General features: G+C 44.3%; 8 protein-coding genes and 4 non-coding genes across 15 annotated transcripts; 8 read left to right on the top strand and 4 right to left on the bottom strand.

The window, feature by feature from the left end:
• Positions 1–1132: 1132 nt before the first annotated feature.
• Positions 1133–13821, bottom strand: LOC129329222 (E3 ubiquitin-protein ligase TRIM7-like). The gene is made up of 7 exons (XM_054978682.1): positions 13439–13821; positions 9748–9843; positions 8626–8856; positions 6026–6048; positions 4909–5021; positions 4467–4595; positions 1133–4077 (listed from the first exon to the last, which is right to left on the bottom strand). The coding sequence occupies exons 1-7, from the start codon at positions 13706–13708 to the stop codon at positions 3569–3571; spliced, it is 1371 nt and encodes a 456-aa protein (XP_054834657.1). The 5' UTR covers positions 13709–13821; the 3' UTR covers positions 1133–3568.
• A 2256-nt stretch (positions 13822–16077) lies between these two features.
• On the bottom strand, positions 16078–48072 carry LOC129327701 (uncharacterized). Its single transcript, XM_054976454.1, has 14 exons — positions 47389–48072; positions 40706–40801; positions 40359–40589; positions 37789–37811; positions 36200–36315; positions 34901–34966; positions 32844–33020; positions 27936–28636; positions 26831–26938; positions 25370–25600; positions 23817–23839; positions 20669–20781; positions 17176–17298; positions 16078–17018 (listed from the first exon to the last, which is right to left on the bottom strand). Exons 1-14 carry the CDS (start codon positions 47803–47805, stop codon positions 16504–16506), a joined length of 2940 nt encoding a protein of 979 aa, XP_054832429.1. The 5' UTR covers positions 47806–48072; the 3' UTR covers positions 16078–16503.
• An 8497-nt stretch (positions 48073–56569) lies between these two features.
• LOC129328634 (E3 ubiquitin-protein ligase TRIM39-like) lies at positions 56570–66636 on the top strand. Its single transcript, XM_054977821.1, has 7 exons — positions 56570–56980; positions 59756–59851; positions 62855–63085; positions 64850–64872; positions 65024–65139; positions 65584–65616; positions 65931–66636. Exons 1-7 carry the CDS (start codon positions 56570–56572, stop codon positions 66440–66442), a joined length of 1422 nt encoding a protein of 473 aa, XP_054833796.1. The 3' UTR covers positions 66443–66636.
• Positions 66637–78546: 11910 nt separating this feature from the next.
• LOC129327700 (uncharacterized) lies at positions 78547–115618 on the top strand. The gene is made up of 15 exons (XM_054976453.1): positions 78547–78981; positions 81138–81233; positions 82566–82796; positions 83060–83082; positions 84103–84227; positions 85073–85129; positions 89158–89667; positions 100686–100756; positions 101182–102078; positions 108296–108391; positions 109248–109478; positions 111290–111312; positions 112361–112476; positions 113266–113322; positions 113957–115618. The coding sequence occupies exons 1-15, from the start codon at positions 78562–78564 to the stop codon at positions 114538–114540; spliced, it is 3537 nt and encodes a 1178-aa protein (XP_054832428.1). The 5' UTR covers positions 78547–78561; the 3' UTR covers positions 114541–115618.
• A 3316-nt stretch (positions 115619–118934) lies between these two features.
• On the top strand, positions 118935–129005 carry LOC129327355 (tripartite motif-containing protein 15-like). The gene is made up of 7 exons (XM_054975923.1): positions 118935–119335; positions 119879–119974; positions 120600–120846; positions 121061–121083; positions 124455–124570; positions 126306–126338; positions 128398–129005. The coding sequence occupies exons 3-7, from the start codon at positions 120709–120711 to the stop codon at positions 128913–128915; spliced, it is 828 nt and encodes a 275-aa protein (XP_054831898.1). The 5' UTR covers positions 118935–119335; positions 119879–119974; positions 120600–120708; the 3' UTR covers positions 128916–129005.
• Positions 129006–132540: 3535 nt separating this feature from the next.
• On the bottom strand, positions 132541–141669 carry RNF113A (ring finger protein 113A). 3 transcript variants are annotated; one of them, XM_054975919.1, is made up of 10 exons: positions 141533–141669; positions 139251–139327; positions 138726–138830; positions 138478–138585; positions 137635–137744; positions 136269–136375; positions 136017–136106; positions 134541–134634; positions 133939–134045; positions 132541–132695 (listed from the first exon to the last, which is right to left on the bottom strand). In XM_054975919.1, the coding sequence occupies exons 1-10, from the start codon at positions 141630–141632 to the stop codon at positions 132625–132627; spliced, it is 969 nt and encodes a 322-aa protein (XP_054831894.1). In that variant the 5' UTR covers positions 141633–141669; the 3' UTR covers positions 132541–132624. The 3 variants fall into 3 exon arrangements, with proteins under 3 accessions (XP_054831894.1, XP_054831897.1, XP_054831896.1); XM_054975922.1 differs by lacking the exon at positions 141533–141669 and adding an exon at positions 141043–141354; XM_054975921.1 differs by lacking the exon at positions 141533–141669 and adding an exon at positions 139965–140428.
• A 120-nt stretch (positions 141670–141789) lies between these two features.
• LOC129327353 (E3 ubiquitin-protein ligase TRIM7-like) lies at positions 141790–165157 on the top strand. Of its 2 annotated transcripts, none has more exons than XM_054975917.1 (8): positions 141790–142030; positions 146426–147016; positions 152016–152111; positions 155531–155761; positions 158509–158531; positions 160308–160423; positions 161269–161304; positions 162724–165157. In XM_054975917.1, exons 2-8 carry the CDS (start codon positions 146468–146470, stop codon positions 163236–163238), a joined length of 1566 nt encoding a protein of 521 aa, XP_054831892.1. In that variant the 5' UTR covers positions 141790–142030; positions 146426–146467; the 3' UTR covers positions 163239–165157. The 2 variants fall into 2 exon arrangements, with proteins under 2 accessions (XP_054831892.1, XP_054831893.1); XM_054975918.1 differs by lacking the exon at positions 162724–165157 and adding an exon at positions 162563–162717.
• Positions 165158–167336: 2179 nt separating this feature from the next.
• TRNAT-UGU (transfer RNA threonine (anticodon UGU)) lies at positions 167337–167409 on the top strand. The gene has a single exon. It is a non-coding gene; the product is annotated as a tRNA-Thr (tRNA).
• Positions 167410–167965: 556 nt separating this feature from the next.
• Positions 167966–168037, top strand: TRNAP-UGG (transfer RNA proline (anticodon UGG)). The gene has a single exon. It is a non-coding gene; the product is annotated as a tRNA-Pro (tRNA).
• A 680-nt stretch (positions 168038–168717) lies between these two features.
• TRNAV-AAC (transfer RNA valine (anticodon AAC)) lies at positions 168718–168790 on the top strand. Its single transcript has one exon. It is a non-coding gene; the product is annotated as a tRNA-Val (tRNA).
• Positions 168791–169196: 406 nt separating this feature from the next.
• Positions 169197–169278, bottom strand: TRNAL-AAG (transfer RNA leucine (anticodon AAG)). Its single transcript has one exon. It is a non-coding gene; the product is annotated as a tRNA-Leu (tRNA).
• Positions 169279–190289: 21011 nt separating this feature from the next.
• Positions 190290–211490, top strand: LOC129328515 (L-amino-acid oxidase-like). Its single transcript, XM_054977628.1, has 7 exons — positions 190290–190377; positions 193085–193311; positions 200718–200824; positions 201894–202089; positions 203555–203608; positions 208489–208625; positions 209898–211490. Exons 1-7 carry the CDS (start codon positions 190365–190367, stop codon positions 210691–210693), a joined length of 1530 nt encoding a protein of 509 aa, XP_054833603.1. The 5' UTR covers positions 190290–190364; the 3' UTR covers positions 210694–211490.
• The last annotated feature ends 11762 nt before the right edge of the window (positions 211491–223252 follow it).

The raw sequence follows: 223252 nt of genomic DNA, 5'->3' as shown, positions 1-223252 counted from the left end.
AGCAGTTTTAAAGGCATTTTTCTGGTACTGTAGCAATAGAAAAGAGCAAGAGTCCAGTAGCACCTATAAGACTAACAAAATTTAAGCTGAAGAAGTGAGCTGTGACTCACAGCTCACTTCTTCAGCTGAAATTTTTTTTGTCTTATAGGTGCTACTGGACTTTTGCTCTTTTCAACTGTCAGTACAAAATTATTTATAGGTTCTTCTTGCAACATTCTTCCCCCAAGACACAAAGACTTCTTTTTAGAGTTAAATAAACTCTAACCTTTCTAAAGAAGCAAGATATCAAAACATATATGATTATTCAGGGTTTTTCTGGAAAAAGAGGTGGTGGAACTCAGTGGGTTGCCCTTGGAGAAAATGGTCACATGGCTGGTGGCCCCACCCCCTGATCTCCAGACAGAGAGGAGTTTAGATTGCCTTCCGCGCCGCTCAGCGAAGGCAAACTAATTGCTCAGGAAGGCAATCTAGGAGAATATTTGGACTGTCCAGGTGAAAACCAGATGCTGGCAGCTATAGCTCAGTGGCAGAGCATTTGTTCTGCATACAGAAGGCTCCAGTTTTAGCCCCTGGCATCTCCAGTTAAAAGGATCAGGAAAGAGGTGTTTGATCAAGATGGGTAGCCATGTTAGTTTGTCTGCAGCACTAGAAAAGAGCAAGAGTCCAGCAGCACCTATAAAACTGACAAAATTTGTGGTAGGGTATGAGCTTTTGCGAGTCACAGCTCACTTCTTCAGAAAGTGTGTTAGATATAAATCCATTGGGGCCACAGAAACAGAGGTGATCAGGCCCTGACCATCTCCCTACCACTGTACTCTGGGATCCCTTCTGAGCTGAGGTCCTAAGGAAGAGACAGGATACCAGTGTGCCTCCAAACCATGGCTGTGGCTTTATGGATTTACATACGTTCTAGCAACAAGCATACGTCATGCTTACTCAAATGGCTGGCCAGATCCTTTGGTGCTGATTGATCACGGGAGATCCTCAAGGGGGAGTCTCTGTCTCCCCTCATATGTGTGGGACACAGCCCTGACCTCCCCTAAATTCTGAGTAGTAAGCAGGGGCCCTCAGTCCCTGAGTGATATTTTATGCAACTCTAGATATAGCACAAACATGTATCAGAATGTAGATGTAGATGTAATCATGTTTTATTTTTCTTTACACAGCCACACAAATAGAAGCCCCTTACCCATCTTTCTTTTGTTCTTGCAAGCTAACAAAAGTACTGACAGTAGAAAATGAAACTGCATTTCTAGAATCTGTGAGAACAAAACAATTAAGATCCAGGCCTGTAGAATCTCGAGTTCCCTCATTGTCAACATTGCAAGAGATAGATGGCCATCATCCTGCCATAGATTGGGGCACTTGTATTAAAGCCTTTGTTTCAGGAATATTGGGAAATGTTCTTTGCCCAGCACCTATATCATGTAATGGAATAAATTAACAATGGGTAGTTGTTCTGCTAGTTACATCAAGGATGAGAACGGATCCGGGCTAGTCATGAAAATAACAGACATCTGCCCAATGGATACTTGAACTGATATCAGCGTTGCCAAAGAAGGAGTGTTTGTTCTTTGAAATGATAAATAACTTTTTAAAGTGTTGAGTAAGGGGACAACCCCTAATTATGCGAAACCAATGGAATGATGCTAAGTCATATGTACATTAACTATCTCAACCAATAACTTATTGAATACATAATGAACCCAAGGTGATAAAAGTTGATGTTTCTCAGACCTCTGAAGAACGGTTGGTTTTACTGGGCTTATATTGCCCTTGTATCCACGGTCTTCCCTCTATTCAAATAAAGTAACTCAGTTTCCTCTTCTCATCAGACTCTATCTGCTTCTTCTGATTGGGCCTGAGGCAGAACAGGCCATGAATTTGCATGGTTCACATGTCTCCAGACATTATAGTCCATTCTTCTTTTTCTCTGCATTTGCCTTCCTGTCATGGTGTCTAGCCATGTATGTTCATTTTGGTAGTCACTGATTCTGGTCTTGTAGCCTGGTAGGATGACCTTGACACAGATATCCTGGAGGTTTGTTGAAGTGTCTTTGCCCATGGCCACTGTAGCTTCTCCTTTCCCTCCCACTAGGGAACTGATCACAGTGCTTTTCAGTCACAAAGGCGAGGGTCCTCTGGGGACCTTGCAGCTGGTGGTCTCCTTAGTCCTGTCATTCCGTGTCTTCTCCGGGCCTGGGTCTTCAGCCCACACTCATTTTCTCTCATGCACTGTTTTTTCTATACTCGGACAGGTCATTTACGAATAAATTATGCAGTGGATAGGTTTATTTCTTAGACCACTAGCTGCATTTTATTAGCTACTAATTTTTCAGTTCTGTTGCTTCACAAAGAAGTCAAAAGCCTGTCTGAGGCACCTGCTGTATTAGAAACGTTCTGAACTTCTGCTTTTACATGTTCTGTGGCTTGTAGAAATAAAGCAAGTAGGCCTCAAACTTTGATCAACATTGTGTACATGTAAATGAGATTGGGAGGGGTAGGAAGATGAGTACTGCTGATTCTAAGGAACACAACTGCTAGCCCAACTGCAAGAATGACTGACATGGTGTTTTGCTCTGATGGTAATTTTCTTTTTGCTACATAAGGAAAAGTACTATAACTTTCTTTTGTGACTAGAATTTGCTATAAATACTGTGTGCTTTCTGTCAGAGGCAGAGTTTTTTGGACTGCACAGTATTACTATGCTGGCCTAAGCTTTCTCCCTACGGTTGCTTGTCAGACATTTGGTATCTTGCGAAAGAAGCTTAGCATAGAAAATTCTCTTCAGTTTTTCCCCCCTATACATAGTGCTCCAGCCTACAACTGTTTTCTTATGCATCTACTTTCCACTCTTACAATATTTGTCAATGCTCCACCACTCCACACCAATCCATGTTCCCGGCTGACTGTTCATATGATCACCTTCACAAAAGGAGAGGAATTTAAAATCATTATTTGGTGCCAAAGAAAATCAAGGGTGGGCGCATAGATGACGGTGGCCCCAGAACAGTTCTGAAGCAAGATAATGCCTCCAAAGAGCAAGATCACCTGAAGCAATTGACACAATTTGTGCTAGTAAGGCACCAAGAAGACATTATGGGCTTCCATGATGACACTTCCTTTAAAAAATTTACAGAGATCTCATTCCCTCTCCTTCCTTGTTATGTCCACCACGGCAAACAATGCTACAGCAATGGTATTTAAACAGGACAAAACAGATTAACAAAAATCTCAAAGTAGTGAACCTTAGAAGTTATAATGGACGCTATAATAATAAACAAACACAATCCACTCTATTTTTTTTCTGGAGAGCTCTACCAGAGCCTTGTGCAACTCCTAAGCAATACAGCTGAAGTGATTCAATTGCAGCCGATTAATTGCCATACAGCTTCTGTGATTTACAGCAAATTACTGAAAATAACAAGAAATAAAAAAGGGAGGAAGGAGTTACACAAATCAGGCCGCTAGATACTTTGGCAGAGAGACAGGAAAAACGCTTTCCTCTTATCAGGATAGTGAAGAACAGAGGCACTGCCAGCTTGACTTGCAGCAGCAGGCTTTTGAATCACAAGCTAAGCTGAGATCCTGGCCCTACCCAGAGCCAAGGGTAGATTTTCTCCTGCTTGAAAAAGATGGGTGGAAAAGTGAAGAATGGAACAGCCAGATCTGCATCAAAAAATGCCACCTGACCTTTCCTGTAGTCTAGAGACACCTGGATCCTCCTGGGTTTTTTGCACAGGGACAGGGCAGTCCAGTGAGAGGTAAGTGCTTGGAACTGACCCCAGCATTGCTCCACAGCCCAGATGCCTTGCTCAGGGCTGAGGCTGATGTAGCCTTTCCTCTTCACAGACTCTCTGGCAATGCCAACTGCCCAATTCTGCCCCTCTTCTATATTTACAACCCAGCAATATTTCCCTGAGCAGAATCCCTCACAGCCCAACACAAAAGGCTCGGAATCGAATCTCTCTGGGTTGTCAGGCAGGGCCTGCGAGTGTTGTCCGTGCCTCACTGTCTTCCGATCCAGGGAGATGAAGAGTTTGGGGTTTGCTGTCCGTGGATCCAGCATCACATTCACTGGGCAGGGGAATAGAACAGAATTAGTCTCAAGTCCAGGTTCAAAATATGAGTTCCTTACCCATTCATTTCAAAAAATTCATCTTTCTGGGCTAGATCAATGTCCCAGCTCTACTTTCTCTGCCGCAAGGTATAAGATGGAAACTTCAGGATGAAAGTAAGAAAGCTTTATTCATCCCTAAATTAATATGGGGTTCTAAAGTAGTCTAAGGAGTACAGCTTTACTTTTGACTTAGTAAGTGCTAATAAGATAGCTACAAAAGTACATCGAGCTAATCCATTACTGATCATCTGGTAGGTTTCTAGATCTACAAGTGGCTTTCGCCAGAATTATCAAACACCATATTGTTTGTGGTTTCATCTCTATATATTTCTCTCACACACTTTACCTTTTGTGCTGTTTCTCAGCACATCTCTACACATCACAGGCCAAAGGATTTGTGGCTGGTCTGCTTTTTCACCCCACACAGCGTTTAGCCAAGGTATCCTTTCTCTCTTCAGCTCAATTGACAATGTTTCTAAAGAAAGACAGGACAATATTATGCCAATCTGCGATACTTGGGCTGTTTCCACAGAGCAACTATTCTCCATTCATCGCCACTGTGAATGTGTAAGTGTAAGCTATTTGTGCACGAGCACGCGCACACACACACACAGAACAGTGATCAGTACTTGCAGGCTGGGAATTGCCCCCTTTTCCTCCCCTCACTGCCCCTGCCAAGAGCCAGTTGGTTGTATGCTTAACTTTGACTTTTTATTGAGTACTGACTTGACAGGAACATAGCTTCTTCTACAGTCACAGGAATGCGGTTTACTAGCCATATTCCATACCTTTGAATTTCTGCATGTTTTTCATTAAAACGGTATTTTTCTGAGAGACTTCATTGAGCTTCTGCAGATTAGGAAACCTCTCCAATGGCCAACAGCACTTCCCTTTTTCACACCTACGTGAGAACAAACCCTTCAGATCAGTTAGGGCTGAAAAGTGTCCCTTCTGTGTCAGATTTCCCCAAAATGTGGGGCTAGATCTGCCAAAAGCCTGGTAAGAAGCGTAAGCGAAAGACAGGTAATTTGTGAGACAAGCGGCATCTTTCTGACCTTTAGGCTGCACCACTAATTTCAGTGACGTTAAGCCCAAATTCAAACCATCAGTAAATTTCACATGGCAAGCGGAATCAGTACTAGGAAGTACAAGCAAGCAGCATCACCAGATGTCCTGTGTGTTTACATTAATCTCATAATCTCATCATGCATATAAATGTGTGTTTATGCAGTTCAGCAGAAATGTGCTTATTCATTTCATTTAAGTCCTAATGGGGACCCAGAGCTGCTTACATAATTTTCCTTTCCTTTATTTTATCCTCACAATAACCCTGTGAGATAGGTCAGGCTGAGAGTATGTGACTGGCCCAAGATCACCCATCAAGCTTCCATGGCATAGTGAGGATTCAAACCCGTGTCTTCCAGATCCAAGTCCAACACTAACCACTAAACAACACTGGCTCTCAGAAATACATGATCCTTGTAGTGTTTATGAGAAGAGCAAACATATCAGGTGAATTGTGTGAACCTTTTGTACGTGCGTCAACTCTGCTCACATATGAAATCATTTGCACATTGTAAAGTACATACAATCTCTAGGTTTGACCCTAGTATGTTCCATGTCAAAGATGTCACCATGGAATTGGATGTCTAAATTAAAGAGGGCACTGGGGATTTTCCAATGGCAAAGTTCCTCCAAAAACATGTGAAGGAACACTGAGTACGAGCAAAGTGCCTTTCACTCTTCAGAGCTGCTCCCACTCTTTGTTGAACCAGATCAAATGTAAATCTGCATTGAATGGATTTGTGGCATGTGGCTAAGGAAGCAGAAGGGCAGGGAAGTTGTTTTATTTTACTTGGTGTACACTTGCAATTAACAAACTCTGAAAAACAAGAAAATGCCTACCGGCTTAAGGATCTGTTGACATCCTAGAGCAATAAAAAGAGAAAAGTTAGGATTACATTATGAATGTAAAAGTGACAAGGTAATAATATTTATGGATATGCTACCTCAAAACTCCTCAGGATTTTGTATTTTTCATTAAAAGTCTCTTCACAATGTAAACAGATAGCTTCGTCTAAAATGATTACAATGTTACAGTAATCCAGTAACTGGATTTAGATTACTATTCCTCCCTCCAAAGAGCAGTGTCATTAGAACATTGTTCATAAAGATTTCAACTTTACCAAGAATATCCATTTGATCTTCTGAAAAAACTATGTTCACACCAATGAGAGACGAGTTGGTTTTAAAAAATGGTGATCTTTCTTAAATTTTCTACTCATTTAATTGGCACTAGCTTAATGCTAAATGTGTAAAATGTAGAAATTGCCCATCCTTGGCTCAAAAGAGTAGTTTGTGACAGGGAGAGAAAATGAAGTCAAGGGTTAGGAAAGGAGTAGTGACAAAGTAGCAAAGGAGTAGTAAACAAGCCAAGACATACATAAATGGTCAAAACTTATAAAATACTGGGATGAAAGCAATTCAAAAATAAATGTATTTATTTGTACCCCACTTGTCTCTCCAATGGTGACCAAAAGCGGCTTATATTGTTTTGCTTTCCTCCATTTTACCTTCAAAAGAACCCCGTGATGTAGCTTGAGAGAGAAAGAGTGGCTCCAAGGTCACCCAGCAAGCTTCCATGGTACAGTGGGGATTCAAACCTGCGTCTTCCAAATCCTAGTCTGACGCTCTATCTGCGACATCACAGTGTCTTTGTTGCCTATGTTTGTCCTGCTTTCCTTCCAAGAAGCTCAGAGCGGCATATATGGTCTTCCCCCTCCCATTTTGTCCTTACAATAACCCTGTGAAGTAAGTTAGGCTGAACAATGACTGACCCATAGACTTCCAATGAGCATCAGGACTGAACGGAGATTTGAACCCAGGTTTTTTATAGCCTGACACTATAATAATAACAACATTCGATTTATATACCACCCTTCAGGACAACTTAATGCCCACTCAGAGTGGTTTACAAAGTATGTTATTATTATCTCCACAACTATCACCCTGTGAGGTGGGTGGGGCTGAGAGAACTCTGGAAGAACTCTGACTGGCCCAAGGTCACCCATCTGGCTTCGAGCAGAGGAGTGGGGAATCAAACCCGGCTCTCCAGATTAGAATCCTGCAGCTTTTAACCACTACACCAAATTGGCTCTAAACACTACCCCATATTGGCTCTCAAATCATGCTGCAAACAACCATGTACTTCCTGCATAGCAAATACACAAGTTGAAGGTTGCAATAAATGGTAGCATGTGTGGTGATGGTGAAGGGGGGGAATCCTAGATGTTAGAAATACTTGGGAATGCCCCCCCCCACCTGCCCAGTAGCATGAGACTGCTGAGATCTAGCTCCTGCTCCACCGGCCCTGAACTACAACAGTCTTATCACAAGTGCCCTATGGTGCACTTAAGTACTTGATCAGGCCACTGCTCCCCCCCCTCATTCTTGCCCCACTTTTAATCAGTTCTCAACTGCACTTAACAATCTGTGCATCCTGAAGAGCAATGAGCATTTCATTTTTAAAAGGAGGGCTGCTGGTGCTTCTTCTTAAAAATAAATTCAAAGTAATCTTTTCTGCACACTTGAGTCGTCCACTGGGCCTGCAGAACTCTTGACACTGACTTGTAGGAGCCCCCATTTCATTGCTCTACTGACAGCAAACAGTTCAGGGTTGAGTGACTCTCAGAGGGCACTTGCTGGAGTTTTGAGATAAATAGCAGTAGGGTGGGGACAATCTGGAAATCCCACCCCCAAGTTCTCCACCTCCAGGATTTTATGCTCCCTCCAGGGCAGGGCTTGAACAGGAAACTTCCTCCCCTCCCCCCTTTTCCCATCCGTCACCATCTCTCAGCATTGTTCTTCCTGGATTGGGTTGCCAGCTCCAGGTTGGGAAATACCTGGAGATTTAGGGGCAAAGCCTGGGGATGGTGGAATTTGCAGAGGAGAGGGGGCTCAACATTGATGTGATGCCATACAGCCCACCCTCCAAAGCTGCCGTTTCCTTCAGGAGAACTATCTCTATAATCTGGAGATCGGCTGTAATTCTGGGAGAACTCCAGGTCCCACCTGGATGTTGGCAATCCTATTTCTGGATCATATTTAGAACACATCTTACTGGAGGAATGCATATTGGGAGTGGTACCTACCAAGGTGTTTCCTGGCATCGACTTTTTTCTTTCCTAAACCGAACATTTGAAAACAGCTATCTCCATTTTAGGAGGATAGCTATTGGAGACACCCCAAACTTTTGTGATGGATGGGCCCTGCTCCCATGACAGCCATTTCATGGTGGTGACCACTTCCTGTTCCCAAAACTCCAGGAGGCTAACCGAGATTGGAGATCCCCGTGGTACCAAAAACTCATACACGCATTTGCAACCCCTCGTAGGAAGCCACACAAAATACATGCCCTCCTCCTACAAATGACAAGTTGTTGGCTACAATAATAGCAACAAGAATAAAAAGGTGTTGCTGAAGAAGCAAGCCTTGAAGATCCTCACCTGCAGAAATTCACGGGCGGGTCTCTGGTAGTCTTTCTCTAAATCCCTGATAAGGGCACCAAGACGGGAGAAAGTATAAGAGAGTTTGGCATCATTTTCCTTCTGTGTCTTCTCCACCTCCTTCTCTAGTTCTTCCAGCTGAGCCAGGAGAAGGCCCTCCTGCTTCTCCAGAAAGAGGCGGAGTTTCTGGAACTCCCGCAAAATTTTCTGCTTTTCAATCTTTATCTCTTCCTGGAGTCAAATAATGAAGAAGGGGTGGGGGTGGGAGAGAACAGAAAAAGAATAATCTGCAGAATGAGACCTGGGTCCTTTTTTCACTGAGATGCTTTTGTGTGGTCAAGGCTGCTAATGCAGTATAATGGCTACAGGGTTTCCATGTGGTGGATTTCCTAGCATTCTCCCTGCCCCAGGTGCCTCAGTAACAATCCGCCATGTACCAGGAAGAGAAGCCTTTTTGTTTTGTTGAAGAATGGTTATCAACATACCAATACACTGCTATATTCACTTGTCAATTACTGGTCCACAAAAAAAAACCACTTGAAAAAGCTACCTGGATGATACAGAGGTGGGGGGAATGGCCACCATAGGAACTGCGGCAGGTAAAAAGGCACTGATGTGGGCAGGATAATCTGGACTTCCCCATCCATACAGCAGCCATTCCCACCCACCCCTTTGTAGGCATGAAGTTGGCATACCACACAGTCTGCATTAGCTAACTCTTTACATTCCTGCATTCTTGATTCCTGGTCAATTAGCACACCACCCAGGAACCAGGAAAGCAGTGTCAATATGTTTCATCTGAGCATCTCTCATCCTTCTCAGAGCACAATATTCCCATACACTCTAAGTAATATTCTTACATGTCTTAAAGGTCCACTGTGTTCCTCTCGCTATGTTTCATAGATAAGACAAAAGCCTGATCACAGCATATTTGCGTAGTTGGCTGTGACTGGTTCTGGAATGTGTAACTGTTGCTACAATTGTTGCTATAGATGGCTTCTTAATAAAACTCTCGCCTCCATGTTGGGGGGTCAGACTTTGCATCCAGATCTCGGTCTCCTGTCGTTACTACACCCCTTAACCTTGGAATCAACTTAGCAGGCACTTGCAAGAAATACATACCAAATACTTTGCTGTACACATCTGTAGGGTCACTTTATAGTTTTGGGCAGCGTGCTTTTCTGTTTTCAGAGACTGTAGCTGCGTATGAATTTCATTCTGAAAAAAAAGAGTCATTTAGAGCAACTTCTGCACTAGCCAGAAAGTCTCATTCAAAGGGGCCATACCATCTAGCACAGGAGCTTTTGGCTATCATCACTGATCTGGATCGCATCATCCAAGCGCATCCTGACAATCTTTTTCCTTGTGGAATAGAGGAGGCCAGAGGACACAAAAAGTGATTTCTACAGAACAACATCTATAGTGGGGGCCCAATTACGAGGGAGATCCATGATCAGATCTCTAATTTGTTTTTAACTTTAATGTAGCAACAGAGGACACTAAATTATTAGCAGGTTTCGGGTTTAGTTTTAGCAGGTTTCAGTACTTAACATGAGAATATTTTTCTGTTTTTCACTGCCATGGCTTTAATCATAATTAACTGGGCAGAAACCTCAAAAGTTCCAGGATGTTTGATTAGAATCTGGGCAGAGATCCTGGGGTGCTGGGACAGTCAGAAAACAGCTGGGAACAACTGGAAGAGCTGAAGTAAAGGGCCAAGAGGAGGGAAAAAATTCTAATAAAAATTGAGCAAAAGAAATATTTTAAAGTAAAAAGCTATAGAAGATTAACAGGGATGAAGCATTCTGACTGCCAAAGGGAAAAGTTCACCTATGTTGATATTGTGCTTGAAGGTTTGATGATTAAAATAAATTGAAGATTTGTAAGTAATCTGGCGTTAATAAAACCTGTTGAGCGCACTTCCTGCAGATCTGTCTGGTCTACAACAGTCCTCTTAATATTTATTAAATTTTCATTTTAATTGTTTAAGGATTTTAAAGGGATATTTTTGGAGAGCTGTACGCATGACAATATAGAAATTTGTTTTCTATAAACAAATTCAGTTTAGGGAGAGATTGGCCAGACCTGAACCAAACTCAAGATCCAACATCCTTATGGTCTGTTTATAAGGGGAGAATCATACAAGAGATGGACTGTTTGACAGCAGTTAATGATTCATAACAGATGTATTGTTGAAGGCTTTCACGGCCGGAGAACGATTGTTGTTGTGGGTTTTCCGGGCTGTATTGCCGTGGTCTTGGCATTGTAGTTCCTGACGTTTCGCCAGCAGCTGTGGCTGGCATCTTCAGAGGTGTAGCACCAAAAGACAGAGATCTCTCAGTGTCACAGTGTGGAAAAGATGTTGGCAGGTCATTTGTATCTACTCAGGAGGGGTGGGGTTGAGCTGAGTCATCCTGTAAGAGTTTCCCAGGGTGTGGAATGCTAATGGCGGGAGGCTTCACTGTATCCTGAGGAGGTTCTTTTGCATATGGATTGGTGCTTGATGTGCTAATCTTCTCTGCAGGACTATTGTCGAGTATAGAGTGTTTTGTTAGCCTGGTGTTTTTCAGAACTGGAAACTATGCTCTGTTCATTCTTAAGGTTTCTTCTTTCCTGTTGAAGTTTTGCTTATGCTTGTGAATTTCAATGGCTTCCCTGTGCAGTCTGACAAAGTAGTTGGAAGTGTTGTCCAGTATTTTGGTGTCCTGGAATAAGATACTGTGCCCTGTTTGAGTTAGGCTATGTTCAGCCTAACGAGAATAAAAGAACATGAAAGACACTGCAGACTTGGACAACCTGAAAAATCAGCAGTGGCTGAACATAGCCTAACTCAAACGGGGCACAGTATCTTATTCCAGGACACCAAAATACTGGACAACACTTCCAACTACTTTGTCAGACTGCACAGGGAAGCCATTGAAATTCACAAGCATAAGCAAAACTTCAACAGGAAAGAAGAAACCTTAAGAATGAACAGAGCATGGTTTCCAGTTCTGAAAAACACCAGGCTAACAAAACACTCTATACTCGACAATAGCCCTGCAGAGAAGATTAGCACATCAAGCACCAATCCATATGCAAAAGAACCTCCTCAGGATACAGTGAAGCCTTCCGCCATTAGCATTCCACACCCTGGGAAACTCTTACAGGATGACTCAGCTCAACCCCACCCCTCCTGAGTAGATACAAATGACCTGCCAACATCTTTTCCACACTGTGACACTGAGAGATCTCTGTCTTTTGGTGCTACACCTCTGAAGATGCCAGCCACAGCTGCTGGCGAAACGTCAGGAACTACAATGCCAAGACCACGGCAATACAGCCCGGAAAACCCACAACAACCATGATTCATAAAAGAGTTGGGAAAGATGATCCAAGATTCATACACAGATGGAATTCCTGGTATTTTATAACAGAGAAAGCCAAAAAGGGTAACATGATCCAGCACTGAAAACGGAACATTGGTTCAGGGGGATCCTCATGAAATCTGTGTGTTTTCCCTTAATGTTGAATATCCATGTAAACAGCTATTGCCAGATTCCAAGATTAATGATTCTTTATTGGAAAACCCCAAGAGCAAGCTGGTAAAAATCCAGAACTGGCTGTATAACCATTTGACCAGGACGTTGTTTTCAAGGGACAGGATGACATTTTTGTACACCAGCTCCAAGAGGCAAGATGGGGGAGGGGGACCAGTAAGTTATAAAGTTAAGGAGCAGGCCTCAAGAAGTTTTTGGGAGGGTGGCAAGGCCTTTTCCTCGCTCCCCCTTTGCTCTTTTCCAGGAATTTCTCCACCTGACTGTTCCAATTGAATGAGAAGCAGCCAACTGATTGTTATATTGCTCATGGAAACTGGTGAAATTATTGTAATCTGGTATTGTAAGGCGTTTGCACTGAGGTAAAATGTATTAGAATTTATTGTGCTTTTTTGTTTTGACGAGCTAATTCTCTTGGTTAAGGCACTAGAGTGAAAAACTTGTCTTTTGATTTGGGGGGGGGGGGTGCAATTTATCCTCTTAGGCTAAGGATTTGTAATAAGAAGTTGAAGTAAAGGAATAAACTTTGTTGCCTTAAAACCAACATCCTTGTATAGCTGAAATAAAGTAGTTGAATCATATTTGGGTTGTGTCTTGTTCCTTTCAAATGGGATTTTGCATCTTTTGCACTAAGGATATAAGATTCTTTGTAAATGAAAGTGGAAATGTGCCTGAGGGGAATGAAATTTGAACCCTTCCTTCTTCTAGTATTTATTTGGTCTAAATCAGTATCTCTTTCTCTCACACACACACACACACACATACACATGCTGTCTACTCTGCTTTGGAGGAGAAAGACAATATTTTTTCTTATGGGGCAATCAGCAGGGCAATTTAGGCCAGGGAAACAGGAGAAAGGTATTCAGCCAACCCCCCCCCCTACATTTGCTGTTAAAAGTAAATTAAACTCAAGAACAACAGTCGATCCAGTCACAAATCTTCTGTGTAACATGAAGCTCTGCTCTAAAATAAACTACCACAATACATTCTTAGCAACGAAGACCAGCCTTTAAAAAGTGATCATCCTTTTCCTCCACCCCTCTGCTCCTCGAAGTTTAGAGTAGCGCCCATGATTCTCCCCTTCTCCTTTTATCCTCACAACACCCTTGTGAGGTAGACTAGGCTGAGTGAGAGAGAGAGAGAGAGAGAGAGCGGCAAACCTCAAGTCAGCCTGAGAGCTGAGGGAGAGTTTAGGCGCAGGATTTCCCAGCCTGCCATCCTAACCCCTCTGGCTGGCTCTTTCGAGTGTTTGCCCCTGGAAGCCTCCCTCCCCTCACCTTGTATTCCTCGGCTGCCTCTTCCAGGGGGAGAACCGTGTGGCTTCTGTGCTGCCTGGATTTGTCGCAGACGAGGCAGAGGACGGCGCGATCCTCCTTGCAGAAGACTTTGAGAGGCTCTTGATGCTTCTTACACACCATCTCCCCCCCTGCCCCGGCCTGAAGGAGCCATCTCGCCACCTGCGCCTTTTCCCTCTCCGTGATCGGCTCGCTGCTGCTTCTCTCTCGGGGGCTTCTTGTCCCCCCTTGGTCTTCCTTCCACTCTCCCATCTTTGCAATAGCACAGGCTTGCAAACCTTAACGCACCCCCTGTTTGCAGACACCAAATGTGCTGGCCCAGGCAGATGGAACAAGAAACCCGTTCGCCTTCTGCAAAGCTATCAACAAACACCCTCCCTCCGACTTAAAGTTTCGTTTTCCCGCATGCAGCCTGGAACAGGAAATCACGGCAATGTTTTAGTTCTCTTATTTTCTGATTGGCTGAAATGAAAAAGAGGTCTGTCTGCCCACTTGGGCTGGGTAAGGTTGCCACCTCTTTTTAAAAACCAGCTTCCTTTAACAGAAGGTGGCTGGGCAGGCGTTTGGAGGAGCTAATAATGGTGAACTACCAAAGCTTCGCCTCCTGTTACTCCTCTAAACGACGCAAGTGCAACCCAGACCCGTTTGGGATTCCCCCCCCCCGGTCAGCTGGCAACCCTGCCTCCAGCTCTCTGTAATACATTTTAAGAGTAATCAAAATGAGACTTGTTTTTCTGAATAAATATGCGTAGGATCGAACAGGCTGCAAAACTGCGATTCTAAGCGAACTAGACAGAGGATCGGGCTGTTAAGGAAGAGCCCAAGACAGCCTTGCTTGAGAATAAATCTTGCTCTTTCTGTGATTGCAATAGGACTTACTTCTGAGTAAACACACCTTAGGGACAAGCTGTAGGGAAGGCGTACATCCTATTAAGACATTCTCCCCCTCCTTCACCTATTTCCCGTAGGTGATGCTCATTTGTTTAAACCTAACATTTTTATTTCCCTGTAATGAAGCCCCCCAACACTAAATGTGTTTGTGGAGAATTAAGCAGGACAGGTGGGAATTACCACTGCTAGACGCCCCTTTCAGTTAAACAGTACAAGCCATTTCTTCCGTGCTGCACCAGTGTATACCTTGCAAGTTTTGCCTATTGAAAGGAATTGCTCATTGTGATTACTGCCAATGAAATGAGTGAGAATCACACCCTTAAATAAGACAGCATTTACAGCCTTTGCCTAGAACGGAGATAGTGGAACCTCTGTGCCCGGCTGTCCTGAATGGCATAGGAAAAGTTGGCAATAGCAGGTGTGGTATAGTGCCAGGCTAGGATCTGGAGGCCCAGGTTTGAATGGAAGCTTGGGTGGGCCAGTCACACATCCTGCCTCAACCTAACTTACCTCACAGGGTTGTTGTTGTGATGATAAAATGAAGCACAGTGAAAACAATGTGAGCCTCCCTGCACTCCTTGGAGGAAGGGCAGAACTGAAATGGGCTAAATAAAGTAATCCTCACCACCTACAGCAGAATAGACTGGGCAGGCACTTGGGATGAGCTCAGGTGTGGCAGAAGCTGATCACGCCTGACTAGAGGAAGAAGCCCAGACGCACCCTAAAATACGACAAGATTTTTTTTCCTTGTATAGCTCTGTTAAAGATATAGTAGGTAAAATATTTTTGTGTAAATATTATTCTGTGGCTTGGAAAGGGTTCCAGCTTGCTATACAGGCTATATTATATCACCTTCTTCTTTCACCATTAACTGTTTTGTGTAATCCCCTCAGTTCTCACACCTTAAGATTCAAGTCTGGACTGAGGAGTGTTGCCAGCTTTTTTTGCTAGCCTTGTGCCTGTGCCTTCAGCAGAAGCCTCACACAGAGAAATGAAATAAGGGAAGCTTGGTGGGGGAAGGGTATGAAAATAAGTAGTGTGGGGGAGCTTCCTCTGCTAAATTTAGGTGGGCCATATGAGTTCTGGAACAGGACTATTAAAAAAGGCTAGCAAACAACCTAGAGGAAGGCTCTGGAGGGCCAGTATATAACAACAAATCTCAACTTCATGGTTTCCACTTAGTTCTTGACCCATCCCATTCTCCTGCCCTGCCCTGGATAGCCCAGGTGAGCTGGATCTCATCAGATCTCAGAAGCTAAGCAGGGTCGGCCTTAGTTAGTACTTGGATGGGAGACCTCCAATGAAAACCAGGGTGGCAGAGGCAGGCAATAGCAAACCACCTTTGATAGTCTCTTGCCATAAAAATCCTACCAGGGGTCGCCATAAGTCAGTTATGACTTGATGGCACTCTCCACCACCACCCATTCTCCTACCATTACAACAGCTCCAGGGGAAACCCTCACATTTTAAATATCTACCCACATTCACGAAGCTGTCAAATGCTTGTCCTATCAAGGTCAGTAGTGTCTACTCTGACTGGCAGCAGTTCTGGAGAACTTTCTCATCACCTGATCTTTTAAAAAAATTGCAAGTGCCAGGTGACTGAATTTGGGACCTTCTGCATGCAAAGCAGGCACTTTGCCACCGAGCCACAATTTTCCCCCAGAGAAGAGGAATTTAGAATAAACAAGGCAAGCAAAGCATTATAAATGGATTTATCCTGAGTCATGCCTTTACTGTATATAAATCTTCGCTTTAATGTCTTTCCTATGTAACAGTCAAACTCAACATGAATGATACATGCCCTTAACTCTGGCTTTTGAAAAAAATATTGTTCAAAATGTACACAACTAGAAACTGGCATACAATGTCTATGGCCTTGTATTTGCATAATGTCATAATGTAATATATTAGCATAATTTGGCACAATATTCTGAGTTTATCTTCAGAGGATGTGAGCATTGTTCCACAGTATAATATATGTCCTGCCTTAGCCCCCCACTGAATAGATCTGATGAAGAGACCTGCTTAGGATTGCTCTTTCCTATAAGACTCCATTGTCACAGAAACTGAATCTGGCAAAGGGCAGAAAAGTCATTTGTGCAAATGTGTGTCTCCAGTTCACTGTAATTAATTCAGTGTTCCAGGATACAATCTTAGTGGTAAAGTCTCAGCTCAGTTCCCGGCCATACCCAGAGCCAAGGGAGGATTCTCTCCTGACTGAAAGTAGCAGGTGAAAAAACATAGATCAAAGCTGCTGTATCCGCATCAAAAAAGGCCACACGATCCTCTTCATAGTCCAGAAATACCTGGACCCTCCGGGGCCAGCTGCTTAGGGACAGGGTGGTCACAGGGTAAGTAAGAGCCTCAAAGTAATCTCCGTATTGTTGTAGTGCCCAGATATGCTCCTCAGGGCTAGGGATGATTTCTCCTTTTCTCCTCACAGATTCTTTGGCGAAGCCCACAGCCCAGTACCTCCCACTTCCCACTTCAACTTCCCAGTAGTATCTCCCTGATGTGAATCCCTCACAGCCCAGCACACAGGGATAAGTATCAAATCTCTTAGCGTTGTCAGGTACATCCTGCCATTCATCTCCCAGTCGTACACTCTTCTGGTCTGCAGAGAGGACAAGGAATGGGTTTGCAGTATCTGGATCCAGTGTCACGTTCACTTGGAGTATAGGGAACAAGGAGAAAGACAATGTGTTATAGTCTGACGAAGTTGTGACGAAGAAGCCTTCACGCCCAGAAATACATGCCCAAAGACTAAAAGCCAGAGCAGAAATAGCTATGCCAGACAATCGCTGCCACGACTGCAATATACTCACCTCTTCTGCCTGTTTTTTTCACAACCTCAGCATAGGGCAGTTCAAATAATTTTGTCCTGCCTTTCTGGATTCCCAGGACATGTTTTAACAAAGATGTGCTTTCCAATTCCGATGACAGAGCATCTAGCGAGGGAGGGAGGGAGAAAGAAAGATTAGCTTTCACATGCTTATGCGCTTAGGTCAGTGGTTTTCTACGAGGAAACCCTTCCTACATTTCCTTATTGGCTGAGGAACCCATGCATGTGGCAGAAGATTCTGGAACACATTCTAGGGCACATGATCAGATCATGTGGGAATTCATGTGGGGGGAGCTGTTAGGCCTATTTGGTCTCACTGTCACTCTAGCATGTATGGAGAGTGCAAAATAGAATTCACTGAACTCCAGAAGTCATACATTGTAGTGTGTAAGCTGTCATTCAGGAGAACTTGTCTATCATTACTGATATTCTTCCTGAGCCCAATAACCTTCTTGGGAACCCCAGCTATCCTTGGAACATAGTTTGAAAATTACTTGATCAGGAACTTTTTCATGGGAACAATAGCCCCACACCTCACATTTGGAAAAATCCACACCAACATGGTCCATGTTGTGCCATCTTGTGCCGTCAAGAGCATTCTCTCTACAGAATGGGATCTTCTGATGGACATTTCTTTTGAAACACTCAAAAATGAATGTGGGACAAGATAAGTAGAGGAAAGAAGATACAGACTTAGATCTTGAATACCATTTGTGGAAGGCATGGACTTTTGCTACCTTCCTCCCCTCACCCAAGCAATTTCTTCTGACTTCTGAAAAGTAGATTCTAGGGTTCATGGGACCACATGGTCTAAACCGCCATGTGGATTGGCTATGCTGGGAAGAGGTCCCTTTCTCCCGCTTCTGTCAGTGAACCCATGCTAACAGGAGGAAATGATGATTTTATCCACTCCACTTTCCCCATGGCAGCCCCCTGACCCCTGTGGCTGTTAGACCACAGAATCAGAGAGTTGGAAAGGGCCATACAGACCTCCTAGTCCTACGCCCTGCCCAATGTAGGATGATCCTAAAGCATGTATTTGTGCTTCACATTTTTGTGACCCAGATGTAATTCTGTACACTTATCTATGTTGAATTGCATCCTGTTCACAATTACCCACTTCTCCAGAGTATTCAGGTCTTGATGAATTTTAATTCTATCTTTTTGAGTGTTTGCCACTCCTCCCAATTTCATATCATCAGCAAATTTTACCCCTTCATCCAGATCATTGATAAAAATATTGAAAAGTACCAGGCCTAAAACTGAGCCCTGCGGCACCCCTCTAAACACCTCCCTTCAATCCGATGAAACACCATTGACCACCACTCTTTGGGTGCGGTCCTCTAACCAGTTCCCTATCCTATAGTCCTATAGTCCTATAGTCCAGTCCACAGTCTTCCCATTTACCCATAAGAATGTCATGGGGAACCTTATCAAAAGCTTTACTGAAATCCAGGTAAATCATGTCAACAGAGTTCCCACGATCCAGTAAGCTGGTCACTCGATCAAAGAAGGAAACCAGGTTGGTCTGACAAGATCTGTTGGGGACAAAACCATGTTGACTTCCCCGGAGCACTAAGTGGTCCTTCAGATGCTTACAGATCGATCCTTTTCAAATCTGCTCTAATACCTTCCCAGCAACAGAAGTCAGACTGAACGGCCTGTAGTTTCCCGGGTCATCCTTCTTCCCTTTCTTAAAGACTGGGATAACATTCGTTCTTCTCCAATCTTGTGGCACATCCCCAGTACTCCAGGAGGCCTTGAAGATGGACAGAGGCTCTGCAAGTTCTCTAGAAAGTTCTTTGAGCGCTCTTGGATGCATACCATCTGGCCCAGGGATTTGTATTTGTTCAGTGCAGCCAGGTGCCTCTCCACAACCTCTCTGTCAATGTCAACTAGCCCCCCAGGTGTCCTGTCGTGTCTACTACCGTCTCTAGATGGGCTCACGTTCTTCAGGGAGAAAACCGAGGCAAAAAAGTCATTAAGCCTGTCTGCCTTTTCTCTGTCCTCCATCAGAGTTTCTCCTTCCACTCCCATCAGCGGTCCAATTGCCTCTTTTACCTTGCGTTTGCTTCTCACATATCTCTAGAAGTTTTTCTTATTGTAGCGAGCCCCCCTGGACAGACCCAGCTCATACTGAGCTTTGGCTTCTCCGATGGCTGATCTGCAGTACCTAGTAACCCTCATATATTCCGTCTTTAGAGGTCTGTCCTTCTCTCCATTTCCTGAACATTTCCTTTTTCTCCCTTAGCTTATTCTGGAGCTCTCTGTTCACCCACATCGGTCTCTTGGAGCCCTTACCATGTTTCCATCTTTCTGGAATAGTCAGGGCTTGAGCTTGTAAAAGCTCATATTTGAGAAGAGCCCACCCTTCACTCGCTCCTTTCCCTTCCAGCACACTCCCCCATGGAATGACTCTCATCAAGCTTCTGAGGTCATTGAAGTCGGCCCTACGAAAATCTAACCTACGAGTCTGGCTACAAACTTTTTTGGCCCCCCACAGCAACTGGAATTCAAAGAGGACATGGTCACTTCCCCCTAAGATCCCCACCACCTTCACCCCATCTACCAATTCTTCCCTCTTGGTTAATATTAAGTCGAGTATGGCTGAGTCCCTTGTAGCTTCCTCCACCGTTTGAAAAAGGAAGTTATCGGCCAGGCACATGATTCCTGTCACTTTGCTGAGCTTGTCTCCCAGCACACAACGGGGAAGTTGAAGTCACTCATAATTATAAGGTTCTGATGTCTGGATACTCTACCAAACTGTTCAAGGAGGGCAGCATCCATTTTCTCTCCCTGGTCAGGCGGTCTGTAGCAGACTCCAACAACAATACCCTTTGTCCTTCCTCCCCTTATTTCCACCCATATACTTTCCACTGTCAACCACGTTCTCCAGAACTTCCTGACAATCAAACCCTCTCCTCACATACAATGCCACTCTGCCTCCTCTTCTACCCTTCTGGTTTTTCTTGAACAACTCATACCCATCCACTACCACATTCCATGTGGGTCCCATGCAAGGATCTACTTCCGGGGGGGGGGGGGAGACAGGAATGTGGCAAACGTAAGCTGCATTTAGGACATTATAGTTGAAAATGGGGTAGAAATCAAATAAACAAATGATTAATTTTCCCTGGGGAGTTCCAGAATCTTGAGAGAAGGCCTGACGCCAACACACACATTTGTGGCCATACTAGATGCAGGAGCAGCAGCAATGTTTGCTTACTCACAAGTCTTCCCAATCACATATAATATAGGGGTCTAATTTTACCATCAAAAGGAACACAGAAGATGAGTGCTGTCCTCTGTTTTTCTTCCCCAAACATTTGTTTTTCTTGCAGTTTGACTCACTTCCAGTATTGAAGCTACCAATTTTGTGACCACATACATACAGTAATGTGACCAACCCAAAAGAAAACACAAAGCTTTAGCCCATGTAACCCAGTAATATGTCCTATTTAATCCAGTCTTGATACCTTTCAATTTCTTTCTGATCTTTTCTAGATGCTTGCTTTCCTCAGAAAAAACATCCAACTTCTTCTCCAGGTCAGGAGAATGTTCCACTGGCTGCTGGATTTGATTTTCACACCTGGAAGAAGAGAAGGCTCTTCTCAGCTCAAATCCATTTTTAGGCTCAATAATACCAGAACAAGATTACCACAGAATAATGAGACAGTAGTTCCATAGAAAGCTGGCCGTGGCATCAAACCTGCATAGCTGGAGCAAGGGGTGCAGGAGACACCCTACCTACCTATTCCAATTGCAAATATCTTCCCAGCCTGGAAAAGCAATGAGGAATTTCTTTGTGCCATTCCCTTTTCCTATTCACAGAAAGCTAATTATTGGAACAGATTTAAGATTAAGGCGTAATTTGCATTCTGTGAATGCTCAAAGGCTATGCTTAAACTACTTTCCAAAGACTGCTGGATCAAATGTTCCTATTTTGTTCTCCTCCTCACAGGCCAGTGGGAATAAGGTTATCAACCTCAAGGCGGGGCCTGGAATTATAAATGATTTTCAGACTACAGAGATCAGTTCCCCTGGAAGAACTGGCAGCTTTGGAAGATGGGTTCTATGGCATACCATAGAGTCTAGGAGAAATTTAAGTCCTAGAGTAGCATCACATTCCCACTGAATTCCCTCCCATCCACAAACTCTGCCCGCCCCCAGCCACTGCCCCCAAATCTCCAGGAATTTTCCAAGGCAGAGCTGGCAACCCTAAGTGGGAGCCATTTCACATGCTGGTGTAAGACAGCCAAACCAGAGATTCAGGGACCATTTAGTACCTGACATCATTTTCCATGAAGAATAGAGGGTCTGAGAGCCTTTAAAGGAAGAGCTCTTCCCTGTGTTAGATAGATTGGCAGGGGTGGGAATACAGTAGTTTTCATTGCTGATGAGGAGCCAGAGGGCTTTCCCACACCCTAAATTTATTCCCAATTTTCTTATCAGTTGATCCACAAACACTGGAATCAGTTTGGGTATCATTGTTCTACGCCCCTGCCCTCCCTTTGCATTTTACAGTTATGGAGTCAGTTTATTTTGTTCTGCATGTGCCTTAAATAATCAGGAGTTTCAAGTAAGGGTGCTGTTGTCATCAGTGATGTCACAGCACCTCTCATTTGTGCATGCTTACATTGATATATTGATATAAGGGCTGATTTTTTTAAAAAGATAAAAAATGAACACATAGGAAACCCTTTGCATGGGGAAGCCTAAAAGGTGAACTGTTCCACCATGCATACCTAAGTCCATCCCCTCCTGGTCCAAACCGGAGAGCCCTACCAAGACTGACTCACAGCCAGGATCAGAGGCCAGCAGCACCAGCAGGCAAACCAACCTATATTGGGACAGACCCCGGAGCAGCAGCAACTATGCGCTTTCAAACCATGCTGCTTTTTCTAGTGGCAGAAGTGGCCCCGCACCCACCCTAGTCCACCAGGACTTCTGCATTTTTTGAAAAAAAATCATAATTTCCACATTGCTGTATTGACCTAAACATTGTAATAATAGATGCAGCAGATTCTCTTAATTCCCAGCTTTCATTTTTTTTGAAAAAAGTTTATCTCTAGCTCCTTCTGTTGAGGAGATATAAGGGAAAAGGCATCTCTTTGCAAGGGAAGGGGCTACAGAATCTACTGCATCTCTTATCACAACACTAAGTTGACACAGCAATATGAAAATGATGATTAAAACAGATAGAAAAACCACAGGTTTGGGGAGGTGGAGGGAGGTTTAACAATGACAAGCATCTAATCATAAAAAAGTGGGTTGGAGGCTTGTGGGCGTAGGTGGGACAAAAGAAATGTTATAAGTGGGGGGCGGGGGGGGGAGGAGTCAAAATCAGCTTTCCGAAAAAGATCATGGTAAAAGTGGTCCAAAAGAACCAGGGGGAAAAATCCGAAGCAAAAACTAAAGGAAAAAAGAGCATGTGGGAATTGGGATAAATCAAAGCAGTACAGGGTCAGAACCGATTAAAAACCCATGCAGGAAATCCCAGAGAGAGAAGCAGACAGCCACAGCTGGTGTGGGCTAAAGCAACTTGGGGCAAAGGATCTATTCCTCTGGGGAGCTGATGTGGGGTGACAGATCTGCTGCCCTGCAAGAGTAGATCTGTGCCTTCACCTGTGCTCTACTTGTAAATAAAGCAAACCCTACAAAAACGCCATACATCTCCAGTGTGCTCTCCTCCAAAAGGAACCTACCCAGGTAGAACGCTATCCCTAAAACCTCTCACCACTCATGAGAATTAGGGTGAGTGAGCTTCCATGACCGGTTTTATAGCAAAGGGTGGGGTGTGGGTGTGACTCGTCAGACTCTCTGTGCCGAAGCCAGGCAACAAGACGAATACAATAAGCAGATTAGTTTATTATTATTAAGATTTATATCCTGCCAGTTTGGTGTAGTGATTAAGAGCGGTAGGACTCTAATCTGAAGAACTGGGTTTGATTCCCCACTCCTCCACTTAAAATCAGCTGGGTGACCTTGGGTCAGTCACAGCTCTCTCAGAGCTCTCTCAGTCCCACCTACTTCACAGGGTGTCTGTTTGTAGGGGTAATAATGACATTGCTTCATAAACTACTCTGAGTATGGCATTAAGTTTTCCAGAAGAGCACAAGGTTAAAAAGTACACCATAAAAAAAATTTAGTGTCACCAGGCTATGTCTGGCAACTAGTAGGAGTTTAAGGGGTTAGAGTTTCCCAACCTAGAGCTACCCAATGCCACTTGCAGGTTTTCCCTGGAAGTGACATCATGGCATACAAGATGCCCACATTCTTTTCTTCTGTCATTGTTTGGAGAGAGAGTAGGCAATGAGGTTTGTTGGTGGGAGGCCAACCCTATATAAGATTTTAAAAATCAATAAATTAAACCAAGATAATGAAAACAAAATAGCTAAATGAATAAAACCAAGTAAACATCACCAATTAAACCCCATCCAAATCCAACTTAAAAGCAGCTACCATATGTAATACAGTTGTAGGTCACTTCCTCATAAAATGTTTTCCGCACGGTTCTCAATGCTGAACAAGTTACCCGTTCCAGATTTAGTACAGAAGCAGAGAATTGCCTCCCTGAGGTTGCTACCAAAAAGTTATCAAAACAAGAGAGGAAAGATCACATACCTGTTTAAGGTGTTCTTGATATCCTGGAAATGGAGAGAGAAATGGAAAGTGAAATCATGCTAATCAAAACCAAATCCTTATTTACTGGGGCCATCATATGATGAAGGCTGGTCTTCACATGCAGCTGAGGCCTGAGTAAAATGTTATGCTGGTGAGGCAGAGACCCTACCTGTGCAACAGGCTCAGGGTTTTATTTGTTGTGCTACGACTGTGGCAAAGCAACCCTATGTGCCTTGTCATCACACCAGCACATCTGCAAGGACTATGGAGCTCTAGCATGCAAACTAAGCGCACACAGCTTAAACATTTCTGATGAATATGTCATGCCTGTAAGGACTCTGCCAGGATATTTTACACAAAACTCCACTGGTCGGTTTAATGAAGATTTATCATAAAAATCCAGGTCAAGGTATAACGAAGACTTTGTTAGGAATGACACATTATCAACAAACAGTAGTACATGTAGTTCAAGGTACTGAGCCCCCCTTTCTGGAGGTTGGACATTCAGCCTGTTTGAACCTAGACACTCAAGGTCGACTTGTCAGCACTCCCAGTTAACCAGCCTCTGAAAGGGAAAAGAAACTGCAGCTGTCTCATCCCCCTGGAGGGGGATCTACAGAGGTAGATGCCAACCTCCAGTCTATAGTGGCCATTCTGTTAGTGTGAATGGTTGCTTTCCATGGTTGTTTATGTACCTGTGTATCTGCCTCCAGAAGCACAGATAATTTTTTTTAAAAAGAGTGTCTACTTCTGCAAAACATTTTTCAAGGAATTTTGAACTGATAGGTCTTGCAAGAAATAAACAAGTTGTGTTTATGTTTATCTTTAATAGTATTTATTTCCCCCCAAAAAACAATGTAAGAGATGCCCCTTTGAAGGTCTTGAGGGATATGCTCTAAGAGTGCTTTCACTCAGTTTCCCCTGCAACTGATGTTTAGGGACCTGCCTTCTTTTCTTATCTTAATCTATAAAGAGCTAATAAAAGTCATTTTTATGATACTATCTCTGTGTCAGGCTCAATCAACAAGGGAATTAAAAAGTTTGGAGGGGGGGGTTAACTCCTCAGTTATGGAAGTAATCTTCACTTATGATTCACCAGTGTAGATTGGCCAGAAACTGGTGTTCTCTGGTTAAGTGAAGTAAGGAAGTCAAGGTACATGGGAAGGCAAAGAGAAAAGTTCACTAGTCATTTGTCCTGGGATCACATATGGGCCGTTTCCAGATGGCTTACCTGCACCCGGAACGTCGTGCCACGTTGCGGGGAAAACGCGAAATATCACATTTTCTCGCGCGAGTTTTGCGCAATGTCGCGCGACGTCGCGCAAAACTCACGCGAGAAAACGCAATATTTCGCATTTTCCCCGCAACGTGGCACGATGTTCCAGGTGCAGGTAAGCCATCTGGAAACAGCCATGGTAATCAGTTAGAGTCTGAATGCAAGCAAAACCAGTATCTCCAAATAACAAAAGGGGAAGGGAAAGGTGCAACTTCACACAACCAAGCAGCCTACTCTAGCCACTGATGCCCCCCGAAGACGGATCCATGATTCTCACCTGCAAGAATTCATTCATTGGCTGCTTACACTTCTCTTCTATCTCACTGATGAGGTCACTCAGGTTTGAAATCTCCTTTGACAATTTGGAAGTGATTGTCATTTTCTCCTTTATTACTTCATTCTCTAGTTGTTCCAGCTTGGCAAGCAGAATTTGTTCTTGATCTTCTAGGAACTGATGGAGCTGCTCAAATTCAGACACAACCCTTTCCCCTTCATTGCCTAACCTTTCCTACAAAGAGCAGATAAAAAGAAGGAATGGGCAAAAAAGATAACAGAATTTTATAGTTCCTAAGACTCATTAGGATCCAGAAGAACCTCATAACTTGTGTGGGGGAAAACTTATCTCTTAATATCGTAGATGTGTATGAATAAACAGGATGAGGAAGGATGAAGAATATGTAGATTACTACCCCGTTTCCATTCAGTAGCCTACGACTAAATAGTGTTTGTTCATAAGGCCAATTCATATAGGTGTAGAAATTTTAAATTTTTTAGTGATACTTAATATGTTTGAATTGTGTTGTTATCCGCCCTGAGCCCGCTGATGTGGGGAGGGCAGAATATAAATCTAATAAATTAAATTAAATATAGACTAGTGATCCTTTATGCGTTATTTTTCAATCATGATTCTTTTAATGCTATAATTTACATATTTATGACTTTGCCTCATGGTTTTTAAGGGGTTAATCCAAAATGAAAGAGATCCTTGATAACCTCCAGCCATTGCATCACGTGTCTCTACAGCTAAATTACATGAGGCATTGGGGATCTGTGACCATATGATATGCAATTTATTATAATACTGTGCTTATATACCACTCGTCTAAAGAGATCAGTGCCCCATTCAGACCAATGAAGTCAGTGTTATTATTATCCCCACAATACAGCTGGGGAGCTGGGACTGAGAGGCTTATCCAAGGCTACCTGCTGAGCTCAGGGAAGTAGTGGGATTCAAACTAGCTTTAGAGCAGGGAATGGCATGGAATAAGATGATTTAACTCTTCATGCACTGTCTCTCTGATAAAAAAATATTCCTCCAAACTGACCCAAAAGGGTCCTGGGAAGCCACTACTGATGGTCATATGAAAGTTTTCCCAAGGATCGCCAAGCAGTTCCTTCAGGCTGTTTTGGGTCAGAGACATTATGTCAAGGGGAAGGGCTAAGATCCTTCTCCTCACACTTTACAGTCTCTATCCAAAACATGACACATAACCTTAAGTTCCCACTCCCAGCCCATGTCTCTTGACAGCCCACATGTCCCCCACATGAACTGTGTGATAGGTAAATTGGCCCTTATCAGCATCAGGTCCCCAACAGCCAAAGATTCACAAATGTAGCCTTGCCTATTGTTTAACTTTTACTCTCAAAAATGGTTGCATTGTTGATTTGCTGCCTGTTGCTGCAGCTGTTGAGCCCCTGACAGATATGTGATGGGCAACTCTAACAAAGAATTGCTTACAGACTGGCTTACTAGAAATGTTCTGCTTCTTCTTTCTTCGGCTGATTTTAATGCCTGGAGTTTTCCTCTCCTTTGCTTCAAGGTCTTCAGTTCCTTTTGAAATTGTTCCTTTGGAAGAAAGAGGTTATTTCATTGTGATTTAGGTAATTTGTATGGAGAGTGGAGACTGAAAGAGAAAAGATGTTCTGTATAGTATTAGACATCCCTGGCTACTATAGCATTTTCTTGTATGCAGTGTATGCAATTTGTCTTATTTACTATATCCACGCAACCACTCTTAAGCTTAGAAAGGGAATCACTTGCTCAAGCCAGCCAGAGAACTCCCATGAGTGAACAGACACAGCAACAGAATAACAGAGAGGTGATCTTGTGAAGCACTTTGAGGGAGAGGAAAAAATAAGTTGAGATGAGAGCATGCACTCAGATACAAGCATTAGTAATTTGTATATGTTGAATATATGAAGTTACCTTAATAACAAGTCAGACTTATCAAGGTCAGCACAGCATTGCCTGCTGCCTGATCCATTAAACCTACAAACTCCTACATGAAAAGCAGATGCTCTATCACAAAGCCACAATCCCTCCCCCAAACGTTATTCAAACATTTAAATTATTTTGGGTGTATTCAGTCCAAGAAGACAAGGCAGAACAGGATCTGGCCTAGTCAGCTTTGCCACTCCATTCACTTGGATGGGACTAGGCCCACCGGTTTTCAAAGGCCTAGTCAGTTTTGCCACCCCATTCACTTGGATGGGACTAGGCCCACGAGTTTTCAAACCTTTTGCCTTCAAGGAACCATTTTCACATCTCAAAGTAGGATCTCGGAGATGCAAGTTTGACTCTCCACTTTGCCATGAGGCTTACTGGGGCCAGTCACTCTGTCTCAGCCTATATTACCACACAGGGCTGTTGTGAGGATATAATGGAGGAAGGAATAAAAATGTACTAAATAAATAAACTTGTTCCCTGACAGCTCTTTTTCTGTCATGGAGCCCTGGCATGTTGCAGAGGATTCTGGGGCCTGAGGGTACACTCAGCTGATGGGGCTTTGCCTAAATCTCCTTAGTCCCCCTTAGAATTAATTATCGTTGGAGAAAAGAACTACCTTGTAATCGTCAACAGCCTCTTCCATAGGGATCACGGCGTGATGCCGATGCTCCTTGGATATATCACACACCAGGCAGATGGGGATTTTATCATCTTTACAGAAAATGTTCAGGAGTTCCTGGTGCCTTTCGCACATTCTCCGCCCTTCCAGCACGTCGACGGCTTCTTGATGGAAACATTTGACTATTTCGGCAATTCTTGCCAGAGGCTGGTTGTCTGTGAAACTCCTTAGCTGGCTGCTTTCTCCACACTGAGGGCAGGATACATTTCTCTCCGCTTCCCCCCAGCACTGAGTGATGCAGGCTCGGCAGAAATTGTGCCCACAGTGGATGGAGACGGAATCTTGGAAATAGCCTAGGCAGATGGAGCACGAAGCTTCCTTTCTGAGACTTCCCAAGAGGCTGTTTGCATCCATGATTCTCTTTGCCCGGAGCCGGACGTCAAGTTTCGTTTTCCATTCTCTGCCTGGATATGCCACAGATTGGCCCAGGCTCTGATTGGTTGAGATGACATCAGTCTTCAGGCAGCAGATTCCTGCACGCTGTAATGAGAAAATGGGATTGACGAACAAGAATTTCCACTTCCTTGGCAAGGCAGAGCTGAATCTGACCAATGATCGCTCTAGCTCCAATTGGCCGCTGTTCAGGGTTCTTACTCCCTTTCTCCACAGAGCCTCTTGTTGTGACACAAGGAAGTATTTTATGCCGATTCAGAGCATTGGTCCCCGTAGCCTAAATCAGTCTTCACTCAACGGCTAGCTATGAACTCACAGGCAGGGTGTTTTCCTCAATCTTGATACTTGCGATCTTTTAATCTAGAAACTCCAGGAATCCTCCAGCTGCTTTCCCTCCGTTGGGGGAAAGCAGCTGGATGTTTAGAAATGTGTAGTCGTGCCTCCAGCTAAAAAACAAAACGCAGAGCCTGTTTTGTCAGCAGAAGCTCTAGCTCATATTGCCTTTTGAAATTCCTCCATGTGGTGCTTAGAGTGCTGGGCTGACTTGTCAGGAAAGGTCTCTGGTGAAGTTGGGCTAGACATTCTCTTTCAACTCATCCTACCTCACAGGGTTGTTGTGAGGATAATTGAGAGGGGGAAATCCTTCTCTTGGAGGAAGGGCAGAATAACAAAATATATTAAATAACTAAATGGACCTGCTGTCCTGAGATAACGTCATGGAAATTTCTGTAGAAACTTTGTCTCTAATCTTGGGGTATTCATTGCACGTCCAGCCTGCAGTAAATAATCAGGGTGCATTTGTCCTTTTAAACTCTGGTCTTGTTAATCACTGTGAACCACACTGCAGTGATGACCAATAGCTTGGATGTCTTTAAAAGGGGGTTAGATAAATCCATGAAGAACAGTCCGAAAACAAAAGCCATGTCCCAGACCCTTTGCTGATTTCTTTCCTCCCACTCAAATTACTGCTATGGGAATGGATATGAAATGTTATGTTGATTTTATTGCTGCCTCTATAATGATTTTCAGAGCCCAGCTTATTTGTTTTTGGTAGTTTGGTTTTGTTTTCTTTACTTATATTTCTTTTCAGAGTTTTCCATTTTTCCCTGTTGTTTTATCTGATTGATACGTGTTTTAATGTTTTAAGCCACCTTGGGTATTAAAATAGACAGTGCAGGGTATAAATATTTCAAACAAACAAGCAACAGTGAGCGTTTATTAACTGAAAGAATATACATTGGGAAGGCATACCAAACTCTCAAAGACACTGATGCTGACAGCTTTCAGGTGTCACTTTTAACCAACTTTAAATTGACATGTCTTATTGTCGGACTTGTATAGGTGCCTTGTTCCTCTTCCCAGCCCCAACCCCACACATTGGGACTCTATGTCTGGATTAAACTCTGGTACAGCAGAGTTTTGGGAAGGGGGACAAACTTGGTTTAACCTTGCATTCAGATATCATGCATAACCAGAATAAGTTTCTAACTGGATTTCTTCATCCATGTTTGTGTAAGGAAAGATGGAAGCAATTGTAAGCATAGGAACAAGCTGATTTGTTCATGATAGCAAAAAGTAACATCTGAATACAACCACTATGAAGTACGTCTACATAAAACATGACCAAACGAAAAGGGGGGAAAGTAACAGACTCCCCCATATTTGGTTTTGTACTTGCAAGTCAGTCTTCCTTCGATTCCCTTATTATTTTTCTAGTATAGCATCTCTTGCAGGCATAACTATTGCCATCACTGACATTTAAGCTGGTCCTTCTAGCGGGCTCTTTTAATATCTGCTTGATCTGCAGCAAATATCAGGTGATGTTATTCATCACTATGCCATGAACAGCATCAGCTGTCCATTTCTACACATCAAGCCTCTATTAAAGGGATAGAACACTTTTTTCCAGGCTTGTTGGCAATTCTAAATTATCTGACCAATGGCTGTACTGCTGGTACTTTAGCTGCCAAAACTTTAGGAGATCTTAACTTAGAAGCTAGGCACAGCAGCTGCAATCAATGGATGTCCTTGGAGCCAAAGTTCCTCACTTCTATGTGTTCTTCCTTATGATAGCGGGCACTGAGGAAAAGACTTTTTTTTATGATAGTTCGTCACAGCTGCTATGAAAAAAGAAAAAAAATAGTATGTTAGAATTTGGAGCTTTGACATTTGTACTCCAGGCAGCTTGTGGTGGCTGGAACACTTCTTGAACATCTGCCTGTTTATCTAGTCACAAGGACTTGCTGCTTTGCTGTGGTTCAGAAAATACTTGTCTACAGCTTCTTCCTCGAAGACATCAAAACATAGCTCCCAACAGCTGCTTTTGTGGGCAAGAGAGAAAATGTTAACCTTTGCAGCCTATCCCAAAGTTAGATTAGCCATAAGAACATAGCTAGGACACTGTCAGTTGCTTTACATGTTTTAGAGGCAAAGAGCTATTCTAAAAAAAAAATCAAATGTGTAATCCTCAATGGCTATAAAGAAAAGCTTGGAAAGTATGGGGCAGTATTTGTTGAAGTATCTTAGACCAGACCTCCTAGCATTGCATCAGAATGATGGGGAGAATGGATGGTACCTCTTCAGACTGTAGGTAAGGGTGTGTGGAAAAAGCAAAGTACTAGAGTGTAAAGTCTGGGGTACATGCAGCAGGGTGAAGTTGTTGAATTCTGAGGTAATAGATTGAAAGGTACCACATCAGACTGCTGGGAGGTGGGTTTTTTTAAAATGTTCCCTTATCTATAAAACTCCCTACAGGTTGAAAAGTAGCACAACAGGAGGGAAAAACAGGGCTAGAACCTTTCTTCCTTTTGTGTTACTTTTTTAAAAAATTCAGGGTTTTTTTTTAACATGGGGGAGCCAATCAACAACAGGAATCCCTATTACAGTCTGAAGTAGTATGGTCCACTTTGCCCCATCAAGACATAGGGGTAGAATGAGGGGTGAACTGGGATTGCTTTCATGCAAAATTTAGCTGCGTGGTATAGGGCTGCCAGCAGCATGGAGAAAAAAAAGTTCTTTCTCTTTAGTAGAGGTTTAATGTGTGAGAAGGAGCAACTGAGGCTTTTCATGCTATAGTGACAAATAACATCTTATTATGTCTCTTTAAAGGCAGCAGGACATTTTTCTCCTATCCAGTGATAAATTGCTGCGTGAAGGGACAGCCAGACTCCAATAGGGGCTGAATCCACTCTTCCTTTTTGTTTCCGCACCTTTTTCGCAACCACGGCGCTGTTCAAGCAGATACTCACATGCTTTCCCATTCTGTGTGTTTCCCATCATCACCTTGCCACAATTGCACCTCCTTTCCATACCATGTGATAATAGCAGAAATCTGTTTTTGCCCAGCCCTTTTTTTAAAAAAAATGGGCTTTCATAGCGCATTTGCACAATAAAGAAAGGTTGGTATACTACAAAACCTACTTTAGTGAGCAGCAGTTTGCGCGGTCCCTGGAGCATGTGCATGTCACCAGCCAATTGTTAGAAAGTGGTCTGTGACGAGCAAAAAATGGGCCAATCAAAGTTGAGGAGGAGGGAACCCTGCCAGTTCTTAAAAGTCAAAACATCGGTATAGTGCAAAATTAACTTTTTTAATAAAAAAAAGGGGGGGAAGTGACCCGTGCTGTCACTGCTGACGACGGAGGAGGGAACCGCCCACTATAACACTTTACTCAGTAGCGTGTGGAGAACTGATTGCACCACGAAGACGCACTGGGAGGATGAATGTGATGATGCACGGTATGGTAGCGGAATGAACCCAACTGCCATGACTGTGCAAGATAAGCGGCTGGTGAGTGCGTGTGGATTTGGCCAGGGCTGTAGGGAAGGGATGCCCATGGCTCCCCTTTGTACTACTCACATGCTCAGGAGCAACACAGACCTATACCCAAACACTGTGGGCAATTAATGATAGGAGGGGGAACCCTAAAGGCATCCTGAGGGGAAGACATCATAGTTCCAAGCATAAACAGCAACCTAAAAATCAAGTAGCCTGATATGTTTAGTTAATTACATGTGTAGAAAATAAGCAACAAGGGCTTATTAGCCATCTGAGTGCCTTTGCTAGAGTTGCCAACTCCCCAGAAATAGCTGGCCACAGCTTCATCTGTAGAAGTCAGCAGCAGATGGAGGTTCTTATGACTGGGAGAGGAGGAGGATCTCCTGTTAATGGTAGCATATCTTGTTGCTGTTAAAGGCACATAAGCAGGGGCCTGTTAACAAGATGGCAATTCTAGCTGTTGTGCTAATTGGCTAAAACACTGGGAGGGCAGGTTTAGTTTTTATCAAGCATCCAAGCAGAAGGCTGCCTGCTGAATGTTTGGTCTTCTATTTGTGTCAGTTAAAGGGTTAGGAATACTTTTTTAAAACAAAGTGAAAACTGAAAATTCACAGAAGGGAGTTTGAATTATAGGTGACGCCTCCCATACGTAGTAGCCAAATTTAAGGCTGTCTTACCTTCTCCCATCAGAGGCCTTTTATCAGACCTTGAGGGACCTGGGGAAGACATCCTGCTGCCCGAGCCACCATCAGAAGAAGTAGTAGAACACGCTGCCACCTTCTTGAATTGCTGGACATTCATATTTCTTACAGGGACGGTCATATGCCTGACCATTTTCCTTTTCCTTGCCTCTTCTTTTGCAGCACCAAATGACAAAGCATTGCGCAAAAGCATGAGACACAAGGCTGCAAACAGACTGATCAACTTTGGCTGACAGTTCTACAAATAAAGATAGTCTCTCATTTGGTAATGTTGGGTAATAAGTTTACTACAGGAAGAAAAAGATGCTTTATGGAAAGGAACTTAACTAAACATTCTGTGCTATACTACAAAGGCTTGAAGGTAAATACCAACATCCATTTTTTCTCAACAAAGACCAAAAAACCCAGCAGCATTGGTATGAGAGATTTTGACTGAGGGTGCAGGGCAGGAATAGACAGCTAAACAACCCCTCTGTTACAGATGCTTCCTGTGATCAAATGAACAGCCCTCTGATTTGAACGAAATACAAAAACTTTGGAAGATCCACTCATAGACCTTCCATATCACATTTGGCTTTGATCCTTAAGTTCATATCTTTTTCAGACCAGGTAAAGATCAGAAGATTACTCCATCAGGGAAGGATCTGTGAGAGAGAAGTGTAGCAGCTAATAGCCAATTATAATAATCAGAAAAGTGCATAGCTCCATTCCAAGTATTTGACTAGTTTCCTTCTGCCCTCCATGCATCTGATGAAGAGAACGTGATTCTCGAAAGCTTATGCTACAATAAAATTGGTTAGTCTTAAAGGTGCTACTGGACTCTTTTTTATTTTCCTAGAAGACAAGGCATTGTCACTGATTACTGACCCAGGACATTGATCTGAGAGGCTCACTGGAATAATAACAGCAACCACATTTGATTTATATACTTCCCTTCAGGACAACTTAATGCCTACTCAGAGCAGTTTTCAAAGTATGTTGTTATTATCCCCACAACAATAATCACCCTGTGAGGTGAGTGGAGCTGAGAGAGCTCCTAGAAGCTGTGACTGATCCAAGATCACCCGGCTGGCTTCAAGTGGAGGAGTGCGGAATCAAACCTGGCTTTCCAGATAAGAGTCCCATGCTCTTAATCACTACACCAAGCTGGCCAATGCCAAAGAGAGTATGCATTCCTGACAATGATGCCCAGCATTAGGGTTCCCAGGTGCCCACCGGTGGCAGGCAAACTCCTGGGGATTTGTCCCCTCATCTGCCGATTGCCTAGCTATCGGCAGGAGCGGGCAAACTTCCAGAGCTTGCCCAGCCAAACCAGCAGGCACTTCAGGAGTGCACGCACAGCACATACTCCCACCCGACGCAATGACATCACTTCCGTAACTGATGTCATCGCACTGGCCGCAGAAGCGTCCCTGCGCTCCGTTTGGGGCCAATTTGGGCCCCAAACCAGCCAAATCAGAACCGTGCGTAGCACAGGAGCACTCCTGCGGCTGGCGCAATGACATCACTTATAGAAGTGACATGACTGTGTGCACAGCGCGGTGACGTCACTTATAGAAGGATTTAGACTGGGACAGAGAAAAGTACGTGCTAGGTCCCAACTCTCCCAGCGGGAGGCTAGAGGGACCTAGCAACTCTATCCAGCATAGACAGTGGGCTCCACTGAAGGGCCTATTAGAATCTAGATGTAAAACTGGATAGGCACCTACCTTCTCACTGGGTTGCCAGCAGGCCTGGAGAAAACCTATCTCTTTAATAGAAGCATAATGGGGTGTTATTTATCTCTATGCCATGAAAAGCGTAACCTGCCAATTTCTACATCTTAAGACCATATCAAAGGGACAGGGCATTTTTTTCCAGGCTAGTTGGCGACCCCACCTTCATGTACAATCTATACTGTCTGGTTCTGGACAAAAGACACACATAAGAAAGTTCTTCTTATATGTGTGTGGCCCTTGCTGGAACAGAGCATTTTCAGTTTATGTATTAAGATACTGTAATATTTTGCCTGTGGAGATGTTCAGGTTTGCTACCTTTTTTTGTTTCAAGAACTGCTGAAGATTTCCACTGATCTTTTTCCACATAAGATGGCAGAGTATCTAGAAAGAAAGAGAGACTTGTGTTTTTATAAAGGGGGAGGGGGGTGTTGTGAAAAATGTTTGCAGTATTCAAATAGCCTGCTTTAGTAGCAAGCAGACCAAATAGTAATAACTGTGTTAATATACCGCTTTTCTAGACTGATCAGTGTCTCACCCAAAGCGGTGAACAAGTTGTTGTTGTTATCCCCACAATACAGCTTGGAAGCGGGGGCTGAGAGGAGGGGCTTACCCAAGGCCACCTACTAAGCTCATAGCAGGAGTGTGATTTGAACCAGTAGAGTGCTGATTCCCAGCCGAACCACTTAACCATTGTGCTACAGCACAGATAACCATGTGATTATGGCTGCGTTGAAAATACAGAATCTAGATTTTATTTGTTTGTTTATTGTCCACCTTTCTCCTTGAGACTCAAGGTGGATTACACAGCATTATTCAATATGATTAACAGCTGGGACATTCAATAACCAATACAATAGGGTACGGATTGCAGAAATTTGAAAACAAGTGGAAATCTGAAAGAGAACCATCTGTTTTCTTGCAGAATCCTGTGAGCCACTGCTTCAAAAGGCCTCATGGCTTTATAAGGAAAACTGGAAATCATTGGGAACTTAGTTTAACATTTTTGGTCTTTAACAGCTGCCTATGTGGGAATTCAGCCTTTACAGCTTTTTCCAGAAATTCCACACAGAGGTGATGAAATTTCTGAATAGTGTACAGCTTTTAAAAGCACCAAAGCTAAAATAGGTGGCAATGTTATTAAGAGCCATTTTTGTCTACGGACCCTTAACTGTCACATAAGGCAGGATATAAATTTTGTAAATAAATCAATTTTTTGTAAATAAATTTGATGGGGAAAAAAGTGTCTACGGCAAGCCCAATCTCATCAGACCCTGGAAACGAAGCAGAGTTGGCCTTAGTTAGTAACTGGATGGGAGACCTCCCAAGAAGACTAGGGTACCTGTGCAGAGGTAAGCTATGGCAAACCACCTCTGTTCATCTCTAGCCTTGAAAACCCCAGCAAGGGTCTCTATAAGTCAGCTGCGACTTGATGGCACTTTCCACAACTCCACCATGCCCATGCAGGCCCACAGGAGCTTTCTGTCTCCACTGAGCAACTATTGCTTGTTGCTGTACATCAGTGACCTGCAGAAGGCCTTCCAGGTGATCTTACCCCTCAGCAACCCTTTAGCTGGCATCAGGTGCTTGTTCAGATGTCAGCTGCTCAGTTTGTACCTTTGATTTTCTGCAGAATTTCCTCAATGACAACATTTTTTCTAATCAAAGAGTCGATACTTTCTTCTAGTTCCGAAGATGTTTCTATCAGCTCCTGGAACTTTCTTTTCTTGCATCTAAAATGAGGAAAAATATGCAGGTTTGCACATCAGCTGATCAACAATTGTGCACTTGGCCCTGCCTTTGAGTTCAAGCGCAGGGAGGAGCTGTGGATCTTTGGCACACGATATGCTTAGCAGAAGATGCTGGGTTCAACCACAGGCACTCCCAGTTACAGGAAATGGGTACTGGGAAAGACCCTTCTTTGTTCAAGACAGCAAACAGTTGTTGCCAGCTAGTGTACACTACATGGGCCCACTATTCTGATCTGCAGCACCACCTTTATATTCTAAGTCCATTGAGGTCAACAAACCTAGAAGGATGTAACTCTGCTTAGGATGTTTGTATAAGGCAAAGCAGAGGCACATGTGTGGGACGTCACCACAAGGAAACCACTTCCACATAGTATGAATGGAACCGATAATCCTACATAGGCTGTGTAATGATTTTAAGTAAATGCGTGTATGTGTCTTTAAATGCTTGGTGTGGTGTAGATAAAGAGTGAGGGTGAAAGAGAGGGATGAGTGAGTGATATGATTGGTTGATTGATGATTAACAGTGCAATCCTAAGAAGAGTTACTCCAGTCTAAGCCCATTGATTTCAATGGGCTTAGTAACTCAATGGGCTGGAGTAACTCTCCTTAGGATTGCTCTGTAAGAGTGTGGGCGGAGTGAATGCGGTTTTAGACTGAGGGCCAAGCTACAAGTGACAAATGACACTTGAACAGCAAGTGTATTTCTCCCTGTTCACTTGCCCTCCACTCAATCCACTTGCCAGGCAAGTGTCTTTCGTCATGTGTAGCTTGGCCCTGAGAGTGGAGAAAAAAAGATTCAATCAGGGTAAGAGAGTGTCCCGCCTTAGTATTTTTAAGCAGTTCTGAGAGAAATATGACCTATGTGGAAACCTGAACTGTGTGTTTGTGAAAGAACATTCAGACAGGGGAAAAACAGGCAAACTCTGTGTGCGCCTGAGAAAAGGTTTTACTTGTAATTGAGAGAGAAATGGAGAGAAAAGCAGGCAAACTGTGTGTGAAGCCTGAGAGAAGATCTATGTGACTGAGTTTAAGTAAAATAACTTTAAGAATTGAGAACTACTCTTTTGAAACCATCAAGTTTAAGAAATACTATGAAACCGATACACTTCTCATAAAAACAAATGTTTACTTCGGTTTTTTTTATATCCAAGAGTCATACCTATATCCCATTCCTATCCTTGGGGCCACATAGTACCACAACGGAGCCTGACGCTTAGGCACGTTACTAAAAGGAGAAATTTAAGTTATTCTGGAATTTAATTCCTGGTGGCAGCAATCTACCAAAAGGGGGAAAGAATAAAAGACTTAAAAACCAAATCTTCCCAAGAGAAAGGGTCGTCGTAACAGGCTAAGAAGGTCGAGATTTTACTTTTGCTTCACCTCCACCTCATTATATTCTTCAATTTAGCAATCACACAACAGTAGCATACAAAAGAGGAACAGGAAAGCAAATACCTTGTCAATGTGCTCTTCACATTCTAGAAGAAAGAGAAAACAGACAGTTCAGGGGCATGATACATTCTGTCAGGAAACTAACTTTGTTGGTTTCCCGTCAAAGCAATCAATTGGAATTTGGTTTTATGGCTGGCAGAGGCACTTAAGTTTAGGGTCTTTTTTCTTTATGGCCCTTCTCCCTTCCTTTAGAGATGTGAAAAAGAACTGTGTGAACACTTCAAAAGTGTTCTTTTGAAGGCTGGAGCCGTTTGGTACCACAGCTCCCAGGCTGATAATGCATAGCTTGTCTCTGGAGGCGTCAGGTTCTCAAGGTCGAAGGCCTTGGACTGTCCAGCTCTTGCATTCCAACTAATTAGCTTCTTGAGACTTGAGGAAAAAATTATTTTCTTCCTCAAACCTGCAAGGCCTAGTAATTGCAGTGCTAGTCTTGCAGGCTTGCCCTCTGACTGGCTAACTTTGAGCACCCTGCTGGCAGCATCCCTTTAAAAGATGACTTTTAAAATGTAGCTTTGTTTCTCTTGGGGTACCTCCATGGTTTCCCTAATTATCCATTTTGACTTCTTGTCTGCCAGCGTTGCTGAAAGCCTTACCTCTGGAAGACCACCCTCTATATCATAGGGCTGACTTTAGTTTGTTTAGTGCCCTGAGGGCTGGCGGCTTGCCTCCAAGCTGCAGGGGTAAATAGAGAGGCTGGTGGTAGCCGCTACCAGACTTTGATTGCTGACTTGTCATCTCGAGATCCCTGGGCTGTCTTTTCCTTGAAGTTTCTGGGTTGGGGCAGCCCTGAGTTTTCCTACACATTCCATCCTATTTCTGTAGCTATTTCAGGCAAAATTCCACTTTCTGGATCAGGATAGTGTTTAAAGTGTCAGATTAAGACTCTAACCTATCTCACAAGGTTTTTCAAGGACAGAAGGAGGGAGGGAGAACCATATATACAGCTTAAGTTCCTTGGAGGAAGGGTGGAATAAAAATGTGACCGATGGAGTAGAACATAAGTTAATGTGATTGAGCAGCAACAGACTAAAATCAGGACATTTCCACACAACAACAGTTTCCAGATGTTTTATCATTGCTATTGCAGCTGGCAATTAAGCATGCTGGCAGTGGGCCTTCCGTATGGTTGGTTTTCCTGCATTTCCCTGCTGCAATCCCATGCAGCAGGCAGTTTTTCCCCTGCATCATGGGAGGGAAGGGACTTGGGAGTGTTTTTTTAAAAAATTGTCAATTGCTAGATCATCGTATCAGTATAATGTAATAATCTACCAACTATGTCCTCTGAATCTGTAGCTTTCCTTTTACATCATCATCACCACCACCATCATTATAACTGCGCTTATATATCGCTTTTCTAGACTCGCAGCAGTGCCCCACTCAGAGCGGTGAACAAAGTCAGTGTTATCCCCACAGTACAGTTGGGGAGCTGGGACTGAAAGGACTGGCTTACCCAAGGCCACCTACTGAGCTCACAGTAGTAGAAGGATTCAAACCAGCAGAGCACTGGTTTGCAATCCAGCCACTTAACCATGATTTTTAGAAGCAGAAATATTCCTTTCCCCTTATATTTACACAATGAATGAGGCAAGAGACTTTTTTAAAAAATGAAAGCTGGGAATTCAGAGGTACTAGCAGTTGGATCATTGTAACAGTTTGGCAACCAGCAACTTTTAAAAGCATTTTGATAGGGGAATGCAAGGAATGGCCACAGTAGGGGACGAGGGCAGGAAAAATGGAGGCAACGCAGGTTGGAGCAAGAAAGACCCAGATTTCCCATCCACATGGCAGCTAAACTAGCTTTGCTGCAGTCTTTCTAAAAACATCATGGTAAAGAGGTTGATGCAGGACAGTTTGTGGAAGTGAGGGCATGGGGTGTTGGGAATGCTTCCCAATAGCTCTCATTGTGGACCAAATAGCCAGTGTGAAAAATGACCTAACATTGCAATCATAAGTAGAGTCAACTGGCTTAGAAGGGTGTGACATTGCTTAGTATTGCAGGATTCAAGGCCAACTATGGCCTCAAGTCCCCACAAGTGAAGTTGGACTGTGAAGGATCCCTATCACAGAACTGTTGGGAGGATGGGCTTGATAAGAGTGCAAAATATCTTGCATGTTTAAAATGCTATATAAATGATTCGAGACTATTAATCTCAGTCAGAACTAAAACGCTTTCTGACAGTAGTGATATTTTAGGGAAACCAATCTTGTGTTACTTCAGGGTGGTAGGAAAGTATTACATGTGAAGCAGATCTAACCTTACTGGATAGCAACCTTCTGTGGGCCAGGCTACACATGACGAATGACACTTGAACGGCAAGTTGATTGAGTGGAGGGCAAGTGAACAGGGAGAAATACACTTGCTGTTCAAGTGTCATTCGTCATGTGTAGCTTGGCCCTGAGTTTTGCATGTGTCTTCACAGGGGATGGAGAAATTGCTATTTAAATATCACAGAACTCTACAAAATATTGGGCAGCGACTGCTACTCTCAGGCCTTTGTGACCCATTGCATAGTTCTCGTCCAACTTGTCCATATAGACCACACACAGACACAGACACACATCCAGGTTCTAACTTGTAAAAACTCAGCAGCTGGCCTCTGGCTTCTTCCTTCTGCTTCAGTGATGAGGCTGTCCAAGCAGGAAACGTTTTCTGAGAGCTTGCTGGTGAGTTCTTTGTTCCTCTTCTCTGCTGCTGACTCCAGCGATTCCCACTGGGCCAACAGGAATTGCTTTTGTTCATTAAGAAACTCGTGTGCCTGCTGAAAGACAGATTCTGCTTTCTGCATCTCTGATTTTATCTTTATCTGCAATGGACAGGTTCCAGAAGTGAAATGTTTGGTTATTATCAAAATGACACAGAGAGTGTACATTCCCCCACCGCCCTGCACATCCCTGAGAGTCAATAGGCACAAGTACCTACCCAAGATTCCTTGTTCTTTGCTGTGCCAATTGCCTTAAATGCCAAGAGTTGTTCTTTTTCTTGCCTCATATACTTTAACTGTTCTTGGATTTGTTTCTGAACAGAGAAGTGTGTTTTAGTGTCAGATTATAACTTTCCAAGCAACACTGACATGCCCCTTCCTGTCCTGTCATGCAGAACTTCAGCCACTGATACCACCTCTGCTTTACAGATTCACATTAATTGAATGGGTGTTTGTTCTCTCCCCGAAATACTGGTTACTAAGGATGCTAGGAGCCAGCACAGCCTTTCCCAGATAAACGGCTTCTTTCTGGGCCTCCTCCTCATCCTACCACCTCCATCCAGACACCATATGAAAACAACTCACATGACCTGCCCAGCTCCTAGGGTGGCCAGGGCCCCTGGAATTTTGCCCCCTTGTTCCCCCTCTTGGCAGCCCAACTGGAAACTTAAGTTTGTTAATATGGGTAAGAAAGTGAATATCTAATACAGAATTCTCAGCGCTCCCACCAACGACAACTTTCAGGATTCTTTAGGGAAAGAGCCGTGATATTTAAATTGGCATCAAAATAAGAGGTCTTAATTTTCCAAAAGTTCCTCAAATGCAGGTTTTAATCACTCATAGCCTTCCCGAAGAGTGTTTCATGTATACATTGAATATACTAGAGGTGGGCAGATCAGTTGCATGGAAACTTGTAGGGCTAGGATTGTGTAGTGGGTTAGAGTGCCCAACTAGACTCTGAAAGGCCCAGGCTGGAATCCCCACTCTGCAATGGAAGCTCACTGGGTGACTTTGTGTCAGTCATTCTCTCTCCTCTAGCCTACATCACATGGTTGTTGCCGTGGGGATAAAATGGAGATGGGAAGAACAATATTATAAGTGACTTTGGGCCAACATTCAAGAGCTAAGCAGGGCATAAATGGTGTAGTGGTTAAGAGCAACAGGACTCTAATCTGGAGAGCCGGTTTTGATTCCCCACTGCTCTGCTTGAAGCCAGCTCTGTAACCTTGGGTCAGTCACAGCTCTCTCAGAGCTCTCTCTGCCCCACCAACCTCACAAGGTGATTGTTGTGGGGCTAATAATAACATACTTTGTAAACCGCTCTGAGTGGACGTTAAGTTGTCCTGAAGGGCAGTATATAAATTGAATGTTGTTGTTATAGTTGTTGTTAATAAAACGAATGAAGCCATTCACTAGAAGGTGACTCTAATTGGATGCTACTCTGTTCATCAGCATAACTCTTGGATGTATTTACAGCTTCCCACCTTCATCAAGTAATACCACCCACGCATGATACCCAGCCACCACAGACAAAAAAACCAGACTACAATTATGTTGTAAATATAAAGCAATTGTTTCCCCAAACAATCTGTAAATTCATGGTAAAGAAACCAAAAGCATGTGAAGAGCATATTAATTCAGGCCAGTAAGCCAAATCAAGCCACAGAATACAGCTCAAATGAATACACTGCAGAAACTCCAAATCCATGCAGACAGCAAATAATTCAAGAAATTAGCCAAGCCATAGGTAGAGTTGCCAGGTAGTCTCCGCAAAAATGCTGAACCCTGGGAACGGAGGGGGGGGTCCTCATATTAGGAATGATCTTTGTACACGCATTTTGTGTGCGAGCACTCCTAGCCTCGGCATGATGATGTCACTTCCAGAAGTGATGTCATTGCACCATGCTGCATGGGCCCCAGCACCCAAGTCTCTCAGCTTTGGGGCTGTGTAACTGGGGACCAACGGTGGGGAGCTGGCTTGGCCAGCCCAGCCCTTCCAGAAGTGCCCCATGGCGGGGAGTGGAGAGCTGGGGCGCTATGGGCCTGGCCTGTGAGTGGTGCCCTCAAGTCCCACCTGTTCTGCAGTGGTGAGTGGGCTGGTTTCCTGCGCCTTGCCTCACCACTCCTTGCCTTGCCTTGCCTTTCCCTTCCCTTCCCTTCTCCTCCCTCTCCTCTCACAGCCAGGTGTTCAGTATTTTCAGTCCATTTCCCCCAAACGGTCCAAGAAAATACCAGACTGTCAGAGTGAAAAAGGATACCTCACCACCCTGGCTACAGATCAGGGGGCAGATATTTTCCATTTGGACAGGGACATGAGTATACACAGAGAAAACAGTTACCCATTTTACAGATGAGGATGACTGAGACTAGGAAACAACCATACACACAGACTTATTTTGTATCTGCACATACATGCATGTGCACTCTCTTTCATAGACACAAAACATATTCTTAAACAAATACTTCTGGAGTTGACTTTCTCTGTGTTCTCTCACCCTGCATGAGGTAAGACGGGTGGGCATGTGGATCAGGGTTTTCTCCACGGTTGCCCCCAGGATCTGGAATGTCTTCTCTTAGAAACTTGAATGGCCCTTTATTGACAGCCTGCTGGAAATTAGGGGTTGGATGCAGACTAACATTTCCACTCATGCAAGGAACTTCTGTCAGTGAAACAGAATATTCTATTCTGTCTCCCCTTCACTGCAAGCCACTGATCTCCCCCCAAATGCTGCTCCTGGGGTGTAGGTAGGGTTGCCAGGTCCCTATACCCTTCCAGTGGGAGGGGGGACCTGGCACTTACCTCATGTTTCTGAGGAGTCTTCTGTTCATACACGTTCCCAGCACTTGCACGATGATGTCACTTCCAGCAAGTGACGTTATCATGGGGGCCACAGGTGTGTTCCCGCACTTTGCACGGGGCCAGTTCGGCCCATCTGGGGCCAAAACTGGCCCCAGTGAAGCTCAGGAGCACGCCTGCACCCGGCGCAACGACATCACTTCAGGAAGTGACATCATTGCACCCCACTGAGAGTGCGCCTGGTGCTTACTTTCGTGGGTTGCATGCTGGCGGCAGGTAATAGCTGAGGGGTTTGTCACCTCCCACTGATCACCAGCAATTGGCAGGTAATGGGGCAAACCCCATTGAGATTGCCTGCCACTGGTGGGCAACTGGAAAGCCTAGGTGTAGGGTGCCCTCAAGAACATTATGACATACCAATCAGGGGTCTCTGGTAGGAAAACTGAATTGGTGGAAATTACCTTACCACTTTTTTTAGTGGAAAATTTAGTCTGGATCCATAGTATCATAAATTTATTCTGGAAAATCTTTGAATGGGACTAAACCAACCATCTCTTTGAAACGGTGAATCTCTCATGTTAATTTTTGTGGAGATTTTTTTGGCTTTTAGCCTATAGATACTTTTGATTTTATTATTAGTAAAGTATTAGTAGTATGGTTGCTTTTAAAGTTTTGTTAGATGTGGATGAACCTTCGGATATATGTTAAGTACTGAGGATTTCTTTGATATAAATTTCTCTTTCTCTCTCTCTCTCTTTCTCTCTGAGAACACACAAATTCACAGGGCCTAACCTGTTCATCTCTTTGCTCATGAGCTGACCTGGGGCTCGCTTCTCCTCTCCCTTCCTGTGGTAGCAGCACAGGCAGCTGGCAAGCAGGCCCTGGTGGCAGCATGAAGGCCCTAGTGGTGGCAGCAGCAGCAGAAAAGGGCTGATGATAGGCAGGCCCTGGCAGCACAGGTGGTACTGATACCATGTGCTGCTGGCAGGTGATGGCAGAAGTGGGTGACAGACCCAGTTGATACTGGCGAAGGCGATGGCGCATGCTACCAGCATATCAGCCCTGATGGCCTGAGGACAGAGAGGAAGGTGCTGCCACCACATGAGAGCAACTGGCTGGTATTTTTAAAAGGCTACCAGTACCACACTGTGCCCCCTCCTGTGTACTGGGTGCTGCTCCAAAGCATTGAGTTCGACCCTCCTACAATATAAAATGGCATCAAGCACTACATGGAGCATGAACTAGGAACAGGTAGTACGGTCATGGTCAATCTAAATTCGGCCTGTCCTGGCATATACCACACTGTACCTTGCATTGTGTGAGGTGAATACATCTCTTTCACATACTGCCACAGCCCTTGTTTGGGACTAAGTACAATTATATACCTCATACAACCTTGCTGGGTCTGTGAGCAGTTTTGGAATTTTGACAACAGGTAATGGGCACTACCACAAAATGGCTGCTAAAGGGAGGTGTGACCAACACCAAAATGGCTGTCATGGGGCCAGGGGCCAGTTCCCAAATGTTGAGATTCCAGGCCAAGTATCCTGCTACAATGAAGGTGGTTGCTTCCAAATGGAGGCTCACCCCAGACACAAAAGTCATGCTTTCTGAGCAATTCTGAACATCTCCTGCCTGCTCCCATTAAGTGTGGCTTTTCCTCTGGGCAGGCGATGCTTTGGAGGAACAAGAAGCGGGTGCCAGGAAATACATTAGCTGCTTTGATGCCCGCTGTGTTATGGGGTACACCATGATGATGTACACATAGTTCACCTGATCACATACTTCACCGGCAGCTGACCTGAGTTATCAGCAAACACAGAAGGCCCATTATACAGGCAGTCATTTAAGAAATATGAAAATACTGAGAAGGTCCATCTAACTCAGTATGATTTACTGTGGCTGGCAGCAGCTCCCCAGCACAGAAAGTTCTTTCCCAGCTTCTGCTTCTGCCAGAGATGCCAGGGATTGAGCCTCGGACTTTCTACGTGCAAGGAATGTGCCATACCCGTGAGTCACACAGCCCCCCTTCAGAAGTACAGTTGGCTTGCAGTTCCTTTCCCCTTCTATTTCTCCGTCCTGTCCAAAATCAGGGAGGCGTGGGGTTCCACAGCAGAGACAGCTTGCAGATTTTCCCAGTGGCCAAGCTTAATTTTGGACAAGAGGAAAAGAAAATCCAGGTCAGTAGTATTTGTTCTTTCCCTTCTCACTCTTCTTCATGCCAAACTTGGAATATTTCAGAAATTCCCTGATGTGATTACATGATGAAATGGTTACAGCAAGCCAGTCCCCCTCTCTCAGCCTCATCTTCCCATCTGCAATATGGGGATAATAATGCAGATCACCCTTGTGAGGTTGTTATAAGGATTACAACAGGAATATATGGATGAAGCAGTTTGAATATTGAAAGTGCCATATAAATACTAAATGATATTCGTCTCCCAGCTTGCCTTTGTACTATACTTTGATATCTTTGCACAAGGCTCAGGGCTAATCCAATCCCAGGCCGTTTCCACATGTCTCCCCCTCCCGAAAAATAGCGCACAACTTACAGAATGACATGCCTTCATGGTGCGATTTTCCATCATGACTTTGCTTTGTGGCACGTTTTCTGATGTCATCGCGCCATGAAGCAAAGGCATGTTGGGAAATTGCGCCAGGAAGGCGCATCATTCCGTAAGTTTTGCGCTATTTTTTGGGAGGGGGAGAAGACATGTGGAAACAGCCCCAGTTTCCTCCATTATACTCTTAAATAAACTGCAGCCAGAACATAGCACATTCCCCCCTCCCTTTCCATTCTGATTTTTTAAAGTGATGAACACTTCAGTGTAACTCAAAGGATGGCACTCTTGCTTCACAAATACTAACTGCCCACTATTACAAGGTTATTGTTGTTGTTTTTACTGATCTCAGTACATTTTGCTTTACTGACTTGACATGGTTATTTGTGTTTGATTTTGTGTAGTCCTAGTCGCTGCTATTTAACTTTTATTTATCACTGCACTAAATGCTGTACAAAATCTTTAAACTACAAAGTATCTTTGTTTACAGTTCAAAAAAGCAAGGATTGATAAATGAACCATTTTCATCTTGTAGTATGCATATGAAGTCCACAATGCTCACTTGCATTACAAATTACTTTTCCCCTTTCCACATGAATAATGATAAAAATCACACCAATAATACAAATAGTGTGACAGTGAAGTGATATGATATCACATCTGAGCCAGCCGGCTTAATAAATTTTCCTTCTTGAAATTCTGTTTGGTTTCAAGTCCTTGGGCAAATCCCTAGTCCTGCTACAACAGAGGCTCAAAGGCAATTTAAATCACATAGGAAAATGCTTCCAGCTATGCTTTTTCTTGCCTCAGCTGAGCAACCTATGAATTTTTATGAATATTTTGGGTTTTCTGATGAGATTCAGCAGCAGAATGTTGAGGAACGCTAAAAATTTTGTGAGGGTAATACATGTGTATCCCCAAAATAATGCCTCCCAAAACCATTTGGGTTCAGAAAAAGACACGGGAAGGAAGGCTAAAGCCCCTTCTCTCCCCTATCCCAATTTGAATTGGGGCCCATGCACTTCGGAAGTTAGTTCCCACCCCTGTTATATACAGCTGATGGTCTAAAAGTCAAGTCAAGGAACACAGACCCAACAGATAAACTTGTCTCTGCTATTGGTTGTTTCTACATGGTGGTTTTGTACAGTTTCCTCAAAATTCCGTAGTCACCCAGTCACCCCCTTCCTGAGTTTCCGTACTTTGCTGTGTGCTTTCCCAAAACTTATTAGATATGATCTTTCAGGAAAGATCAGGGGACGGTGTGAATGGGAAAATGCCGATCTCCACACCTCCCTGCCCACATCCGGCATCATGTCCTGCACAGATGCAACGCCTCTGCCACTGGCAGGCTTTTTGCCAGGTATTTTTTAAACGGCTATGGTGATATGCCTACTGCCTATTGTTGAAAGCCAGCAAAAAGCCCTTCAGCAGCAAGGGGCGAGGAAATGAAAGGCAGTCTCAGATGAGCGAGCGCGCAAGAAGGCATTATCCCCAGGAGAGTAACAAGCTCCTTGCATGGCCTGTGATAGGGGGCCAATCCTACCTGGTAATCCTGAGCAGCCTCCTCCAGAGGAAGCACAACATGATTCTGATGCTCTTTAGATTTGTCGCACACCACGCAGATAAGAGTTTGATCATCCTTACAGAAGAGTTTTAGGGGCTCTTGATGCTTCTTACAGGTCACCTTCCCTCCGTCTTTGGCTACCTTTATATGCAGCATGGGGGCGATTTCCACAATGTTCTTCAGCTCCAAGTTTGGCTTCACAATTTTTTTACGGCTGGTTTCTCTGCAGCGTGGGCAGGAGAAAGTTTTATTCTTCCCGATACTCCAGTAGTTGGTGATGCAGGCTCGGCAAAAGTTGTGTCCGCAATGAATTGACACCGGGTCACTGAAAGTCTCCAAGCAGATGGAGCAAGAAAGCTCTTCTTGAAGTTTTGCGGCTGCCTCCTGTGAGACCATGATGAAGCCAGTCTAGGAGAAACGGAACAGGGTTGGTTTCCTTTGGCCCAGTGTAAAGTTACATGCCCTAGGGGAAAGGGCGGCCCTTCACCAGCTAAGTCCTTTTTCCAAACAAACATTTCCCATACACAGGCGTTTTCAGCTTTGAGTTAAAGATTAAGGCACTGTGGATTCGCACAAAGATACAAGCCTGCACGGGTACAAGAATGCCTGAAATACTATAATACTAAGCATTTATTAAACCCCTACAGCCATGGAACAAGTTCAGATCTCCAGCATGAGCAGAAAGACGGTGATTTCCCCCCCTCCCCAAGGTAGCAAATTTTAAAAAGAAGTGAACAATGATATGACTCAGGAGTTAATGATACACTAGCAGCCCAGCCCAATACGAAGCACAGGTTGTTGCCTGGGACTGCAGAAATCCAGTGGCTTCAGATTAGTCAGTCTAAGCAGTTTGATTGCCTCTCACTCATCATCTTCTGCCTTTAGAGTGAGTGGGGCAATAGGTGCAACCTCTGCCACAGAGCTCAGTTCCGCCTAAGGATCAGATGGCATTAGGTTTCTGGATGTCATTCCCTGCCTCTTTCTGCTGCTATTATGCCAGTTGATCCTGCACTTATATGTGACCTCACCTGAGCCCTTTCCCCTTGAGCCAGATGGCTTTTTGTCAAACTTAATCAGCATAAGGGCTTGCATTTAGGGTTGCTTGCACTCTGAGATTTACTCTGGTTTAGCATCCAAACTGGAGCAGGTTATTTTCCAAGCATGCACACAATGTCATCCCTAATAATACACTTTCCAAGTTTTCCTCTGCTTTGATGTGATCTTTCCCAAACTAGATTTGGTATTACCTTTTTAAAAAGATAAAAAGCATGTTTGCATACTGGATGGATGAGAAAATGCAAATGTGAAGATCCTGCCCACAGGGGCACCATTTTCCTTGCCTCAGCTCTTCCCACACCCACACAGCCACTATCTCCCCCATTGCGCTAGAGTACATTTTGGACTTTTCATTGGTATTGACTAAACCACCATTCCTCTTATATATGTGCAATGAAAAGGCCTCGAGATTAAAAAAAAAATTAAAGTTGGGGAAGGGATTCAAATGAACTGGCATATCATGACAATAGGTCCTGATACTGCTATGCTAATCTAGCAATTACCTTTTTTAAAAGGCCTGGAAAAGCTTTCTTGTGGCATGGGGGTGGGGGATACAGGTAAAATGGTAACTGATGGAGGAAAGTGCACACAAAAATGTGTGGATCCAGGGCCGGATCTACGGTTGCCAGCGCCCAGGGCAACCGTAGTTAGGCTCTACGTGCGCGCATAGCGCGTGCACTGCTTGATGACGTCACTCCCGCGACGTCATCATGCTGGGGCGCCCCCCCCCCTTCCTGGCGCGCCACGAGTGGCTTGGAGGCTGCCTGTGCCGTTCACCTGCCCCGCAGGACAAGGGGCGGCTGGCTTGCCGCGTGCCCCTTTTCCTGGGGAAAGACGAACAGCGCGGAGGGCCTCCCAGCCACCTGTGCTGCCTTTTGCCTTTCCCCAGGACAAGGGGCGGCCAGCTTACCCGCGCGCCCTTTGTCCTGGGGAAAGACAAACGGCGCGGAGGGCCTCCCAGCCACCCGCGCTGCCTTTTGCCTTTCCCCAGGACAAGGGGCGGCCGGCTTGCCATGCTCCCCTTGTCCTGGGGAAAGGCGAATGGCAGCGCCGGTGGCTGGGAGGCTGCCTGCACCGTTCACCTTTCCCCAGGCACGCTCCTGGGGCTGGCAACTGCTCCCGGCACCCTCTCTTTGGCGGCGCCGGGGGCAGACTACCCCCCTCCCCCCCCCCATCGATCTGGCCCTGTGTGGATCTTCCTTTACCAGTATGAATGCCTCTTGCCAGTGTAGTATATTGGGCAAAATACTGGACTAGAATCTGGGAGCTCCAGATTCAAATCCCTACTCTGCCATGGAAGCTTGCTGGGTGACCCCAGCCCAGTCACATTAAGCTGACTTAATCTACCTCACAAGGCTGTTGTGAAAATACAATGAAGGACAGGAAAATGATGTAAACCATTTTGGGTTCCCATTGGGGAGAAAGGCGGGGTATAAGTGAATTAAATTAAATAAATAAGCAGCAATGACAAGGAATTCTATTTAGTTTCCCAATACCTGTTGATTAATCTCTTGGCAAAAGGTACACCTTGAGTATTCTAAATTGATTTTAAGTATAGCACGACACTCAAGTAATATTAAATAACTTGGCATCAATTTTCCTTTTATCTACACACATATATATCCATTCACTCCAGTCATCTTTGGAGGTCCTGTGGGTACCCCCACCATCTGAGGTTAGATGACTGGCAACCCGAGAAAGGGCCTTCTCAGTGGTGGCACCAACACTTCAGAACTCCCTCCCCAGGGATATTTGTCCCCAACCCCACCCCATTGCTGTTTTCTGCCAGCAGATGAAGACTTTTTTTTTGTTTTATCTGGCATACCCCCAATTACTGTTATTGCCCCCCTCCCTGTTTTTTATGCTGTGTCTCTGTGTATATGTTGATGAATTGATTGTTACACTATTTTAAAAATTGTTTTAAACTACTGCTTTAAATTTTTTTGTGTGTTTTAAAGTTGGCTGCCTTGGAGAACTTGTCAGGGCGTGCCGCCGCTGCCGCTGGGCGTGGCCCTGGGCAGTCTGCTCCTGACGTCATAGGGGGGCCAGGGATGCTGCAGGACCCTGCTCTGTGGAAGGAGGGGCGGTATACCTCACCCATACTCCCTCTCAGTCCACTCGCTGGCCTGCTCAACCTGGCCTGCTTGCCCCCTGTGTCCTTCTTCATCCCCTCCTTCCAGAACTCTCCTCCAAACCTCCACTCTTGCATTGCACCGTTCTCACTCCACATCATCACTCCTCATTCACACCCACCACCTCAGGGCTCTTCCCAGCCAGCTTTTATAGGGCTTCTTTCTACTGTCCCACCCCTCTTCCAGCCTGGTCTTGGGCTGCACCAAGCAGTTGCAGCTGGGGTAGCTGATCTGGCCCCACTGACCAGCACCAGCTGTGCCTTGTTCCCTGGCTGCCCAGCCTCCCTGCCTTGGCTGATTGCTGAAGGCCTGTCCAGCTGCAGTTCCCTGGCTAGCAGCCCGGCCTCCCTGGCTGAGCTGATGGCTGAAGGTGGGTCCAGCTGCGGCTCCTTGGCTGGTTGCCCAGGGCTTCATGCCGAGTGCCTTCACTAGCCCCACCTGGAGTGGCTTGGCTTTTGGCAACTCCTGGGCCAGGCTACTATTTTCTAGCTGGGACGTGGCTTTGGGTTGTTGGGGCTGCTGCTGCTTCTCCTCCTCAGGTAAGGCCTTTGGGTGGGTGACTGCTGGGCCCCCAATCTCTCTGCCCTTGCCCCCTTCCGCCTTGCTTAGTCCCCTTTCTTTTCCTAGGGGAGTGGGACTCGCTGGCCTCCCTCTGTCTCCCCCTGCCTCCTGAGGCCCTGGGCCTTTGCCCCTTGCCCCTGGCACTGGCAGGTTCTGGCCCCATTTGCCCATGGGAGGGGTTGGCCTGCTGTCCCCTAGCTGCCCTCTCTGCCTGCCAGTCAGACCGGTTGACCTGCTGTCAGCCGGCCGACCAGTTGACCTGCTGTCTGCTGGCTGACCAGTTGACCTGCTGGCTGCTGGCTGCCCCCTCTGTATGCCTGTCCGCCCAGTTGACCTGCTGTTCCCTCCTACCAAGTCTGGGGGCTGGGACCCAGACCCCGGACACACACCCCCGCTTGGCTTTGAGTTGTGGGGGTCCGGTTCAGTCTCGAACGTGCGGGACATGAAGTCTGCGTCCACATGCTGTGCCCCCTGGCGGTATTTGATGGTAAATTGGAAGGGTAGGAGGGAGAGGTACCACCGCAGCACCCTGGGATTGTGCGCCTTCATGCGGTGGAGCCACTGCAGGGGCGCATGGTCCGTCAGCAGTACAAAGGGGTTGTTGGCCAGGTAGTACTGCAGGGCCCCCACTGCCCACTTGACTGCTAGGGCCTCCCGCTCCACTGTGGCATAGCGCTTCTCTGCGGGCTGTAGCTTCCGACTCAGGAAGAGAATGGGGACGTCTACTCCATCACGCTCCTGAGTCAGCACAGCCCCGAGGCCGGTGTCTGAAGCATCTGTGGCCAGCGTGAAGGGTCGGTCAAAGTCCGGGTTCCACAGGGCGGTGGCGTTAGAGAGGGCTGACCGCAGGTCTCGGAAGGCCACCTCTAGTTCTGGGGTCCAGCGGACTTGGTTGGGCATCCCCTTCCTTAAGCAGTCCGTCAGAGGTGCCGCTCGAGAGGCAAAGTGGGGGATGAACCGCCCATAATACCCCAGCAGTCCCAAGAAACGCCGGACCTGCTTCTTGGTCTGGGGCTGTGGGGCATCGGCTATAGAGGCCACCTTGTCCGGCGGTGGTCGGACCCGTCCTCCCCCGACCACGAAGCCAAGGTACTGCAGCTCCTGGAACCCCAGATGGCTTTTCTTTGGGTTGGCCCGCAGTCCAGCCTGTTGAAGGGCTCTCAAGACTGACTCCAGGTGCTGGAGGTGGGTGGGCCAGTCCGGGCTAAAGACAATGATGTCGTCAATGTAGGCCATTGCGTATGCCCGGCACTCGCCCAGCACCTGGTCCACTAGTTGCTGGAACGTGGCTGCCGCACCATGGAGACCGAAAGGCATTTTCTTAAATTGAAAAAGACCTCGGGGTGTGGCGAACGCTGTTTTCTCCCGATCCTCAGGCCGCACGGGCACCTGCCAGTATCCCTTGGTTAAATCGAGAGCCGACAGGTAGCGAGCGGACCCCAGGTGATCCACCAGCACGTCTGCTCGGGGCATGGGATAGGCATCGAACTTGGCCACCTTATTCAGCTCTCGGTAATCGACGCAGAAGCGGGTGGTCCCGTCCGGCTTGGGCACCAAGACTATTGGACTCCTCCAGGCACTCCGTGAGGGCTCAATCACCCCCAGCTGGAGCATCTCGTCCGTCTCCTTTTCCACTGCCTCCCAGCGCTTTCTAGGGATGGGTCGCCACGTAGCCCGGGCCGCCTGCCCTGGCTCGGTTGGGATGGCATGCTGTATCAGGCTGGTGCTACCTGGTCTGCAGGAGAAGACGCCTGGTACCTGGGCCCATAGAGCCTGTAGCTGGGCCCGTTGAGTTGGGTCGAGCTGGGGGTCCACCTTGGGCTCCTCGAATTCTGGGCCTTCTGTGGTCCACGGCAGTTCACTGGACGGGAGTTCCAGGGGGTCCTCCGCCAGCTGGCACTCCTCGCTGTCCCGCTCGTACCACCTCTTCAGCAGGTTCACATGGAGCGTCCTCCGCTGGCGCCGGCCCAGCCCGCACTGCAGCTCATAAGTGGTGGGACCCAGTACCCTCCGAATTTGGTAAGGGCCCCTCCATGGGTCCCCCTCCTCCCGTGGGAACACCGAGTGGTGTACTGGGACCTTTTCTCCGACTTGGAAGGTCCTCATCCTTGCATCCCGGTCGTAGGCAGCCTTTTGCTGCGCCTGGGTGTGTGTTAGCTGGCGGTTTGCCTCTGCCTGGGACTTCTGCACCCGCTCGCGGAGCTGGCTCACATACTCCTGTATGGGGGGAGCAGGGCTGCTGGCGCGGGGACTCCACCGTTCTGCCAACCGAGAGAGCATCCCCCGTGGCTTGCGCCCATATAGCAGTTCAAAGGGGCTATAGCCGGTGGATGCCTGTGGGGTCTCCCGGAGGGCGAACATGAGGGGGTCAATGTACAGATCCCACTGGTGGGGCTTGTCCCGGGTCATCTTCCTCAGGGCTTCCTTGACGGTCTGGTTCAGACGCTCTGCCAAACCATCCGTCTGAGGGTGGTAAGCCGAGGTGAATACCTGCCGGATCCCCAAATTCTGGCAGAGTTGACGCATGGCTTTGGCACGGAACGGCCCCCCCCGGTCCGTCAAGATTTCGTCCGGCAGGCCCACCATTGCAAACAGCTTGGACAGGGCCCGTATCATCCCCAGGGTCTGCATTGTCTTTAGTGGGATGACCTCCGGAAACCGCGTAGCATAGTCCACGATCACCAGGGCAAAGCGGTGGCCCCGGGGTGTGCGTGGCAGCGGGCCAATAAAGTCCATTGCGATGCGTTGGAAGGGTGTCTCCATGACGGGCAATGGGGAGAGGGGGGCCTTTGAGGGGCGTCGTGCAGCCACCCGCTGACAGGTGGGGCATGAGCGGCAGTGGGCCTTCACGTCCGCATTCACGGAGGGCCAGAAGAACCGCTCGAGGACCTTCTTCAGGGTCTTGTGGTGCCCCAGGTGCCCGGCCCAAGCATGCTCATGGGCCATGCGGAGAACTTCCGCCCGGTAGGCTGCCGGCACCAGTAGCTGGCGGACCTCTCCCTGGCCATTTGGGGCACGGGCCAGACGGACCCAAACCTCTCCTTGCTTCTCGATGCGGGGGAGCCGCTGGGCCCTTCTCTCATCCCGCACTTGCTCCTCCTCACGAGCTGCCGTATCTCGCAGGCGCTGCAAGGACTCGTCTGCACCTTGGGCATTGCGGAACCGGCGGTCTGCTGGAGGACCTGCGGGGTCCTTGGCCTGTGGTTCAGCCACTGGTCCACGGGAAGGGCCCTCGCTGGGGTCAGCTGCCTCCTCTACCTGCAGAGCCGCAGCAGCTTGGGGGGTTGCCAATGCCCCCATCGCCTCCCTGAGTAACCGGGAAAACTCAGAGGCATCTCTCCCTAGCAGCATGGGGAGGGGTAAGTGGGCCACCTTGACGACCTCTATGCGGCGGATCGCCCCCAGGTATTCCACCATGACCCAGACCGCAGGATACGGCAGGGTGCGGCCCATCACATCTGTCACCGGGATCCAGCGGTGCACTGGGGTGGCAGCTGGGACGAGTTGGGTGTGGATCGCCGAGACTGCGCTCCCTGAGTCCAACAGGGCCTGCAGGCTCTACCGGCCTATCCTCACGGTGGCGCGCAGACCCTCTATCCTCTTGCCAGCTGGCAGGTTAATTTCCCAAGCCAACGCACATACCACTGGTGAGGAGGCTGTGGGGGTGCAGGCTTGCATCCGCTGCTCCACGGCCTGCATTAGCTCTGCCTGAGTGGTTTGGAAGGCCGCCTCCAGCTTCCTCCACATCCTCTCCAAGCATTCCTCTAGCCACAGTCTGAGGTCTGCTGGGGCTATGGCATTGGGATACATCCCTTCGACTGGCACCTGCGTCGGAACGACTTTCCCCGTACGGGCCACCAACTTGTCAGGGTGTGCCGCCGCCGCTGCTGGGCGTGGCCCTGGGCAGTCTGCTCCTGACATCATAGGGGGGCCAGGGATGCTGCAGGACCCTGCTCTGTGGAAGGAGGGGCGGTATACCTCACCCATACTCCCTCTCAGTCCACTCGCTGGCCTGCTCAACCTGGCCTGCTTGCCCCCTGTGTCCTTCTTCATCCCCTCCTTCCAGAACTCTCCTCCAAACCTCCACTCTTGCATTGCACCGTTCTCACTCCACATCATCACTCCTCATTCACACCCACCACCTCAGGGCTCTTCCCAGCCAGCTTTTATAGGGCTTCTTTCTACTGTCCCACCCCTCTTCCAGCCTGGTCTTGGGCTGCACCAAGCAGTTGCAGCTGGGGTAGCTGATCTGGCCCCACTGACCAGCACCAGCTGTGCCTTGTTCCCTGGCTGCCCAGCCTCCCTGCCTTGGCTGATTGCTGAAGGCCTGTCCAGCTGCAGTTCCCTGGCTAGCAGCCCGGCCTCCCTGGCTGAGCTGATGGCTGAAGGTGGGTCCAGCTGCGGCTCCTTGGCTGGTTGCCCAGGGCTTCATGCCGAGTGCCTTCACTAGCCCCACCTGGAGTGGCTTGGCTTTTGGCAACTCCTGGGCCAGGCTACTATTTTCTAGCTGGGACGTGGCTTTGGGTTGTTGGGGCTGCTGCTGCTTCTCCTCCTCAGGTAAGGCCTTTGGGTGGGTGACTGCTGGGCCCCCAATCTCTCTGCCCTTGCCCCCTTCCGCCTTGCTTAGTCCCCTTTCTTTTCCTAGGGGAGTGGGACTCGCTGGCCTCCCTCTGTCTCCCCCTGCCTCCTGAGGCCCTGGGCCTTTGCCCCTTGCCCCTGGCACTGGCAGGTTCTGGCCCCATTTGCCCATGGGAGGGGTTGGCCTGCTGTCCCCCAGCTGCCCTCTCTGCCTGCCAGTCAGACCGGTTGACCTGCTGTCAGCCGGCCGACCAGTTGACCTGCTGTCTGCTGGCTGACCAGTTGACCTGCTGGCTGCTGGCTGCCCCCTCTGTATGCCTGTCCGCCCAGTTGACCTGCTGTTCCCTCCTACCAAGTCTGGGGGCTGGGACCCAGACCCCGGACAGAACTTATTTTGTGTAGAAAGGCAGCATACAAATTTTTAAAATAAAAATGAAGAAATATGTCATATATCATCCTCCCCGCCCCCTCAAACCTGACCCGATTAGTACTGAAAATGCTTCTAACAATGAAATGTTGAGAGCAAGTGAGCGCAAGTTAAAGGGGGGGGAAATCAGAGACAATCAGCTGCCTCAAGCCCCTGAATGGAAAGCTCTGAGAGAAGATTTTCAGATTGTTCCCTCTCCCACTATTCCTTGCAGGTTTCCAGTTTATATGCTTTGTTGTACAGTGGATTTCTGTCAACAGACTGCACATCTTTTTAAGGCATTTCTCCAGTACATAGAGGGTTACATTCCTCGGCAGAAGGGACACACAGTCATAATCCTTTCTCTGGCTCAGCCAATCAGCCGGATTTAGGAAATGAACTCGAACCAGGAGAAGTCAGGGCTACCATGGAGAACCCCGTGGAAAGCCTCCACAAAGAAGCCACTTGCTCCATCTGCCTGGAGTATTTCCAGGATCCCGTTTCCATCCCCTGCGGGCACAGCTTCTGCAGGACCTGCATCAGCCTGTGCTGGAAGGAACGGAATACAAATTTCTCATGTCCTCAGTGCAGAGAAATTGCCCTGCAGAGAAATTTCAGGCCCAATCGGGAGCTGGGCAATGTGGTGGAAATAACCAAGCGACTGAATCTGCAAGCCTTGAAAGGGGCGGGAGGGGAAAAGATGTGCGAGAAGCATCAGGAGGCTCTGAAGCTGTTTTGCAGCGAGGAAGAGGACCTGGTCTGTTATATCTGCAGGGAGTCCCGAGCACACAGAAGCCACACTGTGTTTCCTGTAGAGGAAGCTGCCCAGGATTATAAGGTACATGTATGAAGCTGCCTTAAACTGAATTGGACCATCAGTCCATTGAGGTCAGTATTGTCTGTTCAGATTGGCAGCAGCTCTTAGGGAGAGGTCTTTCACAGCACCTACTGCCTGGTCCTTTTAATTAGAGATGCCGGGGATTGAACCTGGAACCTTCTACATGCAAAGCAGATGCTCTACCGCTGAGCCACAGGCAGGTAGCAATCTCAACAATCATTCTAGATTGCTGTAACTGTTTTGAAACATTCCCCTTCAGAATAATAACAGCAACAATGTTTGATTTATATACCGCCTTTCAGGACAACTTAATGCCCGCTCAGAGCGGTTTACAAAGTATGTTATTATCCCCACAACAAAACACCATGTGAGGTGGGTGGGGCTGAGAGAACTCCAGAGAGCTGTGAAGGTTACCCAGCTGGCTTCAAGAAGAGGAGTGGGGAACCAGGTTAGAGTCCTGCTGCTCTTAACCACTACACAAAACAGGGGGAAGGTACAAGAGCTGGCTAGTTTTGTTCAGAGGAGAGACACAACCAGAACTTTTCTCTTGAAACCCAGGTGAGGACCGGAGACTGTGGGCAGCAGGAGGCAAGGTAGCTGCCCCTCAGCAAGCTTCTTTCCCTGTTTCTGTCTTCCCCCTTTCCTTTAAAGACAAGGTCAGATTTAAGCAGACATACTCTCTGTGTGTGTGTGTGTGTGTGTGTGTGTGTGTGTGTGTGTGTGTGTGTGTGTGTGTGTGTGTGTGTGTGTGTGTGTGTGTAGGGCAGCATGCATGAGTGTGAAATGGGGGCTGGTCTATATATGGCAAACTGAGGCGATAGAATTCTGGATCACATCACTGATCCATCAAATCCTGAATTCCATTTCACCCAGTGACCAACCTGATAGCCAAGAAAAGCTACAAGTAGGACACAAAAGCCAAAGTCTCCCCTGTTGTTGCCGCCAGCACTGGTATTCAGACAGTTACTACTGCCTCTGAACATGGAGGCTCCATTTAGGCATTATGGCTGATAGTCATTGGTGGACCTATCCTCCATGAGTTTGTCCAAGTCCCTTTTAGTTAGCTAAACGAGTGACCGTCACTAGGACCCACTGCAATGAATTTCATACTCCTCAAGGTGGTAAAACAGGCTGCCCCATGTCAAACTGCAGCTTGCATTTTTAATGCTTCCCCATGTACAAATTCCCTTCAAATAAAAAAGAGGAAATTCTAGCACAGCCCTTTGCGTGATATGCTTATTTTCTACTTCCAGGTAATCACTGGTGTAGGTGAGCCTAGGAAATATGAAGTCCCTCAACTGCAGCTTGAAGTGATACAGTCCCCTTTATTGCCACCTCATTCTGCTGCAGGCTGAAGGGTCAGGGAAACATTTTCAGTGGAACTGACCGGGGGCGGGGGGTGAGCTCTGTACTTTTTTTTCGATTATATAGTTATTTATTTTGTTTTGATCTCTTCCTCATACTTTTGTTCCTAGTACATTTTTATTTAGCTGTCAGTTGCCTTGCGTGCCTTTGGGGGCAGCAATATTTAAAGCCTTTGTAAAACAACAAAAACTTAAATAGAAATATTTTGAAATGTTTTGATTGCAGTAGTTTAATTGATTAAATTATTGTAATAAAGTTAAATGACATTTTATTCCCACCTAAATGTTTCCTAAACATCCCACTGGTTTTCCACTCATTTACCAGAATGCTGGTAGATGGGACCAGGTACATTTTTAGTTGAGTAATTCAGTAGAATACTGCCTGTACTCTTTGTCTCTTGTTTTCAAAGTTAAAGGGCTAGACACACACACACCCATGAAAGCTGAAAATTTAAGGGAGGGTCCTGGAATATTCTGGTCCTTGGAGTCCCAGCTCTCATGGCTACACCTTTTAATATCCAAGTCTTATTAACTCAGGGTGTTAGACATGAAATTCTCTTCCATTCCTATTTTATCTTTTCAGATAGAATCTTGGGAAGGGGTGGTGGTGGTAACAAGCCATAAATCTGCTTGTATCCACATATTCTAGAATACTGCAGGATTCTCACCTACGGTGAGTGATCAAGGTGCAAACATTAATTTCTGTGAAAGACTGTAACAAGAAACGCAATTGAAATAATTTAAAATCCTTTGTTTCTCCTCTACAGAGAGCCCCTTCATCTTACCTTGTTGGACATTATAAGTATTAGCTTGGGAGATGTGTGATGCTGATGGTCAAAAGGGGAAGAGGGAGTTATTGCTTTAATCTTTCATGTCTACTGCTTTGTGACCAGCATGATTTTTGAGTCATCGGTTGATTATGATTTACTTAAAAGCTATACCTCACCTATTCCAAAAGAGTTCAAGGCAACCCCCTCCCACCCAAAAATGCCCTGTTTCATCAAGCACAAGAACTCGAACTAATATCAATCATAAGATATTATCAACATTCAGTAGAAACTACAATGCACTGTCAATATAGTTTTAACTTCAGCAGAAAGCCCTTTGAAAAAGGATTTTTTTACATGCCTCTTGGAAAGATGACATGGAAGGGAGGGCATAGCCTCAGGGAATCCATTCCACAAATTATTACAATAGTGTCAAAGACCTGGTTTCTTTTAGACATTAGATGAGCAAGGCTGGTTGACAGGAATCCTTGTATGGATCTGAGAGAGCGCACGAGGTCATACCACTGTAGAACAGCAGCAGTTTGGGACACAGTTTTGCGCTGAATGAGCTATAAACTATTGTTTAAAAATGTTGAACAGTTAATAATGATTATAATGAAAACAGAATTTTTTTTTCTGGTTAGAAAGAAATCCAGAGACGACTACAGAATGTGAAGGAAGAGAAAGAAAAACTTCTGGGATTAAAACTAACAGGAGATCTTAGACATCAGGAATATCTGGTAAATTTATAGTCGAATGGTATAGCCTAACAAGGCATGAGTGGGTCTCCGCATACATATATGTTTGTGTGTGACTGGATCATAGATATATCTGTGTGGTCTCACTATACATGGCATCCACTCCCACCCTGTATTGATCCTCTGGTAGTTCCCATAGCAAGGAAATTGCAAGATCACCATGGATGGCAACATCCAAACATATATACAAAACCTCTGCACCAAATAGTATATCTTTTTTTGTAGCATTATCTCCTTTATCTTAGGTTGTATGTTCAGACATTAAATTACGGGTATGGGATCTAGCTAAATCCTAAAGTAAGTAGATACATTTATGCAGGGCTTTTTTTCTGGGAAAAGAGGTGGTGGAACTCAATGGTTTGCCCTCGTAGAAAATGGTCACATGGCTGGTGGCCCCGGCCCCAGATCTCCAGGCAGAGGGGAGTTTAGATTGCCCTCCGTGCCGCTCAGCGGTGCGGAGGGCAATCTAAACTCCCCTCTTTCTGGAGATCAGGGGCCGGGGCCACCAGCCATGTGACCATTGTCAAGAGGTTCCAGAACTCCGTTCCACCGCGTTCCAGGTTAAAAAAAACCCTGCATTTATGTAAATTGAAAAGATAATCTTTACTTTCTGATCCTATATGGCATCATTCAGAAGACAAGATTCTCTGGAAAAGTCAATAACACCAAAGCAGGATTACAACAGAACATCAAGAAGACAAAAGTAATGACTACCGAGGAACTACACAATTTTAAAGTTGACAATGAGGAAAGTGAAGTTGTTCAAGATTTTCTATTCCTTGGCTTAATCATCAACCAACAGGGAGACTGCAATGAAGAAATCAGAAAAAGATTGAGACTTGGAAGAGCAGCCGTGAGGGAGCTAGATAAGATCCTTAAAGATAAAGCTGTCTCTCTGGGAACCAAGATCAAGATAATCCAAACTATGGTATTTCCCATTACTATGTATGGATGTGAAAGTTGGACAGTGAAGAAAGCTGACAGGAAAAAAATAGATTCATTTGAAATGTGGTGCTGGAGGAGAGTTTTGCAGATACCATGGACAGCCAAAAAGACAAATAAGTGGGTACTAGATCAAATCAAGCCAGAATTCTTCTGGCTAAAATGACAAAACTGAGGCTATCGTACTTTGGTCACATCATGGAAAGACAAGATTCTTTGGAAAAGTCAATAATGCTAGGAAAAGTGGAAGGCAGCAGGAAAAGAGGAAGACCTAAAACAAGGTGGCTTGACTCAATAAAAGAAGCCACGTCCTCCAGTTTGCAGGATCTGAGTAGATCTGTTAGAGATAGAACGTTTTGGAGGTCTTTCATTCATAGGGTCACCATAGGTCGGAAACGACGGCACATAACACACACACGGCATCATTCATTCAAGCTGTTCTATGCAGACATAAGGACTAGCATCATATGTTTTCAAAACATTGTCAGATTTCAGAAGAGCCAGTGGGATGCACAAAAATGTCTAACCTTGTGTATGTGTTTACAACAGACTACTTTTTATAATGATCACAAATGGTATCTGGGTGTAGCATAGACACCTTCATCCTTCCACCCTAGTTTCCAACATTTGGTCACGCTCTAGGGCCGAACTGGGAGGGAAGATGATATGACATAGCCTGATCTTGTCAGATCTCAGAAGCTAAACAGGGTTGGCCTAAGTCATAAGTTGGATGGGAGACCACCATGGAAGACAGGGGTTGCTCTATAGAGGAAGGCAATTGCAAACCTCCTTTGCTTCTCATTTGCTTTTAAAGACCCGTGCTGGGATCATCATAAGTTAATTGCGACTTGATTGCACATATGTACATACATACCTAACTACACAGAACACTTTTCCTAGCTAGATCCCCAGGTCAAGTAAACTGATGTGGTTTGGAAGTTCAAGTACTTCCCAGATATGTACAGCTTCAATTTGGATTGCAGCTGTAGTATATGGGGAAGGGTCTTAGACCTCTGCTGCCTGGAGCCATTTTTATGGCCTGACACAGCTGTAGGGAGTCACCTTGTGCCCCCACTGGGGAAACATAGCATGCTACATGAAAGGGAAGGTCTAAGCCCTCTTTCCCCATGTGCCATATTCCAGATCCAAATTGAGCCCATGCCTGGAAAACCTGTCCATCTGACCTGGGGACATACCCAGGAAATTTGTATCATGTAGTTAAGCCCCTTAGTATGACCCAGAAAAAGAATCCAGGAGGGAGAGTTGGACGTATCCTGAAAGAAGCAAGGTTAATTCTCAGCAGCTGGAGTCACCAGGAACAGAAAAGTTACTTAGCTCCAGTCATATCCTGAAGTGCATCTTTTTTACATAGCAGTGAATGGCAACTATTGATTGAAATGAGAAAGCTGTAAGATACACAAGACACCCCTATGGAGAGGGGGGAAACCTGCCTTTCACAGCGATTAAGTAGTCATACACTTGCTGACAGGTGGAGCAATGTGTTTTTGTATGCAGAGCTTGTCAAATTTGCATTGCAGTCCCTCCTAAGGGTTTAACTCTTCCTCCATACATACCCCATCCACTCTTTGCTACTACCAATTGACAGTGAGTGTGATAATAAGCGTGTGCTGTAGAGGCAAGACCACGGCAACCTATGCCTAAGAAGACTCTGCATAAATAGAAAAATACCAATTTAAATTGCACAATTTGAATGATTACAGAGCCAGAATGTCAAAATATAAGAATTTATAGGATCAGTGTTTTTTTTTTAAAAAAAAACAGCTTTCTTATTTTGTTGAACCATTGAATCTCATGGAGATTCTGTTTCAGGAGTGGGTCAAAAAGCAAAAGAGAAAAGTTCACATTGCTCTGGCATATCCTGAACTTTGCAATCAAAACTTTGAATATTTGGGCTCTAAGATTTCAGATTTGTATTTGCTTATTCTTGAGAAGTCCATCCCGTCTTGCATTCATTTAAGTCATTCACAAAATCAAGGGGCTGCTGATCTCCCTGATGCCCTGGCCTACCCTTTCCCTTTACAGAGACAAACAGAAGCCGAGAAGCAGAAAACCATGTCTCAGTTTGAACAACTGCATCACTTTCTGGAGGAGCAGGAAAAGCTCCTGCTGGTTCAGCTGAAGGAACTGGAGAGGGAGATGGTTAAGCACCAGAAGGAACACGAAGCAGCGTTTTCTGAGGAAATTGCCTGTCTCGGTTTCCTGATCAGTGAGGTAGAAGAGAAGTGTGAACAGCCAGACAGTGAATTCCTACAGGTAAGCCGGTGAACTTTTTTGGGTGGAAATTTGTACAACAGTTGAGCAAAGCACATGAAGTGTAAATAATAGTTATAAATAAAATCCCAGATATTATTGATTAATATATCAGACAGAGTTCAGCTGGATAGACAATGTATCAGGAACACACAACATCACAGTCAAAACAGATGGGGCGTTGCCTCCATGCAAGGATTTGGATGCCTTTATTTATTTTATTTTACAAAATTTATACCCCACCTTTCGGGCCTTCAAGGTAACTAACATATTAAAACATATGTAATAAAATGGCATCCTAAAAACATTAAAATTAACAAGAAACATGTTATTAAAACAATTAAAGCCATAACTGACAATCTGACAGATTTAGCAACAAGAAAAGGTGGCAGGCACAGGGGTTAGAAGATAGCATGAGGAAACTACAGAGCTTGCAAATCCAGCTGTTTGAGAGAGTGCCTCTATCCTGTATAAAGGAGAGACAATGGAGTGATTCCAACAACCTTTTCCATTGATGAAAAAGGAAGAGTCCCCTTGGAATATCTGGAAAGGTTATGCTGTAAATCATGAGACCTGAATAAAAGTCTTGAGAGACAGGGAGACAGAAAATGGAAGAGTTGGTTGGATCCACCACCAATGCTCCTAGATGTAGTAGCTCCTATCACTGCAGCCCTGCAACGCAGCTTGCGAAATCCTTCCTTCCATGCAACTCTGAAAGAAAAAGGAGCCCTCTCAAATCTTTACTTTTCAGTTTTTTATGATTCCATGACAAGAGACTGAGATAATGATACAACAGAAAGTCTTTGTGTACCCTGCCATCTAATAAACTTTGTTATAAATTGGTTCATTTGTGCTTCTCTATCATCAAAATCATTTAATACAATTACTCCTGTGGAGTGCATCCTGTGTAATTTAATCTGACTCTTGCTCCACTGATGTTGTCTTTCATGGAGTAGTTCATCTTCGTCTATTTCTGTATTACTATATAGGGAACATTTGATGATCTTTTTAAAAACAAATAAAAATTGATGCATAACATACATAATGCCTATGAAATGTTTGTGCAGTTTGTAAAAAGTGCTATATAAATACAATATACTAATATGCAGGGCTTTTTTTCTGGGAAAGGAGGTGGTGGAACTCAGTGGGTTGCCCTCAGCGAAAATGTTCACATGGCTGGTGGCCCCGCCCCCTGATCTCCAGACAGAGGGGAGTTTAGATTGCCCTACGTGCCGCTCAGTGGCGCAGAGGGCAATCTCAACTCCCCTCTGTCTGGAGATCAGGGGGCGGGGCCACCAGCCATGTGACCATTTTCAAGAGGTTCCGGAACTCCGTTCCACCGCGTTCCAGCTGAAAAAAAGCTCTGCTAATATGTATCCTACCTTAGGATTGTGGAAATTCCTCTAGCCTAAGAAACCCTCCTCAGATTCAAGTGACTCTTTCACTGTAGGAAGAGCCATTTAAGTTGGAGGAAGATGTGAGTGGAGTGGTAGAATGTGTGCCAATATGAGATGCTCTGTTTACCGCATTTGAGAGCACCTTCTTCTGTGATCCCACAAAGCAAATATACACATTTTCCACATGATTTCACCACAATACATTTCTTTTTCTACTAGTGTTACCCCCCCCTCCCCCCAACAATAGGTGGTGTGCTGTAGTTACTTTAGTTTCCAATATGTACTGAAGATACTGAGATAAGTGGTTAGAACAGCGGATTCCCATTACATTTTCTCTCTTTCCCTACCCATGCTTCTTTTCTTTTTCTAGGACATCAGAAACACCTTGTGCAGGTATGTGGCACACTCTGACTTGAGGCATGTCTTCCCTGATTCTAGTGAAGATGGCTTGTTTTTGTAAATAAGAAGCCCTGGCTTTTGTCTCTGGGACCAATTGTCAAGCAACAATCTCCAACATCAGTGGAAATGATTTTATTCTTTGTAGGTTTGATAAGAAACCATTTCAGCCACCTGAGGAGATACCAGTCAAGGTGGAAAAAAGACTAGGTGAATTTGCTGAGAAGAATGTTGCTCTCGCAGAAATTTTGAAGAACCTCAAAGGTACTGATGTTTGGCTTCATCATAGATTGGTTTGTTTAGTACTGAATTCTCTGTCAAAAACCCTCCACAAGTAACAGAGAGCGCTATGTATAAATATTTCAAATAAAATACATTTTTCCTGACTGAAAGCTGTTTTTGAAATTATTGCCATGCACTGAATATGCAGTTGTTTAAATCCTCTAGCCAATTTACAGACCCTTTGTTAAATGTGTATGGATTTCATTCTTGGTTTATAACCAGTTCTTTCCCTGCATCCCTTCTGACATTTTTGTCGATTTCCTTCTTATTTCATCGCAACAGAAAATAGACCTTTCTCATGCATCTGGGCTTAAGGGGCAAACAGGGCTCCCAATTTAGACAATGTGACTTAAAAGCATAAAGATCTCTCATTTTAGAACTGTACAACTGCTTACAAATGACACCTCTCTCCTTTTCTTCCCTTAGATACTCTGCCTGCAGAAATGGGAACGGAATGGGGTAGGTATCTGGTCTAAAACTTGAGAAAAGATAGGTTTGCTTCTGTAATGGATTATTTGGGGTGCAAATCCCAAATATGCTACATCCCCTGGTTACATCCAGATTATGTTACTGCTATACCTTTGAAAAGTGGAAGCTTCAGCTGGTCTAGCATGCTGCAGCCAGGATGTTGACAGGAGCAGTTCATAAGGATCATCACTCTAGTCAATTATCCTCCCAAGGTAATTTACTTTCATTTAGAATGCAGTCAAGAAGGTAAGTGGCTTCCTCTTACAGAATTTTAATTCCCTTCCTTTCTTTATCTCTTTCCTCAGTCAACATAACCTTGGATCCAGACACAGCAAATCCCCAAGTTATCATTTCTAAAGATCGAAAAAGCGCCAGATGGGAAGTCACTAGGAGTGATGTCACTCATAACACTAAACGATTTAAATCCTCTTGCTGCGTGCTGGCTTCAGAAGGATTAACTTCTGGGAGACATTACTGGGAAGTCAATGTGGAGGATGGAGGCATCTGGGCGGTAGGGGTAGCCAGAGGGTCCGTGGGGAGAAAGCTGGAGCTCAAGCTGACCCCAGATGAAGGGATCTGGGCCTTGCAAGGAGATTTCGGTCAATACCAAGCTCTCACTGCCCCTGTGACACCTCTGTCCCTCATTTGCACGCCCAAGAAGATCCGGGTGTCTCTGGACTATGAGAGGGGGGAGGTGGCCTTTCTCAATGCTGACACAAAGGATTCAGTCTTTACTTTTCCATCAGTTTCATTTGCTGGAGAGAGGATCTTCCCTTTCTTTAAAGTTCTGCTTTCCCAGGTGACACTTGATGGCTGAGGGATGCGATACGACTGTCAGAGATCACTTCCTGCAGATGAATTTACATCTTCAACTAGTATATCATACCATCATGATGGTATGCATGCTTATGGGCAGGGCTCTGATCTGTTTTAACGGTTGGGAATTAATCAGTGGCAGTTACTCCAGATTTAGAGCCAATCACAAGGGAGCGATATTGTGTATGGCATTAAACACCAATAGTGCCATTTGTTGCTAATGGCCTTTTGCTAAGTTTAATCAAGATAAAAATTTGCATGTAAGAAATCACAGACTTCTATTTATCTTTCTTCTACCTGATTATTAAACTCTTAGCAAAAGGTACACTCTAGCAACAGTCCTAGACTCACGGAAAGTCTAATGCAACCAGAGCACCATAAGAATGTTAGTCCAGTGGCACCTTAGAGACCAACAAGATTTGGTCTCTAAGGTACTTTCGAGCATCAGAGCTTTCAAGAGTCAGAGTTCCCTTCTTCAGATAACACCATAAGAGAACCTTTGTGTCCATTTCCCTTTATTAATAATTATATAGAATAACTTCAGCTTACTTTAAAAGAATATCAAGCATCATCAATTAGTTCTACACAGACAATGATAAAGTGAGAGAGTTGATGCACAACCAAGATGAGCTTCAAGCAGAGAGAGCAAAAGAAAGCTGTGTTTGATTCTAAAGTTTTCCTATTTGGATAGGCTTGACAAAGTACTTTATATTAAAACCACCTCTAACGTAACTGTCTACGGTCCCACTTATTTGGAGCTTACAGTCTTAATCAGTTTCTTTCCATTGTTCTTAACATACCCGCAAGATTACATTTATCATTATATTCTTAGATAGCATGAACTAGACTCACACATCTGTGTTTGCAGCCACTGTTGCCTTTTTAATTAGACCAGTCATATCAGTTTTAATGATTAAATATTCCACCATGTAACTATTTATCAGCCATTATCTGATTAACCGTACCTTGGATTATACTCTTCAACCAAGGCTGAACACCAAGCTCATTAGCCCGCTGACGCTTTGAATTCTTAAGTTTCCTCATTAAGATGGTTCTTGTATTTTTTTGACATGTTCTAGACTTCCGTGCTAAGTTGCTTCCATATGGGAGGTTTTGCTCTGCTTGGCATCCGCACAAGAGTGTGGATTCGGGGTGGGGGAGCATCCACAAGAAAACATGCTCCAATCGTCCATTTGTCATCTGTATGCACTCTCCCAAACCTGCCTTGCTATAAGCTTTTCAGGAAGAGTGAAGTCCAAGCACATTATCATGCTGTATGGACAGGAGGGTGCACATTTTGAAAGGTCCTGCATTATCACTTTTCTTCCACCAGCCCTCATAGCTGATGTTTTGTCATCTGTGCCACTTTGGGAGCTTTGTAAAGTAGCAGCAGTTGCTGTAGTGTAACACAATAATGATTGATTACTGATTTTAAAAAACGCCCTCTGGTGGCATAATAGAGAAAAGAAGCGACTGATTGAGAAAAGTCAGCAGAAAACTTTTACAGACACTTCACTGCCAGTGCAAAGGCTGATGAGGACAACGCAGAGAATCCTTGCTGCAAGCAGCCATAGTTACCTCAAGGCCATACTGCCCTGAGGCCACTGTTGTTCTTGATAGAGCAGCTAACAGCCCGTTCCTTGGCTGCGACCAGCAGAAATGTTTCCAAATATGATACCAGTCATCGTCAACAATTGCTGCCCAATACTGCTAGCTAAATCCATGACACAATATAGTTTTGAAGTCTAGAGTGGACTTGAGGCCTTCAATCCATTGGCAGTTCATGAAACAGCGAGTCAAGTGTCATATGCAATTCAGCACCAACTCCTACCTGGAAATCATCAGTCTTGTAATAAGTCCGTTATTTTTCGCAAGGGTGTGTTTGAACACCACCACCACCACAACCAAGAGTCGGCCTGCAGAAAGCCACCACAAGATTCCCTCTGTTCCCATCTCAGTAATCATATGAAAACAAATAACATATTGTTAGCATTAATTGACTAATAATGAGCTCTATGTCTACCATACATTTTGCCCCATATTCCCCTTAACCCATCCCCCCTCCATGGAGTTCAAAGCAATGTACATTTCCTCTTTTTTATCCTGGTAGTAATCCTTTGATCTGACCTGGATAGCCCACGCCAGCCTGATTTTGTCAGATTTTGTCAGATGGCCCTGGTTAGTACTTGGATGGGAGGTCACCAGACAGGACCAGGGTTACTACACAGAGGAAGGCAATGGCAAACCACTTCTGTTTTGTTTGTTGCTTTGAAAACCCTTTGGGGTCACTTTAATTCAGCTGTGACTTTTATTTTTATTTTTTTATCATATTTATATTCCGCCCTCCCTGCAAGTAGGCTGAGACTTGAAGGTACGTTCCACTAACAATCTTATCAGGTAGGCTAGGCTGGACCAGTGAGGCTATGCCTTCCTCTTAAATAGAGGCCTCTGAAGTTATAGCCATATACCAGTAATATTTTGACCAGCAATTCAGCAGCCCTGTCAAAGCTAACTTAGGTGGAGAATAAAGTGGAGCTCCAGCATTCTCTCCCTCATTTCTAACTGTTCGTGTGTGAATAGTTGACTTTTAGTCTGGGTATCCAACTGGAAGATGTCTAATGCTATTCCACAGAACATACTTTTGACAAACAGTGTGTAAAATGGAAATGATACTCATTCATTTTTTAGGATGGTTCTGTGATCAATAAAGATTATAAAGCAGTTCGGGCATTAATAAAACATCACATATGAAAATATCACAGACTGCCAGTAATTATTCTGTTCAGAATATGGTACATTGGAGAATGGTCAAAAAAAGGCTTCTAAAATAATTAAGGATTGGAACATCTTCATAAGGCACTGGAAGTTCAGGTTTTTGATTTCAGAGGGGGAAATGACAGAACGGATGGGATGTGGAAACAGTGGCTCATCAAATTATGAGCAGTGAATGGTAAAAAGGTTGATCAGTAATACATTCAGTACAGTTAAAAGGATATTCTTCTTTATTCAGCAAGTAATAAAACCAGTTTGCCAGGGTCTTTCTTGCCTACTCTAGTTAGCATGCAGCAGCTCTCCAGGTCTTTTACATCACCTACAGTTTGGTCCTTTTAACCAGAGATGCTGGAGACTGAACTAGGACTTTCTGCATTTCAAGCAGATGCTCTGCCATGGAGCCACAGCCCCACCGTTATCCATATCTGTATCATTACTCCACTGCATTGCTGTCCTTAGACAATAGTGTTATGTTTGTAGCTCCCTTTAAAGTTTCAGTTTCTGACGTCTGCCTAGTATATTGCTCAAAGCCACTGAAAGATACAACCAAAGTAAGGGGAGGTATCAAGGGTCCCAAGCGCTCTTTCCTAGCTCAGAGGGCAGAGGCACACAGTCACTCATGGCTGGGTCCTTGTAGACAAAACTTTACCAAACTTGCCAATGAGAGACTATTCTCACATTAGCCTAATAAACTGCCACCACTCCCTTACACTATCCCCAGGCTAAGTAGTAAGGGAGAAACGTCAAGCCTGTACAGGACTTAAACAGTCTACCTTGCAAGGGTTGACTTACAAGCAGAGTTTCCCAGAACAAGGTTTTATCTTGGTAGGTGGTTAAGGGTCAGGCATGGGGTATTGCCAGTCCTTTGAGGTTTCAGAGTCAAGGACCACACAAGATTAAAATGTAATTAATTTATTTAAGGTGCAAAAGACATACAAAACTAGACAAGACAGATTGTGAGGTTTAAAATAACAAAACCTATAGCAAGTAGCACTAACTATACATACCACAGTAATCCAACATAAGTTAGGCAGAACCAGGGCTTTTTTTCAGCAGGAATGCGGTGGAACGGAGTTCCAGAACCTCTTGAAAATGGTCACATGGCCGGTGTCCCTGCCTCCTGATCTCCAGACAGAGGGGAGTTTAGATTGCCCTCCGTGCCGCTGAGCGGCGCGGAGGGCAATCTAAACTCCCCTCTGTCTGGAGATCAGGAGGCGGGGACACCGGCCATGTGACCATTTTCTCAAAAGGCAACCCACTGAGTTCCACCACTTCTTTTCCCAGAAAAAAAGCCCTGGGCGGAACCAAAGTCTCTTTTCAGAGGCACACAGGATTTCAGTTGTTCAGCTTAACAAGACATAAAGATGGTTGCAACAGAGCTTCCATCCTACAGAACAAAACAGAACTGAAGCAATAGCTGGGTCACAGCATTTCTAGCCATGACCTGACTAGAGCCGAAGGTCTCATGTTGGGTAGTTAATTTATGGTTCTTGAAGTCTCAAATGATCCAGTCCAAGAACTGATGTTACCAATACTAGCTGCATATGTGCAAAAGGAGCAAAATCAATCTGCAGCTTGGTGCCACCCCCCTCTCGCAGGTACAAAATGGTCTAATCAGACAAGAATGTTAATTGGCAGGAACTGTACCATGGAACCTCCGTCTAGCTAAGGAGGCTAGCTCACTATCTTATCTCACAAGGTCACTGTGTACCAAAACTCTCTCTCTCTCCCTGAAGCTCTGCAAGTTTCTCAGGAAGATGTCTCAGGAAGGCCCAAGAGCCTGAACCAAAGTTTTAAGAACATGACTACAGTTTTAATGCAAAAGTCAGGCATTTTCTTGACAGGAGAGGTATTCAGTTAATAGTGCGCAAAGCCACCTTGACCCTCTGGAAATATTTTAAATACCCCCCTCCCAAATAATATTCCGAGAGCCAGTGTTATATAGTGGTTAGCAGGGCTTTTTTCAGGGGGAACGCGGGGGAATGGAGTTCCGGAACCTCTTGAAAATGGTCACATGGCTGGTGGCCATTTTCTCTGAGGGCAACCCACTGAGTTCCACCACCTCTTTTCCCAGAAAAAAAGCCCTGGTGGTTAGAGTGTCAGACTAGCAGCTCATAGCCTGAATCCCCATGCTGCCATGGAAGTGATCTTAGGCTAGACACTGTCTCTCTGCCGACTTCCACACAGGACAGTTGTGAGGATAAAATGGAGGAGAGGAAAACGATACAAGATGCTTTGGGTCTCTATTGAGGAGAAAGGCAGGGTAATAATGAAATAAATAGAATCCCACTGTACAGTCCAGTACACATTCCAAACCCACATATTAGGAGTTGATTTGCGTTTATTGAGCCAGCTATGTTGTTATAATGATGTACAAAACTGCAAAGTGACAAATGGAAAGCTGAGCTGTATAATTTCTTTCCCGAGTTTAATTCCCCACTCCTCCGCCTGAAGCCAGCTGGGTGACCTTGGGTCAGTCTCAGCTCTCCCAGAGCTCTCTCAGCTCCACCTACCTCACAGGGTTATTGTGGGGATAATAATACCATACTTTGTAAACTGCTCTGAGTGGGTGTTAAGTTGTCCTGAAGGACAGTATATAAATCGTATGTTGTTATTATTTCCCCTGGATTAACAAGGTAAAAAGAACAGATGCTCAGTAATGAAGCATAAATATAGAACAGTCATATGCAAGCTGAGATTTCACAAATTAAGATGGGGCTGATCTCCTTGACTGACTGAAGAAAAATCAACCACTGCTACAAGTGAACCTCTCACTTTCTGCATTCAAGGAGAGAGTCATCATTCAGTCCCATTCTCAAGGAGGGGCAACAGGAATCCCAGGTGGGGCTGCTGTGAAAGTGCGGACAGCCTCCTTGCTTTGTGGAGATTCAAAACAAAGTATGTGGGGGCGGGGTCCCATAAATCCACTTGTTATTATCTTTGAAAGGAATTGTAGATTGGGTGCTAGTACTGGTAAGTCTGAAGAGGCTCTCTGGCATTTTAATGGGATTTTAAAAAAATTACACTAACCTGGGACTTTGCAGACAAATCAGAGAGCTTCCAAAAATTTGGTTCTGATTTTGCAGCTTCTCCAGAAAGGGAAGCTTCAGATGGGAAACTCCCTTCTTGTGAACTGCAAGACACCCCCTCAAACTGCACTCCTCTCCCCACTCCAGTAATGCTTCACAGCAACCAGTTTGCCTCCTTTCACCACGCCTAACTTTTGCTTTTTTCCTTCCAGCTGCCTCTCTTCTATCATCTTCCACTTTACTACAATCTAAACAGGAAAGCTTCTCTAGGTAAAAGCCTGGATTTTTTTTTATTTTTGGCTGATGTTACCTGGCTAAGTGTACTGTGTACAGTGACGAGGCAATACAGAGAGGTAGATTGTATTTCCATACATAAAGCTGAAAGTTTAACAGCTGCCTCATTGAAAAGAGTCCAGTAGCACCTTTAAGACTAACCAACTTTACTTTAGCATAAGCTTTCGAGTATCACAGTTCTCTTCATCTCTTCGCATCTGACAAAGAGAACTGTGATTCTCGAAAGCTTATGCTACAGTAAAGTTGGTTAGTCTTAAAGGTACTACTGGACTCTTTTCGATTTTGCTACTACAGACTAACATGGCTAACTCCTCTGGATCAGCTGCCTCATTGGTATCTTTTTTAAATTACTGTCCTCAGCTTGGAACCCTGGCAGCCAGTGGGCTGTTGTTCCAAAGACATCCATGAATACTTTAAGTGAACCAAGTGTCCCCCACCCGTGCTCAACAGCCACACCTTATTTTGCTGGATCTGTCAAAAGTGTGAGCAGGTAAAGAGAGGATGAGGGCCCCAGTGTTAAACTACCATTTGCCCGTTGTTGCCAATTAGCTCTTCCATGCCAAGTATCTGGGAGGACCACCAAAGGATCCTACCAAATATTTGCAATGGAAAGGAAAAATCACAAATGTCTCCAAACATTTTCTAACGGGACAGAAAGCTTACATATTTTGCGTATGCAGAATGTTCAAAGGTTACTCAGCAAAACCTACAAGAGACACTGAACAACCATTGTTGTAAGTAATTTTGTAAACATCTGGAGACATTATGTGTGGTTTTCCCTTTCCCCTGGAAATACTTGGCAAGATCCCAAGATCCTCTGGAAGTGCTCACAGATATTTGATGGGGAAGGACTGCTTGGAAACACTGTTCCACAGTAGAAACCAAAAAAGAGGCTAAATGCAGAGTAAGAAGACAATCTCATCTCCGATGCATTTGAGAACATCCATGAAGTGTTCACCTCCTGTTAAATTTATTTATTTGTTTGTTTATAGACCACCTTCCTCACTGAGACTCAAGGCAGATTACAGAGTGTGAGATTAGTAGAATCAATATCAAAGGCATTTCCATAAACAATGCCATAGGGTAAATAAATACAAGTTTACAAAGACAGAGCATCAGCAAGAATCTAATAGAGTTGAAGAAATGCTGAAACAGAATGTACACAATTCTAGGACTCACCTTAGACAACATGAAGCACAAGTACCACATAGGAGCACACCGATAGTACGTAAGGTAACATAATGCTGAAGTCTATGGTCCCTAACTCATTAGTGAAGCATCTGAGAGTGAGATCCCCTCCCCATAATACAGCCCTCCTATCTGAGTAAAAAGCCTTTTTGAAACATTCGAGTTTGCATCGTTTGCAAAATGTGGGGGGTCTCCAGGGCCATCACTGAGAAAGCCTGTGTACGGGCTGCTGTTGATTTCGCTCATGTGAGGGGTGGCACCTGGAGGAGACCTGTTCAGATGAGCGAAGTTGCCATGGAGAAGCATAAGGAGGAGGCTATCCCATAGGTATGCAGGACCAAGGCCATTAAGAGCTTTGTATGTGATAACCAATACTTTGAACTGAGCATGGTAACTGATAGGTAGCCAATGGAGTGACTGCAGGATGGAAGTGATGTCCATGCTCATGATAACAGTTGAGCTGCAGCATTTTGCACCAATTGGAATCTCCTAGTTAACTTAGACGGGAGACTTATGTATAGTACATTATAATAGTCAAGTCTTGATGTCCAGGAAGGATATGCTGAAAGAAGGTTATTGGGTTGGTGTCACAACTGTGGAGGTAATTGGTTAGCTGACAAGACTCCTGTTCTTTTGACATCTGCAAGTAACCCTTTACACATCCCATAAAAATTCAGAAATATCTGCAGCTCCCCTGCCCAGATTTTTTCAATTTTTTAATGGAAAAATTGGAGAAATTTGGAGAATGCTGAAAAAAAATACTTCTATGAAACTTGCTTCTTCTCGAATGAGTAAAATGCTTTTTCAGACAAGGTTTTATTCACTTAAAATGTATAGCATGAAAAAAGACTGAAGACTTTTTTTCTAATGAAAAATTGGAGATTTTGAAGGAGCACTAAAAACAGATTTCTGTGAAATATCTTTCCCTTTGGAATGAATAAAATACTTTCAGACAAAGCTCCACTCACTCATATTGGACAGCATTCAATTATTCCACAGAAAAATTAATTTTGAGCAGCAGGGAAATTTTGGGAACCACTGAAGAGAACTCCTTGGGGGGGGGAATATGAAATGAGTGAAATTATTTTTAAACCATGTGTTATTCACTCAAGACATATAGTATGCAGAAGTCTAAGGACTTTTAAACATTTTGCTACTGGAAAAACTGGGAAATGAAGAGCACTAAAAATCCTATTAATTCCTTTTTTCCTTTTAGAATGAATAAAATGTGCTAAGATAGCAAAGGGTGCAGCAGTTTGCAATTTTTTCTCACTTTAGTATTGAGTATTTGCACTTTTTCTTGTAGAAAACCAAGCATTTATACTTTTAAATTCCATAAATATGTCAATTAATATAATCTTATATGCCAGCTAAATTATAAATTATGCATTTTATGATGTTAAAGCAGCAGAATAGGTTTAGGTTCGATGGAAAGGTAGCAGTTCATATATCCTAAATGCCCATTTTTCCCAGGAGGAAAACACTTTTTTCCTATGATTTCAAAATTTCAGGAAGTTTTACATCTGTACCAGTAAATTTACTCCAAAGAAGATTTAACAGCATGCAACTTGGTTCACAAAGATAAGAGCTTTGGGAGTTAAAAGAATGCACTGCCAGAATCACAAAGATGCACAGATCTTTGCTGCTGCACCCAGATAAAGCCACTCTTCTCTAGTCAACGGCAATTTTATGGTAGATAGACCAAAGGTCACCTACTGTATATGGCAGCTGTATACAAGCTCTCCATCTCAGAGCCTTACCGTGCAGCTTACCCAAATCTCCAATGAAAAAATTATCTATAGTACTGACCATCAGTTTTCTGCCTGAACAGCAAGATCCAAGTCCAGTAGCAGCTAGAAGACCAACAAGAGTTTCAGAGTATAAGCTTTTGAGACTTAAAGCTCCCTTCTTCAGATACCTGATGAAGAAGGGTGCTTTGACTCTCAAAAGCTTATACCCTGAACATCTTATTGGTCTTCAAGGTGCTACTAGACTGGAATTCTTCTGTTCTACTTCAGTCCATCACAGTTATCTACAGAAACTAGTTTCCTAACTAGTAATCCTCTGCAGCCTCTTCTAAGGAAAACATGAGGTGAGCTTTGTGGTTGCAGGATTCCCTACACATCGTGCCAACTGTCATTTTGATCTTGTTCACAGAAAAGTTTCAGAGACTCACACACTTTCTGACTGTTCTGCGATTCTCCCAGCCCATCTTTTGGGACTATTTTCTGTACTGAAGGCAAATTAACATGGCGTCCAAATTCTTTCGGCACTTGATAATACAGCATTGGCAAAAACAGTGCCCACGTTTCACAGACACGAGGGATGTGGAAGTAGTCCAGGTAGACAGAACAAGTGATTTCTTTCTGAAGGCTTGCTAGGAGTCCATCAGTACAAGGAAGATGGGCCTTGCTCAGAAAGAAGTTTCCCCACTGGCAATCTCGATTGGTTCCTGAATGTCCTTCTTGTGGGCTTGACTGAGATCTTGAATCTCTGGAGGATTGATGGCCGCTTTGATGTTCTCTGTTTCCCTGGGTTCTTATTGTGGTGGACAACCAAAAGGTTGCATGCCTACCAGGAAGGACACTAGCATCTCGAGTCATAGATGGCACTATGGGGATGAGATGAAACATGACTTTTGAGGTCCTCACTCAAAGGCCCACTCAATATCCCTGGAGGGAAAGGGTCTGTTTGGTTCTTCTAAAGCATTACCTAGGTGTAGGCCCTTTTGGAGAAGGTCTCATTTTGCACGCTCTGAGCCTGCAGGAAGAACTGAGGAGAAAGGTGCAGGGGGTAGGAGTGGGAACACAACATTTTAAAAAGGTTAATTTCATATTGGCATCAGAAGCTTATAAGGATAGCTGTGCTAGATTAAACCAACTGCCTATTGCTTCAAAGAGTACATTCTATACATCCCTAGTATTTAGGTGAGCCTTTAAACACTCAGGAAACTTAAGAATGTGTCTATCTTCCTTTAGAAAAGTATATCCCTCCAATAGATATAGCAAGTTTAATTTCCGCCAAGACTCAGAAGACTGATCTCCTTAATTATTTTCTGTTTTAACTGCAGAACAAGCACTTTCATATTTCTTTTCCTTCTGGTTTCTCAGGGTCTGTGGCTTAAGTGTAACTTTCTTAGGTATTCCCTCAGGTATCTATGAAGCTTGCTGGCTCTGATGCTGGAAGATGAGTCATACCCATCCTGCTTTTGTCTTGTCAGCCTTCCAACGACATTTAATACTCCCTGAGCAAGTGCAAAGGACAGACCCAACTACTGTCATTTGAATGTAAATTCTGGAGTGTAAGTCATTTTACCACAATATTAAGTCATCTCTGTAGTATTTGATTTACTTACAAATACAGGATTTTACTTACAATTACAAATACATGGACAGTGTCGTGTAATGGCTAGAGCGCCAGAATAGAATCTGGGCAGCTTAGGTTTGATCCCCCACTCTGCCATGGAAACTTGCTAAGTGACCTTGGGCCACTCTCACATTCTTAAGGTACCTCATAGGGTTATTGTGAGGGGAAAATGGAGGAAAGGAAAAGGATGTAAGCTGCTTTGGATCCCCATTGGGGAGAAAGGTGAGGTAAAATTAAACAAAATAAATTCAAACAGGTCATGAGATCCACTCACATACATCAGATCTCCAGAGGGAAATCCTACAATTTCCAGGTCAGGGGATCAGTAACTCTTTACAATTAGAGCCAAACTACATTAAAATTCAGAACAAGCGTTTATTTGCATACTGAAAGCATGCAGCAACATTGTAAGGATCGTGCCCTAAAACAGGCCCCTAAAAGTATACGTTTTAAACTTTGATTCAGGCTGCTGTTTGTGCAGGCCTTGCACTAGGCCTGTTATGTGGAAAGACCCTTTGGTCTAATTAGCTGCACCTGTGAGTTGCTTTGTTCTTGTGAGAATACAGCCTTGAAAAAGGCGGAGCCTGGTAGTTGAAATCACCTCCTATCTGTACTCCCCATAGTTTCTCATGCTGTAGTGCCAATTAAGAAACTGAGTCCCGATTGGTTTCTTGGTTCAGGGGGCTGACCATCTTAGCCCTCAAGAATTCTCATTGGTTCTAGGCAAAGTTACATGCTTTCATCTTTCGGCCGTTACTCTCTATTACTATGTGAAAAGAGGAGCTTCTCAGCTCCATGCCACTCTATCAAGATGCCTAGAGTTGGATGGCATGGATAGACTCTTTGCTAATGCCTTGGTAAGAACACCTTGGAACCAAGAGAGAGATTTGCGGGATAGCTAGCTTGCAGTATTTTTAGTTAGACAGTATTTAGAATAGCAAGCTTTAGTAAAGCCCATGTGGTTTACAAAGTGTGTTATTATCCCCAGGACAATCGCCCTGCGAGGTGGGTAGGGCTGAGAAAGCTCCGAAGAGCTGTGACACGGTCACCCAGCTGGCTTCAAGTGGAGGAGTGGGGAATCAAACCGGTTCTCCAGATTAGAGTCCTTCCTATTACTTTTTAATTTCTTTCTACATGCTCTAGGTGGCTTTCCCCGTTTTGCACGGGCACCAGAATTTTTTTTAAACCACCCCAAAGCCAGTCCCCTAAAACTCCCTTTGCTCCAGAAGGCAACCAATTCATTAAAAAGTCCCCCTAAGCCGCTATGCACAAACTTGCTCCAACCCATGTCTCCCGGGCGCGCCGCTGCCCAAACACACACCCTCCAGCCGCCTCTCCGGCTCCTCCCGGCAGCAGCCTCGCGAGCAATGTTTTGGGTCCGACCCACTCGCTCTCTCCCGCGGCCAATCAGATCCCCCCTCGCGATCCACATGCTTCCCTCCCTGGCCGTGGCCTCCCTTCCTTTCCCATCATGGCTACCGAGAGCCCCTTGGAAACTCTGCAAAGAGAGATCACCTGCTCCATCTGCCTGGGCTACTTCAAGGAGCCCGTCTCCATCGACTGCGGGCACAACTTCTGCCAGGCCTGCATCACCCAGTGCTGGGGGCGCTCGGACGACGAGAACACCTCGTGCCCCCAGTGCCGGCGGTGGTCGCGGAAGAGGAGCTTCAGGCCCAACCGGGAGCTGGGCAACGTCGTGGAAGTGACCAAGCGGCTGCGGCTGGAGGCGGCCAACGCGCTGGCCGGCCAGAGGCTGTGCGAGAAGCACCAGGAGCCCCTCAAGCTCTTCTGCGAGCAGGACGAGACGCCCGTCTGCGTGATCTGCCGGGAATCGCGGGCGCACAAGGCCCACCCCATGCTGCCCATAGAGGAGGCGGCGCAGGATTACAAGGTAGGTCCCGCACGGCTCTGCCCTGCCGTTGTCACCGCCGTTCTCGGCTGCTTTCTCAGCCGGTGTAGTCTCCTGCATCGCTGAAGTCACGGAGTTTACTCCTAGGGAGGCGTGCGTAGGGTTGCAGTGTGACAGTGCGGCCCCGTGCATCTCTGCTCGGAAGCAAATCGCGGTATATGAAATAGGATTTACTCACTGGTAGATGGGAGTCTGGCTGTACAGCCCTCAGGAGCAAGTCCCAGTGTGTTAAAGGGAACTTACTCCTGAGCAAGTGTTTACCGGATTGCAGGTTGGCCAGTGCAATCCTATGTAACTCAATTCGGAAGCAAGTCCCTCAGAACTCACTAGGGCTTACTCCCCGGTAGGCCAGTAGGATCTGAGTCCAGTGACACCTTAGAGATAAACGAGATTTTCAGAGTGGAAGCTTTGGATATAAGTATCTGAAGAAGTGAGCGGTGACTCACAAAAGCTCATACCCTACCACAAATTTTGTTAGTCTTGTAGGTGCTACTGGACTCTTGCTGTTTTCTATTGCTACAGACAAATATGGATACCCATCTTGATCTATCTTGTAGTGAGATAAGAATCCTAAGCCTTTCTTCAGTCCCACAAGGTAGGGGTCATGGTTCTGAATTTATGGGTAAACTCTGTTTCAGCAATCTCCAGTTGTAATCTCCCCTTGAAATTTCTCTGAGGACAGCCACTTTTAGGTTAGCAGTGGAATGTCCTGGAAGATTCAAATGTTCTCCCACTGGTTTTTGAGTGTTGTGATTTCTAATGTCAGATTTATGTCCCAAATAGGCATTCATAGGCTTGTATTTTGACAGTACAGTCAATCCTATGTACTGTCAATCCAGTCTAAACCCACTGATTGCAATCGATTTAACACTGGGGTGACTGTATAGGATTGCATTGTTATGTCATTAACAAGTTACAGACTGGGCAGGCCTGCTCTTCATTCCTCTTCTTCCTCCTGCCCTGGGGCATAGAGTGGGGGGGGAGGTAATGAAATGTCACCAAAGACTAGAGGTGGGAAAAAACCCTCCTTTGCTTTATCTTCTGTGCGTAACAAACTTTGTGGCCAACCTTACACTGTGGTTGTAAGGCTTGGGAAATGTTTAAAAAAGAGGTCATCTTGTGGCACATCAAAGGATAACATGCAGCATATGTATATTTACTCAGATGTCCCACAAAGTTCAGTGGGCTTACTCCCGTGTAATGTGCAGAGAGTTAGACAATTGTTCCTGTATACACTTTTTTTTAATCTCATCAGATAATGCACAAAAGTTACTGCCACAAGACTCCTTTTTGTTTCTGCTGTGACAGGTTAGCCCAGCTATCCTTCTTCAGTGAAATAATATCTCTGAGTCATATGGGCCTTCCTTCCATTGATACTTCGTCTCTAGATATTGTTGTTTGGTGCTTTTGTTATCTTTTCGATGCTAAGCGAAGTCCTTCCTGTTCCCCCTAGTTTTACTTTATCATTTGATTCCAAGCTTCCTGTTATTGCTTGTACAACTGGCGGGGTGGGGTGGGGGTTGTAACAGTCTGTTCAAATTCCTAATGAAACACTGGTTCGCTCAGTTTACTTTTACTGGTGTTTTTTGTGATTAATATTGTTTAATGGATTTTGTAAACTATCTTTAAGACTAAGTTTGGTGGAAAGGTGCGGGAGGAATAACGAAATGCTCCAAATAAATGATATTAATACAAAAAACTACATGCAAATAGAACTTGGAGCACATTAGTTGGAAAATCTCATGTGGAAGCCATAGTGCAAATTGCTTATAACACAGAAACTCCTGTGATATTTTGATTTAATGTATCTTTGGAAACTGCACAAGAAAAAATCAATTCCAAGCTAAAGTTCAAGACTCCACAGAGAGCATAATATCACACTTCTAAATGGAATTACTCTTCTAAACCTGCTGACTTCAGTGGAATTGTAAGAGTGTAACTGCAATCCTGAGCAAAGGGGTGTAAAGCAAACAATATATGGGACTAAGCTCCATGGAAGTAAGTGGGATTTATCTTGGAGTAAAACCTGCACAGGGTGAGGTTACATGCTATCAAAGCAGAAAACGGCCCTCCCAAAATCGGCTTGGAGGAACAGGTTGTTAAATGCTTTCCCACCATTATTGTTTGCTTGTGCTCAGAAACGAGTTGCGCTTCATGTGAAAGCTCTGAAGTTCAGGAGAGAAAAGCTGAAGGAATCCAAAGAAGACTTGGAATGCAGAAGCCAAGCTGATCAGGTAAGTGCTTGTCTCTGTCGCCCAGGAAGAACTGGGAAGTGAGGGGTGCTTGTTTACTCTCAAGATGGGGGGAAAGAGTGAAATGAATTCAGATTTGCCAAGACAGGGATTTGTCGGATGACATACTTACCAGAGGGCACTTTTACTCTCCAGCTGTAGGTTTAATTAGGTGGAGGTGTTGACAGTATGATGTGGCTTATGATGTGCAGCAATTGCACTCCTCCCAAGAGTGTCTCCTTACAGTCCTCTTGCTCTTGGGAATATATTCTGTGATGGCCTGGACTGGATTTTTTCTGTTGCTGCCCTGCTGCTATGGAGCAGCCTCAGGGAAAGGATGAGGTAGGCACCTGGGGTGGGGGGTGGGGGCTTCCAACGAGGATGTAAGATGCATAGGGTTGCCAATTCTGGGTAGGGAATTTTCTGGAGATTTGGAGGGGGGTGCCTATGAAGGGTGGTGTTTGGGAAGGGGACAGATCTAGTATGGTATAATGTCATATAGTCCAGCCACCAAAGCAGCCATTTTTTCCCCAGAGGAACTGATCTCTGTCATCTGAAGAACAGTTGTAATTCTGGGAAATAAGAGACTATGGGGCAGCTTGAAAGAACTCTGGCTTTAATTGCCTGTTGTAATTAATTGTTATTTTTGTTTTATATTGATTATTGCTGCCAGCCTTGAGTCCTGCCTCTGTTGGAGGAAGGACTGGATTATACTATACTATATTTATACTATAAATATACTATATTTATTTACTATATACTATTAAATATATACTATATTTAATATACTATATTTATATACTATAAATATACTATAAATATCTTTCCTGTGTGCAGGGCTGGTGCAAGGCTTCTTGTACCTTGTGCAAATATATAATTTCCCCTCTCCCAAACCCTCAAGACTGTTATAGAAGCACATATATGCACCATCCACTTTATCCAGTGTAAATTGCATTTAAAAAAAATTATGTACATCTCCATGTTCTTAGGCAAACATCCAGGGGTTTACAACCAGGTGTCACCTGGCATTTGCCCCATGAACATATGAAGCTGCCTTATACTGAATCAGACCCTTGCTCCATCAAGGTCAGTAATGTCCACAGACTGGCAGTGGCTTTCCAGGGTCTCAGGTAGAGGTCTTTCACATCGCCTACCACCTAAGATACTGGGGATTGAACCTGGGACCTTCTGCATGCCAAGTAGATGGTCTACCAACTGAGCCACAGTCCTATCCCAGTTAACCTGCGGACTTCGGGGTGCCAGAGAAGTTGGCACCTACTTCTGAATTTTTTCGACCTGAGTTAGCCTTATCCCTTCTGTGTTTTTTTTTTTCAGGATGATGTACAAACTGAGAAGCAGAAAGTAGAGTCTGAGTTTAATCAAATCCATGAGTTCTTGGAGAAGATAGAGCGCTTTCTGATCATTATGCTGAAGAAGTTTGATAAAGAGATTGTGCAGAGGAGGGATGGAGCGGCTACCAAGCTCTCAGAGGAGATTGCGCGTTTGGATACTTTGATCACTGAGGTGGAAGAGAAATGTCAACAATCGGCGAGTGAATTCCTGCAGGTGAGGCTGTCTTAGAGCATTCCACCCAGTTGAATGTTTGTGCTTCAGTGCTAAAGCCCAAGTGCGGGAAAGGGCACTTGTGAAAAACCAGTGCCTCGTTTCATAAAGTATGCCCAGCCCCTTGTTTAGATTGTTCCAGTTTGGAACTGGATTCAGGTTCAGAGCTCTGTTAGGCTCTGTTTGCTGTCTTGTTTCTGTGCCTTTAGGCAGTATTTCCGGCATAAAAATGTGAGACTGGTCTTTCTCTGTTTCCCCTTCCCCAGGACATCAGGAACATTTTGAACAGGTATGTCTTTCTTTTGTAAACCTCGCCACCTTTTATTACGATAGAAAGAACTGAGGAAGCCTACTTTAGACCTATATCTAACAAAAAGATTTCGAAGAGTAGGGACCTCTGTGGGGCACGAATCTCAGGCTGCAAACAAATCTCAATTTATTTTTGGTGGGAAAATTTGTTCAGGCTCAGGCACTCTGTTCCACATGGTGTGGAGTGAACAATGTCCAAATTGTGCTAAATTAATTGTTTTTTCCCCTGTTGGATACAAACTGCTGAGATGTTGCAGAAAACTACTCTGTTCAATCTACTTCCTGAGTTGGATCCCTTTATGTTCTTTTCAGATACCAGAAACAATTGGTGTTCATGGGAATTTCTTGTGTTGATAATCAGAACAAGAAATTTCATCTTTATTTGAATCTTTTTTTGGTACCAAAAATTTTGGAACTTATTTTAGTTTCTGATCCTGTCATGTTGTCCTGTATAAAACTGAGAGTTAAACAGTCAAAACAGAAGGTGAGGGGGGTGGAAATCCCTGCTTCAAAATTATTTTAGCCCTCCTGGATTTGATTGAGAGATCTTGCATTTCTTTTTGATGGTGCTGAGGCTTTAGCAAATCTTCATCACCATTGGGAAAGAGTTGTCTTTATTAAGACATATCGAAGTCACCTTTCTTCCCCCAACTAGAAGGGCCCAAGGCAGCTTTCCTAGACAATAATTTAAAACTCCACTACAACAGATTAAAATATAAATCCATATCATAAATAGACAAACTCATTGCAAAACTATCTTTGGCTGCCATTAACCAACTACGCTCTTTAAAAAATGCCACTTTTACTGGCTTTGCTGACTCTATACAAAGCTTTCACTTATGCCAAACAGACGTTCCCATTAACAAGTAGAATATTTATGAACTTTTTAAAACATCAGAACATCTTAATTAGTGATTTGGTTAGGGCAACTGCAGACAACCAGTTTTGAACATTTTAGTTGCAGGCTCCAAAGTGATGGACCCCCTGTTTTCCATTCTAGGTGTCAGGATGGACAGCTGCCACAGCTGGTGACAGTTGCTTCCTCTCCAACTGACCTGGAAAAAAAACTTGGGCATTTTAGTCTGAAAAATATTGTTATCAAGGAAGCACTGGAGAAATGTCGAGGTACCAAAAAGTGTGTGTGTGTATGAGTGGGGGGTGCATTTGTAGCAACTTAAAATAATCAAGAATTTCCTGGCCTTTTGTGTGTGTGCGCGCGCGCGCGAATTGGGAGTGTTTTGCTTTGTGAGATATGTACATATGGATCTCAGGATTGTATGTACTACCTCAAAGAAATGTAAGTGCCCAGAATAAAATAAAAGAATAATTTTGATGAGTTGATTGAATTAGAAAGAAAAGGGGAAGAGGGACAGAAGGGCAAAGTGCACCAAGCCTTGAAAGGACTGATGGATAATTGTGCAGAGTGTGGAGATACATCTGCTGCCTACTCAAGCCCACCATCTTTATAGTCCACATTGCTTTGCAGCACTTACCCTTGAGGTTTTTTCTCTGTCAACTCAATTGTCCATTTTACCCATAGCAACCATACTGATATTCTTGAAGCTACTGCAAATCACTTTCCCCCTTAGCAGCTGGAATGTAGATCCATTGACATTCTGGGACATGCCCTCTTCTGATTTAGCTGGCCTGCGGTTTCTGAATTTTTGCCAGAAATTGTTTGTGCGTTTTTCTAATTTATCCTCTAGTGACTGTCAGGGGATAGTGAAAGAAGAAGAAATCTGAGATGGTTGGCCTGCCAAGCACTGGGCCAAATGCTACATTCTGTATCTGACTAACATGCTGTCCTTATTCCCGTGAAAGCTGTAGTATCTGAAGAAACTCAAGCCCTTGTACTTGCTGTTCTCCGTCCCCCCCCCCCATTTACATAAGGGGGCATGCTTTTTAAAATAACAATTTCTATCCCGCTTCCATGCAACAATGATTTTTTCATCTCTTATCTCCCTCTCTAGAGACAATGATATTCGAATTGGCAAAAGCAAGGGCAATGGAAACATCAGCCAAGAAAGGTGAGCTGCATTTGTTTTTATGCTGAGATATTCTCTTTGAGGAAAAATCAAAGCAGTGTCTACATGAACCTCTTGTTCAGAAGCTCTTCATTATGCCTGGGCAACAATTGCTTCATCTAGCAGGCAAAAGACTTGTACTCTCACTTGACAGTTCTGGCTGGCTGCCCCTCTTTTAACTTCCAGATAATTCAGGGTTTTTTTTCCCTTTTACTGTGTCAACAACCATGTCCTAATCTTTGGCCTGCAGAACGTACAGAGAGCAAGTCTTAGGTGGGTAGCCATGTTGATCTGCAGTAGAACAGCAAGATTCACGTCCAGTGGCACCTTAAGGACTAACAAGATTTCCACAGTATGAGCTTGAGAGTGTCAATCTCTGGTATCTGATGAAGGGAGCTTGACTCTGGAAAGCCTATGCAGTGGATATCTTGTTGATCCTTACGGTGCTACTGAAGTCAAATCTTGCAAAGCAAGTCTTATCTCTTATTGTCCAGTTACTCTGAGCCTGAAATTCTGGATTGCAGGTTTTCTGCATCTCTAGATCCCTAAGATGTCACAGGTCTCCCAAGTGGTCTTTAGTGCTTCCCTGTTGTGTTTGTGAAAAACTGAGACTGCCCATCCTTGGGCTTTCCTCATTTACCTTCATTTCAATTTTTAAAAAATTTATGTTATTTGTAGTCCATCTTTCTCACTGAGACTAAAGGAAGATTATGTAGTCAAGCACCGTCAACAGTGTCACCGTCAACACCGTCAATAGGGTTTGGATTGCAGATATGTGAAAACAAGCACAAATCTGAAACAGCTGAAACATACCTGAATCAAAGCATAATCCTTTAAACATGACACGTTAAACATTGCAGAAATTACATAGTAGGAGCATACTTACAACAACAGAGAGCACAGTAGTATAGTCCTCAGTCCCTATCCCTTTGCCAAAGCATCTTTCTGAACCATATCCATTACATTACAGCTCTACTTGGCGAGGGGGGGGAGCCCCCCTGAATAATTCTGTTTCGCATAGTTTGCGGAAAGCCAGGAGAGTGGGAGCCTTCCCAATATCATCAGGCACTCCATTCCCTAGACCCCTTCCAGTCTGGTTTCCGCCCGGGACATGGGGTCAAGACATTGTTGGTCGCCCTCACAGACGATCTCCGCAGACATCTGGATCAGGGCGGATCAGCACTGCTGATTTTGCTGGATCTGTCAGCAGCGTTTGATACGGTCGATCATGAGCTTTTGACCCACCGCCTTGCCGATGTGGGGATTCAGGGGACAGCACTGCAGTGGCTGGTCTCCTTTCTCCATGATCGGGGACAGAGGGTGGCGCTCGGGGAGAGGGTGTCATCTCGTAGGCCACTGGTTTGTGGTGTGCCACAGGGAGCAATACTCTCTCCATTATTATTTAATATCTATATGCGCCCCCTCGCCCAGCTGGTGCGGAGTTTCGGGCTTGGGTGTCACCAATACGCGGATGACACCCAGCTTTATCTGTTGTTGGACGGGCAGGCTGGATCGGCCCCTGATGCCCTGGAGCATGCTTTTGAGGCTGTGGCTGGTTGGTTGAGACAAAGTCGGCTGAAATTGAATCCCACGAAGACGGAGGTCCTGTATGTGGGTCGTGGGGAGATGGCTTTGGGACCCCAGCTTCCTACACTTGATGGGGCAGCACTTACACTGGCCCCGAGGGTTAGGAGCCTGGGGGTGATTCTGGATTCCTCCTTGAAGATGGAGGACCAGATCACTGCAGTTGCCAGGTCTTCCTTTTATTATCTTCGGCAGGCCAGGCAGCTTGCCCCTTATTTGTCTCCCCGTGACATGACTACAGTGGTCCAAGCAATGGTCACCTCTAGGTTGGATTACTGTAACGCGCTCTACGCTGGGCTTCCCATGGGCCTGATCCGGCGGTTACAGCTGGTACAGAATGCAGCAGCACGGGTCATTGCTGGAGCACCGGTGTGGGAGCATATTATACTGGTGCTACGCCAGCTGCATTGGCTGCCAGTGGAGTACCGAATCAGGTTCAAGGTTTTGGTGTTAACCTACAAAGCCCTACGTGGACTGGGACCGACGTATCTGAGGGACCGTCTCTCACCATATGAGCCCCGGAGGACTCTCCGCTCTGGCGGAAAACATCTTTTAAGTGTCCCTGGCCCTAGGGAGGCCCGCCTGGCGTCGACCAGGGCCAGGGCCTTTTCAGTCCTGGCCCCGACCTGGTGGAATGCTCTGTCTTGCGAGACAAGGGCCCGGCAAGATTTGCTTGCATTTCGCCGGGCCTGTAAGACAGAGCTATTCCGCCAGGCGTATGGCTAACGCCGGGCAGTGCCCCCCCCATGAAGGGGGGGTTAAACCATCACCCCTATGCAAACACAGAGGCATGTATGAACCACTATGCAGCATGAATTGTTATATTTAATGTTTTTAAATGTTTTTAAATGTATTATTTAATGTTTTTAAATGTTTTTAAACATGTTTGTATTTGTTATCCGCCCTGAGCCTGCGAAAGCGGGGAGGGCGGAATATAAATATAATAAATTAAATTAAATAAAGTGGGGGGGGGGCACCATAGAGAACGTGTGTATGGGCAGTAGTTGATTTTGCCAATTTGCTGGGTGGCAAAGCCTTGCTCAGATGAGCAAAGCTGGTTGAGGTAGAGCATACGGAGAAAGGTCATGAAAGGCTTTGTAAGTGATAGTCAAAACTTTGAATTGAGCTATATAACTTATGGACAGCCAATGAAGTGATTGCAGAATGGGAGTAATATGCAACTAGCTCCCAATAATGATATGGCATTCCGTACTAACTGAAATCTCTGAACTGACTTCAAAGAGATACCTATGTAGAGTCTAGTCTCAGTGTTATTGTGACAGAATTCAGGTGGCCAGATCAGCCATGTCAATGTAGGGGGCCATCTTGTAGGCTAGACTGAGTTGAAAGAAAGTGTTTTTTGCTACTGCGTTAACTTATCTTGCCAGCAGCAATGCTGGATCCAGTACAACCTCATGGCTCATAACTGAGCCAGCAAGGGTCAGCTGAACTCCATTAAAAGTGGGAAGCACCATGTCCTTCAAGATCTCTACCTTCCCAACCAGCATCACTTCTGTCTTGTCTGAGTTCCGTTTCAATTTATTTGCTTTCAACTATTGGACCACAGTAATTAGGCAGCAGCTTAAGACCTCTACCACATCATCATGGGGTTTATCATAAAATGTTGACTGTTTATCATAAAACAGTCACTGACTCAGGGCTCCTTCCTTCAGCCACTCAAAGAGGTGGTTATCCATTTGCTGCTTCAGAAGCCATCCAAAGTCAAAAATAATGTGGCCAGTTATCATCCAGTCTCTACTCTGCTCTGGGTAAAGTGATTGAGAGACCAGTAGCAGACCAAATCCAGGCCTTCTTGCAGAATTCGTGTATTTATTTAGTACGTTTTTACACTTTACTTCCTCCAAGAAGCTCGGGTCAGCACATGTGGTTCTCTGCCTTTTCCTGTTTTACCCTTTCAGCAACCTTGTGAGGGTAGTTAGGCTGAGAGTGAGTGACTGGCCCAAGATCATGATGGGTTTCATGGTGACTGGGGATTTGAACCTGGGTCTCCCAGAGCTCAGCCTAATACTCTTTTAACTATTACACCACATTGGATCATTAACTGTTGCCCTTGCTGTCAGCCACCTAGCTGTTAAGCCATCTTTTAAACAGAAGGTACCTATGCTGGAAGCACTACTGTTTCTGCCTGTCTGAACTGGATGTGAACTCTCTGGCCATAGCAGGTTGACAACTGTCAGTTAGATGTTACACCCCAGGGGATGTTACACCCCATATTTGGAGGCTCTTGTGGTGCACATTAGTTGCCAGAACTTGGCCACCAGCTCTCATGGCGAGGATAATAATATTCACAGCCAGATGTTGCTTCCCCCCCCCCCTCCTCTCCACCATCTCTGTCTTGTGGGGATATTCTGGGTCTAGATGTATAAATAAAATTGTAGCCTTCCTTGGTGGCAGAGTTCTTCTGATTTTGTTTATTTTCCCCTCAGCAATCATAACTTTGGACCCCAACTCAGCTCATCCCATCTTTGTGGTGAGTGAAGACCAGAAGAGTGTGAAGCAGGGGACCGTGTTGCAGCAACTGCCTGACACCCCTGAGAGATTTGATACCACTGCCATCCTGCTGGGATGTGAAAGATTCACCTCAGGGATACACTACTGGGAAGTGGAAGTGGGTGATGGGCAAAACTGGGCTCTTGGAGTCTCCTGGGAGTGTGTTAAGAGGAAGGGAGATGTCGTGCTTAGCCCTGAGGCGGGGATCTGGGCTTTGGGGCTCTGTGGAGATGAATATAAGGCTTTTACTTCACCTGAAACGCGTCTCACTCTAGATGAAGCCCCAGAAAAAATCCAGGTTTTTCTGCATTATGAGAGAGGTTGGGTGGCATTTTTTGATGCTGATTATATGTCCCTGATCTTTATTTTCCAGTCAGCTAAATTTCTGGGAGGGAAAATCTGTCCTTTCTTTAAAGTGTGTAGTCCAACTACAGAGCTTAAAATATGTCCCTGAAGCATTGTCTCTGGTACATTGGTTCATTTATTTTCTTCAGCTCCAACCATGCATAATTTTGTATGGTATTTTGTGAATGGCACAGAATTTTGATTGGGGGAAAAAGAAAGACCTTCAGCGCTCAAAGTAAGTAAAAAAGCAAGTTTCTTCACTCCCTTGCTGTATTTTTTTTTTAAATATCAAGTGTATATAATTCGAGAGAGCCTTTGTCATCATAAATATTTAGTTGCAGGCTGAGTATTAGTATATTTGTATACACTTCTATCTTGTATTACCTCAACTGACATTTAGACTGATTATTCTTTTATTTAACATCTTGCGCCAAAATGTAAATTATTTACTTAGGAGCATGTCCTGTTCATTTTAGTGGACCTTATTTCTATCTCAAAAGCTTAGGATTTATTAGGAATCAGTACTTCATCTTCAAATTCCGTTCCTTGCCTTTTCTCAATTATCGGCCACTTCCCTAATGTGATTCTGTGGACATAGCAATTTACCTTTTTTCATAGTCTCCTGTACTGCATATCGATATGTCTATTTTGTTGCCATTTCTGAACTCTTTTTACCAAGCTCAGAGCAGGTCAGCAAGAGAGCTCAGAAATCATATGAGAAAGTTCATGATTCCGAATGTTCATTGTGACGTCTCCCAATATGTAACCTAGCTTGGGAAGTGGACGTGGGACATTGACAGTGTATTTCACTACCACCCTAACTCAGAAACTGACGGGGAGGGAGGATGGATAAAATGGGGCTTAAGATATGGCGTGACAAGAGCACTGATAAGGGAAGTAGTGCTGAATCCCTGTCTTTTCCTCCTCCCCAAAGAAAATACCTGTTCTATCATAGGGCCTGGGGTACGGTCCAAAGACACATGATAAATCTACCTTGCTGATGCTCTGTAGGTCAAAGTACCTACAAGGGAAACAGGAAACCTGGGACTTTGTCTGTGCAACTTTGAGCTCCATGATGGAGAAAAGGTAGGATGTGTGTGTGAAGCACTGTCAAGTCACAGCTGACTTATGACAACTTTCTAGGGTTTTCAAGTCAAGAGACTAACAGGTGGTTTGCCTTTGCTTGTCTCTGCCTAGCAACCCTGGACTTCCTTGGTGGTCTCCCATCCAAGTACTAATCGGGGCTGACCCTGCTTAGCTTTAGAGATCTGACAAAAACGGCTATCCTGGTTAGGGCAAAGATAAGATAAAAATGAAATATCTGTGAAATTTTATTTTTCCTAATAAGTAAATAATTCCCCCTTGCCATCCCAAACTTTTAAAATTACTGTTTCCAAACATAAAAGGCTGGCAGTCTTTCCTTTGTTCTCCTAATTTGATAGAATATAACAGTGGATTAATTATAGTCGAACATTGTCTACCTTACCTTGTGTATGTCAGACTGTGGCTAGATAAGGTACTCTCTGCCAGATTCCCTTTAGAAGCAAGAATAAGTCCAATGTCTAGCAAAGGAAGTTTTATTGCAGAAAAGGTCCATTATAGTCCACTGTCCTGAATAGGAGACTCAGGATGGTACATGATCATTGTTACCAATGAAGAGCAAGCATAGGATACAGAGTAACAATACCCATCTGGAACAGCCTCCCCCCACAGTTCTCAAAACAACATCTTTCAGTCCTGGGAAGCTGCTCTCCTTCAAGGCCAATGCTTGGTGGAACTGGGTTAGACACAACAATCTCCTCTGGTGGGAATGCTGCCTGGGAACTGGTGCACCTGGGGAGAAAGCACTTAAACACTAGAAGCATTAGAAAATGGAGTCAGTACAGTTTAGAAACATACTGGACCTGACATTCTGCCCCCCTTAAAATAGATCCCCCCCTGGCTTATATGGATAGCGAGTATGAAAAGCTTTGGTTAATCTAGGAGCATGAACATGTGCAGAGTTCACCCATTCATCGTAACCAGAATCAAAGTCCTTCCAGCGAATGAGGTAAAAAAGCTGGTTTCGTTTGAGCTTAGAGTCCAAGATTTGTTGTACCTCATAGTGTATTTGGTCGTCAATCAAAGTTGGAATGGGTGGAGCTTTGACGTGCCATTTGTTGTCGGTGGGAGCTCTTTTCAGAAGACTGACATGGAACGTATCATGCACATGGCGCAAGTTCTTGGGCAAAGTTACAGCAACAGTCACTTTATTTATTATCTTGCGCACAGGAAAAGGTCCTAGGAATTTTAGAGCGAGTTTGCGGCTTGTTTGAGCTAGTTTCAGATTTTTTGTGGAAATATATACATGATCTCCGGGTTGTAATTCCCATTCGGCCACACGATGGCGGTCTGCGTATTTTTTGTAATCCAGTTTGGCTTTTTCGAGGTGTTTTTTAATGAGAGTCCATTGCTGTGCCGCCTCCCCCCACCATGAAGACACATCTGGCAATTTTGAGGAATGGAGAGGGGGTGCGTCCAACGGGAAGGGGTTGAAGTGGGCTCCGTAGACAATTTTGAAGGGGGCCTCTCCCGTCGAAGCGTGTACACTGTTGTTATATGAGAACTCGGCCAAAGGGAGGAGGTCCACCCAATTATCTTGCTGAAAATTGATGTAACAACGAAGGAATTGTTCTAATATTTGATTTGTTTTTTCGGATTGCCCGTCGGTTTGTGGGTGGTGGCTTGAACTGAGGCCTTGCTCAATATTCAACATTTTCAAAAGCTCCCGCCAGAAGTTGGCAACGAACTGTCCGCCGCGATCCGAAATCACCTTGGACGGAAAGGAATGTAATTTTACAATGTGTTTTAGAAACAAATCCGCTAGTTTTCGAGCGGAGGGTATAGCAGTGCAAGGGATAAAATGAGCTTGCTTGGAGAACAGATCTACCACAACTAAGATACTATTATGTCCTTTAGAGATAGGCAGATCAGTGATAAAGTCCATAGATATTACTTCCCAGGGTCTGTTTGGTGTCTCCAAGGGTTGTAAGAGACCCGGAGGCTTCCCTTTCCTGGTTTTGGCGCTGAGGCAAATAGGGCAGGAACTAACGTATTGGGAAATGTCTTTGCGCATGCCCGGCCACCAAAATTGTCTCTGGATCAGGTGTAAAGTTTTCAAATACCCATAATGTCCAGCAGTGGGAGCGTCATGACAGCGCTGTAAGATCTCCAGCCTGAGGCTGTTTGGGACATAAAATTTGCTCCCAGCTAGCCAATCCCCGTGTGGGGATTGGGTTAGTTTGTTTCGTGGAGCCCTATCCCCCTCTTTCTCTACTTCAGTTTTGAGTTTCGATTTCCATTCTTGGTTAGCCGGGAGGGGCAGCTTGGCCCGACTGCGAGTGGTCACCACGCCCCCAAGTTGCGTAGGTGAGAATACAGTGTCGACAGTCTCCTCCCTTTTGCTCTTGTGTTGGGGCATGCGCGATAGGGCGTCCGCTAAAAAGTTAGTTTTGCCCGGGAGATAGTTTAGAGTGAAGTTGAATTTGGAAAAGAATTCCGCCCATCGCAATTGCTTAGCATTCAGTCTGCGCGGGCTTCGGAGGGCCTCCAAATTCTTGTGGTCCGTCCAGACCTCGAAAGGGTATCGCGCCCCCTCCAGCCAATGTCTCCAGTTAGTGAGGGCTGCCTTTACTGCAAAGGCCTCCTTCTCCCACACATTCCAATTTCTTTCCGCCTCCGAAAACTTTTTAGACAAGAAAGCGCAAGGCCGCAGCCTCCCATCCTCCCCCTTCTGCAGCAGAACTCCCCCAATCGCTGTATCGCTGGCGTCGACCTGCACTATGAAAGGGGTTTGTTCGTTGGGGTGGGAGAGGACGGGTTCCGTTACAAATTGCTTTTTTAAATATTCGAAGGCCGCCTGGCAATCGGGGGTCCATAGCAGTTTGGAAGATGGTTTCTTAGCTTGGTCCCCTTTATCTTTGGTTTTTAGCAAGTCTGTTAAAGGGAGCGTGATTTGGGCGAAGTTTGCTATGAAATCCCTATAGAAGTTGGCAAAACCCAGGAAGGATTGCAGTTCTTTACGGGTGGTGGGTGTTTGCCAGTCTTGGATCGCTTGTATTTTGGCTGGATCCATTTTCAGACCCTCTTGGGAGATACAATACCCGAGGTAAGTAAGTTCGGTTTTATGGAATTCACATTTGGACAACTTGATGGGCAGATTATTTTCCATCAGGGTGGCTAATACTTTCTGTACGGTTTGGATATGTTCCTCCTCGTTGTCTGAGTAAATTAACACATCATCAAGGTACACCACCACCCCTTTGTACAGAAATTCGTGTAGAATTTCGTTTATCATGGACATGAATACGGATGGGGCTCCCGTCAAACCAAAAGGCATAACTAAGTATTCATATTGTCCGAGGGGCGTATTAAAAGCCGTTTTCCACTCATCCCCTGCCTTAATACGAACGTGGAAGTAAGCATCTTTTAGATCTAATTTTGTAAAGATCTTACCTTGGGCCACGACGTTGAGAAGGTCTCGGATGAGCGGTATAGGATAGGCGTTGTTTGTGGATACCGCATTTAACCCTCGGAAATCAGTACACAGTCGGAGTCCGCCATCCTTCTTTTTCACGAAGAGGACTGGAGCGGCGTGGGGGCTGGTGGCCGGGCGTATGAATCCGCGTTGGAGGTTGGTGTCAATGAATTTTCGAAGCTCTTCACGTTCCTGGAGACTCATGGGATAGAGCCGTCCTTTGGGCAGTGAGGCTCCGGGTAAAATTTCTACCGCACAATCCGTACGTCTGTGCGGGGGTAGGGTATCCGCTTCCTCCTCCGAGAAAGCCTTTAGAAAGGGCCAGTACGGTTCGGGTATTTGGCTGACTTCTTCTTGGGTGAGAAGGGCCTTTTCTTTATGCGTTGGATCGTCGCCCCAGTTCTGATTCCAACGGTGATTTTTACAGTTGGTGTGACTGAAGGTAATACATCCTTGTGCCCAATCTATATAGGGGTTGTGATCACATAGCCATCTACTGCCTAGAATTAACGGGTACTTGGCAGTAGAGCTGATGACAAAGGACCTCTTCTCCCAATGTTGCCCCATGCCCGTGATTACTGGGATGGTCTCCGTTGTTACAGGATTCATATTGGTACCATCCATTTGTTCAAAGATTACTGGATTTTGTAAATCCCGGGTTGGTAGGACTAGTCCATTGACTAACGCAGGGGCGATAATGTCTCTTGAGCAGCCCGAGTCAATAAGGGCTTGCACCCGAATGTGCATCTTCCTCTCAGGGTTGAGTAGAGTCACTGGCATGAATAAAATGGACCCAGGTGGCCGGTCCCGTGCAGGGACGGGCTTCTGGTGGATCTGTCGTTTGGGTCCTTTTACGACAGATCCATTTCGTTTCCCGACTGGGGACTTTCTGGATTGACTTCTGCGGTTGGGGAAGCGGGATCATATTCCATGACTTCTTCCGCTTCCAACCCTCTCTCTGAGGCTGGCCTTTGGGAAGTGCCGCGACCTCTATTCGCCCGGGGTGCTGGAGTCGGGCGTTGGGGCGCAGAAAACTGAGCCGGAGTTGGACGGCGTAGTTGGAGCGGAGGTCTTTGCACAGGCCGGTAAGGGCATTGTGCTGCAAAGTGACCAGCCTGTCCGCAATGCAGGCACAGCCCTTGTTGCCATCTAGCATCTCTCGCTCCACGGGTGGCGTAGCTAGTTCCCCGTGCCGCCCTCTGTAAGGTTAATGGTCTTCTTTGTCCCGTTTGTTGTTGTTGTTCAACCAAACGGACTTCTAATATGCGATTCTCCACTTCACAAATAAGTTGGATCCACCCTAACAGCGTAGGGGGATTGTCTTGCATGAGGGCTCTGTCCAAAAGTCTCGGGTTAAGGCCTTGTTTGAACAGGATAATTTTGGTGGACTCCTCACACCTGGGGCACTTGGCTGCTAATTGTCGGAATTTTGTAACATAGTCTCTTGCTGTCATGCTGCCTTGTTTGATGGCTTGCAGTTCTGTTCGGGCCCTAGTTTCCTCTAAGGGGTCTTCATATTGGGCTCGAATAGCATCCACCAACCCCTGGAGAGTATCAAGTTCTGGGGCCCCGACATTGTATAGTCCTACATACCAGTCTGCTGCCTTGCCCTGTAGACGAGATCCGAGATGTTCGATTTGACTGGCCTCGCTGCCGAATAGGTGCCCCCAACGGTTGAAAAACTGTACCACTTGTACTAAGAAAAATCCCAGTTTGGAGGGGTCCCCATCGAAGGTGGCTTCCAGCTTTACCCAGCCCATCGGGAGGTCTTGTCTCGGAGCAGGCACTGGGTAAAAGTCCATCGGCATTTCTAGTTGTCCCTGAGGCACAGGCGGAGGTAACTGGGGCCTCGGTAGGGGCAACGGTGCCGGCTGTGCTGGCGGCGGTCGAGCCGGCGGTGCCGGCTGGGGTTGACCTGGTGGTGCGGGCGGAGGTTGTCGTGGTTGCGCTGGCGGGGTTGGCCTTGGCTGGGCCGGCGGCTGCAATGGCGGGCGAGCAGGTGGCGGTATCCTCGGTCTAGCGGGTAACACCGGAGGCGTTGGCGGTGGCTGTCGAGGTGGAGTAGGTTGGTGTGGTTGATTTGGGATCGGCCGCTGCGGAGGCGGTCGGAGGGGTCGTAGTGGTGCAGGCCGTCCCGGTTGGTTCGGGGGTGGCAAGACGGGCTGGTCCTGAGGCTGCTGCACCGGTGTGAGCTGCGGTCGAGGTAAGAGGGGCCGCAGCGGCGAGGGTTGAGTAGGTGGAAGGCCGCGCGGGCTTGCCCCTCCGGGCGTCGTCAATCTAGGAAGCAGCGGCTGGCCTCTGGGCGCTATTGGACCTTCTCCCGTAGGTTGGCCGACGGGGACAGTGTTTGGCGGTTGACGCGGGGCTCCCTCTTGGTCCGGCCGGACCGCTATAGGAGAAGTAAGAGGGGGTATCACCGGTGTATCACTTGGCTTTTCGTCACCTTCTGTAGGCCTCTCCACGGGAGTCTCATCTGGGGGCGCATCCCCTTCCTGGTTAGGTTGTTCGGTGGGGGTCTCTCCGGGTGGCTCAACCGAGTCATCCCTTCTCGGTGGAATTTCTTGCTGCTCGGGAAGTTCCTCGGTTTGCTCTCCCGATTCGCCCAGATAGGTGCCCCCTTCGCCGGTAGGTGACGGCTGCTGTTGGGCATCCTCCACCGGATAGGATATGACACTTTGAAGGGTAGCTATCTGTATCGCCATCTCTTCAGGGGATAATCTTTCCCCTGCTCCCATTGCCGAAATTAAATGGATGGCACGAGCTAAACTTTCTTCCATATCCATCAGTTTAGCTTCTAACTGTTGCATACGACTCGCCCCCGGTTGTTCGCTCGTGGAAGCTTCATTCGTTGCACTCACCGGGGACAAGGGGCCCCAAGGAGGAGGGTCCCCTTGGACGACTCTCGATCTCGCGGCTAGGATCCCCTTGGCCATGCCCGTTACGGCCGAGATGCTGGTATCCACCGCATAGGTGCGACCTTGTATCTGCTCCCAACTTTGTTCAGGGACTTCCGTTGGCTCTTTCCACGGAGCAAGTTCGGAGTAATCCCAACTCAGGGCGCCGCGGCGAGACGTGTCCTCTTCCGTCTGCTCGAGCGTCCTGTTCCAATAATTCCATGATTGGCTGCTGTCTAGCTCCAGGACGGTTCCTAGGCTTCGGCGCCTTTCCATAGAAACTCGAGGATGGAGCCCACCTACACGACGCTCTCTAGTTTCTCTGGGTCTGGCACCCCACTCCGACGGGGTGGGTACCGAAATCAAGGGGAGAGCGGTCGCTTTCGGCCTTGCCCCGAGGTCGGCTTCGGTCTCGACCCGAGCACTGAGGTCGATGAGAGGTGGGGTGGAAGTGGAGACTTCGGTTCCATTCCCGGCTGCTCCCAGCTCCTGGGAGTCTTGGGCTTGTACGGGTTGTTTGTCGGGAGACACATACGGCTCGAACAAAGGATCCCTGTCCGGGACAACCTTGGATTCCGCTGGGCCCGACTCAGACATGATTGGTAACAAAATGTCAGACTGTGGCTAGATAAGGTACTCTCTGCCAGATTCCCTTTAGAAGCAAGAATAAGTCCAATGTCTAGCAAAGGAAGTTTTATTGCAGAAAAGGTCCATTATAGTCCACTGTCCTGAATAGGAGACTCAGGATGGTACATGATCATTGTTACCAATGAAGAGCAAGCATAGGATACAGAGTAACAATACCCATCTGGAACAGCCTCCCCCCACAGTTCTCAAAACAACATCTTTCAGTCCTGGGAAGCTGCTCTCCTTCAAGGCCAATGCTTGGTGGAACTGGGTTAGACACAACAATCTCCTCTGGTGGGAATGCTGCCTGGGAACTGGTGCACCTGGGGAGAAAGCACTTAAACACTAGAAGCATTAGAAAATGGAGTCAGTACAGTTTAGAAACATACTGGACCTGACAGTGTAAGCATTTTCCCCTGTGATGGAACTCCAGGATTGTTCTTGCTGAGTGGCTATAAATGTTACAGTAATTGCTATACTATCCATTTTTGCAGAAGAGTCGGTCCCCCTCAGGTGCTTTATTGGCATGTTTTTGGGATGGGAAAATGAGGGGACAATGGTAGGGGGGAGATTGCCTTTTTTTTTTTAAAGGTAATTAAAAAAAACATTCCCACGAGCCAAAACTTGAACCATTTCCAGCTCCCCCACTTTGGTAAGGTCCCACAAGTGAACACATGAGCACTGCCTTATACTGACTGAGTCAGATCAGTCATACTGATCTATCAGTGTCAGTTACACTGATCTATCAATGTTAGCCTTGTCTACCTTGACTGGCAGAATTGCTCCGGGGTCTTGTAGAGTGGTCTACATCACCTACTAGTTGAGCACAGTAGAAGTGCTACCAATTGAACCATAGCTGTCCTCCTGTGAATGACAATGGAAAGGAAAACAAAACTTCCAAGTTATTTCCTATCAGAAAAGCTGATTCATTAAGTTTCAGGCAGGAAAATCAGCTTTCAATGTGAATTTTAAGTCAGTTGAGGGATTTCCTTTGGAGGCTAATTTTTTTTTAGATACTTTAATATTCTCACCACTGGAAATGCTACTCGGTCCCCCTCCTTGTCCCATCAGCGCCTGAGATTTCATTAAGCATTCACCTCACAGTTTCAAAACTGTCCGTAAGGGCTTGGCAACTGTTTTGGCATTTTTGGTTTGTTCAACTTGCTTTTGGTAACTTGGATGTGTTTTGTCTAAAAAGCCTTTGTGCTTGATAGACAATCCTAAAAGTGAAGTGAACTAACTCATGGACTTCAGTGGGATAAAGGGTAAGTCTGAGGAGTTCAGTGATTTATAGATGGCAGCATCTGTAATGCATTTTCTTCTTTGTTAAGGATCAGTAGATTGTAACATTTAGACCCACAAAACCATTGTCACTACATTAAATTCTTTCAGAAATGCAAAAAGATAATTGTGTGTTTGTTATGTAACAGTGGTTCAAAAATGTTTTCTTAGTTTATTATTTTGTATGTACTAGAAATTAACAAATCAAGCCCCCTGAACCAAATTTGGATTCCTGAAGTGTATTAGTTGCACCCCCCTGCCCCCAAATCACAAATGTGTATAAGGGAGTTGGGCATGAAGATCATCTTGTCTGTCATTGTATTTACTGATTTATTTAAAACATCCCACTTTTTTTTCCTCCCCAGACTCAAGGCAGCTAACAATATAATACAAAATTGCAAAGGAGATAAAATGTTAGCAGTCCAGTTAACAAGATTAAAAATGCTGAAATTAAAACACTAGGCAACCACAACAATATTGCCGGCCTTCAGACTTTGGTTTCTGTCAATAAAAGGGGGGAGGCCTCTTTCCAGGTTTATTTTTGCCACCCAGTCCACCTTTGCACCCTTACTCGGGATCAAGCCTAGCAACAACCACCAGCAACTTGCCACTATGCAATTTGCACAACTCACCCAAACATGATGGGACTCAATTTTAAAAAACACCCCGTTTACAGATTAAGAAGCACGCTATTTGTGGTGGTGGTGGTCATAGCTAACTTACAGCAGCCCCTGCTGGGGTTTTCAAGGCAAGAGCTGTTCAGAAGTGGTTTACCATTGCCTGCCTTTGCAGCTCTGGTCTTCATTGGAGGTCTCTCATCCAATTACTAACCAAGCCTGACCCTGCTTAGCTTCTGAAATCTGACAAGATTGCGTTTGCCTAGGCTGGGTCAGGCAGCTTCAGCAATATTTTCTTCCTTTAAAGATTTCAAAATTTTCTGGAAAGGTGGGACTTTCTCAGATGTGTAGAAAGATCTGTCTTGTCTGTCAATGGCTCCAGTCTCCTAATGTAAGTATCTGCAGAAGAAGCAATGTTAAGAGTTAGGTATATTGGTTATCATAGGGGCTAGATTGCAAATTCTCAAGAAGTCAAATCTAATATTGTGCTATAATTGTGTGGTTTGAAAATTAAAATACTAAATCTGCTAATATCCACAAAAACCAATACTGAAATTTTGGCATCCAAATAATAATTTAGTAACAAATAGTAACAAACACGCCTTAGCAGAGGTTTGGATGGTTAGACCTGGAAGAGGGCTATATCAGCTGTTTCCCCTCCTTCCATTTTGGAACTCCCTCAGAAGTATTGTCCAAGGCTTTCACGGCCGGAGAATGATGGTTGTTATGGATTTTCCGGGCATAGCCGTGGTCTTGGCATTGTAGTTCCTGATGTTTCGCCAGCAGCCAGTCACAGCTGCTGGTGAAACGTCAGGAACTACAATGCCAAGACCATGGCTATACAGCCCGGAAAATCCACAACCATCCCTCAGAAGTGTTGAGAACAGGCTGCATCTTGCACTCTAAGGGAATAGGAGGATCTACATGCCACCATTGCTACAGGTGCAATCACATGCACCAAAGGAGAAAGGAGTTACAAGGAGGAGAGAGGAACCAATAGTTTTGGGAGGCTCATCTTGTTTGGTGATGGGTCAAGGGTTGCCTGCAGACTTTTCTGGAGCCCTGGCAAGTGCTTGACAATGCTGATCTAATGCCAACCACGATTGTCAACATATTTCATGCTGCCTGTATCTTGTTTGTGATGGGCAGAGAATCCCTGACGCTCTCTTCCTTTTGAAAATAAGCATTTTTCATTCGAATTTTACAGAAATTTACAAGCACCTTAGAAAGCAACCATACGGCTTTAAGTGCCAAGGTAGATCTTCCGCACACACACAAACCCGACTAAAAGAAAGTAATTTAAACATATTTCCGTTCCTATTCAGATCAAATATTATTGGTAAAAAATGACAACAATCAAGGTATTTATAATACTTAAAAAACGGGGGGGAAATGAAGCTTTAAGAGTTCCCGCCGCTTTCCTCAGTGCGCGCATGCGCCTGCCTCTCCATCGCCTGCTTCCTTTTTTTCTCCAGATGATTCCCCTCCCCCGCTTTCCGTTTTCCCTTTTCAAACTGGCGCGTGAAGGGTTATAATAACGTTCTCGTTTTTTTCCATCACTTCCGCCTTGCGCCTCCTGGTCACGCCCCTTCCCGAACCCTGCTCAGCCAATGGGGGCGCTCTCCGGAAGGGGGCCTTCTGCGTCCTAGGCCGGCCTCGAGTTCATCCGCGCGGCCGTAGTGCGGTGGCGCCGTCGCCATGAGCGGGATGTCGGCCGAGCAGCTCCTGCAGCAGCGGCTCCTCCGCAGCCGCCTACGGGCCTCGGCGCAGCAGATGGGCGGCGGCCCCCTGCCCCCTCCGCTGCTGCCGCCGCTCTCCCCGCCGTCTCCTCCCGACTCGCCGCCCCCGGGGACGACGCCGGCCGAGATCCCCGCTGGACCGCGCTGCCCGAGCGAGACATGGTGCTCGCTATGCCGCGTGTACTGCCCGGAGCCCGTGTGCCTGCCTTGCGGGCACAACTTCTGCACGGCCTGCATCGGGCAGCGCCTGGGAGAGCCCAAGCTCAACATCTCCTGCCTGGAGTGCGGCGCCACCGCCCGCAAGAGAAACCTCCGGCCTATCAAGCCGCCGCCGCTGCTGGGCAGTCTCGGGGGGGAGCGAGCCAAGCGACAGAGGCTGGACGCGGCCGCCGGAGTCGGTGGGGCAGCGGGGCCGGCCGTCATCCCTCCACCGCAGGTAGTAGCGGCGGCAAGTGGATCAGCTCCGGCGACAGCAGCACCCGCCGCCGCAGCTCCGCCGCCGCCTCTCCCGCTGCTGCCTTCAGTCCAGACCCCACCGACGCTTCCCGCGCCGAAGCCCCCGACGCCGCCTCCCGCGCCGGTCCCGGCGCCCGTGAAAAGGACCGCAGCGCCCTTGCCGCCCACGCCGCCGCCCTATTCAGCGGGAGACGCCGGCGGAGACGGGAAAGGGAGAGGAGCGGGCGACGCGAGCGGAGGGCGGCTGTGCGACAAGCACCGGGAGGTGCTCCAGTTTTTCTGCGAGGAGGACCAGGCCCCGATCTGCGCCCATTGCGATCGGTCCCAGGAGCACCGCGCTCACACCATCTTCCACGTCGAGAGGGCGGCCCGAGACTACAGGGTAAGGCCGTGTGCGGGGAAGCCCAGTGCAATGTAAGCCGCCATGAGCGTCAGCTAGAAGGGCGGCCAATAAATAACGAAGAAGATAAAGAATACGATAAATAAAAAGGTGCTCAAGGTGGTGGCTCCCCTCCTCGGTTTTATCCTCGCAACAGTTTTTCCTATGCTGCGCTAGTCACTGCACTGTACTGGCTTTAGTAGACTTAGAAAGGATAATGTGCTTAGGATAGCACTGCTTCTTTTTTTCACCCTTATTCCGAGGAGCTTTGAGCGGATGCTCACGTCTATATCTTCTCACAACAGCTTACACATCACACTTTCTCTCTGCCACAAATTCGTTAGGTGGACTTTAGAAACTCTCAACACCCCTGTTAAGTAAGTTAGGTGGCAAGAGTATGTGAATTCCCAAGGTCATCCAGGGAGCTTGGTGGCAGAGTGGGATTGCAGCCCAGGTCCTAGTCCCAACATTTTGAATTATTGGGGCTCTTCAAACAAAACTCTGTATTTGTGGCTATGTACTGTTGCACTGTTATTTATTTCATTTGTAGTCTGCCTTTCATTGAGGTTCAAGGTGGATTACACATTGTGAGCTGAGTACAGTTGATGAGGAAACCAAGTACCGTCTGTTCTTTAGAAGGTGTGCATACTTACAGATGGCAGCAGAAGTACCTTTGAGCCTTACTCACTGTGCGTGTACTTGTCTGAATGATAAAGAAAATCTTGTTTATTAAATACGTAGTTTCATCTTTAACTTTCAAATGAATGGCTTTAAGATTAGGATAGCAGTCTGACAGTGCGAACCTTAGGGGAGATGTTAAATTTCTGGAAATGTTGGAACCATAGGAAAAAACACCTGTTTTCTGGATTTAAAAAGAAATTTGAGGAAAAATGAAACATATGCAATACATTCCTATCAAGCCCAAACTTACCATATTAATCTAACAACATAAAAATGTATCTTTTAGAACTTCCACTCTGTCTGCAAATTATTTGGCATATTTAAGGAATTTAGAAGTCTGAATGTCTTGGCTTTCTATAAGAAAAATTGTAAATATGCCCAGTTCTTGAGAGAGCTGCAGACAGCTGCACCCTGAGCTGCCTTAGTACTTGCATCTTTTTTTTTTTGCCATCTGTGAGGTAGAGGAAAAATTGAGGATAGAAAATAAATTCTGTAGTAACCTAGAAGTGTATTATTTGGATAGGAACATACTCCCACAGTCACAAAATGTTGGACTGCCAGAAGTTCTTATCCCTCACCCCCCTTTTTTTGTTTTTTTTCCCATTGGAAAAATGGAAGTAGTCCTTAGCTATTTCATGCTTTATGTTTTGAATGAGAAAAACGTTTTCTTAAGAAGCAAAAGAGAAAATTACAGCCCCCTTACCGATGTTCCCTCAAGTGTTGCAGGTTTTTTGCTGGAGGGAAAACGGGGGGGGGCTTTCCCCCCCTAGACCTGCACATCTCTCATGTGACCTCCAAAAAGTATCTCCAAAAAGATACACTTTGTTGCAAAATAGAGTCCTTTTAAGGAAGCTTGTGAAGGGGGAATATTTGCTCACCTGTCAGTTCTTTCCAGACATGCTAAGTGAAACCATGGAAATACCCATCCACTGTCAAATGTTGGTGGGCGGAGATGCTCCCCACTACGATGGTGGATGTATCTAATTATTCCACAAGAAAATTTCAGTTCAAGTCTCTCATGACAAAGCAGTCAGCCCCCTCCTGTCAGATTTGAAGAGAAATTATGTGGAAGTCTCACAGGGAGCTTTTCTTCTTAGGCAGGGTAGGCAGCCTTTTTGGCCTGAGTGCCAAAGCCCCACAGTGTCTCTTTGTGAAGATGTTGGTGTGCCAGCCAGCAGAAGGTGGGTGAGATGAGGTTTGGACTTGGTCAGACACTCTGGGAACAAACTAGATGGCAGTAGCACTACCAGTGCCTCTATGATCCTCTGCACCTTTGGCAGAGGACTGGCTCTGCATGCCAAGCAAAATGGGCCAGTGTGCCACTGCTATACAGCCTGGAAAATCCACAACAACCACCAGTGTGCCACTGTTCAGCACTTGTGCCTGCCCTTGTAGACTATACCCTGGTTTCCAAGAGATGTGTTCAAATTAGTGCCCTAAATCAGGCACATTTGAGCTTATCTGCTCCACAAAGGCTGATCATGTGACTATTTAAAACATAAGGAATGTTCCAGAACCCTGGTGCAGCTAGTAGGAACACTGTCAGAATTGCACTTTCAAACAGTAGAACAACTTGAGCAGTAAAAGTATTTTACCTTTGTTAAACTTGTACTACCAAGTTAGAATTAGTCAACGTACAAAAGAGAGGAACTTTTATACTGCTCAAGTGAAAATAATCTTGTTTGATAGCATCAGTGTAAACACCTAAAAGACGCTCCTTTTCTGAGGCGCGCTTCTTCTGACTAAAGAATACTTGAGCACTGTTTAAATGAGCTATTTCAGGTTTTTTCTTTCTTTCAAGTAGACCACTGGTCCCACAGTAATTTGGAACACTCTGGTTGCTTTTGTGTAGTTCTCACTAGCCTTTTCTCGGGATAAGAATCAAGGGACAGCTGCTAGTCTCTAGTTTCAGATGGGTAGCTGTATTGGTCTGTAGTGGAAGAGCCAGATTTGGGTCCAGTAGCACCTTAAAAGGAGATTTGGCTCTCGAAAGCTCACACCCTTGAAATCTAGTTGGTTTCTAAGGTGCCTCTGGACCCAAATCTTCCTTGTTCTTGTCATTGACTGAAGTTGTACCTTGCATCCCTTCCAGGAAAGGTTTAGTTTCACAGGATGGGGAGAAAAATGGGAGATTAGGCTTTCATGAAGGGGGCATGGTCTAAACTCTAGTTTCAGTATTTGTATCTACAGATAACCAAACCAACTGAAAATGCTAGGGTTTTATTTTCCAGAATTGAGAGCTGGATTGTAAACACAGGAACCTAGCAATTAGTAAAGGAATCTTAAGCAGATATACATTAACCAGTAGAGGGCCAGGGGCTGATGTAAAGGATTTCTCTTCAACCAGTTTATTTTATACTTCACAAATTTATCATGTTACCTAATCTGCTAGTCTTATTTTTTCTGGATCCAGTTGTGGCTACAACTGTTTATCAAAAACTGAAGGCTTCTAGGTAGCCTTTCACACTGTAACGTTCCTATACACAAAACCCCAAAGAGATACACATCATAAAATTAGCAAGAACTGGGCTTTTAAAAAGCCCTATTTCCAGCCCAATCCTAGACATTTTTACCTTTATTTTGAAGTCTCTTATCAGCTGTTATTTTTCTTTTCACATACATTTCTGTGGCATAAGTCTTTCATGCTTCTAACTTGTGCTTTTAATACAGTGATACATGGATTATAATATTCAGAGTCTTTTTATAAAATATGGGTAATATGTTCTTGCTTGCCTGGGGGAGGTTGGCTGTGGCACTCATATGGTTTTTGTAGGGTCTGACCACCCCTCCTCCCTCAGTGAGATGGACTGAACTGAAGGCTGTTAAAACAAGGGATTCAGGTGATCCAATTAGGATCTGGTGACTTGTGATACACGGCTGGCTCTTACATTTTTGAAGGAAGAGCAGCCTTTACATCATGTTCTAATAGCCTGAAGTCCTCTTCTTGACTGTGGTTGAACCTAATTAAATCCACATCATGCCACCTCAGTTCCATTTCTTGGGCTTGAGCTTTCCATCATGCCTAGCAATATCTTTTCTCCTCTTTCAACCTCTTCTCCTTTTTTGATGTGTTTTTAATATCTCTTGCTCTCTTATCCTGCCTTTCCTACAAGGAGCTCAGGGAGCTTGTGTGGTTCTCACCTTTTATCCTTATAACAACCCTGTGGGGTAGATCAAGCTAGCTGAGTGAGTGAGTGGCCCGATGTTACCCAGTTTTATAAACTGTGTGGAGATTTGAGTCTAGGTGTCCCCTGTCCAAGCCGGATGCTCTGACCAATCTTTTTTAAAAAATTATTAACATTATTTTTGGTCCACATTTCTCACTGAGACTCAAGGCAGTTTGCACATGACTTGGAAACTAATCAGTAGGCGCATACTTGCAGCAGCAAATGGTACACTGTAGTAGTCTACAGTCCCTATCCTTTTACCAAAGCATCTCTCTGAACAATTTGTTTACAGCACAACTCTGTCACCTATGTAAGAAGCCCTCCTAAATAATTCAGTTTTGCATAATTTTTGAAAAACACGGAGAGTGAGAGCTTTCCTGACCTCTTCGGTCAGGCCAGTCTATGAAGTGGGGATTTGCCACAAAGAATGTATCAGTGTATGGGCAGCTTTTGATTTTGCCTACTTGCAGGGTGGCACTTGCAGAAGGTCCTGTTCAGATGAGTGAGGCTGCCAGGGCAGAGCACATCCAGCCTGAACAAGATTTCTGGTGAACTTGAAAGCTTGCTCATTGTTTTATGATGTTTCAGTTAATCCTTATAAAGGTATTGCCTTAAAGTTACCTTCAAGCAACCTTCGGTTAATTGAGCACATTAGTTTGATACCTCTTCCTTCCTACTGCGTAATTTATCAGACTGGGCAAGCTTTCTCTCACCTGCTCCAAGCTCAAATTCAGCAGGTATCACCACAAGTTATTCAGTCATCAGCCAGTTCGAGGGCAAATGTACACAACCTTTTTGTACTTTCTTCTCCTGTTACCATGTTGCAACAGACAATCCTATCCCCCATAATGCTACAGCCATGTCTATTCAGTTCTTGCAGAAAGGGAGACTGGTAGATTGGCATAAAAAAATATGGGTCAGCATGCCAAGCCATCAGTTGAACTTGAGGCTTCCCTCTCTGTTTCCAGTATCTGAAAGCCAACAATTGTTGCAATCATATGACCTCAGTGAAAGCTGTGTATTTTTCCTGTATCACTCATAATAGGTGTAGAAATGTACTATTTGGAAATTCAGAAACGTGGTCTTAAGAATCTCAAGTTCTTTTTTTTTTAATGAAGCAGATTTCTAATTCTTATGTCCGGTTGTGTGGTCGTTAAGGCCCTGCCTTCTTAGGTATGACCACCTGAAAACAAATAACCATTTTGAAACTGCCCAGTGTGCCTCATATTAATACATATCACTCTGTCGAGCAAAGTTTGGAGCCTTCAGCCTAAGCAGCTCTTCCTCTGACGTAGGAGCCGCTGATGTTGGAAGAAGGGTTTAAATGTTGCTGAGCAAAGGGGAGTGCTGGTATATTGGTATATACTCGTCAAGTTGTATTGTGTCATAAAACTAATTAGGATTTTTAGAAATGAGAAGTATTCTACCTCTCACTCTTTACATATGTCTGAGGAGGTAAATATAAAAAAGCGGTCAGGTGAAAGTCCTAGGCTTGAATCTTCTATTTTCTGTTTCCAAAGTGCCGTCCTCCGTTTTGGAGTGTGTTCCGCACTCCCACCAGAGCACCGCTGTGTTTGAGCACAAAGCGCCTAGTGCTAGAAAGAAGGGTTCTCCAGCAGGGGATAGTGCTGTGTAAGCAGAAGAAAGATCTAGGATAAACCTTTATCATTTTTCTTTGTCTCTAGATGTAATGGATGAATGAATCTACAGTTTTGAGCCTCTCAGTTCATAAGATTTATTCTGTTAAATGGTTCCAAAAAACTCAAAAAGTATCCATTAGCTAAGGCCTTTCCCCCCAAACCTGTCTTTCAGTAGAAAATATTTTTATATGGATTCTAAACTTCATCTCAGCAATGCACACAGAAACTTCTCTTAGAATTTTAGTCTTTGAGTATTTAGTATTTATTGAGATAAGCTGTAAATGTGTATTCATGCAAGATATAAAAACGATACAGATCAAATGATTTTATTGATAATGAAATTGTACAGGCAAGAAAAAGAAGATCTTAATATTTGACAAACATAAATGAATATATGTGATGCAAAAGCATATAATTTTAGCTAGCTGTCTATGAAATGCATTGGAAGCTTTTCAGATACACAAATACAGATCTTTCACCTAAAAATCCTCTTCTCGATCATTCCCTCATCAGAATCATAATTATCCATTTGACATCTATTTGTTCACAAGAACACACATGTATATATGATTCAAATCAAATAATATACATACAGCATAGGAGCCACCCTAAAAAACCTCTCTGAACTATATTGGTGCATCTGTGCCTTGAGCTCAAAAGCTACCATGTCTTTCTTGCTGTTAAGCCTTTTTCCCTTCTCTTTTCCATCTAAAACCATTTTTATTTGCTTAGGAGCAGGTTCGGACACAACTCGAGATTCTGAAACAGGAGAAGAACTTGCTGTGGAATCAGAAGCTGAGTGAAGAGAAGAAAATCCAGGAGTACACAGTAAGTTCCTAGTGCCACTTATCCATCAGGACCTGGGACATGAGGTTCTTCCCTATATTGAAGAGGACTGTCTTCCTCCTCAACAAAGGCTTCTCATCCTGTCTTACTCAGTGAGAAAATGGTTGAGCTTTAAATGGACATTGGAAGCTCAGACTTTGGGGTAGTCAGGGACAGAGACAACAGTTTCCTATTAATAGTTTGCTGTAAGCTTAAGTTCTAAGCATTTGCAATCTGATGTGAAACAATACTACTTGGATCCATGCATTTGTGAATTCTGCTTTTTCTTTCTAGCAGTATGTTGTATGGCCAGCTAGTTAACTGTGTGAATTAATAATCTGATTTCAGCAGGCACTCTTCATGGATGTGGCATTCCAAAAGACTGGGATGTTGGTCCCAGAAAGCAGCCCTCTGGGAGATGTTCAGTTTTCTGCCTCTGCATTTTCTCCTGCCTGGCTGGCTGTTTTGCTAGATCTAGGGGCTGAAGAAGCAAGGTTGCAGATGCTAGCAAGCCTCAGAACATGCTCTTCAGCATCTGCAGTGGTGTGGCCAGGATGATGAAGGGGAAAGGGGGAGGGAAGCCATGCAGACATCTTGTATTTGCATCTAGATAGATACCGTCTTCAGGGCATTTTGGATTGGCTGTCCTTTTCCAGGTCTATTCTAATTGCATGGTTTCGGTCTCTGTGCTGTGTGTCACTTGTGGGGTCTCTTGATGTAAGTAAACAGCCCTGATTACTGTGCTCTTAGGATAAACAGGCTAAAAACCAGCCTGTTCATTGGCAACAACATCCTTTCTCGTGTCCATGAAAGGCTTCTTTGACCCCCTTGTCTCCTCTTGCCTGCAATTGTTATACAGGAAAAGACTCACACCGAGAGACAGGAAATCATATCTGAATTTGAGCACCTGCACCAGTTTCTGAAAGATCAGGAACAACGACTACTAACCCGGCTGGAAGAATTAGATAAAGAGATAGAGAAGCGGAAGGAAGAAAGTGCTGCCCGGTTCTCGGAAGAGCTTTCCCGTCTTGGTGATCTGATCACTGAGATGGAGGTGAAATCTAAACAGCCAGCAAGTGAATTTTTGCAGGTGAGACTTTGCTGTACACAGATCTCTTCCTGAGCTTGAGCACAGCAGTGGGTTTATGGGCTCCAGGCAATGGAGCTCCAGAGAGTCCCTAAGAATTTGATGATTGGGGCTGTTACTCCTTTGCCAACCTGTGTGATTGGTCAAGGCCAAGCTTAGATATTTTCCCTGCTGGAACTGGCAAAATGGTCATTCTGTGTACAGGATGCTGGCAGGGACTGATATTCCTGAGGGCAGTGGTGCATGGCCTGTAGGTTGGCATCTGCGCCTCCTCCCGATTGGCCCTGCAGGGTGTGAGGCATCCTGGACCTGTCCAGTGGAATGGGGCTCCATTGCCCGGAGTATTCTGTACCCCTGTATCTAAATGGGTATGTTCCAAAAGATGAAGTCCTCTTTAGCTGAGCTTACCCTTCTGTGGATTGCCCTTGGAATTTTGCAAGGGACAGTTGGAAGTCTGTAGCTCCTCCCTTTGTGGAATGCTATGACACCATAGCACTCTGCTGTTGGCAGATGTACTTCCAGGTCCTTCAGCCTGACCTGAAGGCTGTTGAGAAGCTGGCCTGGAAGATCCCATTCCTTCAGGTTCATGCCGGGACACATCGGGTATGGCTGCCGGGCAGACCTCTAGTACGTACAGTCATGTAAATCTGGGTTTTTTTTCCTCTTAAGGGTATTTTGGGTACTCAGGGTGCTGCTCTGGTTATGGGGCTGGATTTGGCATCTCATCCTAATTCAGTATTTGGAACAAGTCTGATGATGAGTGCATGCTTTGAAGGATACTAGAAAAGCAACATAGTATTTTTTTTTGTGGTGAACAACAGGGGTGGGGGGATTTTTTGAGGGGGGGAAATGGGGTTGTGGGGTATGTGTTCCCGCAAAAAAGCCTGCGTTTTCTGGGATCTCCTTAGGGTCCTCCTGTGGTCCACTCCGTGGTGAACAACATTTCTAACTGTTCCAAGGATGTGAGGCTGGTTTGTTTGTTCTTTTAAAAAAAAATCGATCAGCACCTCCTGCACACTTGATCTCTTGGCACAGAATCTTTTTTTTAATTATTTTGCAACCAGCTCTCTGATCACAAGCAACAAGGACAAGATTTTAGGTAACCTGTGACGTGCAGAGAGCCTCTTGGAGGCACTACGGGTGATGGTGAAGAAATGCAGTGATGATCCTGGGCATGGGGAGCGGGGGGCCTGCCTGGGCTCTTGGAAGCAGGTTGCAGTGGCCTCTGGGCTGAAGTGAGGGATGCCTGCTCCTTGGCTGTGAAGCGGCGTGCCTACTGGACAGCTCGCTTTAGCAGCCATGCGGGTGGCACAATTGAACGGAGGAGCCGGTGGCTCCAGATGAGAGTGAGGCCAGTGGGCAGGCCCTGGAGGGGGCTAAAAGCCAGCCTGTTCACTGGCAGGAGTGGTGGGAGGACATGTCTGGAGAGGAGAAGGCTGCTGAAAAGAAGTAGGGCAGCCCTTTTCCTCAAAGAAACAGTTGCACCGCCAGGGAGACCAACGTGGCCAGAAGGCTCCCGTGTGTAACCGGAGCATCCCCCACCTCTTGTCTTGGAGCGAACACCCAGATGTTCCACCTCTAGGATGACAGGTAAGAGCCCGAGGGTGACTGGGGGGCAGGCTACTCCCCCTGCCTGTTAAGCACCAGAGGCTAAAATGAAGCTTCCACCCTCACACCTTTTTGATAGCGCTCTCGGAGTCCTCTGCAGCCTGATCCAGGGGCGTGGAGGCATGCTCCCCTTTAGCCTGTGAAACATGCCTCTTGCAAAGCATTATGGGACTCAGCTGTTTGTCTTTCTCTCTTTTCTCTTCCAGGACATCAAAAACCTCATGAGCAGGTATGTGGTTCTTTGCTTCCTCCCCCAAGAGCATTTGAGTATTTCCCTTATTCTCAGGCTCTTGTGGTTTGCAGGCCAAGAGAAGTGGGATCCTTGTTTTTCTCATCATCCTGTCAAGTATAAAGTAGAGCATACTGTCAAGTTAGCCTTCTGATGTGTTGCTGCAAAATGGCTGCCAGTCCCTCTTGGAGGAACTCATGCAGCCCAAATAACTTGGTGTGCTAGTTCCAGAAATGCTTCTCAGATGACTTGTCGATTTGCACTGCCTCCACTGTACCCAGGGCCTGCCCAAAAGTGTGTTAATGCCTCAGGTAGATAATAAAAAATGGCATCACCCCCACCCCCTGCCAAATTTACGTGGGGCACAATCCACTAGTGCAAGTAACAAGATGAATGTGAGCTGTGCCACATTGTTTCAGTTGAGCTTGTGCAGGAAAATTTCTCGATAGATGGTGATCCATAACTGAGACAAGTCCATCTTTCTCTCTTGGCTACAATTAATGGCAGCTGCCTGAGGTTGTACATTTTGCGTGTTTTTCCCTAGGTCCATAATTTCTAGAACACTGAGGACAGTTTTCTGGAAGAGTTGTCATTGATACTCAAAAGAGTACACTAATAAAGGTGGTTGAATTGAAGTTAGCATTTGTTTCCTTGGGTCACTTTGAATAATAATAACAATAATACTTGATTTTTATGCTACCCTTCAAAACGACTTAACACCTACTCAGAGTGATTCACAAAGTATGTTATTATCTCCACAACAATCACCCTGTGAGGTGGGTGGGACTGAGAAAGCTCTGAGAGAGCTGTAACTGACCTGAGGTCACCCACCTGGCTTCAAGTGGAGGAGTGGGGAATCAAACCCATTTCTACAGATTAGAGTCCTACTGCTCTTAACCACTGCACCGACTGGCTCCCAGTATGATCCCTGAAACCAACAGAGTACCATTTTAGGCTGCCAAACTTTAATTCTCAGCTTCTCTCAGTCAGTCCAACACACTTTGAAGGCTGGCAAAGAATGTAGGTGACACGTTTTTCTCTTTGACAGGTGTGCAACAGGGCAGTTTCAGCTCCCCGAAGAGGACTCTCCTAACCTGGAAGAGAGACTGGGTGATTTGTCTCGGAAAAGCACAGCTCTAAAGAAAACGCTGGATAGATTTCAAGGTACCAAAAAGAACTGGTTAGCTCCTTTGTGAAAATAATGCATACCTTGGCAAAACCGGGCAGATACTCAGTGGCTATAGTCTAGAGTTGACCCTTTTTAGCTTCCAAGATCTAATGAGATTGGGCTTGCCTGGGCTATCCAGTTCAGGGCTTCCATAATAGTTATCTCTTTAATGAAAGAGAAACAATTCCATAATAATGGCCATAATAGAATCAGTCGTTTTTAGGCCTTACGTGGTTATTTACAGCCCTTTGCAGCTTGCCTTCTGGCACACCTTAACAGACGTCAGCTCAGCAACACCTGTCTCTTTGCCATGGTGTCAGGCTCTGTCACTTTGTCTCTTTTGCTGTTGTTTCATGAAAATACTTACAAGGTCACCTAGATTGAAGGTAAAAGTCCAGCATCTTAGGCTTTTGTATCCCAGCATAATTTACGGAGGAGTTGGGCTCATTCCAGAATTCTCTGGAGGCGGTTCTTACTGACGAATTCCATTTCTAAAAGGCATGGTTGGTTGCAGAGACTCAGTATTAGTTGGCTTTTTGATTTTCATTATCAGGATAGTTTGGTTTGGGGAATGTCATGGAATGTCAACAACAGTTTATAGCTTCAGTTAGCACTTCTCAGCCATTTCTGGCAGAAAAGCCTACACCCTCAAGATTAAGCACAAAACCCGCTTTCCAGGTGGCTGGCATCCAGTTTGGGTCAAACTGGGGGGTTTTAGGCTTCTCCGGTCAGGATTCCTCAGAGTTAACAGAAGCACATTTATATTCTGATTTCTGTTTCTCTAGATAATGTGATTGCAGCCATAGAGAAAGCAGAAGTTGCAAGAACTGTGAATGATAAAGGTGGGTTTTTGTGGTGTTTGTTTCCTTTGAGTTTGCAAGCAGTGTTGTGCTGTGCCTGGGGTTTAATCTCCACTAAGAGATTTTTATGCATGCATGCATATATATATATAGTTGCAACTGCTTCTCCAATGGTACGGCTCTTCAACATGTAGAGGAAGGGAGATAGATTTTTTTTTTTTTTAATTCCCATCTCCTGGTGCAGATTCACAGTTTGTTCTTTGTGCTGTTCCATCAGGTCCACTGACTTGCAGGAGCACAACTTTGGGGGGCATAGAAAGCTGCAGAGAGGCTGTAAGGTTGCCTTCATCTAGCATTACCCTGCTTGTGCTGCTTAAGATTCAAGCCTTAGATTTTGTGAGGGATGGGATGGCCTCAAGTAACTAGCGTATAACACTATCAGTTGTTACCCTAGTGTGGATGCAGGTGGGTCAAAAGAATGTGGATTCTTCAGAAATAGCACTTGCAATTTCAATTTTTTTCTCCCTTAACTATGAAGGCTCAAAACTGTTTCCAGTAGTAATTTATATCAGAGATGAAACTCCAGAAGCTAGATTGTGTATATATTGAGCTCCTGGAATGCGGGGAGCAGATACGTGGTTGAAAGATGGTTGATTAACTTCTCTTTTGCTTGCAGCAGATGTGACTCTTAATCCAGATGTTCCAAGTGCTCTTCTGTCTTTGGACCAAAGAAGCATGGAATATGAAGGGCCCCAGCACAAGTTGCCTGCATTACAATACGTCCCTGACACTCCCAAGAGATTGGATTCCAGGGCTTTGGTTCTGGGTTGTGATGGTTTTACCTCTGGGAGATATTTTTGGGAGTTAGAAGTGGGTGACGGGGATTTCTGGGCTGTAGGGGTCACCCGAGATCCCTCAGGAAAGAAGGGGATGATGAACTTCAGCCCAGAGGAGGGGATTTGGGCTGTGGGGTTGTGGAAAGGCCAACACTGGGCACTCACATCACCTGTGACTGCTCTATCTCTGAGCAACCACCCGAAGAGGATCAGAGTGTCCCTGGACTATGTAGGGGAGTGTGTGACCTTTACTGATGGTGACACAGAGGAACTGATCTTCACATTCCCGCCAGCCTCTTTCAATGGAACACGTACTCAGCCTTTATTGTGGGTGGTGGGCTTCCCAGCTCAGACTGTGTTTCTGAGGCACATGGGGGTGAAATACCCGACTGGAGTTCACGAAATGGACATCTTGACTCCATAAATTTTTTTTAAAAACTTCTTTCCATGGATCCAGTGTAGGAGCGGATCTCCATCCTGCCAAAGTAGAAAAGTGAAGTTTGGGAGTCAGATATTGGCAAGTCTTTTTACCCCTACCCAATCTATTGAAACATAATGAGGAGGCAGAACGGCTGTCCTTGCACCCAAGGCCTTATGAGATGTTGCCCTGAGGCAACAGCACAAGAACTGGGAAGATTAGATTTTAGGCCTTTAAATGTAACAAACACTGTTAAAATATCCATCTTTAAACAAGGGATCATCATCCCTTTCTAGTAGTAGGCTAAAACTTATTTTGTTTGGAAAATCTTTTAGCTATTAAAATTGAAATTTTATCCTCATTTTGATCAGTTTGATTCTTTTTAATGACTGCATGCATTTTAGCTTTAATACCTTGGGCTTGTGCTCCATTGAGAGGAGTGGCCTCCAAATTGACACTTCGTGAAGAAAGCCTTTTGAGTTCCATGTGGGTGGCACACCCAAGCACAGAGGTGATTATTCTGAATCAAGCGGTTTTCCAGATATTCTGAATATGGCTGTTTTTGTCTGTGGGTAGCTTTCTACCTCCAGTTGCTAGAACTTTCACAGCTGTATCTCCTCCCCTGCACCAATCCATTCTGAAGTCTTGAAGTTCACTCTTTCTTTTTGTTGGTACCAGAGATGAAAGGGGGAAATCTCCGTACCATAGTCTTAAAAGTGAGTGTTCAAAGAAACCTTCCGATGAGTCCTTGAAGGTGAAAAAACCCAAAGGAGAAAAACCATATCATGTCCACAAGCTTATGTGAAGAACCCTCTAAGAAAACCGTTTTGATGGCTACTTGCTGCAGAAAAAGTGTATGGCACTTCTAATGGTCTGCTTGTGAAGTCTTTTCCCTCCCCTTAATGAGTACTGTCCCTTTGAGAATGTGTTGTGGTGCTTTGCTGGATGTAGCATGTTTTTAGTGTGACTGCGAGCGAGTGTCCCTAGAGTGCCATGCCTGTCTGTTTTTGTATATTACTTATGAAATAAATCCTGCCTTTAATAAAGTTACCTTTCCAGTAACAGGAAAGTGTGTGTAAAATGATCCAAAATAGTTGAATGTGTATGTGATGAATATTAGTACATTAGTGCCTTTTTAAGATAAACCAACAGCTGTTTGCAGGAAGGAGACATGCCATAGGTGTGCTGCCTCAATTCTTTAGTAATGGCAGTGCTAGGCACTTGCTTTAGCTGTCCTTATTCTGCTACCCATTCTGGGCTTGTGGATACACTGGAGCATTTCCATTGATGGAAGGCATTCCACTCACGGAACATGATGGCCTTGCCTTTCTACTTCTGCAGCTGAAAGTTATCCCTTCATGCTCTTCCCTGTCCTCCCAGGAGCAGCATTTCACTGGGAATTTTGGGCTGGAGTGGGATGAGGGGATGTGAATCACACTGTAGTGGATCAAAGGTCAGGAGTCCTGTGCACTGAGTAGAGAGACTGAATGGGAAACTGCATTGGAATGGAAGTAGGGAAAGACCCACTCCCTTAGTGCTGAGCTGAGCTAAATGAATGGGTGAATAAACATCCCTGGTGAGGCTACAGTGTTCTTGGGTACTGGTAGCCATGTATCTGTTTAGTGCACTTGGGTTGGTGAGCACTTAGTAAAGTTGGCTAGACACTGTAAATAGCCAGTTCCCCACATCATAAAATGACTGCTACTTCAATTGTAGACAAGTGACTAGATTCATTCCACAACATATTCCAACATCTCTCCCTGGCATAGCTGACAGAACTCAAGCAAGCAGAAATTAAGGTGTTCATAAGTATCACCTACTTCCCGTTATCATCATAAGCTGTCTTGAGCAGGTCTCTGGAGAGGCAGCATATACTTTTTTCAAATAAATTACTGAAAACTTCTGAGCTTAGGGAAGAGAACCTTAGAGATGTGCTTTGCACAGATAGTCACAGCTACATGTAGCCCAACAAAGGGCTTTTCAGCATGGGCTTTCTTCCCTCTGCCATGGCTGTTTCAATGACAATGTCCATACACTGTAGGATCAACTTCTGTGTGGATTGTTTTGCAGAGCTAAGGGGGGGAGGGGCAGAGTTCTGTCCATAATGTGAAGAAACTCCCTGAAGAGAAAATGTCCAAACAAAGAATGGGAGCGTGTCGGAAATAGCCAACAGATGAAGTCTCTATTGTGCTTTCCTGTACAGGCTCAAGTGTGTCTGACAGCTGGTTTGTCCAAACACAATGTCCCCCAAAAGATTCCTCTAAGAATGTGTGGGATACAAAAGTGGGCTGAGCTGGGTGATCAGAGCTCAATTCTAGGTGTGATTACAAAGCCCAAGCAGGTGGGAGTGGGAGGGGAAACATTTGATTTATATACCACCCTTCAGGATGACTTGACACCCACTCAGAGCAGTTTACAAAGTATGTTATTACCCCACAACAAAACACTCTGTGAGGTGGGTGGGGATGAGAGAACTCCAAGAAGCTGTGACTGACCCAAGGTCACCCAGCTGGCTTCAAGTGGAGGAAGTGGGGAATCAAATCTGGTTCTCCAGATTAGAGTCCCGCGCTCTTAACCATTACACATTGGCCTGGGCCTCAAATTTAGATACTGACGTTTGAGTTTTACAGCTTGTTAGTATGTTTGTGTCCTGGTCCTCTCTGGACTTCAGAAGGCCTGGGTGATTTAAGGTTTATGATTACACTTTGATGTGTCCCCTTTGTATTTAAAAAAGGGGAAATAAATAATTGTAAGCACCCCTGACAGACCCAGTGGTCACTATCCTTGTGGACATTGTAGTATCTGCCCCTTGGTAGCCACAGGAAGTATATTTAGACGAACAGATACAGACACTCAGTTTAGACTGATCTTTTTCCACCTGCAGTACCCAGGGAGTTGTATAAATACTGGAATGCAGATGCCCAAAATGGTATGTGGGGAGTTCCTTCAGATCCATATGGGCAAGAATACAAGAACACATCTCCAGGATTAAAAACAAGGTGATGGGTGCTCCCCTTGTTGTGCATTTTGCTGAACACCACTCTAGGGAGAATGAGTTTAGATATACAGTCCTGGAAGTAGCGAGATCTGGTCTGAAACAAGTTGTACAGTTATTCAGAAAGAAGTCCAATGGAGTTTCAGAATGCGTCCCCTAGCCAGAGGATTTGGCACGATGCCTTTAAGAGTAATCTGCAAACAATTAGACATTTAAATATAGCACTATGTTAAGGGTGATCAAGGAAAATTGTTGCTATACTAGTTTTTGCTGAAGATTCGTCAGTTTCAGTCCGTTTGGTCAAGGTGAGTAAATGGATGTACTGACTGCATTATTATTGGCATGAAGGACATGCAATAAATGTTGTTGGCTTATATTTGCTTTATTATTGCAAGATGTATATATACTGTTATTGCAAGATGTATATAAACTCTTATTCCACTTTTTCAATTCCTTGAAATGTGGAATTAACGAAACAGGTTGAGTGAGCTGGCTTCCCTGTTGGGCTCTTAGGGGGTCCACTGCCCTGGATTGCAGTATCCAACCTGTCAGGAGATAAACAGAAAAAAAGAGGATGTTAACAATGTATTTGAATTCAATGCACTTACCAGCCTGGTCCACAATTCATCTGCACCTGTCACTTTAAGACCTTATCCCAGGGCTCTGCAAGAGGTAGAGTTAAAGAAGATGGATTATTCATTCTTATTGGAAGAACAGTTGAAATGTTTATTGAAATGTAAATTATTGCTGTTTATATAGAGTACTATGAATGACTGTATGAGAAATTGTAGCGTGTATATTTATTCAATGTTTGCACTGGGCACTTTAATAGACTGTGAATAGCTTTGTAACGTTGAGATTGATTGTATTCTCCTCTGGTGCAGGGGGGAACCTGCTTTTTGTTTTTTGCTGTTTTCCGGAGGAGCCTCTCTTTTTGTAAACTAGTCTGGGATTTTAGTCCAGTGGCACCAAAGGCCAAAGAAATTTTCAGAGCATGAACTTTGGAGAGTCAGAACTCCCTTCTTCAGATTCTTGAAAACTCATATCCTGAAAATTTTGGTCTGTAAGTTGTCGCTGGACTCAAATCCTGTTGTTTTACTGCAGACCAACATGGCTACACACCTAAAACTATATTATGCTGTGACCTACAAATCATGGATAGTTTGGCTTTAAAATCAGGGTTGGAGCACAGTTTATGATCGTGCTCCGAGTCCTCTTTTTAGCCTATGTCCGACTCCGCTTTAGAGAAAGGATTGGTTTCAGTCTCACCGAAGTCGTGGCAGGCGGTAAGCAAGGCTTTTATGATAAAGCGGCAGTCTTGTGTGTGTGTGGGGGGGATCTACTTCCTGTTCGTCAGAATAGAAAGTGAAACTTATTCGTTTGTACAGCACAGACATGGCGATGGTCAACCCAGAAAAACGGCTTCGAGATGAGCTTTCTTGCTCCCTCTGCCACAAATATTTTATTGAGCCGATGTCCATACATTGTGGGCACAGTTTTTGCAAGGTTTGTATCTCTCAGTTCTGGGGGGAGCAACTGACAGTGTTTTTGTGCCCTCGATGTGGAGAAAAATCGCCTGCCAGAGAGTTAAGACCCAACAAGGACCTAGAGGTCATCCTAGCGATACAGAAGAAACTCGAAACGGTTGAAAGTGTCAGTGGGGAGAAAATGTGCGAGAGACACCAAAAGGCGTTGACGCTCTTCTGCAAAGATGATGGAAAGCTGGTGTGTCCTGGCTGCACCGGATCCGCGGACCACACAGCTCATATTTTGCTATCAGCGGAAGATGCTGCTGAAGAGTACAAAGTAAGGCTTTTATAATGGCTTCTTTACCTTGCGTAGCTTCATCCCTGGATAGAGGTAATGAGCGTGGCGGGACAGGGAGTGGTGGGTTTGGCGCCAAAGAAATTTTCAGAGTATGAGCTTTGGAGACTCAGAACTCCTTATTAGGAAGGCATGTAGAAGATACAAATTCCTTGACTCTCTCCCCTTGCAATTAAGGTATGAAAATATCCAAAAGTGGCTTTTGAACCTTTTAAAATCTTACTTTCCCCGTGACCCTAAATATATTTTCTCTCTCACCTTATTTCGGGGCATAGCCTGAAAAGCTGCCCAATGAGTCCTCCTCCCCTTCCTCAAAGATGAAATTTTAGTCCTGCTTGCAAGAGCTTTCCGGCTCATCGTAATTCCCACAAAATTGCAAAAGGAGAGTGACAATCTCTTTAGATCATCCAAATTATACAATGCTTTGTAGAATCAGTTTGTGGTGTGGAGCCCAGTCTCTCCCTCCCTCTTAAAATACCAGTACCCCTGCCAATATCTGAGTCTTAACAGAATTTTTCTCCTCAGCAACAACTGCAGATCCACTTGCAAGTGCTGACGGAAGAGAGAAAAAAGGCCCTAGATTTCCAAACAAAGGAAGAGAACAAAAACAAGGACTTTCTGGTGGGTATTAAGTATTTCAGATGTGTAATATGTGGCCTTTTTGTTTGACACAGGGAAGGATTTACGGCCAATTACCTTAATAAATGTTTTTCCTATGCTGATTATGAAGGGTTAGATGAGGACCTGTACGTTCCAAGTTCACATCTTTATTTGGCCATGAAGCTCATTAGATGACTTTGTTAATCACTCTCAGCTTAACCTACCTCATGGGGTGGTTGTGTGATAAAATAGAGAAGGAATGGCTGTTGCCTTGAGCTCCTTGGAAGAAGCGTGAGATAAAATTATATATATATTTTCTGTAATGAAGCACAACCAACAGCCATTTCATCCTGTTGACACAGAGGAATATGAGAGAGATCCTAGAAACGTTTTGTAATCTTGACCAGGAGTGTCTTCTATTGACCTAAGTTCTTCTTGGGATCTGAATCCATATTATTCATTGTGGGCTGTAGCACAAGGGAGGTGAGACCGTCATGCTCTGCATGTGGAAATGGTCGGTTGGATCCAACCCAAATGCTGCAATCAGTTGTACAACTTACACAATATACTTTCTGAATCTTTAATTTTCCTCAGTGAACGTCTCTCTCTTTCCCCAAATTACTGTCATTGCTTTTTTTTTTTACAGGAAATGATAGAAGGTGATTGTGCAAAAGATTGTGTCTAAATTTGAGGTGCAAAAGATTGTGTCTAAATTTGAGGAAGTGCAAATATTTCTGAAAGAACAAAAGAGAGCCATGCTGAACAAGTTGGATGAGCTTGTGAAGAAGCAAGAAGAATATGCCCTCAGGCTCTCTAGAGAGATTTTTGTTTTTGACACAATCATCCATGACATGGAAGAGAAATATAAGCAGCCAGCAAGTATATTCCTCCAGGTAAGATGTGGGAGTCTCCTATAGAACTTGAGAGACACATGCAGCAGCTGCCCTGTCAGGCTCAAAAGGGAGTTGGAGACAAAGATGTGAAAGGTTATCATGATTCAATGGGATCTTACTGTATTTATGGAAAGTGTAGTGTTCCATCTGTGGAACTTTGGTCAGGGTATATAAATCCACAAATTTTGAATTTTCATTTTGCTTTTCTCTTTAGGATGTTGGTGAAACTTTGAGCAGGTAGGTCACCTCTTTTGCTTTACCTTCTTCGTAAGTGAAACAATATTTAAATAAATGTATGTAACTGCTTCTACTCATGTTAATTCTGTGTTAATTTATTCTCTCCCATCCCTCTATTTTTTCACTTTCCCTCACCGATTTTAGATTGTAAGATTGTTGGGGCAAATCCCATATATTACTTATTTTAAAAAATGCTTGTGTTACCCTGTAATATGTCATGTACACTTGTTATGCTGAAGATGCTGGGAAAATAATTGATGCCTAACTGCTCTTTCCTTTTGCAAAAGCTTCAAGTGCTCCAGAGTGGTCAGATATGTAATGCAAGAGAGCCTTTCAAGAATATTTCTGCAAAATTCTACAACTTGACTTTTAGAAATGTTTTAGAAGTGTCAGCAATGCCTTGGTAGATCAGATCAAAGGTCTACTTAATCTAGTATTCTGACTCTGCTCACAGTCAATGAAACAACGAGGATGCTTGTTGGCAGGGCAGCGATCATAATTCATCCCTTTCTTGTCTGTAGAAAATATAATCTGAGAGGGATACTGCATCTGAATATGGAGGTACCATTTTAGCTCTCATTCTGTAATTATCATAAATTATTAATTCTTTTAGAAGTGATCTAAGTTAATGAAGAAAGCTGTCAGGAAGAAGGCTATCATACAAACTGAGGAGATCATACTTTTGTCTCATTATGAGAAGACAAGATTCTCTGGAAACGTCAATAATGCTAGGAAAATAGGAAAATGCTAGGCAATAGGAAAAGAGGAAGACTCAGAACGAGATGACTTGACTCAATAAAGGCAGCCACACTCTCCAGTTTGCAAGATCTGAGCAAGTCTGTTAATGATAGGACATTTTGGAGGTCTTTCATTCATAGGGTCACCATAGGTTGGAGGTGACTTGATGGAATGTAACATACAAATTAACAGGCATGACCACATTCTAGGACAATGGATGCCATTTTCAATTGTCAATGCAATTTGATAATGAAAGTGATTAGTTAGAGGTAGTGTGGTAGGATCTCCCTCACTGGAAAAAGCCATCTGTCAGGAATTCTCCAGGTCTGGCTTTCCTGCACTGAGCAGGAGGTTGAACTAGATAGCTTCTAAGGCCTTTTTCAACTCCAAGTTGCATGTTCTTTTTTCAATATAGTGTTATGATCTCTCCTTTTTCTGAGTGGTGGTGAAGTTCCAGAGGCAGCCAGTTTGGAGTAGCAGTTAAGAGCACGGGACTCTAATCTGTAGAGCCAGGTTTGATTCCCCACTCCTCCACTTGAAGCCAGCTGGGTGACCTTGGGTCAATCATAGCTCCTAGGAGCTCTTTCAGCCCCACTCATCTCACAGGGTATTTTGTTGTGTGGATAATAATAGCATACTTTGTAAACTGCTCTGAGTGGGCATTATGTTGTCCTGAAGGGCGGTATATAAATCGGTTGTTGTTGTTGTCATCTATATTAGTTCTCTTGCAGGAGAGAGTGCTGTTAAGCCTGGATGGGTGTTTGGATAGACCCCTTTCCTAACTGAGGAGATACCTATAGACATTAAGAAACATTACCATTTCCTTTATCATAGGCTTCAGTTCTCCCCAGGTATGCCATTTCAAGCCTAGCTCATAGGATATATTAATTAGTAGTTGGTTGTATATTAATTAGTAGGTTTGGATCCTCACAGACACTTCCCCCTCAGGGCAGTCTCCACTAATCCACTGGGGCATAATTTCAGGGGGGAACAGACAACTGCAGGAAGGAGGGAGGCCAGCTGAAAATTTACAACAACATGGAAAGTTCCTTAATGTTCTACAGTTTGGATAAAGCAGTTTATGTTAAAAGAAAACTCTTGTCAGTCCTATCAGCAGTGCTGTACAATTGGCTGTAGAAATACAATGTCACAATTTATCTGTATTGAGTATTAGTGGTAATTACACATTCAGGACTGGATGATTGAATTAGTGTGAGGAAATGGAATGTTCAGTTACCATGTAACTAAACAGCAAAATCCCGCTTGAATCAGGGAAGGGGAAATTGTCAGTATGGAGTGAAGTTTCACATATGGGATCGTTGAGGACTTGGAAGAAGTCCAAGTTGAGAAGCTAATGGGTTTTGAGCCCAGAGACTGAAGGAAGATTGTAGAGTAAGATTAAGAGGAACCTAAAGAAAAAGTAGAGAGGGAATGAGACTTGAGAAAAAGCGCTGAGGATCGACCAGTCAGAATGAGGATTTTGGAAAAAACTTCACAGTGCTTAAGATCAGAAGAAGCAGTATGCTACAGGGGGAGGGAGAGGGGAGTGCTTGAAATGCTGATCAGAAGACAGGGCGGCTGAAGGAAGTGGTTCAATGAACCACTGAATCACAGCTTGGGTCTATCTAATTCAGTATTCTCTGTTCTGACTAGTAGCATTTCTGGTGATGGTCTTTCCCAGTTGCTAACAGCTACAGAGTCTTTGACTGAAGGTGCTGAAGGTTGCACCTAGATTCTTGTGTAGTCAAGGTAATTACACAGGTGCAACCTAGGTGCAGCCCTAGGTTGCAACTAGAATCTTGTGTATTCAAGGCATGTGTTCTGCTATTGAGGAGTGGCTCTTCCTTGTCCCAATATCATGGGATGTAGTATATTAATCTACCCTATCCTCTGTTTCCAAAAACTTGTTTGAATGAAATCATCTTAAATTAGTTCAGAAGATGCTCAAGTCAGAGCTTTGCCAAGACTCCAGAAAAAGAATACCTTCATGAATGTTCCTGACAGGGTCATCTTAAAATGAACTTAAAAGAGTGCTGCTAGTCTTTAAGGTATGCTGAGTGTAAGTTGTTTAGGGCTTTGGAGGTTGTCACTTTGGTGTAGTGGCTAGAGTGTCAGACTGGAATCCTGGAGATCCAGGTTTGCATCGCTGCTCAGCCAGAGTAGCTTACTTGATGACCTTGAGTCAGTCCCTCTCTCTCAGCCTAACCAAACTGACAGAGTTGTTGGAGGGGAGAATGATGTTTTTGCCCATTTTGGGTCCCACTGGGGAGAAAAGTGGGGTATAAATAAAATCTTGGAATAAGTCTGGGAGATTACAAGGAGGTTGGTCCTCCTAACAGCCTAATTTCTCATCAGATGATGGACCGTATTATTTTGCATCATCCCCAGCTTCTGCACTGCCATTGTTAGTATGCATTCATGTATGGATTGATATCAGCTTTCAGATCAATTATCCTGGGTCTGCTTCCTCCTGATGAATATTGGGAGTTGAGGGGGTTTGGCATAAGAAGTGCTAGGCACCTACCGGTTGTTTGGGGTATACAGCATCCAGATCCACAGAACTCAATACTACAAGTTGTAACAGACAAGCCTTTTTCTATTGGTAACTACAAAACATACATTCTTTTCTTTAGATGCAAGATGTGGGAATTTCAAGAGCCGCCAGAGGTTTCTTCTGAGCTGGAAGAGAAACTTTGTGCCATCTCCAAAAACTATCTTATTCTGCATGAGCATGTGCAAGTATTCAGAGGTACTGGAAAAACCTTCCCTCTCCAAACCGAACATATTTATATAAATGTGAATCTATATAAATCTGTTGATGGGATTTTCATGTTACTCTGTTCTTCACCCTCTCCTCCACCTGCAACCCTCTTTTATGCCAATTTCCCCCACTATTTTATTGCAAGTGTGGAATAGCAGAGCGCTATTTGTGCGCATCGTAGGAGGATTGGCCAGGCCTGCTATTGCCCAGGCATATCTTGCTTTTAAATGCCATTTTAAAAGGTTCTGCTAGTGGGTCTTAAATCGGCCCTGTTGCTGTTTTGCTGCCAAACACATGTAGAACTGAGTATCATGCAGAACAAAATAACCCTTTGGAAAGAAAATGTTGGTGCATGGAACACTGAAGAGGAAACAGAGAGAAGACTAGAAAAACCATACTGACGCTAATGAATTCTAAAGCAGAGAAATAAATTCTGGATTGGAAGAAACCAGGAAAAGGGAAGGAAAGGGCAAATTGTAAGTTATTTAATCAGAGAAGAGGGACAGCTGTAGTCAGTTCTCCTGTCTCTTTGATGGCACTATTTAAAAACCCCTCTTAACAGTGTCAACGGCTGTGATCCTAATTGCGCCTCTATAGCTGCTATTGATTGAAAATAAAAGATCTTCTCTCTTCTACTTGCATTGGACAGTCAGGGACTGAAATTGACTAAATTGGAATTTCTACCACCTCCCCTTCCAATCAGTGGAAAACTCTAAAGATTTTTTTTTTTTGAATTCTCAGATTCTGGAGGGTTGTTTCCTGTATCTTTTCCCTTTAATTTAATGTTCTGTGTACCAGACTAGGTTCCTAGTCTATTAAGGTTTGTTATTGTTTTCTTTGGCTGTTCTGCTGCCACACTGTGTTGCCACAAGGAGAACATAATTCAGTGTAATTAAGAGATCCATTGCAAATCTATTACATTGATAGGGGCTTACTTCTGAGTAAGCATGCTTTGCCTCTCTTTCTTGTGTGGATGGGGCAGTGTAGGATTTTAATTGGGTATAGTACATGTTAAGTACTGTGCGAAGCCCTAGATTCAATTCTGTTCATGATTTTTTCACAGAAAGTCAGCAGCACAAACTACTATCCTGTGGAGAGCCCCACAGTGTATGAACTTGGTGATCACAGATACAGTCAGCATTAATTCCCTTGACTGGATCAGATCTTCCAACTGGCATAATCACACAAGTTGCTGATAACTATGTTCAGATTTATGTCCAGATTTGTATAATTATTTTGTCTACAGAAGTGTGCCCCAAAGGGTGGCTGGGACTGTTTGCATCTGCAAGAAAAGTACCAAATTTGTGTCCTTTGGTGTAGGGAGTAGAGATGGGCATGAACTGGGAAAATACTGAACTGTGTGGTTTGTGGTTCTTTGTGTTACATGAACTTCCCCTGGTTCGCAAACCAGTTTGTTTGGTTTGTGAAAACATCACTTCTTGGGCAGCAGAAGTTTTGCAGAAAGACCATCTTCCTGTTGCCTAGGAAACTGATCGATCAGTGTCAGGCTGTCTGCAGTGATAAACCAAAAAATGAACCAAACGAACTGGCTTAAAGCTTGTGGCAGTTTGTCAGATATGGGCTCTGACAAACTGCCAGTTCATGAAGCATGAATTGGCCCAGTTCATTATGAACTTTGGTTTGTATTTCGATTCGTGTCCGTCTCTAGAGCATTAAAAATAACTCTGTAATATCTTCTGTTTTCTCCTTTTCTTGTCTATAGAAACTTTCCCAGAAGAAGCAGCAGTGAAGTGGGGTAAGTCTGAGGAAGAGGGTGGGGAAGGTTTTGTATCTGGATATATCCTAGTAAATGTAGCTTGCAAACATAGATCACATTTCCTGGCTGCTATTGGAATATCCGCCTTCACAAATCTCAGCCTGGAGAGGCAGATCTCTTGCAGCCCCAGTATTACTTCCTGTGAGCTATTTGGTGGGTTGCTCTGTGCTGGAATATTGACTTTCTGCTGGATGCTAAAGTAGACTGGTCTAGAATTCAAATTGAATGATGGATAGTTGCAGGCCTAGACCATTACTGTGATTTAATAAAGGAAAGCAGAATGGTGTCTTATGAATTCTAGACCAGTCTACTTTAGCATCCAGCTCTCACTGCTGACACTAAAGTTGAGGTTTGGTGGACTAACAGTGAAATCCTAAGCAGAGTTACTCGAATCTAAGCCCAAAATAACAAAATAGAATCAATTGTAGAGGATTTTCACCACAATACATCATTCTTTCAGTTTTCTTCAACAGCACCCAGTCAAGGAAAAGACACATTCAGCTGACCCTGAAACCTATCTGCTAACCAAAGCAATTTCACTGTCTGATAGTAGTGGAATAAACTAGATGTTGTTAGTCTACTGTGCTTCCATTTTTCTAACTTGACACCAGTCAGTTCTAGGTTTGTTTGTTTTTTATCCCAAATAAAATTCAGCTTTAGCCTTTGATATTTGATCCTTGGATCTTTGAAGGCTACCATTTTACAATGAATCTTTGCCCATCCTGGCTGCTAAAATCATTGTAACCACATCAGTGAGCCTTTGATGCCCATCATAAATCAGTCTCTGACTCATGGCACCTTCCTTCAGCCACTCAGAGGCAGTTATGTGTCCACTCCCAAAAAAGAAAAAATCTCTACAGAAGAATGATGTGGCCAATTATTGCCCAGTCTCTTAATTTGTCCTGTTTATTGCCTTTGCTGTGTGTATTTTTTTTAAATTGCAACATATGTAAAATGTTACATCAATGATACTTAGTCCCTGTTAGACTTGCCAGGATCTATAAAAATTGTTCCAGTCAGCGTTGGTACTGCAGTCCTGCCATTGATGACTATTAACATACGTGGTGGTTCTGTATAGGAGCTAAATACTTTTGAAATGTTTTTAGGTATGTTATCTGATTCTGCTGGCTTTAGAGGATCAATTGAACTTGTCTTGCTTAATTATGTAATCTCAATACCGCATCAGTGTATTTGTTGATAACAGCAAAAATTAACGTTTTCCAAAATCTGGAAATCCAAGTGGCAATTGCAAAACCACAGCTAGTTTATAGGATCAAAAGAAACATATACGTTAAAATTAACATTAAATCTCAAGAAATGGAAAAATGTGGAATTTAGAGTTAAATAGAATGGAAAACATTGATAAAAGACTTAATTTTCAGCGATGTGCACTGCCTTAACTGGATGTTTTATATTTGTATTTATAAATATGTCTCTATATGTTTTTCTTAACAAATTAAAACAATTGTTGTGAATGTCTATTGTTAAAGCAGAAACTGCATGGGCTCTGGAGCCTAACTTTCTCAAAAAGCATTATGTGGGTTTATAAAATTATCCATGATTTGGCTAGGATAGATTTCTTTCCCTGTGCTCCATATTATTTCCAATGGGATTGATAGGCAGTACATTTAGGATACACAAAAGAAATTACTTCGTAATCAATGGAGATTTTTATCACAGAAATTCCATAATAGCTAAAGGATATCAAAGAGAATTAGACACATTCTTAGAGGCTTGATAACAGCTGTAAGTTGCTATGGTTAAATGGAACCTTCAGGCTAAGAGGCAGTGTACCTGTAGCTACCAGTTACTGGGAGTCACACTATGGAGGAGAACTGTTGCCTTCATGTCCTGCATATTGGCTTATTGGGGGTGTCTGTCTGTCTGCTATTGTAAGCATGTGCTAGACGAGAGGAGCCTTTGGCAGAGTCCAGCAAGGCTGTTTTAATGAGTTATATTTCAGTCTCATTAGCTGGTTTGCTGTAATGAGCCTTGATTCAGTTGAATTGAAATTAAGATATTCTTTCTCTTCCTGTAGTAAAAATCACCTTCGATCCAGATACGGCTCACCCCAAACTCCAAGTATATGCTGATCAGAAAATTCTGAGAGAGGCAACTAGTTCTAAGGAAAGCTATCCTCAGCGTTTTACTGCTGCTACCTGTGTGCTGGGCTGTGAAGGATTCACTTCAGGGAGACATTACTGGGAGGTGAAAGTACGAGAGGAGGCACATTGGGCTGTGGGTGTAGCTAGAGAATCTGTGGACAGGAAGGAAAAACTCGAACTAAATCCAAAAGAAGGTATATGGGTTATAAAGAATGAATACAAAGAATTAAGAGCAGACAGTTGCTACTTATACTCCAGTATCCCTAAAAGGGTTGGTGTTTTTCTGGACTATAGATTACGCAGGGTGTTGTTCTTTGATGCTGATGACGGAAGGGCTCTGTACACTTTCCATTCAGTCTCTTTGCAAGATGAGAAAATCCGTCCTTTCTTCTGGCTGCAGAAGCCATGGGATTGTAAAGCTGAGGCATGTTACATTGAGTTATGTGCCTGAAATCACGAGACCCAAATGCAGTGCTGATTTGTCAATATTATATGTATTTTCATTATTTAAAATTGTATATGAAAACATTTTCAATAAAGAGCTAAAGACCTATGTGTATTATATATTAACTAGCTAAGTGTGTGCTCTAATGCTGTAGAGAAACAGCACATGGCCTTCAAAGAATCAAATTCAAAATAAAATTAAGTGGAACCACTTCTATTTATCTGTTTGAGCCCAAAGCTTTAATATTTGCATACTTCAGAGTATAATGCTGAGATTTACAGTTCCTGTTTACATAACTTGAATGGCTTCCTGGAAACATTCCTTCTGATAAAGAAAACAAATATTTTTGTCAGGGCTTGCAGCGGCTGCCACTGGGTGGGGCACCAGGCGGTCTGCACCTGACGTCAAAGGGATGACGGATGCTGCAGGACCCTGCACTGTGGAAGGAGGGGCAGTATACATCACCCAGACTCCCTCTCAATTCACTTGCTGGTCTGCTCAACCTGCACCACTCACCCCCTCTGATCTCGGCCATCTCCACCGTCCACTCTCCTCCTTCCCTTCATTCTCGCTCTGCTCCACTCCATTACTCCTACTCAAACCCACCACCCCCGTGCTCTTCCGAGCCATCCTTTATAGAGTTATAGACTTCCTCTCCCTGCCCCACCCTCCTTGCAGGCTCCACCTGCTAGGCCACACCCCTCCCAGCATTGTCCTGAGCTGCCTCAAGCCGTTGCAGCTGGGGTAGCTGGTTTGGCTGCATAGACCAGCAACAGCTGTGTCTCGCTGGCTGGCTGCCAGGCCTCTTTGGCTGAGCTGGTTGCTGAAGACAGGCCCAGCTGTGGCCCCTTGGCTGGCTGCCCAGCTTTTCCAGCAGAGTACCTCCAGCAGCTCCACTTGGAGGGGCTTTGCTCTTGGCATCTCCTGAGCCAGGTTACTGTCTTCTAGCTGAGGTGTAGGCTGGGGCGTGGCTCTGAGCTGTTGTGGCTGCTTCTCCTCCTTGGCTGGTAAAGGCTGTTTGGGCTGCTGCTGGGTCCCTATTCCCCCTGCCTTTGCCTTCTCCCTCTGCTCTGCTTAGCCCCCTATCCTCCCCCTGGAGGGTGGGACTAGCTGGCCTCTCCCTGCCCCTTCTAGCCCTCTGGGGCTTTGGACATTTGCCCCTTTCCCCTGGTGTAGGCAGGTTCTGGCCCTGGTTGCTGGCTGGGGCGGTGGAACAGCTGTCTCCCGGCTGCCTCCCATTGCTTCCTCCCGGTGAGGCCGGGGGCTGTGCCTCAGACTCCGGACAATTTGCTTAAATATTTAAATCCCTCCCCTATTTCCTTAACAGAATTCAAGATGGTTTATGAAGACTCTGACCAACCCCAAACATGCTTAGCTTCAGCAAGGGGTCCACATCATCTTACAAACATATGAGAACCAGAATAATTCTAATAATTTCAGGATTACCTCTATCTAATAATACACATTTTGCTCATTTGTTGAGTTAGATGCAGCTTATGAATTTTCATCTCCCAGACAAGGTCAGTTCTGGATGGTCAGAAGCCTATTGGCCTTTCAGAAGAGGTAAACTGCTTGGTGGCCCGTGACCTTCTTGCCCAGCACTTTGCAGATAAATCCTTTTCAATCAGTTCAGACTTGGCCTCTACATTAGTAGTGATACAGGGGGCTTGCTCAGGGGGCTGAATTGCTCAGTTGTTTGGGATACTTTTCAGTTTATTCAGTTTGAGAATATGGAGAGGATCTCTGGAAGTTTGAGGCCTACCACCTATTGGCATGATTTTTGCTCTTCCAGGCTAATAAAATCTGCAGGAGTGGGGCGCTAGTTGATTGTGTCAGAGAGATGGTTGAGAGAGGGCATGGTCCCCCTCAACCTTCAAACAGGCTGTGGTGTGTCCACTTCCAAAGAAGTCTACCCTGGACTCAGGAGATCTCAGTAACGATTAACTAGTCCCCTTGTTCCCTTCTTGAGCTAGGTGATTGAACAATTGGTGGCTGGACAACTTCAGGCTTTCCTAGATGAAGCAAGTTGTCTAGATCATTTTCAGTCTGGTTTTTGGCCTTGTTATGGGACTGAACAGCCTTGGTTGCCTTGGTGGATGACCTGCACTAGAGGATGGACATTGGGAGTATGACTCTGTTGGTTCTCCTGGACTTGTCAGCAGCTTCAGTGCCATCAATCATGGTATCCTTCTCGACTGCCTTATTGGCCTTTGATTGTGAGGTGTTTTGAAGTGGTTCCACTCTTAGCTGGAGGGTAGGTTTCAGAGGGCGGGGACTGTTGCTCAGCCCTTTAGCTTTTGGCCCTGCAAGTTTTCCTTTTGTCCACTATGCTCATTAGCAACATCTACATGAAACCACTGGGTGAGATTTGGGCTCGGTTGTCACCATATGCAGATGACATGCTGACATATCTCATGCTTCTGACCAATCTAGGAAGGCTGTAGAAACCAAAACTGATGCCTTGAAGTTTTGGAGTGGATGCAAGCTAAAACTGAAGCCTAATCCTGACAAGATGGAAGGGCCACTGATGAGTAGTAGGTTTGACCCAGGATTTAAGGGGTCACCTGTTTCTGGATGGGGTATTCAGTCACAGCTTTCCCAACAGCTGCAAGCAGTTTCTCACAGTACCATATAGCAAAACTACCCACAAGCAAGGTAAGGGATTCTGCACACTCGGGGGACTCCCTAGATCCACAGGAAAATCTACATTAACCAAAAAGAAAATTAACTCTCCTCCTCAAAAGGAGTTGAAGGAACAAGTTCATAGTCTAGGGGTGCTCTTGGACAAAGGCCTACAGCTGGATAAACAGGTGGAAGAGCCAGGAGTGCCTTTTACCAATTTTGATTGGTTAGCCAGTTGTGACTGTTCTGATCCAGCCAAAGTGATGCATGCTGATTACATCTGGATTAGATTACTGCAATGTGTTTTACACAGGGCTGCCCTTGAGAAGTTTTCAGAAACTTCAATTGATGCAGAATCCTTCAGCCAGGATGTTGACTAGAGTGGATGGTAGAGACCATATTACTCCAGTCCTGGCCCATCTACATTGGTTTCCAATTTGTCCAGGCACAATTCAAGGTGCTGGTGCTGATGTTCAAAGCTCTGCATGGTTTGGAACCAATATTCCTGAAGGACTGTCTACTCCCTTTTTGAGCTATCTAACCATTGGTCATCTTCTCAGGCTCTGCTTTGAGTGCCCCTGACTTCTGAGATTAGGTGGGTGGCAGCCTGGGAGAAGTCCTTCTCAGCAGTGGCACCCAAACCGTAACTCTCTTCCCAGAGAGAGTGGCCTATCCCCTTCTTCTGACGTCTTCTTCCAGTGGATGAAGACTTTGTTTCAGTGTTACCTCAGCAAGCTCTCTTTCCTGCCCAGTGTTTTGTGTTTTTAATGTTTTTGTTTATATTTTTGTTCCAGTTCTAATGATGTGTTTTTGTTGGGTTTAATGGTTTTTAAGGTGTGATTTCATTATGTATATTATTAATTTGTTAACCACATTGGTGACCCTTATGAGGGCAGAAAGGTGGGGTATAAATTTTGTAAATTAAAGTAAATAAATATGCATTGTATAAAAGACAAAGTTTCCAGATAGAGCCTCATTTCATCTGCAAGCACAGATCAGTAGAAACCAGTTTGTTTTCCTATAAATGTTTATTTAAATTACAAAATTAGCTTTTCAAAGAGGAGTTTGAGGAAGTGATGGGAACTGAGCAATGCTATTCTGGTTCCTCCTCAGCCTCTGGGGCTCCCTCTTCAACTTTGTGCTTTTCCAGCTTTGCTATTAGCTCTGGAAAGAAAGACAAAACAGGTGAAACTGCTGCTTCAGAACATTCCCACTAGAAAAAAAAATACAAGAACTTCTCTCATACGTAAGCAATCCTTTCAAGCAGAGCTCACACTCACAGCATGAGGCAGAATAATGGGAGACTCCACAGTATGACATGCCAGTTTGCCTCAGATGTGACAGGCAGGTTCTTTTGTGGCTCTGGAGGCCTTAACTGGGCTTCCCTTTATTCATAAAAATGTTCTTTCTGCTTGAAGAGCAGAAACACACTTAAAATAGTACGGGAGCTATGTATGGCAGGGTCCTCCAGTTTCCTACCACTCTACTTGAGGGAGAGCCATCCTAATTAAAATAATAATAAAAAGGAGTTTGGAAACCTCTTCTGGAAGAAGAGGTTCCTGTTAAGAAGAACAGGAAGAAAAAATAATTATGAAGGTCTTTCTAAAAGATGAAAAAATTATAAAATCTTTGTTGAGGTGAAAAACCCCCCTTTGAAAGGAAGAATGAGGATGGGGCAGTCGCATAGACAGGGCTGGCCCAGTACGTATGCTGCTCTATGCTATCTAAGAGTTTTTGTTGTTGTTTAGAAAAGAAGGTTTTAAATTTACAGCACAACAGATTTCATTTCAAGAGTGAACTTAAAATAAATAAATAAATCTGGCATCTGATACCACCCAGAAGCGGTCCATCTACCACCCTCCTGCCCTGCCCATCTTCACTACCTAAGGTTTCTTTTAGCGCACACAGAAATTTTTTTTTGCAGCTATTCGCCAAGGGTGGTAATATATTACTAACATTCTTAATTGTTACTAAGCAAAATGATTGACCAGATGAAGTTTGGAAGAGCTCTCTCCTGCTCTTGGTACAGTTGATACAAATGTCGTATCAATTTTCTTGTCAGTTCCAAAAAAACCCCCAAAGGCCAAATGCCAAACTAGAACTTGGAATGAACACTAAAGACAATTGGCCCATATGTCCAACATCTCCTAGAACCCCACTACATTATTTTTAACTAGTGTTAAGTGACATCTATACATCGCTTTCCATCAAGGTTTAGATTAGAAGCGATAACAGTAGAACATATCCACTACAGCTGCCTAGGATTTTTTTGGTAATGATATTGTTTCACATTTTGAACGCTTATTAGTTGTTCAGGCAGAAACCTTGTACAAGACAGAGAAGCTATACCGCAATTAAGTACAGGATGCACCCACCCACCCAGTTAATCCACTACATGCTGGAGTACCTTTGGCTGGATTGAAGACACCAGTAGTTTGCTTATCACACACATAACATCTCTGGGACTTGCGATAATGTTGCAAGGCACAACTCTCACAAAAGTAGTGTTTACATCTGAGAAAAGCAGAAAGACAGGCCGTTTCTTTAGACTGTCACACATTCAGATCACCATACTTTTGGCCAATGGGTGTGTGTGTGTGTGTGTCTGTTTTCAGGATACTGAACTTGATTCTCAATACCAAACTGCGATTTTTTTTTTTGTGCATGTGAAACTCTGCAGCTGAACATATGTAAGGTTTATATTGAACTGAGCCATTGGTCTACCTCAGTTAGTACTGTCTACCCTGGCTGGCAGCAACTCTTTATAGTCTCAGGCAGCACCTGCTACCTGATGTACATTATTTAAAGATGCAGAGGATTCAACACTAGCTTTTGCATGCAACACAAGTGCTCTACAACTGAGATATGAGCCCTCCCTAAACATCCGTGTCATGCAGTACATCCATCCCAGGCAAAGTCATCACCGCTTCCATGCACACAAAATCCAAATACTTCAGTTATTAAAGTCCCAACATTTAGATGAAAAGAGAAGTCCCCTTGCTGTCGTACTTGGTCACCACTGGATTCTTGAAGGAGCCTCTACAGATGAAACACTTGAATGGCAGTTCCTCATCATCATCACTCACTTCATAGTTTTCATCATCTAAACAAGAGAACAGTTCACTAATCAGGCAGGTGCAGACAACAGAGGTCAACAAAACTGGACTGCTTTGCATTTTGAGTTGTATCCACACAAATGACTGCCTGGTGGGAATACATGAAGCTGCTCTTATTCCGAGTCAGACAATTAAATTATCGAGATCAAGGCTGTCTACTTTGAGAGGAAGCAGCTCTACTGTAGAAGCCTTTCACTTCACCTATGACCTAATCCCTTTAAATGGAGATGCCAGGGATTGAACCTGGGACCTTCTGCATGCAAAGTAGATGCCCTGCCACTGAACCATGCTCCATCCCCAAGGTAAATGTAATGCTTGGTGCACTGAATGCATGATTTTCATGGAACCACCATTCCTTTGATGAAATGGAGTGACCTAGGCAGCCAGAGAGGGACTTAAAGAGACTTTCAGACCCATCACAGAAATAATCAACTCCTTTGTTCATAGTTCTGGTGCTGTTGCAGAGCACAGGTGTCTTAAGGAAAGAGGACATCAGTACTAAAGACGTGGCAAACAATCCGAATGACTTACTTCACAGGCAAACAAGTAATTGCCTTGCACTGAGGATATACACTGAAGTAGGGGGTGAGATCCATGTAAGAAGAGACTCAACTGTTAGCAACATAGACAGTTTGCAATGAGCTGGCTGGCTGCATGTTGACTTGCCTCCTGAAGTGGTGGATGTCATAAAATAGGATGTAAGAGTGCGGGGTAGGATTGGGGTAGAAACATACAGTCATGGTAACATAATGGATATGAATGCATTGAGAAATTCTGGAAGCCAAACTGAGACTGCTAAAGTATTATTTTCAGAATTCAGGTTGAAGACAGACGACGTTTTGAAATCTCAATTTATTGATGAGGCCAGTGGTAGCTGCAGAAATTTTTTTGATAGGCACCTAACCAAAGGGCTGTGGGGGAAAGCCAGGAGGTTCTAAGGAGCATTGGTTCAGGAATGATGGTTGAAACACTGACACCCTCAAAAGGGGAAAAACCATCAGGAATGTGGCTATAACTAATGAGAGCCAATCAAAAGTTTTAAAGTTTCATGTGGATATTTTTTGTGACAAAACATTTAAATATATAGCCATCTGAAACAGCTGAATACTGAAACTTCAAAAACAGCTCTTTTAGTTGATGTTGGCATGTCCTGTACCCAGTGCTTTACCAATGCAACCCAGTGCTGCAATTGTGGCCAAATGTATCACTGTTAACATTAATCCTGTTCTCTACAATATTTGCAATTCCTCTAAATTTTAGGTCACGTACAAATTGGATAAGCACACATTCCTACTCTTCCACTGAAGTTGCTTAAGATGCTGTATAGCATCAGAACCACTGCAAGCAAGAGAAAAGGGATTGCTCATACCATTAACTCCATAGCGTCCTTCATCCAGCTCCCGTTCAATTTGCCAGCCATGCTTATAATCGGACCTGTCGTGGAGAAATTTACAGCTGTCTATAAGAAAAGCAAAATGGAAAAAAAGTGTGAGTATACACACTCACTCCTGACTATTTCCTTCCTGCTGTTAACAAAATTGCAAAGACACACTGCTCTGAACAGGTGTGCAGCATGATACAGAACTCGGATCAGGAAAGCATATGATGAAAAGACATTCACCTCCAAAGCCACAAAACCCAGTTTCCTTGTAGTCTTTACAGATGTCAGGCTGGTAGTCCCACCGCACAGTGGCCCTGAGATGCTCTGGGGCTCGTATGGGTCCTTTTCTGAAATAAGGAATAGAAAACAGCTACCAAAGTGCTAGACAAAGGGAGAGACCTGACTGAAGGAGCATCAAGGATTGGGGTAGAATAAGGTCAGGTGATAACAAGGCAAAAGGAAGGCTACAGTAGTTTAGGAGTGTGCATCCAAAACAACCATCCATCAAAGCAGATCAATCAGCAACAACTTCCTAGGAGCCTGTTCCTATATTACATATCCTAGAATGTGTCAACACCTGACAAGACATGGAATAAAAGGACTTTTCAGAAACACCATAGGCCACTTTGATACAGATTTAATAATGACACCTGAAAGCATTCAGTGTTTTGTAGGCAGAGGCCCCATGTGGGAGTCTTTCCTGAGAGCCTCGCTACAAGTGACATCTTCCACGCGAAGGGCACTTGATCATTTTCGCAAGTCTTTCTGGGTACTGAAGTCCCTCTCCCACACCCCTTTTCCTTCTGTTCCTTCCCGTCTCCGTTAGCACGGCTGCCTGAAGAGACGGAGAAAGCCTAGGAGAGCAGCTTTTGCAAATCGTCTTGCTGGGGGGTGGGGAATGCTCTAGAGAAAGCTGACATGTGAAGTCCTCCCCTCTCTGTTAGAACTGTTAGGATCGCTGCCTTAAAAGTCAGAGAAAGCCTGCGTTTGCAAATCGTTTCTCTAGTCGCAAGCCTGCTCTCAATGATCTTTGGGGGCGGGCAGCTGCAACTTTCTAAGCTTTCTCTAGAGTATTCCCCCCCTCCCCGAGCTGCCCGCTGCAACTTTGCCAATCGTCTTGCTCGGGGAGGGGGGGAAATACTCTAGAGAAAGCTTAGAAAGTTGCAGCTGCCCGCCCCCAAAGATAATTGAGAGCAGGCTTGCGACTAGAGAAACGATTTGCAAACGCAGGCTTTCTCTGACTTTTAAGGCAGCGATCCTAACAGTTCTAACAGAGAGGGGAGGACTTCACATGTCAGCTTTCTCTAGAGCATTCCCCACCCCCCAGCAAGACGATTTGCAAAAGCTGCTCTCCTAGGCTTTCTCCGTCTCTTCAGGCAGCCGTGCTAACGGAGACGGGAAGGAACAGAAGGAAAAGGGGTGTGGGAGAGGGACTTCAGTACCCAGAAAGACTTGCGAAAATGATCAAGTGCCCTTCGCGTGGAAGATGTCACTTGTAGCGAGGCTCTGAGGCATGAGCACAGTAACCACTATACTGGTAACAGTGACAACTGCATATACCTCCCCCACAACCCCAGTAGAAAACTACCAGACTTTCATGCCTTACCTTACCATGCCTGATGAGGCATTCCCCATGGATGTATCTTTTGGCTTCACATACTTTTGATAATTATTGATTCCACGGTAAATCTTATCATCTTCCTTTCCTCGGAGTTCCTAAAACAGTAAGAGAAGAAAGAGCAAAACTGTTAGCAGGGCTGATACCAAGGCTGCCTGTGACTCACACAGGGCATAGAGGCCAAGGCCTCCTCCTGTTATCTCCTAGCACTGGTAAATGGAGGTCTGCCGCCTCTGAATATGGAGGTTCCCTTTATTCAACATGGCTAGTAGCCACTGATAACCTCTCCATGAATCTGCTTAATCTCATTTTAAAACCCCATACACATACATCCAGTGGCAGTCAGTTCCACAATTTAAGTAATCACGGAGTAAAGAAATAACTCCTTTTTGTCTCTCCTGAATCTATCGCCCATCAACTTTCTATTAAAAAAATAATACTCAAGGTGGCTTAATAGTAGTGAGTGAAAAATATGTCATACTAAAAACGCTCACCTGACCACTCATAAAAGACAATGATCATTTGCTGTCAAAGGCACCCTGTAGTAAGTGTCTTTAAATTATGCTAATAAGGAGTAGAGCCATGAGCCTCATGTAGAGTAAAAGCAAGTTTGTTCAACTCCAAAGAGGAAAGGAACTCAGTGAAAGGAACAAGAGGCTGGCTGTGGAATAAGTGGATAGAAAGGGAGAATCCTAACAGACGAATTCAGGAGATAAATGAATGAAGGGGCAAAGGGGAAGCGGTAAAGAACTTGCCATAAGGGAAGAAATGGAAACAGTCCCATTATTTATTTAGAAAACATATACGCTACCTCTCCAGAGACCCGCTTACCTCCTGGATTTGCTGACTACGTTCAAAGATGGCTTGAGCATCCTTCTCCTTCTCTGTGTCTAGTTCATAAACAGCAGTTGCCCCCATGTCTTCTGGGCCCACTGGTTTCTGAAATACATAAAGTGCACTGGTAGTTCAGAAATGGACAGTGAGTAACATTAAGCAGGCAGAATGCCAATATTTGGAACCATCCACCCAAAGCATACCAACTGACCAAAATAACTGCGCTCCCGCTAAAGCGCCCATACCGCAGATCTTGTAGATTTGTACATGACTCCCACTCCTTCAGATTTGCTCTCGTCATCGCTGCTGCTTGACCCATAGGAGGTCTTGTCCTTTATATTTCTTTTGGTCTGAAAGATGGGAAAAATGATGGGAAAGAGATGTTAGACCACTTTGCATGTTCATTCCCAAGGCCATACAATGCTCAGTGAAAAAATGAGATTCAGCTTCAGTTTCGTAATTGCAAAAACAGAAATAATCATGTGAATACAGAAAAGGAGAGGACAATAGGGCTTTGTATTTTTAAACTTAAAACCCTCCATAAATAGTAAAAACTAATTTTAAGACAAACTCAGAGCAAGATTGGAGAAATCCCAAGCACTTAAAACCCGATGCCATGAGGTTATCATCTGCAATTTTACCATTCCTGTACGGGGCTTGTTCCTACACTTTTAAGACTGCAGTAACATTAATGGATTTGGAACACCTTTAAAATCTCCTCCCCTGTCTTCAGGATATCCCATCTATCCAGTTTGTGTTGCCTGCATCACCTTCTGAATCATAGGATTGGAAACTTCTTTGCGTCTCTCCTTCCTGACCACAGTGCTGCCTTCATCGTCGCTGCTGCCTGTTGAGTAGGAGGGAATACAGCCATTGTGAAAGCTGGCACCCTGTCACTCTCCATTTGGCTAAAGAACCCACCTGCCTTGCTAATTCTCACATGAAAAAGGCTAGTCACATTATCCAGCACTTCTGCACTGTTCCCACAGAAGGGAACATTCCCCTCAAGAAGAGCCGTATTTAGTGAAGATACGAGAGAATGTCCTAGTGCTTCTCTGGTATACTTTCCTTCTCACAAAGGGATCCTGAGAGGCACACCTATTCTGGAAGTCTTCATAGAAACCAAAAGCTCCGTAGTCTATGTGCACACTTAAAAACCAAGTCCTACATGCAAGATGCTTCTGGGAAACCCACAGACAGGGCACCTCCTGCAATGCTCGACCTGTACCAGCCAGCATTCAAAGATTGGAACCTTCTTGTTCAGAAGTAATCTTTTAGATGTCATGGCTAATATGTGAGAAAATTTGAATACAGAACCCAAGATGACAAATTCATGTCTCTCTAAACCAGCTAGTTCCGGCCAAGCCTCCCTATGATGGCAACACCTCTCGTCTTGGCAATGGGCTCTCTAGTGCCATACCGCAGCCCAATGTCATAACAAAGACAGCCCTCCTAGAGCCCAACCTATCTTCGCACTCACTCACTCTCTCTCTCTTCGGCTCCCTGCTTGACTTGAAACTTCCAGTGTACAAGGCATGACAGGAAAAATCACAATGGGCAGTTGAGCAATGCCTTGGAATTGGGAGAGATTTACAGCAGTGATGCAAAGAGCAATTTAACTAGGATTATCTTTAATGCAATCTAAGGCATTTTTTAATGGATTTTTTTTTTTGCTCGAACTCCAAAACAGCTTTCAATAAACAGCGGCAGAGGAATGTAATCCTTGCACTTTAACACAATGCTTCCATTTTAAGGCACTATTTAACAATTCTAACTATTGTACAAAATGATGGGTAGAGTATATTAAACGTTTCAGAGTAACTAACAAAGCTCAATTGAATTGTAGGATTGCTGTAAACTATCCTTTGAACTCTTCCTACAATATGGGAATTTGGACAGCAGGTTTGCTGCTGTGCGAAAAAGTCTGCTGGACCAGATCGACCACTGGGAAAAAAAACCCCCTCAAAATTCACTTCAGCTTTTCATCACCAGCATTAACTGTGAACTACATGACAGGGTTTTCATAAACCTGCAACGTGAGGACAACAAGGAACTACAACGCAGCTGCTGCTGAAAGTTGCAAAACAGCCCCATCTCCCCTACTCCATATTCCACATATTGTGAGCTTTAAGTGAACCCTCGAGAACTATTTTCTTTTTCTCCATACAGATCTATATAGGAGGGGGCTCACTTGGGTCTTGTATTATGCATTAATGTTCTTCATTAGCAAGTGTTCTGTCCAAGCTGAAAGCAATAAATACTAGTCTCCTGCCTATTGCAGGACAAGAATGAAGTGGACAGTTAAGCTCACCTCTGCCCATCATTCTGCAGAGGATAATGCATATGCAAACAGTGGGGTAACAACTATGGGATGTGGATTTGCAGTTAAAAACTAAAAAAACCTCCACATTTTTCACAAGGAAGACCTCCCAAATTAAAAGGTGTATCAACCATGAACTCCTGTCTTTGTTTTTGTGTGCAGCGACGGGCCACTGCTTCTGGCCCGTCACTGCAGCATAAAAGTTCTGTTACAGACGTCCCATAAGCAGCTGTCATCTTTACCCCGCGTTAGGGAGTGTTCAGAATCACCGGGAGGTTGTCAGCTCCAGGTGGTAGCTGGAGATTTCCTGGAATTACAACTGATCTCCAGGTGACATAGAGCTTTTCTCCTGGAGAAAATGGCTGCTTTGGAGGGTGCACTCTATGGCATTACATCCCACTGAGGCCTTTCCGCTTCCCAAAGCCTGCCCTCTCCAGGATCCACCTCTAAAATTTCCAAGAATTTCCCAACCCGGACCAGGCAACCCTAAGAGATGATCGCAATAGTCTGCGACGGTGCAGCAGCGCAGCCCAAGACCGGTTAGCCCCCGCCTGCGACAACAGCTTAGCCCGCTACCACAATTCTACTCCCCCTCCTTTGACCGTGGACCAGCCCGTTACTATGGAAACAGCGAGGCAAGCAGCCATTCGCTTGAGATCCTCGCGCACCCCCCAGCCCGGCTCCGGCTCGCCCGGATGCCCCAAGTGGTCGTTGGCCGAGCCCCTCCCTCACCGGCCTCCTGGTCGCTTCCGGGCCTCTTGCGCTGACCCCTCCCGGGCGCGGGGCGACGCTTCTTGAACAGGAAGCTGCAAACAGGCTGAGCGTCCGCCATTGGGTCGGCGCTGCGAAATGGCAAAAGCGCAGGCTCTTTCCGGGAGCCACAGAGGAGACGCTTTACCATAGACGCGGAAAGGGTAGAGCGACTCCCGACAACACCTCCCTTCCGTTTTGCCTCAAGAGCTGCCATTTTACACTGCATGTGTATATACATAGAGCCCGGTGCTGACATACATTTATAAATACACTGCAAGATTGCCAACCTCCAAGTGGGGTCAGGCGATCAGGCGTTGCAACTGATCTCCAGACTAGAGAGATCAGTTACCTGGAGAAAATGGCAGCTTTTGTGGGTGGATTGTATATCTCACTGAGCTCCATCCCCTCCCTCTCCAGGCTCCACGCTCAAAATGTCCAGGAATTTCTCAACCCAGCGTTGGGAACCTTAATATATAGGTCTGTATACCTTTTAATTTTTTTAGTTATAATTTCATTAGAAAATAAAAGGAGGACGTGTCTACAATTTCAACACGCCGGTGTGGCGGTTTCAGACTGTTGGTTTTAGGGTTATTTTTTAAATTTAATTTTTAAAAAATTATAATTTCCTCTTAAAATCTCATCTCTGAGCCAAAGGCTTTTGAAAAAGTTCACACCGAACACAGTGCATAAAAATGCTGACGTCATTAAATATTAAAAATAAATTAAAATGGCAATTACTTACCATTGCTAACCCAGCACTATAAAAAATAACCCACATTGCTGGGATGGGGTGGGAGCAAACATTTACAGCCCCTTACAACACAGAAGAATCCTGTTAGATCAAGCCAGTCTCACCCCCACCTTTTGCACACTCACAAATTTACACAAAGCCTGAGTGATTAAAAATATTTCATGCTGATATCTAAGGCTCAGAAGGTACCATGTGTTGGGAGAGAGTTCAGTAGTTGAAAGATGCCATTGCAGAGAAGGCCCTGACTTTGGTGTCTATCCACCTTGCCCTTAATTATCATAATATACACAGCAGGACTTCCACTGAACATCTTAATTGATTGGTGTAAGTGATCATTTAAGTGCCCTGATCGTAATGCAGGTTGGGATCTGGCATGAGATGGGTTTGCTTTTATAAAAGAATTAGAAAGACTGTAGCGGAAAAAGATAAGGGTGTATATTTCCACTATATATTTGTACTGGCCCCATACTAGCTTAATTATATCATCCTGGAAATTTTAATGTTTAATGTTAGAGAGATGCCCCCCTACCAGCTCAAAAAGCCACAATTATCAGAAAGTGACTGTTAAACCAACATGTCTGCAGATAATATGCCCAGAAGAAGACAGGGACAGAAGGGGAATGGAGGAAGATACAGGATAAAATGCTTTAAAACTAGGGCCCATATTGCAAGTTGAAGTTAAAACTGTTCCCCAGATCTGAAAACAACTGATTTAGACCCAAGACCACTTTTAGTAAAGTGAACTATATGTACATCTTATATTATTTTACTATCTGCATCTTGATAATATTTATTGACTATATGATATTACAAGACCTATATGTGTAACTTAGGATCTTGATGACTCAAATTCAATTCCCTTCTTTGCCATGGAAGCTTGCTGTCAGTCAAAAACTCTCAGTTTAACCTACCTCAAGGGTTTGTTTTGAGGAAAAAATGGAGGAGAGGAAGAGAGAAAGGCAGGATATAAGTGATGTAAAATGAATAAATAAATTTCAACATAGCCTGGGGGAGGCAGTTTGTGAAAAACAGCAACTGTTAAAACTCAGAGCTAACCTGAACAATCCTCACGTGCATGAGTCCAGGCATTCATACACAGGGCTCATTTCGAGGGGGAATGCGCAGGAATGCAGTTCCGGCAGTTCCCCGAAGAGGTCACATGTCAGTTGGCCCCACCCATCTGATTCTTGGCCATTTTGGGCCCGTTTCAGCCTGGATTGGGGCCGAAACGGCCCGGAACAGACCTCTGATGGGTGGTGAATCACTCTCCCACTCAGCAGCGGCCTGATCCTGACCATTTTGGGCCCCTTTTTGGCCCTTTTCATCCCCTTTTTGCCATTTTGGGCCCAATTTCAGCCCTGAGTGGCCAGGATTCGGTCCAAAACAGCCAGGATAGGTGATGTCAGGGGCTGTGGCATATGCAAATCAGTTATGTCAATGGCACACTTCTGGTGATGGCAAGGGGTGTGGCATATGCAAATGAGTTATGCTAATGATTTCCTCCAGCCCTTTTTCTACAAAATGACCTGTTCATACATAAAACAAAGGTTGAGAGAATCTCTTGTCAGACCAGGGTATGCAGGCATGGGGGTGAAATCCTCCCTTCTACCTTATCTTTTTCTAGGTCAACTCATATTCTCCCCTTCAGGCTCTCACGCCAGAACTCGACCAGAATGGGATAAAAGGCTGAGAGAAATGCACAGCAAGTAAGGCATAGAAGAGGGCAGAGTTTAGCTCTCCTTTACCATGCACTTTCTTTGTGTTTAAAACCAGAATGGACCAACCCTCTTTTTAGTATCCCAGGAATGGAGGAAAAACTCGTAAGTGCACCAAAAAGGCAAGAAAAACAACCCTGCAAACCTAGGGTAGCCAAGGAGGTTGGAACAGCAGAAAAAAAATAAAATTGTTGAAAATGACTAAAAATATGAATTAAAAATACCGGTATAAAGTTTAATTAGAAATACATAAATTAGATTTAAAACATCCTGTAGTTCTATATATATATACTAAAACTTTGTATATAAATAAAATCACTAATATGCAGGTATAATAGTACAAATCGATGCCATATATACAGGGTTTTAGTACATTATATGAAGAACCATAGGATGTTTTAAGTCTAAGTTATGTATTTCTAATTAAACATTATACCAGTGTTTTTAATTCATATTTTTAGTCATTTTCAACTTCTGGAAAAACACATAAGCCTTCCTGTTCCATTGTACAAGAAAGAATTGCATTTGTTAATAAAACATGGAGACTTTCTCATAATTGCCTGACATTTGACAGTGAGTGTCCCTGGGGCAACAGGGTACAGTCTCTGAGAATTTCATTCTGACTGTCTGTGCGGGGGTAGCAAGGTGAGAAACAGAAATGTGTGTCCTTTTAAAACTAATGGAAGCAATTAATTAATAATTAAAATAATAAAGAAACCAAATAATAGTTATATAAAAATAAAATGACTATAAGAAGTTCAAGGACAAAATTCATGGAAAACAACCCAAATAAAATTTCTGTGATGCCACCAGCCTGGTGCTCAGAGAGAGCTAGCATTCCTTCATCTCTGCCTCCGTTTCTCCCTCGCTGTAATCAGACTCCAGGTTCTACTCATATTGGCAGCCGCCTTCTCTGTAAACTGGGCACTTGGACTTCTCCTGGGAGGAGAGCTGGCCTACTCGTCCATTCAGTGTCGCTGACAGGAATCAGCCCTACCTCACTGTCTCCTTTCCTCCCTCGTAGAGACAGCTTCCCTTCCATTTGCAAACAAATCATATAGGTGTCTGCTTCCCCACTCCCATCTTAAAGCAACTGGCTATTAAATCATTTCCAGTACTACAATTTCACTAATGGATATTTGTAGGAGTAAAAATAAGAAGAATCAAATTTCCACACACATAAGGAAAATAAAAACCAAAAAGATTACAAGCCTATGTTCCCTCTCTGCAAATTCATGTTCATTTATTTTATTTCATTTATGTAATTTATAGTCCACCTTTCTCACGGAGACTCAAGGTGGATTACACAGTATGAGATTATTACAGTCATTATCAAGAACATTTCTATAAACAATGGCATAGGGTAAATAGATACAAGTTCACAAAGACATAGCATTAGCAGGAATCCAATACAACATAGTGATGGTTAGTCTGTGGTAAAGTCTATGGTTCCTAACTCATGAATGGAGCATCTGAGGCCCCCTCCTTACAATACCACCCTCCTATCTGAGTAAAAAGCCTTTTTGAATAATTCAGTGTTGCATTGTTTGCGGAAAGCCAGGAGAGTGGGGGAGCCCCACTGGGGGGCTCTCCTGACCTCCTCAGGCAGGCCTTTCCACAGGATTGGGGCCACTACAGAGAAAGCCCGTGTATGGGCTGCTGTTGATTTCTTCCTGTAATTTCCTCTTTGGAGTGGTTATCTAAACATAAGGGGGAAGGGTCTTTTGTTGCAGAATGTTTTTACATGTCAGTACAGCCAGGAAAGCAGTGGGGCATTTCATATCATGTCAAAACAACTCCTCATGTGAAGTGCATGAATAATGTTTTTGCTCATCCACACTGGCTAGGCCAACATTGCAGTTCTATTCAAAGCCAAAACTATCCCTATAAATCAGCTCAGAGGGGCAGGGGGGATGACATGGAGGGACAACAGTGAAAATACTGGATTGCAGTGGTTTGGCAGTAGTGCTAACTGGATTCTCTGTAATAACAAATACTGGCAAATCTAGACAAAATGGCTCGTGTGAAGGCAAGCTCAGACTATCTTTGTCCTGTATCATTTCATCCAAAACATTCCGGTTGCTTTAATACCTTCCCTGGCCTATGTTTTTGAGCATGTGCAGAGTGCCTTTTCTCCCTTATGACTATCAGACTTCATACACCAGGGACTCATGGGGATGGCTGCCAGGTCACAGGGAACATCTTTTCTGGCAAGCCTGAGCTTTCCCAGCCCTAATGTTAGAACTGAATCACTGTCTCCAGCCCTGCTGAGAATGATGAAATACCTCTAGTCACACAGCAGGCTCTGGAAACTTCTGTTCTACTTCCCCAGCTTGAACAAGGCCTGCTGCTAAGACTTTCACCTTTAAATGCTGAAGCGTTCTAACCAGTTCCCATCCATTTCAGTGACAGACTTGTTGCCAGTTTAAGAAATAAGAAACTCCTGAGATGACCTCGCAGCACCAGCTGGCTTCTGGCACAGGAACACCCACCTTGTATTTCGTGCCAAGCATTCGTTCCCTGTATGTAGTTAAAGGAGGAGAAGGAGAAGAAGGTAGTTCTGAATGCCAGGAAGGAGCCATGGCAGCTGTGTTCCTCCCAGGAAACCTTCAAGATGAAGCCACTTGCTCCGTTTGCCTGGAATATTTCAAAGACCCCGTGTCCATCGAGTGTGGGCACAACTTCTGCCGTGCCTGTATCGCTAAAAGTTGGAAGAGCCTGGATGGAGATTTCCCCTGTCCTCAGTGCAGGGAGGTTACCCAGTACAAGAACTTCAGACCCAACCGACAGCTGGCCAACATGGCCGAGATCATCAGCCAGTTTATCTTGCGTGGCGTGAAGGGCCTTGAAGAGGATGGAATGTGTGAGAAGCACAAGGAGGCTCTTAAACTATACTGCAAGGATGACCGGAAAACAATCTGTGTGGTGTGTGACCGGTCTCGGGAACACCGGCCTCATGCTGTGGTGCCTGTAGAAGAAGCTTCCCAGGAGTACAAGGTATCTGTCTTTTCTGTCTGTGGTTCTGATTTTCTCAGTAGGCTTGATGTGGCTTGGGGAGACCTCAGTATTCCTGAATGGTAGTGGAAAGTGCCATCAAGTTGCAGTTGATTTATGGCAACGCCAGAGGGTTTTCAAGAGGTGGTTTGACATTGGCTTCCTCTGTGTAGCAACCCTGGATTTCCTTGGTGGCTTCCCATCCAAGTACTAATCAGGGCTAACCCTGCTTAGCAGCCAAGATCTGCTGAGATTGGGCTAGCCTGAATATACACACACTTCCTTTAAAAAAACATGCTTTGAAAGTATCTAACCCAACTCCCCAGTCACATCTTACATAACTGGTGAGGAACCTGGACCATTCATCTAAGTAATTTTCAAAGAGGAACACTGGGAGTTTTGACACTTGTTAGAAGCTCTTCAATGAGAAGATCAACTTCTGCAGTGTCCTGCATTGTGCAGCCCAGGGGAATGCTGCATGAGGGCTACACTCATGAAAATCAACAGGGATGCCCAAGAAGCCTGACCAGATTAACGGCCAGGTCTTCACATGAATTGAGCACGAACCCTACAAGATCCCCCCAAATCATCAACAGCATGTAGTTGGGGTCTGATAAAGTGCCCAGGGATTCCTTAGCAGGCAAATGGATATAGAAAGGATTTCCTGATGTACGAATCTAGAAAGTCATTAAAGCAAGTGGCTAGAAAGCAAATAGAAAGAAGGTACATCGCAGCACAAATGGATATTTATTATGAAACAGCAATGTACAATTTATTGTTTGAAGCCCCTGAGACAGCTGGAGTTGTTTGCGCTGCAGGATCAAAGCTCAACTGGTGCACCTGTGCCACACCAATAACTAGGATTTTGTGTACTAGTGGCACTTCAGAGAGTCACAGAATTTATTCCTGCATCAACTTTTAAACCACTTTATGTTTTTATTCTTTTGCAACAGATTAACTCAGCTACTTATCTGGGATTCGGTTGGATGATTTGTTGAGAGTGTATAGTTAACGGTTCTGAAGCAAGAACTGAACTTGATGAGTTTTCGATGTATTGTCGAAGGCTTTCACGGCCGGAGAACGATGGTTGTTGTGGGTTTTCTGGGCTGTATTGCCGTGGTCTTGGCATTGTAGTTCCTGACGTTTCGCCAGCAGCTGTGGCTGGCATCTTCAGAGGTGTAGCACCAAAAGACAGAGATCTCTCAGTGTCACAGAGATCTCTGTCTTTTGGTGCTACACCTCTGAAGATGCCAGCCACAGCTGCTGGCGAAACGTCAGGAACTACAGTGCCAAGACTACGGCAATACAGCCCGGAAAACCCACAGCAACCATTGACGAGTTTTCCTTTGTCTCTTTCAACCTGACAAAAATGAACAGTCTTTAGTAGTGTGATCAGGCTCATACCGTTGTTGACTCCAAATGCAGGGCTGCCCACTTTCAGCGGGGCGGGGGGCGGGTAGGGGGGATGAGTGGGGAATCTAGCATGGCCAGCTTCTATGCTTTTACAACATCTTAGTATGCAGGAATGAGGAGGTGAAGCATTTGATGGCATGGAGGACAGTATTTTTACTTGCTAACTATTGTGGGAATTTGTTTAAATTGAAAGGTGGTCCGTGAATACTGCAAACAATAAGAAAAGGCCTGCCCATCAAGCTTACTGTTAATAGGCACCAAAAGAAATTTGTGACAAAAGTTGAGCACTCTGACAGATTAAAGGCTGTAGCTGTAGTGTTTTGGCTTTCAAGAATATATATGAGAGAAGCCTTGATCTCTGTTTGAGTTTTGGTTTTATTTAGAGCTGACTGCAAAAAGTATCATCACCACACACACACACACATGCACTGCACGAAATTCCTGAACTATTTCTGGCAGGGAGACTTCCCAAAGTGGAATCAGATCCCAGGCTAACCCCCTGCTTCTTTGGAGAGCAGCCACTGAGCTTTCTGTTCATATCATCAATGTTGATGGTTACTTAAAATAGAATGTACTGCTGATAAGGGTAACAGAGCTGAAGAGCAGAGGGCCAATGTCGCTAGGAGTCTGGGGAAAAGGTGCAGGTGGTCCACACAGAAGCCGAGGCAACAGCCCACTGCTGCACGTCCACATGCAAGTGATCCAATGGAACACTTAGTAAACTATAAATTATGTAGAAGAGCTGGGATTTGATTTGATTTTGTCTTAATGGGGGTTCCATTTTTGATCAGGGTAGTGGCACTGTGGTGGAGAGATAATTTAATCCTTTTCTTTGCCCTGTTGCCCCAGTATATAATTTCAGGTAGGCAGCTGTGTTGGTCTGCAGTAGAAGAGCCAAGATTTGTTCCAGTAGCTACTGGACCCAACTCTTGTCCCGATATATAGTACCCCTTCCCAATGTGGCTGGCTAGCCTTGTGTGTGGAAACATCCTTCCTCTAGCACCCCGTCCCTGATCAAATTTGGAACTATTTTAAAGTAAAAAACAAAATTTTTGGCCATCCAGATATAGATTTCCTATGTTGTTTGGCCCTCAGGTTAACCGATCCAGGATAACTCCTTGGTTCTTTGTGAGTTCTCGCACCGCAGGAGCTACTTGTTAATTGCAGCAATCACTGTATAATGAGAATGTGTGACACTGACCTCATCTGTCATCCTGATGGCCATAAAAACAACCAAGGACTACGCCTTGCTTGTTTCTGATCCAGTCCTGTAATTGGAGCCGTCTTGGGAATAAATAAGAATGGCAGGACATGCCATGTACCTATTGTTATTAGCAGTGTGAACTTGAGTTCAGAATCACTAATGCATACCACCACTGTCCCTGCACAACTTCCTAGTAGAAGGGTAATAAGAGTAACATTTAAAATACATTAAGAGGCGAGCAAGACTTCATCTGAGCTAGGTTTCCCAAGGACTGAGCTTGAGAAATAGTATCTGCATTCAGTCTTAAGATATATTCTGATGATCTGATGCATTGCTAATCTCCATTATCAACTAGGGTTGTCAACAACCTGCAAAAAAAATGCCCCGCAGACATTTAATGTCCCGCAGAGGCTTAATGTGCCTCTGTGATGATATTAACCTCTGTTCCGTGAAAAAGTTTTGACTGCCTATTTAAGCCCATGTTAAGGGGGCAAGATATTTCTTCTCCACATTGTCGGTAACCCTATACAATACTCATTTATGTGAGACTACATGGAAGGTCTTTCAAGGCAGAGAGGATGATCCCCACACAGATCAGAGCCCTGGCAACATCTAATTTTAGAAACTCAACACTGGAGGTAACAAATCCTCATCATGCAAGCCAGCAGACTTACATGGTTGACCAGCGGAGCAAGAGGCGTTGCCAGTGGATGCACCCTTTCCTCCCTTCTTGTCTTCAAACATTTTAAAGGCACAGGAGTAAGAAGTTCGTTTTATTTGTCCTGACGATAAACATTTATAATAAATTAATATTTCACTGCATGGATCTGCAGGGAAACAAAACATCACCTTCACAGCACTTTCAGGTGTGGTAGAGACTTTAGTGACCATGTCAGTCCATTCCGGGTTATGATTAGAGGACGCAGGGTACAGCAACGGAGCTGATGCTGAGCAAGGCTGGGTGATTTCCCGGGAATTTTTTGTATGCCTCTCTGTGTTCTGTAATAGAAGATACTAGGTATGCTAGAAATGCAGTCAATCAATAATAACGTTCAGTGCACACAGGCATGTATACAACAACAGTCCTAAAAAGTTCAAGTTACCCCTCATCAGTCTGCAATTCTAAATGTTTGGTATAGGCTGGTACTTGTTCCATGTCCTGGCAATGGTCTTGTTGGTAAAGCTTTCCCATTACTGTCCCATCAAATCTTCTGAACTTGATTTCCCTCTTCATCTGTGGTCCCTGGGCTAGAGACAACTCAGCATTACTTCTGTACAAGCTTCAAACCGCTGGAAACCAGGCAGGACTTGCTCTACAGATATCTTATTTATTCTGAAGGCGGAACATGACTCCAGAGTGCAGATCAAAAGAAAAATCTGCAGAATTTATCAGCAAGTAGCAGAGGCTAAAACCACATTAAAAGTATATGATATTAACAGAGAGAGGAACTACTCCTCAGTGGATTTCTTTAATCTGCATTCCTCCTCTGCTGCGGTGTCATCTTACTCTCTGGGATGTTCCACTGCTGGGCTGAAGTCATCTTCCTTTCTGGGATGTTCCACTGCTGGGCTAAGGTCATCTCGGCTTTGGCCTTCTCTACTAGGTCGTTGTTTGCTTCTTCTGGTCGTTTCTCTATCAATATTCTGCTCCAGCCTGGTTTCACATCTGGATAAGGCATCGGCTACTATGTTGTCTTTGCCTTTGATGTACTGGATGTTAATATTAAATTCCTGAATGTACCAAGACCACCTTTGTAACTGGGTATTGGTATTTTTCGTTGATTGAAGCCATGTTAAAGAATGATGGTCCGTTAACAGAGTGAATTCTTGTCCCCATATGTAACTTCTCAACTTGTTTAAACCCCACACTATTCCTAGACATTCTTTCTGCACTGTTTCATTTCAGGTAAGGAGGATTTCCCTGTCGCTGGTTTGCAGAAAAATCTGAAAAATTAAAAAATGGCAAGGGAGGTTGGCGAGGAAGGTTTAAAAACATTCCAAACTATAGCAACATAAATGAGGGGGGCGGGTTAGAGATCTAGCAATATTATGTCATCTCAGCTGCCACTTTGGGGGTTGCCTATCAACTCCAGTGAATGACACCTGCAGTGTGGGAAAGAAGAGAAGAAATTAGCAAAAATGCAGTGGGGAGAAGAAGGTGGAGGAACAGGTAGAGGATGAGATGGTGCTTGTGGTAATAGGACAGTTGGGGATGAAGAAAGATGGTGTGTGCGGAAGCAGAGGTGGCGGGGCGGGGGGAGATGGGTCCAGCAAGTTACTCATCCATTCCTTGCATGTGTGTGTATCTATTATCTATCTAGAAAGGTAAACTATAAATAACATAAATAAATATTTGTCTGTGTATAACTTTATTCTTTCATTTAGGAACAAATCCAGACCCGTTTGGATTTTTTGAAAAAGGAGAGACAAGAGCTTCTGGAATTCAAAACACAGGATGACAAGAAAAGCCAAGATCTTTTGGTGGGTGCCTGTTGTTATTTACAAGGTTAATGTGGATAAAGACAGACAGCATTCAGACTCATGAAATACTGGAGATTAATCAAATCATGGTTTAAACTGTGATATCTGAATGCAGCCCCTGTATTGTTGTCAGATGTGAATAATGGCTGGACTCTTCTAAAGGAAGTCAGGCAGAGTTGCAAATGGTCTGAAAAAAGTCAAGCCTGATCTGGTCTTGTTCCTTTCATAGCAAACGAGGCATGGGGATAAGTATGATCAATTGTTAATATCACTTTAATGGCTTAATACTAAGCCATTAAAGACAAAGTTGCCAACAAACTTGGGGAAAAATGTCTGTCTCCTTTAATATGTGGGAAAGGCCAGTTGAAGCTTTCCATGGCAGGGAGGCAAATTATTATTGGGTTGCATCCGGACTAAAATTTACAATGGCAGAGTGGAGCAGTTGTGCCTTTCCCCTCCCATGGCAGCCCATTGATCTCTATGAAACAGAGAATGCACTTAAAAGGGTATTAGACATATTCATAGAGGAGAGGTCTATCCGATGTAAAGGCAGTTGCTGATCTTGCCCGCTTGCAGGTGGCACCTGTTCAGATGAGTGAAGTTGGTGGGCCGGGGTGTAGGAGGAGAGGTGGTCCTGCAGATATGATGGCCCAGGGCCATGAAGGGCTTTAAATGTGATGGCTAAAACCTTGAATCGCACCTGGTAACTAGGGGGCAGCCAATGGAGTGACTGCAGAATGGGTGGAATATGCACTGCCTACTTCCTGATAATAACCGAGCTGCGGCATCCTGCAGTAACTAGAGTTTCTGAGTGGATTTTGAGGGAAGACTGATGTAAAGTGCATTACTAGTCTTGATGTTACTATGGTGTGGATCCAGGTGGCCAGATCAGCCGAATCAAGATAGGGAGCCATTTTCCAGATTAAACTACGTTGGAAGAAAGCATTTTTGTGGCTGCATTAATTTGCTCCTCCAGTAGTAATGCTGGGTCCTGTATAAACTCATGGCTCTTGACTGAGTCAACAATGATCAGCCGAATTCCATCAAAAGTGAAGCACAATATCCTTCAAGACCTCCTCCGCCTTTCCAACCAGCATTACTTCTGTCTTGTCAGGATTCAGCTTCAATTGGTTCACTCTCTGCCATTTAACCACAGTCGTTGGGCAGTGGCTCTAGACCTCTACTGCATCCCCAAGAGATCTGGATAAAGAAATACAGAGCTAGGCGTCATCAGAATACCTATGCCATCCATTTCTGAGTTGTATGAGATCATTCTGTGTCCCAATAACACACCTTAAATTTACTACAGAAGTTGTTTTCTGTTTTCAATGTGTATGTACATCTCAGATCCAAACAGCAGAATTTGATGGCCCTCAACAACAACAGCAACAAGAAGATAACATTCAATATATATGCCACCCTTCAGGACAACTTAACACCCACTCAGAGTGGCTTAGAACGTTTGTTATTATTATCCTCACAAAAATCGCCCCGTGAGGTGGATGGGGTTGAGAGCTCAGAGAGCTGTGGCTCACCCAAGGTCACTGAGCTGGCTTCAAGCAGAGGTGTAGGGAATCAAACATGGTTCTCCAGATTAAAGACCTGCCGCTCTTAACCACTACACCAAACAAATCAACCCCAAGCAATGAAGTTGATGGGCAGCTTCAGAATGAATGAAAGGAAATAGTTCTTTACTCAATGAGTGATTAAAATGTGGAATTTGCTGTCAGATGATGTAGTGATGGCCACAGACACAGATGGCTTTAAAAAAGTATTGGACAGATTCATGGAGGCGAAATCCATCAGCAGCTACTAGCCATGGTGACTAAAGTGAGACCCCATATTCAGAGGCAGTAAACCTCTGAATGCTAGTTCCAGGAAGCAACATCAAGGAAGGCTTTGGCCTCTAGGCCCTGTTGTTCATCTTCTAGACTAACTGGTTGGCTACTGTATGAGATGGGACGCTAGACTAAATGCATCACTGATCTGATCTTCTTACGTTCTCATGTCTTGGGAGGTGCCTGCTGAGGGAAGTGTGAATCAGAGGGAACTGCCAGTCTAGATCTCGAAACAGAACTTCTAGACTATTTCTTATACTCTGCTGCCATCTTTCGTTTATGTTTATTAAAGCAGGAGTTTCGGGACACCTTAAAAGATTAACAGACTGTTATGATTGCTGACGTCGACTCACACCTTAATGTCATTTTAAAAGAGGTGCACAATAAACCCAAAATGTAGGAATTGCCAATGTTAAATAAATTGAAAGTGTGGCAAATTAAAAGGAGGGTGCAGCTTTTTCTCCTCTCTGCTGAATTTGCTGCTTTCCGTTTTTCTGCCTCCGTTGTCTGTATGTTTCTAATAACCATGAACTCCTCTGATTTTCATCTTCAGGTTTTTTTACTGCCTGAAACTCTACCCAAAACTGCTTATTAAGTAAGGTTGTATTTTTTCTCCCTGGAAGGGCACATGTGCCATTCTGTAGGAGATATACATTCAGCAGGTCATGCATTTCTGCTGCACTGCATCTCCAGAAAAGGTTTATGTGATAAATTTTCCAGATGGTATGTGATTGATAAAAAGTGCAGGAGACCTCCAGGTGGAAAAGGTGGCAAGATGCCAGAGCCCTTAAAAACAGAGAGCTGTGTCATGTGAGTGCTTATGTGATTATGGTGCTGAAGTCTGGAGCAAGCATTCTCATCAAGGCATTGAGGTTCATCAAGTCAAGCGCAGACCCATCAGGCACCTCAAGAAGTCACCTTGTTTTTTCTGCAAAAACAGGGAAGTTTTCAAGGACCCAGATTGGGTCACCATGGGCCAGTCACTCTCTCTCAGCCTAACCCTACCTCACAAGATTGTTGTGAATATAACATGGAGGAGAGGATGATGATGTAAGCTGCTCTAAACTCTTTTGAGGAAGAGTGAGATAAAAGTATACTAGATAAATAAAACGTACAGTTTGTGGGCTGCTTTGGCAAGGTAGGTGAGAAGTAAGACTGCCGATAGATCTTGAGAAAAATGTCATGTCCCTTTAATAGAGACTTATTGTATGGAAATGGGCAGCTTAAGCTTTTCATGACATGGAGAGAAATAATCACCCCTTGGTAAATAACATACTATTAAGTCTCTGTTAAATGGACAGGGCATTTTTTCTAGGCAGTTGGCAACCCTATGCTTTTCACACCTAGCAGCACTGAAATAATGGCATCTGCCTCCACACAGGTGGAAAGGATTACTGCAGCCAACTGTTCACTATGTTGCCTTTACCATAAGTTGACATCAGAGGGACAAAGGTCTATTTTTAAACCAGTTAGGGATGGTAGCCCTCCCTCTTGGTGATGATCTTTTTAAAAATGATAAATATACGTAAGAAATTTGCATACTATAATACTGAGAAGACTAACCATCTGTTTTTTTTGAAGAAAACAATAGAGATCGAGAGGCAGAAGGTGATCTCTGAGTTCGAAGGGCTGCGGCAGTTTCTGTATGAGCAGGAGCAGCTCCTTCTGGGACAGCTGGACAAGATGGAGAAGGGCATCACCAGGAGGCAGAACGAGAACATCACGGAGCTCTCCAAGGAGATCTCCCTCCTCAACAAGCTAATTACCGACTTGGAGGAGAAGCTCCAAGAGCCAGTGCTTGAATTCCTCAAGGTAGGACCTGCGCTGTGCATAAATTCCAGAACGGTTGTGCCAAGGAACATCCTCACCCACCTGGGTCACACTCCTTGCTGAACTGTGTGGTCTCCATAGTTGAGCAAGAAGCTTTCTGAGCACTTGAAGAACTTGCATGACTGGTTGTGTTTTCTTGGACAAATGCTCCTCTCTTATTTTGCAGCTTATGCTAGGATTAAAGGAAAGTAAAATCCATTTGGGGTCTGGCTTTAAGTTAGTGTTGGTTACCAACTGGCCTTGTGAAATATATCGTGGCCTTAGCGCGTGGAAGCAGGCAGCTGAAGCTTTTCATGGCTTGGAGGTAAATTATATCCTATTAAACCTCTATTAAAGGGACAGGATATTTTGTTTCTAGGTAGTTGGCAACCTGGCATAGGGATGCTATTTCTTCCACTAGAACAGAAGGCCTCTCAGCATCCAGACTTGCTGCAGTCAGGGGTGGGAAAGTGTGTCAGTGTCGTACCGGCAAATTTATGTCATTTCTGGTAAAAACTAGAAGTGACAGGGGGACACTCTAGCATTTTACAAAAACTGTATGGTAAAGCCATAGAGTTTTTGTAAATCCTACAGCATCAAAAGATGTCACTTCTGTTTTTTGCTCCCAGCAAGCCAGTCCCGTCCTCCCAATTCCTTATGGGGGTTCCCTACCTGGTAACCCTGGCTAAAGAAACTAATTTAGTCTTTACTTTCAGTGTTTTTATATAGTTTGATTTTAACTTTCAGTAGACTGTAAGCCCACTGGGCAGAACCTTTGTATGCGTGTATATGTGTTCTGTACAGTGCTTAGCTTTTTTGATGTTTTATAAATTATATTATTGTTATTATGAATATATGAAGCTGCCTTCTCCCAGCGGGCAGTGGCTTTCTAGACAGAGAGATGTACTTCCTTATTCTATCTTCTTTCCACTGGATAGGCTAGAAGAGAAGATCCAGGGTTGCCAACTGTCCAGAGAACCAATTTCCTGCCCCTTTAATAGAAGCTTAGTGTATGGAAATACACAGGTGAAGCTTTTCATGGCATGGAGGTAAATTACATCACCTGGCAAATAACAGCCCATTAAACCTCTCTGTTAAATGAGCAGAACATTTTTCTTTTGCCCTACATACACTTTTATTTGTAGGACAATTAAGAGTGCTGCTGCTGGTTCTTTCAGGAACAGCAGCAGCTCAGAGGGCTTGAATTTGCGGGGAAGAAATTCTAAGAGAGTATTACGGGAGCTCAGATGTTAGTGATCATATGACCACAGAAATAGTCTTTATATAGCTCACTAAGTCATATTATTCAATAAGATTTTCAGGGTTGCTCAGAAAAAAGGGGTTAATTCTGATTTGTATTTTCTAATTCATTTGAATATATGCAGGTATCAATTTAACCATCATCTAAGCTTGCCAACGGGTCAAAAGAAAAACCTGCTTAGCGTGCTCCTCTGCCACCAACAGTATCTTGAGCTGCAGAAATCTCTTAAGTGAAGTGATGGCATGGAGATATGTGTTATCGCCTACTATAGATCAATCTCCTGTTAAAGGCACAGGAACACTGCCTGGTTAAAAAGTTGGCAAACTGAGCTATTGGCTAGTAGAATTGGCAATGGGTTTAGTTAAGCAGCCACCTCAAATGTGACTGAGGCAGTTTCAAATGAGTTGTATATAGAAATATTATTTGCTAACTTGGTGTGCTCCAATAAAATCTCTCTTCCCTTCAATCACCTGCAAGTTTGTGTGCCAAAAAGCTGTGCTATTTGGTGTCAGTTTTTGGATGTGATTTTTCTGCTCATTACTGCTCTCAGGTTGCACCTGATGTTTCCATGGTATGGAGTGTCTAGTTTCTTAGCCCTATTTAAAGGCTGCCACGTTCCTTTCTAGAGATGGGTTGCACTTGAGAACTCCAGGCTGTGGGCCAAATTAGACACGACAGCATCTACAGGTCCGACCTGTGGATGCCTCTGCCATTTAAAAGGGATTTTAAAATGCCCCAAGGGCCTGATCCTGATCAGTCCTGCATAGGGTTGTCACCTCTGACCTGGAAAACTCCTGGAAATTTGTAGGGGTGCCTGTGGAGGGGAGAATTTGGGGACAGATTTCACGTAGAATCTATGGTATGTCAGAGGGCAGGCTTCTGGAGAGGCAGCATTAAAAAATAGAAATAAATAAATAATAAGCTACCATTTAATCTCTTGGATCTTTTTTGTCTGGAGATCAGTTGTAATTCCAGAACTCTAGGCCCCACCTGGAGGTTGGCAACCCAAGGCCTGCAGTACTGTGGCTTAAGGTGCTCTTGTCCCTTTCCCATGGTGCTTTTTCAAGTGCCAAAACAGCCGCGTGTGGCAGGTGGCCATTTTGGTACTTGAAAAGATAGCGGGGTGGGGGTGGGGAGGGCTTGCAGAATTTTCAAATGTCACCTGCGGATCAGACTTGTGCATGCTATCATATTTAATTGGGCCACGTAAGCTGTTTCTGCACTACCACCCCTCCTGGTTAGGGTTGCCAAGTCCTCAGATCCTGGGGCTTGCTTTTTAAATCTGTTGTGGTGCAGCAGTGTGGCAGGTGGCAAACCATCTTGGGTCAGCCCTGTTGGCCTCCACCTTATGATAGTAATCAAAAAGGTCCTCATGCAGCAGATCGAGAGAGAGGGAGAAGGTGTGTGTGTGTGGGGGGGGAGAAACAGAATCATATACTTTGCAGTGCCAATGTGGAACGTATAACTAGGAGATGTCTCTCTTTTCTAGGATGTGACGGGTGCCCTTGTCAGGTATGGAGATGCATTTTCACCTTCTCTAGTTCTTTGCTCATGAACCAGCTAAAAGGTCAGTCACTGGCAGCCATTCAGAGAAATATAGTCACTGAAGAATGTAACGGACAGTGTCTCATCTCCCTCAGAGTCATTGCAGATCCAGCCCATGGACCATATAACTTCTTCAGGGAGTGGGAATGTTATCCCTTTCCACCATGGCAGTCTGTTTCTCTTCATCTACAGAGGTTCTTCTCCTGTTAGTGGTGGGGAAAGTTGTACTTTGCAGGGCTTTTTTTCAGCAGGAACGTGGTGGAACGGAGTTCCGGAACCTCTTGAAAATGGTCACATGGCTGGTGGCCCCGCCCCCTGATCTCCAGACAGAGGGGAGTTGAGATTGCATCTCAACTCCCCTCTGTCTGGAGATCAGGGGGCGGGGCCACCAGCCATGTGACCCTTTTCTCCGAGGGCAACCCACTGAGTTCCACCACCTCTTTCCCCGGAAAAAAAGCCCTGGTACTTTGGTTTTGTGCTATGAAATTCATCTTGGCTTTGCTTAGGCCTTTCGTTTCAGAGGGCTAACCATGTTAGTCTGTTGTGGCAAAAGAAAACAGAAGACCAATGGCACCTTAAAAACTAACAGCATGTATTCCAGCATGAACTTTCATGAGCTAGAGCTTACTTCTTCAGTTCTCCCTAGAACCTTCAAATGAGTCACGGCCTGCCTTGTAAGGAAGAGGCTAACTGCTATTCATTTAGTACTTTTAGTACTTTTCATGCCACACATTCTCCAAGGAGATTAGTTGGTGTTCATAATTCTCCCCTCCTCCATTTTATCCTCACAACAAGCCTGTGAGATAACATTATGCTGAGACAATGTGACTTGTCGAGGGCTGCCCAGTAAGTTTTATGTAGGCTTCCCAGGTCCCTATAAATTCCGGTGTGCATGAGGGACCTGGTACTTACTCGGATGCTCCTCTTCGCACGTGCACAAAGTGCATGACCGGCAGACAAGCAGGTATACTGCCGGGAGATTGCCTGCCATCAATGGGCATCTGGGATCCCTAGTTTTTTTATAACAACAACAACATTTGATTTATATACCGCCCTTCAGGACAACTTAACGCCCACTCAATGCAGTTTACAAAGTGTGTTATTATTATTCTCACAACATCACCCTGTGTGGTGGGTGGGGCTGAGAGAGCTGTGACTGAGCCAAGGTCACCCAGCTGGCTTCAAGCAGAAGAGTGAGGAATCAAACCTGGTTCTCCAGATTAGAGTCCTGCCGCTCTTAACCACTACACCAAACTGGCTCTTATATATGGCAAGTAGAAATTTGTATCCGGACACCATACAGACATTTGAGCTTTGCTACAAATAGCACAGATACTACCTTTTGTATTTCACAATCTTTTGGCCTCACTAGTTACATTTTTCTTAGTATCCTCATGGTGTGTGTGTATCTATCTGTATGTCCTTTAGAAAAAAACTGAATGCTAGTCTACAAAATATTTGATAATCTTCAAGATATCACAAGACTCTTTCTGTTTTGGCTAGGAATATTTTCACAGCCTTAAAGCAGTTCCAGTTTCAGATCACAATGAAAAGACAAACCTGCATTGGTCACAAAGATCATCAGCATTACAAACACCTCCCCTCTGTTACCATTCCTCCAGGCACTCAGAAATGTCATTTAAACTTCATACTTGAAAATTCTCTGGGGGAAAATATAATGGTTCTCTGCATCATCAATATATCAACTTGGTAATCCTTCTGTTTTTTTTTTAAACTTGTTAGAAGTGATGATCTTAAGTGTCAGCTGCCCATCGCTGTTTCTTCTGACATGAAAGGCCACATCTCCAATTTCTCTCTGAAGACTGTGGTCCTGAAGGGAGCGTTGAAGAAATTCAAAGGTAAAGGAAAGCAACACCTCTCAGGCTGCAGAATAAGCAATGTGGGCTCATGGCATGGAAGTCCTGATACTGACAGAGAACTAGGGGAGGTAGACAGAACAAGGCTAATGGCCAGTGTGAGTCACAGTGGCCCATGGGTGCTCACCCTCCACAGCTGCTTCTAAAGACTGCAACTGATTTCCTTTCAGAAATAATACTGATTTTATTTGTTATTACTTCTTTAAAATTTCCATATGCTGCCTTCCCAAATGATCAAGGTGATTTACAAAAATCAATACAATAAAAGATTTAAAAAGAGTAATATTACCATGAAACTGTTTTGTACTGAGTGAGACCCTTACAGTGAAATCCTAAGCAGAGTTACTCCAGTCTAAGACCATTGATTTCAGTAGGCTCAGACTGGAGTAATTCTGCTTAGGATTTCACTGTTAGTCTATCAAGGTCAGTGTTTTCTGCTCTGACTGGCAGTGGCTCTCCAGGGTCTGGGGCAGAGGTCCTCACTTTACCTCCTGGATATTAATTGGAGATCTGGGGATTGAACCTGGGACCTTCTGCTTGCAATAGAGATGGTTTGTCACCGAGCACTTTGTCCAGCTACCTAAAATAATTAAAATAATCATTCAGTTTTTGATGGGAAGTCAGTATCCCCCATTGCCCTTAGCCTCCTTTTCATTGCCCTCCTGACATGGATTTGATGAGTCCTGGTGAGCTGTAAGGCAGAACATAATTTCAAAAAACAATCACATTGTCTAACCTGTGAGAAAATGTTGAATCTAATGCACAATGTTTGGTCCAGAGTGCCCTTAAATATAAACTTCTATTGATTGAGCATCCTTTTCTTTCAGACAATCTGCGGGATGAACTGGGGAAAGGTGAGAAAGGTAATTGCTGCAAATTAAATGGGCTTTCTCAAGAAGAGTGACCATTAACAGTCAGTGCAAATCTTGATCTTTTTAGGATAGCAGTATTCTCAGAAGGTTGTTTTAAAAAATAAACCTCTTTAAAAGTTTTTTGAAAAACAGACTTTTTTCAAAATTCATACTATTTCTCACATGCTGCATTTCAGCATTTCCCCCCAGTAAGTTCACTGATCCAAGTCATCAGTTCATGATTGCCTTGTTAGCCCCAATGGGAAGGAAAGTAGCTTTTACTATGCCACTTTAAGTTAGTGTAAGAGAATGCAAGCTTTTGAGTACTTCTCAGGCAGTTACATTTTAATCACACCCATCCTCCAAGGAGGGATTTGAACCTGGGACTCTGTGATCCTCTTCCAAATCTGCAACCACACTGGAGCCTGTGAGAGATTGGTTGCTTCTTGCTCTGTGCCCCACCCCCCGCCAGACCTGCACTGGATCTATTTTGAGGCTTTCATGCACTGTCGTCATACAAAATGGTAGAGTCCAGTAGCACCTTTAAGACTAATCAACTTTACTGTAGTGTAAGCTTTTGAGAACTACAGTTCTCTTTGTCAGATGATGAAGAGAACAGTGTTCAGCACCACCCTGCCCACATCCTCGTACCTGCCATTCCGCCCCTGTAGCTATAGTATCCAAACACTCTAGCAATATGTTGAACACTGATCAGAGAAAAAAGTCCGTTGGAGGTAGGGGGAAGAAACCCTGGATGTGAGGGGAAATGGGGAGCAAATCCCATGTGGAGGCTCCTTTGCAGAAGTGAATGCATATGATCTGGCAATGAGAGCAAAATGGAGAATTGCTCCCACACTAAAACAACCTTACAAGTTTCCATACTCCTTTACCAACCTAAAGGAGCCCCGTGGCGCAGAGTGGTAAGCTGTAGTACTTTAGCCCAAGCTCTGTTCATGACCTGAGTTCGATCCTGGCGGAAGCCGGGTTCAGGTAGCCAGCTCAAGGTTGACTCAGCCTTCCATCCTTCGGAGGTCAGTAAAATGAGTACCCAGTTTCCTGGGGGTAAAGTGTAGATGACTGGGGAAGGCAATGGCAAACCACCCCGTAAAAAGTCTGCCAAGAAAATGTCATGATGCGACGTCCCCCATGGGTCAGTAATGACTCAGTGCTTGCACAGGGGACTCTACTTTAACCTTTTTTTTTTAACCAATCTAAGTTGGTCTAATGAAGTATGTTCTCTTATTTACTCTGGGTCTCCATCTAATCAAAGACATGTCACCCTGAACAAAGTGACAGCTGGAAAAATGGCCAAGAATCAACACTATATTGAAACCATCATTTTGAGTCATAAGCCATCATTGCCGCAGTTTTTCTTTTTGCTGGTGGTTACGATTGTTGACTTGTTCTGAACACTCTTATCCTGCTTCTTAGAGGACCTGCTGCTGGACCCAGAGACAGCCAACCACCTTCTCATCCTTTCGGCTGACCTCAAGAGTGTGAGGATGGGGTGTCGGAAGCAAGACTTGCCTGACAACCCCAAACGCTTTGACACCAACTCCCGTGTCCTGGCTACGGAGGGATTCAAGACAGGGAGGCATTACTGGGAGGTGGAGATGGGGTCTTCGGATGGCTGGGCCTTTGGAGTGGCCAAGGCATCGGTGCGAAGGAAAGGATTGACTCAGTTTTGTCCCGAAGAGGGAATCTGGGCGTTGCAGCAAAATAGTGGCCGGTACTGGGCTGTCACTACCCCTCAGCGGACCCCAATTTTCCTGCCCGAGAGGCTCAACAAAGTTAGAGTCTACTTAGACTATGAGGGAGAAGAGGTGTCTTTCTACAATGCTGAGAACATGCAACACATATTTACGTTCAACGTCCCTTTCACTGAGAGAGTATTTCCTCTCTTTTCAGTGTGCTCTACTATGACTTACATTAAACTCTGTTCCTGAATTCAAGGTGATGTTTTGCTGAAATACTGCGGCTATGCTCACACACTGTAAATTAAGGCTTGCTTTTCAGGCCCAGACCTTACTGACCACAACAGAAGGCCTATTTGCATGCCAAAGGGACACGGCAGTGTCTTACACGTTTGAAAACATTGGGCAGGTGGTCTGTCCACTGTGGCGAGTTAGTAATAGGTGTCAGCTGCCCCGCTTTGTAAAATGGCATTTCCTAGCAGATGTCATATCCTGTGCAAGGCGATGAGTGACACAAGTGATTTACCTTGGGCACCCAGAGAGTCATGTGACTAGGCCCTGCTCTGTCTAGTCATAAATCTGTGACCTGCTATTCTCTCCATCACCAGCCCTTCACACGTATTGTGGGTTGATCTGTATTCACACAGCAGAATGAAGCGGCAGAATTCTGAGGGTCAAGAGTGGGTAATAGCATTCCTGGTGAGGGTCTTTTAATGATTCCCTATGTATAAATCAACACTCTTTCTAAAGGAGTGTTTTACCCTGCCCTTCTGCCAAGATGCTCAGGAGGCAGCGGAAAGGAAAGCCTTGGCCTCCAGAACAACTGGTTGGTTGTTATGTGAAAAAGGAGGCTAGACTGGATGGGTTGATCAAGCAGGGCTGTTTTGTTGTTATGGACGAGAGGGCTGAACTTCTGGTCCATTTCTCCTCTAACATCAAGAAGATTATGGTGATGAACAAAACTGGCATGTATATGGTCAACATCATAAAATGTAACAGTGAAAGTATTAAAGGCAGATGCTTTGCTGAGTGTATTTAGGAGTCCCAGAAAAAGTGAAATGTTCTTGCCAAGGCCATAGTCACAAAAACAGCCTTTTATTAAGGGATTCAGAATATCAGTTGGTAGCTTTGAGGAGAGTCACTTGGTTGTCTGCTTACCATCACATGACATTTTTCAAATTTGAATGTTAATTTTATACTCCAGTTGTTATAATTCCAGTACCTTGTTTTCTCGGGGTCATCAGGATATCTACACTACAGTTTTAGATTGATTTAAGACATTTCCTCCTCCCTATGTTGTATATGTTTGCTAAGTGGTTTATAGATCTCCCGGAGATTCATACCACCCTCATCAGACTCAAATTCGAAGGCTTTTTTGATGGGGCTGGAGGGAATGACAGTCAAATAGTTAAAGCAGATATCAGTTTGTAGTGTAGCATCTTTTGTCGTTCCACTTCCTAAAGAAGAGGAGTCTGTTTTCAGTCATTAATGGCTTGGATCCCAAGGTGTCATTCCACTTGTGCATCTCCCATTCCCCAAGAATTTTTTTTTTAAAAAAACACTGCAAACAATGACTTATATCCTGAAATAAATTTGCACTTGTGCAACTGATAATGCTAGTGGACTCCATCTATGAACCAACTATCAATTATGTTGTACTGTTTGCACTTGCACAAGGAATACCACTCATGCAAGCACTTGGTGAACATTGGAGTCTGAATGGAACAACAGTGGATCCAAGCCACTGTTTATGGTGGTTGGTGCAAGCATGATTTGTACATTTCATATGCCTTTCAGTATCCAGTATCCATTATCTGAAGTTTTACAATGCAGTTGCATGATGGCCTTTTGAAACTTGGTGATTGATGAAAAGCCTTTGCAGACAAAACCAAAGACATTACCTGATTTTGTGTTTGTGTGTGCCTTCCTTGATACTGTTGCAAGCATGTTCTTTCTCTAATTTTGGTGCTATCAGATTGTTCTTGAGCTCGTTTGCTTAGTCTGAGCAAGGGCAGTTAGATTATTTGGTGGGCAGAGTTGCTAAGGGGTTGAACGAGAGAGTGATGATTTTGGGGAGCACTGGTGTATCTGTGAATCCAGAAATTCCTTCCTGTGTGCTTGTTCTTGTGTCCCTATATGCTCAACTTGTATATTTGTAAATAAAACTTATTATTACAGAGATACCATAAGTCTGACTGTGCTCTGTCTCCTCCAAAGGAAAAAGACGGTTAAGCAGGGGCCCCAATGTCGTGCCCATGGACCAATACCTTACCTAGCATCTGCCAAGTGTTTTCAGAAAGTGAGTGGAGCCAGTTCTGATTGGCCACTGGAAACCTGATTGGCTGTGCAGATTAAAATAATGGTGGTTCAACAGCAGCTGCCACCACATTGTTGGTTTTATTCTCCGTCTCATTCTTCACTGGTGTATTTTTTTAAAAAAATAACCTCTGCACTTGGACTTCCTCTAGGTGTGTGGCTCCACCTCCCATGACAGCCATTTTGTGTTTGGCTTCGCCTCCTGCAGAGTAGCCATTTTGTGGTTGCCACCACCATCCTGTGTCAGAATTCCAAAGGTGCCTACAGGTTGGGGACCCTTTTAATGGATGCCCTGAACTTTGCTTAGAAGAGGAGTGGGAGTCTCACATTAATTTAGTAACTGATCGTGCATTTGATTAAAAAAAAATTCCAGTGTTAAGTTTTTGTGAACTAGAACTCGTTTCATCAGATGCAAGTAATACAATGAAATGTCAAGAAAATCTTTGATTCTTTCCCTGTGAACCTGAGACCATCATTTATTTTTCTACTTGAATGAAAATTTGTGCATATGCTGTCGCTTTGGAGTGCTTGCAAACCAATGCTAGAATGTTCAACACTTTTGGGGACACTGCATAAATATCACAACAATGCATAGTGCATATAGCTTTACAAAGTCTTGAGAAAGACCCTCTAAATTGGTCTGAATGGAAATGCGGAGTTAAATTTTCCCATGTTTCTATTTGTAGCAGATTTATTTATATGTAGGCCTCCCTGAACTGAGAAATTCTTTTTATGCCCTTGAGTGACAGTAAGACGAGCAAAAAGCATTTTAACTACCAGCTCCATTAGGAGCTCCAACCATGGAAAAGCAGATTCTGTTGTCTTGATGCTATCTTCGCCCATGATGTTTCAGGTATACATTTTTTGTTTATTTAGATAGCTATACCCCGTTTTCTTCCTTAATGGGGACCCAGAGCGCTGTGTAACATCCTCCCATCCGTTTTACCCTCAAAACAACAACCCTATAAGTTAGGCTGAGAGCGAGACTGGCCTAAGGTCACCAAGCGAGCTTCCATGGCAGAGTGGTGACTTGAACTTGGGTCTTCCAGATCCTAGTCCGACATGAAAAAAATAAGACATAAATGTATACAATTGCAGGTGGCCTTAATGTGTGTATCTTTAAGGATACTAGCTAAGGTTCTCTGGGGCTCCTGAGATACTATTGAGTGCAGTATAGCAGTTGGTGACAAAATTGGCATTTGCCGGGGCATTATTTGATTTGCAAAATGGCCCTTCTATTAAGAATTTAAAATGACTATTGTTGGGTTGAAGCCAATGAACCAAGGATCATAACGAGGACTAATATCTACGGTGGCCAGGTAGTGCTAAAATGCCAGAAGCAAGCTTTTATTTCAATCTATTTCATTTAGAAAAATCAAGAAAGGGAAAACGAAGGCCTTATTGCTAAGGTTTCCTGAGCCATTTTGACCAGAGAGGAACTAGAGAGATTGGTGCCAACGTTTTCAAGATTTGTTGACTCAGTAACTACATTGCGGTATGAACGCAGTAAGTCTTATTTTTACCTGCAGGGCATTGTACAGATACAAATTTTGATAAACTAATTTGGCTTTAATAAACGACTATTCGGAGCACCTTAAAGACTAACACATTTTTACTCTAGGAACATAATTTGTTGCTTTGGTAAGTCTTTAAGGGTACCACAAGACCCGTGTTTATTTTTGCTGCACCCAGTTAATATGGTCGCCCCTCGGAATGTTGGTTTTCGCTCCGCTTTTAGTTAAAGGACGATCTTCTTGCACTGCGCATTTTCATCAGCAGATGGCGCCATCCCTATAAAGCAATCTATTTTGTAGGTAAAGGCGCAGGAATGAGGCAGTTTTCCTGTCGTGAAACGTCCAATTGAAGAGATTAGGGTGATTCGCAAGGCAGGATTTTACGGCTAATTTCGTCCCAGAAACCCCCAAAACAGCGGGCGAGCACAGTTGATTGACCGTGGAATTAACGTAACACATCGAAGAGAACACAAACAGGCGTCGTCTTGTCTACAGAAAGCAACAGCTAACTTAACATGTAGGCTCCATAGCTCAGGGGTTAGAGCACTGGTCTTGTAAACCAGGGGTCGCGAGTTCAAATCTCGCTGGGGCCTTATCTTTTTCTATTTTCCCCCTTCTGTTGCTCATCATGAGATGTTTATTCTTCCTCTGCAATTCTCTCTATAAACGCCCACCTTGCTATTTATTTAACCAACAAAGTTGTTTCGTATCTTTTGGGCAAATTTTAAGGACAAGTTTTAAAGATTTGCGGAGGGGAGCAGTGAACCTTACATTAGTTGTGTCTGAGATGGGCAGTTCAGTGAGCCAAGTGGGGCAAAATGCATAAATGGGTGACCCAAATATATAGTTCAGGGTAGACAGCTGCGTCTAAATATACTCCAATCCCAACAGTATTTGGGATCGGAGTGGTATATCAACCCTGCACCCCCAGCATTTTAATTTTCCGGTGAACTGATTCCCGCATCTTATCATATTTTTTTTGCGAATTATTGCGTCTTTATCTATTAACCGAAGGAAGCAAATAAATTTACATAGTATTGTGGAAGAAATAGTATAGGTGATGAAACAGAAAGACCATGTCGAAAAGGAAACTCATGACACAGCTTTTAAAAGGTTCAAGTACGCCACTGCGAAACAATTCTTACGGCTGGCTCGTTGGTCTAGGGGTATGATTCTCGCTTTGGGTGCGAGAGGTCCCGGGTTCAAATCCCGGACGAGCCCTTTTCTATTTTGCAACATTGGATTTAATTTTGCTTTGTGATCTCCCAAGGCAATCCTTTCTACAAGCAAACCGAAACCCGCGCCTCCCTCGCTGATGTTTGATCCAACCCAGGGGCTCCGTGCTGACTTCTTCCTAAGTGGTGTAGGTGGCGCTTGCATTGTTCTGCTCTGCGTTAAAATGCTGCCTGGGACAGAATATCTCCTGGAAACAGAGCCTTCCTCCGTTCCGATAACAGTTTTAAAGGCCTGGGTGTACTATTGATGTTTTATTCGTAGCTACTCCGAATTTGCTGCTATCGATCTGGACTCGGGAAGCCGATTGTTTGCTCATGCTCAGCCTTGCTTTCCAAGTTTCTTAGAAAGACGCTTCACCCTTTCTACTGAGGGAGGGTTTCCCCACGTCGTCAAGTGATGTCATTCTTTATACGCACAAACGTGTATTTTAAAAACCAAAAGCAATAGCAAAGGACTTAGTCTCAATACCGCAGTCTTTATTACACAGTAAATCTATATGTGAAGAACGTTAACGCTCGGAAGCTCAAATCTTGAAAATCTTGCGGGTCTTTAAAGTGCCATTGGTCCAAATCCTACTTCATTACATAAACTGTTTGGGTCCTTTTACAAATTAAAATATTCCATTTATTACTAAGGACAGTTGAGGAAGATAAAAAGTCATGTGGGTTTCTGTAGTGTAGTGGTTATCACGTTCGCCTAACACGCGAAAGGTCCCCGGTTCGAAACCGGGCAGAAACAATCGCTTTTAAAAAATTAATTCTTTTTTCTTTTTTGTAAAAGGTCCTCATTCCAGCCAAAACATCAGGGACTTTTTTCATTGATTAACTAGGCGACAGTCACAGCAAAATGCTGACGTATGTAAACGACCTCACTCCTACATTATATGTGACTTTTTCCTTTCGATTTGCGGAAATGCAGTACACAAATCTAGAGTTTTGTCTGCCAGTGTAAAATATCCAAGTAGAGTGAAAATTATGTTTACTTTTTCAACAATCTAGTTATTCTGAATGTTAGTATTGTTTTAAGAATGGCACACATCTAATTTATGATTTTTAAGAGATGTAACACAACGCATACGTTGACATAGCAAATAAAAAACGTTCCGGTAAACTGAAGAGTGGAAAAATAGAAAAGTAAGGTTTATTGGCAGCGGTGGGATTCGAACCCACGCCCCCGAAGAGACTGGAGCCTTAATCCAGCGCCTTAGACCGCTCGGCCACACTACCATATAAACATTAGTCTTTGCAGTCTCTGTTCATGTTCTTCTCCCTAGACATTTTGAAAAAAGCAATACTACCTGTTGTTATATAGTGTTAACTGCAGTGTCGTGCGGGAGCTGCGAAGAAAAGATTACTATAGCATACCACAGGTGAGAAAACGCCCTGAATATTCAGTATAATGAAAAGGCAATGAAGAATGCCGCAAAGTTTATTTGAGTTAATAGAAATATAACAAATTGCAGACCTGAAAATCTTTCTGAACTGCCGACCTTTAAGAGCAACGTTACTCCGGTGTGCATTTAAAAAAAACACCTAACCTTTCTGAGCAATAATATTAAGCTTCAGCCCCTGAGTAAAAGCCAGGAGGTTACGGAGCTGTACATTTCTAAGGATGAAATAGAAAGATATGGCGGGCAAAACAAATGCTGGAAGCAACTTCTATAAATTATTCAGAAAAGATTTAGAAGATATGGTATTTGGTGTACTCCCAAGTAATCATGATGTGTGTACCAAGCCACTCTTAACTAGGGGTTTTGCAAATGAACAAAGTTATCCAGGATGCTGAAAAGCAAATGCTGACTGTGGAACGGCCCAGGAGGATCTCCACAAACTGGGCACCGATGTGGCAAATGAAGTTCATTTTAGGTAAGTGTAAGGCGATGCACATTGGAACCAAAAAAAAAAAAATCACAGCTTTAAAGTATATGAGGTCTGAATGTGCTAAGACGGAGAAGGAAAGAGACCTTGAGGTGGTAGTGGATAGTTAAATGGAAGCGTCAACCCAGTGTACTGCAGCAGTGAAAAAGGCAGTCGATACTCTGGGGATTATTAGGAAAGCTATCGAAAATAAAGCAGCCAATATTATGCCGCTGTATAGATGTATGCTGTAGCCTCTTTTGGAATATAATCAAAAAGAGTCCAGTAGCACCTTTAAGACTAACCAATTTTATTGTAGCATTCGAGAATCAAGTTCTCTTAGTCAGATGCCTGATACAGAGACTGGTCAAATTTGACCAGGCATCTGACGAAGAGAACTTGATTCTCGAAAGCTTATGCTACAATAAAATTGGTTAGTCTTAAAGGTGCTACTGGACTCTTTTTGATTTTGCTACCACAGACTAACACGGCTAACTCCTCTGCATCATTTGGAATACTGTGTGCAGTTCTGGTCAGTCACCATATTTTAAAAAGGACATTGCAGAGCTGTTAAACGCACAGCAGGGGGCTCCCAACACCACCAGGAGTTTGGAGCATCTTTCCTAAGCGGAAAGGCTGAAGAAGAAAAGAGACAAAGAGGGAGATGATAGAGGTTTATAAAATTATGCACAGGGTAAAGATAATAGTCAGGCTTTTCCCTCCATGTCCCCAAATACTGAAATTTGAGGGTGCCAAATGAAGACATCAAAATCTTAACAAAAAATTGTCAACAAATATGAAAAACAAAACAATGGGCCACAGACTGGAAATGCTCAGTCTACAGTCCAATTCCCAAAAGAGAGGATGCCAAAGAGTGCAGCAACTATTGAACTATCGTATTAATTTCCCATGCAAGCAAAGTGATGCTCAAAATTCTACAGCAAAGACTCTTACCATATATGGAATAAGAAATGCCAGATGTTCAAGCTGGATTCAGAAAAGGAAGAGGTACTAGATATTACATTGCAAATTATTGTTGTTGTTTGTTAGCACAGTCTACCAGATGTTAAGGATAGCATTTTTGGTCCTTCACTGATTTGGATTTATCCAAAAATCTGGGAGTCAGAGAGGCATCACCTTAGTATGTGGCATGTTCCAAGTATTTCTGCTGTTCACAGCTGTCCAGTTGTTATCCTATCTATGCTGATATCGCCTAGATATTTAGTTAGTCCTTCTCCCAGAGACGCTGAACTTCAAATCATTGATCTTGATATTTTGTTATCTTTTCAATCTCTTTTTCCTCAATTCTGCCGTCACCTGGGATTGCCACATTAATCAGTTTGATCTTCTTCCTTTCAACCACAGCAATATCTAGATTATGTTCTTACCTGTTTGGATTTTGAAATCCCACAGGTTCTTTCTCATTTTCAACAATTGTCCTAAGAGTATTTTTTGAACTGTAGCTCATACTTTTTCCTAAATCCCAATGCGACATTTCAACTATTTTATTATGGCTTTTTATAGTCAGTTTGTGTGATCTTATTGCACCCACTGATGAGGTGGTCAGCTGTTTCATATTCTTCGTTGCATAACGTGGGGATTAGGGGGACAGCCTTACAGTGGCTGGTCTCCTTTCTCCAGGGTCGGGGACAGAGGGTGGCGCTCGGGGGAGATCTATCGCCCCGTCACCCTTTGGTGTGCGGGGTTCCCCAAGGGGCGATACTCTCCCTGATGTTATTTAACATCTATATGCGCCCCCTCACCCATTTGGTGCGGAGGTTTGGGCTGGGTTGTCATCAATACGTGGATGACACCCAACTTTTTCTGTTGATGGATGGCCGGCCAGACACGGCCCCAGACAATCTGGCCAGAGCTTTGGAGGCTGTGACGGCATGGTTGAAACAGAGCAGGCTGAAATTGAACCCAGTGAAGACGGAGGTCTTGCAGCTGGGACGGGGGTGCCAGATGTTGGGATCCGCAAGAATGTTGGGACTAACCCACGGGAAGCATTCAACAATATCAATCATCCACTTAAATAAATTTTTATAAATTTTCAGTTTTTAAAGTGCAAGTGCTATAAACAAGGTTAGTGCAATACATTAAGTGTAATAAATATAATAAGTAGCTAACTCTTCATAAAAGCAATATAGCAGCAACGATTCATGTACAGTTTAAATACATTCTACTGGAACAACCGGGAACTATAAGGTTAATGTCCATGTCCTGCCTCCGTTGTCGTTTCTTCCAACAATTATCTTAAGATGTCTCCTCCAGCGCGTTAGAATTTACTGCCGCCCAGACCGGGTCTCCGAACCAATGTTTTCCCCGTGGTTTTGCCGTTTACTCCTGAGGAAGCTTTTGTGAAATCTGTGCTTCAGCCGGCCCCAGATAGGGTGAAAAGGTTCGCCTTGCCAGTCTCAACCTTGCGGCTTTTCCACCATCTGGAGGAGACATCTTAAGATAATTGTTGGAAGAAACGACAACGGAGACAGGACATGGACATTAACCTTATAGTTCCCAGTTGTTCCAGTAGAATGTATTTAAACTGTACATGAATCGTTGCTGCTATATTGCTTTTATGAAGAGTTAGCTACTTATTATATTTATTACACTTAATGTATTGCACTAACCTTGTTTATAGCACTTGCACTTTAAAAACTGAAAATTTATAAAAATGTATTTAAGTGGATGATTGATATTGTTGAATGCTTCCCGTGGGTTAGTCCCAACATTCTTGCCAATTTCTAAGGAAGCAGCCATTCATTGATTGCAGATGTTGGGACCCAGCTCCCTGCCCTGGATGGGACACCACTGGCAACTTTGCCAGTGGTAAAGAGTCTGGGTGTGCTCCTGGATGCCTCCCCATCGATGGAGGCCCAGATCACGGCGGTTGCCAAGTCTGCATTTTCCATCTTCGTCAGATCGGGCAACTTGCCCCCTACCTGACGCCCCAGGACCTGGCTACAGTGATCCATGCAACGGTCACCTCCAGGCTAGATTACTGTAACTCACTCTACGCTGGGCTACCCCTGGGCCTGATCCGGAAACTACAACTGGTCTAGAATGCGGCGGCACGGGTCCTGCCTGGTATACCTTACCAGTCACACATCACACCTGTCCTGCGCCAGCTGCACTGGCTTCCGGTTGAATTCCGAATCAGGTTCAAAGTGTTGGTTCTTACCTTTAAAGCCCTGAGCGGGTTGGGACCGGCATATCTTCGGGACCACCTCTCCCTGTACGTTCCCCGGAGATCGCTTCGATCAGCGAATAAATATTTACTTGTGGTCCCCGGCCCTAAGGAAGCCCACCTCGCTTCAACCAGGGTCAGGGCCTTTTCAGTCCTGGCCCCAGCCTGGTGGAACGCTCTGTCAATGGAAACCCGGGCCCAGCGGGACATATTATCGTTCCGCCGGGCCTGTAAGACAGAGCTGTTCTGCCAGGCATTCGGTGATTGAAGGGGGCGGTGCCATGTCAGCCTCCCACCTTTGGGGTGGGGGAGGGTTCTCCCCACAACTGCACTTAGTTAATTTGATTTATTATTTGTATATTGATTTTAGTTCTTGTTTTTATCGATTTTAACTGTTCACCGCCCAGAGCCCCTGGGGATGGGCGGTATATAAATTGAAAAAATAAATAAAATAAAATATCTACATTTACTGTCATTTTTTTCAATTTTTGCTTTCACACAGTTTGTTCTTTATGCCTGTTCTTGTGTGACTAATAATCTGTCTCTTTTTCCAATATCTATTGCATTTATCTTTTACCTTTACCATTTACCTTTTCCAGTGGTTACGCTTGTCAACTTTAGCCTCAGTATTCTTCATGTATTGGCTGTACAGTGTTTTACTTTTCTATGCTTCCCATGCATTTTTCAATTTTTCTTCCCTATATTTGTCTTTTGTATCCTTAACTTTAATTATTCCTTCTCTGTAAAGGCAGCCAGTATCTTCTCTTTCCTGCTCTTGATGTAATCATTCAGTGCCCTTTTGTCTTCTTCTACTCTTTTTTACTTGTAACAATCCTTGGCCACCATTAATTCCCAGCAAATAAAGTTTATCTATGTCATGAGGATATAGGATGTGAAAAATGAGAAATGCTTTCTGATTTTTCTCATTATTTCATACTCCAGGCACTGAAAATTTCATGGCTCAGTCTTAGCTCAGATTAAGCCTCAGGCTTAGGGTTGCCAGCTCTGACTTGAGAAATTCCTGGAGATTTCAATGCAGTGCCTGGATGTAGGGTTGCCAGGTCCCTATATCCTCCTGGCACCCTGACCTGGATAGCCCAGGTAAGCCTGATCTCATCAGATCTCAGAAGCTAAGCAGGGTCAGCTTTGGTCAGTAATAGGATGGGAGACCTCCAATGAAGACCAGGGTTGCAGAGGCAGGCAATGGCAAACCACCTCTGTTAGTCTCTTGCCATGAAAACCCCTCCAGGGGTCACCATAAATTATCTCTGACTTGAGGCACTCTCCATCACCATAGCCTACTGGCAGGTAGATATTTGCGTGTGCACATTGCGCATGAATGCTCCCAGCGCCGATGTGAAGGTGTCAGTTCCAGGAAGTGACATCATTGTGCTGACAGCAGGCATGCCCCCACACTCTGCATGGGGCCAATTCAGCCCGTTTGGGCCCAAAACCTGCTGCAGGTGTGATGATGTCACTTGGGGAAGTGATGTTGTTGCACCTCGATGAGACCGTACCCTCTGTGCTCTTGCCTTGGTTGCTTGCTGGTGACGGGCAATAGCTGGGTAGTTTGCCACCTCTGGTAGGCAATGAGGCAAACCCCCAGGAGATAGCCCACTATCTGCAGGTAACTAGGAACCTTTCCTGGAAGGGAAAGGAGCTCAGAAGTGATGTGAATCTGCCCTCTCCCCAAACTGCCATTTCCTCAAGGGGAACAGATCTCTATAGCCAGGAGATCAGTTGTAATTCCTGGAGAACTCAAGGGCCCACCTGGAGGCTGCCAACCCTTCCCTAGCCTAAATAATTTGTTTCTGCTAAATCATGAAGTCATATAGGTTGACAGATAGAACATGGTGTAGAAAGTGCAGTCCTGGGTCAAAGTAACAGCATTTTAGGCTTCCCCAGGTTTTATTCCTGACCATTATTCAGAGACCTCTGCTGAAGGTCTTCTGACAGAAGTATCCACATTCAAACTGTGATAAGTTTTGAGAGGAAGGTAGACTTCAAAAGTCCCCCTGCTCTGCATGTGATCCCAGCCATGGACTGTATATGTTTTAGATTTTTTGTCAATGTTATCTATGTAACAGGCCTTTCTCCAAAAGTTGCTCATACATCCCAGTTCCTTGAGCTTTATCTAAAAGGATTTAGCAAAGCTATGACTAGTGGAGAGTGCCCTCAAGTCATAGCTGACTTATGGCGACCCCCACAGTAGGGGAGAGGCAGGATGTAAGCCCCCGTTATCATGGCCTCAAGGGATGCTCCCAACCAGACCCCTGCAGTTAGGACCTAGCAGATTTTTCTCCTCATGAGGACCATATTACAGGGGGTCTGTAGATGGTCACATATCTGACATAGAATATGACAGCCACCAAAAGGCATTATGCTCCTCCTATGTTCAGCGTGAGGAAAATTTGTTCCACATGGTCAAAGAGTGAAACTGTGTACTCAAGGGTTACAAAAGCCAGTGACATTTTGAACACAATGAATAGGACTTGACACATATTCATGAAAGACAACTGACTGAGGAAAAATTACATTGGGGTTTGAAGGCCCAGAATCCACTTGGATGAGAAAGAGGAGGAGGCTGTTTCCAGGCAATGCAATAAGTAACATCAGTAAAATTGTGGCAAAAACAAGTGTCCTTTTATTCTGAAGCCCCAGGAGAAAATCCTCTGTCCAGGATGTTATATTTCCCATTCCTATTTCCATGCCATTTGCCTATCTTGGTCTTCAACAAGAAGATTGTAGGAAGAAAAACAGATCATACTATTCCCTTAAAAATGGAATGACAGTTAAACCAGTTTAAGTTTGTAGTTCAGAGACGCCCATGCACAAATAGCCCTTGTTATCTCTGGATACGGGCATACTTGTATGTAGAATGCCCTGAAGAGATTAACTTATTCTATTAAAAAAGCAGCCAAGCATTCAAAGAGATTTCAGTTGTCAAACATTGCAAAAATAAGACGGTGCTTCAAAAATACACCTGTACTAGGAACTGACATTGTCATTTGAAATTACAGCCATCAAATCCTGCCTAACACAATGATTTCTGTGGTTATTATGACTCCTTCACTGCTTTTAAAAATAAAATAAAATACGAAACTCTGCATACTGGCTGTCACCCTCCTACCTTATTCTAAGACTTGTGAAGATTCACAGGAATGAATGCATCCAGGAAGCCCAATCCTATAGAGGGGCACTCACAATATATAGAGTTGAATCTCATGACATACAAAGTTCTGATGCTACTAGAATTGCCAACAGGGCTAGAGAAAAATGTCCTGTAATAGACACTTAATGTGTGGAAATCAGCAGGTGAAACTTTTCATGGCATAGAGGTAAATAAGATCACCTGGTAAATAACATTTAATTAAGCCACTATTAAAGGGACAGTCCCTCCCCTCCAGGTTTTTGACAATGCTAATTCCACCTGCTGAAATTTTGAGATACTGTTTTGCTACTCATAATATGTTTAGGGAAGTGAATAGAAATATGGGCAATAGGCCTACAGCTTTGTAATAAGGGAATGGTCATCGCTCTGAAATGAATATTATGTATAAGTAGGGTTATTATGTATACAGGATCGCACCCTTGTGCTTACAGGTCTGATTCACACAGTTGCCTCTAAACAAGCCCTCACAGAGAGCAACCCTAAACAGGTCTACTTGAAAGTATATTCCATTTTATTCAGTGGGGCTTACTTCCAGATTGTAGCCACATTTATTAAAGTCTCCATATATGTATTTCACCTATTGCCCATGACATCTTCAACAGTTACCTCAGGCTGAAGAGAGTTGCCCCTCCCCTCCCCCGCAGACTTCTTTTTGTCCTGCTATTTTGCTAAGGTGAAAGCTGCTGTCATTGGTGTTCACTTCCTAGCTGAACCTCATTTTTATTTCAGCAATTAGGACAGAAAAGGGAAAAAGGGTTGCCAACTGGCCTAGAGAAAACATCCTATCCCTTTTATGTAACCTTTAATGAGTTATATGGGGAGATCATGGTTCAGTAGTAGAGCATGCAGAAGGGCCTGGGTTTGATCCCAGATAAAAGGAGTGGTAGTAGATGAAGTGAGGGCCTCAGCTGAGACCCTGGGGAGCTGCTGCCAGTCCATGAATACAAGACTGTCCCCGATGGTCTGACTCGGTATAAGGCAGCTTCATGTGTTCATATTAAAGGTTATGTTATTATCTCCATGACACAAAAAGCTTCACCTGTTCATCTCCACACATTAACCTCTATTAAAGGAACAGAACATTTTTCTCCAGGCCTGTTGGCAACCCTAAAAATCACTGATGTTTCTGTTTGTCTCCCAGTGGCTCTCAGGCTTGACATGGCTTCTGTCTCCTTCAGTTTGTTAGCAAGAAAATGTAGCCAAGCCAGAAAAAAGAAAAGTAAAATGGTATTATTTCACTAATTCTCTTCTTTTTCACTGACATTGAGTGTCTTTCTTAGCCAACAAAGGAGAGGACTCTTGAATTGTCTGGCTTTCATCATATTAGGCACATTTCCTCTGTGGGTTAGCTCTCTTCTGTTGTTGGAGTTGGGCCGAGAGAAAGATGGTGGTAGTGATGGAGCCTGCGTAGGCAGCAGAGGTGAGGGCTCAGTGCCACTTAGCTGTGTTTATCTTTTCATGTAAAAATTACTCTATCCACCTTCTGCTGCAGGCATGAGCAGGGCAGATACTTAAACATAAACATGACTTCATCATCACAACAACTCTGGCTGTAGCTCTCACTGAGGAGGTAAGACTGAGTCTAGGCTGCACCATTTAATAACATATATAAATGATCAGTTCTGGACTGGAGTAGGAGTAGTTTACCACCTCTGGGAGCAGTAGGCTTCAATCAGGATACAGGGAGTGACTTTTCTATTCCAAACAAATCTCACCATCAACATAAATATATCACAAACTGAAAACAACTTGAAAAGGGCTACCAAGGTTGGGAAACAACTATGGCTTTGATCCTATGAACAATAACAACATTTGATTTATATGAACAAGTTTCATGTGCACTATATAGGCTCTGTCATGGCAGATGTTTTCTCCTCTGCTAAAACTTCCATTTGCTTAAGGGCCTGTTGGAAAATCACAGGTCTTGCACAATGGAAGTTTTAGAGGAAAAAGAAGCACACTCTATCACAAATCTATCTAGCACATGGAACAAAGCATCCAAAGCATCAAAGCATCCAAGCCCTAGAAATAGTTTCCAATTAAGAGTACCTGTGCATTTCAATAGATTACTTGGTATTTGCAATTGGTATTTTTAGATGTCATGAATGATATCCTTTCTAAGCCAATCAACATGTTTGGTACTGCTAAGTTTTAATTAACAATTAAATTAACAATTAATTAACAAACTGAAACAGTTGAATTTTGCCTTTTGGCATGCAGTGTCCCCCAAATGGCTTTCAAAATATACAAGTTATCATTACAGAGAAATTCAAACTCTACAATGATAAATGCGCATACTTATGTCTATTCAGTGTCCTTATGATGGAAGCTGAAAAAGAAACTACTTACTCATGTGGAGTGTTTAACAGTTGTGGAAATTCTTCAACATAAGAGTTTCTTCTGTTGACCTTTTTTACTCAGCTCTGTATTTGATACCTGTTTGCAACCTCTTTCAGTTTCCATAAAAATAAGTGTTTAATATAATCGGTAACAAAAGTTCTGGTGCCTCTGGGCCTAGACTATATACCCTGACTATAGAGGAAACTGCCATCTACCCATCCTGTACTGCTAATTGTCTTCTCTAACCAACAGCAGCTCTTGGGGACCTAAACCAGAGAAAGGGCTTTCTTAACACATTCTGCTCAAGATCCTTTAACTCAAGACAACCACTTTCAGCTAGGGTTGCCAGCTCCAAGTTGGGAAATTCCTGGAGATCTGGGGGATGAAATCTGGAGAAACCTGGAGAAAGTGGGGTTTGAGGAGGGAAAGGACCTTGGCATGGCATAATTCTATACAGTCCACCCTTCAAATTAGCCATTTTCTCCAGGTGAACTGATCTCTGTGGCCTGGAGACCATTTGCAATTCTGGGAGATCTCCAGCCACTACTTGGAGGCTGGCAACCCTACTTCCAGCAGTGAATCTGGGACTTTCTGCATGAAACATATGTGGTCTGTGACTGACCTAGAGCCTTTCTTCCTTACACAATCTTCAGTTCTTCTAGACTGAACCCCACTGCACAACATGGGATCTACTTGTAATCTGTAAGTACTTGTACATTCATGTCCTTCCTTCTCTCTGTTTGTTGTTGTTGTTTGCTTCTTTTTGCTTTTTGTTCTCTGTCTTTCTCCTCTTTACAAAAGTTAAACAACAAATTGTGGTTGGATTACTACTGGTGTGATCCACCTGAGGTTGGAGTGAGAGCTTCTTGCAAGTCAAGATCAGCTAAAGACAATAGTTATGTTATGCAGCAAGCTGGAACACACAAGAACTCAGCGATGCCATTGGCTGATACTTTTTGCCTTGTTTCTAATTTTTGTAATCCTAGTCTTATTGCCTTGCATATTAGATGTTTCAGGCTATTGGATGGCATTGTTAGAGCCAATTTGGTGTAGTGGTTAAGAGCAGTAGGACTCTGATCTGGACTCTGGAGAACTGCATTTGATTCCCCACTAGAGATGGGCACGGAACAAAAAAATCCAACGAACCAGGAGGTTCGTGGGTTTCACGAACCACGAACACGGAACTGGACCAGTTATGAACCAGTTCATGGTTTGTGGGGTTTAAATGCCTCTTTCCAGCCTTAACACTGGCAGGGAAAGAGGCATTTAACAATTTAAAGGACCATTCTTGCCTTGTAAGTGGCACGTCCCTTTAAACTATCAGCTAGCAGGCTGGGGGTGGGGGTGGGGTAGGGGGGCTGGGGTTTGGGCAGTTTAAAGGGACCTGCCCTTGCAAGTCCCTTAGAGGGGCAGTTTAAATGGCCGTTTCCCTGGGGAAACAGCCATTTAAACTGCCCCTGTAAATACAACCCAACGAACCAGTATACAGTTCGTGGAAGTTCCGTGAAAAGGAGTTTCCACGAACACTGGTTCACGAACCCTGAATTGGCCTGGTTCATGGATTTTTCGTGCCCATTTCTGTTCCCCACTCCTCCACTTAAAACCAGCTGGATAACCTTGGGTCAGTCTCAGTTCTTCCAGCACTCTTTCAGCCCCACCCACCTCATAGGGTGATTGTTGCGGGGATAATGATAAAATACTTTAAAAGCCTTAGGCTCCGCCCACCCCAGCCAGTACCTGGATGCAGAGGAAGAAACTTTCTGCCTTCTTCCCCTTCCAGGGCTGCAAACACAGCCCCTTGCCCCAGCAGCCTTAGTCTGCTGTCTGGGAGGACTGAATTCTCAGTGATATCTCAGATATTCTCTAAATCTACATCGGGTTACTTATCTAGAAAATCTTACTTAATGTTCTCAGTTTTGCATTCACAGAAAAAAGTCTGTGCTCCTGAATTCTGTAGAGGATGCATGAAGAATGTTGTTCACTTCTATCAATATTTGAACTTTATAGTCACTGAAGTTCTGTATTTATTCAGCCCACAAGGAACCCCAAGACTTTAATTAAAAAGACAACAGTCAGAACTACACTGAGTTGCTTTGTGGCTGAGTGGGACCTTTGTGACTTCAAGTAGGACATCTCCTAACCAGACTGATCAGCCAAACTCAGGGCCAAACAAGAAGAGACAGCTTCCCTGAGTTTACCATGGAGACAGGCTGCCCTTTTGTAGAGTGAGAGCCAAGCTACAAGTGACACCTGACACAGGTTGGACACTTGTCAGCTTCCCTCAAGTTTTGATGGGAAATGTAGGCATCCTGGTCTTCCTGCTGTAATGGAGAGCCAAGCTGTAAAACCAGGATGCCTACATTTCCCATCAAAACTTGAGGGAAGCTGACAAGTGTCCAACCTGTGTAAGGCGTCACTTGTGGCTTGGCTCTGAGTTCCCAGGGGGGAAACTCCTCTTAACAGTGCTGCAGGGATCCAATTCTGAACAGGGTCATCATGGTGCAGGGTAGAGAGGGGATCCTGCCTTCCTCTCACACCATTTTTCTAACCTGAAATGGTGCTGGAAGGGCATGTTGGCAAATAACACTCCCTGGTGCTGTTTTGGGGTGGAAAATGATGTAGAGAGGCAGGCAGGAGCCCCTTCTACCCACACCACGGTGGTCAATTAGAATCAGGCCCCTTTGGCCCTGTTAAAAGGAGTTCTCCAGTGAGAACTCACTCTACAAAATGGTGGAGTGTTTGTAGGGCAAACTCACAACTCTGTCTTGTCTCGAGCCAAGTGGGATTCTAAACAGAACATCAAGTGAAACTAAAAAGCTGCCTTAAGATAATCAAAGTATGGTAGCAAGCCGCAATCATAAAGGTTAAATAATATGTTAAACTATAGAGTTTTGGGCAAATCCTGCAGTGTCTCCCCCAACATCATGATGTCACTTACATTTTTTTTCCAGAAATGATGTCACATGCTCATATGATGCCAGTGCCCCTCCACCCCCCATTTCCCCTCCACCAGTCTTTGAAACTGTGGCAGGGAAGAGGGGGAATTGCTGAGAGATCTCCTGTTATAGCAGGAGATCTGGCTCCCAATCGTAAAACATATGACAGACATAAGAGCCTTAGGAATGATAATTCAGATAAGACTCACGGCTATTCTACGGTTAGTCATGAGATTTCTTGTTTCCAAGCTCCTTAATTATCTAGGCAGCAAGCCTAAATAAAAAGACCTTTATGAAGGTCAGATTGGCTTATCTTTCAGTAAACGTTTTTAAAGGGTAGGTCTCTGCTTTAATTGAAGGGTATGTTGTGGGTAAACTGGAATGAACCACAGCACAAGTGTGGGGTAGGTGTGTGAGGAGTGGCTATTCTCTGAAACAGAAGTGAGTTTATTTAAAACATTCTTAAGCTGCCTTTCCACCCAACTTAGTTTCCCTGGACAGCAAATAATTTAAAAAAACACTTATCCATTCCAGTTTTTTCTGGAAATACCCGAACAGAACAAGGTGTACCACCTCCCTTTTTTGCCATGGCCATCCAGCATGCTCCTGCTTCTATAGTGCAGTGATTGGTCACATTTGCTTAACAGGGAAACAAATGGAATCTGGGCACAAGTCCAGCCCGTGTTGCACCTGCAGGAGACAAAACCTGGGAGTTGCAAGCCTACTCCCAGAGAGTAGCCACCCTTCAGGGAAAAGACAGGCCAAAATTGATAGCAAAGGGTAAGAAAGATGAGGCTTTTAAAGGAAAAAATATTCCTGTTCCTCACTTACTATGAAAAGTTAGCTGCAGTGTCTGATCTAGGAACCAGAAAATCAGTGAAGGGTCTGCCCAGGTGTCACCAGGGCTGCTTTTTCTACTGGATGGTTGGCCAGGTATGCAGGTTAAGAATCAGTTCTGATTTTGAAAAGAAGGAAGCTTTAACTACTGTACATCTTTATCACACTTGTTCTCTAAGGAGTTCAAGACGGCATATTTTGTTAACATTTCCCTTTTTATTCGCATAGCATCTCTGAAGGTAGGTAAGGCTGAGAGAGAATGACTGGCTCAAGATCATCCAGTAAGGTTGCCAGGCTCTGCCTGGGAATTGCAAACCAAAACAGAGCAACCACCATGTAGCATTCAAATATACTCTATTATGTACAATAAATATAACAATGAGTAATCCACGGGCAAAAGACACTTGTATACATAGAACAAGCACAAAAGAGTCTAAGAGAAGTATCTGGAGGTGGGTTTGCCTTTGGTGCTTGTTCTGTGCAAACAAGTGTCTTTTGCCCGTGGATTACTCATTGTTATATGTATTGTACGTAATAGAGTGTATTTGAATGCTACATGGTGGTTGCTCTGTTTTGTTTTGTAAATTACATACTGCGGTCCTTTTTGTAGTTTACATTTTTCAGTGCCAATCCATTTCTTTAACCATTACATCATGTTTTCCTAGGGTTGCCAGGTACCCATAGGTCCCAGTAGGAGGAGGGGGACCGGGTACTTATCGGAGTCACAATCTTTGTGCTTGCATGCTCCTGGACCCAATGCGATGACATCACTTCTGGGAGCAAAGTCATCATGCTGGCCACAGGAGTGTTCCTGCACTCTGCAAAGTGCTTCCCGCGCTTCACAGAGTGCAGGAGCGCTCCTGTGGCCAGTGTGATGATGTCACTTCTGGAAGTGACATCATCACCCACCACTGGGAGTGTGCCTGCCACATGCTTGCTGTTGTTTCCTGCCAGTGGCAGGCAATCTTTGGGTGGTTTGCAACCTCCCACCGATCACCAGTGATTGGTGGGCAATGGGGCAAGCCTCCGGGAGTTTGCCCACCACTAGCAGGCACCTAGGAACCCTATATTTTCTTCCTATGGGCAAAGTTCTCCATGCAAAACTGGAGTCTAACAGATCCCTTTTCAGTGTGGTACAGTCATATCTGGCACCAGGGGTGACACCGTTAGCACCTGCTGAAGTCTTGGAGGCACATGTACACTCTTCTGCCTGGCACCACTCAAAGGCAAAAGACTCCAGGGCCCAAGCAAGTGGGTGCAGGGGTGAGTACTTGAGCAGCAGAGCTGAAGTATTTTAAGGGTCCCTGCTGCTCTTCACCTGGGTGAAGGCCCAGTTGACAATGGTGCAAAGGAAGCACCTGAGTTGGGCCAGAGACATTACTGGCAGAGGGGGAAAATGAGAATATTCATGGTAGCAACCAAGCATCAGCTGAACAGCCCAGATGTGTGTTTTCTTGGTTTTTCTATTTGTTTGTGCAATTTGGAACTCCTCCCCCCCCCTTTGTAAGCTATGTTGTGTCCCTTCAGATAGAAAAGCAGATTCGAAATACTTGGAAGGAAGGAAGGAAGGAAGGAAGGAAGGAAGGAAGGAAGGAAGGAAGGAAGGAAGGACGGAAGGAACATGTCAACATTTTTTAATATACTGAGCATGATAGCACAATAGTATCAAGGTGGATATTGTGACGCTAAGGATTTCATATGTCTTCTTGGAATATTTGACTTTGGGGAAATCCCTGACATGATGAACCAGGAAAGAGCAACTTCTCAGAATTTGACTTTAGTTGGCTCATGTCACATCTAAGGAATTGTAAGCAGGCTATGCAAGATCTGAATGACTGAGCAAAGTACATTTGAGGAAAGTTACTTAACTTCTGTTGCTGCTAGCTAAACATTCAAAGCCTTGATTAGAACTCATCGATTAGGAGTAAAGCCAGTGTGGTGTAGTAGTGAGAGAAGGAGTAGGAAGGCCAGGCTCAGATGTTCCCCTACCATCAAGCTCAGTTGGCCAGTCACACTCTTTTTCAGCTCAACCTATCTCACAGTACTGTTGTGTGGTTGAAAAGGAAGAGAGGAAAACTATATAGCCTGCTCTGAGGTCCTTTGAGAAAGGGGGGCAGGGTAAAAATGTGACAGAAAAAAACCCTTAGATCTGTTCTTTGTATTTCAGTGTGGTAATATGAAGTACTTTAGGCTGGAGACAAACAATAGTTTTAGGAGAGTTTGCATGTGATTGTTTCCCATATTCTTTATAATTATGGCAACCAGCAGGAGGGTTGGGGGAGATGCGGTGGCGTGAGTAACATCAGCAACATTGTCAACATCACTATGTCTGGGTTGTACAGAGAAGTGACAATGGGTAGTTCTAGGATTCGCTGGAAACTCTAGGAATTGCTGGAAACTTCTGCAATAGAGTATCCAGTGATTCCCAGAGCTACCCATTGTCATTTTCAGCTTGTATCCAGAAGTGACATACTGGCACAGAGAGACCAACAACATTTTTTTTCTCCATGGCACTACACAACAGAGATGATCAGTGGGAGATTGCCTGCCGTAAGTAGGCATGTGGCAACTCTTTCATAATGTCAGGACAGAATTTCCATTGTGGTCCACTCATTAACTTTTGTCTAGATTACAAAAAACATCCTTCCACAGAAGAATGTCTGTCTTCCACAACCACCTGTTCTCCTGCGATTCATCTGCTCACTGCATTACTCTGCAGTCTCATGGGGTCATCTGGCCTTATGGTAGTAGAAGGAAGCACTCCTTCCATTATTAGCTCATTCTGAGTGTGGTGCAGTTGACTAAATTGTTTTGTGATTGAGGAATAAGGTAGAGTGACTGATACATTATATGGATGGTATTGCATTTTTTTGGACTTCATGTTGGAATCCCCAGTTTGTCATAAAAGTTCCATCATCACACTCTGAAATCATATGATGTCAGGGAGATGCTGCGGGGGAGGAAATGTTGGGGGATGGGGATAAGAAAATCAGCATTGTGACACAACACAACAATGTCACTTCCTCTGTGAACTCCCTTATGGTTTTATCATAGAGTTTGGGGTGAAATCTAGAACATCACCCTAACATGATGACATCACTTCTGGACAGAGGCAGGCTGGCCTTTTAATTTACAGGGAGGTTTCACAGTAGGCCACTGCCAGTCAAGAGCACGCAGAGCCAAACCCTAGCCAGCGCTTCAGAGGCCACTTGGTTTAGATCCTTCATTCACACTGGTAATTGATATTAGTTCACCAACGATGTTTTCCTGCTGTCAGTTTTCAGAAAGAAGCAATGGGTGCTCTAATGGCAATAGTTTGCACTGCTGAGCTAAGTGACCCCTGCAGTCTCAACTTGGCTTGCTGCAGAGCTGTTTTTACTTTCTAGTTTGCTCCTGCTTCTGGGTTTTCATTGGACGTGATCTAATGTATAGGCACAGTATGGGTTTCCCTCTCAGTTTTGCTCCCACTGCTCTATTAAGCAGCAGCAAGATCTTCAGGGCTCTAGATATACAGCAGGAGACCTGGCCACCCAGGGTATGGCAGATAATTGTCACTGGCTCAATATTCAAGCTACCATTTTGTATTGGCTGCAGTTGGTTAACTCTTGAATTTGCACACACAGCCCAACAAGTTGTCATAATTTTATACATAAAAAGTCATTTATGTTGTGCCATTTAATGTATTTATTTATATACTTGCTTGCTTAACTATGTGTTTATTAATTACAATTTTAGCTGGTCCTATTCCTGAAGGTATGATTAACAAATAATGGAGACCAACTGGATATTATAAATGAGATCATACAGACAATAGTTATCCCCCACAGTGGATTAAAAAGAAATACTTTAAATGTTCTGTTCCTATTAGGTAGGTAAGGTAAAGGTAGTCCCCTGTGCAAGCACTGAGTCATTACTGACCCATGGGGAGACATCACATCATGACGTTTTCTTGGCAGATTTGTTACTAGGTGGTTTGCCATTGCCTTCCCCAGATCTACACTTTACCACCAGGAACCTGGGTAACCATTTTACCGCCCTTAGAAGGACGGAAGGCTGAGTCAACCTTCAGCTGGCTATGTGAACCTGGCTTCCACCAGGATCAAACTCAGGTCGTGTGAGCAGAGCTTGGGCTGCAGTACTGCAGCTTACCATTCTGCACCATAGGGGGTTCTTCTGTTCCTACTAGAACATTTAAATGAACTTTGAGTTGAACATTCCATCTGTCACTCTAGGACTGCAACTAGAACATTTTAAAGGATGATGGAACAAGAAAATACAGAATGAATGAGAAAATATGACTGCATGTTTCCTGCTGTAATTAAATTACCCCAAAGATGAGTTCCTGATCCAACCACATATTTGTGTAATGTTAAATGTCACCACAGATCACTGGTTCTGATTATTATTTTAGGCAACTCTTCCAGGAAAAAAAAGAAACAGGTTCCCATTTGGTTGTTATGTATTGTTGGCTCAGTCAACATCAGCAGGTCTTAGGCCATCCTACATGTTTCAGTTTATATTGTTGTTCACCATCCCAGGAGTATGACAACGGTAGGCAGGGGCAACGTATCAATAATTAACTGATTACTGAAAAAATGAACAAATATATGGGATTTGTTGTTCTCACCTGGAAACAGGAGGACATCACATGTGGGTGACAATTTATCAGGTGAAACGGAGCAGCTGGCCCTACAGAAAATGTGACTCCCCCTGCCTCCAGGATTGCCAGCTCTTGGAAGACACAAATCTGGCAACGGGCAGAGGCTCACCCACTGTGTACTTGCCGCAAAGCCCAGATGCAAGAGAGGGATAAGAAACATGAAAGCTGTAGCAGGAATGAAGACTCTTCAAACTTGCCTACTGTCTCTACAAGTTTCCTCATGATTTGAATGACTTGGATCATGGTGGGTGAGATTGGATAGGATTCTCCAGTCTTACCTAGAGTGGTCAGAGTTATTCCAAGCATGAGAGAAGGAACAAATAAGTCATACAAAAGAAAGAATTAAAAGCTGGCCTTTCTCCTGTTCCTTCCGTTGTAAAGAAAAACCCTCATCTGTCAACTGATCAGAAGGCATAAAACCACCCAGCTGGAAACCTTGATCCCCACCCCCATCCCAATTTGTAGAGATTATTCTACCACTTCAGAAATACCACTCATTTGACTACATTTCTAGATGCAGAGGAATGTGGTGGGATGGAAGACAGTTGAGGTGACAGAAGTAGTAGAGAAAGGTCTCACTTCAGGCTAAAAGTGAGGGATTACATTTTTCAATCTTGCTCTACACTAATAGTTCCCTATATATGATAAGTAGCCACATTAAAAAGTAGGGTAGAAACTTTCTCTCTAATAGACTTTTTCAAAATCTTGCAAGGGGTTTTTAGCTGGGGGTGGGAGTGGCATTAAAATGTGACATCTCCAGCTACAATCTGAAATGGTATATCTCATTGTATCATCCCAGAATTTTGCCAACTCATTCTGCTATATGTAAAGACCAGAACCAACACTACAAACTAATCTAAAGGGAACCTCTTCCTTTTTTTTCCCCTGAGAAAATTGCCTAACATAAATGTTGGGAAATAACATTCACTGCCTGGGAGCTTGGAGAAACATTGCTAGCCAGATAAGACAAAACTGAGGTAGATATACTTTGAAAGGTGGTGGTGGTTGGGAGTGGATAACATGATCTAATTGTCTCACACAATGGCATTATACTATTGGCAGAACTCTTGGTGTCCTGGCCCATCCTCAGCTTCACTGCAACCACTATGGGGGAAGTTTGAAAAAACAATCCCTAAAGAACTCTCATCTTCCTTTCATATATCCAGCCTGGTAGCCACAGGTAGACATGGGCACAAACAGAAGAAAAAACACATGGTGTTCATTGTTTGTTGCCATCCACAAACAATGAACATTGACAAACATGACCTGTTCACAAACATGTTCATTGTTCATTGTTCGTGGGGGCCAGCAGGCTCTCCTCCAGCCATCAAGATCCCTACCGCACCACTCCCAGAAACCCTATCTGAGCAGGCAGCAGGAAATGTACCAATAATAAATAATAGCTTGGCCCCAGAGCCTGGCAGCAGCCCTGGAACCTGAAGGGGTAGATCCCCACCGCACTACTCCCAGAAACCTTACCTGAGCAGGCAGCAGGAAAGGTACCAGTAATAAATAATAGCTTGGCCCAGAGCCTAGCAGCAGCCCTGGAACTTGAAGAGGTAGATCCCTATCCCACCACACACAAAGAAAATTCAAGCTCCAATGCACTCTCCCTGTCTCTCAAAATGCCAACAGCAACTGTCTCTCCCTCACTATCTGCAAAACCAGAGCTGGGAGCCCACTCCCTCCTGCTCTTTGCTTCTTTATAACAAATTTGGAGCTCCACACTTGAAAGGAAGACCTGCCTATCAAGCTAAATTGGGCTTAGATTGGGGTTTCCAGGGCAACAGTAGGAGTTCAGACAGAGTTCAGGCAGTCCCTGCCTCTGGTTGCCAAGGGAATTGATTGCAGGTGCCAGACTGTCTGGCTTGATGAACTTCAGAGCCTGGCCTCGATGGGTCTGAACCAGGAAATAGACTTTTCCTGCTTCCTCGGTTAGCGATGAGTCAGCGTTTACATATGAATGTGGAGAGATTGGGAATCTCCTTTTTTCTGTAAACTATATGCCATTTCACTTGCAGCAGTTGAGCTTTGCAGAGGATGTTTGTGTAATATAGGAATGTGTACTTTGATCTTTGTATATTTAACTTCTGTATGTTTGCTAAATGGTCGGTCCCTTTTAGACCGGGGAAGCGCTTATCGCTTTAACTAATCGGTCTTGTTTAAAATGGGTTCCCCACCCTAGGCACACTCATCTTCTACCCTTGCGTGGACTGTGGTCTACTTACCTGGTAGCCTGGCACAGCTTTCTCCTACCTCCGGATCTCCCATTGTGGATTATTTATGGATTTTGTATACGGACTTTGATGAACTGAAATTGCATTCATATTTATATTCACTTATTGCTATTGTACACTGTTTACAGTTTGCACCTGCACTTTGCACTTATATTTAATAATAAGATTTGGTTAACTGGTGGATTCCCGGCTTTTTGTATTCAGTGGCTTGACGAACAGCAACAAATGAGGCTTGCAATGACCACCTGTTCATTTAGAATGGGGCCTCAGGAACAGCTTGTTCATGAACAGCTGATTGGGCTGTTCCTGGCGTTTTCTGGTTCATATTGCTGTTTGTGCCCATCTCTAGCCACAGGTCCAGGCTTTGTGCTCTGAAGCCTTGACCATTGAGTGCACCTGCTTTTCCACTTCAACCCATGGCTCCTTTATCCAAAAAGAAAAGAAATTTATAATGTTGGAGACAGGTCTGCCAAACCAGCAGGTCAGCCCTCATGATCCTTAATTAAAGTTGTTCTTCCCTCAAGCCCTTCTTTTCATTAGAGAGGCACCTCAGAAAAGATTTACTGAGGGCTGTTACCTTATAAAGTTAAAGTGGTCTTATTTCTACTATATATATATATTTTGAAAGAGTGTGACAGGTGGGTGAGAAGAGAACAATGTTATCGGAATAAATTTTATAATTTATACATTGATTCTTAAAATATTTTGTCATCTGTTCTAAGTCTATTCCATTCTATTCTGTGCAAATCTACTGTTTATATTATTATTATTAATTTATTTATTCTTTATAAACTCAGTAAATGTATTGCAAGAAATTCTATTACAGAGCAAGTTAAACAGTAATTTCTCTAGCATTTAAAAATGTCCTGATTGGAACATATTTAACTAACGTCACTGTATATGTACGCAACTCTAGCTGTGAATTGTAATCTAGAAATAGGTGTGAAATATATTCATGCATCATAGGTGTCCAGTTACTGGAAAAGCCTCAGTTGTGAAAGCCCATTGTGACATATTTTGAATAGCTGCCATAGCGTATCTATAAAATGAGACAGCTCATTTGAGTCCTTAACATGCTCATCAAGACATGGACCTCTTCCGTAAGTGATTTATTTTCTTCATAGAAATTAGCAGGCTGATATCCTTTGAGGCACCTAAGCATTATGATGATGGTTAGAACTAGGGCTGCCACAAACTATGTAGAAAAAGCATTCGGCAGCTGAACATACCAGGTTCGATAGCTGCAATAATTCATGCACTGAGCCTCAGATTTGTTTGGTTTGCTGCCAAAACACCTATCAAGCAGCTTTGCAGGTGTGGTAGCTGTAGTGATGGAGTTTTGGTTCCTGGTGCTGGTGGAATTTAATTCTCAGGCATAGCAGGTTGCTTCTGTATCTATGCAGTAGGTGAAATGGACTAATTTCTCAAGGTCAGGGATGATTGGGTCAGGTAACCAAATGATGTGGGAGAGGGACTAGTCCTTCTATAAGGCTGTTCAAAACTACATATATGTGAAGTAATCTCACTAACACCAAGCTAAAACAAATACTAAACAGTGAGACTTTGGGGTAAAACAAAGTGATTGTTTACAATCACTGGCCAACAGATTGATTTATTCACTATTCATATGATTGGATGGCGTCATGCAGTGATGACAGGTCTGTGTGTGGGGAGGGGGTCTAGAATTCTCATTGAGCTGTGTGAGATGTGAGATAACACTGTAGTGTTTGAAACGGAGTCAGCTGACAATCAGGCTCAAAGTACCTGTGAAAAGTTGAACATTTGATGAAAAATTGGCTCCCTGTTTATAACCAATGAGCAGAATGTCAGTCAAAACAGTGAGTATTTGAAGAATAAAAGTTAGAACAGTTTGTTATTACTATATTGCATTTTTCCTTAGTATTTTTCTATGTAATTTATTGTATTAATAACTTCTTAGCTCTTGGCAATAGAGGAAGCTGGCTGGGGACATTTTGGGCTGTTTTCCATGGAGAGTTAAATATTTAGTGATCTTTTGTGTGGATACATACGATATAATGTATCAAGTTTTAGGACAAGGGATTGGACAGAGCGATCTACCAGCTCTCTCTTGATGCGATAATTATAAACTTCTTCAGTCATCATCTTTTATCATTGTTCCCTTAAGTGATGTGAAAAGAGATGATCTCTGCCACAGAGGGTTTGTAAACTAAAGTAAACAGAATAATATGGATGTCCTAAGAGCACTGTTAGCCCAAAGCAAATGCTCAGCAGCAGTGGCAGAATGATATGCAGGTGAAGTGGATTTAAAGGATCCCCCCCCCCAATTTTGCTTTGGCTGTCGGTGGTAGCAAATTGACCCATATATTTGATTCTACATTGACATTATTTATGCCAAATCACTTGACAATCATTTACAAAAATAAAAATCACTTTACAACAATAAGTATAAACTGCATTACCACTAAACATGGGCACGAAGAGGAAAAAAACCCCAAACACACTGTTTGTTGCTGTCAACGAACATGAACAAACGAACAGTAATGAACTTGTCCTGTTAACGAACATGTTCGTTGTTCATTGTTCGTAGTGGCCAGAATGCCCCCCGTGGGACTTAGAGAGCCCATATTCACAGGGAGTGTTCAGCAGGCTGTCCTCCAGCCATCACCCAAGTTTGGTCAAGATTGCAATACGAATCTTGGAGTTATACATTCCCAAATTTGATGCCCCCAGGAAACTCCCATTCGATACTATAGGAGCAGGCAACAGGAAAGGTACCAATAATAAATAATAGCTTGGCCCCAGAGCCTGGCAGCAGCCCTGGAACCAGAGGTGATAGATCCCTATCCCACCACACACAAAAAAAATTCAAGCTCCAATGCACTCTTCCTGTTTCTCTCTCAAAATGCTAGCAACAGCTCTCTCCCACTCCACTGCCTGCTGAAACTGAAAGCCAGAGTTTGGAGTACGCTTCCTTTTATAACCAGAGGTCCCATAGAGCAAAACAGGAGGTCTGTGGTTGGTAGTCAGAACTGCCTAACAGGGTTTGCAGGGATGAGATTGGAGTTCCCAAGGCTATAGAACACCCCCTCCCCCCTGGTCTTTGCTCCCATGTAACCAATTTGGAGCTCCACACTTGGAAGGAAGACCTGGTCTTAGATTGGGGTTTCCAGGGCAACAGAAGGAGTGCAGATAGAGTTCAGGCAGTCCCTGCCTCCGTTGCCAAGGGAATTGATTGAAGGCGCCTGACTTATCTGGCTTCACGAACAGCGGACGAACGCACGAATGAGGCTTGCAACAAACACTTGTTCATTTAAAATGGTGCCTCACGAACGGCTTGTTCGTGAACAGCCGATTGCGCTGTTCGTGGCTTTTTTTCGTTTGTATTGCTGTTCGTGCCCACCTCTAATTACCACCCAGGGGCTGATTGTCTGTATAATAGATGATTAGTATATTGGAATGACATAAACAAACAAACAAATAAAAACAATTTCTGGATAATCTAAATACCCTGAAAGCTAAAGGTGCTGTCAACAACATTTATGTTTCTTTATGAGCTTGCAGCATAATGGCAATAAACAGAAATCAGGAAGTCCCTGGTATGAATGTCATCACTGTCATGAATCGACCAGGTAGCATTAGGCAAACCATTTCCTCTTCGCTGCAGTCAACTTTCCTCACCACAATACAAAACCATTCATACTGTTGTAAGGATTACAGAAAGATAGTATCTGTAGAGTATTTTATAGATCAGGTAATATTTTCATGTTTTACCAGTTTAACCATTTGGCACTAATCCATGTGACAGCATTTTTCTTCTTCTTCTAGCACTTCTCCAATTCTTCCTGCTCCTTCTGGCAGCCTTGGTTGCTAAAAATGATGCTGCTAAACAGAAGAAATGGATGAAATGTTTCAATGAAACCGATTATGAGGAACTCTTAGGTATTGCCAAAAATGGGCTGGATAAAACTTCAAAGCCAAAGACTGTTGTGATTGTTGGAGCAGGAATAAGTGGGCTCACTGCTGCCAAATTACTAAAAGATGCCGGACATCAGGTAATGGTGCTTACTAAGACAAATATATCTTTAACCTTGTGAATAGAGGAGAATGAATGTTTGAAATATGGAGGCATTAATGTTACTATTTGATGCCATTTTCCTCCCTCACACCCACCACAGCCTGTCAATCAAGACCTTCCTATTTTAACATTTCCAAGAAGCTAGTATTTCCAAACATCATGCTGGCAAGTGGCTGAGCTCTAATTTTGCTTCATTATTATAACACTTTTACATTTTTATGGTTTGGGGGGGTAGGAATTTATTGCTAGAACCATTTTCTATTGCTCTGACCCCAACCAAAAATCCCAGTTGATGTTATCAAGATCCCAGATTACAGGTAGAACCAGCATCTTGCCCTATTATGTGCCTCTCATGGCATAGTTGTTGTGAACTCTGATACACCAGCTGCCAATACTATCCAACGCTGAACATCATTGTGTAACAGCTACCACAACTTCTGTAGGCCTCAGTAAACATTAGTTTCAGCAAACTGCACCCCACAAGCGCTCTCCCTGAGTAATTTATTATTTATGTTCATTATTATTTTTATGGAGGAGTATGATGCTATATCAGAGAGATGTACAAAAACTGAACTGAGGTAAAAGAAACAATAACATTCACATTTGTTAGAAGATATGCAACATTAACTAGTATTTGACAGTAGGCAACCCTAATGTCATTCTAGCTTAGATGGTATCTTGTTTAATTATTGAAATATTTGTACACCACTTTTCTCCCTTAAGGCGGCTTACAAAGTAGCTTACAACAGTAAAGAATACAGTAAACATCCCCCCACCCCTGCATCTTGGAGTGGTCTTGGATTCAGTGGCTGGTTCATAGGAAGGCACAGGGTATGAGAAATAAGCCAAAAGCCCTTTGGTGCATTCCTTTTTGCTCTTGACCAAGGGCTTCGGCTTTTTACCTGCAACAGGAAGGGAAAAGAAAATGGTTAGCATGATGTTACAGTTGGTGAAGACATCCCTCCCAATCTGTTCTATATTCTGCTAGTATGGAAATTGGTAGGAAAAAACACATAGCGAGTTCATGCAGCAGAGGGCATAGCAGCCCAATCAGAGTCATAACACCCAAAGCATCCAGTAATCACATTGCAGTATGCAAGTGTTGTCTCTTTATTAACCAGACCAAAAAAAACCCCCAATTCACACAGCAATGCTGGCAGGCTTCCATTATCATGTCCTGTCACAGACATGAAAAAGAACATAGAAGACACAACTGCAGTGAAACATAACATTTAGCTTCCCAATAGTTCAGCAGTTTAAAATCCCTGGTAGGTAAAACCGAAGACCCAGGGAGGGGGGTGTTTGAATCCTGTCATCGGAAAATGTGAAATGTCAAAACTCACTTTTGGGATGTCTCATCAGCAATAATGATTTATCACACTACTGAGTATAGTTTAAGTTTGAAACAAGGTTCATTGTGATAGATCCAGAGGAGTTAGCTGTGTTAGTCTGTAGTAGCAAAATCGAAAAGAGTCTAGTAGCACCTTTAAGACTAACCAACTTTACTGTAGCATAAGCTTTCGAGAATCACAGTTCTCTTTGTCAGATGAAGTTGAACAGGCATAGAAACTGATGCATCAGCTAGGGTTGCTATGTCTCCCCTGGTGACTGGCGGTAATGGGGTGAGGATTGCGTTACTTGCCCCGTGTGCATATGCTCTGTAGTGCTGCACAGTGATGTCACTTCCAGTGCAACCTGGAAGAGATGATGTCACACTGGGGCTCACTACAGAGTTTTCACTTCCTGCTTCTGGGTGGTGCTGGGTGGTGCTGGAGGTGATGTTGTCATGCGGCACTGCAGAATGACTCCCCTCCATTTCCCTGGCCTGCCTCCTCCCACTGATCAGCTGGGAGGAGTTCACCCACCATTGGCAGGCAACTGGCAACTCTGTGCATCACTCAGTAAACCAAACTAGGCCCAGAGCAAATCTCTTCCCTTCTACTTCCTGTTTCTTGTCTTACCATATTACACCTCAGTGTTTCCATCTATAAACTACATCTACAAACACCGCAAATACTTATGTCAGCAGCAAAATCAGGAAGATGGTTCATGAAACAGAATCCACGGCTTCAGATACACAAAACAAAAATATCCCATTGGGACACTCATGATTTCCAAGCAGCACAATACAGAGAAGAACCGATTAGACAGTATTAGGGTTGCCAACCCTGAAACTTTTAAAGTGGTCACTGAACTGTCCCTTTAATATTAGTTTTATCTGCAGCAAATGCCATGGTAACCTTCAAGTATGCATTTCCATCCATTAAACTGCTCTCAAAGAGGCAGGACTTTTTGCTCCAGTGCAGTTGGCAACTGCTTATCTCCCTATCCTGTGCCATGGCAGCTTTGCTCCTCTGGGCAGGGCCTTCTACAGATACCGCCCTGCAAATGGGCACAATCAACAGTGGCAAATGCATTCTCTGTGGTGGCCCCGACCTTATGAAATGAAGAGGTCAGGAAAGCTCCCAATCTCTAGTTTTGCCCTGCGTGATTGAGTTGTGAACCAGTGCTGAGTAGTGACTGGCTGGCAATTAGAGTGGTTGTGAACTCACTGGCCCAGTGGTTGTGAACTCACTGGGGAGGTGGTGTGAATCTAGGAAAAAGCAGGCGGATTGGATTTAAAAATTAGTTAAATTGATAAATATGCCCAGTTGTAGAAAGTCTTAAAAAGTAAGTATGCATGAAGCTTGTGGAGGGGGGCGGGGTTGCTGAATCTGGAGTAGACATGGGCGCAAATGGGGGGGAAACAAACAGGCTGTTCATTGTTCGTTGCCATCGACGAACACAAACAAATGAACAGAAACGAACAAGTCCCATTAACGAATTTGTTCATTGTTCATTGTTCATGGTGGCCAGAATGGCCCCCATGGGACTTAGAGAGCCCATATTCACAGGGAGTGTTCAGCAGGCTCTTCTCCAGCCATCACCCAAGTTTGGTCAAGATTGCAATACAGAGCTTGGAGTTATACATTCCCAAATCTGATGCCCCCAGGAAACTCACATTCGATACAATAGGAGCAGGAACCAGGAAAGGTACCAATGATAAATAACAGCTTGGCCCCCAGAGCCTGGCAGCAGCCCTGGAACCAGAGGCGATAGATCCCTATCCCACCACGCACACAAAAAATTCAAGCTCCAGTGCACTCTTCCTGTTTCTCTCTCAAAATGCTAGCAACAGTCTGCAAAGAAAACCCTCCAGCAAGACATGTTGGCATACGTGAAGGCCTTGCACTCACAAACACACACCCTGGTGGGTCAGAGACACCAACATATGTCCACCAGATGGGGACATCACAGCATCGGGGCCAATGCTGTTGTCCACACCTTGTGTGGTGTAGAGCCTATCGCCACCCAAACACACCAGCTGGACATGGAGCATTGGACAGTTAGGTACATGGGATAGATAGGTTTCTTGATAGACAGGTGCATATCTGTATAGGATAGGTGTATAGGATAGAGGGATGCATGGATACATTGAATACCTGTATTGGATTGACAGGAGAGACGAGACAGAGAGGAGGACAAGGGGTTGCTGGCCACATTGCAGAGCAGGACCAGGAAGTCCCAAACATTTGCAAGCTGTTTTCAGACCTTGGAGCAGGCCCAAGAAATGAGGTGCTCCGCACGACACTACCACTCACATAAACCTGACCACATCAGTCACTAATAATCATCAATGTGAGCCCTCAGCAGAGGTGGCCACTGAGCTTGGCCCCTGACCTTGGAAGCAGCCCCAGGAACTGACATCACCACTCAAAAACACCTGACCTGAGCAGCTGCGGGACAGGTAGTAGTGGTTAGTAGTTTTGCCCTGGAGCCAGGCAGTAGGCCAGAGATCTTGAGCCCGCTGCAGAGGAGCTTGGCCTAGAACCACAGTAGACTGGGGTGGCTCAGAGCTCAGGTAGGTGCAGGTCCACGAAGGGATATCCAAGCAGTTGGAGGTTGACCTTGATGAAGGTCAACATGTCCACTAAGTCCGGGTGCAGACATGTGTGGCGGGGACAGAGGAGGTCTCCCAGGTGGGAGAACACCTGCTCTCTCTGTACGCTGGTGGGAGGGCAGGACAGGATGTTGGTTGCCACAATGAACAAGTCCGGCCACATAGCAGATTTACTCGTCCAATACTCCAACAGGTTGGCCTGGAAATAGAGGACTGCTGTACGGAGCTCCTTTTTCCAGCGCTACATTTTGCCCTCCCACATGGCGACACTGCCCTTGATATGGGGGTTACAGAGGGAGGCCATTTGATATGGTGCCTTGTGGCTCAGAGGATGCAAGTGCTCAGCCACGCATGCCTGTATCCTCCTCACAAAGTCCCTGGCTCTGGGGAGCAGCAATTCCTCATGCTCGAGCTCCTTGGCCAGGAACTGGTCAAGCCCATGGATCAGGGGGATGACCTGACCCAGGCTGGCCTCATACCAGCACAAGAGCTCAGTGGCTTCCTTAAAGGGTTTCAGCAACTGGGACATCTGGGCAAGGACTCTCTATTCCATGGAGCTGAGGCTGAGCTCCACTCCCTTCCTCAGAACTTCTGCCGATGCCAGGATGTCCTGCAAGGGGCCCTTCTGCTCCAACAGACGACATATCATGTCATAGGTGGAGTTCCAGCAGGTGGGCAAGTGCTGATAGAGGTGGTGCTCGGGGTCCCCCCTCCCCCTGCCCCTGGAGCAGCTCGCGGGAAGAGTTGACACTGCGGGAGAAGTGGGAAGCGATGCACCGGCAGCTGTCCGGCAGTTTGCACGTCCACAAAGTTCCCTCATCCCAGCTCTCCCTCCACTTGCTCCCTAACCTGAGAACGTCCCTCATTACCAGGTGCAGCTTGTGTGCCATGCACACCAGGCCTGTGAGGGATGCGTCTTTCAGGGCTGCAAACATGTTGCTTCCTGCATCCGTCACCATGAAGCCACGCACATAGCCTTCCCCCCTGCCGTCCACTCCCTCAAAGCCGCCTTGATGGTGTTGGCAATGTTCTTCCCAGTATAAACCTCATCCATCCCCTGGGCCTGGAGAAGAACTACCCTGTAGCCCGGTGTCAAGCTTGGCGCCTTTTCCCGGGTGTCAGTTCTTGGCCTGGGGCAGCAGAGGTCCTCTGGCTGCTACCAGTGGGTGGTGATGCCAAGGTAGCCGTGATGGCAGCTGCTCCAAAGGTCTGCCGTAAAGTGTATGGTACGGCTTGGGCATCTGACAGCTCCCTGAGCACGTCTCGCATGCGCTGGTAGAGGGCAGGTAGGACTTGATGGCCAATGGTGTGCCGTAACGGCATGGAGAACCATGGGGCGAAATGCTGAAGCAGCCTGCGGACGCCTACACCCTCCATGACGGACAGAAGGAATCCTCGTAGGGCAATTGTCTCTGCCATGATGCAAATGCCCGCCTCCTGAGCCTTCGACCTCACCCTTTTCAGTGGCACTGTCCCCAACCCTGAGGGAACAACCTCCACAAGGGCAGACTGCCTTAGCGTTCTGCTCCCACCAGCATCACCCTCATGGTAAGGCTTCTTGCTTGGGGTGCATTCCGGTGACCCTCCCACTGATCCCTGTTCGGAAGAGCTGGCAGCCCTCTTTCTCCCCCCAATGGATGTTTTGCTAGCTGAGGATGGAGAACACAGGCTGGCGAGGTGTGTCTTCAGGTCCCTACTCAGGACCGTCAATGACAGGTGCTTCGGATCATTGCCCCTGTGCACCAGGCCATCACAGGCACAGCACTGCACCACACGGGGGTCATTCAGAAGAACCTGAAAGTGCCTCCATATGGACAGGTTGAAATGTGGCCCACTGACTGTTCCAGGGGAAGGAGGATGAAGGGCTACAGCAGGCCATGCTGCGGAGCTTGAACTGGTAGATGGAGTGAGGGTTGGACTGCAGGCAGCAACGGGAGTTTGGGATGGGGATGGGCTGGATGTGTCATTGAACCCAAACCATTCCTCCAATGATCCCTCCCCCTCCTCCTCCTCCTCCTCAAAAAGTTTAAAGAGCTCCTCTTCCCCCAGAGGCAAGACCTCTTTGGCCTCTCCCTCAGCCCCCACAGCTGTATCTTGGGGAACAGGAGTTTCTGCTGCTCCTGAGGCCAGACCAGCACTGCTTCCCACAGGGCAACCAGGACAATCTTTGCATTTCCACCCACGACCACCCTTGGCCCCTGCCCAAAGCCTCATTGTGCCAGCAAACAAGAATTAAGGAGGACAGAAAAGGAAAGAGCACTGTGAGCCCTCAGCCGATGTGCCCACAGAACTTGGCCCCAGGGCCTGGCAGCAGCCCTGGAACCAGAGTCACAGGAACAAGAGCCCTAGCCCTCCCAGATACCTGACCAGATCAGGCACTAATAATCAGTGTGAGCCCTCAGCAGAGGTACCCACAGAGCTTGGCTCCAGGGCTTGGCTGTAGCCCTGGAACCAGAGGCAGGGGGGCTAGAGCCCTAGCCCTCCCAGATACCTGACCAGATCAGGCACTATTAATCAATAACCAGTGTGAGCCCTCAGCAGAGGTGCCCACAGAGCTTGGCCCCAGGGCCTGGCTGCAGCCCTGGAACCAGAGGCAGGGGGGCTAGAGCCCTAGCCCTCCCAGATACCTGACCAGATCAGGCACTATTAATAAATAATCAGTGTGATCCCTATTCCCCACACACTGAAAAAATTCAGGCTCCAATGCACTCTCCCTGTCTCTCTCTCAAAATGCTAGCAACAGCTCTCTCCTACCCACTGCCTGCTAAAACTGAGTGAGAGCTTGGTGCACGCTCACTTTTATAAGCAGAGGTCCCATAGATCTATGGTTGGCAGTCAGAACTGCCTAACAGGGTTTGCAGGGATGAGATGAGAGTTCTCATGGCTACAGAACACCCCCTTGCCCCTCCTTCCTCCCAGTCATGTAACCAATTTGGAGCTCCACACTTGGAAGGAAGACCTGCCCATCAAGCTAAGTTGGTTTTAGATTAGGGTTTCCTGGGCAACAGAAGGAGTGCAGAAAGAGTTCAAGCAGTCCCTGCCTCTGTTGCCCAGAGAATTGATTGAAGGTGCCTGACTGTCTGGCTTCCCGAACAGCGGACGAATGCATGAACGAGGCTTGTGACGACCTCTTGTTCGTTTAAAATGGCGCCTGACAAACAGCTTGTTCGCGAACAGCTGATCGTGTTGTTTGCGGCTTTTTTCCATTCGTAATGCTGTTCGTGCCCATCTCTAATCTGGAGAGAAGTCAATCCAGAGGAAGTCAATTATGATAGAGGAACAAGAGTGGAGAGAAAGGGGAGGAAAACACAGTCGCGTTCCAGGAAGGAATTGATCAACCTGCTGGGCTTGAGGTTGTACATAATTATGTATATTTCTGGCACAGCACGCTATAAGGAAGTGGCAGTGTGAAGGTAAATAATCCAAAATGTCCTTACTCTTAGGTTCAGGTTCTGGAAGCCAGTGAACGTGTGGGTGGCCGGATAATGACCTATCGTGAAGAAGGCTGGTACGCAGAAGTGGGTGCCATGCGTCTGCCCAAAATACACAAGTAAGGAAAAAACATATAAAGAGTCATATTATTGTTCTATGCATGGGATTCAACTTTGTCATAATGGATTAGGGTGCAGGCACACTCCCTGTTCGACATTCAGATTATTGCAGGATGTCCAATTTATGTGTGACTGGACTGGAGGATAGAGAGCTCTTATGCATTCTCTAGTACACTGAATGTAGAGAAAATCACAGCGCAGTGCTACAGGAGTTTCTTTCCCTTGGATGAACAAAAGTATCATTTTGGAAGACCACTTCTATACTATCTACTTATTTACTTGTTGAGCTACAGGGAGCACGTTATTACTATTGTTGTTAAGGAAATAGCACCTTGGAGCTCTATATGTCTCCTTCCTTCATTGCATTTCCACACTACTACTCCAGCCTCTCCTGAGGATAAGGGGTGAGCCTAGGGTTATCAGGCTGAGCCTGGCAACAAGCAGAATAGTTGGGTGGCAGGCGATGGGGGATGCTTGATGTAGGTAACATCACTACATCACTTCTAGGTACAACTAAGAATTGACAAAGGATAGCTCTAGGAATTTCCAAAAACTCTATGGTAAAACTCTGGTTGTACCCGGAAGTGATGTACTGCCCCAGAGGCCAGTGGCATTTTAAATTTTTTTGTCCTGCAACTGCTCCGAGCAGCAGCAGGCAATGCAGACAAATGGCAGGAGGTCTCTTGCGATGGTAACCCTAGGTGTACCCTATCCAAAGCTCACTTTGTATTAACAATCTAGTTGACCATGAGCAAAGGTCTGCTCATGGTTCCACCAGATGCTTGAAAGAGAATGTCAAATATGTTAGAATAGAACTAGACCAGAACTATTTCTTTTTCTCCTACATTGAGGCCTTACCTCTTCTGCTCTACATTATGATGTTTTTGATCAGGGGTAGTGTATAATAAAAAAAAATCCACTGTTCATTCTTCTCAGCCATTATCTGATAAGCAAAGGGTATTTACTGACCTGCAGTGTCAACTGCCATCCCTGCCTATGTGAACGGGTCATGTACCATCGTGTGATATTGCCTCATGTGCTGAAATTACCTTTCCTATGCTTTTTCAGAATTGTTCAAGAATATCTGAAGAAATTCAATCTCACCCTAAATCCTTTTGTTCAGACGGATATTTGGTATTTGATCAGGAACGTAAGAAAAAAGGCGACAGAAATAATGGGCAATCCTGATGTCTTTGGATACCCAGTGAAGCCCAATGAGAAGGGAGTATGGCCTAAGGAGCTCTTGGAAAGAACGCTGAGCCAGGTAAGTGCATCGTGAAGATAATTTTATCACGGGCCTGTGCATTCATCTAACACTCATTCTCCACTTCACATGTTAAGGTAATCCCATATTTGACTACAGAGATATTTTTCCCTGTTAGAAGAGTGCAGTGCATGGCCCTAAATGAGATGTATATATACCACTCTTAAATGTGCCCTCCCACCAGTTCCATGGGAATGGGGCAGAGCCAAGAGAGGCTACTATTGTTTTTGTTTTTAAATGTTTGTTTCCTGCCTTTCAACTGTAGTTTTTAAAAAAATAATATGTTTAAAATCATACCAGCAGAAACGCAGTTGACTTTATTTAAAATATTGATATCCTGCTTTTTCTCCTTATTAACGGGACTCAAAGGAGTCAACCGGACTGAATGGATTCAGCAGGACTGAAACAATCAGTGCCAAATCAGAACAGACAACAATGACTATAGATTAAAAGAGTGATGAGATACTAACAAAATTCAAGCAATCAGTTATATTATCTGACGAAGAGAACTGTGATTCTCGAAAGCTTATGCTACAATAAAGTTGGTTAGTCTTAAAGGTGCTACTGGACTCTTTTCAGTTATATCAGGTACTGCTAAATGCAAAGCAGATACCACTAAAATAATGTTTTATTTTGGCCCTTTAAAGCCACTAGAGAAGGTGCCAATAAGAACTCAATGTTTGGGAGACCCCTTCCGCAAGATGGTCTCCCCTCTCTGAGTGCTGCTGCTTGCTCTCTTGTCCTCTCTTGGCCCAATTCACACTGCCTCCCAGAGGGAGAGGGGTAGAAGACTGGAGGTAGCTGCTCCACCTTAGAGCTTCTCTCCTTGTTCACTGTAAGCCAAGCTACAAGTGACGAATGACACTTGCCTGGCAAGTGAACAGACTCGTGTGTATTCCTCCCTGTTCACTTGCCATTCAAGTGTAATCCGTCACTTGTAGCTTGGCTCTCAGTCAATGGAGCAATCAAACGGGCGGATGGCAAGAACGTAGAGGAGAGGCACCAGGGCCAGGCTTTGGTGCCTTGCTGGGTTGTGGGCCTTGACGGCTGCCCAACTATACCCACCTCCAATGCCCTGGTTGCTGCCAGTCAAATGTATATGGGGAAAGAGTTGCATGGGAGAGGAGCAGTGTCAGCCTTGGTGGCTGCCACTAAACAAAGAAATGCTATTTAGCCTAGACATATTCTAAATAAAATAAATACACTTAAGCACTGGCAAGAAGTATTCACTTTCCCCTGACCTATCAAGAGCCTTGTGGATCTATAGGAGAAAAATAGGCTCCAAAATGACCAGTTGCATAGATATTTAGTTTCCCCTGGCCATTATTATTTTTATACTACCATTAGTGTATGAGTGATATTGTTTCTCTTAACTTTGAAAGCTAAATAATCCTTTAAAGGAAAATGTTCCCCCCCCTTTTTCTTTGTGCTTTTCTGTCATCTTTGTGAATGGTTCCTGGAACAGCTAACAAACAACTGCACACTTTTAAGGGAGAAGTATGACTCCGTTTCCACCATGGTAAGAGAAATAGGCATTTACTATTTTGAAAACAATAAAGTGAATCTTATACAAGTCCTCAGAATCTGCAGCGGGGCTCCTTTGCACCTGGATTTCTTTGGCTCATTTATTCTGTACCTATAATAAAGAGCCAGAGGGCTCTTGAAAAATGGCATGAGGGAGAGAGCCTCTCCCCCCCTCCCCCCCTCCATGGTCCCAAGCAGGGTTGTGCCTTTGTGGCAGTTTTAAAGAGAATTCCTGTGGTAAAGTGGCTACGGCATTTCTGAGTTCTCCCCAAGGGCACCGTATTGTGTAGTTTGCATGGGGTATATATGTGTGTTCATTATAAGCAGGGAGAAGAAAGTGCAGGGAAAGAAACCTCAGTGATCAGAATTCCTAATGAAATGCATTTCATGTGAGGACGATGTTCAACATAGGACACTACATAAATGGTATCAATAGAAAAAAACCCAAATCCTTTAAAAAATGGAACAAAATTTCATATTTTAGAATTTGTTTTTATAATAAAAATGAAATTCTATTTTGAATTAATAGTCACACAGCTATTAGAATTATAGAAGTAACTGGTGCATTAGTGGTCCATCAGAGTGGTTCCTCTCTAGGGATGTCAGGTCCCCTTACCTCCAAAGAGGGGGACAGAAGTGTATACGGGAAGGTGGGGGGCTCTATTGTGTGCTCCAGAGGCCCTGATGACATCAATTCCAGTTGAAATGGTAGAGCCTCAGCAGGGGCTAAATAAAGTGGGAGGATTTTATCAGCCTTGAACTGACTAGCATGAAATCCAGTTTGGTCCCACTGAGACGCCATCACTTCTGTTTTTCAATCAGAAGTGCATCACTGGGCCTCTGGAGCATGCATGCATGCTATTTTGTTGCGTGCTGTATTGGGTCCAGGCATGCCTCCTTCCTCCTTTCCCCCCTGTTAGCCAGGTGAGTGAGGCTGGGGCAGGGTGCAAAAGATGGGGGCAGAGGATTCCTCTTCCTCTCCCTCTCTCAAGTTCACACTGAATGTGACCAGGGATGCCAAGAACTCCCATGGGCCCCCAGACAAAGACTCGTATGGAGGATAGATGGCTACTAGCCATGGTGACTAAACAGTAGCTCCACATACCAGGGCCAGAAGGCAACATGAAGGGAAGGCCTTTATATAGGGTTGCCAGCTCTGGGTAGGGAAATTCCTGAAGATTTGGGGGCAAAGCCTGGAGAGGGTGGGGTTTGGGCAGGGACCTCAGCAGGGTTTGTGATGCCCTAGAGTTCACTCTCCAAAGCAACCATTTTCCTCAGGGGAACTGATCTTTGCCACTTGGAGATAGCTTATAATTCTAAGAGATCTCCAGTCACCTCCTGGATGCTGGCAACTCTACCTCTATGCCCTGCTGTTGACCCTCCAGAATAAGTGTTCTCATATAGCATCTTGTGTAAGACAGGATGCTGTACAAGATGGACGACTGGTCTGATCCTGTAGGGCTCTTCTTATGTTCTTATTCCTTCTGGACCTCTGTTACTCCACCCAGACACAACCATGATAATATGAAATTAAATCACATTATTTGCTCAGTTCCATAGGACCTTGGGATGAATTTGGTCCTCTTAATTGTCCCACTTCCCCTTTTCTTGATAGCCCTGTTTCTGTAAAAGAACCTGAGTAACTGGCTAACTCACTAGTTCTACTCACAGTGTTGACAACTAGCAAGCCACTTGCATGAAAAAAGCCCATGCTATCTTCCCATGACTAGGGAAAGATGGGAAACAAACTCAGTTACAAGTAAATACTCAAGAGTCATCCAAGGAGAGTCATACGGTCTCAAATTTCAGTTCAAGCTAGTTTCTGTGTAGACAAACAATATGCAGCTTATATAACAACCAGAAACAAACAGAAACAGCCCGGAAAATCCACAACAACCAACCAGAAACTCTCTTATTAAACTGGCCTGTGCTAATGGTTCATAATAAAGGGGCATGTGCAAAACCAAGATTAGATTACTTCCTGATATGGGCAGCAAATAATTCAATAAATAAAGTGCAAGTGCTTCTATGACACTTTACGCACACCCTATGCTACACCAGTTCGGAATTGAATATGCCTGTATCTGAATGATAATTTTTGGATGTAGGCTGTGATTCTTTGACAAAGATTTTTATTGAAACGGGAGAAAGTGGATCTAGATGACCAGTAGGAGCAAGTACATTATCACAGACTCTCCAGTTTGGAGCAAAACCACCAACTAAAGCTTTCTTCACACACTGTGGAACTACCACTAGAATAAGAGCGAACATGCATGGACTTTGGAGGCTCTTTATTATGAATGTTTGAGCACCTTAAAAGTGGACTTGAGCAATCTAACCGGAATGGAGCAATATACTATTTATTAACTGCATATATCAGTTGTGAAATGTCATAGAAGCACTTACACTTCATCTGTTGAATTATTTCCTGCACATTTCAGGAAGCAATCTAATCTTGTTTTTGCACAGGCCACTTTATTATGAACCATTAGCACAGGCCACTTTAAGATGGGAGTTCCTGGTTATGTAATATTGTTTGTCTACACGGAAACTTGTTGGAACTGATCCTTGATAACTTTCGAGTAAATTGTAATTTGAGACTGTATGATTCTCCTTGGATGTAACTGAGTTTGTTTCTTGTGCCTAGTAAGATATTGCATGTGGTTTGCTTTACCATTGGGTCCGATACTCTTTGTGATTGCTTACATAGGGAAAGATGGGAGCAATGAAAATACACAAGACTAGAGATGGGCACGATCGGACTCACGATGAGAACCCCCCCCCCCCGATAATGGCGTTTGTGCCATCGTGACTCAGCTAATTGGTTCCGTCCACGGTGACCGATCCAGCGTTCGGGGGGGGGCTTGATCGGGGGGGGCATCGTGATCTAATCGGAGAGCCAGACACTCAGGCGCCAATAATCTATTCCCCTAGCAACGAAGCCAGGGGAATGCCTGAGCTGTGTTTGCCCTCCTTCTGTCACCCTAGAAAACCGAATGGAAGCCCAGCTTTCCTTGATTAGCAGGCTTCCTTCCAACCATGGAGCAGCAACCCAGGGGAGGGAGGGGGAAGGGGGTATTCTGAAGCCATGGGCACAAAGGTTTTTTGCTTTTTAAAAAATGGGGCTTTGTAGGAGGAATGGGTGTTTTTCTGTCTGTCACTCTCTGTTTTTAACCTGCTTTTAAAACACTGTATTTTGTGGGGAAAACCCATTCACGATTCTGTGCGTGTGTTTAAAATATGCTTTTTGAAGACTGGCTGCTTGCTTTTAAAATTTGGTAGGGAGGAATGGAGGATTCTGTCCCTGCTTTTTTTTAAAAAGCTGGCTGAAACATGTTGATTGGGTGTCTCTCTCTATTTGGAGAGGCAGGGATAGATCCCCCCCCCTCTGCTCTAAGTGTGCATGTGTGTGTGTGTGTGTGTGTGTGTGTGTGTGTGTGTGTGTGTGTGTGAATCAGGTCCGGATTGACGGGGGGAGGTAGTCTGCCCCCAGCACTGCCAAAGAGGGGGCGCCGGGCGCAGTTGCCAGCCCCAGGAGCGCGCCTGGGGAAAGTTGAATGGCGCGGGCGGCCTCCCAGCCACCCGCACTGCCTTTTGCCTTTCCCTCAGGACAAGGGGCGGCCGGCTTGTGGGAAAAGCAAAAGGCAGCGCAGGTGGCTGGGAGGCCATTCGCCAGCCGCCCCTTGTCTTGCGGGGCAGGTGAATGGCGCGGGCAGCCTCCGAGCTACTCACGCTGCCGCCAGCTCTGCAGTGCACCGTGACAGCCGGCTTGCTGCATGGGCGGGTGGGGGGGGGGTGACCCAGGAGCTTGCGCGCATGCAAGAGCCTGACTACGGTTGCCCTGGGCGCTGGCAACCGTAGATCCGGCCCTGGTGTGAATGTCCCCTCCCTGAGGGGAGGTGGCTCATTGCCAGGTTAAAAACTTCTCCCCCCCTCTGCTCTAAGTGTGTGTGTGTGTGTGTGTGTGTGCGCGCGAACATCCCCTCCCTCCCTGAGGGGAGGCAGCTCATCGCCGCCTCCCCGTGCCCGCCAGGCCTGGCGGCCACTGCTGAAAACAGTAGGGCGCCTCCCGCTTTGGCCTCCCCGATTCCCGATTCCGGATCGGAAACAGGACTTGATCGGTTAGAATCGGTGACCTGGGTTCGGCAGCGGCCCGGATCCACAAACAGCTTGATCGGTATTTTTTTTGGATCGTGCCCACCTCTATACAAGACACAGGACTTTTGCAGAGGAAAAGTGCACTGTCATTACTTGAGTTCATGACTTTGACATTACACCATTCAGATGCGTAGGCTCTGGCTGCTTGTGTGAGCAGCTTACTAGGAGATCATCATTAGAAGGACACTGGCTGTTGTTAGAACAGTTAAATGGACTTTAACACTAGGTCTGCAAACCACTAAAGGCTCAATTCTCTTTGTTTCCCTCTAATAAAATAAAAACGAAATAAGAAAGCAAAGAAGGGAGGAGGTGTTTGTGGGCATACCTGAGTCAATAACATTGTTACAGTTATTGTGAATTTTAAACTGAATTTCAACCAGGAACAGGTGGCAAAAAAGTGGTCACAACAGACACTGGTGTTGGGTGTTGGTAAGGAGAGTACAGCCATCATTGGAGTGGGGTGTGTGGCCACAAGGAGACCATCAAGGAAATGGTGGTGGTGTGGCCAAAGAACCATAAAACCTGAAGCTGACCCTGGCACCCCCGGTCTAGCTACAACCAGAACTTTTCAGTTTCTTGGTCTTCATTTTAGAAATGCAAGGCTTGTTTTGAGGTCACAAAGAAAAACAATGGTGATGGTGATAAATTGGTTAGAATTTGTAAGTGAACAAGGAAGTAAAAGTACTTTTAACTCTTAAACCCCTTTCCCTCTACTAGGAATACCTACTGAATGAAGGAAACCTGAGCAGAGGAGCTGTGGATATGATTGGGGACCTCTTGAATCTCGAACCTATCTTCCATAGATCATTTTACAATTACCTCTTGGGAGCAGCTAGGTCTTCAGAGAACACTGGGTAAGAGAGAGATTTTTGTACTATCTTGGCAGACTTTTTACAGGGTGGTTTGCCATTGCCTTCCCCAGTCATCTACACTTTACCCCCAGGAAACTGGGTACTCATTTTACCAACCTCAGAAGGATGGAAGGCTGAGTCAACCTTGAGCCAGCTACCTGAACCTGGCTTCCGCTGGGATCGAACTCAGGTTATGAGCAGAGCTTGGACTGCAGTACTGCAGCTTACCACTCTGCACCACAGGGCTCTTTTTTGGATACTATAGATAACAGAGGAAAGGATGAGAAGGAAGACAGGAGGGTCACAAGAAATAAGCATGCACAAGTACAGGTGAATGTAGAGTTTCATTTCAGCTGGAGATGAGGTCCAAGAGGTCTGAGACTGTATAGGTAATGTGGGATTTGAAGGAAAAGAGAGAGATTAATGCCACACAGCATATCCATGTTCTTGTCATGAATTCTAAGCTCAAGGGGCAGCAAGGAAGAGAAGATTGCACTTGACATGGGAGACTTCTGAACAGCTGAGGCTGCTGGTAGAGATGAAGCAGGGCCATGTCTGAAGATAAGGAGGGAAAGAAAAAGTGGGAGAAATATAATTAAAACTTTGATGTCACCATTTTGCTGAATGGTGAAGGAACTTGAAAGCTGGCATAAAGGAACTGAGAGGGCATTTTGGCAGAGGAGTTTGGGTGGGAGGGGAAGGGACTGAAATTTGACAGGGGAAGACCTGAGAGACTCTGAAAGAAAACACTAGAAGGTAAGTATAAGGTTAATGAATAACATTTGATAAGCAAGGTGCTACTGCGCTCTGTCCTCATGTGGTCAGAAAGGGGTTTGCAGACTTACCAGTGGACAAAGGGTTAAACAAGAGGAAGGCTGGAGTGGAAGGCAAGTGCTGCATTAGGACAAGGGGGGCTGCTGGGTGGAGTGAGGGGAGGATCATAGGAGAGATCTGGGTCCTCACCAGCAGCCATTCAGGGCCAGTCACAACAAGAAAAAATACAATACAATGTAAAATATAAAATGTAAAATAAATATTAATTTATGTTTAAACCACAATATACAGTACAGATTACAATAAAAAGATTTAATCACTCAAAGGCATCCATTAAAAGATCCAGTTAAGATAATGTGGATGCAAATTAGTTCTTGAACTGGTTTATGAAATGTACAAGTTGCATAATACATTTTGCTCTAGTTTCTCTAACGAGTTTCACTCAGTTGGTGATGTATTCACTATGTTTGCATTTTCTTTTTCCCATCTTGAATTCTTCAGTTTTGATGAAATCACTGGAGGGTTTGACCAGCTGCCCAATGGCTTCTTCAAGGAAATGCCTGGGATAGTACGTTTCAACTCCACAGTAGAGAAGGTTATCCGATCAGGAAAGAAAGTAATGGTGTGGTTCCGCAAGGCAGACAAATCTGTCTTATCATCTCTGACTGCTGACTACGTCCTCATTACAGCTACTGCAAAAGCCACACGGCTTATCAAATTCCTTCCTCCTCTTTCCCCGACGAAAGTTCACGCTCTGCGTTCTTTTCATTATACAAGTGCCACCAAAATTGTCTTGGCTTGCACTGAGAAATTTTGGGAGAAAGATGGGATTCAAGGTGGGCGGTCAGTTACAGATCTCCCCTCCCGCATTATCTACTACCTAAGTCATAACTTCTCCAGTGGGATGGGGGTCATCTTGGCTTCCTATACCCAATATGAAGATGCTGACTTTTTTGTTCCCCTCAGTGATGAAAAGTGTGTTGATGTGGTCATGGATGACCTAGTAAAAGTCCACCAAGTGTCCAAAGAATATCTCAAGTCTGTTTGCACTAAGCATGTGATAAAGAGGTGGGCTCTAGACAAGTTTGCAATGGCAGCATTTGCTTCTCCTACACCATTCCAGTTTAGCCACTTTTTCAAGAGTTTGTCTAAGAATGAAGGAAGGATTTATTTTGCAGGAGAACACACAACCCATCCTCATGCCTGGATAGAAACAGCAATGAAATCTGCTATTAGGGCAGCCAGTAGTATTCACCGTGGTACCAACAATATATTGCCAGATTTCTATGAGGTCTAGTTTGGAGTCAGAGGTCATACTATGGGAAGACCAAGGTTGCTTCCAGACATGATTCCCCCTCTTTGTAAACCCCTCCCTCCCTGAAAAAGTCCATGAAGCACTGCCTTTTTTGAAATTCCATACAACTATATCCCATTGGATTTCACTGGCCTCTGGACTCCTTTTCTTCCAGCCCCCAAACTCCACAACACCAAGAGACCCCACCCTGTTTCTGTGTCCCTCCTGGGGTATTTCTAGTGACCAGATGATTTCTCTAAGTGGCCCTTGGACAGAAAAGTTTGACCACCTCAGCTGTAATAGTTGAACATTCTTTTTCCCCATCCAATATTCAATGGCCTGTATCTTACCAGTCCACTGGAGAAAATTTGAAGATTCCGCCAGCCTAATTATCCTTTCTCCAATGTATGAGCCTCTTCCTCAGTGGGAGAATCATATAGATTGGAGGATATTTGCACTAAGATGTATTTTATTGGTTTTATCTATTGTAATTTATTTATGATTGCAACCCATCCTGAGCCTGCTTGCGGGGAGGGCTGGCTAAAAATCTAATCTATCAATCAATCAAGCTAGTAGAACTTCCTCCAGCCTAAGATAGGATACATGCTAGTATATGTTTTAATTTGCTGTTCTGTGTTTTAGCTTGTTTAAATTCATTTTTTATTTCATCAAGTGCATATTAAATTATTTTTAGATTCTATTTTTAAGCTCTTTCAATATTGGGAAATAAATATATAAACATTTCAAATAAATGTGAAAAACATTTTGAAAAAATGTGAAAAATAAATATAAATTCCTTATTCATTGTTAAAATTAGTTCATAATTGATTGGCAGATGGTAATCCCAGACCCTCCGTGGTCATTTTTCTAAAAGATAAGCATTCCATGAACAGAGAAGTTTGTTTTTTGCATTTTGTTATTCCATAAGTTTACTGAGGAGTGGGTAGGGATATTTACAGTCCACTATTTCAGATCATTTCCCTTGCATTGATAGGTAGAAAATTGCTAGAACAAGCATCATAATATAAACATGCTACGCATTTTTGCATTTATGCCCAATAGCTAAATAACAGCATGGTGTAGTGGTTAGTGAGTCAGACTAGGTTCTGAGGGACCCAGTTTCCAATCTTCACTCTGTATCCCTATTGCCTTCATATGTAAGTGAGATTAGTAATTTTATAAGAAACTAGAATTTAATATAGATAAGGGTGTTGTTTTGATAACTTTAGATGTGATTTCCCTTTATAATAAGATTCCCCAGAGAGAAGGATTAATTATTATTAATGCAGAGAACATCTTAAGTAAGTGAGAAAATAAGAATCCACTGATTCATTTTTTTTGTTATCTGTAGCTGAAACAGTGTTTACAAGGAATTTCTTCTAATTTAATAGCAAATTATACTGCCAAATCAAAAGTATGGCAATAGGAACACCAGCAGCCTCAGAAGTAGCTAATTTATATATGGCTGCTTTTGAGGATAAACGTATTGATGCTATTAATTCTTTTTACAATCACAGCATTATATGGTGGCAATACCTGGATGATATCTTTTTCTGTTATAGAAAGGTGATTTTGGAAATCATGATTGACTTGATATATAATATGGAAATATTAAATTTCACCATCATGTAAATGGTAAGCAAATTAATTTTGAGATGTTATGGTCAAAGGGAACATAACAGTTTCTATACAAGTCTGTATAAAAACCCAACAGACATGAACTCCTTCTTGAAATATGACAGCCTTCACCCTAAACATATAAGGATGTAACATATAAACATCTGGCCAGTTCCTACAACTCAGAAGAAATTGCTCAGATATCTATGATTTTAAAAGAGAAGCTTGCCTTCTTAGAAACAATTTAGCTAGCAGGAGTTATCAATATCATATATTACATACTACTTATTTGAAAGATTTGGCCTCAAACAGAAGGAGGCCAAACAAAGCGAAAACTGAATGTGATAGGCCTTTATGCAGTCTTTCTTTTAACCATGTGAATCTTTAGAAGAGCATCTATCGAAACTGATATTTACTAGAGAATATCCCTTCATGTTGTCCGGGGTCTGAGCCCCAGCCCCCAGACTTGACAAGAGGGAACAGCAGGTCAGCCGGGCCAACGGGCAAACAGAGGGGGCAGCCAGCAGCCAGCAGGTCAACTGGTCAGCCAGCAGACAGTAGGTCAACCGGTCTGACTGGCAAGCAGAGGGGGCAGCCGGGGGACAGCAGGTCAACCCCTCCCATGGGCAAATGGAGCCAGAACCTGCCTGTGCCAGGGGCAAGGGGCAAAGGCCCAGGGCCTCAGGAGGCAGGGGGAGACAGAAGGAGGCCAGCGAGTCCCACTCCCCTGGGGAAGGAAAGGGGAAAGGATTAAGCAAGGCAGAAGGGGGCAAGGGCAGAGGGATTGGGGGCCCAGCAGTCACCCACCCAAAGACCTTACCTGAGGAGGAGAAGCAGCAGCAGCCCCAACAACCCAAAGCCACGCCCCAGCTAGAAAATAGTAGCCTGGCCCTGGAGTTGCCAAAAGCCAAGCCACTCCAGGTGGGGCTATTGGAGGCACTCTGCAGGAAGCCCTGGGCAACCAGCCAAGGAGCCTCAGCTGGACCCACCTTCAGCCATCAGCTCAGCCAGGCAGACCGGGCTGCTAGCCAGGGGACTGCAGCTGGACAGGCCTGCAGCAATCAGCCAAGGCAGGGAGGCTGGGCAGCCAGGGAACAAGGCACAGCTGGTGCTGGTCAGTGGGGCCAGATCAGCTACCCCAGCTGCAACTGCTTGGTGCAGCCCAAGACCAGGCTGGAAGAGGGGTGGGACAGTAGAAGGAAGCCCTATAAAAGCTGGCTGGGAAGAGCCCTGTGGTGGTGGGTGTGAGTAGGGAGTGATGATGTGGAGTGGGAGTGGTGTGATGCAAGCGTGGAGGTTTGGAGGAGAGCTCTGGGAGGAAGAAGTGAAAGAGGACGCAGAGGGTAAGCAGGCCAGGTTGAGCAGGCCAGCGAGTGGACTGAGAGGGAGTCTGGGTGAGGTATACTGCCCCCCTTCCACAGAGCAGGGTCCTGCAGAATCCCTGGCCCCTCTATGATGTCAGGAGCAGACCGCCCAGTGCCACACCCAGTGGCAGCGGCGGCAAGCCCTGACACATGTAATAAAAAAACATTTGTGAAAGATTGCTATATCCACAAGCCACCCTGAGTTGGAGGTCTAGAACTTGAAACTGGGAGTGAATCCTCACTTCCAGGACAAAGTTCCCAGCCCTACCAGGTTTTAAACAAGTAGTCAGCCCTGCAGAGTAGGGCATCTGCAGACTGAGTTCCAAAACAATTACTTAGGTAGCTGTAGTCAAAATGCGATAAAGCACTCAATTAAGATTGAAACTTTCAAACTCTGAAAGAACACAGAAGGATATACTCAAAATAAAATCATAATAACACACTTTGTAAACCACTCTGAGTGGGTGTTAAGTTGTCCTGAAGAGCAGTATATAAATGGAATGTTTTTATTGTTATTATTAAAAGAGGTTATTAATGAAAGTACAAAAAGTTACAACCAGAGAAATGTGCAAGCAGAGGAGAAAACAACAAAACTAGTTAGTCTACTCTAGCATACATAAACAGACCTTCAGAGCCAAGCTACAAGTGACAAATTACACTTGCCTGGCAAGTGAACAGACTCAAGTGGAGCGCAAGTGAATGGCAAGTGAACAGGGAGGAATACAAGTGACTCTGTTCACTTGCCAGGCAAGTGTCATTCATCACTTGTAGCTTAGCTCTCAGTCTCAGTCTCTCAGTTTACCTTTCAGGCTAAAAAAAAAGAGTCCAAAGGGTTCCAAAGTCAAGATTCAGAGACAAATCCTGGGCTGGCACCAATATTGGTGGCGAGATCCAGAGTAAAAAAGCAGATAGAAGAAAATCCTTCAGCAGCCACTCAAAATCAAGGGGAGACCAGGGCCGTCGTCACACGGGCATCTGTTCCGTTAAATTTACAGTATATAGCGTCATACCTGATATCGGCACAGTAACATTTCTTTGGGTCACCTCACGGCTCTTTGCGCTCTGAGCTGTCCACACCGAAGTGCTCTGTTCCATTCTCTCTAATGGTGCAGAAGCAGCTCCCCCCCCTTTTTTATTTTTTTGCCGTTTAATTCCGCTATAACGGAATAACATTATATAAACATTCCCGTAGACCAACCCAGAACAACGCTGAAAGGTTGCCCTTTTTTCCCGCCCATGGAGTGGTCAGAACATTGGTTGACCCTTTTGTTTTTCCAACTTTAGCGAGGTGTGGTTTTGGGTTAAAATATTTCTCCAATGGTGATTGAGTCATTTTTACTTCAGCAGAAAATTTGCATTGTGTTATGTCGTTATGGCGTTATGAGAACGTAATTTTTTTTTTAAAAAAAGGGAGTCGCGGGGAGAAATGGATTCTGGGATTGAAGGGAGGGCATAGGACGTTGCGAGGCAAAATACATCGATGTGAGGCATTCACACTGAGGCACAAAATATCGCGACTATCAAGCACAAAGCAGAAGAGAGAAAATCGCATCAGTGTTGGAATAAGGTGGGTGTTTGCTGGGAAATTGCGCCATTTTCGCGCTAAATAAAAGCCCGTGTGACGACGGCCCAGGGTGCAACGAGGACCCTTATTTTATCCAGTACTGTTGCAAATGGCCTCATCCTAATGAGCTAATCAAGGACAATGCATGTAGTCCCACTCACGGTCCTTTGCTAAGATGATGCAATGTAGATGCAAGACCTTTAAGCTATGACCTCATTGCACCTGCTTAGTTTGGCCCCAGTTCTGATAGTGCAGAGACATGATGAATTTATAGTCTTCTATTGGACCCATAGCCTGAACTGAACTTTTAAAGAAACAAGGAACAGATTGGAACAAGTCAGTTTCTTTACCCCATAGATTGCTTTTCAGAGAACTCAGAAGTTGAGGGAACATTTCCTTCATAGCAATACTTATAAATGTATGTGTCATCAGAGAATTTTGTTGGGTACTAATCTTCCTCAGGAACATTTTATATGTGGTAATTGTATCTGTAAATTTACATGCAATATGAAATATTTCAACAATCCTTTGGGTCAGAAAAAACATGTACAAAAGGATAAACAACATGTAATTCTACTAGGATATATATATATCATCAAATGGATGCTTTTGGGGTGACCTTGAGCCAGTCACATTCAGCAGACTGAATCCACAGAGTTATTGTTGTGAGATTAAACAGAGGAAAGGAGAATAACCTAAGTTGCTTTGGGTTCACTTTGGGTGAAAGGAGGGATATAAATGAATTTCACTGGCTTGGATCTTCAGCAATTCCTTGCACTCCCCCTCCCACTGCAGCCTTCTATGCCCTCCAAAATTGTGCTCCTGTGGGACAATGTACCCCCAGGAACAATGTACAGGGCCAAAATGGCAGTCTGCGATGGGAGGGGGAAATCAGCAAAAGTTTCCTTCTCCTTCCCCACAAATGGGCATACTGTTTCATCAGAGGAGTTTCTGCTATGCTGACAGAATGACACCTCAGAATAGGATCCAAATTATTATCATTAGAACAAGAATGTAAATAATTACTGATTTGGGCAGAATTACCCCACTGACCTGTGAGCACTGCCTCTTCTTGCCCTGGGGGTGTCTGGGGTAAACCAGTGGCAGTTCAGGTCTCTGCCTGGCATGACTCAGATGGCCTTTGTGTGAATTGCCCATGAGGAAGGCCAAGTCTCCCTGCTCCCCTATGCAGGCTTGCCACTCTGGACCATGCCTTGTGTCTAGTCTCCTGCTACCCAAGACCTGGTTACCACAGGGACTGTGTGGTGCATGTGTGACTCTGGGTGATCAGCAAATTGCCAACAGTCCACCCCCTTCCCATGGCACCTGTTTTAAATAGCGTGGTTGAGCAGTGGAAGTTATGTGGCACAAAGAACAGCTACCAACACTTAAGAATTTTAAAAAACGGTGTCACCAACTGGATGTTTTCAGAATTACCTGCCAAGAGGGCTGGTACTCCCAGCTTCCTGACCACAATACTATTCTAAGGCTCCAGCTAGTGCCCTCATTACCTGCTACCCAAGGTTTGGTTACCACAAGGGTGGCTGGCCTCACTTCTGCTCTCCCAGAGAAACAGCAATTTAGCAACTGTGCCTCCCTTTCCCTGCCACCCATTTTAACTACCATGTTCAAACATCGGAGGACTAAATGGTACAGTGAACAATGACTAGCATTTAAACTAGCAAAGAATTTATTAATTGTAAAAGTTCACATACTTACCCTCTGCACGGCGATGGATTGAGCAAGGAATACAAAGGAAAGATGCAAACATACAGTGTTCTTGAGTCCTATCCATGCCCTGGCTGATCTTGTTCTATGGGAGGCTCTTTGGCTCATAACTTACTCTGGCTCATAACAGTCAGCCAACCCTTTGTCCCCTCCATGTAGCAATGGCTGACATACACGATGGAGCTCAATATGGGAGTTCCTTCCTGCAAGTAATCCTAGGATCAGCCAAAATGGACTCCCTATGTCAAGGGATTTTTAAATCTCTATTATCCCCCTGGTGGGTCAAAGAATCACAGAATTGGAAGGGGCCATACAGACCTTCTAGTCCAACCCCCTGCCCAATGCAGGATGAGCCTAAAGCATCTCTGACAAATATTCATCCAGCCTCTTCTTGAAAACTGCCAGTGAAGGGGAGCTCACCACTTCCCTAGGCAGCTGATTCCACCTTTGAACTACTCTGACCATGAAGAAGTTTTTCCTAATATCCAGCTGGTATGTTTCTGCATGTAATTTAAGCCCATTACTTCAGGTCCTATCCTCTGCTGCCAACTGGAACAGCTCCTTGCGCTCCTCCAAATGACAGCCTTTCAGATATTTAAAGAGAGCAATCATGTCCCAAATCAATCTTCTCTTATCCAAACTAAACATTCCCAAGGCCCTCAGCCTTTCCTCATAGGGCTCAGTCTCCAGAGACCCCTGATCATTCTCATTGCTCTCTTCTGCACTCTCTTGGTTTTGTCTACATCCTTTTTGAAGTGAGGCCTTCAGAACTGCACACAGTACTCCAGGTGTGGCCTGACCAAGGCAGTATAGAGAGGGGCTATGACCTCCTGCGATTTCAACGCTATGGCCCTTTTGATACAACCCAAGACTGAGTTTGCCTTTTTTTTGCCACTGCATCACACTGACTGCTCATATTTAATTTACAATCCACTCTTACCCCAAGATCTCTTTCGCATACACTACTACTCAGAAGTGTATCCCCCATCCAGTATTTGTGCTTCACATTTTTGTGGCCCAGATGTAATACTGTGCACTTATCTATGTTGAATTGCATCCTGTTCACAACCGTCCACTTCTCCAGAGTATTCAGGTATTGTTGAATTTTAACTCTTTCTTGGGTGTTTGCCACTCCTCCCAATTTCGTATCATTAGCAAATTTAATGAGTAGCCCATTTACCCCTTTATCCAGATCATTGATAAAAATATTGAAAAGTACCGGGCCCAAAACCAAGCCCTGTGGCACCCCACTGGACATCTCCCTCCAATCCTTTCCTGAAGTCTTCAGGAAGATACAATCTAGCCTCTTGCAACCCAAGTCTCTGTGCCAACTTCTAGGAGTCTGAGTCCAACTGATGTGTGAGCTGCCTATTTCATTTTCTCCAGCCAGGATGGCCATTAGCATTTCCGCCGCTTTGATAGTTGTTAGGCAAAGCCTGGAAGCAATTGACTTCTCCTACCTGCCTTTAAAAATTAAATGGTTGGTTTTTGTTAAGCCCCAAACCCCAACGTTAAAAGGCATTTCTCCACATTTCATCTTCTCAAAATTTGAGCAGAAAAGTCCTCTTTTACAGTAGGCCATTTTGCAGTGATTCCCCAAGAAAGGAAAAATAAAACTTACAAGCTATGTATTAAATGAACTAGAGAAATTGGGCGTCAATAAAAGTATTGTCTAGTGAGGAATTACAGAACTTTAAAGTTAACAATAAAGAATTTGAAATTGTTAAAGATTTCAATTCCTTGGCTCTATCATCAACCAACAGGGAAACTGCAACCAAGAAATCAGAATAAGATTGAGACTTGGAAGAGTGACTATGAGGGAACTAGAAAAGATCCCTAAAGATAAGGATGTCTCTTCGGGGACCAAGATCAAGATAATCCAAACAATGGTATTCCCCATTATTATGTATGGATGTTAAAGTTGGACAATGAAGAAAGCTGACAGGAAGAAAATTGATTCATTTGAAATGTGGTGCTGGAGGAGAGTTTTGTGGATACCATGGATGGCCAAAAGGACAAATAAATGGGTTCTAGATTAGATCAAGCCCGAATTCTCCCTAAAAGCTAAATTGACAAAATGGAGGCTGTTGTACATCATGAGAAGACAAGACTCTCTAGAAAAGACAATAATGCTTGGAAAAGTTGAAAGCAGTAGGAAAAGTGGAAGACTCAAAATGAAAATGATGTGTACATTTTCAAGAGGTTCCAGAACTCCATTCCACTGCGTTCTTGCTGAAAAAAAGCCCTGGATGTGAAATATATATATAAGGAAATTCTCTAGGTTCTCTATAAGTAAAATAAGGAAATTCTCAGACCAAAGCCAGGTTTTGGTAAAATGGCTGAACTCAGGTTCAGAAGGGTAAGTGCTGTCAGGCTCCAGTGTAGCTCCGGTATGTGCTGCTGACTGGGCTGATAAATAACACCTGTGGGGCAGTCTCTGAGTTCCCAAGGATTTGACCTTGGGAGTCTGTTCTCAGAGAGGCTCACTCCCTATATTTTCACACAGCTGAAACACTAATTAACAACTCAGCTCTGATTGGCTCTTGAGTTGCCAGATGATGCACTGAGTCCTGAAAAGATGGCTTCTCAGCTCACCCAGTTCCAGTTCCTTTCTGAGCTAGCTTTCTTCAATCAAGCTCAGACCATGATGCAAGTATGCCAGAGAGAAGGTGAAAGCTGCATGATATCCATCACCCAAGAATGTCTCTATGCTGAACCAGCTAGGCTTGGGAGTGAGCTCTCATTCTAAGCAACAAATGGATGCCAATCAGAAATGCCTAGGTAGTTACCTCTCAAGTTTTTAGATAGGCAGATTTTATTAGGTAGCAACGGTAAGGTTTTTTTATTTTAATATCTGTTGCCTGTGTAAGAATGCTTTTTGTTTTGTACAAACACTCCTAATAAACCAAACTTTCATTTAGGCTGAGCCTGGAAGTCATGAGTTGGGTGTGGGTACATCGCAAAATAAAACCAGAGATTCGAAAGCCAAGACCCTGGGGGAAAGGAGAGCTTTCAGTCTCGCAAGCAAAAGGGAATGTGTCTCACCTGCGTGATTGCTGAAGTAGCTGTGATCAGCACTCAGAATCAGTAGGAAGGGAGGTGTCATTCTCCACAAGCCTCAATTGTGAAAGCCCATTGTGTCATATTCTGAATCATTGCCATAGCGTGTCTATAAAAAGAGATGGCTCATTCGTGTCATGTCCTGCCCATCAAGACATGGACCACTTCTGTAAGTGATTTATTTTCTTCATAGAAATTATTTAGCAGGCTGGTATCCTTCGAGACATCTAAGCATTATGATGAGGGTTAGAACTACAATGCCACAAACTAGGAAGAAAACATGTTTGACAGGCAATCCTCCCATTTTTGACAGCTGCAATAATTCATGCGCTGAGCCTCCGATCTGTTTGGTTTGCTGCTATCCAGGTCAAACACCTATCAAGCAGCTTTGCAGGTGTGCAGTAGGTGTAGTGGTGGAATTTTGTTTCCTGCTGCTGGTAGAGTGTAATCCCCAGGTTTTGCAGGTGTTTCTGCATCTGTGCAGTAGGTGAAATGGACTCTTTCTCAGGTTCAGGAATGGTTGGGTCAGGTAACCAAATGATGTGGGACAGGGATAACTCTTTTTATAAGGCTGTTCAGAACTGCACATATGTAAAATAATCACACTAACACCAAACTAAAACAAACACTAGACAATGGGACTTTTTGGAAAAAGAAAATGATTGTTTATAATCACTGGCTGACAGATTTATATGTGTATTTATATTATCAGTATTTATACAGCTGGCTGCCAAGAGTCATGCAATGACAATAGGGGGGTTAGAATACTCATGGGGCTGGGTAAAAATGTGAGATGGCAGTGTAGTGTTTGAAGAAAAGAAAGTAAGCTGACAATCAGGCTCAAAGTACTTGTGAAAAGTTGAACATTTGATGAAAAATTAGTTCCCTGCTCATGGCCAATAAGCAGAATGTTAATCAAAACAGTGGGTATTCAAGGAATAAAAGAACTTTTTTTTTTTTTGAAAAATTTTTTATTGGGTTAGAACATTTTTATTTTTACATTACAATCAATTTTCCCCTAATTTTTCGTTTCTAACCCCCTCCCTTTCCCCCCCTTTTGTTGACTTCCAACAGCTTTCCCACCCTCTGTCCCTTTTCCCTTACTTCTATTAAATTCCTCTGTCTAAAACAGATATACATTCTCCATTATATTAAGCAGTGCATCATTAACTCCTTTAATTATTATACACCCAAACTATACGTCTTTAGATAAACAATTTATCCCATTTTCCAGTTTTGAATGGTTCTATATAAACCTATATATCATAAACCATAAAAATTTCCCACATTTAAATCAAACAATTTGATTTGTTCTCTATATAATACTCATTTCAACTTTTTATGGTATTTCTATATAACTCCTCAGATACTCAATCAATTTAACTCTTCTATACATTCAGTTTGGTGCATATAAATCTTGTCAAAGAAAGAAAATATTGTTAGTTAGTCAATCCTCATGTTTAAACCTTATCATTAATTATTCTCTATCAGTTGACCTATACATATCTATATATATCTCAATCAATTAATCTAACTGCTTATAAATTCACATTTCTCTTCCTCCCCCGGTAAAGTCACCCCTCTCTTTTATACTTTTATTATATTTCAGTAGTTCTCAAACTGCCACAGTTTTCCTCCCACCTCCCATTTCTTCTCCAGGTATTGTTTCAGCTTCTCCCAGTCTGTGTTGAACTGCCCTGAGTCCAGATCTCTCAGTTTTCTTGTCATCTTGTCCATTTCAGCCATATACAGCAATTTGTAGATCCAATCTTCAATAGTTGGTACTTCTTGTACTTTCCATTTCTGCGCATACAAAAGTCTAGCTGCTGCAGTCATATAAAAAATCAACGTCCTATGATGGGCTGGAATTCCCTCCATTCCCAAGTTTAGCAGCAGGAGTTCTGGGTTCTTATTTATTTGAAACTGTAAAATTTCACTCATTTCTCTTATTATTTCCCCCCAGAACTGCCTAGCTACCTCACACGACCACCACATATGATAGAGGGAGCCCTCATGTTTCTTACATTTCCAGCATTTATTAGAAGTATTCAAATACCCTAGCGCAATCTTCTTTGGTGTCATGTACCAACGATAGATCATTTTGAAAATGTTCTCTTTAATATTAATACATGTCGTTGTCTTCATTGTAGTTTTCCACAAGTATTCCCATGCCTCCATTGTTATTTCTTTATTGAAATTTATAGCCCATTTCACCATCTGTGTTTTAACTATCTCATCCTCAGTATACCATTTCAGCAATACTTGGTATACCTTGGATATTCTTTTCTTGTCTTCTTTAAGAAGGGTCTGCTCTAGTTCCGAGTTCTCTGTTCGTATGCCCCCTTTTGCAAAGTCTGAGTTGTATAAGTCTCTAATCTGTCTATACTGAAACCAATCATAGTTAGGTGATAGTTCCTCTTGCGTCTTTATTCTAAGTTTAGATACTTCAATCTTAGTTATTTCTTTATACGTTAAACATTGTTGTTCATTATCCACAGCTCTCGGATCTATCACCTCATATGGAACCACCCACAAGGGGGTTCCTTCTTGTAAGTAAGTTCTATACTTCTTCCAAATTGTAAATAGACTTCTCCTTACAAAATGATGCAGGAACATCGAGTTGACCTTTACTTTGTCATGCCATAGGTATGCGTGCCATCCAAAAATTTTTTTATATCCCTCTAGGGCTAATAGTTTCTTATTCTTTAATGTCATCCACTCTTTTAGCCAAACTAGGCAGATTGCATCATGGTAAAGTCTCAGATTGGGCAGTTGCATTCCGCCTCTCTCCTTTGCATCTTGTAAAACTTTTACTTTCACTCGAGGCTTCTTGCCTGCCCAAACAAAATCTGATATTTTCCTCTGCCATTTTTCAAATTGTTTAGAGTCTCTGATGATTGGTATTGTCTGTAACAAAAACATTACTCTTGGTAACACATTCATCTTAACTGCTGCAATCCTGCCCAACCATGACAGGTTCAATCTATTCCATTTGATCAAGTCTCTCTCTATCTGAGTCCATAATTTTTCATAATTATTCTTGAACAAATCTATATTTTTTGCAGTCAGCTCAACTCCCAAGTATTTCACCTTACTAGTTACTTCACAATCCGTTGTTTCCATTAACAATTGTTGTTTCTGCTTAGTCATGTTTTTGCATAATATCTTTGACTTCTTTTTGTTAATGAAGAAACCTGCCAAATCTCCAAACTCCTTGATCTTACCTATC

The sequence above is a fragment of the Eublepharis macularius genome, chromosome 4, assembly GCF_028583425.1.
Source record: "Eublepharis macularius isolate TG4126 chromosome 4, MPM_Emac_v1.0, whole genome shotgun sequence".
NCBI lineage: Eukaryota > Metazoa > Chordata > Lepidosauria > Squamata > Eublepharidae > Eublepharis > Eublepharis macularius.
The sequence above is the reverse complement of the archived record's forward strand: the minus strand, read 5'-3'. Positions and strand labels throughout refer to the sequence as shown.

What these genes read in the sequence shown, in the direction of transcription:
- LOC129329222 (XM_054978682.1), bottom strand. Translation starts at nt 13,708, where the DNA reads ATGGGAGAGTGGAAGGAAGACCAAGGGGGGACAAGAAGCCCCCGAGAG. An exon ending in AGGCAGCCGAGGAATACAAG is followed by an intron (nt 9,844 to 13,438) that starts GTGAGGGGAGGG and finishes CTTTTTTTTCAG; the next exon opens with AATGAAATTCATACGCAGCT. An exon ending in TGTGTACAGCAAAGTATTTG is followed by an intron (nt 8,857 to 9,747) that starts GTATGTATTTCT and finishes ATTTGACTCCAG; the next exon opens with GAAGAGATAAAGATTGAAAA.
- LOC129327701 (XM_054976454.1), bottom strand. Translation starts at nt 47,805, where the DNA reads ATGGTCTCACAGGAGGCAGCCGCAAAACTTCAAGAAGAGCTTTCTTGC. An exon ending in AAGGCCTCTGATGGGAGAAG is followed by an intron (nt 28,637 to 32,843) that starts GTAAGACAGCCT and finishes GAATCGGCATAA; the next exon opens with AATACTTCCTTGTGTCACAA. An exon ending in CATTTCTAGTAAGCCAGTCT is followed by an intron (nt 25,601 to 26,830) that starts GTAAGCAATTCT and finishes TGCTCTTTGTAG; the next exon opens with GAAAGGTTAGGCAATGAAGG.
- LOC129328634 (XM_054977821.1), top strand. Translation starts at nt 56,570, where the DNA reads ATGGAGAACCCCGTGGAAAGCCTCCACAAAGAAGCCACTTGCTCCATC. An exon ending in TTAGACATCAGGAATATCTG is followed by an intron (nt 59,852 to 62,854) that starts GTAAATTTATAG and finishes TTCCCTTTACAG; the next exon opens with AGACAAACAGAAGCCGAGAA. An exon ending in AGAAATGGGAACGGAATGGG is followed by an intron (nt 65,617 to 65,930) that starts GTAGGTATCTGG and finishes CTCTTTCCTCAG; the next exon opens with TCAACATAACCTTGGATCCA.
- LOC129327700 (XM_054976453.1), top strand. Translation starts at nt 78,562, where the DNA reads ATGGCTACCGAGAGCCCCTTGGAAACTCTGCAAAGAGAGATCACCTGC. An exon ending in AACTACAGAGCTTAAAATAT is followed by an intron (nt 89,668 to 100,685) that starts GTCCCTGAAGCA and finishes TTTGAAAATAAG; the next exon opens with CATTTTTCATTCGAATTTTA. An exon ending in AGAAAATCCAGGAGTACACA is followed by an intron (nt 108,392 to 109,247) that starts GTAAGTTCCTAG and finishes ATTGTTATACAG; the next exon opens with GAAAAGACTCACACCGAGAG.
- LOC129327355 (XM_054975923.1), top strand. Translation starts at nt 120,709, where the DNA reads ATGCTGAACAAGTTGGATGAGCTTGTGAAGAAGCAAGAAGAATATGCC. An exon ending in CAGCAAGTATATTCCTCCAG is followed by an intron (nt 120,847 to 121,060) that starts GTAAGATGTGGG and finishes TTTTCTCTTTAG; the next exon opens with GATGTTGGTGAAACTTTGAG. An exon ending in GTTGGTGAAACTTTGAGCAG is followed by an intron (nt 121,084 to 124,454) that starts GTAGGTCACCTC and finishes TCTTTTCTTTAG; the next exon opens with ATGCAAGATGTGGGAATTTC.
- RNF113A (XM_054975919.1), bottom strand. Translation starts at nt 141,632, where the DNA reads ATGGCGGACGCTCAGCCTGTTTGCAGCTTCCTGTTCAAGAAGCGTCGC. An exon ending in CGGAAGCGACCAGGAGGCCG is followed by an intron (nt 139,328 to 141,532) that starts GTGAGGGAGGGG and finishes CCTACTCAACAG; the next exon opens with GCAGCAGCGACGATGAAGGC. An exon ending in TGGGTTTTGTGGCTTTGGAG is followed by an intron (nt 136,107 to 136,268) that starts GTGAATGTCTTT and finishes CTTTTCTTATAG; the next exon opens with ACAGCTGTAAATTTCTCCAC.
- LOC129327353 (XM_054975917.1), top strand. Translation starts at nt 146,468, where the DNA reads ATGACCTCGCAGCACCAGCTGGCTTCTGGCACAGGAACACCCACCTTG. An exon ending in AGAAAAGCCAAGATCTTTTG is followed by an intron (nt 152,112 to 155,530) that starts GTGGGTGCCTGT and finishes TTTTTTTTGAAG; the next exon opens with AAAACAATAGAGATCGAGAG. An exon ending in AGCGTTGAAGAAATTCAAAG is followed by an intron (nt 160,424 to 161,268) that starts GTAAAGGAAAGC and finishes CTTTTCTTTCAG; the next exon opens with ACAATCTGCGGGATGAACTG.
- LOC129328515 (XM_054977628.1), top strand. An exon ending in TAAAAGATGCCGGACATCAG is followed by an intron (nt 193,312 to 200,717) that starts GTAATGGTGCTT and finishes CCTTACTCTTAG; the next exon opens with GTTCAGGTTCTGGAAGCCAG. An exon ending in AGGTCTTCAGAGAACACTGG is followed by an intron (nt 208,626 to 209,897) that starts GTAAGAGAGAGA and finishes TGAATTCTTCAG; the next exon opens with TTTTGATGAAATCACTGGAG.